Source organism: Hemicordylus capensis, chromosome 1 (genome assembly GCF_027244095.1).
Source record: "Hemicordylus capensis ecotype Gifberg chromosome 1, rHemCap1.1.pri, whole genome shotgun sequence".
Lineage (NCBI taxonomy): Eukaryota > Metazoa > Chordata > Lepidosauria > Squamata > Cordylidae > Hemicordylus > Hemicordylus capensis.
In genome coordinates, this window is record NC_069657.1 from 329,608,649 (window position 1) to 329,838,687 (window position 230,039).

Consider the following 230,039-nt stretch of genomic DNA (forward strand, 5'->3'; position numbering starts at 1 on the left):
GTTGGATCTCAGATTTCCAGCCTTAACCCATGTAGTTCTTGATATTTCCTTATATAACCACAAGTCTAGCTGCTCATGCTATGGAACTGACTGAGAAATTAATCTGCCAACAGTGTGTATAGAACTACAGTGCCAACATGGCGTAGTGGTGAGAGTGTTGGACTAAGACCAGAGAGACCTGAGTTCAAATCATCGTGAAGCTCACTGGGTGACCCTGGGCCAGTCTCAGCCTAACCTGCTTCACAGGGGGGTATTGTGAGGATAACCATAACCATGTACACTGCTCTGGGCTTCTTGGAAGAAGAGTGGGATATAAATGTGTGGTGTTGTTTTTAAAGGTGCAGATGGACTAACGTGTCAATCAGCTGCATAAGAAGCAGTTCTATCACAACTGCTAAATCTGCAGTATGCATCTCCTTCCCATCCCAGTTTGTAGTAACAGAATATCAATATTATTTTCTACATCTATGTTGCATAATGCTTGAGGTGGCAGGGTCAAATCCAGGATTAAGGGAATCCTTCATGGGATACCCTCTGGTGGACCCACTCTTATCTTGGTGAGCCATCAAGCTTGGTGGTGGGTGTGGCAGCAGAAGCAAGTTTCTATTTTTCCCATGTTTGTCACCACAGTGACCTTCAAGGTAAAGAGATGAGGGCCCATCCCACTGGCCGCTGCTGCTTGCTGCTTGAAGCAGTCCTCCTTGGAGGCCAAGAAAGGTGTCAATAGTGCCCTGTTGGGTCACTTGAGCCTCAGCAGTTGCCCAAGGATGCCATGGGCTGATGCTAGCCTGCTGTGCTGGCAAAACCTCTGTTACTGACTGGCTGAACTATTGTGAAGTCTTGGAATGTTGAGTTGCTCAAGGAATGAAACAGTATGCACTCCAGTTTCTGTGAGGGAAAGGCAAGCTATCAGTTTGACCAGATGGAACTTCACTCAAGGGTTGCCTGAGAATGGAGATGCGGCTCTAGAAAATACAGACATATAGGCCTGAGGAAAGAAGACTGAAGGAAGAGTTCAAAGTGGGCAGTGGATAAATGGGAATCTGAAGGGCAGGTTGGTGAAAGAGGATGGGGTTTGATGAAAAATGAAGAGGCAAGAAACTGAGGCAAGAAAGGGCAAACCAAAGTAAGGGTTAAAAAAAAACCCCATAATGCTTAAGATGAAGATAGCTGCATAGTATGGGGGATGGAAAAGAGGAGATCTAAGGAGGCTAGCAAAGAAACAACATGGCTAAAGGAAACTGGAAACAAAACTAGGGCAGTGTTCTGAAAAGCAGAACCAGGGGTGTCAAAATATGATGTTGAAAGAGCAGTTCAGGAGAAAGTAGAACCACTCATATATAAGCACATACATACATTTGCTTTTGGTTGGTTTGGGTGAGCTCTGCTCAACCTCTGCTGATGTGCCCCACAAACGCCTATTTATTAATTTAACATATACGTGGATGGCTGCACCTGTCACCCTGCCCTAGTTGTGGCCCTGATTTCCACTGCAGAGTCTGTAGCAGATGTACAAATAAAAGGACTTCAGTGTGTTTGTGGAAGCTGGGTGTGTTATGGAATCTTGGGAAATTAATACTTTAAACTGGACTGGGTGAAAGAAAGCCATTGCAAAACAGGTGACCTGACACAGATTTCTAAAGAAACCAAGCTCCTCCCACCCCAGTTCCTTGACCTTTCCAAAAACACATCTCAGATCTGGAATATATGAACTAGTAATAATAAAGGACATTACATCTTTGAGCGTGTTCATCTGAATCTGCCACATACAATTTCAAACCCCAGTCTCATTAGTTCAGTATTATCTGCCCTGACTAACAGTAGTGTAGGTTTCAGACAGGGTGTATCCTTTCCAGCTTTGCTGCCAGCAATTCTTTTAAGATTCCAGCATTTGAAACGGGGACTTTGTGTATGCAGCGTATGTGCTCTCCTACTGAGCAATAGCCGCATCCCTTATTCTTTATGCTTATATTCATAGAACGTTTGTGTTTTTACTTACATCTGCCAGCACATTTTACTTTTACTGCCAGCACATTCCCCTAGTTCCCACCACTCAAATAAGTCAGTAGTCAGAAAGTGGGGCTTGCAAGGCTGATCATACTGTAACTCCTGAGTAGTCTCATATGGGCAAAGATGGCTAAGGCAACCCAGTCCAAAGTCATCTAGAGTTTTATTGGGTAATACCAACATTTTAAATTAGGCCTAGAAAAGCACAACTGATACAGAATTTGGTGTTACACTATCTTGCTGCCACACTCCCATGAGCACCCCATGTGGCATTCTGCACCAGTTGCAGCTTCCAAACCATTTTTAATGGTATCCCCTTAAGGCAGCACATCAGCCAAACCTGGTAAAAAGCACTCCTGGCAACTAATGTCACCTGAGTATCCAGGGATAACACCAGGTCCAGAAGCACTCTCGGATTGTGAGCTTGATCTTTCAGGGGGAGTACATTTAGAACAAGCTGTACATCAGCAACTAGGCCAGTGAGCTTTCCAGTCCAAAGCATTTCCATCTTGTCTGGATTAAAACTTCAGCTTTTGTTTGTCCTCATCCAGACACTGATTCAGGACTCACACTGCCTTTCTAGATCAGCAGGAGGAAACTGGAGTTAGGGCTTTGAGTCACCTGCATCTTAGTAATACCTCAGTCCAATCCTCCAAATGACCTCTGGGTTTCCTGTAAAATTTGAATAGCATGGGGAAGGAAACAGAGTCCTGAGGCATCCCCTGAGCCAATGGGCATGGGGCAGAGGAAGAATTCCTCAATACCATCTTCTGGTGCAACTCTCTAAGTAGAACTGGAGCCACTGTAACAGAGCCAGACCACTGAGGAGGATACTGAAAAGCCACTGAGAGGTCCAAGAGAATCCCCTTTGTCTGTCTCCTGGTGAAAGTCATCTACCAGAGCAGTCAAGGTCGTTTTCTCCCCAAAACCAGGCCAGAAGCCAGACTGTCATAAATTAAGATTATGTCAGCAGCACAACCTTTCATTTGACCATTGCATTAATTTTGGGACTGAACAACTTCAACATGGGCCTCTAAAAATATGATACTTTGCAATTTTACCTTGATACCACTAGGTGTCAATGTGCCTCTGCCATTTCTACCCACATGGTAAAATGTGGTCCAAGCTCAAGAACTATTCAAAATGGGTTTGTTTGGGGTTTTTTTTTTTAAAAAAAATTGAACTGTTTATATCTTTTAATTATTGTATAAAGTTTCTTGGTTTGTTTTATTGCTGTAAACTGTCTAGAGATTTTGGTAGTGGGTTGTATACAAATATGTTAAATAAATAAAATACAATGTATGATGTATAACTTAGCAGATTGTTTGGTATTTGAGAATATCTTAGTTACTTCTAGTCAGACAGACACACACACACCCCCAAACTGATCTACTTGATATCCGATGTTCGTTGATGTAGAATAATGATCCTGATTGGTTGGACAGTCAATCTCACTATATTCCATATCAGTGACCCATGTCAGTGCCATGTGCTGGCAGGGGATGGGTAAAATGGCCATGCAGTGGGTCCGACTTGCAGTGAGTTGGGGTTGGGAGTGAAAACCTTGTTGTAGGAATACCAGTCCCTGTGGTGAATGTAGTGTCTGGGCTTGTTCACAGTTTCTTTGCTGGAGGAGATTATGGTACTTTATATGGTCATTGTGTAATTCAGGCTAAGAGCGCTAGTGGGGTTGTATATTATAGGCTGGTACCATAAGGCAAGGTTAGTAAATACAGTTTTGAACTACATGAAACTTGATCTTGAAATAAAAGGTTTCAAAGCAAGTTTGTAGGTTTTTTAAAAATTACAAGCTATGTTATAAAGTCATGTAAAGACAATTCACTTTTCCTTTGGGAATCCACATAGTCACAGGTTTGTTTTTTTATTCATTCATTCATTTGATTTCTATACTGCCCTTCCAAAAGTGGATCAGGGCGGTTTACACAGAGAAATAAATAAATAAGATGGCTCCCTGTCCCCAAAGGGCTCACAATCTAAAAAGAAACATAAGATAGACACCAGCAACGGTCACTGGAAGTACTGTGCTGGGAGTGAATAGGGCCAGTTACTCTCCCCCTGCTAAATAAAGAGAATCACCACATTAACAGGTGCCTCTTTGCCAAGTTAGCAGGGGTTTGCAGCTCAAACTCACCAGCTTAACCCACGAGACAGCATCTTTATGAAAGCTCTTCCCACTCCGCAGCTGTACCTTTAGCCAATGCAAGGACCAGAAAGTTTCCCGGTTCAAATATTTCAATGTTTGGTGGCTTAAGACCAACTCTAATGAACAGGAAGAATTAAAATACCTCTTGGTAATCATGGCAGTGGATTGGCTATAATGGCCAAACTACACAAGCATGCAAATGTGTACTTTAAAGGTGTGCTTCTGACTGGAAGTGTGTGTGTGTGTGTGTGTGTGTGTGTGTGTGTGTGTGTGTGCGCGCGTGCCATATGGGGATAGGGCTGCCATATGGAAAAGAAGGCAGGTCTCCTGTACCATTAATAGATGCACAGAAGAGGGAATTTCAGCAAGTGCAGCTTTTCTTTCTCCTGAATGACAAGCTGTACCTCCTGAAATCCCCTCTTCTGTGGATCTCTTAAATGAACAGGAAACCAGTCCTCTTTACCATACAACAGCCCTATGGTGGTTAGGGGACCCAAATCTAGTCAGGACCAGGGCAGGCAAGGAGAAGGGGGGTTCTTCTTCTCATTGTCCTACCAAATATTGTCCTTCTGAAGCAGCAATTTGCCCCAAAGCAAAAATCACTGACTGAAATGATGAGGAAAATTTCTAAGAGTAGACCCATTGAAATTAGAAGGACAAGTTAGGCAATGCCTTACTTGTCCTTTTAATTTTGCATAATTTTCCTCATCATGTCAGCCACTGTGTTTTGTGAACTCATATTATAGTTTGGCCCTTAGAGGAACTAAACAGTATGAAAGCTCCTTGGGCAAGTTATATTTGTTGGGGATGGAGTTCCAGTGCATCGACCTTTTGCACCAACTATCCTAATGACCACTAGGGGCATTGGGTGTAGAGCAAGGTAGTGAGGGTCCCCTTACCTGTCCCTGCTTTGCCTCTACTCTATGACCCCTCTATGACTCTATTGACTCCTCAGGTATTTCCTGTAGCTAGTCAGTTCTACTTCCTTTCTCCTTGGAGAGCAGATGGGAGCATCTCTCTCCCCCCTCCTGTTCACTATATTGCTCATAGATAGGATAGGTCTTTCCTATCTCAAATGTACTTAACCTAATAAATGTTATTTACTTTATACTGCACTATAAAGCACTACTTCATAACTGGAGCGGGCATCTTCCTCTTGGTGCTTTGCTAAACAATCACAAATTGCAACAATATTTGCTGTAATTTCCACAAACTACTCATTTTCATGGTGGTGTTGGTTTTATTGGAACTCTTCCAGTATAAATAGTTGTTTGAGAATTGTATTCTCTGATTTCACTGTATTTCATTTCCCTGACAAATAGGTCCTTTGAATGAAATACTGGGCCTTAAAAAAGGTAACATTTATGGCCCAACAATACACACACCAAGAGGTGTTTTTCTATGGAAGAAGAAACATACAGAAAAAGTCTCCCTAGAGGCTTTACAGACAGGGGCTTCTACCTCGAATCTCCTTCAGAAGAGAGTGTGTGCATTCACACACCAGCCAAACTTACCCTGAAGTCTCTTCGAGATTCTTGGACCCACTCCACACACAAGTCGGGCTTTGTCTTGTGAATTCTAGCTTATCTCGAGATATTTCTGGGTTTTTAAAATGCTGATTTTAAGTGACTTTTTCTGAAATAGGGAGAGCAAATAGGGAGAGGAACTGACATAGATCATTAACATGATAAGAGAGATATTCTCTTTAGAAATGCAGATGTAGCTCTTTAGTAATCCCCCACATTGGCTAGAAGCAAAATATGGAGGAAAACATGTGAACTTGCATCAAAAGCAAACCTGAGAGCAGAGGGGAGGGGCTGCTTCCCTCAATGCCACGAGTGTGATTCAAAGTGGCTTCACTCAACATTTATCCCGCAGCATGAAGCCATGTGCAAATAACTCCCTGGAGCTTTCCCAGACAGCAGGCTTTACAGTGGGTTAACTGTGAAGCTTTTATGCAAATTCAAAGCTGCCAAAAGAACCCAATGCAAAAAGATGATTTTTTTACCCCAGATATAAATCAGGCTATATATACCCTAATGGCAATGAAAAACCCGAATTGTATGTGAAGTGTTCCCTGATAGCTCGCAGGGACTTCGGGGTAAATCTGGCCAAAATGTGGACGTACCCCCTCCATTCTGGAGGGGATGCAGGCTAAAAGCCAGGAAGTTGTTTACTCTGGGGTTTTAAAGCCCCTTTGCTTGCATCTCCTCCAGAATGGAGGGGATGCATTCACATATTGGCCAGATTTACCCCAAAGTCCCTGTGAGCAATTGGGGAGCACTTCAGACAAAATTTGTGGTTTTTTACTGCGCCTTAGAGTGCAGCCCAATTTATATCCAGGGTAAAAAAATCCACTATTTGCGTCGGTTTTTTGGGACAACTTCGAATTCGCAGTAAAGCCTCCCTGTAAAGCCTGCTGAATGTAAAAGTCCCAGGTGTGGAAAACTTCCTGGGCATGCTTGGACTTTTATACACATGGGTTTTAGTTTGCATCTCCTCCAGAATGGAGGGTGCAAGTCCACATATCAGCCAGATTTACCCCCAAATTGCAGCGGGCTATAGCTTAGCCCAAATTATGTCCGGGGTAAAAAAAATCCTCTATTTGTGGCGGGTTTTTAAAAAAACAAAAATGAAACCCGAGCTTTCTGATATGCCCTGGTGCTTCTCCCGTGATAAGTGGAGGGGCCATTGCCAATAATTTGGCTTTTTTCAAAACTCGCATTTTCATGGGTGTTTTTAAAAAAAACTTCAAGCGGCGCCTATCAGCTTCAGAAAGAGCCTGCAGTGATCATCAAATCTGCTGGTTAGTTTTCTGGCACTTGCTTGCTTCCAATTGGCTTGCAAACTCCTTGCTTCTTGGTTGGCTTGTTATCATACAAATCGAGTGTTGTCATGGGCAATTGTCTCCCCCCATTAGCTGGGCGGAGTACACTGTTGTAAAGGTAAAGGTAAAAGTGTGTCATCAAGTTGATTTCGACTCCTGGTACCGACAGAACTCTGTAAATTGCTCTTATTTCTGCTCAGCCTTTCCACTGCCATGACAAATATTAAGTGAAATTAATATAAATTTGACTGCTTCAGATATATCTTGAATAGAAAACAAAGCAAGTATGTAGCCTATCAGAAAAGTACCTTTTTATTTGTGATCCCAAGATTGCTGCCATAAATTATGCTGCTAAAATCACAGGTTTGGCTCCTTTGCTTAAAAGAAGAGTGTTGCATGTGAAAAAGTGGCCCCTATCTGTTTGAGCAAGCACTTCTGCAAGACTTTGCACAAACTCTTTTCAAATGGTTTTTTATAGTCCAGTAGAGTTGATATGCTACGGTCTATCTGTATTTTCCTTATTTAACACCATGTTTTTCAAACAGAATGCAACTCCTGATCAGCACTTCAAGAAGTTATCCACTCCTGATGATGTGGACAAGCTGCTTGTAACGGTGCAGCCTACCACGTATTCTCTTGACCCATGTCCAACATGGCTTATACTATCTGGCAGGGGAGTTGTTGTCGAAGGCCTGGTAGATATTATAAATGCTTCTCTGAGGGAGGGCAGAATGCCTTCCTGTCTTAAGGAGGCAATTATTAGACCTCTTCTGAAAAAGCCTGCATTGGATCCCTCAAAGTTAAGCAACTATAGGCCCATTTCCAACCTTTCATGGCTAGACAAGGTAATTGACAGTGTGGTGGCCTCTCAGCTCTAGACAGTCTTGGAGGAAACTGATGATCTAGATCCATTTCAACCTGGCTTTCGGGCAGGCTATGGGGTGGAGATTGCCTTGATCAGCCTGGTGGATGATCTCCAACTGGAAATCTGTTGCGTGACTCTGCTGGTCCTTTTGGATCTCTTGGTGGCTTTTGATACTATTGACCATAATATCCTTCTGGAGCATCTGAGGGTGTTGGGGGTGGGAGGCACTGCTTTGCAGTGGTTCCACTCCTATCTCTAAGGCAGATTCCAGATGGTGTCTCTTGGAGACTATTGCTCTTCAAAATGTGAACTTTTATATGGTGTCCCAGGGCTCCATCCTGTTTCTAATGCTTTTTAACATCTATATGAAACCGAAGGGTGTTATCAGTATGCTGATGACACCCAAATCTAGTTCTCCATGTCAACATCATCGGGGAGAAGGCAAAACCTCCCTAAATGCCTGCCTGTAGGAAGTGATGGGCTGGACGAGGGATAACAAACTGAGACTGAATCCAGATAAGACAGAGGTACTTATTGTACAGGGTTAGAACTTGGGAGACTATTTTGATCTGCTGATTCTGGATGGGGGGTCACACTTCCCCAGAAGCAACAGGTACGCAGTCTGGGAGTGCTTCTGGATCCAAACCTCTCCCTGGTATACCAGGTTGAGGTTGTGGGTAGAGGTGTTTTCTATCAGAGAGCCACTGTGGTGTAGTGGTTAGAGTGCTGGACTAGGACCGAGGAGACCCGAGTTCAAATCCCCATTCAGCCATGATACTAGCTGGGTGACTCTGGGCCAGTCACTTCTCTCTCAGCCTAACCTACTTCACAGGGTTGTTGTGAGGAGAAATTCAAGTATGTAGTACACCGCTCTGGGCTCCTTGGAGGAAGAGCGGGATATAAATGTAAAAACAAACAAACAAACAAACAAACAAACAAACAAACAAACAGCTTTGGCTGATACACCACCTGCATCCATTTCTGAGATAATCTCAGAATAATGGTACATATCCTGGTAACCTCCAGACTTGACTACAGTGGAGAGTACTGTGTAGCCCACCCGATTCCAGATTCTGCGTCCCATCCACTCAGTCTCTCCACCTTGTTTAGTTCCAGGCAGAAAGTGAGATGGGTAAGGAAATGGGGTGGCAGGTAGAGGAGCAGAGAGGGCAACACAGCCGCTGCACATTTCCCCCACTTCCTCAAGGCATTTAAAAGGATAATCAGGTTCTTTGGGTAAGTACTGCAACTATCTGGCAAACTTTCTGATGCAATCTTAATTGCAGTTAACGTTTTCTGAAGTTATATATTACATTCATTGATACCTATATTACTGCTGCTGATAAAAACGTAATTCAGCAGATGGCTTTTATTGCAAGTCATAGTTAGAGTCCATTCAATCGTACTTACAAGAAAGTGAGCACCTTTGAACTTAATGGCTTTTTTGAGTAAACATGCTTGGTTTGTCTTTATTATTCTATTAATTCTTTAATTCATGCATATCAAGAACATGACTGGACAAGAGCAAGTAAGTCATCATGAAGTCTTATGGAAATGTCTAGCATGCAGGCTTGCTAATTCACTCACTCCTCTAAGTCACTCACTCTAACTCACTCCTTTTGGCAGCCTTTATATGGCCAAGTGTCATAACAGTCTTCAGTGGATGCTTGCTTCAGATACAGTACGGACCTGTTTTACTGCAATAGTAAAGACAGAAATTACTAGTGTTTTTCAACTGCCACACCTAACACCCTTTGGCCAAAAATATTTGCTGTGTTAGTTTGCTTCTTTCCTTTTATATAATTTTAAAGCAGTGGTAAAAAACAAACTATTCCACTGGGCTTGAGTCCAGTGAAGAGCATATTTCAACATATATTTAATATAGGCTTCCTAATGATAGCATGAAGAACTCACTATTAAAAGCAACATTTTTACACACACACACACACACACACACACACACACACACACACACACACACACGCCTAGATTTAGGGAAGGCGTGCTGTAAGTCACCCATCTTTAACAAAATTTCACAGTTTCTTCTCAGGGCAAAATTGCTTGTAGAAAAGTTGGGTTATATTGAAACAAGTTTCGGCTGAAACATCCAGTTGAGAGGTAAGTGTTTGAATTCCTTTGTCACAATGGATGGGTTCTACAAAGTCTATAGCATCTGAAAGAGGTCAATCTGCTGGAGTTATGGGCCAGTACATGCAGAAGTCTGTGATCCTGCTGACCAACCTTCATATGTACACAAGCCTCCTCTTGGTTGTAGTAGCTCTCAGCTCTGACCATTGCTATATCCTGCTAGAAAGTGCTACACCCTCCCCCTCAGCAATTCAACCATTGCCACGGCCACTATTTGCCTGCAGTGCCTGGCTTTTCTGGGCAGCAGAGAGGAAGTCAAGGAAGTCACAGTTTTTCCTACATTGCCATTTCCCCCTCTCAGCTCAGCACTAACACAGAAAGCTACCTGGAATTGAGTCCAACTATTGGTCCATGCAGCTCAGTACGGTACAGCTGATGAGGTCGGCTACAGTGGGGCAGTGAAGGTGGAGGGATATAACTTTAAATAAAGGTAAACTTTCCTGCCTCCAGCACCTGGTAGCCTATGGGAACTGGCAGTGGCCAATCCAGTTTCCCAAAGGGAGGCTGCCTCACCCACGATGCTCAGCCAGCCTCCATGCATGCGTAGATGCCATTTGAGGGATCAACAGAGCAGCAGGGATGGGGCAGCCTCCCTGTGGGTAGCTGAGTCAGCCACCATTGGTTCCTGTAGGATGCTGGATGCTGGAAGTGGGTAGGTTTATTTACAGTTACATATCCCATTGCCTTCACCATCCCACTGAGGCAGGTCTCATTGTCCAGTACTGGCTTGGTATTGTCTACACTGACTGACAGCAGCTTTCCCAAGTTTCAAATGGTGTCCTGTCCTGGTTGCCTGCCCATGAAGTGAGACCAGTCTGCTGGAGAGGTCTGAGGAAGCAAATGGACTAGATACCAGCCAGACACAGATTGAGCCTCTGAGCCCACACTACCCCTCCGGGGCTCTGCCTCCATGTCTTGCCGATGGAAGCTGTAAAGGGACGTCCTACTGGACTGGAGTCCGGCACTTCTCTTTATCCAGATCTGCCAAGCTGGTTGCTGTCACTGACATGGTCAGATTAATGACCAGGATGGTGTGTAAGAGATTGGCTCTGTAGTGGACGTAGGTTCTGAGGCTTAGATGACTCAAGGAGTTCAGACTCCTAGAGAACTACTTCAGGGACTCCACCTCCAGGGTTCTTCTCTCAGGTTGCAGTCTGATGTCAACATCCAGGATTGGAGCTGGTCCTGCCTCCTTAGCATCTGACTCAGAGTCACTACTGTGACTGGGAGCTGTGGCAGTCTGGGCCATGACAGACTAGTATTTCCCAGTCCTACATTGAGATACCAGGGATTGAACCAGGCATGCAGAGGAAATGCTCCTCCATTGAGCTGCTAGGGTCCTCCTCCAAATCAATGGTGCTTGTTGGAATGGGGCTCTCTAACTGGCTTTAGTAATTGTGAGGATGAAGAGCAACACAGTCAGCTGGAATCTTCTGTGCACACAAAGTGTGGTTCACTGAACCAGCCTTACGATAGTTAGTCTGCTCATTGCTCCTCAGGGCCAAACTACACATTACATGAAATGTCTTGCATGTTTTGTTTTGATTTGTTAGATTAAATAGCAGGTGTATGTGTGTGTAGGACTGGAACTATGGTGCATAGAAAGGGGGTTATTTCCCCTTTCATCACATCCCACCTGAGGGAAACATCCATTGGCACTGGTGGAAGTTTCCTCCTGGGGCTAATAGCCTCTTTGGATCATAGTTTTTGTTAGGATTGTGGTGTAGTGGCAAAAGGCTAGATATCCCCACCATTTGGTTTTGATCCTGGTCAGGATCCTCATGGTATTGGCTGCTATTTAAGTTGTGTGTTGTTTTTTTTAAAAAAAGACCAAAATGTAGGGCCAAACTACAAGTATAATATAATATATAGTTTTGTCCTTGATTCTTCTAGGCTTGTAAGCATTCCCTGCAAATCTTGAGAATACCCTTGAGTATACCCTTGAGTAACTGAATTTGGAAATTCACATCTCCACTAAATGAAAATGCAAGTTAAATAAAGCAGACATAGATGACTTTTTAAAATGATTCTGGCTATTCTCTTTCTGAATATGAAAGATATAGTTTGGGACATGACATAAATGGCAAGGGCACAGGAAGCAGAAATGCTTCACACCTCCTGTTCTTCCACATCTATCTGTGCCATCTATCTTCAGAATAGAGTCTTTGGATCTACCTCACCCACAACTTCTAGAATATGACCTTGTACGGTGGTGGTGTTGCAAATTCAGAAGTGCAGGTGTTCTCCATGACAGCCACCCTGACAGCCATGGCCATGGCCATCCCAATGGCCACACCCACACTTAAATAGATGCAATAATTGTGGGGGAGGGTTGTAACAAGAAGTCAAGGGTCATGTAGACTCTAGGGAATGTACTAGGATGAACCACTACATTTCAGTGGGCATTCCCTGTCTGTTGTTTTAGGATGTCCTGACACTAGTCCACCACAGGTCATGCATGCTGACAGTTCCAGGTTCAATCCCTGGCAGCATCTCCAGGAAGGGCTGGGAAAGACTCCTGCCTGAAACTATGGAGAACTGCTGCCAGTCAGTGTAGGCAATACTCAGCTAGATAGACCAAGGGTCTGACTCAGTATAAGGGTTGTTCCTATGTTCCTAAGACAGGAAGAATGGTAATAAACGGTTGGAATAGCAAGAGCAGCACATTATTTCCACTTAGAAAGCTGAGGGCTTTGCATCCCGGTTGAGACCCTGGAGGAGGAAAAGTTTCAGGATTGATCCCTGCTCATCCCTAAAGCACTACACCACTGACCTTGCTACTACTTGCCTAACATTGATTTGATTCAGCGAGTCTAACATTAGGTTATTATCCCTAAACTTCATATTTGAACTGATTCTAGAAAGCTGAGTTCATCATATGTTGGTAATCTTGGGCTAGGGATGTGCATGGAAGTGGTTTGGAGGCCCTTTATGGACCCTTTATGGGCCTCCAAACCAGTTTGACGGCGGGGAGGTCTCTAACTTTAAGGGTGGGGGAGGGGGCACTTACCCTTTCCGCTGCTTTTTCCGCACTGGCGTCCGTTTTTGCCAAAGCCCATCGGGGAGGCAGCTTACCTCCCTGCTGCCCCATCGCCTCCATTGTTCGGATATAACCGGAAGTATCCGATGCGCCTGCGCATGCTGCCATAGGTGCGCACCCGGCGCAACTGATGCACACCCCGACGTGCACATGGGCGGGTGGGTGCGACATGTGCCTGCCCTCACTGGACTACCGGTTATATTCGGATAATGGGGGCAATGGGGCGGCAGGGAGGTACGCTGCCGCCCTGGTGGCCTTTGACAAAAACAAACGCCCGTGGGGGGAAAGTGGAGGGAGGGGTAAATGCACCCTCCCCCACTTTTAAAGCAGCACCCCCAGCATCTTCAAGCCTCCCCCACACGCTTCCGTGCACATCCCTATCTTGGGCTTCCCATTCTGATCCTAGGATCAACATGCAGTCACTGCTCCGAGGCGTGCTTCTTCCTCAGCTCCAACAGCCTGATTCTTCAGCACTTCAGTCTTTTGATATATAACTTCAAAACAACAACAACAAAACCACAAAGGAAACAACGCTATCTGACTTCAGGGTTTGTGACAAATTCTTACTTAGTCAAAATTAGGGAAACAAATTGGCATAGCTAGAACATACTGAATTGGGCCAACATTTATTTTGCAATCAACCCTTTAAACTCAGAATCACAACTGGAAACTGATAAGAACTAGTACGGAATATCTGCAATGTGTTTTCATTTATAGAATTATATTTAGCATTTATATAGTGTGTCACACAAGAAGAGGACATATGCAATACAGACCCTTGATTCATCCAGTCTCATAATGGAACATCTCTGAGGGGTTAACTCTTTCTTCTCGAAAGCCACACATCCTGGCTGGCCTTTTAGCGTGACAGGTTAGCTGTGGACAATGACATGATGATGCCTAATCACCCTCTTCCATCACTCTTTGCCTACAGGCTTCTTTGAGTTAACTCATGAGGTACAAGACTCTGGAGAAAAGATGGTCAGAACCTGTGGCTTTTCATTTTTGACTGTTGCTAAATTTAAGTAGTTGAAGCATATTGTCCGCTCAAGAAATTATGACAGCAGCCGCAATGAAACATTTCTTCCTCACTACTTCTTACACCTATATCGGGCAGCTGCGATATCGGAAGATGCTGAAAGGCATCATCTCATACTGAACGGGAAGAGGCAATGGGAAACCCCTCCTGTATTCTACCAAAGACAACCACAGGGCTCTGTGGTTGCCAAAAGTTGACACCGACTCGACAGCACACTTTACCTTTACTTTTGCAAACTGTTGTTCAACAGAGCTTTCCCAAATTCTGGACAATCTGGTTAAGCCAAGATGCTCCATCCTAGCATGTGAGGTCAATCACACAATCAAGAACTGTCTTCTACCCGGGTTTGGGAACTGTGCGTGCTCCCAATTTTCAGTTATCTGGAAGCATGGTAAGAGGAAAACCTGGGTAGAAGTGACTGTGTGGAAACAAAGTAGGAGGGAAAGATACCCTGCCTTGCTTCCACACAAAATTAGGAGCACACACAACTCCCAAACCTGAGTAGAACACACTTTTAGATTGTGTGAATGACATCAGTGAATTGTCTGTGACTCACTGTGATGAGTTTGCAAAACCGTACATGTATAAAATTGCTCAGGTTGGTTTGACTTGAATGCTGACAGATTGGGAGCAGAATTGTCACAGGCCTGTCCTATTCTCGCTTTACATACAAAGCACCTAAAATCGTCTAGATGCTATATACAGATTAATGATAAGGGTCCTCTCCACAAGTTTACAGTCCAATAGACACAGAAGAAAAGCAAAAAGGAATAGGAAGGTTCATATTATATAATTATCAGGTGGAATAACTGAGGAGACAGTTTTAAGATGGGAGGAGTCAAATGACAGCTTGTTCACCCAATGAAGGGGGCCTCACTGTCCCCCGGCCGCAGTTGGATGGAATGGATGCTTAGAGAGAATCCTAGGAGAGGCAGTTAGCTCCAGCCAGGCCAATCACTATATTATCTGGATCAATTTTAATTAGTGATGGTCACCAATCTCAGGAAAGTGCTTGGAACTATGTGGGCATTTATGCCTGAATTCTCATTGTGGCTGGGAAGGCCAGCAAATGCTGGTGCAAGTAAAGTTTGTCAAAGCCTTCTTGAAGATGAGAATAGCCTGTCAAACTGGAAAACATCTATTTCTGGTCCTGCATCTGCACCTGAAATTATCTTCTCACAATTTGAGTACACACATGATTCCTCCCCCGCTCCAATTTTAGGTTTAAATTTTAATTTTTTTCCAAATAAATCCTGAATTTGTATAAGCACCTATGTATTCATACAACATCCAATAACCACTATACAGTGTGATGTGGAGAACCTTGTGGTAAAATGATAAAATATCTGATTCCTTAGATTGCCTTGGGGGGTAATGGAGAGACAGGGCCTTTTTGACAGCAGCACCTAGAGGGTTGCATGTCCACTGCACTGTGAGTTATCCAGCTTGTGGCCAACTCTGGCCTTTTAGGAAAGCATTCGGGGCTCACATGATGTTGTCTGTATTTTTGCTGCTGTGATTGTTTCTGTTTCTTCCCATTTCATCTGTTCTCCTATTTCACAAAACATTTGGCTAATATCTTGTATATAAGAAATATACATGATAATCCATTACTTTGTAGGTTATTGAACTGAATACTTAGCTAGAGAGATGAAGACTATTGTTACTAATTTTTGCACTTGTTTCCATTACCTTTCTGAGAAGAAATCCCAAAGCAGATTGTGGATAATCTTAATGCATGTCCTTGCTGGGTGTGGTTGCAGCAGAGGCTGGTGGTAACCACATGAAACTCGTGCTCTTACAATTGTAGGTAATTAAATCCAACATAATTTCATGAACACAGGGATTCTAAACATCAAAGTATGACTAATTGAATGGAAAGACGAATTTGTTCATTGAATAGCTTCTCTTATTTAATATTAAAAGATAAAATAGCTCTGTCATAGAAGTGACTAAATCATGCAGATGCTTCTGAAAGCCAGTCCACAAGTTTTATGCCTCAGATTCTCTTCTGACCACTGTAATACTGAAGACATGCATCTTTCATCATGTTCTGCCCACTTTTTTGGGGGGGGGGGCATATCTCTTGGACAGAGGTGTAGCAAACAATAACGCTGGAATGACCATTAGTCTATAGCAGGGGGTAACTCGAAGACAAAGGCTATGTCAGAAATGGCAGTTCTTCTCATGACCTGGGAGTTATTAGCACATGGCTTCATGCTGCAGGGTAAATGTTGAAGTCACTTTGAACTACACTCGTGGCACTGAGTGAAGCAGCCCCGCCCTGTGCTCTCAGGTTTTGTTTTGATGCAAGTTCACATGTTTTCCTCCGTGTTTTCCTTCTAGCCAATTGGTGGGGGGGAGCTACTAAAGAGCTACATCTGCATTTCTAAAGATAGTATCCTTCTTATCATGCTAATGATCTATGCCAATGCCGTTCCCTATTTGCTCTGGGGTTTTCAGAAAAAGTAGCTTAAAAACAGCATTTTTAAAACCTGGAAATACCTTGAGATAAGCTAGAATTCACAAGAAAAAGCCCGATTTGTGTGTGGAGTGGGTCCAAGGATCTTGAAGGGACTTCAGGGTAAGTTTGGCTGGTGTGTGAATGCACACACTCTCTTCTGAAGGAAATTCGGGGTAGAAGCCCCGGTCTGTAAAGCCTCCTGCTGATGTTTTTGACATAAAGAGAGGGCATTGTTTGCATAGCACACTATGACTGGTCCATGGAGTTCATGCTCCATTTTCTAGTATTTCTTATGCAAAACCACATACCTCCTAGAAAGCTCACCTGTCCATCTAGCTTAACATTGTCTACACTGACTGCCAACAGTTTCCCAAGGTTTCAGGAAGGAATCTTTTCCAGTTCTACCTGGAGATGCCATGGATTGAAGCTGGAATCTTCTGCATACCAGGCAGATGCTCTGCCAGTGAACTGGGCCCCTTTCTTTACAACTTCTTCAAGTAATAAATGTTTGTGTGTGACTGATACATATAGAAGGTTTCTACAATACGGAGCCTTTTTTCTTTAAACAAAAAGTGAACCTTACCCATTGCACCTGTGCACCCATTCACCAAGGTACCCTATTAATTTAATCTCCTGGAAGAACCTGATAATCTGCCTGGCATCCCAGAACCTGGTTACTTTACAGTCTAGGAAACTCACAACTTCATCATCTTGTATCAAGGTTATCCTCTCCAAACCTCTTCTGTACACTGTATACAACCTATTGGAGGTTGTCTACATGGCATTGGCTGTGTTTGTATAAATGCAGCATTTATTGGTGGGGAAATAAAATCTGAGTTTGTATTTCTGAAAAGAACAAATTTGTTGATATTTAGGAAGAATTATTTCTGGGCCAGAAGCTTAAAATGAAATGGAATGTGACAAGGCTCAAGTTTAAGCTTGTGATAAGTTTAAAGCTGTAATTTAATTATTTTATTTGATGTGCCTCTTTCCATTTTAAAAGATCCATAAGATAGCTTACATAAACTCAAGATCTAAAGTTACCAGAGTAAAAACTAACAAATGGCAAAGAAACAGGTGTGATTAAAAAGCAGTAGAAATCAAACCTGCCTATCTCTCAGTCCAGGATTGTAGCTAGGGGAGAGAGGCCCCATGTTCACCCCTCTCTCCAGTGGCCCCTCGGAGTAAGGGGGAGAATGAAGAAAATAGGGAGGGGTGGAGCTGGGGGGCCCTCAGGAGCTCAGGGGCCTGAGTTCTTTGAACCCATTTGCTCAATTATAGCGACAGCCCTGTCTCAGTCTCTGCAAAAGCTCCATGAAAAGAAAATAGATTGACCATCTGAAACTTGAATGAAAGATGTCCCTAGGAAGGCATTGATACAATAAGACCATATTGAGGCTGTTCACACATGCATGCAAAACCAGGCTAAGGGAGCCCAGCCCGGTTTTGCACGCACATGTAAACCACCAGGATCAGGCTGCTCCCAGCAGCAAACCCACCAAACTAGCCACCTTTTAAAATGAGGTTAAGCGAGCGAGTGCTCCCAACAGTGCATAAGCCTAGTAGTGCTGCCTTTGTGCAATTTCCCCAATCACAAATTTTGCATTACAAAAGAGTAAGCCCACTGGAAGTAGTGGGCCTACTCTTGTGTGATACAATGTGCACAATTTTGTGCTTGTGCAACTTATGCAAATTGTGCAGATGCAACATTACTAGGCTGGTGTATTGCTGTGCAGTATGTTGGCCACTGAGTTCAACGGGATTTCCTTCTGGGTAACTATATATGGGATGCAGCAGGGCAGCCCAATCCTTTCAGTGTTTGTTCAGAAATGCCACACTGATTACATTTGGGCTTTCTCCCAAGTAAGTGTGCATAGTATTGTAGCTTAAATCAATTAAAACCAGTTAGTCAAAACTAATGTAAATCCTGTTGGTTTTAGTGAGACTTAGCCATGTCTAACTTTAGATGGTTTGAGGCTTTTGTTTTTAAGGTGCTTTGAAACTTTTTGTCTTAATAGAAACTTTGCCTTCCAAAAAGATAAGGGACAACCTTTTCACATGGCAGGTTTATGGGACTTACTTAGTCTATAATTCAGAAACAAGTCCAGAGTAATCCTGTGGTGGTCCCATAGACTTCCGTAGCATGTTGGCAACTCCATCTGGGTCTTCTTCCTGCCTACATCACAGGAGCATTGTAATGGAGTCATTCAGCTTCGTCACTATGATTCAGAGTAATTACAAGTGCAGAGAACCAGTTCGTGAGCATGCTTTGTTTTCCACTCACTAGACGACAGGATGCTGGAGAGGAATATGAAGGGGAATCTTCTTTCTTCGCGTGATTAGGCAGGATTCCTGAAATGCCTTTCCTATACAGATTTTTTAATATGTCTTACAAGTCTGTTTGGTTAATTTGGATAAAAACATATGACTGTTCTTCTTTAGAAAAGATGATATAAATAAAATCCTTACCAAAGTGATGGCAGGCATCTGTAAATAGGGCACTTCAGCTTTTTTTAATTTCTTGAATTTACTGTTCTTTATTGTTCCAATTTGATTATCATTTTTTCTCTTTTCCCCTTGGTGTTTTAATGTTTAGCTTGCTCCCTGAAGGTTGCAAATTACTGGATTTTAGCTGACCAGCCACACAGCATCTGAGCCCTTAGTTCTCCCTGACGCTTCCCCACTTCAGCCCCATTTTATTCTCCCCTTGCCACAGTTAGTTCCCATCCCCCCCAGTTCTTTCCCACCCCCACCCTTCCTGTTTGCCCTCTGCGGCCAGGTTTGTTTTGCCTGCCCGGCACTGCTTCTCCACCGAACCACTTCCAAAAATCCTCAACCGTTCTCTGCCAACTCGTCCACCTTCCAGTCCATTTCCCTTTCCAGTCCCGTCCCTTTTCCCACCTGCCAGCCGCCTCCGACCAGCCTGCCACTACCCTCCTGCCAGCCACCTCCTCAAGTTGGCGTGGCTTTGTCGGCCGGCTGGCCACCTCCTCACACTGGTGCGGCTTTGCCCGCTGGCCAGCTGCCTCCTCACACTGCTGGGGTTTCACCCGCTGGCCACCCACCACCTAACACCTCCTCTGCGCCCGGCCCAGCCAGGTCTGGCCTCGCTGCTTTCCACCGCCCACTCAAACTGCTGGCTGCCCGCATGTACTGAACTCTCACGAGAGTTCTGCCACACATGTGAGTTCCACCGTGTATGTGAAAAGCCATGTCTTGGAGAATTAAGTATATAGATTGGTCTAGAAAAAGATAGCCCAAAGGCAAAAATCCTGGCAGCATATTCTTTGGCAAGTTTTCAGAAAATTCACAGAACCAAAACTCTGGAATTGTGGCAAAGAAATCCACCCTATGTGCTTTTATTTTCCAGACTTGATGCATAGAAATTGAATTATTAATAATGAGACGCTAGATCGTAAGACTAGGAAAATCATGACCATCAATCATGCTCTGCACCCCCGCAGTGATGTAGATAGGCTATACCTCCCTCGCAGCTCAGGTGGAAGAGGAATGCTGCAAGTCCATCAAACAGTAGAGGAGGAGAAAAGAGGCCTTGAAGAATATATCAAAGACAGTGAAGAAGATACACTTAAAATGGTCAATAACAAGAAACTATTCAACACCAATAAAACAAAGCAGGCCTACAAGAAAGAACTAGTCAAGAACCGAGCCGAAAAATGGAGAAATAAGCCCCTGCATGGTCAATATTTGCACAATATAAGTGGAAAATCAGACATCACCAAGACCTGGCAATGGCTTAAGAATGGCAACCTGAAGAAAGAAACAGAGGGTTTAATACTGGCTCCACAAGAACAGGCACTAAGAACAAATGCAATAAGAGCAAAAGTCGAAAAATCCACCACAAACAGCAAGTGCCGCCTTTGTAAAGAAGCAGATGAAACCATGGACCACCTAATCAGCTGTTGTAAAAAGATCACACAGACTGACTACAAACAAAGGCATGACAAGGTAGCAGGGATGATACACTGGAACATCTGCAAAAAATACAAGCTACCTGTAGCCAAAAATTGGTGGGACCATAAAATTGAAAAAGTTGAAGAAAATAAAGATGTAAAAATATTATGGGACTTCCGACTACAAACAGACAAACATCTGCCACACAATACACCAGATATAACTGTAGTCGAGAAGAAAGAAAAACAAGTCAAAATAATCGAGATAGCAATACCAGGGGATAGCAGAATAGAAGAAAAAGAAATAGAAAAAATCACCAAATACAAAGATCTACAAATTGAAATTGAAAGGCTGTGGCAGAAAAAGACCCAAATAATCCCAGTGGTAAATGGCGCCCTGGGTGCAGTTCCAAAAGACCTTGAAGAGCACCTCAACACCATTGGGGCCACAGAAATCACCATCAGCCAATTGCAAAAAGCAGCTTTACTGGGAACAGCCTATATTTTGCGATGATATCTATAACAACTGACAATAAAATTCTGGCATTCCCGGTCCTTGGGAAGGACTCGATGTCTGGATAAAACAAACTAGTCAATAACACCTGTCTGACTGTGTAAACAAATAATAATAATAATAATAATAATAATAATAATAATAATAATAATAATAATAATGATAATAATACCGTGTCTCTAAGACCCATCTGTGAATACAGGAAACTGTGATCTGTGAATCCATAGATAACAAGGGACTCCTTAAATTCATAGATATTTTAATGAATCCTGAATTGATTTAGTATAATTTTCCAGGGCATCTTTCTTTCTCAGCGACTGATTTGTTGTTTTTTAAAGGCAGCTGGCCTAGGAATACTTTTTTAAAATTTTAAGCCTGGCCTGTTGAAGAAATTCCATACTGATGTCATATATCAATTAATGACTACTTTCTTGATTCACCAGAGCTTTTAAAGATCAGTGAGCCTTGGTTGCTGTTTATTGTGTCGGTGTTTTATTGTAATGTGGGTTTCAGGCTGTAAATATTTTTTGCTGGGTTGTGTTTTTACTTACTGAATTTGTAATTATATTTTATGGGTTGTTGTAAATTGTGCTTTAAGCACCATTGGTATATAAAGACAGGTTAGGAAGCAATGGGATTCATAAATGCATAACTCTTATGCAGGGTTATGCAAACTGCAAGGATACATCTATTAATCTGACTGAGATACAGAACTAAGAATTCCAGGGTGGGTGACAGACATTGGTACATGTGACTCCCTCTAAACCTTTTTACATAAATAAATTGTGGGTGACCCAGGGCTGAATGGGAATTTTTACTGACCTTCTAGACTTATACCTCCATTGATTCCTTGGTCAATATAAAAAATAAATAAATCACAAAAATGGTGTTCATCACTGCTACCACCCCAAATGTCCACATCATGATAACACTCAATAATGAATGTGTTCTTTCTGTCTATAGGCATTTGGGAGTTTCTAAGTTTCTCACATAGAACCAAGATGAGCAGTTATCAGTACCAAAATAATGTTCATACATAGGTAGGAGCAGATCATTTAGAACCATGGGCAACTTGTTACAATAGATTAAAAAAACACTTCTTATTAGAAAGTTAGAACACTTGGAATCCAAAAGATGAAAGAAAGAAAAGACCAACAATGTAGTTCTAAATCTGACTTAAAACCCCCAAACTTTTGTTACCCCATGACAAAGGGACATGGCACATACATGTTTTAGTTACCCAGTTTCTAAAAGCCCTTCAGATGTTATGAGTGCCATGGGTGTCCACGTTTCCAACAGCAAAAGCAGGAAGGAAGTCCCACCCTGTGGCTGTCACTCAATTCCAGTGCCCAAAGTGTCTTCAACAGCATTTTTGTGAGCAGCAACTTGGATCAATCCAGGTTGCAGCTCATGGAATCTCCAGTGAACACACTTACAGCACCTTCCCCTTCAGAGAAACGGTGCCATAAGCATTTTCATTATGTGGGAGGGAGGGAGTGACAGTGGCAAGGTGGGACTTCCTCCCTGCTTTTGTTGTAAGTGTGAGTGTCGGTGACACTCATAATGTCTGAAGAGAGCTCTTATTTAAGTCATTTCAAAGTTTCACATATGGCTCCAAACTCATGAGCCCTATTCACATGTTATGTTCAACACACACGCAATCTGTGTATATAGTCCACAGGTACAGATCTGTATGCAGGTACAGTTAATTACATGTTATATTGAATGTAGGCATAGCAGCACCTCCTATCTGTCTCCTGCACTTCAGGAGGCCTGAATCCAAGTTCATTTTTAAAAATTAATGCAAGTACAGTCATTCACACAAAAGAGAGAGAGAGTGTGTGTGTGTGTGTGTGTGTGTGTACACAGACATTTGAATGCAGGTACAACATCATGTTTGAACTGAGCTGAGCTATAGTGTCTGAGCTCAAACTCAAGCTGATCTATGATGAGTGAAGCTCACAGACTAGCAAGCTTTATTGCCTTAGATTATGGTTCTGGCATCAGAAAACTCCTTTAATATAAAGTCTTTACTTTACTCAAAGCAATTAAAGGGATTTGTAGGATACAAAAACTTACGAAGAAGACCAACCTGTTCTACTTCAAAGTGTCACTTTTCACATACAGTCGAAACCGGAATATCTCTTTTTCTCAGTTGTGATTCTATAGTGCTACTAATTTATGTTGTGTCGATAAAATATGCATGTGATATTATACCTGTTAAGGATACTATATTTTTTGTTAGAACAACTGGGAGTGCTGGCAGATGAATAGCAAGCCAGCCACTATGTCACATCTTTTCAGGAACATTAAAATGATTCTAACATTTCCTCTGTTGCCTTCCATATGTTTTATAACAGCTGCAATTTCCCCTTTTCTAGGGATGTATACTGGGCCATCACAGAAAATTGAGACTACTGGATCAAGAGTTAGGGGGTGTGTACTGGAATCTTCATGTGTCTAGTCTGGAAGATCATTTGTTAGAAGAGCTGGGCTGCAGCACAATTTGGCTACTCAGTTAAAAATTGACATGCTAAGGTGATAATCCCAACATCAAAGACTAGGCTAGGAAACATGAGCAAATGAGTAAGGTTTGAACTTCTTTAATTATATATTAATATGCTAAAATTGTAACTTCTAGTTTTCCCTTTGTTTTCTCTTGTTTATTCCTCCAAGCCCTGTTTGGTGAATAAATGTGAGTGGTGAATAAAGAGAATAAATGTGGACTCACCAAGTTCTTTAATAACAAAGACATGTGTCCTTTACAGGTACTTATTACATGTATTTAAGTTATTACTACTAAGTCCTTGGAATATACCAGGCTAAATATTTAAAACTACATTGCTATGTGCTTGCAGGAAAAGAAAATATTTGTCTACATTTTACTGTTTCTTTTGCTAAACAGGGATTTTCTTTATTTGAGAAATAAACAGTCTAAAACTTGGAACAGGGCACAAGTTTCTTTTTAAGTTTATTAATATAAATAGAAAGTTAAATAGGAGAACATATCAATAGAATAAGAATAAACCAAGATTTCACCTTTAGAAAACTTATAAAGGTCATAAAGTATGATATAAGAAAAACTAATCAATTTAACAAGTATAAATAACATATGCAAAACCCCCAGACATATTGTTATATACACATCCACACACATATATGAAAACGTGAATTAAAAATTATAATTAGCATCACATACATTATTTTAGAACTTAATATAATAAAAATAAAAAATAGAAATAAATAAATAAATAAATAAAGTGATAAAGACTCTGTGTTCATAATTATACTCATAATCGTTACTTGGCCCACTTTGCTATATACAAGTTTCTACTTCTGACTCATTTCCTCAAATCTCAGTCCAGTCTCCCACAGACAGATAGTATTAGTTTCACCAATGTATCTCCCAACAGTTCAGCAGCCATTCTGATTTAGTAGGTGGCTTAGAATTCTTCCTGTGCTTCACCAGCACTAATCTTTGTTCTCTATAAATAAGGAACATGTTGAGAAGAACATTGTATGAGTAATACAGAGACAATGAAGAAGTTCTACATAGTTTTTGTTAGAGCCTGAAAAAGTCTTTCATATATTTGTGACCTAAGAATAAAGTATTTTTGAAAAGTAAAGCTTTAACACTAACGTGGATAATTTGACTTGGATTTGAGATATCTGGATTCAAGATCTACTGCTGCTTGGATTCATTCATTTATCCATCTTATAAATGTATATACTGCTCTTCAACTGGTGTTGAAGCATCTGCACCCCTAGTTCAGCCCAGCCATTTTCTCCTGCTTGCCACCTGCTCACCAGCCCTAACTTCCCACGCACCCGCCCACCAGCCACCTCCAGCTGGCCTGCCACCACCTCCTCCAGTTGGCCGGCCTCCCCCTCCCACCAGCCGCCTCCTCCCACTGGCGCAGCTCCACCAGTCGGCCACCTCCTCCCACTGCCACAGCTCCACCAGCCAGCCACCACCCACTGACACAGATTCTCCCACCGGCCAGCCACCCACCGCCTCCTGCTGGTGCAGCTTTGCCCGCCAGCATGGCTCCACCAGCCAAACTCCTCCTCCTGCCGGCCCAGCTCTGCTGGCCGGCTGGCCGGCCTCCTCCTCCTGCCGGCCCAGCTCTGCTGGCCGGCCGGCCTCCTCCACCTGGCCGGCCAGCTCCACTGGCCGGCCTCCTCCTGCCGGTGTGGCTTTGCCCACCAGCGTGGCTCCACCAGCTAGCTGCCTCCTCCTGCCGGCATGGATCCTCTGGCCGCCATTGTTATGAACGGTCCATAACATATCAGAACCAGAGATACCAACTCAGAAGTATGTGAAATATTGGCCTGTGTCTGATTTCATTTTATATTAAGAAATGATACCTGAACTTAAGGTGAACTAGGATGTTGCTCTCCCTGCTCTGTGAAGGGAGGAGGTGATCCAGCATTGTGTTGTTAAAATGGATATGCAAGGAATACAAAGGCTTGGCCTGGGCTACTCATATGCAAAAATGCAACTGACTACCAGCTGTCTGTGAAGGAGGCCAGAGGCTGATCCCCCCCCCTTTTCTGTTGCAAGAGGTCAGTGTTAAATCCTTGTCAGTGATTAACTGAATTGTTCTCCATGAAAGTTCAACATAGCCAAATGCATACAGAGATGGTCTGTAGACTTTAATCTCACCTCACTGATGCTACAAATGTGTTGAATGTCTCACGCACATATATGTCACTTTAAATATTCTCTTGTTTTCAATTACAAGAAAAACACTAGGTAGAGATAAATAATGTAATGGCTGTCTCACACCAAATAGGATCAATTCTCTCACTAACTCCTGAGACTTTTAACACCTCTTGGGGGAAGATGCAATTTGCAGCATCTTAGATGCAGATTTGCTGTGACCAATGCCTCCCCTCCCCTCTGAGCACACAGTTTACAGAAGATGGGATTGAGAACTCGCTGGACTGGCCAATATCCTGAATAATTAAGACATTGTCCGGCGAGTTGTCACCTTTTTGGGGGACCCAGGAAAAAGATGAGATTTGAATCGATTCTATTCAAGGATCAAAGAGAAATACACTATAAGAATGAGGCTTTTAGACAGAGTTTAGCAATCTTTTGCCTACAGCAAAAGCTGCTCACGAGGATCCCAGAGTTTGCTGCTAAGCCGCGGGAACTGTCTCCTACAAGCTATCTTGTGCCTACAACAAGATTTGTTCACAGCAATGCCAGAGTTTGCTGCCCAAGCTGCCGTGATCTGAGCACTGCAACAACTCCTGTCTCCAGCCAAGCGCCTCACTTCTTCAGCTGATGAGAAGTCTCTGGTCCTGGGTAAATATGCTGCTCCTTTACAAGCCTTGGGTCCCTCCATCCTTTCCCCCTCCTTCTCCTCCCCCCATTTTTCCTCTACTAACTCCTGAACCACGCCAGCCCTCAGCTTTTTCCTTACACCCCCCTCCCCTTTTTCCGTCTGTATCTGAATTGTATTAGTCTCTAGGAATATTTAATTGCACACACATATGTTAGTTAGGCACATGGGTGAATATTGGTACTGGTTAGGATGTTCTGTTTAGATACTGTTGCTAATATTGATAGAGGGTTCTGCTTTCTGCTTTGCTAGATTAGTCTTTTATACTCAATAAAGCCCATTGAACTCTTTAAGGATTGGTTTGATCTCCTTCTTCCATGCGTCCAGATCACACATGGTCACTAATATAAAAGAACTTGGTCCAGACCTATTTTGTATACTGGCTAATGAGCATATTTAGTGTATAAATCAGGCCTGGTCTGTAACACCATGGCTTTTTTCTTTCCCCGTCCCCATCACTTATCCCCTGGCAGCTGCTCACAAACTTTCATGAGAGCTGACACACATGGGATTAGTGATGGATATGTTTAAGAGAATTAAATATAAAGAAGATAAAATATATGCATCATGCAATAGAATAAAGCAGGAGCATAAAAGAATTTTATTACACATTTCTTCAGAATTTCCCACCACCTGCCTTCTATCCATCTCATTGACTGTTTTACTCCCTATAGATCCTTAGAAAATCAAGGGACAGATTGAGCCCTGTGTTGCAGAATACTTGGGAATAATCTTGTAGGGTAGATGATTCAAATCTATCACCTAATCTATTCAGACAAACTAGGACATTATCTATCTATCTATCTATCTATCTATCTATCATATTTCTATACTGCCTGATATAGAAATCTCGAGGCAATGTATAAATTAAAATATAACATAAAAACAATATAAAACAGTTAAAAATTCATAAAACAGATAAAAACAGTCTCAATAAGTAAAAACATAATAAAATTTAAATTTCAGTTAAAAGCCTGGGAAAACAGGTACGTCTTGAGGTTCTTTCTAAAAGCAAACAGAGAAGGAGATGCTCTTATTTCAGCATTGCTTTTATTTCACATTGACAGGAGTGTTGGCCATGCAACTGGAAGCTCCACAAGGGCATTCAAGAATCCTTTCGATTCCCCAAGTCTTCAGGGGCAGACCATCTTAATAGGTCAACCATCCCTATGGACGGGAGCCATCACTCATGTCTCAAGCTCAGCAGGAAGTAGTCTGACCATGACTCATTTCAGAGTTAATAGGACCGAAGTGGTATAACTGCAAGCATGATGACAGTTTTGTATGTTTTTCAAGAAGTTCTACTGGGTTTGATAGGACTCACTCCTCCCAAGTCATTGTGCCCAAAATTGCAGCCATAGTCAGACAGAAAACCCACTGTAGTACAGCTTGGTCCTCCTTAGCTTTGATACAGGAACAGGTAGAAAGAAAAGGCACATGGTATATTTAGAATAATAATAAAAGCGTGTACAAAGAAGCCCTGTCCATCTTAGGTATCATCTGTCAGACTGAAATTATAGTTCTATTAGCAAGTTACTCACTATGGCTTGTATCCAAACAACAGCAAGGGAAAATGACTTTATTCTCTTCTGTGAACTCTTGCACAAGTACTAGTGGAAAGCTTCTTGCAGTACAGAGACACAATATACTTGGAGTGGTGGAGATGGTACAAGAAACGTGGTGAATAAAGAAGATGCAGCCTGAAGCATTTCAACTCAAATGGGCCACAAAAAGGTCTTGAAGAGAACTTGTGCCAAATATTGTACATGAGCCTGCACAAACAGAGGAACTCCCCTGGATATGAGGTCACTTTTCTCACTCAGGACTCTCCTGCTAAGTTAGAAACAGCCCTGTGAGCAGAAGAGGATGCAGATAGTGAAAGGACCCTTTTGGATCCAAATGTATTCCTTTCAAGCTTTTTTTTTTTTTTTAATGCTTTAGTTCCTTTCATTTTCTTGCATAACACTAAGGATATGTTTTGGCATATCTGCCGTAATACAATTAAGGACTGGTTTATAATATGACAGGCTTTTGGCAAAAGTAGGTGTATGACTCATGGAGCTTGACTTGATATTGTAACATATATACATGACATAAAAAATTGCATTGTTAACAGCATTATCATGACCAGCACTCTAGTGCCAGCCTGCCACAGTTATTTTGGATATTGCAACTTCATAATTAAATAAAACAAGCCATTCCAGCCTGGGTTAGGCTACGCATGAGGATTTGTGGGACCTATCAGGAGCAGCTTTTGGTAGGTGCAGAGGGGGATGCATCAAAAAGGAGAAGGGAAAGCCCCATTCCATGATCAGAACAACACTCATGGCTGTCTGGATCCACACCTAGACAATCATCACTTACAGAGCCTGAAGCAAAACCCATCCTTTAAGAACCAAACTACACCTTACATTAAGCATATCATTAGAGCTGTTGTGCTTGGTTTTTTCTTAAACAGGTGCTGCAGAGTCCTATCTAGTCTGGAATTACGGTGTGGGAACATTTAACTCTTTCCCTCCCATTCACTGTCCTGTCCGGATCAGTCTTCTCTGCAGCTCCTGAGGGGGGAAAGTGTGTCAGCTCTAATGATGTGCTTAACATAATAAGTAGTTTGGCATTAGTCTCCTCAAGAAGAAATTATATTGGGGAACTGCTCATCCTACCTAACAATCCTCATTTTTTCAGAAAAGGGGGAAGAACTAAGAGCTGAACTACACATTACACTTACCACGTGAAAACAAGCATAGTTCTGTTTGCTTCAGGTTTGAAGTCTTCCTGCCAACAGGCAAAGAAAGCATGAGTTGGGAGTCCACAAGGAATGAATAGCCAATAGCTAGCTTTTGCCTTCCATTGTTTTATGCTCTGACTGATTTATCTTCTCTGTCTCCTTGCAGTTGCTGGGAAAAATTAACTGTTGCAGAGATTGATAACTGGAAATAAACAACAAAAAGAGAAGTTAGTGTAGTAGGGGGATACAATATTGGACTCAGACTAAGCAGAACTGGGCTCAAACTCCCACTCAGCTGGAAAGTTCTTCAGTCATTCATCCTTGGCCAGTTCCTGTCTGTCAGCCTAACCCAGGGGATTCCAACAAGGGATACTAGTACCCCTAGCCCCTCTAACTTTGGTAGATGCTTTTCAATCTGCCTGGAGGAGAATATTGAATGATAAATTGTTGCCTATGGGTTTACACCCAGTGTTCTATCTTCTGGTGATTATAAAGCCAAATTAATTATTAAACAATGTGTCTGGGACATGGCAGTTGAGTTGGGTTTCCAATCACTCTTTCTTTGAGGCACAAGGAATGGATTTGTCCCAGCAAGATTTTTTTTTTTACCTAACAGCTTTGAAATTTCAAAAGTCTTTTACTTTGGCATGTCTTAATACTTTCCCATCTGCCCTCTTGGAGGGAAGATTCTGTAATATCCCTTACTGTGGACATATCTGCCCTAGTGAGAGAGGTGTGTGGAGGCTGTGGAACATGTCCTCCTGTACTGCCCCTTCTATCATGATATTTGGTTTGATTTTATTATTCCCATTTTACAAAAAAATGCCTGGCAGTTCTGATGAAAGCGTCAAAATTTTGTGCTGCTGCTTCTGCCTGTTGTAGTAAGTTAATAAAATAATATGATCTTTAATGTGGTTAAACTTCTAAAGTTTTGTTCTTATGATGGATCTGTATCTAATAATTGTGGTATGTGGTATATCATGCCCTGTAGTTCATTTTTCTGTTTTCTAGTAGTTACTTTAGTTCTTTAATAATTTTTAATTATTAATGTAATGTTATTTTTAATGTTGCCTGTTTGCCTGTTGTTGTACACCGCCCAAAGTCTTCGGAGTGGGCGGTATATTAAATGTCTCAAAGAAAGAAAGAAAGAAAGAAAGAAAGAAAGAAAGAAAGAAAGAAAGAAAGAAAGAAAGAAAGAAAGAAAGAAAGAAATTGGTATTGGAATTCTGTATTTTATCTATTTCTTGCTGGTCTATGACTATAATAAAATCTATCTGTCTATCTATCTATCTAGGGGTACTTGAAGGGCTCCCAGGGGGTACTTAGAGCCCTCCTGCCTCCTGATGCTCCAGCCATGTATGTGTATGTATATACCATCAAACACACAACACACACACCCCTGAGCTGAGGTTTGAGAAAGAAAAGGTACACTTGTTTAAAAAAAAGGGCTGGGAACCTCTGGCCTAACCTACCTCACAGGGTTTTTGTGAGGATGACATGGGATTGGCCCAGGTATGCTTCCTCCAGCTCTTTCAAGGAAGGGTGGAATATGAACGTCATAAATAAATAAAACTGCTCTTCCTTGTTTGTTTAAGTTCTGCACATTCTAGCTTTTTAAAATGTCTGTTGGCAAGAAGCTTTCAGCATTCTGAACAGGCAGAACTGGGCTGCTTTTCATGTTGTAAATGCAATACATACCCTGGCTCTGACTGGAGAAATAAAATATCTTGATTCCACCGAGCCACATCTAAAGCCTCATATTAAAAATAATAAGATATGGTTAATCAATCTATACATCTGTTTTGGTTTATAGTAACCTAGTATTTCTTGCAGCTATGATTCAACTGGATCTGAATGTAGAAGAGGTTAATGCAAAATAAAAATATTATATAAATACTCTAAATAAAAATGTCATCATATGCAGATGATGTTGCATTTTCTTGAAAAAACCCAACAACCTCAATAAAACATCTGGCAAAGGTTTTGGAACTCTTTGGGAGGATATATATTCAGGGTAAAAAGTCCACAAAGGACCATCTGAATTATTGGCAGTAAAAACAGAAATAGGAACTACAGACCTGTAACAAAACATTTCAGTGAATCTCTGGTTTGCATGTTTTACTTGAGCCTGTGGCTGAGCATGGTGAAAAAATAAAAGTTAGCAACAAAGACAGGAATTGCAACTCATAACTTCGGTCTTACTTCGTATGCAAAAAATATTTTTCTTTTCTGGTTTCTATTTGTGTGTGTGGAGGGAGGGGCACTGATGCTTCCAGCTCCTTTTCACCCAGCCCAAATGTTTCAAGAGTTAATAGTTGGTGAGAGGTCAGTTTTTAATATTTGCTGAGGTTTGTTGGTTGGTTGGTTGGTTGGTTGGTTGGTTGGTTTATTATCATATTTTTATACCACCTGATATGTACATCTGGTGCAGCGAAGGAAATGGATTATGGAATAGGTTATATCTAATGGCAAATGTTTCTAGTTTTTTATGCGCACACACATACAATGATCAGCAGATAGATTCAGTGTACAACTTCCTCTTCTGTTCTTTGGAGAGTTCACACACACAGAGTTGTCTTTGTTTAATTGAGGCGGGGGGGGTGTAACTCCCTCTCACCAAGCGCTTACTTGTATTAAACCCCTTTCCCCTCAGAAACACAAAGCTGAAAAATGGCTGGGAAGAAAACAAGAATTTTAGACAGCTCAGAAGCCGAAGGGGTTATGACTGTCTTGAGGGAGCATTTGTCAAGTTGAGAAATTTCCCACTCTTTTTGTTCGAGTTCTCTTTCTCCCCCTTTCCCCCCCTTAGTTCTACTAGCTCTGCCCACATGGTTTTTTGTTAAGTGCTCTCTGAATTAATGAATTTCTGCTCCATTGAGTTACATTGGGGCAATCTTGGGAAGTTTTGGACCCCTTAGGTTTTTTTCTTCAGGGGTGTGTGTGTGTGTGTGTGTGTGTGTGTGTGTAATCAACACATTTGTGGGGTTATTCCAAGTCTGCCAGGACCTCCCTCTTACCTGTAGCTGCTCCAGTTATGCCTCCATAAAGATAATAACATTTCTACCTCTTTCAGTAACAGATATAAGATAACGGGCTCCAAATAGAAAAGTAAAGGAATCAGATATTTGGGGAATGTATTACCCAATAATGAATCTCATTTAGTAGGTTAAAACCTAAATGCATTTCTCATTAAAAGATTGTAAGAGTTAGAAGTCTAGGTCACAAGATGGGCAGAACTGCTAGAGTAAAAATCTTCTGGGTGGGTAAATTGACTAAAAATTACTTAATATAGTTCTCAGTTCTAAAGCTCTCTCTTATAATTCCACAGGGAGAAAACATGATTAAATCCAATTTTGCCTAAATAAATGTATGTGGAATCATAAGAACCTGAAAATGAAGTGTGGGCTTTATGCTACAAGGTCCTCTCCAAGGAGGAATAGATCTCCCTAACACAGTGATCTTCACTATTTTTCAAGTGGGGGCCACCTTGGCAAAAACAACAACCAAAAAACCAATCTGAGAGCTGTTTCCCACTGTGCTGATCTGTCCTAATAAAATAAAATAAAATAAAATAAAATAAAATAAAATAAAATAAAATGTCCTAATATAATATAAATGTTATATTTATTATTAATAATATTATAATAATATTATTAATATAATAAAATACTAACAATAAAAATTTTATTTATAATAAAATAATAAAATATTATATCCTAATATAATAAAATGCTAATACTAACATCCCCAGATGTTGTTGGACTACAACTCGCATCATCCCCAGTCACAAGATGTGGGGACTGAAGGATGGGAACCCCTAGTTTAACATGCAGAACTGTGTCTTGCCCCCCACCTCAGAGTTGGCAAATTAGAAGAAATACATTAAAATCAAATACTGATATGACAAAAACTTGGGAAAACCCGAACGACATCAGGTACCTGCAAATAACTCTGTAAGGAGCTCTTATCTAAAATATATGGAATATTGATGGAGATTGAACCTAAAAATCACAGGCATGAACATAAGCTGAAAATGGACCTACAAGTACCAATCTGTAAGTATCAGTGGAAATATGTTTGCAGTGAAGGGCCAAAGTACTCCTGGATGTTAAATCAAAAGAGGATTATTATAAACTAGCTGAATTATTATAAACCACATTGATAGACAAAATAGAATGTTTGTCGATGTAGTGCTGGATGATGGACCCCTCAGGTGTATCATCAACATGCTACTGAGGAAGAGCTGAGGATCTCTCAGAGTACCAATGGTGTTTATGATGCAGTTAGATTAAAGTCTTTTGGAGTTCTAGCAGCTGATGTTGCCGTGCGGGAAAAGGAAATCCGAAGCTGCAAAGACAGAATTACAATGGGAACGTGGAACGTAAGAAGCATGAATATGGGAAAGCTCGACACAGTGAAAGATGAAATGAATCGACTACAGATTGACATCTTGAGCATCAGTGAATTAAAATGGACAGGAATGAGATACTTTCAGTCAAAAAATCATATCGTTTGCTACTCAGGACATGAAAACCAAAGAAGGAACAGTGTTGCTATCATAGTCAGGAAGGATATAGCAATGACACTACTTGGGTACAATGCGGTCAGTGAGCGACTAATATCAATTAGGTTTTGTGGACAAACCTTTAACATGACAGTTCTTCAAGTCTATGCCCCAATGACTGATGCAGAAGAAGAGGAAGTAGATGAGTTTTATGCTCAAGTTCAAATTGACAGAACATGCAAGCAAGATGAGCTGCTGGTGGCTGGAGCCTGGATTGCCAAAGTTGGAAAAGGTAAGGAGGAAAACAGTTGGACTGTATGGCCTAGGAAACAAACAAAGCAGGAGAACAACTTATTAGTCTCTGCCAAGCCAATGATCCCTTCATTGCCCCTGAGTATGTCAATGACTTCATTGCTAACTGGGCAAAGAGGTACCTTTTAAATATGATGATTCTCTTTATTTAGCAGGGGGAGAGTAACTGGCCCTATCCACTCCCAGCACAGTACCTCCAGTGACTGTTGCTGGTGTCTATCTTGTGTTTCTTTTTAGACTGTGAGCTCTTTGAGGACAGAGATCCATCTTATTTATTTATTATTTCTCTGTGTAAACCTCCCTGAGGCATTTTTGGAAGGATGGTATAGAAATCAAATTAATAATAATAATAATAATAATAATAATAATAATAATAATAGCTCCCCCCAGTGAGGCACTACCTTGGTGTGGTTGTGGGGCTTGTGTGCTCTGAGGAAGGTGAGAGCTATGCCAGAGGTCCAACCATACTGGACAGGTCTCACCAGAGGAGCCAGACAAAGAGTGCCTCTCCCATCAATGTAACTTTAATAAATCTAAACCGGTCGTCACCCGGGTCAACAAGGACCGCGCCAGGTGCTGGAGTCCGTGGACATCTGGTGGCAAGTGGGCAACAGGACTCAGGATCTTTAGTTGAGAAACCAGGGCTGAAGACAGCAAAGTTACTGGAAGAAACATCGCTTAACTGAAAAAAATATATGAAAAATGCCAACAAGGAAATAATGATCTGCTATTAAAAGTCTAGTCCAACTAGAAGAGGTTATTTTAAAAGAATGTACCAAATTTGGAAAGAGAAGCAACCAGACACAGAAATAACAGAACAAAGGCTAGCAGACCAGAGAAGATTCATAATAAGAAATAAAGTTTTCACAGAAGTTGAGCTGGAAGAACTGCAAAGAGCAACACAGGCCCAAGATATGGAAGAAAAATTACCACCCACTGAAGCAGTTGCTCAGGCGCAGGTGGAGGAGGAGTTGGAAACAGAGGATGCCACTGTTGCTGAACTGTTTCAAAATCAAAACCAGGCAACCTCCCCTTTGCCTTCACCTCAAAAACCCAAATGCCGTTTAACAGAAAAGCAACAAGAACTAAAGCAAAAAATAACTGAGCACATGAACCAAACAACCACCAGGGTTCGACTTCCAGCTCTAAAAACAGTTGCCAAAAAACAACTTGCTCAGGTATTAAAAGATGTCAATGCAGCACTTGCAGAAATAACAACCAATCATTTGCAAGAAACAAACCAACTAATGTACAGTGCAGCAACAAAAACAACACAAGAGCTCGGATAAAAAATATCAGTGGACCTGTAAAAAAAGAAAGCAGTACATCACCTAAATGGAAGATTAGATTAGAAAATAAAATCTCCAGGCTTTGATCAGATGAAAGTAAATTGAAAGATATGAAAGACAAGAAGCTGAAGAATGAAAACACTAAACAGTATCTGATCCAAAAATACCACTTAGATTCAAAGAAAATTAGAGAAGTCCTGGAAATAAAAAAGCAGCAAATAACAGCAGTGTCAAAGAAGATTAGCAGATATGAAGCTAGAATTACACAACACAGGCAGAATCTCCAATTCCGGTCGAATCAGAGACGTTTCTACTAAAGCATAGAAGGAGAAACTGCAAGAAACATAGAAACACCAAATCAAGAAGAAACAGTGCAATTCTGGGGGAAATTATGGGACAATCCAATAGATTATAATAAAAAAGCAGGCTGGATGAAAGAGGTCAAAAAATGTAACCAACAAATGCAAAATCTAATAATAACACCAGAATTAATAAGTGAAAGAGCAAATAAAATTAAAAACTGGACTGCTCCAGGCGAGGATGAACTGCATGGCTTTTGGCTTAAACACCTAACAAGCCTTCATAAACAACTATCTAAACAGTTCAATCACATTTTGCAAGGAGGTGGTATTGAACAATGGCTAACAACTGGGAAAACTCATCTCATCATGAAAGACCCAGCAAAAGGTGCAGTTCCAAGTAATTATAGACCGATAACCTGTCTGCCAACCATGTTCAAATTATTAACTGGAATAATAACAGATGAAGTGATGCAACACTTATTAACTAACAAACAGCTTCCAGTTGAACAGAAAGGAAATTGCCCGAACACCAGAGGCAGAAAAGATCAGCTGCTGATTGACAAAATCATTTTAGAAAACTGCAAAAGAAGAAAAACCAATCTAAGTGTTGCATGGATTGACTACAAGAAAGCCTTCGATTCATTGCCTCACACATGGATACTAAAATGTTTAGAAACAACTGGTGTCAGCAAAAAGATTCAGATATTTATTTAAAAATCAATGAGCATGTGTAGTACACAGCTAACAATAAATGGCGAGACACTTGGACAGGTTAGCATTAGAAGAGGCATTTTCCAAGGGGACTCACTATCCCCTCTGTTGTTTGTAATCGCCATGACCCCACTTTCACCAATATTAAACAAAACAGGCCTCAGATACCAAACATCTAAAACATCAAGTCAAATCAACCATCTGCTGTACATGGACGATCTGAAGTTGTATGGAAAGTCCCAGTCAGAAATCTAATCACAGCTAAACACTGTCCGTATATTCAGTAGCGATATTGCAATGGAGTATGGACTGGACAAGTGTGCTGCATTAATAATGAACAGAGGGAAAATAACAAAAACAGAAGGAATAGAACTGCCCAATGGAAGCAAGATCAAGAACCTGGAAGAGAAAAAACATTACAAATACTTGGGCATTCTCCAGGCTGATAACATTGCACACACTGAAGTTAAAAGAAAAATTGGAAGTGAATACATCAGGAGAGTTAGAAAAATCCTCAAGTCCAAACTCAATGGCGGGAACACCATACAAGCCATAAACACCTGGGCTATACCTGTTATCAGATACACTGCAGGAATAATAGACTGGACCCAGGCAGTGCTAGGGACGCTAGATCGTAAGACCAGAAAAATCATGACCATCAATCATGCTCTACACCCCCGCAGTGATGTCGATAGGCTATACCTCCCTCGCAGCTCAGGTGGAAGAGGAATGCTGCAAGTCCATCAAACAGTAGAGGAGGAGAAAAGAGGCCTTGAAGAATATATCAAGGACAGTGAAGAAGATGCACTTCAAATGGTCAATAACGAGAAACTATTCAGTACCAATGAAAGAAAGCAGGCCTACAAGAAAGAACAAGTCAAGAACCGAGCAGAAAAATGGAGAAATAAGCCCCTGCATGGTCAATATTTGCACAATATAAGTGGAAAATCAGACATCACCAAGACCTGGCAATGGCTTAAGAATTGCAACCTGAAGAAAAAAACAGAGGGTTTAATACTGGCTACAAGAACAGGCACTAAGAACAAATGCAATAAGAGCAAAAGTCGAAAAATCCACCACAAACAGCAAGTGCCGCCTTTGTAAAGAAGCAGATGAAACAGTGGACCACCTGATCAGCTGTTGTAAAAAGATCACACAGACTGACTACAAACAAAGGCATGACATGGTAGCAGGGATGATACACTGGAACATCTGCAAAAAATACAAGCTACCTGTAGCCAAAAATTGGTGGGACCATAAAATTGAAAAAGTTGAAGAAAATGAAGATGTAAAAATATTATGGGACTTCCGACTACAAACAGACAAACATCTACCACACAATACACCAGATAGAACTGTAGTCGAGAAGAAAGAAAAACAAGTGAAAATAATCGACATAACAATAACAGGGGATAGCAGAATAGAAGAAAAAGAAATAGAAAAAATCACCAAATACAAAGATCTACAAATTGAAAGGCTGTGGCAGAAAAAGACCCAAATAATCCCAGTGGTAACTGGCGCCCTGGGTGCAGTTCCAAAAGACCTCGAAGAGCACCTCAACACCATATGGGTCACAGAAATCACCATCAGCCAATTACAAAAAGCAGCTTTACTGGGAACAGCCTATATTCTGCGACGATATCTAGAACAACAGCAACAACATTGACAATAAAATTCTGACATTCCCGGTCCTTGGGAAGGACTCGATGTCTGGATAAAACAAACCAGTCAATAACACCTGTCTGCGTAAATAAATAAATAAATAAATAATAATAAATAAATAATAATAGTATGGGAAGATGAAGTTAGATCAGCACTCCGGTCATTACCAAGTCGGAAGGCTACAGGAACTGATGGAATAGCTACAGAAATATGGCAGGCAACAGAAGAAGAATCAGTCAAGGCTCTAATCAAACTATGCCACCAAATTTGGAGAACAACACAGTGGCCAACAGATTGGAAGAGGTCAGTCTACATACCCATACCAAAGAAAGGAGCCTCAAGAGATCGTGCAAACCATCCCACAATATCCTTAATTTCACATATCAAAATAATGCTCAGGATCATCCAACACAGATTGGATCCCTATGTAGAAAGGGAAATACCGGATGTTTAAGCTGGTTTCAGAAAAGGCCGAGGAACAAGAGACATCATTGCTGATGCATGCTGGATAATTGAGAAAGCCAAAAAATAGAAAGAAGTCAATATGTGCTTTATTGACTACAGAAAAGCCTTCGATTTTGTTGACCATGCCAAGTTGCAGAATATCTTTAGGAAAATGGGCCAGAACATCTCTTTGTTCTCATGAGAAACCTATACACAGGGCAGGAAGCCACAATCCAGAGAGAACATGGTGAAACAGACTGGTTACAGATTGGCAAAGGAGTAAGACAAGGCTGTATACTTTCTCCTTTATTCAATTTATATGTTGAACATATACTGAGAGAAGCTGAATTGGAAGAAGATGAGCGTGGTTTTAAAGGAGGAAGAAACATCAATAACTTGCACTACGCTGATGACACCACTCTGATAGCTGAGAATGCAGATGATCTGCAAGCTCTAGTAATGAAAGTCAAGGAGCACAGTGAAAAAATGGGACTACAATTAAATGTAAAGAAGCCTAAGCTATTGGCAAAGGGTACAGTAACCAGCCTCAGAATTGACAATGAAGACAATGAAGTGGTCGATAGCTTCTGCCTTTTAGTAGCGACCATCAACAGTAAAGGATCCAGCAGTCAAGAAATATGCCGCAGACTAGCACTTGGTAGAGTTGCAATGAAGGCCTTGGAAAGGATATTTAGATGCCGTGACGTGTCTACACCTACAAAGATTAGAATCATTAGGACAATGGTTTTCCCCATGACACTCTATGGATGCAAAAGCTGGATGTTGAAGAAGCAAGATAGAAAAAGCATTGAAGCTTTTGAACTTTGGTGCTGGAGAAGACTTTTGAGAATATCATGGACAGCCAGGAAAACAAACAAATGGATCATAGAACAAATCAATCCACAATTTTAACTCAAGGCACAAATGACCAGGCTCAAACGATCATACTTCAGACACATTATGAGAAGACCCAGCTCTATAATGCTGGGGAAAGTTGAAGGAAAGAGAAGACAAAGACAACTAGCAGCAAGGTGAATTGACTCAATTGCGACAGCAATGAATGCACCACTGAGAGACCTTAAAGGCCAGGTTGAAGACAGATCATCCTGGAGAGAATCTCTGTGGTCGCTTAGAGTTGACAGTGACTTGACGGCACTTAATCAAACAATCAATAGGCTAAGTTGGCAGTGGCTTATTTTTGCGGCACAGGCCAAAAATTCATCTATGTTTTGGTATTTAGTAACGTCCCATCCCACTTTTAGACCTTCTCCACCATCTTTTCTTATTTCTGCTGGTGAATTGATTGATTATTTCTGAACTATATATGCTAGGGAGGGATTGGTTTTGGTATCTACACAAATAGAACTGGAGCTGGATAAGGAGAGGAGCTGGTCTTGTGGTAGCAAGCATGACTTGTCCCCTTAACTAAGCAGGGTCTACCCTGGTTGCATATGAATGGGAGATTAGAAGTGTGAGCACTGTAAAATAATCCCCTCAGGGGATGGAGCTGCTCTGAGAATAACAGAAGGTTTCAAGTTCCCTCCCTGGCTTTTTCAAAATAGGGCTGAGAGAGATTCTTGCCTGCAACCTTGGAGAAGCTGCTGCCAGTCTGTGAAGACAATACTGAGCTACATAGACCGATGGTCTGACTCAGTATATGGCTGCTTCCTATGTTCCTATCCTAACACAATACCCAAATGGCAGCTAATAAAGATTTATTCAAAAACAATTATTCACTAACATGGAAGAATATAATGGCTGATTTGAATAGATGGAAAAAGTTAAATCTTTCATGGCTGGGAAGAATATCAGCAGTTATAATGAATGTTTACCTAGGATTTTTGCCTTCTTATTTCAGATGTTACCAATAAGAATTGAAGAGAAGACATTAAATGAGTGGCAAAGACAGATCAACTCTTTTATTTGGGCAAATAAAAACCTAGAGTGAAATTCAAAATCATGCAAGACGCAAGAGAACGTGGAGGACTGGCTATCCCAAATTTGAAATTATATTATCATGCTAGCTGTTTAACATGGATTACAGAGTGGATTAAAGGTCCATATGGATGGATTACAAGTATGGAAGGGTCAGATATGATCAATGGCTTATCTAGTTATTTGTGGACAGATATAAAGAAAATGAATGTAGAGATTAAAAATCACCCCATTAGGAACAGCTTAATGAAGGTATGGGATAAGTACAAAAAAGGATAAGCCCAACATCATCACCAGTAGCTTCAATTATATATATATAATATATATATATATATATTCACAAAGAAGAACATGCAAAACAATTTGATCAATGGAGAGTATACGATCGTAGTCAAGAGTGGAAAGAAACTCCTTCCTGGTTACTATACTTACAGATTAACAACATAATTCAGGAAGTACGGAAGCAAGGTGGGAAATTAAGAGATTTGACAGAATTTGAAATTTTAATAACAAAGAACTCACAACACATGCTAGGCCTTATATATAAACTTCTATTGAAGTAAGACAGAATCTGAACAGGTGAAGGATTGTATGGTAAAATGGATGCAGAACTTAAACAGAACAATAGAGATGCAACGGTGGGAATTTCAATGGGAGGGGAATATAAAATTTACAGTGAATAGTACTCTAAGGGAAAATTGGTATAAAATATAGCTCCACTGGTATATTACTTCAGCAATGATTTCAAAGATGGACAATAACTATATTTTTAATTATTATTTAATGTTTTTAAACATTTTATAACAATTTATATTTTGCAACAACATGCTCAAGTTGCCCCCCACCCTGCCCCCATACCCTCCCCCAAGAAAGAAGAGAAAGGGGAAAGAAAGAAAGAAAGAAAGAAAGAAAGAAAGAAAAAACAGAAGAGGAAAAAAGGGAGAGAAGAAGGGAGAATCACCATTGCACTAAGATGTGGATAGGTCAGAAAGATTCTTATTCTAAGAAAAGATTAAGAAAGTTATCCCAAATTTCAGACCATTTATCCAATTTATTTACTTTTAAGAGGGCCCATTTTTCATGTGCCACAAGCTTAAGCAGGTCCTGTACCCAATCCTCGCACTGAGGGGGATTGGGAGATTTCCACAGCTTCAATATCAACTTCTTGGCAACCAGCAGGCTCCTCCAAAGCCATTGTTTAGAGCTGTATTTTAGTCCCCAGCTGGTTGGAATAAACCCCAACACTACATTTCAATCCTTCAGTGCAAGAGATGAATCCAGCACTAAGTTAATTTGCATAGTGACCTCTCTCCAGAAGGCTTGCACTATGGAACATTCCCAGAACATATGTGTTAAATTGACCTGTGGATTATTGCATCTCCAACAGTTACTATTTGAGGACATTTTAAATCGCATAAGGTATAGAGGAGTCCAGTAGGTCCTGAAAATAATCTTCTGCTGGATGACATGCCATTTAAGATCCAATGTACTGCATTGAAAATATTTTGCCATTGCTCAGGTGACAGTTTATCAGAAAGTTCCAAGTTCCATTTGTCCCTAAGTAAATCTAACCCAGGGTCTATGTCTCTATGCACACTGGCATATAGGTACTTATTTCGTTTAGGGAGAGAGGCCATCTTAATGGCAAGCTCAAAGATAGCTGGAGTTGCTGGGGTCGCCAAGGCGTCTGGACCGAATTGAGCCACTATGGTATTTCTCAGTTGCATATATTGCCAGGCACATGCCGGTGGTAGATGAAACTCCTCTTGCAGGAGTGCAAAGGGTTTGTAGCTATCGTTTACATTTTTCAGCTGTGATAACCGGTAAATCCCTTTATCAAACCAATGTTTCTACAAAATTGGTTGTTTGCCTATCAATATATGTGGGTTACCCCACAGTGTCATATCCATGTGGGCATAGGGATCAAATTTTAGTTGCCTTGCCAGTTCCTTCCAGGCGTGTCGGGCTGCTAGTATAGAAGGCGATTGGTAGTGGGGATGTGTAAGATATCTGGAGCCAAGTACTTCCCATCCCTCCGAGGGTTTCAGTTCTGCTAGCTCCACTTGAGCCCATTCTGGCCTTTCCCCATCTGTGTTGGCATGCCAATGGATAGCTTGTGCAATTAAAAACGTGTTATGGTACAATCTAAGGTTCACTAGGTTGAAGCCCCCTTTGTCTGTGGCCAACTGGAGTTTATTAAAAGCAACTTGAGGCCTGCCATTACCCCAGAGGAACCTCCTCACAGCTCTGTCAATTTATCTAAAGCAGTGTTTCTCAAACTTTTTGGAGTCAAGGACCGCTAAATTCTTTGTGCAGAGTTTCAAGGACCGCTACATTCTTCATGTGCAGTTTCCCGGACCAGCAGTTAGTAAAGGGGTTTCAAGTCTGTCTATCTATCTATCTGTCTATCTATCAGACTTCTATACTGCCCAAAACTTGCATCTCTGGGCAGTTTAGAATGAAAATAATATAAGCATTAAAATAATTAAATTTGGAATCTTTTGCAAACATGGAATATTAGGGGTTCTTAACCTTGGGTCCCTCAGTTAAACTCCCATAACCCCCAGCAACAATGGCATTTGGCCATTATGGCTGGGGATTATGGGAGTAGAAGTCCACCAACGTCTGGGTACCCAAGGTTGAGAACCCCTGAATCTAAAAGCCTGGGTGAACAAATTTGTCTCCAGTATGTCTGGAGTGGAGGTGCTTGTGATTACTCAGTGGAGAGGGGATGTTGGGCCATTAGAAAAATTCAAAAGCTACATGGGGCCAATGAAAACAACATACAAGCAAGCCCCACTGATGCAAGAGGGAAACAGCGTTCCCTCTCAAGGCGCCTCAATAACAACAGGCAGCTGGGTTTCAATCAACCAACCTTTGGCTGCAAACAATGAGCATGCAAGAACCAGCAGCCCTTCAAGTGGCGCCCACTGCCATACTTTTTCCTCCATGCCCCCGCATCGCATACAGTTTGAAGCTGTAAAGATAGGGAATAAGATAGCTGTAGGAAGATCTCAGCAGCACGTGGAGGCAAGGCACAAGAAGGGTCCCATGCCTCCGTGATACTCTTCCTCTTCCGTGCCATGTGCAAAATTGAGTAAGTGAGTGCCTTGATTTCAGTTGGGGGGGGGGTTTGACTCCCAGTCAGGGACCGGCACTCAACCCTTCGGGGACCGGCAGCGGTCCAGGGACCGGTGGTTGAGAAACACTGATCTAAAGTATCTTTGAGGAATAAGCAACAGAAGCCCTCTTAAAGTATAAATACATCTGGGCATAACATTCATTTTTGCAACAGCTATCTTACCCCACAAACTCAGCGGAAGGTCAGCGCAGCGGAAGAAGTCTATCTTAATCTGTGAAAGTATTATATCTAAGTTAGTTTTGACAATTAGATTAGGTTGTTTAGTAATTAGAATACCTAAGTATTTCACATAGTCTGTTTTCCAAGTAAAGGGCCAGGGCATATCCCTATGAGAGAGGGGCAATTTCCCAATGGACATGGCCTCGGATTTGTGCCAATTAATTTTGTATCCAGACAGGTCCCCAAATTGGTATAGTAATTCCATAAGTTTAGGGATGGATTCCTGTGGTTTGGAAAGAAACAAGAGGGTGTGACAATAACTATCTTGGAGAGTGGTGGACATGTAAAAAAAGCTCATTTTTTGGGAAAACACTACATTCCAAGATGCAGCAAATTTTGCATACAAACTTCCCTTTTCTCCCAGAAATCTTCATGTTAAATTTTACTAAACTGCACATTCCTCAAAACATACTGAACTTTTTTTATATATGATATCGGCAGCAATAATCCTTTATGCTTCCTGTTGGAATACAAATTTGATTCTGACTTTAGATGAATGGCATCTCAAACATTGGGAATATGCATCAATGGCCAAAATAACTGCATATATTAAAAACAAATCAGAGGATTTTTTCTTTTAAGTGTCAGAACCATTTATTCAATATAATATATCACAGACATGGCTTTTCTATGTAGAGGAAATTAATGCAGACAGTAAGAATATCATTGTTGTTTCAATTCTGTACTTAATAATGTGTATATTAATAATGGGGGGCGAAAAGACATGTTGGCTAAAGGAATTCAGGTCGATGTATATAGACTCTATTGTGTGTGACTAGTAGATGGTTAGAAGGATAGTGTAGCTTCATGGTTTTAAAAAGCAATTCTTTTTTCCAATTCCAAAGATATTTTTTGTGCATTTTTTTAAAAAAAACAGAAGCCTGTCTTCCATCCCTCTGTGCCCATAATATATCAGTATTAATATTCTCTGCCCAGCAGCCTACACTTGCTTGTTGCTGGCTGCTGCTGTTATCCTTGCATTGGGAGGGTGTGTGTGAGGCAGTGCATTTCATTGTTGTTGTTTCACATTGTTGTGTGCAGATCAATTGCATTTCTGGGGGCGGGGAGTGGAGGGACACAGTGGATGTGATGAGTGACACAGTGGATGTGTGTGACCTTTGGAAACCTTGTTTCTTTGCAAAGCTCTGCTGTTGTTGTTGATGTGTGCTGCATCCACCCTATGGGACAATGGGGACAGACAGTGCCCATTTCTGCCTGTGGGTGCCTCCTAGGAGTGCCACAGTGTGTCCGGTGGTAGTGCCCCAATGGGTGCCTCCTACCACCCAGATTCCAAAGGAATTGGGCAAAGGGATGATTTTTAAAGAATTACTGAAGTTGGCATGTCTTTGTGGCAGAAGAGGGGCTTCAGGGGCAGAAGAGTAGGTTTGCATGTCTTTGGAGCAGATTCTGGACAGAAAAGGGGGCTTCGGCAGAAGAGTAGGTCAGGTGGTAGTGCCCCAATGGGTCCTGCTACCACCCAGATTTCAGAGTGGTTGGGCAAAGGGGTGATTATTAAGTAATCTATCTATCTATCTATCTATCTATCTATCTATCTATCTATCTATCTATCTATCTATCTAAATATTTATGTATGTATGTATGTATTTATTTATTTATTTATTTAAATAATTACTGAAGTTTGTGTGTCTTTAAGCTTTCCCCCACAGGGAATAATGGAGATTTCAGCAGCCCCATAATTCCACTTGGGGGGGGCATCATGGTGGCCCAGAGCATGTAGTGGTATAGTGCACTTAGATGCCAACCACCACCAAACCCACAAGCCCACCGTGCACTGGGTTTTGTCGTTTCAGAGGTGTTCTGAGAGTAGATTCTCTGGTAGCAAATAAGAGTGGATTCAGTGAAAAACAATGAATCGTCAGCAGCTATTCAATCCTATTTTCATCATCAGAGTGCTCATTTTGTCCCAGCAGCACTTGAATTAATTTTAGCTAAATCCTGCCCTCAGATGCTGTATGGATTGCAGTTGGGTCCGTATGCTAATTTTTCAGCTTTGGAGGTCATTCAGACAGTTTTTAAGATCTATTTTGCAGCCCCTAGATGCATCCCAAATGTGATCCTGAGGCTGGAAGCTGGTATTCCTAGAGTGGAGGCCTGGGTGTGGCTTTCCATTTTAAGTTACTGGCTGAAGTTACATTTCTTCCCTACAGGCCTCGATCATCTCACCCTCATGGATAGCTTTAATTCCCATTGGAAATCACCAGTTCCTTGTAAACTAAGCCTTTATGGCTTTAGCTTTGTTGTCCTGATAAAGTTGGGATTCATCCATGCAAGATTGGCACTAAAACAGCAGATCTATGATAGGAAGGCGCAACTTGATCAGTCTTTAATCCCTAAGGAAGTTTTTTGGGGGAAGTTTTTTTATGGGAAGTTTTTTAAAATCCCAACTACAGCCCTATAACAACAAACCTGTGAGTTATTTAGATAAACTTACAATTGCTAAAGACCGCAGGACATTCACATTGGCCCGATCTAATGTATTACTTTCGGCTGATTTGGAGGGTAGGTTCAGAAGGATTCCTAAAGAACAGAAACTGTGCGTGTGTGATTTTGGAGATCAGGAATTAGGGATGTGCAAATTGGCTCAATGTGGAGCCAGTTCGATGTCAAGCCGATTCTGTTCAACAGTTCGGGGTCAAACTGAACCACCCCCTGTTCAGTCCGACCCCGGACTGAATCCTACCCGAATGTTTGGTGGGTTCGCGAACGTTTTTCTGTAAAAACCCTTATTCACTAGAGGGGAGTTGCTGGAGGCAGTGGACGGGGTGTCCTGCAGAGGTTCCCCCTCCCTCCACCAGCTTTCTATATGTCCCCCTCCAGCCGGTTCGGCTGGCTCTTCGGCCATTCAGCCACTCTTTGGCCGGTTTTCGGCCTTCTCCCCTTGGTGCGGTGGCCATTTTAGAAGCCGTGCACATGCATGATTGGCCTCTGCATGGCCCGGGCCATGTGGAGGCCAATCGAGCAGCTGTGCGGCCTCCAAAATGGCCACTGCACCAAGCAGGGAAGGCCAAAAACTGGCCAAAGAGTGGCCAAACTGGCCGGAGAGGGGCATATAGAAAGGCAGGGTGAGGGGGGACCTCCGCAGACATCCCTCTGGTCGCCTCCAGTAACTCCTAGGGAGGGAGGTTAAAAAAAAATTTTTTTTTACAGAACCGAACCAGGGCGGTTGAGGGGGTGCCAGACCAAACTGGCCCAGTTGGGTTCAAGTCTGGTCCAGACTCAAACCGAAGTGAGCCAGCCAATTCCATGCACATCCCTATCGGGAATTTACATTTTACTTTACTGTTCCCTTTACAGGTACTTTTGGCAACATTTAATTGCTCTGCTGCTGGTCGATTATCCAGGGCATACAGACATATTTTATGTTAATTATCTGCTTTCCGATCAGAAAAAAGAGATGACTAATGTTGCAAAGTTCTGTGTGGTGACTAGAAAAGTTAGGCATCAGATAGTAGACCAGCTTGTGTAACTTGGGGTTTATTTGTTATGCTGAGACATTATACCAAACTACTGTAAGCACTGTTGATGCTTATTTGTATATAAGTTTTGATTTCTGGTCTTTGACTATAAATAAACTTGACTGAATGACATATTCCATGCATAATCTGGAATGTGCATGGAAATACTTCATGTAATTGCTGGAGATATAATCAAGCTAACACAGGCTTTATACACGGAACTGTAATAAGGTACATTTTCATCTGAAGATTATAGTAAAAGATAAGGAAGATATGATAGGATATAATATACCATTAAGTCCATTGGTAATCTAAAGTCATTTCCTCAAAAAATACACGTTGCCTTATGGAGAATTTGTTGACAACTATCCATATACTTTTGGCATTATACTGGGAAAACAAAGTGTCACCTGCTATAGAGAATATGGTGTGTCATTTTAATGAGCAAATTTATCATTTAAGCATCCATGGGAAGGAATAACCTTCCCATACCTCTGCTAATTCCTGCTAACAGGGCAAAGAGGTACCTTTAAAAGTGATGGCTTTCTTAGCAGGGGGAGAGGAACTATCCATATTCAACCCCATCCCACCACAGCATCCCACTGATGGCTGCTTGCTGATGTCTCTCTGTGTTTATATTTAGACTGTGAGCCCCTTTGGAACAAGGAACCAGGAGCCATCTCACTGCCTTTGTTATGTAAACCACTTTGACAGCTTTTTATGTTGAAAAGCAGCATATAAATATTTTAAATAACACTAAAAATAACAAAGCAGACAATGGTGAATTCTGATATATGATAAACACCAATGGCAAGTGTTTATCATATATCGGAATTTGATACGATCTCATTAATAAGAAGTGCATCAAAAAGTCTAAGAAGAAGCACTGTCAAAAAAAATTCTGTTGCCCCCCAACCCCCCGCATGTTTAGGTACTGTGGCAGTTGCCTAAAATACTCTTTTCTGTGGTTGGCTCCACATTGTATTGATAATGTATGCATACACAGATCACTTAAGTTGTGCAGATCATGTGGTTCCATTGAAGATGTGGCTGGCATGAGAAGTGTCTATACTATATCTCAATGGGTTGCCTGTTTTCATTTGTTTTTTAACAGAGAGATTTGTGTCTCTGGTATTCATATGTACTTAGTACAAAAGCCTATTTTGAACAATAGTCGTTCACTGTGTATAACCAATTAATTGGCCCAAGGTAATAGGGCCAATAGTAACCACATGGTCTGAAACATAGTGTCTTCCCTCCTCTCAAAAAACACCGTTGGCAGAGGAGTACACACAGAGAGAACAGGGTAGAAACTGGAGTTCTGTGAGTGTAACATTAAAAAAAAAAAAACCTCCAATGCATGCATAAAGCTTTTTGGAAGGGCAGTATAGAAATTGAATTAACAACAACAACAACAACAACAACAAGGCGTGGTTGTGGGACTTGTGTGCTCTGAGGAAGGTGAGAGCTATGCCAGAGGTCCAACCATACTGGACAGGTCTCACCAGAGGAGCCAGACAAAGAATGCCTCTCCCATCAACAATATGGTGAGATGTAACTTTAATAAATCTATACCGGATCAGTCGTCGTCCGGGTCAACAAGGACCACGCCAGGTGCTATAGTCCCTGGACATCCGGTGGCGAGTGGGCTACAGGACTCAGGATCTTCAGTTGAACAACCAGGGCTGAAGACAGCAAAGTTACTGGAAGAAACGTCGCTTAACCGAAAAAAATATACAAAAAATGCCAACAAGGAAATAATGATCTGCTATTAAAAGTCTAGTCCAACTAGAAGAGGTTATTTAACTTTGGAAAGAGAAGCATCCAGATACAGAAAAAACAGAACAAAGGCTAGCAGACCAGAGAAGATTCATAATAAGAAATAAAGTATTCACAGGAGTTGAGCTGGAAGAACTGCAAAGAGCAACACAGGCCCAAGATATGGAAGAAAAATTAGCACCAACTGAAGCAGTTGCTCAGGTGCAGGTGGAGGAGGAGTTGGAAACAGAGGATGCCACTGTTGCTGAACTGTTTCAAAATCAAAACCAGGCAACCTCCCCTTTGCCTTCACCTCAGAAACCCAAATGTCGTTTAACAGAAAAGCAACAAGAACTAAAGCAAAAAATAACTGAGCACATGAACCAAACAACCACCAGGGTTCGACTTCCAGCTTTAAAAACAGTTGCCAAAAAACAACTTGCTCAGGCATTAAAAGATGTCAATGCTGCACTTGCAGAAATAAAAACCAATAATTTGCAAGAAACAAACCAACTAATGTACAGTGCAGCAACAATAACAACACAAGAGCTCGGATATAAGATCAGTGGACCTGTAAAAAAAGAAAGCAGTACATCACCTAAATGGAAGATTAGATTAGAAAATAAAATCTCCAGGCTCAGATCAGATGCTAGTAAATTTAAAGATATGAAAGACAAGAAGCTGAAGAATGAAAACACCAAACAGTATCTGATCCAAAAATACCACCTTGATTCAAAGAAAATTAGAGAAGTCCTGGAAATAATAAAGCAGCAAATAACAGCAGTGTCAAAGAAGATTAGCAGGTATGAAGCCAGAATTACACAACACAGGCAGAATCTCCAATTCCAGTCGAATCAGAGACTTTTCCACCAAAGCATAGAAGGAGAAACTGCAAGAAACCTAGAAACATCAAATAAAGAAGAAACAGTGCAATTCTGGGGGAAATTATGGGACAATCCAGTAGATTATAATAAAAAAGCAGGCTGGATGAAAGAGGTCAAAAAATGTAACCAACAAATGCAAGATCTAATAATAACACCAGAATTAATAAGTGAAAGAGTAAAGAAAATTAAAAATTGGACTGCACCAGGTGAGGATGAACTGCATGGCTTTTGGCTTAAACACCTAACAAGCCTTCATAAACAACTAACAAAACAGTTCAATCACATTTTGCAAGGAGGTGATATTGAACAATGGCTAACAACTGGGAAAACTCATCTCATCATGAAAGACCCAGCAAAAGGTGCAGTTCCAAGTAATTATAGACCGATAACCTGCCTGCCAAACATGTTCAAATTATTAACTGGTATTATTATACCAATTATTAGCTGGTATAATAGCAGATGAAGCCATGCAACACTTATTAAATAACAAATAGCTCCCAGTTGAACAGAAAGTAAATTGCCCGAACACCAGAGGCAGAAAAGATCAGCTGCTGATTGACAAAATGATTTGAGAAAACTGCAAAAGAAGAAAAACCAATCTAAGTCTTGCATGGATTGACTACAAGAAAGCCTTCGATTCATTGCCTCACACATGGATACTAAAATGTTTAGAAACAACTGGTGTCAGCAAAAACATTCAGATATTTATAAAAAAAAGCAATGAGCATGTGGAGTACACAGTTAACAATCAATTGTTAGACACTTGGACAGGTTAGCATTAGAAGAGGCATTTTCCAAGGGGACTCACTATCCCCTCTGTTGTTTGTAATCGCCATGACCCCACTTTCACAAATACTAAAAAAAACAGGCCTCGGATACCAAACATCTAAAACATCAAGTAAAATCAACCATCTGCTGTACATGGACGATCTGAAGTTGTATGGAAAGTCCCAGTCAGAAATTGAATCACTGCTAAACACTGTCCGTATATTCAGTAGCAATATAGCAATGGAGTTTGGACTAAACAAGTGTGCTGCATTAATAATGAACAGAAGAAAAATACCAAAAACAGAAGGAATAGAACTGCCCAATGGAAACAAGATCAAGAACCTGGAAAAGAAAGAACATTTCAAAATACTTGGGCATTCTCCAGGCTGATAACATCACACACACTGAAGTTAAAAGAAAAATTGGAAGTGAATACATCAGGAGAGTTAGAAAAATCCTCAAGTCCAAACTCAATGGCGGGAACACCATACAAGCCATAAACACCTGGGCTATACCTGTTATCAGATACACTGCAGGAATAATAGACTGGACCCAGGCAGAGCTAGAGACGCTAAATCGTAAGACCAGGAAGGTAATGACCATCAATCATGCTCTGCACCCCCGCAGTGATGTCGATAGGCTATACCTCCCTCGCAGCTCAGGTGGAAGAGGAATGCTGCAAGTCCATCAAACAGTAGAGGAGGAGAAAAGAGGCCTTGAAGATTATATCAAGGACAGTGAAGAAGATGCACTTCAAATTGTCAATAACGCGAAACTATTCAACACCAATGAAAGAAAGCAGGCCTACAAGAAAGAACAAGTCAAGAACCGAACAGAAAAATGGAAAAATAAGCCCCTGCATGGTCAATATTTGCACAATATAAGTGGAAAATCAGACATCACCAAGACCTGGCAATGGCTTAAGAATGGTTACTTGAAGAAAGAAACAGAGGGTTTAATACTGGCTGCACAAGAACAGGCACTAAAAACAAATGCAATAAGAGCAAAAGTCGAAAAATCCACCACAAACAGCAAGTGCCGCCTTTGTAAAGAAGCAGATGAAACCGTGGACCACCTGATCAGCTGTTGTAAAAAGATCACACAGACTGACTACAAAGAAAGGCATGACAAGGTAGCAGGGATGATACACTGGAACATCTGCAAAAAATACAAGCTACCTGTAGCCAAAAATTGGTGGGACCATAAAATTGAAAAAGTTGAAGAAAATGAAGATGTAAAAATATTATGGGACTTCCGACTACAAACAGACAAACATCTGCCACACAATACAACAGATATAACTGTAGTCGAGAAGAAAGAAAAACAAGTTAAAATAATCAACATAGCAATACCAGGGGATAGCAGAATAGAAGAAAAAGAAATAGAAAAAATCACCAAATACAAAGATCTACAAATTGAAGTTGAAAGGCTGTGGCAGAAAAAGACCAAAATAATCCCAGTGGTAACTGGCACCCTGGGTGCAGTTCCAAAAGACCTTGAAGAGCACCTCAACACCATAGGGGCCACAGAAATCACCATCAGCCAATTACAAAAAGCAGCTTTACTGAGAACAGCCTATATTCTGTGACAATATCGATATCAATTGACAATAAAACTCGGCCATCCCAGGTCCTTGCGAAGGACCCGATGTCTGGATAAAACAAACCAGTCATTAAACACCTGTCTGACTGTGTAAACAAGAAATAATAAAACAGGAGAAACATTTCAAGCTATGGGAAAAAACCATAGAAGAATGATAGGGGTTTTGAGATGCCAGAAAGAGAATAATCATGAATGAAATAAGGGAGGAGTGGATTACAGTGATACTAAGGAATGATGATAAGGGATAAAAGTTCTATGGGTGAAGAGGGAGGGGTTTATTGGGAGACACCTATTTCTTTATCATTTTAATTCTCCTGATCCAACATAATATTATGCCAGCACAATCATAATCCTTTGATTCTAGCACTGATAACCTGGTGTTAGATTAGAACAATACTATTATTCACCTGCCCTAATTTTCAAACACATCCTGAATGTAGTCATGCAAATAATATGAAAGTGGGATTGATGATTTTGCCCATGATGAGGGCAGAAACCTATACGAATGTTCTGTAGTGAAGAAAGGTATATCATTTCCACAGAGAGAAGACAATGCCAGATATAAAAAATCAGGAAGTTACATTTAAATACTTACAAGGAAGCGTACCAGAATTGGAGCTTCTCCACAGGAGGTCTTTTGAGCAAATTAGGCTGCCCTTCTCATTAATTTCATTAGGAAAGAGCCTAATTGGATCTTTCAGAGCCTAATTGGATTTTTCAGAGTCAAATTTCAAGAAAGAACCCCACAGCCCCAAATCCACCTCACATCTGTGATAGGGAAGGCTTTCTTTGACTGCAGCAGGATTCAACCAAGGGTAGCTCCCCTATGAAGCCAAATGAGGCAATGGACTCAAAAGGCAAGTATGGGTCTCTGCCCCACAGGCATCACTTCTGCTGTCACTGCCTCCACCTCATCTTGAGTGGTGACAAGCAGTAAGTCACCACTGACCTCAACCTTTGGTATCAACACACTCTTTAAAATGAGCTCAGGGTTGGCCCAGTGCTCTTATCATGGGGATGCTCTCTCCCTGAGTACAGTGCTTGTTTCTGCAGACAAGTCTTGTATGCATGGCAAACAGGAGAGGAGCATTTTAAGGAGTGCCTCAATCTGGTGGTGAAATTTGTTTTAAAAGTCTGAAATAAATTTTCATTAATTTTCAAGTTTTTCAACTAAAATTTCAGAAATCACAACTTTAAGCAAAAAACCTTAATGTTTCAGATTACCAAATTTAAAATCCTCTTACTTTTGAGCTTCTCATCTGAAGTCCAGTCAGAAAACTAGATTTTGACATTCATTCTTCAAACTCACAGACTGAGCCAGAAACAAAATTGCAAATTTATCTGAATGCTAGATGATGAAATGTTAAAAGTGAATGATAACTTTATCTATACTTTAAAATTAAATATTGCCACGATCAAGGTTTTCATTATAATTCTGAACAGGGAAGTATGGTATTAACACCAGACTACAGGGTCATATATACTATGATTTATTAGAGAAGAAAGAAGAAAGAAGCAGCAGCAGCAGCCTTTTATTGACCAATGGTAACTAAACTATAGTCTAGTTTTTCCAGGTGAATTCCACAGTAATTACGTTAAAAAGAGTTATAAGTAGTTTAATAGTATTCATTAATAGGAAACAACACTAGGAAGCTGTAATAAATGAGTGACACATACTCTTGTACATTTAAATTGTTTAGTTCCTGCAACAGTTCTGGAGTTTTGCAATATTTGTCTGATGATGCTTCTTAATGTTTGTCTGATGATGCTTCTTATTTCTTCATTTATTTGTGCAAGTATTAAGAAGTGTATCAACAACACATACAATCCAACAATACTTTCCAGACAGTCAAATTACTTGATGGGTTGTCCTATTATTACAATTGCTAATTATTTTAAAATGAAGTTTCAGTATAAGCAGTGGTGTTAAAATAGTTAAGAGATGCCTGGAGCGCCACTAGAAAAAAACTAATACCAAAGCCGACCGAGCACGGTTACTCTTCTCCGGGAGTATTCCATGGCAATAAGGGAGGCGAAGTCTGCTCACTTCTACGCTCTTATTGCATATTACTGCTGACTCTCGTCCAGCAGCCTTATTCCAGATTACCCATTCCCTGCTTGGGGATGCAGATCCAGTGGAGGTTCCATCTGGCCGCTGTGACATGTTTGCTAGATTATTTGCTGATAAAGTCGTTCACCTTTGGCAGGAGTTGGACTCAATTGTGCAGGATCTGATGAGGTGACAGAGACTTTGTTTCTTGTGATGTCATCTGGGATAGTTGTGAGCCTGTTGAGGTAGACGTAGACGTAGACAGGATTCTCTCTGATATGGCTGCTGCGACCTGTAGCATGGACCCTTGCCCCTCCTGAATTACAAGATTAGCTGGCAGGAATGTAAGATCCTGGCTTCAGGAGTTGGTGAATTCTCCTCTTCATGAGGGGTCTGTGTCAGCAGCCTTAAAAGAGGCTGTGGTGCACCCTCTTTTGAAGAAGACTTCTCTCGACCCTGAGGTCCTTGTTAACTATAGACCATTCTCCAACCTCTCTTTTCTTCAGAAGGTTTTGGAGAAGGTTGTATGTGCCCAGCTTGAGAGAGCTCTGGATGAAGCTGATTTCCTAGATCCTTGTCAGTCAGGTTTCAGGCCACGGCATAGCACGGAAACGGCATTGGTTACTCTGATTGATGACTTGTATCATGACCTTGATGAGGGTAGTGCCCCTCTCTTGGTCCTTTTAGATCTCTCAGTGGTTTTCAATACCATTGACCATGGTATCCTTCTGGAGCATCTGCACGGGTTGGGTATTGGGTATTCCTTCCTTAGTGGGTGCTTTCAGTTGGTATGCATTGGTGATGAGTGCTCTGCCCTGTGGCCATTCCTTTGTGGGGTCCTCAGGGCTCGGTTCTCGCATCCATTCTTTTTAACATAGACATGAAACCCCTGGGGAAGGCCATGTGTCAGTTTGGGGTGATATTACAACAATATGCTGATGATACTCAGTTGTATATTGCCACCCCAGACCACTCTGCAGATGCTGTTTCTGAGCTTGCCCAGGGTCTGGAGGCTGTCAGGGTCTGGATGGGCCAAAACAAGCTCCCACCAAGACTGAGTTGCTTTTGCTGACTCAGCCAATTGCCGAGTCTGAGTCTCTCTCTGGAATGGGTTGTGCTGCCCCTGAAGGAGGTGGTCCGCAACTTGGGGGTTCTCTAGGACTAGTGGCTTCTACTCAAGCAGCAGGTGGAGGCCTACCTGCTGGACCAGTTTCAGCTGGTCTGCCAGTTGCGGCCCTATCTTGACCGGCAGGCCCTGGTAATGGTAACACATGCCCTCATCATCTTTCATTTGGATTACTGTAATGCGCTCTACCTGGGGTTGCCTTTGAAGACAACCTGGAAGCTTAAGTTGGTCCAGAATGTATGGGTGCTAGGAGATATGATCGTGTTACACCCCTCTTCTAGTCACTGCACTGGTTACCTATTTGTTTCTGGGTCCATTTCAAAGTGCTGGTTCTTACCTTTAAAACCCTTCAGGGCTTAGCACCTGTTTACCTTCAGGACCGCCTCTCCCGGCCAGTCCTGTCCCATCCTGTGAGATCTTTTCAGGTTGCCCTTCTTTCGCTCCCTGGTCTTAGAGAGCTGAATGGTACTAGGGCCCGTGAAAGGGCTTTTTCTGTTGCTGTCCCTTCACTCTGGAACTCTCTTCCCTCCCAGATTCAGTTTGCCGCCTCCTCTTCAGCCTTTAAAACGTTATTGAAGACATTTCTTTTCCTCCAGGTGTTTGCCCTTTAATTTTATTTTTTTTTAAAAATCTCGGATGCTATTCTTGTTTGTACACCACCCTGAGTCTGTGGATTGGCTGGAATGTTAAATCTTTTAATAAACAAATAAATGAATGAATAAAATCAGCATATTTTATAATTTCAAAATGCGGAATCCCTGCTAACTTGGCAAAGAGGCACCTTTTAACATGGTGATTCTGTTTATTTAGCAGGGGGAGAGTAACTGGCCCTATCCACCCCTAGCACAGTACCTCCAGTGACAGTTGCTGGTGTCTATCTTATGTTTCTTTTAGATTGTGAGGCCTTTGGGGACAGGGATCTATCTTATTCATTATTTCTCTGTGTAAACCGCCCAGAGCCATTTTTGGAAAGGCGGTATAGAAATCAAATCAAATCAAATCAAATCAAATCAAATCAAATAAAAAAATAAATATGAAAACCTGCATTTTAAAATTTTATTAGTTTTTACAATATCTTAATCCAATTACATTTAATTAAGTAAATGTTGACTTCCCGCTTACCAATCTGCACGGTTCATATTGGCTATACAAATCTACCATTGCTATAATAATTCAAAAACACATATACTCCACATTGCAAACTCGATTTTACCCTACCCAACCTGCTGTTGTTACTAAATTTCAAACCCTGCTGAAAGGTCCATATTGGAAAAATAGTTCTTTAAGTTAAATAAGAATGGCTCCCAATCTTCTTTGAAACATTCCAAGTTTTCATCCCTTATGAGTGCTGTAGGTTTTGCCATCTCAGCCTATTCCAAAATTTTTATCAACCAATCTTCTTTTGAGGGCATTTTATTATCTTTCCAATTCTGCACATATACTATTCTAGCCGCCGTGGTTGCATACATAAAAATATAAAAACCTAATAAATAAATAAATAAGAGCAGATGAAGTGCCCATGAACAAGTGCAGAGAGTATTTCCCTCACAGTGTATTTCACTGAATATTTCCCTCACTGGCATGGCTCCCACACATCAGGGAAGGATTCCACATCAGAAAGTGAGGTTTCTTGATATACTTAAACTCCAGGATTACTTCTTCTGGAGACTGACTGCTGGACCCAAAACATTAGGGATGTGCATGAAGCATTTTGGCGCCTCATTACAGAGGCACCAAAACAATTTGAGCTGCCCCAGCTGAATCATTTCAGTGGGGACAAGCCTCCCTTAAGAGTAGGAAGGCAGGTCTACTCAACTGTCAGTATTAAAAGCTGTGCCATGCAGCCGCAGGGCTACACCTATTTGCGTGGTCAGCAACAGCATGCTAACTATGCAAATGGGGTTTGTGCATGAACAGATGCCATTTGCATGCCGATGCTGCATATGGGCTGGTGAGAGCAGCACCGCAGCCACGCAGTGCAGCTTTTAATACCGCCAGCATCACGGTGGGGTGGCAGGGGGAGACAGAGGAGCAATGCAATGGCAGGTTGGTATGTCTGCTCACCTTTGCTCTCCATCCCACCTTCAGATTACATCCCTACAAAATATATCAGTGAGCAACCCACCCATTTCTTTCCATTGATTTTTATGACCTTTGTGGTGTTTTACTTAAAACCTTGATGTCTTCTGAAATGCTGCTGCTCTCTCTCTCTCTCTCTCTCTCTCTCTCTCTCTCTCTTTACTGCACTCTCATGCAGAATGTGAGTACACTGCCTCATCTCTTCTGCCAAGCAGGACCCAAATATGGTGGGGAGAAAGAGACACTTTGAGGACATCCACACAGTCAAAAACTCTACCCAGGTTTGGAGTTGTGTGTGCTTCCAATTTTTGGTTGTGTGGAAGCAAGGTAAGAGGAAAACCTGGGTAGAAGTGAGAGTGTGGAAGCAAAGTAGTAGGAAAAGCTACTTTTCCTCCTACCTCACTTTTACACAACCACACAACCAAAAATTGGGAGCACACACAACTCCCAAACTTGGGAAGAGAGTTTTTGATTGTGTGGATGACCTCAATATGTGACCACTGTCTGATGTAAGATATTCCCCTTGAGGATGGGATCATAGTTCAGTGGGACAACATCTCCTTGCATGCAGAAGGTCCTAGGTTTAATCCCTGGCATCTCCAGGATAGGCTGGAAAAGACTCCTGCCAGAAACCCTGGATACTCACTGCCAGTCAGTGTATACCGAGTTAGATGGACCAATGGGTTGATACTGTATAAGGCAGCTTCCTATGTTTCTTTATTAATCTGTGTAAAGAAATAGCAGTTGCAGGCTGGAGGCAGAGAGAGACAGACCAGATTCTGAGAGCCTGGAATGAAGCAGCTGCACAGGAAAGCTGAAGCACCTTGGGGTGCAAGCACTGGTTCTCTGGGAACTGATGTAATCTGTTGCTGTTTTATGGGAGTTCACTGCTCTTCCAGCTCCATTTCATGCTCCACTTGTATGTAAATAAACCAAATATTATGAAGACACCCTAAGTCTCCACTGATCTCTCTTCCAAGGGAAACTGGAATTCAAGTAGTGCTGCACCTCCTGGAATGTCTCACTGTTCAGAGGTTGGGGTGTGTGTGTAATAATAACTTGCCAAAGCCCATGCTGTCTGGAGAACATAAAAAGGCCATTCACACAATCAAAAACTACTAGCTGACCCACACAGAGCATCTGTGCGTTCTTTGGGGCCGGCAGTTACATCTCCCCCCACCCAAACACACACACACACACACACATCTTCTGCCCCAGTCTCTGCTTCTGGGCCCAGCTGCGTCTCCTCCCCACCGTCACTGCTCCCCTCCTCCCCCACTGTCTTTCCCTCCTGCCCCTTGCCCCCACAGTCAGGTGGGCCCGCCACCACCTCTGTCCTCCACAGCCAGGGCTGCCGCTGCCTGTGGCCTCCACCACTGAGACGCGCCTCAGCCAATCAGGTTTGTCCCTCCGCTCCGCTGCCCAGCCAATCAGCTGGGTTGCCGGGATGCATCCCCACAGAGGCTGAGGCTACGAGAATTAAATATATGGATATTCCACCCGGGTTTGGGAGCTGTGTGTGCTCCCAGTTTTCGGCTGTGTGGAAGAAAGGTAAGAGGAAAGCCTGAGTAGAACAGTTTTTTATTGTGTGAATGACCTCAAATAATTATATTCCTATAACCTGCCTTCATTTCTTGGTTCTCCAAGTTCATAACCATTGCTATATTATAACCGGTAAGCAGTTGAAAAACTTCCTGTTGTTGAGTAAAGTTCTAGTCTTAATGCAGCCCTGAAATTAGTTACTAGCCTGGCAGATTGCAATAATGTGACTCACAAACATTACTACTGCATCCCCATAAATACCTTGGTACAGATAATACAGGCTCATAAATCCCTTCAAAAAGGAAAATCCCCTCTTAAATTCCTTTGCTCATTTAACTTTCTCTGTACTGTTTCTCCATACTTCTCCCTCTGATGTAGGGATCCCAATGTATTTCCTCCCCACCTCGTAAATACTACACATACATTAACGTATTCAAGGCATATGGATTAAGTAGCTTTCTTGGCAGTTAGACAGAAGAAGTTGGCATGCTTAATATCTGGTGGCATAACTGGCTCTTTATTTTGAAAAGAAGATACAGTAGCTGATGCTTTCAGCCACACCTAGAAGGCTGTGCACACCTCCCTGGAGTGCAATAGTATAAAGACATGGAGCCTTTCCTCGTGATTACGTGAGAGGGCTTGAGGGCAAGTGGTAGGGAAGGCTCTTAAAATTTACCTTTCCCACAGACGATTCCTCCATCCTTGCTGGGCATGCTGATCACATGCCTAGATAGCCACTGGCTGACCCCGGGCCAGGATGGGTTGTCCCAGCCCCCGAAAATCCTATAATGCACTGTACACTCACACAATGCATTTGGGGGATCTCTGCAGTGCTGGCCAGGAGCCTGTTCCTGTGTTGGCACCAAGTGGCACTGACGCACGAGCACTTAACCCAAGTTAAGTGCACCCTCGCATCCTTAACACTGGCTAGACGGCAGGCTCCCTAAACGGGTTTGTGTTGGATATGGAGTTCCAGTGCATCGACCTTTTGCACTAATTATCCTAATGACCACTAGAGGTACTGGGTGTAGAGGTAGTTAGTGAGGGTCTCCTTTCCTGTCCCTGCTTTGCCTCTACTCTACGACCCCTGCCTTGACTCCTCAGGTATTTCCTGTAGCGAGTCAGTTCGACTTCCTTTTTCCTTGGAGAGCAGATGGGAGCATCTCTCTCTCCCCCACCTCCTATTCACTATATAGCTCATAGTTAGGATAGGTCTTTCCTATCTCAAATGTACTTAACCTAATCTATATATTTAATTCTCCTGGGTGCGCCTTTAGAATGTGTGTCCCGGTGGCCAGCTGATTGGCTGGCCAGTGGAGGCGCCTGATAGGCTGAGGCAGCAGTGAGGCCATGCCGCACCAAAAAACAGGAGTGGCCGGGTCGTGGTGAGCCAGTGGGTCATGGTGGGAAGGCAGCAGCGGGCCCGGCTGTGGCAGCAGTGGGCCCAGCTGTGGTGGTTTCAGGCCTAGCAGCAATGGTGAGGTGGCGGCGGGGTGAGGAGGTGACTGGGCCACCAGGAAGAGGATACGGCCCAGAAGGGTATGGGCCAGCTTTGAAGCCAGCCAGAAACTGTGGACAGGGAGGGGGGAAGGGAAGGACCAGCCCAGGTGGGAAATGCCAGTCCCAAATCCTGCACAGATGTTCTGTGCGGGGTTGGCTAGTAAATCTTATGTACTTTATATTGCACTACAATCTCCATGCTTGTTCTTAACTAAATGCAACAATAAGGCTCTGCACTACTTTCTAACTGGAGTGGGCAGTTTCCTCTTGGTGCTTAGTGAAACAATCACAAAATACAACAGTTTGTTGCCATGCCACCACTGGGATCTGCTTGCCTCCCGGTAGTTCAAACACACAGCCAAGAGCAGATTTGGCTGCCTTAGCCCACTCTTGGCTACGTGTGTGAACAGCCTCATAGAGGTTATAATCTAAATTAATGGGTAGCCCTACTAAAGTCACCTGGGCTTCTCTAAAGAAAGGGGATTGTGAAGCACAGTGGGTAGAAGCAACTACACAGAAATGCAGAAAAGGAAGGAAGATTAATATTGTTTGCAATCATGGTTCTAAAACGGTGGGATAAACCCATACAGGAACACAGGAAGCTGCCATATACTGAGTCAAACCCTTGGTCCATTTAGCTCAGTATTGTTTATACAGACTGGCAGCTGCTTCTCCAAGGTTGCAGGCAGGAGTCTCTCAAAGCCCTATATTGGAGATGCCAGGGTGGGAACTTGGGAACTTCTTCTCTTCCCAGAGAGGCTCCATCCCCTGAGGGGAATATTTTATAGTGCTCTCACATGTGGTCTCCATTCAAATGCAACCAGGGCGGACTCTGCTTAGCAAAGGGAACAATTCACTATTACGAGACAATCTTGGGGATTCTATTGACAAATAGGATTCTAAGGCAGACATCTGTTCCTTTCCCACCAGCTAAGACCATAGTAGATTGAATGACCTCCCTGATCCATGCTGGAATTGTAGAGATGAGACTGCACTCATAATTTGGGAAAAAGAGAGCTCAGAAGTAGCTTCTGTTTTATGCTTTGGTAAAGTTTAGGCCACTTTAGAAAGGATTCTGTGTATTTTATTGGTTTCCTTTATTACGGTCATAGACCAGCATAAAGTATTTGGGGTGATTACATATTACACATTACAAGTAAAATGAGATATTAAAAGCTTAGTGGTGCACAATGAAAAACTATGATAAAAGACTATAAGAGTCAGAAGTAGAAGTAAAATTTAAGATAAAACAATGTCTGTCTAAGACAGAACAAAACCACAAACTAAATGACCCTTAATGACCGAGATCTAAGTATTGCTGTGAACAGTACAAATATTTGTAAAGGCATCATAAAAACATCATTTTAGAAAATGCATAAAAGAGAGACATTAAAAAGTTGTATGAAAAACATGGAGGCACATAAAATCATAATAAGATTGGTACAAATATTTATGATCATAAAAACATCATTTTTTAAAAAGGCATAATTTTTCTAGAGTCAAATACAGACCCTTATTCCAGCAGATAAAGGAGCGATTCTCACAATCAGCAAGAGCAGGTGGGGAGGGTGTGGGGGAAAGGCTGCTTTTAATTCACCTTCCCCCCCAGACAACCAAGTTCTGTTGGGAGCACGAAGCACGCTCTCAGATGAGCAGCGCTGCATGTCTGCGGTGCTGAGCTCTGGCGGCCAGGATGATGCATCCCGGCTCCCAGAGATCTCACAATGCACCATGCATTGTGGGGATTCCCCCAGTGAAAGGCATCCATCCATTACTGCTTCAGCACTGCTGAAAGCAGCCAACGCTGGCACACCTCATTTAAGAGGTGGGCTCCTAGGCGGGTTTGCCATTGAGGTGCTGCTGGGATCTACATGCCTCCCAATGGTTCTTATGGGCAGCCAAACCCAGGCTTGTCTGCCTCAGCTCAGTCTTGGCTGCTCATGAGAACAGCCTCATTATGTCCTTCAAGATTCCTCAGACCCCCAACCATTTAGAGGCTGGAGCATAACTTCAAAGGGTCCTAAGGAATGCTCCCAGGCAGGAATATCCTTAGATAATGCTGAGACATGGAACTTTGCCTGCTTGAAGGTGGACCTACCCTCCATATTTCTCCTAGGTGTAGTTTTTCCAGTTAGTCTCTCAAATCTGGCCCTCTTTTTCTCTGCATTATGACAGAGCTCCCTGCTTTTGTTCCCTCCTCTTAGTTTTCTCCTCACTTCATTTCAGACTCCCTAATCTTTTCATACCCATCGTAACTTGGCAAAGAGGCACCTTTTAATGTGGCGATTCTCTTTTATTTAACAGGGGGAGAGTAACTGGCCCTATCCACCCCCAACACAGTACCTCCAGTGACTGTTGCTGGTGCCTACCTTATGTTTCTTTTTAGATTGTGAGCCCTTTGGGGACAAGGATCCATCTTATTTATTTATTATGAGCCATTTTTGGAAGGGCGGTACAGAAATCAAACAAACAAACAAACAAACAAATAAATAAATTTAGCCTTTTTGTATGAGGAACATAGGAAACTGCCTTCTATTGAGTCAGACCATTGGTCTACCTAGCTCAGTAATGTCTACCCACTTTGGTAGCGGTTTCTTCAGGGTTGCAGGCAGGAGTCTCTGTCAACCCTATCCTGGAGATGCCAGGGAGGGAATGTGGAACCTTCTGCATATAAGCAAGCAGGTGTTGTTCTCAGAGTGGGTCTGTCCCCTAAGGGAAATATCTTACAGGTTGTCTCCCATTTGGATACAGAGCAGGGCAGACCCTGTTTAGCAAAGGGGACAATTCATGATTGCTACCACTTTACCACAATACTAGCTCTCCTCCAGGTGCAGAGTTACTTTACCATACTACAGTGATAGTATTCATACAATTTTTCACATTCACCTGTGAAACTGAGTATTTCTGGCTGGTGTGCCAGCACAAATGTAGAAGGCGGGGTGAGTTTCAAAGATATTTGAAAAACACTGAGCCCAGGCTTGGCTGCGCGTGAGAACTGCAAGGAGCACTCCTGCTCCTTGCCTTGGTGGCAAACCCGCCTGCAGAGCCAGCCTCTTAAAAAGGGTTAAGGTAGTGAGGCATCATCTCATATTGCGCAGGAGGAGGCAATGGTAAACCCCTCCTGTATTCTACCAAAGAAAATCACGGCTCTGTGGGCTCCAGGAGTCAAAACCAACTTGACGGCACACTTAATTTTAATTAGGCCCCAGTCTATATCAACTGTGTCTCTTTTTTAAGCCTTTTCCCACTTTGTAATATACATGCTTTGAAAGTTTTTGATTTGAAAAGTACAGAGATAAGAAGTTCCACTGAGATGTAATTACTTCTGCTTTCTTGTTCATACCTTTCAGCTTTTATATACAATAGGAGTTCATAACATGCCTATTATAAGAGAAATACACTGTAGCTTCAACGCACAAAGGAATTAAACTGGATTACTTGAGTCAAAGGCAAATTAGGGTGGTTTCATAAGTGATGCTTAAGCTTGTTTTTCCTTCTTATATCTGTATAATGTCTGTGTAAAGCAACACTGAGTTTGTAGTCTGCATTCTATCTTACATTAACAACATTCACTCACAACCATTGAGAAAAAAAAGGTTCCAAGACATATTGTGGCTTTACATGTAAAACACTTTTCAATGTTTGGTTTCTATCTCTCTCTCCACCGTATCTATTTATTTATTTATTACATTTTATATCCTGCTCTTCCTCCAAGGAGCCCAGAGTGGTGTACTACATACTTAAGTTTCTCCTCACAACAACCCTGTGAAGTAGGTTAGGCTGAGAGAGAAGTGACTTGCCCAGAGTCATCCAGCAAGTATCATGGCTGAATGGGGATTTGAACTTGGGTCTCCCCAGTCCTAGTCCAGCACTCTAACCACTACACCACTGCTGGCTCTGTTTTGCATTAACAAAGTTTGTACATGATACAAAAAGTGGGGGGGGAGTCTCAAAGGCACTTCTTAGACCATGTTAGAACATGGTCTTAATTCCTTTGGCTTCAACTGGACAAAAGGCTGATTCTTGCTACAACCAGTTTGCTTATAGTGGATTCCTCCATTTGGTCCACAGTGAAGTGGTTGTGTGGGCACCATGATTTCTGATTTAGGTTACACAATCCATCACACAATAGATTTTTAAAGGTTTATGATGGCACATTGCAATCGGTAGAAGTTTCACATGGCTACTTTACTAGGGCCAGAAGTAAGGAAAACTACGAAGTGATATTGAGTGTGGTTTCTGGTCAACTGAAACCCCATTACTTTGACATAACTACTTTGAGAAATATGCTATAAAACTCACCCCTAAAAGGAAAAAAAGGTTTCCCCACTATTTTTTTAATTGAAAAGTTTCAATACTCCACCATTTGACTTGCAACATCAAGAAACATAATATTTATAATATGCAATTATATATATGATTTATAACACCCAATAATAACTAATGTGGTTAGAACTCTTTTGCACAATGTTTGCAACAATGCAAATTAAGAGAAAGTGGTAGGAGTTGCTTCAACTGAGTCATTTGAAACCACACAGAATAAAACATTCATATTATAGAGAACAGCCCTTTATTGATGGTTAAGAAGACATAACTGATCCTCTCTTATTATTAACTTCTGTAGGTAAAAATTTGCCCCGGATATATACATGCCCAACTCCTATAATTTTGATGGGAGTGTTAATGCAACCTGATCATCATAACAGATCATCAACAGAATTTCTGGTGATGATCAGATCATCACCAGACCAGATAGGCAAACACTTTAAGAGCAAATGATAATCTCTCTAAATGCCCTTGAGTGCCAATAATGTTAGCATAGTACTCAATCAATTGTTAAAAGATATGTTAGAAGCATCCCACAAGACTTTGCAAAGGTCCTTTTATGATTGAATCTGGTATTTGGTATTTTAAAAGGGTTACTTTAAAATATTGAGAAAGTGTAGCATTGACAACTCCCATCCTGTTTCATTTTCCCCAGTGAGTTCCTGTTGAGCTTCCTAATGGATGTTCAACTTCAACAGATTTGGGCATGGTCTGAATCTGGTGTACTGCCAGACTGTGTGAAGATCTTAAGGTCCAGGTTGGGACACATGGGGCAAGGTGCTCTCTCAGATAACCCAGTCCCAAGACATTTAGGGCTTTAAAAGTTAAAACCAGAATTTTGAATTGGGCCCAGAAATGGACTGGAAGCCAGTACAGCTGATGAAGCACTGGTGTAATATGTTCAAAACATCCAGTCCCAGTTAATATGGATGGAGTGAGTTTAGCCAGGCAGACATGTTTAGATTGTTCTGATTCAGGCACTGTATCAAGCACTGTTTGGGTACTATAGTCCCTGCTGATGCACAGAAACCTGTGTAGGCTGTCTACTCCATGTCACTTCCTGTTGTGAGCATGGAGATATGTTCTAGGGTAGGCTAGTCCAAAAGTCGTTGCTCATCATCCCCACAATGATGGCCATTGTGGCTGGGGATGATGGGAGTTGTAGTTCAACAACATCTAGGGACCCAAGGTTAAGTAAGGACCCCTATTCTAGAGTAAAAAGTATCTACCTTTTCTTGAACACAGCTGGGGGCTGTGTCCAAGGTCAGTTGGCAATACCTTAAGAACAAACCAAGTTCTGAGATCTAGCTTAAATTATAATCACATTGTGTTGGTTGATTCTACTGATACCTCTAAATCCATTTCTCAGAAGTGGCCAATGGCCATCAAGACAGAACACCAGAAATGGAAGATCGGAAGGAAAAAGTGGGAAGTTGTTAGGTAGTAGGAGTGGTGGAAGGTGATGGCTGCAGGCGCACGGAGAAACAGAACTACTGATGTGTGTGAGTCGCAAACCTGCTCTCTAGATTCAACAATAGACAGTAATGGCAGCACATGCAGATGTGATTGTTTTGTTTCTGTGACTGCAGACCCTTACCTTTTTCCCCATGCATGACATGTCTCCAGACAATGGAGTGTTGGTTTGTTTGTTTTTAATGGTATATTGTTTTGACTGCTGTGTCGGAAGAGAAGGTATCAAATACATTCTAAAAACTATATAAATGTGCTATATTGATGGAGAAAGAGGAAGACGCTGAGATCAGGAGAGCAACTGATGGGGAGGCCACATTCATAGCCACCATGCAAATTTAGCCCCAGCTAAATATCAGTTTCGCACTACTGCTCCATAGTCAACCTATAACAGAAGCCTGTGGGGAAAGTTGTAGCTTAGGGGTTCTCAAACTTACAGTGGATTATAAAGCATCTATGGACCAAAGGTAGAGAACCCCTGTCACATCTAGAAGTTTATCTGTTAGGGATGTGCAAATCATTTTGAAGTTGAATTGATTCGGCTCAAATCTGGTTGATTTGAGTGACTTAACCTCAGAACGAATTTGCCCTGGCACCACTGGCCAAAATAGAACTTGAATTGAATCTCCCCAGATTAGATTAGAACCAATGTGAAATCTGAGTTTCTCTTAGTCATTGCCATTTCATCATGTCCCTTTGAGCTTCTCTGGTGGGGCACGAAAGTGATTTTAAAGGAAATGTTTAGTTTTAAGTGATTTTGTATTTTTCTGCCATAGGGAATAATGGGGATTTGAAGCGGCCCCATTATTCCCCACGGGTAGTGTCTAGGTACTCCAGAGCAGGTATGGAGGGTGGGGTGCCAACTATCGCCCAAGCCGCAAGGCAGTTACAAATAAAGTAACATCCAAGAGTCTAAACACATTAGAGTCTCTGATGTTACATTGCTTCTTCATAGGGATTCATTATAAGAAAGTTAGTTAACACCAAAGATTCTAAAATACATTAAGAAATTCCCTAAAAATCACCAGCGTGGCCTGCCACCTTGAAGGTTGGGTGATAGTTGGCACCCATGGAGCTCTACGCCAAACCTGCTTTCGAGCACCTAGGCGCTACCCACAGGAAAAAATGGGGCTGCTTTGAATCTTCATTATTCCCTAGGCAAAAAAATACAAAATAACTTAAAACTAAAACATTCCTTTAAAAAAATCAACCGTTTGCCTGATCGCTTTGTGGTTTGGGTGGTAGGCAGCACCCATGGCACCCTGCCACCTAACCCACCTTGCTGCCCCCTAGCCTGTTACAATCGAATCTGAATCTACCTTGATTCAAGGGCAGCAGATTTGAGTTTGAATCAAAACAAACTGGAATTGAATCACAAAAATTGTTTCATGCACATCCCTGTTTTCTGCCCTGGGAGTTATTCACACATGACTTCATGCTGCAGGGTAAATGTTGAGCAAAGTCACTTTGAATCACACCTGCGGCACCGAGGGAAGCAGCCCCTCCCTTCTGCTCTCTGGTTTGCTTTTGATGCAAGTTCACATGGCATCCCTTCATGTTTTCCTTCTTGCCAATTGGGGGGTGGGGGAGCTTTCTAAAGTGCTATATCTTCATTTCTAAAGAGAGTACCTCTCTTATCACGCTAATGATTCTATGTCAGTGCCTCTCCCTATTTTCAGGAAAAGTAGCTTAAAACCAGTATTTTAAAACCTGGAAATACACCAAGATAAGCTAGAATTTGCAAGACAAAGCCCAATTTGTGTGTGGAGTGGGTCCAAGGACTTTGGAGTAAGTTTGGCTGATGTGTGAATGCACACACTCTCTTCTGAAAGAGATTCGGGGTAACAGCCCTGTCTGTAAAGCCTCCTGGGGAGACATAAAAATCTGATTCCCCACTGAACAAAAATGACAATTACAGTTCTAGAATTTCACCTGTTGGTCTTGCTCAGACTTTTCTATATCCACCCCCCCCCACCCCCAGACCTAGCTGTGCTTTGTGGTCAGATTGAGTGATTGATTGCTCAAGTCGGTGTAGACTCTAAGTGACCATATAGATTCTCTCCAAGATGATGATCTGTCTTCAACTTGGCCTTTCAGGTCTCTCAGTGGTGCATTCATCAGTGGTGTCATAATTGAGTCAGATTATGCTGTATATGGAGTCAGAAGAGCTGTGTATTTAGACCAGGGCTGCTCAACTTCAGCCCTCCTGCAGATAAGAACATAAGAACAGCCCTGCTGGATCAGGCTCAAGGCCTATCTAGTCCAGCATCCTGTTTCGCACAGTGGCCCACCAGATGCCGCTGGAAGCCACAGGCAGGAGTTGAGGGCGTGCCCTCTCTCCTGCCATTACTCCCCTGCAACTGGTACTCAGAGGCACACCCTTGAGGCTGGAGGTGGCCCACAGCCCTCTGACTAGTAGCCATTGATAGACCTCTCCTCCATGAAGTCATCCAAACCCCTCTTAAAGCCATCCAGGTTGTTGGCCGTCACCACATCCTGTGGCAGAGAGTTCCACAAGTGGATCACGCCTACAACTCCCATAATTCCTGGCTATTGGCCACTGTGGCTGGAGATTGTGGGAGTTGTAGTCCAAAAACAGCTGGAGGGCCTAAGTTGAGCAGGCCTGATTTAGACAAACCACTGTAAGTCACCTGGAATTCAAGAGATAGAGCAGGAGAGAAGGCAAAATAAATCTCCTCCTAACTATGGTCCTGAGCCACCTAATGGTGCAACGGGGAAATGACTTGACTAGCAAGCCAGAGGTTGCCGGTTCAAATCCCTGCTCGTATGTTTCCCAGACTATGGGCAACACCTATACTGGGCAGCAGCGATATAGGAAGACACTGAAAGGCATCATCTCATACTGTGCAGGAAATGGCAATGGTAAACCCCTTCTACCAAAAAAAGCCACAGGGCTCTGTGGTCACCAGGAGTCCACAGTGACTCGATGGCACACTCTAACTATGGCCCTTCCTGCAGGTTTGCCTCATATTCAAAAAGTCAGTATAAGACCATGATATATCAGTTGGGTTTAACAATGGTGGAGATGGGTGGGTGAGTGTACTTAATTCCTGAGTTCAGCAGTCCACACCTTTCTCCTTAAGGACTGTCAATCATGACTAAAAGTGGATCAAGTTTAATTTGTACACAGGCAAAATCATTGCCCAAAAGAGCTGACTGTCATAAGGCAACGTCGGGAGCCTCTCCAGAGCTCGCAGCTGGTGCTTTTCAGGTGTGTTTCCGTATATAGCTACAGCCCTTGCACAAGGGATTCAGGCATCTGAGCAATCTCGGCCTCATCAGGAAAACAACAAACTAATGATGGCTTATAATTTGCACCCTTAGCACGGACAAGGCAAGCCTCTCCCTTCCTGTACAATAAGACGGGGCCCCTTCTAATGCGATAACGATCAGCGGGGCTTTGAGAAGGGTGAGGAAGCGGCGGCGGCGGCAGAAGCAGAACCAGAACGGAGTAAATCGCCAGAAATCCCGGGGAGACAGGATGGCTTCATCGTGACTTGGAAGTTCGCAAGAAGCAAAGCTGAGGAGGTGGGGAGGGTGCGGTTTGCAGCAAGAGCGACCGCAGCGGGCGCACCTGACAGAGCTGGAGTTCCCGGGGCAGCCTTGAGGGGGCGCTTTAGTTCTCTGGCGCTCCTCACCTTGGCGCGACAGGAGAGCGCGCGGGCGAAGTGCCTGCCTGCTTCTTAGTGCCCGGCTAGTCTCGAGCTGCTCGCAAAAGGCGGTTGTTGCTGCTGCCGCTGCTGCTCCGGCTGCCTCCTCCTGCCTTCGTTGCTGTCCGGACTGAGCGCTCAGCATGGAGAAAGGGGGCTTCAGAAGGCTCGGCAGGCTCTTCCACCATAAGAGCGACTCCGAGCCGGACTCCGAGCCGGACACGAGCAGGGAGACGCCTTTGTCGTCCCCCTGCCCTTCTCCGTCGCTTCAGGGCAAGCGGGAGCATCGCCGCAGCAGGAGCCCTCCAGGCGCCGACTCCGGAGAGCGCAAGAAGCGCTCGGCTTTCGGGCACTGGCGCCTCAAGAAGAAACACAAGGACCCGCCGGCGGCGGCTCTAGAGACCAGCAGCAGCTACGGGGGCAGCGCACCCGCTTCGCCTTCGCTCTCCTTCTCGTCCTACTTCAGTCCGTCCGAGACCTCGAGCGCCCGGAGCAGGTAACGCCCAGCTTGGCTCGGCTCTCTTCCCTGCGTGCTAGCCGGGGTCCCGTACCTGCTCTCCTCCTCCCTCCTGCTGCCAGCAGGGAGTCGCTCTGGGAAGTCAAAGGAGCGCGCGCTTGCCAAACAGCACCCCCCCCCCCCAAGAATGCTTTCCGAGTCTTTGCAAAAGGGGCAGCCGCCAGCCCTCCCATTGGCCGGGCGAAGTGGGACTTGTTCATTTGCAGCCCCCCGCCCTTTGCAGAAGAGAAGCGAAAGCAACTGACTAGTGAGAGGGCGGGCTCCCAGTACGGAGCTCTGCGCCTTAAAGGCACAGGAATCGTTTTGTTTTGTTTTGTTAAATTCCAGATATGGTCTGCGCGCATTTTCAGGAGTGTTGGCTTTTGGAAAGGAGCATTGTCTTTTCTCCTCCTCCTCTTCGTACTAACGTCCTTATTCCTATAGCCCTTTTTTTGTTGACTCCCACCCAGCCATCCCCGCCATCATACCTGTGTGACCCACGTATAACGCTGTCATGGTCCTCTGTTTAAACACTGTGATCTCTCAGATCCTAACTTATATAGTCATTCAGCAATCGCCCAGAACATCAACCTTCCCCTTATTTTGAAGCGCTAAGATAAAGCAACAGCCAGAGATGAGATATCGGATGAGTAGGTGGATGCTTAATTGGAATGTTTCTGATGGGGCAGAACAAATCGCCCGGGGAGCAAAGGTGCACCTAGGTAATTTTGGAGCCTGGACCCAAAGGCCTTTTGGCACACACCTCCTGCTGCTGCCACCTCCACCCCTGCTATCACTGCCAGATAAGCTGCAGTGCACTATTTTTTTACACCAGAACATGCTCAGGGAAAGCTGGACATTATTTGAAATTTTTTTTTATAGAAGTATCTTATTATGAATAAGATACTTCCCACTGACTTGCAGAGAGAGAGAGAGAGAGAGAGAGAGACCAAATTTGCAAAGACAATCCTGTCACTTAAATTAGGCATTGCCATTTGGAAGCCCCTCAGGTTAGCATTTGGAGGCCCCCAGTGCCTGCGGGGGACTGGACCTTTGCCCAGAAGTCCAGTCCAAAGAATTCCACTGCTGGGGAGGGGATTTCCTCAGAGACTAAACTGCATTTGTGATGGTTTCTCTTATCAGCTTTTCATTCTAGTGCTGGGTCAGTTCTTGGTGCCAGTGAAAGAGTGAAATGAGGATCTAGTTTTAATATTTGTAAATATTTTATGTCTTAATAGTATGCATCCTCTGTAGGAAGAAATGACTTGCAAAGTAAATAAACGCCCTGCTTGGCAGCAATTGTTTAACATAAGAATTCTTTTGATGGATTAGACCAAGGCCTCTTTACCCAGCATTCTGTTTCCAACAGCAGTCAGCTAGATGTCTTAGAAAGCTCACAAGCAGGACATGATACTTATGGTGGTACCCCATAACCCCGCTGGTTGCATTCAGCATCTGATACTCAAATAGCTTGGAGCTTGGAGGTTTAATTAAGCTATCATGCATGGTTAAATAATAAATTAAGAATGTATTGACCTGACCTCCGTGAATTTGTGTAATCCTTTGTTAAAGCTATGTAAACTAGGAGCCATCTCTACATCTTGTGATAAAGAAATCTAAATAAGTTAATTATGCGTTGTGTAAAATACTTCCTTTGTCTGTGCAGAACCACCTGCTGATTAGTGTCACTGTTTGCCAGCTGAGAGTGTGGCATCCTCACTACTATTTATGACACCGGGCACATGATATTTTCTGCATTGCTCTTGTGCAATGCTCGCAGCCCAATCTTAACCATGGCACTTTCCAGATTAGACCCGAAAACAGAGTCAGGACATATCTCTGAAGTGTGCTTCTACACTTCCAGTGTTGTGACACCGCAGTCCCAACACTGACCGCAGGGTGCTGTTCATATGTCAGATGCCTTTTTCAAATTTAATTGCTGCAATTTAGTGCTATGACATTGTTTATCTGGTGTAAAAAAGGTGTGATTTTTCTGGGTTGTTAGTTTTCGCAAGACTGCTTCCCCTGTGGGTTTTACATTTTGACTGAGATTTGCCTGAATGAGGCATTTAGGCACTTTTGAGCGAATAATCTGGAAAGCGCCCTGGTTTACACAGAAGTAACTCTCATTAAGATTAATGGTACTTGCTCATATTGAATGTATGTTTGTCAATTGTCTATATCAAGGTGACATACAAAACAGAATTGAAAACAAATGTGTAATAAATACTGAATAAGGTAATTTCGGCAGATGAAACTGCAGTCCTATGTACAGTACACTTCTTTGGCAATGTAGTCCACTGAGCTCAAGTCCACTGAGCTCAAAACTACCTTATGCAGCCCAATCCTATTAGCGTTGTAACATCAAGGTGACGACTGACAATAAATGTGGGCTGATGCTAGAAATGTTGTAGTAGGGAAGATGTTGACCCCTGGTAGGATGTTGTCTGAATGCCCCTTAGACCCCTGTAAACATTCTGCCAATGATTCTGTGATACTTCAAGTACTTTTGCCAAAACAACTCATTATTTATAGGATACTGTCTCCCCTGCTTTATCTGGGGCAGGTGGTGGTGGTTGTTTTTACACTGGAAAGATTCACTACCTTAGATAGAAATAGTCACTTGCTGCTTTTGTGTGTCTTTTGCTGAACAGCTGCTATAAATTTGAACCTTCAAGTTATACTTTGGGAACCACTTTCTTGTTTCAGTGCTTCTGCCAGTCCATCTAAACAGTAATAAATACCTGATAGTATAGTAACTGTGGGCTTGGAAACTGCACAATCTGGTTCAACTCTCTGCTCAGCCTAATGTTCACTAAGGTGATCCTGGGGATGCCACCATTGCCCCAGCACCCTCTACCTGACAGGATCATGATGGGATTAGAATGCTGCTCTGTGGAGAAAGAATGAGCTAGAACAGAACTGGAGACGCAGAAACCTGGCATTGAACAGATTAATTAAACATATGTCCCTATTACCAAACAAGTCATACAAATGCATTCCTGGATATGATTGCCTAGAATCTCCATATTTTTAAATCTTTGGTGGAATCAGTTGCCCAGGAATCTGTGTGGTTAGGGGGGAGAGTAGATGAAATATGAGCCATCACTGTTTCTCTGAAGCCAAAACTGTTGACAGTGATTGACAGCCTGACTAAATTTTATTAGAGGGAATCCTACTGAAATGTAGTCCGTCTCCTGAGTAGTTGTACTGAGTAATTTAGTTAGGATGTCATCCAGTGATTGTTTTTAAAATGAAAGCAAGTGCATACTTATGCGTTACACAGAAAGAAGAGTTTAGTTTAAAATGTATACATAACATAGCTATATTAAACCATTTTCAAGGATATAGAGTGCCAATCTGACATAGGCAAGGCCTCTGACTTGCTAGTAAGTGAAGGACTCAGCTATGTCAGTGCCCCCTTGCCATGCCTAACACAATTGGAGGTCCCAAAGCATAGGAGGATCGTTACACTGGCATGCTGCCATGTGCTTCCCTCAGCCATGCTTGAAGGTCGCTATAGGAAGATCCCAATCTCAGAGTGCAAGTGCCCCTGTGGCTCAGGGCAGGTAGAAACAGCAGGACATGTTCTTCTGTAGTGCCTGTTCAATTCCTTTATGGCCAACTGAGTAGGGAACTGCATGGGGATGCGTCTGGATGCCTGCTGGAACTCTCGCGAGGTCCTGCAAGAGTTCCAACCATTACCTTGGGAGGGAACAGCAGCCAGGGAGGCAGGCGGGAGAGAGGAGGAAGAAGCAGAATTGAAGGGGAATCAGCAGAGTCAGGGGAAAGGAGGAAGAAAGGAGGAAACTGGACCCATTGCCGTGGGAGGGAACAGCATCAAAGGTGGCAAGACACCAGGCATCTGCCGTCAAGCCTCCCAACGGGAAGTACGGCCGCTTTGGGAGCAGTGAGGGTGGGAGATAATTAGTGGCGGTGGTGAGAAAGCAGAGGAGAATGGGCCAGAAGACGGGGGGCCAAGGAGACTGGGGCAGAAGGGGGCGGGAGGAGTGGAGACAGGGGCAGAAGGGGGCGGGGGGGAGGAGTGGGCAGGGGAGAAATAATAGTGGCCGAGCTGGCGGGTGGGAGATAAATAATGGTGGCGGTGGTGAGAAAGCAGAGGAGACTGGGGCAGAATGGGGTGGAGAGAAGAGACTGGGGCAGAAGGGAGCGAGGGAGAGAGGAGACTGGGGCATAAGGGGCAGGGGAAAGAGGAGACGGAGTGGCATGGGCAGGAGATAAATAATGGCGGTGGCAGCGAGAAAGCAGAGGAGAATAGGCCAGAAGATGGTGGGCCGAGGAGACTGGGGCAGAAGGGGATGGGGGAGAGGAGACTGCGGCAGAAGGGGGGCAGGGGGAGTGGAGACTGGGGCAGAAGAGGTGGGGGGAGAGGAGCGGGTGGGCAAGAAATAATGGTGGCCGAGCATGCGGGTGGGAGATAAATAATGGCGGCAGCAGTGAGAAAGCAGAGAAGACTGGGGCAGAAGGGGGCAAGGGAGAGAGGAGACTGGGACAGAAGGAGCAGGGGAGAGAGGAGACTGAGTGGCGCGTGCGGGAGATAAATAATGGCAGTAATGGCAGTGAGAAACAGAGGAGAATGGGCCAGAAAGTGGGGGGCCGAGGAGACTGGGGCAGAAGGAGGCAGGGGGAGAGGAGATTGGGGCAGAAGGGGCAGGGAGAGTGGAGACTGGGCAGGAAATAAATAATGGCAGCAGCGGCGAGAAAGTAGAGGAGACTGGGGCAGAAGGGGGTGGGGGAGAGAGGAGACTTGGGCAGAAGGGGCAGGGGAGAGTGTAGACTGAGTGGTGTGTGCGGGAGATAAATAATGGTGGTAACGGCAGTGAGAAAGAAGAGAATGGGCCAGAAGGTGGGGGGCTGAGGAGACTGGGGCAGAAGGTGGAGGGGGGGAGAAGAGTGGGTGACTTGCCAAAAAGCTCCAGTTTTGTCTCATCTGTCCAAAGGACATTCTCCCAGAAGCATTGTGGCTTGTCAATATGCATTTTAGCAAATTCTAGTCTGGCTTTTCTATGACAAAACTGGAGCTTTTTGGCAAGTCACATCAGCTCTATGTCCACAGACAAAAAAATGAAGCTTTCAAAGAAAAGAACACCATACCTACTGTGAAACATGAAGGAGGCTCGGTTGTGTTTGGGGGCTGCTTTGCTGCATCTGGCACGGGGTGCCTTGAGTCTGTGCAGGGAACAATGAAATCTCAAGATTATCAAGACATTCTGGAGCGAAACGTACTGCCCAGTGTCAGAAAGCTCTGTCTCAATCACAGGTCATGGATCCTCCAACAGGATAATGACCCAAAACACACAGCTAAAAGCACCCAAAATGGCTAAGAACAAAACTTCGGACTATTCTGAAGTGGCCTTCTATGAGCCCTGATTTGTATCCTATCAAACATCTATGGAAAGAACTGAAACATGCAGTCTGGAGAAGGCACCCTTCAAACCTGACACAGCTGGAGCAGTTTGCTCAGGAAGAGTGGGCCAAACTACCTGTTGACAGGTGCAGAAGTCTCATTGAGAGCTACAAGAATCACTTGTTTGCAGTGATTGCCTCTAAAGGTTGTGCAACAAAATATTAGGTTAAGGGTCCCATCATTTTTGCCCATGTCATTTTTCATTTGTGTTATTATTTGAAATATTCTGTTGCATCAAAACTCTAAAGCAAAGTCTGATTTTTGTTAAATGCGGAATAAACAATGATGGGTGCCAATTACTTTTGTCAGTTTCAAGTTATTTCAGAGACAATTGAGGGTTCTTCTTTTTTCGTGGAGGGGTACCAACGTATTTGTCCACGTGTGTATTTTAAATCATCTTATGATAGTCTTAAAGTATAAAATCTATTGCTACTTAGGTTTTAAAAAGTACTTTATGCTGGTCTGTGACTGTAATAATGATTGATTGATTGATTGTTTGAACCAATTTCAAAAATAAATTACAAACGTAGGTCTTTCCTGTACAAAACAGTGTTTCAGATACATGTTTCCTTATATCTTGTGCACAACTTGTTGCGCACCGCCCAGAGCCTTTGGATAGGGTGTTCTATAAATGTAATAAATAAATAAATAAATAAAATATCTGTCTTGTCATTCAGAAATGAATGTTCAAATTTTTTGCCTTTAGTAGTGGATCTTTTGCCTTTAACAGTGAATCTATTCACTGTTAAATATATTTTGTTTAGCAATAAAAGAGTGAAATATTTTATTGCTTTCTTGGTTACTAATAATACTCTTCACAGAAACAATGAAATTTGTTTCTAAACATGTTTTATGCGTCTGTCTAATGGCGCAGTGGGGAAATGACTTGATTAGCTAACCAGAGATTGCCAGTTCGAATCTCCGCTGGTATAATTCCCAGTCTATGGGAAACACCTATATCAGGCAGCAGCAATGTAGGAAGATGCTGAAAGGTATCATCTCATACTGCACAGGAGGAGGCAATGGTAAACCCTCCTGTATTCTACCAAAAACAACCACAGGACTCTGTGGTCGCCAGGAGTCTAAATCGACTCGACGGCACACTTTACCTTTATCTAGTTACTCGGCATAATTAACAGTCACTCTATGCTTGAAATGGAGAGAAACTTCCTGGATGAAAAGGAGTTTATAAAATGCGGTGAAAATGTTTTCAGCAGTTTTCATTTGCCTTCTCTATTTGTTACTCTTTTAGGTAATTTGCTCCAGATTAAAAAAGTATTGCCTACAATCCTTAATATCCTCACCACTGAAATTGGCATTAGTTAAATCCCAAATCCATATAATGTTTGCTTCAAGTAAGTGCTACTGATTTCAGTGGAACTTCTTAGTCGAGTCTGTGTACATAGGAAAGAAGCCTGACTCTTTTGAGTAGTTCTACTTTTCTTTCGGGTGTATAAATGGAAGGTTCTTGTTAGTGAAGATGGCAAACATCAATACAATCTGGACAACACTTAGACTGAAATATTTGTATCTTCTGGTTTAGGCCCATTAAAGTCAGTGGAGCCAAATACTGTTGTGCCTCTTTTAAGAAGTTTGCCATGTTCCCTCCAGTGTTTTTAAAAAACATCTTAAAATGCACCTTTTAAAGGAGGCTTTTTAAGGCTCCTTTTTTTTTTTTTTGGTTATATCTGGTAGGTTCTTTAGCTTTTTATAATTTTCAGTTTTTAGCTTTTAAAATAACCTTTAATTTGAACCTAATAATGATTATGGTTTTTAATCTGACAACTTTTTGTTTAATTTAATTTAGTTAATTTTATTACTTTTATTGTATCTTGTGTCTATCTTATTGTTGTGAGCCGCCACGAACAGTAGTGCACTAGAGGGGTGGGGTATAAATATTTTAAATAAATAATAAAGAAATGACATTTACAGTTACCACCCAGTATCTTTGTTTTCAAATGGTTTTACATTTGTTAACATCTTTAAATGAGTAAAATATAATACTCATACTTATATAACATTATACAAAAGAGTTGACCACTCATCTTGTAAGTTTCATGCTGCTCTTACTCACGGGTGTTTTCTGTTTCTCAGAGACATGACAATGTTTATCTTGGCTGTGCTATTTCATCATTGTGTGTCTTATGCAACTCTTTGTTTAAGACATAATTTTGGTAGCGGTCTAAAAGTAAGGGTTTCCATTTTCAATTAACATACATTGTGGAGAGCAATCAGGTAGAGAATGTGGTGCATCACTGGCTACAGTATAAAGCAGATATTCATGCTGTTTCATCTGCTTCACAGCAAACTCAAGGTCTTGATGTTTTAAGATAAACTTTCGGATAAACTACATGAAAGTAATGCATGCAAATTGGATTTAGAAGCAATCATGTGCATAATCATATGAAGTGTCATGAATGAAATTAGCTGTTCCGTTGGTTTTTGTTTTGTTTGCTGTCTTTCTTTTCTTTCTCTGGGCCAGTTCATGCAATCTTTTTTGTGTATGGCTTCTGTGGCTTCTAATTATTCTGCAGAGAATCAAGATTACTTGATCACTCTGCTAGATGACCTTTGCTGGAACTGGAGAGGTGGAGTGTATCCCTGTTGGAGCTCTCAACCGCTTTCAGTACCATCGATCATGGTACTATTCTGGAGCTCTTTGTGGGGATGAGACTAGGAGGCACAGTCAGTGACAGAATGGCTCGAGCCCTTCCTGCAGGGTTGTTACCAGAAGGTGATACTGGATACATCTGTTTGGCACCTTGGCCTTTGCCCTGTGGTTTCCCAAAGGCTTCATGGTTTTATGTGGACACACAGACATGTACACACAAACACTGAATGATCTGAATTTTTATCTGGAAACAGTGAAGGGCTGGGTGTGGGCTAACAGGCTGAAAATAAATCTGAACAAGGTGGAGGCTCTCCTGGTCTGCTGATTCAGCAATGATATGTCAGCCTGTTTTGGACAGGGTTGCACTCCCCTTGAAGCAGCAGGTTTGCAGCTTGGGAGTCCTCTTGCACCACCCAGCCTTCAGTCTGCACAGTGTGGTGATGATCATGGTCTCCAGAGGCTCCCCGCCCCCCAGCTTCAGCTGGTGTCCAGGTGTGTCTGTTTCTGTGTTATTCATGTCCTAGTTACATCTCACTTGAATTACTGTAACATGCTGTACAGGGGTTGCCTCTGAAGTCCCTTCAGAAGCTGCAATTGATGCAAAATGTTTCTGCACTCTGCAAGAGTCCTGACTGGTTGTGGGATTCTGGAAACTATAACACTTGTTGTAGCACAGCTTCATTAATTGTAACTTTCCTTCTGGGTGTGCTGTAAAGTGCTGGTTATGACCTTTAAAGCTCTAAATTGTTTGGGTGCAAGGTACTTCCTTTCCCAAGAAAAATCTTGTTGCTCTGTAAGAAGCTAGAAAGGTCCTCTTGCATGTCCCAGCTGTCTTGGAGGCTCGCTTCATGTTTATGCAGGAGATGTCTCTTTCATTAGTTGCTCCTGAACTTTGGAAGTGAGATTTGTGTGTCTTCATGACATATCAATTTATGTTTCTTCCTCACTGCCTGTCTTTAAGTCCCTGTTAAAGACTTTTGTTTGCCCTTTGGATATTTTAATCTCTCTGATATAACTTCTGTCTCTTTTTTAAAAAAAATGTTGACATTATATCTTAGATTGTTTTTTTAGTTCTTATGAACTGGTCGAACTGCTTGTAAGCTGCCTTAGGTCTTAATTGAGAAAAGCAGGTTAATTTTTTTATATATATAAATGATATATATTTTTCTAAGTCACAATTCTGTTGGAAGGTTATCATGATTTCCTAATATTCAAACTTTGTTACTGGAAAACTGATTCTTTCTTAAGCCAGTGCTTTCATGGCTAAGGGAGTGTTGTGTAGAATATGTCATAAGGAGGGTTTCCAGAATGCTTTCTTGACTTGACTGCATCTTGCTTCTCTGATTTTGGAGATCTGAAATTATCAGCTTTCCCAAGCCATGGACATTTGCCTCTGTGCACCTTCTCATCTACATCCCCATGGCTTTATGAGGGGCTACAGAAAATGGAACTATGGAGAAGCTGAAACACAAGGTGCCGAATCCAAGTAAACTTAGTTTTGAGCCCATTTGAAAGCCAATATCATAATGGCAATGGCAGCAAGTAAGTACTGTTTCTCCACTATAATGGTATATCCACTAGTACTGGCCAGGACTAGTGGACTTTGTATGGTGAGGGAATAATCAAATCGTGATCTATTCAAGGAAGTGGATGGCTCCTCAGTGCTCTACTTTGAATCTTTTGCTAAATGTATTTTGGATAGAATCACTCACATCTGATTTTGATATTGCTATCACTCCAAATCCAGCAAAACTGTTCAAAGATGCTGCTTGTCCTGTTAAATGGGATCAGTTGAAAATTTTTCCTCCTAAGACTGATGACAGAGTGCTTTGAAGAGTGCGCCTGACTTCCTCCTTGCTCAACCCTTGTCCTCCTTGCTTTTTAAAGTAACCCTTGAGAAACTGGATCTACCATTGTGAAGGATTATTAATTATTTTTGACAAATAGGTTAGATTCTAGAAGTCCACACAGACTATGCTGATGTCCATTTCAAATGTGTCCTTTTGAGAGCAATTCCAGGGGTTCCTCAAAGATGCTGATTAACTAGTTGTTCACCGCCCACAGCTTCTGGATGAGACGTTTTATAAATGTAATAAACTAGTCCCATATCTATCTAGGTTCAGACTGAATTTTGGAATGGAAACTGCTTTGACTGCTTTTGAGATGGACAAGGGGCATGAGATCCTGTTGTACGAGACTTTCCAGCAGTTTTTTATACAGAGGAACCATAAAATCGTTCTGCACCAGCAGGGAAGGCTGGGAGTTGAGAGGACTGTTTTGCAATGGTTCCCCTCCTACCTTTGCCTCTGGTTTCAGAGGTAAATGTTAGCTAACTGCTGTTCAGTGCCATGAGGGCCATCATGTGGAGTGGATAAACATCATGTGGTGATGGACTAAATATGGGGGAGAAAGGAAAGAGAGGAATCAAAAAGAAAGCCAAAGCTACATACTTGCTCAACAGGGTGGATGGTGGTGTTGTCAGTAAGGAGGGTGAATGAATGAAGAGCAGAGGACTTGAAAAGGAAGATAAGAAGTATTAAAGTAGTAATTAGTACTAAATGTACTAACTTTACAATAAAAACAGCTGCATAAAAACAAGTCCAATTTTAGGGTCATTTTTTCCCCAATGCAAGGCAAACTCTTCAGATAGTTGTGGCGTTTTTAGGGTACAATCCTGCTCCAACTGAAGTCAATAACAGTTGATTTTAATAGAGTAGGGTTGCAGCCCTAGAATTATTTCTGTTCTGTTGTAAGCTTGTGCCAGCTGTGCTCCATCCGATGCTAAACAACTGTCTTAACAAGACAGACATTTGACCATAGGTTGAAAAAGTCACCTCCAGTGGTTTGGCAAATTACAAAGGGTAATTTTATTGAGTGTTGTAATATGATGTAGAAACAAGTTCGACCCAAATACAAAGGCGACCTATATGATCAGTGGGAAACACCAAATTACCTCATGATTTATCTACTCTTGTGTTCTCTTTTACTCATTTTCACAAGTCTCTGCTGTACTTCATAAACAGAAGTATGGGAACAATGCCTCGGGGTATATGCAAGAAGTAGTGTTTTGATGATAGATTAATTGCACTTGTTTGAGGGTTGCCTTTTTCTTATTTCTAGCAAGTTTTATGGAAACAACTTCTGCAACAGGTAATGTTTTGGGTATCTTCCCTCCCCCGCCCCTTCAGACTGAACAGGCTATTCTGTTCTGTGCAATGTGACTTTTCAAATAGTATCTCATGGCCAGATGTGTTCTAAAATTCTGGCAACTTGTGCTGATTTCCTCTAAGCATGGGCAGAGAAAAACTTTACTTTTCCTCTAATGGGACCAAACAACTTTTGAGTTAGGGGTCCCCCCCAAAAAAAAGAACCGGAGGAAAACATTCCTCTAAGCATGTATAGAGTACTTTTTCTTTGTCAGTGGAGTGTTATAACTCAGTCAAGAGACTATCTTGTCTATGGCTCTTGTCTCCTGTGGCTATGCCATAGCAGCTGGTGTCATGTGCCTGATTCTCAGCTATGCCTTCCATTGGAATCATGGCTATGGTGCTGCACTGACTGAAGTCCAGTTTCTAGAATAGAGCAGTAAACCTCTTTTGTGGATTTTGTGGATTCATTTCAGGCTAAGGGGCGGGGGCGGGGGCGGGGGGGGAGTGTCCATACAGAATATTTATATTAATACAGCACACATATATTAATAAACAGCACACATGTGCACTACACTGTACATGTGCAGCTTCTTCCACACCCACACCACAAATGCTGCATTAGTTGGTCTATGCTATAGTGCTCATGCTCTAACAACAAAAACTGCTTGGCTGCTTTTTATTTATTCATTTATTGGGCTTTGCACACCTAAGTGGTGGCACCTGGCCAAGAGGATAAAATTCAGGTAAAATGTTGGCTGGTTGGCAGCATCATCACATGCCTGCTCCTGGACCAGCTGGATTGTCTACTGCCCCACTGTAGCAGCCATGTAAGACCTACACCCCTGTAAGAAATAGCCAGGAGAAGAGGAAGGCAGGAGAAGACACCATCTCACACATACTGCTGCTCGATCTGTAGGATGGCTCATTTACCCACCTCACAATGGTGGAGTGTGTATGTGTGTGTGTGTGTGTGTGAGAGAGAGAGAGAGAGGGAGGGAGGGAGGGAGGGAGGGAGGCGGCAAGGGAGAAGGAGGGAGATGAATGCTGACAACTGCTTTGAAGACCCCAGTTCAAAAAGTATAATATAATAAATATAATAAATAAATATAATAAATAAATATGATAAATGGACAGCCCAAGTGCCTAGCACTACAGTTTTTGAAGGCAAGATTGCAGGGTGTGTGTTTTTTAAAGTGTTGTACTAGATACTAATGATCACTCCTGGAAATAGTTTTCAAATAATATTTGAAAATGGAAAGTGGTAGGAATTGTGCCATTGAACAAGCATAGTAAAGCATTTATAAGGCTTGTCACCCAATTAAAGGAATCCTAATCTATTTATCATATAAATTTTAACTAATTTACTGATTACATTTGCACAAAGTTGCATAAAGCATACTTTGTTCTTAGGTGATGCACACAGGTAACAGGAAAAAAATGCCTCTTCTAAGAGCTCTTTCCATTTGCAGTTTTTATAAGCGCTTGTATTAAAAATAACTTTGAAGAAATCTGCTGACTGATTCCTTTGTGGCACCTCTTTTTGTCTATCAATGTTTTTAATCAATTAATATAACCAACCAATGAATGACACATTGCAGTACTAAAATTTATATAGTATTTCAGTATTGTCATGTAACAAAATCTGGGCATAAAATATTAGGTCACCTGAGGTGTCATGCATCTGCATCTTACACAAATCATATTTAAAAGCATGTCAGCAAGCTAGGACAAGTCTTGTTGTAAAATAGTAACTGCTATTCATTCATAAAGTTTGGAATGTACCCTTTTGTGAAACGGGCTCATAGACAAGGGGGGGACAAATGTCCCCTGGCCCACAGAATCTAAGAGCCCCCCCAAGGGCCCCCAAGGCCAGTCCTCCCTTGCCCTCACGCATTGCCCTTCTCTCCTACTTGCCCCGGAGAGCTGTGAGCGAAGCAGCCTGCTGCGGCGCTTCCTTAAGCCTGCCTCTGCATTCCGTGACTGTGTCTGCCCCAAAGAGAGAGTGTGAGGCACTGAGAGGGACGGGGCAGACGAGCCAAGCAGGGAAGAGAGGCCGAGAGAGGCCACTGTAACCATGCAGGAGCCGCCGGAGGAGGGCTGCCCAGCCCCGCTGCCCTGGCAGAGAAGGACAGTGGCCCCCGGTGGCCCTGCACCTGGCTCCGCTGCACGCTGTTGAGCTGCTGCTGGCCACAGAAATGGGGAGGGGAAGTCTTGGGTGAATTAGGTTGGCTGCCCCCTTGCGTCTGATGTCAGACGTGGTTTAGGGTGCTGGGGCTTTGTTTGCGTGATGGAGGCCCCCTGACTACACTTTGTCCCCTGGCTCCCAGGAAGCTCGCTACACCCCTGGTTGGGCTACTGCTCTGTCCATAAGAATCAAAAGGAGCCATTTATAATAGGATAATGTAGGTAAAATGAATCAAATATTCATTGGAGTGCAAAAGTCTGTAAAAGTTCTAACGAGAGAATAATACTCTAATTTTTGCACCAAAACAAACTGGAAGCAGCCTACAAGAAGTAGAAAGAAAGCTGGTGACCTTTGTGTTGATGAATGCAGTATGTGGGTCTCGTTGGATTAAGCATGGTGCTTCCTGCGAGAATGAGACATTGGGATTGCAGTGTTTATATCCCATGGTCTGCCATGCGAAGGAGGACCTGAACTCTGTACTCTTCCATTCCATTAAACATGTAATTTAATCATCTCATACTGCGCAGGAGGAGGCAATGGTGAACCCCTCCTGTATTCTACCAAAGACAACCACGGGACTCTGTGGATGCCAAGAGTCGACACCGACTCGATGACACACTTTACCTTTTTTTTTTTTTTTGAAATTTAATTTTTATTAATTTTTAACAATAATCATAACATCCATAATAAACACAATTGGACTTCCCGCACACCTCTTTTTGTGAAATAAAAACTATAACTAAGAACACTTCTGCGCAGGAAGGAAATGGTAAACCCCTCCTGTATCCTACCAAAGAAAACCACAGGGCTCTGTGATCACCAGGAGTTGACATCAACTCAATGGCACACTTTTACCTTTAGAGGAGAAGCATCTAGTAGTCATAGTCATAGTCATGTTTATTTACGGTCATAGACCAAAATTTACATACATAATAATACATGTAATATAGTAATAATATATACATAATATAATCAGGAACATGCATCTAGTACATGTAGTCCTGTGCATATCTCTTTCATATTGCAGACTCTTGGTCACATGAAGGCAACTGATCTTCATAGCTTTTGACTTGCTCTCCTAAACATCAGGGTCTTCATTCATGTTACTGAACAGTAGAGAACAGAATTACATGGGAATACTTGTCAGAAAAACAAATCCATGAGTTAAAAAAAAAATTATATGTACTGCAGATACTCCACCTTTGTCACAGATGGTTTCAGTGCTGATTGTAGACAGGCTTTTCTTAATATAGTATTTATAATTGATTTTAGCAATGCTTCCTATCATTCTTTGCAATAATTTTCATTGTTACGCTGCATGTTTCAGCAGGCTAGCAAGCAAATGCAATCAATCATTCAGTGTCAAATATTATGCAATGTCTGTGTGCGCACATATAATAAGATACAAGCAGTAAATACATTAACCAGTAGGAATATATTGCTGTTGACTATCCACTGTAGAACACTTGTTGATAGATATCTGCCCCTCGCCCCCCAAATAGGGAGAGATTGTTGAGAGATTGAGAAATGGCTGGGAGAGATTATATGAACTAGCAAGATCTGTAAAACAGTAGTATATTTATGTGCATTTGAGAAACCATGTTTTTCTTGTAGTTCAGTTTAGCTAAAGCATCTTTTTGAGACTTGGAACTGCATTTATGTTGTTTAGCAGTGCGTGTATGAGAAGGTGAAGTGATCCTCCCTCTACACACAGAAGATTATTCCTTGCAGGCATATTATAGGCCAGTAGCAGCCCAAGACCTCTCTGTGCCTGAGGCAGGGTGCCAAATGTGCCCCCCTCATACATGCACAGTTCTCCCCTCTTTCCTTTTTTCAAGCAGTGGTACTGTATGGCTTTCCAATGACACAAAACCAAAGCCAGAGTAAGCAAACAGAACATGGTTATCTAGAAGACTTGAAACAATGTGTTGTGTACACAAAATTTCACAGTTTATTTCCCAGCCTCTGGCAAGAGAAGAGGCCTTATTTTGATACAAGCTGATCTGGTGCAGAGCATCTGAGCCCCATATTTTTCCTTAGGTCCTCCTGGCGGCTGCCGCTTCTCCTCGGCCAGCCAGCCACCTGTCCCTCCGTCCCTGTTGTAATTGGCAGCTCGCTCACGAACTCTCGTGAGAGCTGCCACACATGGGATTAGCGATGGATACATTTACGTTCTATCTATCTATCTATCTATCTATCTATCTATCTATCTATCTATCTATATGCAGAACCTCACCAAACTTGAAGATCAACGTTTTCTGACTCATTGTGAGATAACACATACCCTGACTTTGTAGAACAGCCTCATTATTTACAATCCAAAGCTATTGGTCATATGGTGTCTGTTTAAAAGCAAAGCAAGTAGAGGTGGTATCAATGCCAGGTAATTTGCAAGGAAGTTAAGCACTCACAGAATTGTTCAAGAGGTCATGGTAGTTAAACAGACTAATCTGACTGCAGGAAGAGTAAATAATTGTAATGTGAAACTATTCAGCCTTGTTGCTTTCAAGACAAATTCAATTTAGCCATAAAGTGAATTTTATGGAATCCGTGAGCCTTGAATATAGGTTTTATATTAAATTATAGAATATTTTGCCCTCTCTAAAACCAGTAAATAGAGTTCCCCTTTTCTCTCTGTCATTTTTCTTTTTTCTTTTTTTAAAAAAATGCTTTTATTAGTATTATAAGTAGAAACAGAAAGGTTACATCTCTGAGAGTCCAATAAAATCATACAAGTTTACATACAAGATCTTGTCTATCAAAACCAAAACATATGAAGAATACAATAGTATTAATTGTGTCTAAATGGTCTAAGACTAGGCATCAATAGCTATCAATAAAGAATCTTGAACCCCTCTAGGACAAATCCCTCCCAACCTGATTGATACTGTCAAGCAGTCTGAAGAGGAGATAACTAACCCAGCTATGACATACAAAATAGAAGTAAATCTTTCGCCTTTTACTCTGTCATTTTTCTTGATAGTTCTTCATATAATTATTCAATATAATTATCTCTTCAATATAAGTTCTCCAAATGCTTGTTAGTGATCTGTGAGAATTCCCTTAATAAGGGCATGGGACAACAGTCCTAATCCTAAAGCAGCCAAAGCTTATCAGGGCTGTTCAACAAGCACTTTTAATGAATTCTAACTGTATAGTATCTTAGAAAGTTCAGCGGTGCATATTTAATAAAGAACTCTGTCATTTTCATTTAATTATACAAAATGTGTATCACTGAGGAGAAAGAGACAAGAGATTCAGTACTATAAGTCTTCTAGAAGTTACAACAAAACACAAATTCCCATGGAGTTGCCAAGCCAGCTGCCACCTGATGACAAGTCTGTTCATGTGAAGCCAACCGTTTAGTTCCTTGTTAATGGTCTAGCTGAAACTACATGAGCACATTCTTTGCACAAATCACTCAGCATCCCTCCCAGACAGGCCTACCTGTCTTCTGTTTAGGGGAAAAAAACCAATTTGCACCTCAAAATCCACATATTTTTATTTAATGAAAACATATCTGTGGATGTTCAACAGGGCCAAGTTTATCATTGGAGATTATGGAACAAACAAACTGGGAATAAGTGTTTTGTGTTTAAAATGCATGTCTAAAATACAGGTGAAACTCAAAAAATTAGAATATCGTGCAAAAGTTCATTAATTTCAGTAATGCAAATTAAAAGGTGAAACTGATATATGAGATAGACGCATTACATGCAAAGCGAGATAAGTCAAGCCTTAATTTGTTATAATTGTGATGATCATGGCGTACAGCTCATGAGAACCCCAAATCCACAATCCCAGAAAATTAGAATATTGTGAAAAGGTTCAACAGTCTAGGCTCCAGGTGTCCCACTCCAATCAGCTAATCAATCCATAACACCTGCAAAGGGTTCCTGAGCCTTTAAATGGTCTCTCAGTCTGGTTCATTAGGAATCACAATCATGGGAAAGACTGCTGACTTGACAGTTGTGCAGAAAACCATCATTGACACCCTCCATAAGGAGGGAAAGCCTCAAAAGGTAATTGCAAAAGAAGTTGGATGTTCCCAAAGTGCTGTATCAAAGCACATTAATAGAAAGTTATGTGGAAGGGAAAAGTGTGGAAGAAAAAGGTGCACAAGCAGCAGGGATGACCGCAGCCTGGAGAGGATTGTCAGGAAAAGGCCATTCAAAAGTGTTGGGGACTTTCACAAGGAGTGGACTGAGGCTGGAGTTAGTGCATCAAGAGCCACCACACACAGACGGATCCTGGACATGGGCTTCAAATGTTGTATTCCTCTTGTCAAGCCGCTCCTGAACAACAAACAACGTCAGAAGCGTCTTACCTGGGCTCAAGAAAAAAAGAACTGGTCTGTTACTCAGTGGTCCAAAGTCCTCTTTTCTGATGAGAGCAACTTTTGCATCTCATTTGGAAACTCCTCCAGAAACTTCCTCCAGAGTCTGGAGGAAGAATGGAGAGGCACACAATGCAAGATGCTTGAAGTCCAGTGTGAAGTTTCCACAGTCTGTGTTGATTTGGGGAGCCATGTCATCTGCTGGTGTTGGTCCACTGTGCTTCATTAAGTCCAGGGTCAACGCAGCCATCTATCAGGAGATTTTGGAGCACTTCATGCTTCCTTCCGCAGACAAGCTGTATGGGGATGCTGACTTCATTTTCCAGCAGGACTTGGCACCTGCCCACACTGCCAAAAGTACCAAAACCTGGTTCAATGACCATGGGATTACTGTGCTTGATTGGTCAGCAAACTCGCCTGACCTGAACCCCATAGAGAATCTATGGGGCATTGCCAAGAGAAGGATGAGACACATGAGACCAAACAATGCGCAGAAGAGCTGAAGGCCGCTAATGAAGCATCCTGGTCTTCCATAACACCTCAGCAGTGCCACAGGCTGATAGCATCCATGCCACGCCGCATTGAGGCAGTAATTGCTGCAAAAGGGGCCCAAACCAAGTACTGAATACATATGCATGCTTATACTTTTCAGAGGTCGATATTGTTCTATTTACAATCCTTGTTTTATTGGTTTCATGTAATATTCTAATTTTTTGAGTTTCACCTGTACATAGATGGATCTCTGAGAAAATAAATAGTGGCACTGCAGAATCTCCACAGCTTGAAATAAAGGACAGAACCAATATTTGTTCATTCCTCATTGTTCATCTTACTTTTATTCACACATACAAACATGTGGTGACTGCTTGAGATGCATCCACATAGATGTGTTCAAACAATTGCAAAGCAGCTTACTGGGGGTTCCAAAGATCTTTCACTGAACCACTGGTTGTGTTAAGTGGCTACCATACTGTTCTTTGCATGTGTGCAATGTGCTTCAGGCCTATTTCCATAAAGCAGCACCCACATGGTTCAGGGTCATGCTAACCATGTCAAGAAAACCCTTCTTTTATTCTGAGCTAAGCTAGCACAATTGATTCAGTGACTGATAAAAGTCAGGCACTTACCATGACCCACCCCAGCAGGGTCCTCTTTTGACCTGCTGCTGTTCCTCTTCCTCAGCGTTACTGTTTGCTTGCTCATCTGCCCTGAGAGTGATAGTGCTGGTGAGCAGAGAAAAACAGCAGCTGCCATAGCCTCCTTGCTCCCTGGCACTAAGCAGGTGATAGCAAGAGGGAGACAGAAGAGTAGCAGGCAATGGTGGTGGTGAGGAGGAGGAGAAGGAAGTCCATGGAGCACATATTCCCAAGGACCTGCCAAAAGCTGGAGCTGGGTGTGTGTGTGTGTGTGTGTGTGTGTGTGTGTGTGCCCTCATGCATGTGTCTATCACATGCATTTTCTTGTTCTTGTTTTCCTTAACATGATGCGACCCTACACACTGCAACCCTACTTGGAGAAGTCAGACCTGACTTCAGTCACTCATGCTTTGGTAACATTCAGATTGGACTACTGCAATGTGCTCTATGTGGGGCTGCCCTTGAAGACTGTGTGGAAGCGTCAGCTGGTCTAGAATCCTGCTGCAAGGATGCTCGTGGGTGCAAGTCGGTTCCTGAGTGTCACATGCATCCTGTGGCAGCTTCATTGGTTACCAATTTGCTTCCGGGCTAGATTCAAGGTGCTGGTCTTGACCTTTAAAGTTCTACATGGCTTGGGGCCGGGGTACCTGTCGGACCTCATCTGCCTGTATGAACCTAGCAGGGCACTCTACTCATCATCTCAAGCCGTGCTCATGGCCTCGCCACTAACAGAGATCTAATTGGCGGGGACTAGAGACAGAGCCTTTTCGGTTGTGGCCCTTCGGCTTCAGAATGCCATCCCTGAAGAGTTTCACCATGCTCCTTCCCTCAGTGTTTTTAAAAAATAACTAAAAACACATCTTTTTAAAGAGGCTTTTAAATGCTCCATGTTTGGTTATATCTGGTAGGTTCTTTAATTTTTAGTTTTTATCCTTCTCAATTTTTAGCTTTTAAAATAACTTTTAATTTGAAACTTAATTCTGATTGTGGTTTTAGTCTGACTTTTAACTGACTTTTAAACTACCCTGCTAACCTGGCAAAGAGGCACCTTTTAAACATGGTGATTATTTTTATTTAGCGGGGGAGAGTAACTGACCCTATCCACCCTCAGCATAATACTTCCAGTGACTGTTGCTGATGTCTATCTTATGTTTACTTTTAGATTGTGAGCCCTTTGGGGACAGGGATCCATCTTATTTATTTATTTCTCTGTGTAAACCGCTTTGGAAACTTTTGTTGAAAAGTAGTATATAAATATTTATTGTTGTTGGTTACATAAATTTGATTAATTTGATTAATTTTATTTTACATTATATCTATTTTATTGTTGTGAGCCATCCCGAGCAGTAGTGTACTGGAGGGGCAGGGTATAAATATTTTAAATAAAAAAACTGGTGCGTGCCACTCACAGAAGTGGCTGTTCAAGAGGAGAAAGTGGCTTGACAAGATATTTTATTTATTTATTTATTTTATAAACTGCCTAATAAAACCTCTCTAGGTGATTTACATAAAATTTAAAAAAAAGCTAAAACCAACCAACAATTAAGACAGTTAAAACAATTTAAAACAATATTTAAAATTTTTAACAAGAAGCCTGAAGAAATAGGTGTGTTGAGGGCTTTCTTAAAGGCAGAAATAATTGTGATGAGTAAGATACACATACTTCACCCAAACTTTAAAAGTGACTTTTGGGGAAATGGTTCATCTATTTAATGTACACTGAGTCAAAGGAGAAAAAAGTGCAAAAAGCCAAACCAGCTAATGTTCTCTATTTTGTGACATCACAGTCAGTAAAAAGCTATACAACTCTTGAGGATTTCTTTGAATATGAAGATTTGTTAATAACTGTTGTAACACTGTGTAACAGCGATTTGTTCTCTCAGTGAGGCAAGTCTCATGATCAGTGAGACTCGCTTCTAGGAGATTTGCGGGAAGAGCAGGCTTAGCCCGCTCTCCTCGCAGATGAGCAGGCAGGAAGCCCTGGGCAGCTAGATTGGCCGCCCACACAACTGCCAGCTCCATTACGGAGCTGGCGGGGGCTGCCAGGATTGGGGGCCGCGTGGTCCCCGGATGTTCCAGGATGCCCCGCGTGAGTGCGTGGGCATCCTGGAGAGACCCCTGAGCCCGGGAGGCTGCTTGCAGCTTCCCGACCGGGAGTCTCCTCATGTGTTGCCATGTCATGGTAACACACAACCAAAAAAACCCAGGTTAGCAGAGCGCTTGCTCCGCTAACCTGGGCTAAGGGGAGGGGGAATTAGCGAGGTTTGCTGCCGGGAGCCATGCAGCTCCGATTGCAGCACACAACTGCCAAAAAGCGGGCTAGGCTCCCTTAGCCTGCTTTTTGGCGGTTGTGAGAATAGCCTCAGTGACTGTCTAAGACCTCTGTGTGTCTAAGGCAGGATGCCAAATGCCACCCACCACCATGCATGCACCTTCTTTTCTCTTTCCCTTCTTCTCCCAAGCAGCAGTTGCAGTAATAGCTGCCACAGCTTGATTTCTTGCACGCACACATACTCATTCATTAGATTTCTGTACCACCCTTCCAAAAATGGCTCGGGGCACTTTACACAGAGAAATAATAAATAAATAAGATGGCTCCCTGTCCCCAAAGGGCTTACATTCTAAAAAGAAACTTAAGACACACACCAGCAATGGTCACTGGAAGTACTGTGCTGGGGGTGGATAGGGCCAGTTACTCTCCCCCTGCTAAATAAAGAGAATCACCATGTTAAAAGGTGCCTCTTTGCCAAGTTAGCAGGGGTTATACCTGCCAAGTGTGCTAAGTTAGCAGGGGGTATACTCACACATATACCTCTACCTTCTCCCCTTCTGCAGTAGCAGTATGTACAGTACATGCCCTCTTCCATCTCCTTTGTGGGGTTTCAGTAGGCTGATTATGAAAATAACCTGCTTCTGCGTCCCCCTGTGAGACTGCAGCCTGCTGCCTCTGGGTAACATTTAGGGAGTATGTGCAGGACTGTGTCGTAAATCTGTTAGCTCGTCTAACCCAACAGGATTTACAACCCCCTTCAGCACTCCCCCTGTGAGATAACAGAAAGCAGCACCGAAACTGCAAGAAGGAAAAGAAAAGGCTCGCAAAGAAAATAGTAAATGAATTAAGTCCCCTGAACTGAACTAGGTACCCCACTCTAACAATAACTGAGTAATAAGTGAAAAGAAAACACAAAGCAAAGAAAGGAATGAAATGAGCAAATGACACCAGAACAAGGAATTAATGGAACAAAGCAGGAAAGCATAAACAAGGCAAACTGGATCTCAGAAAAGTCTAGAATTTAAATAGCACACTGTCTGCTGCCAGTGAAAGTTGCAAAGAGTATCTGAGCAATTGAAAGACTGCTAAATATATATGGCTCAAGAGAAACAGCAGCCAATCAGACTTCCCTGAGTCAGCACTTCAGCTTTCTCTCTTGTGATCTCCTGCGCCTGTGTGACTGCCACTGAGCTTGCCTCTTGAGATGCCTTCTCAAGACAGGTGAAATCCCAGGCTCCTCCCCATCAGAAATCATCTCTGGCAGCTGTTGCAAATCCTCAGCTCCAGTCTGGTCTCCCTGCCAAATCCTGATGCTGTGCCTCTGAGCCCTCACTAGCAGGCGAATCCTCCTGCTCTGACTCTTCTGAGTCAGAAGTCTGAGCCACGACAGACTGGGACCAGGAGTGGGTGACTCAGCAGTTCCTGGGGTCAGCTACTCAGCTACTGGCCTTTATGAGAACACTGCCTGTGGTGGCGGAGTAGCCAACAGTGGGGTTGCCACCAAAGGGAGTTGCCCCTCTGGGGGATCCACTCCAGGGGGATGGCGAGGGCCAGGTTGTTTGGCTCAGGAGCCCTCATGATGTGTGGGTAGGTATTTTAATTCGGCCTTTGTCTGAAATCCTGGGTGAGTTGAGTTTTAATGTGTCTGGGTCTGTCTGGAGATGGGGAGACAGGGGGTGTATCCACTGATTATGGGGCAGCTATTCCAGTGGTGGTGGGGAATAGAAGAAGTAACATTGACAGGTCAGCAGGCCATTCCAGGGGAAGGAAAGTCAGAAACTTAATTGCTATTTTCCCTTCTGGCTATCCTGCCAGCTCTTTGACCTTGGAAAGCAATGCTAACCATCCACAGAGCTTTGTCTTGCTCCTTTGTAATGCCAGATGGGCCCAAAATAAACCTGAGATCATCCATGATCTGATTCTGGATGAAGGGGCCTACCTGTTCATCATAGAGACCTGGTTGGGGGAGGCTGGTGGCCCAATCTGGTCCCAGCTTTTCCCTCCTGTTGAGAAGCAGGAGAGGGGATGTGGGTGAGGAGGTGGAGTGGCTGTGGTTTATAAGAACAGTATCTTCCTTGCCAGGATTCCTGTCGAAGTGTCTGACCATATTTAATGTGTTTACCTAAGTTTGGGGACCAGGGATAGATTGGGACTTTTGTTGGTGTACTGATTTTCCTGCTGCCCAAAGGAGTCCCTATCTGAGCTGACGAACTTGGTCTCAGGCTTGACGTTGCAGTCTCCCAGGCTTGTGGTGCCCAGGGATGTCAATGTTCATTTTGGGACCAAACTGTCCAGGGCAGCTCAGGAGTTCATAGCGGCCATGACAACTATGGGCCTATCCCAAGTGGTCTTTGGACTGACGCTTATTGCTGGTCACACACTTTATTGGCTTTTCACTCTGAACAGGGTGGTGTTCCGTGAGTGGGGATTCCTGTGATTTCCCCATTTTTCATGGATAGACCACCATCTGGTTAAGGTTGGACTCATTACATGTCCCACCTCCGCAGGGACGGAGGGCCCATTAGGATGGTCATCCTGAGAAGGTTACTGGATCCAATAGGATTCCAAGAAGCCTTGGAGGTATTTAATGTTGGCTCTGCTGGTGACCCTGTCAGCGACACTCTGGTGGAGAATTGGAATAATCAGCTCACCAGGGCAGTGGACACGATCGCTCCTTAGCATCCTCTTGCTATGCAGAAGAACTACAGAGGACAAATGTGCTTTTTATCAGCTTTGGCTGATATGCCAGCTGCATCCATTTCTTGAGATGAATGACCTCAAAACGGTGGTACATATGCTGGTAACCTCTAGACTGGATTACTGCAATGCGCTCTATGTGGGGCTGCCTTTGTCCATAGCCCGGAAACTGCAGTTGGTTCAGAATTGGGCGGCCAGGTTGGTCTCTGGGTCATCTAGGAGAGACTATATTTTTCCTGTGTTGAAAGAACTACACTGGCTGCCAATACGTTTCCAGGCAAAATACAAGATGCTTGTCATTGCTTATAAAGCCCTAAACAGCTTAGGCCCTGGGTAATTAAGAGAACGTCTTCTTCGCCATGAGCCCCACTGCCTGTTAATATCGTCTTGAGAGGTTCGTCTGCAGTTGCCGCCAACTTGTTTGGCTGCTACTCGGGAATGGGCCTTCTCCATTGCCACCCCTGGACATTGGAATGCACTCCCTTTTGAAATAAGAGCCTCCCCATCTCTGGCAACTTTTAAAAGGCACTGTTTGTTTATTTGTCACATTTTTACACCGCCCCAAACTTCTGTCTCTGGGCAGTTAACAATAACATAAAAGAAGGTAAAACATACACAAAAATCTTTGAACGATTTAGACAATCTAAAAGTCAAAACAGATTAAAACTTTAAAATTTGAAAAGCTGAAAAAGCTTGGGTGAAGATGTGGGTTTTTAAGTTTTCTTTTAAAATTATCAGAGATGGGGAGGATCATATTTCAGTAGGGAGTGCATTCCACAGTCTTGGTGCAGCAATCGAGAAGACCCATCACCGTGTGGCCACCAGCCAAGGTAGCGGCAACAGTCTCAAATCAACACCATCTGGAATCTGTCCGAGAGGTAGGAGCGGAGCCACTGTAAAACAGTGCCTCCCACCGCCAACACTCTCAGATGTTCCAGAAGGATACTATGGTCAATAGAATTGAAAGCCACCGAGAGATCCAAAAGGACCAACAGAGTCACACTTCCTCTGTCAATTCCCAATTGGAGATCATCCATCAGGCTGACCAAGGCAGTCTCCACCCCATAGCCTGCCCGAAAGCCCATTTGAAATGGGTCTAGATAATCTGTTTTTTCCAAGACCAATGGGACCTAAGAGGCCACCACCCTCTCAATTACCTTGCCCAACCATGGGAGGTTGGAGACAGGCCTATAGTTGCTCAACTCTGAAGGATCTAATGCATAGGATTGCATTGCATGGTTGAAAGTCTCCTTTGTTAATCAGCAGTGAGGGGCCCATTTTAACATCTTATCTCCAGGCCCACTCTAACCTTGCTACGCCCCTGATTGTGGAATCTCCATCTAAGTTGACCCGAATACAAAAGATTTTTGTCTGCAAAGAACTCATTAAAAACATCACTGCAGGTAATCGATGGCTCCAAATTCTGATTCAAGAAATGGGTGGGGGCACATACTAGCCCCCTCACAACCCTAAACAACTCTGCTGGACATGAGCTCACAGATGCAATATGAGCAGAAAAGAGCCGCTTCTTTGATGCATGTATTGCCTTAACATAGATCTTTAAATGTGCTCTATGTCATAATCTGTCAGATTCTAGTTGAGTCTTTCTTCATTTGCGCTCCAGTCGCCTACCTTGCTGCTTCTGCCCCTGTGGATCTTCCGTATACTAAAGGGCCAATTTAGAAGCCGGTCGGAGGGGATGGTTAGGAGCAAACATGTTTACTGCCCTGGTGAGCTGGTTGTTCCAGTTTTCCACCAGGGCATCATCAGGATCACCAGCAGAGCCAACATTAAATCCCTCCAAAACTTTTTGGAATCCTATTGAATCCAATAACCTCTTCAGGCAGACCATTCTAATAGGTCTCTCACCGCTACAGAGGTGGGAAGTGGTTGTAAGCCTAAACTTAACCAAATGACCTAGGCAGAACTTGGATGCCTGCCTTCCTTGAATTGTGGTTTGGTTTGGTTGTGAAATAGTTTTGTGGTGAGAAATGGGCAGTGACAGCTTTCTGTGTGTGATTTCTTGGTGATTGCTGTGATGAGCTCCATGTGTGGCCTTGAGACTAATTTGTGCTTTGCTCAATGCTCTGGTCTTCTCTTCAATCTGCACTGTACTCAGTCAAAATGTGGGTGAAGATGTTACTCTAGTTGATCGTGTGGCTATGCTTGCTGCTAAGGATGCTGCTGTGGCAGCTGTTGCTTGTAATATAAGAAGTCATAATTGTGTGTGAGAGAGCAACTTGTGCCAGTGATATTACTGCAGTGCAGGCACTGTGGCTGGCAGTGGATTCTGGGTCAGTGATTCTTTTTTGGCTATTTTTGGACTGTCTTTGAAATGTGTGTTCTGTGTCTAGAGGGACAGATTCCCTCCATGTGCTTGCAGTGTTTTTCAAGGCAGGGTTGCAAAATGTGTGCATAGCCATAGGGAACAATGGGGAACTCAAAACACCCCATTGTTCCCTATGGGTAGCTCCTAGGGACACCAATGTGGGTTAGGGTGGTAGGCCATGATGGGTGCTACCTAACACCCATCAGGATGTTACCCAGCCCACTTTGGTGTCCCTAACACCCATCATGGCCTACCACCCAACCCACTTTGGTGTCCCTAGGAGCTACCAACCCACAAAAGAAATGGACAAGTGGGTGATTTTTAACAAATAGGATTTTTCCCCATAGGATCTTATTGGGGTGGGGGGGGGGGTTTGGGGGAATGGCTAGAAAAAATAAAATTGCCTGTTGGTCAGTTCTTTTGTGGCTGCTTAGCTTTTGTCCTCTGTGAGATTACAGCGGTATTTGGTGGACCGCTGTTTGAAGGTGGATGCTGGACTAGATGGGCCTTTGATCTTAATTAACGAGGCTCTTCCTATGTTCTAGAAGAATGAGAAAGCCCTGGCCCTACTCTTAGTAAATAACCAGACACCAGCTGATTATGTATACGAACTATTGCAGCATGAGGACATTCCCAGGAATATGATTTATCATGGAAAGTTAAAACCAAGCAATACCTACCCTCTAATATTTTACCAATGAAAAGTATAAAAGGTGTGGCCAAGCAACCTGGGAGGCATAGCATACAGTTTTGATTACAAGCATGCCACGTATGGAAAGCAGATAGTAAAGTGCACACAGAGCACATTATTCCTGATTTAAAAAGTAGATGAGCCAAGCCCCTGTCCTCCAATGTTTTGCAGATGACAACAGGGATACTGTTGTAACAACCAACTCTCATTCCAAGGATTACTGCTCAGGTGCTATCCGCCCCCCACTATTTCATATTGCTGATGACTGGATTCTACCCCCTCTCTATACTGTGCACTGCATAGTGCCTTAGGGTCATGCACCCATTTACACGGAAGTTCCCTAGAGACCAATGCACCCACCCACCCACTGGAAGATTCAGTTTCTAGAGACTCTGGGGAGGAAGATGAATCCTGAAAAATGACAACTCTATCAACTCATATGAAAAAAAGGAAATGAGCAAGGCTTCCTCAAGAAGCAGAAACAGGAACAGTGATTTATCAGGGGCAGATCCTAGAAAACAGGGACTGTCCCTGGTAAATAGGGATAGTTGGAGCCTAAGACAATATGGCAGCCTTTTGGTACTGTGCCTTGGGTAGTGGTGTGAGCTTCTTAGCTTCTTGCAGTTCTGGGTACACTTATCTGGCAAAGTAGGTGCACACATTGAAGAAGTTAGCCCTATAGAATGAAGTGAGTTTTTTTCAGAGTAAAAATCTATAAGATTGGGCTGCATGTACACTTTACTCCAAATTAATGTTACCAGAACTGCCTCATAGTGTTGGCTAGATATTCCAATTGTGCTTTTGGCTTAGCATGGGGGAATTAGCTTGGTTTGAGGGAGCAGTTCTGTTACTCAGGGGCATATCTAGGGTAGGGCAGGCAGGGCACGTGCCCCGGGAGCCACTTGAAGGGGGCATGTGATTTTTTAAAATTTTTTTTTTTTAAATGGCCGCTGAAAACAAAATGGCCACCACGCATGCTCAAATGGCCTCTATGAGGCCCTAGACCATGCCAGGCCTCTCAGAGGCCCTTTGAGCATGCGCAGTGGCCATTTTGTTTTCAGCGGCCATTTTTTAAAAAAATATTTTTTAAAATGGCCACTGCACATGCTCAAATGGTTCCTGCGAGGCCCTAGAGGCCAGAGGGAGGAGGGAAAACCTTTTCAGCCCCCCATCCCATGGCCTTTAGGAAGCCCCCCGAAGGGGCTGCAGGTAAATTTTTTTTAATAATTTAATATAAAATAAGTCACTGTACAAAAGTTTAAAAACAGCATTCACATCAATACATTGTACTGTCTTGGGGAAATGAACCTGAATTCTTTTGCTTTCTGAAATTCTTTAGTCTTGTTCCTTTTCTCTCTTTATTGTTTCTTCCTTACCTTTTGTTTCTTCTTTCCTCATTGGTTTTGCATTCGATGCCTCAAATTCCCTGTTTTTGCTATATTGAGAAGTCTTGCCTAACTATATAAGAAGCATGGACCTATGTAATATGGAAGTTACTGACAAAAGAAAAGAGTGTGATGTGTATGTGGATATCCATGCTGAGGGCTGTTTTCTTCTGCTGTTTGAGAGTGGGCGGGGAGGAGTTTGCCATCTAATCTACACTTCCTTCCTCCAGTGCAGCAGTGCAGGGCAAGCTGCAGAGCAGGTTTAATGAAGTGCCCACTTTGTTTCTTTATCCTGCTTCCCAAGTTAAGGAGCACAGAGTCCTTCTAAAGTGCTGTGTCAGGAATGATGAGCAGGCCTACACCTCTCCTTAATCCTCTAGTTCAGGGTTTCTCAACGTGTGGGTCTCCAGATGTTATTGGACTTCAACTCCCATAATCCCCAGCCCCAGTGGCCTTTGGTGGGAATTATGGAAGTTGAAGTCCAATTACATCTGGGGACCCACACGTTGAGAAACCCTGCTCTAGTTGATGTAGGAAGAGAATTTCTGCAGTGCTGAGTCTATGATTGGTCTTCTTCCTGTTTGACACATCTAGTTGTCTCTTGCTTAATCTCTTGTCCTGACTGGGGAGATCCTGCTCTCTACACTAGTCCTAAAAAAACAAGGCTTCAGAGTTTTGTTTTTAAAACCAGAGTGTACAGGTAACAACTTCCAGAGGGGTATCTGTGTTAGTGTTATGCAGCAAAAAAAAGAAGGTATTTTGGCAGTTTAAAGATTAATAAATGTATTCTAGCATAGGCTTTTGTGACTACAGCCTTCTTATGCTGCAATAGATTATACAAGTGCAACACAGGCAGATTCTCTGTCTGTATAAAGTGTAACACCTGAAAATGTTAAGTTGCCACCTTTTTCATGAAAGAGACACTCAGTAAGGTTCAGCTATTCTCAGACAAGAAATACAGAGCTTGAGAAAACTGGAATTGATAGACTTCATCTGAAATCCACAACTTAATCATTTGGTTGCTTGCAGTGATGTAAGCAACCCCGTCCTGGCAAATCCCAGGCATATTAGGGAGCTGGAGTCTACAGCCATGAAACTGTACTTCTGGCACTTCCCTGTTCCTGGCTGGGCTAGTTACAACAGCCTGTATTCCAGGAATAGGGTTCCATAGGCCTAGAACTTCTGGATAGGAGTTTTTCAAACGGCACTGTCCAGGTAAAGCAATACTGCCAGAAAGAGTGGTGCCATGCTGTCTCTGGGTGTCCAGTATGACTGCAATGTGCAATAGCTATTGGTGCATCACTGCAGTGACTTCTGATACTGTGCTGCACAACAGAGTTGTGGATGAGCCCTATAGCGAGCCCTATAGCAACCTCATGGCATCTGCAGATGACAAGGGAAACTTTGAACACATCATTGTGCCAGAGCTTTTACTTTCAACATTTGCTAACTAGTTTGACTCAGTTTCTTTACTTAGTGCAACTTGTCCTGGTTAGTGATTATCTTGCCAAATTCAAACAGTCTTAGAGTGGTTTTTAAAAAATTAGCTGTGGTAAAAGTATCTTCTAGTTTTAAAACACTTGTTTTGAATTGTCTTGCATTTTTTCCAAGACAGAGTTGCTCATGAACTTCAGGTGTATATAGACAACTTATAACAGGATGATGCTTTGTGCTATACTGCAAGACTATGGGAAATGGATATAATTTCTGAAGAGCTTGCATGAGACAGAGACGGGGGGAGGCACTTTCGGTGGGCGATTCTACCATCATCAGAATTGAAAATTGAAATAAATTTGACCAACCTTGCAGTTTGATCGCCTAAGAAAAATGTGAGCCCCACTGAGAGTTCACTTCCAGTAAGGATTGTATCTGTGTATGATTTACGTAAACATTGTTCTTGCTTTCTGAGCTGTAAATATGTGATGCGTATTATTTTTACTGTGTCGGGTAAATTTGATGGAAAGCATACAATGATAAAATTGTTAAACATACAGAAGAATAGACCTTGCTGAAGGAGAACCAGCATGGTTCTTGCCCCACTCACTCTTGGAGTTCTGTGTTAGTGTCAGCAGGCACATACAGTAGATAGAAGTGATCCAGTTGACATAGAATACTTGGATTTTCAAACTGCTCTTGACAACATTTATCATAAAAGACTCTTGAGAAAACTTGGGGTTTGAGTAAACTAAGAGGCTGTTCTGATGGCAGCCTAGTCTGGGTTAGGCTGCTCTTGTGGAGTGCCGGGATTTGCACAGATCCTGGTGCTCCTGCCCAGCCTAACCTCACTCCTGTGCCTGGCTCTTAGCCAAGGTTAAGGGAGCAAGCACTCCCTTAACCTGGTTGCTGGGCTTGTGCGTCACCTCGGCTCTATGGAGCTGAGGAGACACAGAGACAAGTGCCTAGAGCATCCATCTGATGGGGGAAATCCCCCAAGGCACCATGATGGCCGTGCGGTGCCTTGTGGGATATGCAGAAGCCAGGATAATGAGTCCTGGACTCTGCTTACCTGCACTACAGGCAGTGCAGGTCATGTGGGCACACAGCTTGCATGCAGGAGCTGTGCACGATTGTCTGGGGAAAGGTAGGTTGAACCCTGCCTCCTGCCCCCCCGTTTGCCCACCCACCCACGAACGTGTGAATAGCCCTTACAATGAGTAAACTTAGCAAATCTAGCAATCATGGGATAAGGGGACAGGTTCATTTGTGAATTGGTAACTGGTTGAAAGACAGGAAACAGGGTAAGAATAAATGCCAGTTTTCACAATGGAGGGAAGCAAGAAGTGAGGTCCCCTAGAGATCTGTATTGGGACCAGTGCTTTTTAATTTATTCATAAATGATCTAGAAATTAGTGTAAGCAGCGAGATAGCAAATTTACAGATGGCACAAAACTATTTAGGGTAGTGAAATCCAAAAGAGATTGTGAGGCGCTCCAAAGGATCTCTCCGTGAGTGAGTGGACAGCAAAATGGCAAATGCACTTCTGTGTAAATAAGTGTAAGGTAATGCACATTGGTGCAGAAAACACACAACTTCACATATATATACATGGATCAGCTGTCAGTGACTGACTGGGAGAGGGATCTTGGGGTTGTGGTGGACAGCTCATGGAAAGTATTGACTCAGTGTGCAGCAGCTGTGAAAAAGGCAAATTCCATGCTAGGAATCATTAGGAAAGGGAATGAAAATAAAAGTGCTAATATTATAATAACTTTATACAAATCTATGGTGCAACCATTTTTGGAGCACTGTGTACAGTTCTGATGGTCATATCTCAAAAAGGATGTAACAGAACTAGAAAAAGTGCAGAAGAGGGCAACCAAGATGATCAAAGGCCTAGAATGCTTTCCTTATGAGGCAAGGCTACAATATTTAGGGTTTTTTAGTTTAGAAAAAAGGTGACTAAGGGGAGACATGTTAGAGGTTTATAAAATTATGTATGGTGTGGAGAGAGTGGATGGAGAGAAGTGTTTCTCCTGCTGTCAACAACACTAGAACCAGGGGCATCCCATAAGACTGATTGCCAGAGTAATACCATTTAGCAAGGAGAGAGCAACTGGTCTTGTTCAATCCACAGCACAGTTCCAGTGGCTGTCTACCTTTTCATTTCTTTTTAGATTTTTAGCCCTTTGGGGACAAGAAAGAATCTTCTTACTCTTTCTATGTGAACTGCTTTGAGAACTTTTTATTGAAAAGTGGTATATAATTAATAGTAGTAATTCTCAAGAAAATGGTGTGTGTGTGTGTGTGTGTGTGTGTGTGTGTGTGTGTGTGTGTGTGTGTGAAAGCAATTCAAGGCAGAGGAAGAGGTCCAACAAGGTGCTGCTTGGATGAGCATGAACAAGTTTGTGTGTGTGCAGAATAGTCAGTTGGAGAACCTGAATGCTAGGAATTGCAGAGATGGAGAATAGCTTGTCCTTCCAGTACTTTGTGTGTGGCCTCCTTACAGTTTCACTGGCTGTAATTTGAAAGAACCTGCTCTGGATAGTAGAATTTTAAGGCTGCTTCACACTTTATGCAGCCATCAACAATTGTTACTAGTGTTTCCTGGGAGTTTTTCACACAGGGCTTTTAGCTCCCATCTCCTCCCGAATGGAGGGTGTGCATTCACATACTGGCCAGATTTACCCTGAAGTCCCTGCGAGCAATCGGGGAGCACGTCACACATGATTCGGGTTTTTCATTGTGCGTTAAGTGTGTGGCCTGATTTATATCCAGGATTTTTAAAAATCCACTTTTTGCGTCTGTTTTTTGGGGGAACTTCAAACTCGCAGTAAAGCCTGCTGTGTGAAAAATGCCCCGCAGTGAATCATCAAGTGTGAAGAGACATATGCATATTCCTAACATAGCCTTAAATTGGAAAACTGTGGTCTGCTGAGGTTTCTGGCGCATGCTTTAGTTTGCTGGAGAATAAATCCAAGCAGTGTTCTCTCTAATCTTTTTCATCTGTGTGCGGAATGAGTTTTATTCTGGAAGGCAGTATCAAGGCAGTGTGCACACACATGCATTCAGAGTGGGGCCTTCCTGATTCAACCTGAGCGGGATCTAAAATCAACTGAGCAGACATTAAAATAAACTTGTGCATGCATGCATGTGTGCACACCTTAGAGGGAACACTGAACCGCAGCCTTTCACTCTGTAAATGTTTACTGTGGCAAACACTGGTGCATGATACCAGCATAGCTGTAGCACCCATGATTACCATATGAACCCTGAAGCAATTCTGATCTTTGAGCACAAGTTGAGCAACTGAAGGCCACATTTTATTTCATCTCCTCAGTTTGGGAGTACAAAAATCCCTACTGCCCAAGTTTCTACACTGAGCATGTCCCTTCTGAACATGCTGCATAAAAGGAGTGTATGTGTATTTAACTGAGGCATGTTTTTCTTTTTCTTTTACCTCTCCTCCAAGGAGTTAGATTAGTGAACATGATTCTATATCCCCCCATTTTATCCTTACAACAGTTCTATGAGGTGAGTTAGACCAAGAAAGTGACTGACCTCTGGTAACCTAGTGAATTTCATGGCTGAGTGGGGATTTGAACATAAGTTTTCCCAGTCCTAGTCTGACACTCAAACCTCTAAATGCACACACAGAGATGTAATAAATTGTGAGTCCAAACTGCAAAATTGGCCATTTATGACAATATTTGACTGCCATTTAGCACATGCGATTTTTTTTAAAAAGCCCAGTGAATCTTCAGCCAGGTTAAGAGTAGCTGTCCCTGTCTCTCTGGTGCTATTGGGAGTTGAGCTGACTCTGTGAACATAATTCCCCCCCCCGGTTAGTGTAGTTTATATTGTATTTTAAGAATAATTTCATGATGTTCTTTTATAAGTTGTTAATAAAATAAAATGAATTGTTTATCTTTAATAGCAGCATTGAGCTTAGACTAGTGTAGTATAAAAGCTGTTGTGCTAGCATAAGAACATAGCACACAGTAGTTGCACGAAGACGTTCAGCTCTGTTCTAGACTAGTTCTTGCATGCTCTCTTTCAGAAGCCCGTATATGAGCAAATGGGGAACCCTTTGCATAACATGAATTCAGGTGGGTTTCCCCCCCACTAGCAATAAATGCAACTTCGTGGAATACCACTGCAAAAAGGCCTTCTCTGAGTGTCTCTGTGGATGCCACACATTTAGATATATTCTGCTTTTGCATATGAAGGTTCACGCATTAACATGGAGTAAGACTCAAGATCCGTACCTGGAGTATAAATGGCCACAAAATCGAAGAAGTCACTTGTTTCAAATATCTGGGAGTGGTCCTACATGCCTGTGGCTCAAGAAAGGCCCACTGCAACCATGTCGCCCTGTACACTCCACCGCCATTCTAAAATTCCTATGGACTAGAGGGGACCAATACGTACCCACAGCGCTCAGATTATTTGAGGCCATTCCTCTATGGTGCCCTATTGCCCCCCCCATCTCTCCAAAAAGCCCTTTGGAGTGGGTGCAGTCAAAATTTCTAAGAGCGGCCCTCCAAGTGCCTCACTGTGTCTCAAATGCCACCCTACAGGCATGATGAAGGTTAAGGCTAGAGTGTGGTTGTCCATTCTTAACCTCTGGCTTAAATTATCCCTCAGCCCTCAGGGTCTGGCTCCTCGGACCCTACAGGACAATCTTCCTGGAAAAGGGCTGTGTGGACTAAATTGTCACTTCTTGGCTCCCCCCACCCACCCACCCACTTGCTATGGACCGTGACCAGGTGAAAACAGCCATAAAGATAATGGACACTGAGCTCTAGGCTGACCTAGGTATGGTTCCAACCTTCGTGTCTTGGAAAGGCGCAGGTACTCTGCCTCCCCCACTGCGTACCTGTCACAGCTAGAAATCCCAAACCACAGAAGGGCTTTTACCCTCGCCTGTTGTCATGCCCTTCCCTCTGCTGTATTGGAAGGCAAACACAGAAAGATCCCAATTGCAGAAAGACTTTGGGGAGGTAGAAACCACAGAACATGTACTCCTCTTTTGCCTCATTTACAGAGCCATTCGGGCCAAGCTTATATCTCTGCTGCTTCACAAGAACCCTGGCCGCCCAAACCATCTCTATACCCGGTTGCTGCTCTCAGATGAAAACCCAGCCTTCACCTTTAACACTTTCAAGTTCTGTGTGGCAGCATGTAGGATCCACCGGGTCGTGACTGCCAGGCCATTCCATTGTATCATCTCTGCATAGTTTTAAACCACTGACTTTTTCAGTGCTCCTATTTAGATGCCTTACACTTTATATGTTCATAATTTTTTAATACAGCTGTTTAATAACGTCATAGCTACCTGCAGCTTTATAGTGTTATAATATAGCTTTTTTACTATTAGAGTAGTAATTTTAAAGTAACCTAGTTTTATGGTCCCATAATCTGTTTTTAATCATGCTCAACTTGGACCATAATAAAGATGATTGGATGGATGGGTGGATGGATTGATCATGGAGATTAAGATGGGTAATATTCATCCATACTACCAAAAAAAAAGTTCTCAGAAAACCAGAGGAGGGTTGTATTCAAAGTAGTACAAACAAAACTCTTTTCAGCCCCATCTTCCCCACTACAAATTCCTGTGCTCCCTGGAAGAAACATTACTTAAAATAAGCATAACTTAGCTGAGTTACCATGGAAAGAGAAGGCTTTGTGTGTGAGTCTGTGTGTCTGCCTGACAAAAGCTGGTATGGAGAGAATCCATTTACATATGAATACCACCACCCCCACATACACCTTCCTTCAAGTCTAAAGGTAGGGTCATCCTTTACTTTCTGGATAGGAATAATCCAACTGCAATTCCAATTTAATTGATTGATTGATTTCAACAGGATGGGGCACACAGCGCTGCCACATGAGGAGGAAATAGCTGCAAATTGTGATTCCACCTTAACACAAGTAGAAGTGCATTTCTACTCATCCAAAGCACTTTTGCATATAACTTGTTGAGTACAACAAAAATCACTATCCCATTGAAGGGAACTGTGACAGAAATAAATGTTTGTTCACCTGGTCAATAAAAAATAACGTACAAAGCCAACAAGTGTATGTTTCTGTCATCATACATGACCCTAATACCTAGAGCCTCTGTTTACGAATACTTCCTGTTTCATTTTCCCAAGTGGCCAGAAGTGTGCAGATTCCACTCTGCAATATGTTTTGTCAAATTAGTGAAGTTAAATCACATTTGAACTCACCATTCTCATCTAGTGTGCTGTATTTTCAGTGTTGCACTTTATGACTGACATAACTGCACAACAGTACATTAGCTTAGTAATGTTGCAGTTGTGCAAGTGCAAAATTTGCACAAATTGGTCACTCAAGAGTGAGCCCACTGGAAATAATTTGCAAATTGTTCAAATGCAATGTTACTATATTCAGTGGCTTACATGCTGCACAGCTTTACAAAGATGTTTCATTTAAAAAAACACACACCACATCCACTGTACAGCACTGGAAGTGTGTCTTTCAGTTGCTTGCAGCGGTGTAGGCTGTTCTGAACTACCCTTGTAATGTCCACAGCATGTAAGCCAGTATTATAATTGCATGTAACATATGGATATAGATATTGACAGGAATATAGATTGTCATGAAACTGGAAGCCCTGTGGAGGTGAGCAGGAATAGCTCAAAAGGATTTGCAGATCAGGACTAGAATACTGATACTTAGTTATTAGGAGCTGAGTGGGAAAGTGATGTGAATTAATTCTGTTAATGCCTAGAATTATTCTTTGTCTTTCCTTTCCTTTTTGTTTCCCCAGCAAAATACATGCATCATGCTACATGTAATCAGACTGCAAAACATTGTCAGAAGGGACCACACATCACATAGCAACTAAATTTACAAAAGTATTATTTTACTATAGATTGCAACATTCATCCTAAATTACCTAAGATTAAACAAGTTGTTTTGTTAAGAACTAATCTGCCTAATTTCCTTTCACTATAATTTTAATTGATAATTGCCACTTTAGCCTTAAACATTCACACTTCTGCCATCTTGAATTGGGGTGGATGACATCCCAGACTAACTCATGAGGTGTCCCTATGTGTCACTCGCTATAACTGTACCAAATCTGGTTTAAATTGGTTAGGCAGTCCACAAGTTAGCCCATTTGTGCTTCAACAGTTCACGCATCTGCCATCTTGAATCAGGGTGGATGCCATCGTTACAAACTATGCCATCCTCCTGTATCCCTGCATCTGCAGCAAATTTGGTTAAAATTGGTTAGGGGGTTCACGTCAGCCCACTTGTGCCTCAAACGTTCATGTGTCTGCCATCTTGTGTTGGGGTAGATGATATCATCACAAACTATGCCTTTAATGTGTCTCTACAACTGTACCAAATTTGTCCAACTCAGTTCCCACTTGTGCCTCAAAAGTTCAAGTGTTTGCCATCTTGTGTTGGGGTGGATGATATCATTACAAACTATGCCTTGAGCTGTCCCAATGTGTCCCTACAGCTGTAGTAAATTTGGTTCAAAATGGTTGGGCAGTTCACAAGTTAGCCCACTTGTGCCTCAAACATTTACATTTCTGCCATCTTGAATGGGGTGGATGACATCACAAACTACACTGATGAGGTTTCCGTACACCTGTTCCAAATTTGATTCATATTGGTCCAGGTATTGCGAATTTGATGGGTGTGGGGACACACGGACAAACACATAGTATGCTGGGTGATCTCATAAACTTACTTTCCTTAAGGAAAGTAGGTTAAAAAAACCTGAAACTGTATACTTCAAGACATGCACTTATTGCCTGGAGGAGTGTATGGCATGCCAAAAACAGCATTGCGCAATTCAGTATTATTCTCATCCTTTTCAGTCTATCTCAACAAAAGGAAAACAAGTCTCTTCGTTTTTAAGTCACTTCAGATCTCTGTCCTGTTATACACAATTGCTGTGATTTAAAGAAAAGAAAAGACATTTGATTCATAAATTTGTGTGTATATGATTCCCTAAAATTGAATATAACCACATTGTACCACATTGCCTAAGTCTGCATTATCATAAATATATTTTCAGTTTTCAAATTTTATTCATTAATTTGTAAATGAGTTCTGATTAATTGACTGATTGATTGATTAAGTGCCATCAAGTCAGTGTCAACTCTTAGCAATCACATAGATAGATTCTCTCCAGGATGATCTGTCTTCAACTTGGCCTTTAAGGTCTCTCAGTGGTGCATTCATTGCTGTCGTAATCGAGTCCATCCACCTTGCTGCTGGTCATCCTCTTCTTCTCTTCCCTTCAACTTTCCCCAGCATTATGGACTTCTCAAGGAAGCTGGATCATCGCACAATGTGTCTGAAGGATGATAGTTTGAGCCTGGTCATTTGTGCTTTGAGTGAAAATTGTGGATTGATTTGTTCTATGATCCATTTGTTTGTTTTCCTGGCTATCCATGGTATCCTCAAAAGTCTTCTCCAGCACCAAAGTTCAAAAGCATCAATGCTCTTGCTATCTTGCTTTTTCAAAGTCCAGCTTTCGCATCCATAAAGTGTCATGGGAAAAACAATTGTCAGAACGATTCTAATCTTTGTAGGCGTAGACATGTCATGGTATCTAAATATCCTTTCCAAGGCCTTCATTGCAACCCTACCAAGTGCTAGTCTGTGGAGTATTTCTTGACTGCTGGATCCACTTGAGTGTTGGTTACACACTCCTGACTAACTTTTGGGGCTTGTGTGGAGAATCAGCAAATCTAGAGGGAGCAATTCATTACAGTGTTCAATTGTGCAAAACTTTGCTCTGGCAATAATGAAAGAGATTGGGATACAGGGCGATTAGATTTATTAAGGGTTATGAAAGGCACCATCTCATACTGCACAGGAGGAGGCAATGGTAAACCCCTCCTGTATTCTACCAAAGAAAACCACAGGGTTCTGTGGGTGCCAAGAGTTGAAATCGACTTGACGGCACACTTCACCTTATAATAAGGTTACAGGAATGCTGAAAGACTGATTAATCAAAATAAGCAGTACAATACTAAGTAATGACTAACTTAATTCTCACAAAGAGGCATTTTAGCTTGAATTCCGAATTAACAGCAACTCAAGGCTGGCCAGAGAAAAGGTCTTAGAGAGCAGCTTTAGACTTTTAAGAAAACAAAGAGGGAGGGGAGCAAGAAGATTTGGAACATAGGCTGTTTAGTAAACTTGAATCCTTCCGGTGGGGAGTCTGTCACCCTTGATGCTCAGCAGGTGCTGAGGGACCTCTTCTGAAAGACCAGGGAGGAACATGGGGTAAGAGGCAAGCTAGGAAGCCAGAAAAAGTCTAAAGGTGTCTGATCTCAAAATGCCTGTTCCTTGAAGCAACCAAGTGTGGTGCACAGGTTGGACCTGGATACATGTTCAAACCGGAAGCGGATTTGGCACAAGGGCCAAGGCATGGGCAGATGGAATAGCCAGTGCCAAGACACAAGTACATGTGGGTGGTGGTTCTAGGTCTAGGAGAACCGCACATGGCATGATGGGGCTTGTTCTACAAATAGGCAGAAACCTGCCCTTGGGCCATACGGGGACCACACCTCTTTGCTGATGAGGGTGACATCCATAATGGACAAAATAATACATGTGGTCCTATTCAGTCCTAGGGGTGTGTGCTCTAGGCACACAATGGATGTAATGGTTTGAGCAAACTGTATGGGCTAAGGGTGAATGAACAGACTTAAAATTCAACAAGATTCTCCTGGTGCAAGATAAGAGTTTCTTTAGAAGCTAATGGCCTAGCCTCAGGGGAGTAAAAGCAGGAGTGAGGGCATGCCCTCAACTCCTGCCTGTAGGCTTCCAGAGGCATCTGGTGGGCCACTGTGTGAAACAGGATGCTGGACTAGATGGGCATTCTTGGGCCCAATCCAGCAGGGCTGTTCTTATGTTCTTATGTTATTAAACTCTTATCTTGCACGAGGAGAATCTTCCCTGCCAACCTATATCAGCCCATTAGCGCTGGTGATTGTGAGGGTTGGAGGAATACAGCTTAATCTGTGTTTTTACAGAGGCAATTAGATCTGCTAATGCAAACAATGGAAGTCTTAACTATTCCTTAGGAAATAGTTATTTTAACTCCTTTCTGCTTCAGCCAAGCAACCTCTTTTTGTGTAAAGAGGAGCTATGAGGAGCACCGTCCAGCTACTCCTTTGCACTTTTGATCTGGGGATTGCAACCCCAAACTGCTTGCGCCAAGCGACTGACTTGAGAGTTTTCCATATACAGGTGGGCGGTTGAAGGGAAGTCACACTCCCATGAATCCCAACCAATACAGAGTGGGGGGCTTCTTATACCCCCAAACAGGCTGTTCTCTTAACAATAATGAGGCTGTTCACATGCGCAGCCAAGAGTGGACTAAGGCAAAGCACTAAGGAAACTACCACTCCAGTTCAAGAGTACAGAGTTTAGTTGTTGCAGCTATTTAGACTAACACACATGGAGATCACTTTAGAGTCTAAACTAAATTGATTTACTGGTGAAGTACATTTGAGATAGGAAAGACCTATCCTATCTATCAGCTACATAATGAATAGGTAGGGCGAGAGAGATATCTTTCCATCTTCTCTCTAGGAGGAATGGAAGAAGACTGACTCACTCCAGGAAGTACTTGAGGAGTCAAGGCAGGGGTAATAGAGTAGAGGAAAGCAGGGACAGGTAAAGAAGACCCTTACTCACTACCTCAACTCCCAGTGCCCCTAGTGGTCATTAGGATAGTTGGTGCAAAAGGTTGATGCACTGGAAATCCATCTCCAACAGTCACGCTCCTGTGAATCCCAAGCAGCATGGAGTCTTCAGGCCTGCAGATCCAAAATACAGAGTGGTGAGGCACCCTTAACTCAGATTAAGTGCTCATGTGTCAGCACTGCATGGTGCTGACACAGGAATAATCTCCCGGCGAGGGCTGGGGGATTGCCAATATGCACCAAGCGAGTGTGTGGTGTATTATGCGATTTCCGGGGGCTAGGATGATGCAACCTGGCCCCCGACCCTCCATACTGCTGGGGGCCACTGGTGGCCATCTGGGCAATCAGTTTGCCCAGCCAAGGATAGAGGAATCATCTGCAGGAATAATCTACTCCATTAGCAGCTCCAATCACGGTTTCCAAAGGACACCCCCACCACCACCACTTCCCCTGCAGCCACATTACCTGCTGTAATAATTTGGATGCTACCTAGAGAATGCAGGATAGCCAAGTTAAACCAAGGGATTCATTTTGTTCAGGCAATACTCTAATTTAAGGCATCACATGGTTTCCTGTCAGATTCTTAGTTACATGTCTATGTAGCTAATTAACCATCTCTTCCGCTGCCCATCTTTCTAAACCTTTAGGGCAGGAAGAACCTCCTGTTTCTTAATTGCTTTTGTACAGCACCAAGCATATTGGCCTTCAGCTTACAACCCTGAGGCAATGAAGTGGTGCAAATAAAATTATAACTAATAATAATTGTGGGCTGTTGGTTCCTTTTACATACATCTTTATTTATTGCTATTTAACTTGCCTGCTGTATTTTAACGGTCTGATTTGTGCCACTTGCGTTTCATACTGATTTTATAGTTGTTGAAGGGACAGGAAAACAAAGGTATAGATCGCAAAATCCTTGCTCCATATAGGAAATTTTCAACAGGGCACTTTCCAGATTAGACCCTGCAATGGGATCACGGCGGAGCTCGGAAGTGTGCTTCCATACTTCCTATGTTGTGACACCGCAGACCCTGCACGGATAGCAGGGTGCCGTTCACATTTCCAATGCCTTGCTTCAGATTTTATTGCTGTGATATAGAGCTAGGACGTCGTATATCCGGCGTAAAAAGTTTTTTTTTTCAGGTTGTAAGTTTTCATGAGACTGCTCCCCCTGCAGGTTTTATGTTTTGAATGTGATTTGCTGGAGTGAGGCATCTGGAAAGTGCCCATGTAAGGATAATTATGTGCACAATATGTCTTTCTACAACAAATAAAACAATATGCTTTCAGCACTACATAACATTGAAAAGGTTTTTACAATAGGTCTGCAATTTCTTTCCTGTGACTTCATTGAGAACAAATGTGATTATCCATTGTAAGAGTTTGTACTTCGCAAAACTTTTTATCTTGTTTTACTGTTGTACCATAATTCCTGTTAATATTGCTAAGTGATTTGCTCTGTTAGTGATGGGGACAAACAATATAGGAAGGACATGAGCTTCATGCTCAACCCGGGAGCATTGGGCTGTCACTGTTAGAAGGTGAACTTAAATGGACTTCTGGCTGACACAGCAAGACTGTTGCTGTGTTTTTATGTATGTTTCCTTTACTTTACTGCTCTGAAGTTGCATATAGACAGCTTCCTACATACCTGATTGGTATGGGATATGTCCTAGGAAAAGGTGCTAGGAGGTCTTGGCTCACTGTGAAGCCAGCTGGGAGCTAGCTTTTGTCAGCCATGTGGATTTTATCTATCTATCTATCTATCTATCTATCTATCTATCTATCTATCTATCTATCTATCTATCTATCAAATTTGTAAAGGTAAAGTGTGCCGTCAAGTCGGTGTCGTCTCCTGGCAGCCACAGAGCCCTGTGGTTGTCTTTGGTAGAATATAGGAGGGGTTTACCATTGCCATTTCCTGCGCAATGTGAGATGATGCCCTTCAACATCTTCCTATATCGCTGCTGCCCAATACTAGCGGGTATTCGAACCGGCAACCTTCTGCTTGTTAGTCAAGCATTTCCAGGCTGCACCATTTAAAGTGACCTCACTGCCACTACCCCCTGGAATTTTCACAGGGGGTTTCAGCTCACCCTGGCAGCCTGATTTGCCCCTCTGCACCCAGTAAGAACATAAGAACAGTTCTGCTGGATCAGGCCCAAAGCCCATCTAGTCCAGCATCCTATTTCACACAGTGACATCTCTGGGCAGTTTACATAAAATTTTTTTAGACAAAAATGAAAATCTTAAACTCCCAATTAAAAATACCCTTTATTAAACACATACACACACACACACACACACACACACACACACACACACACACACACTCCTAAATGCTGGTAAACATGAAAACATAAGACATTTCTATGTAACACACCATCTTCAGTTAAATAAACAGATGAGCACAGATGGAAACCTCTCCGTTCCCCAGCAGTTACATTCCTTAGACGTGACAACACTGTTCCATGACTGGTGGGGAGATAATGAATGGGGGGCAGTGGGGGGGGCAGAAAAGGGGAATCACCTCATTCTTCTCAGAGGTTAATAAACTTTATGACATCAGCCAATGCCTCCCAAGCATTCATAGCAGGTCTCAGTTTCCTCTATAAATAATGTTTTCTTGATTTTCCTTCTATGTAGGTTTCTCTCAATCACCCAAACAGGTATTTTAGTAGCCACCATTTAGCCTTCATGCTTAATCCTCATGTGTAATGACCAGGGTTTCCTTCCCTGTGCAAAATGCCTCATATTTGCTAGATGTTCTTTATATCTATCTTCCAATGATCTATCAGCATTCTGGTAACACCCTGCACCAATTCTCCTGATGATCTCTCCCAGTGGTTCATGTCTGTTAAAAAGCATTGGAGACAGTATGGAGCCCTGGGGGACACCATTCAGAAGTTCAGATTTTTAAGAGCAACAGTCTCCAAGAAACACCATCTGGAATCTTCCTGAGAGCTAGGAACGGAACCACTTCAGTGCCTCCCACTCCCAACTGCCTCAGATGCTCCAGAAGGATACTATGGATAAGAACATAAGAACAGCCCTGCTGGATCAGGCCCAAGGCCCATCTAGTCCAGCATCCTGTTTCACACAGTGGCCCACCAAGTGGTTGATAGTATCGAAAGCCACAGAGAGATCCAAAAGGACCAACAGAGTGACTCGCTCTGTCAATTCCTAATTGGAGATCATCCATCAGGCCAGCCAAGGCAGTCTCCACCCCATAGCGCACCCAAAAGCCATTGAAATTGGTCTAGATAATTAGTTTCCTCCAAGACTGACTGGAGCTGGGAGGCACCATAGGAGGATTGACAGAGGAGTGTGAGTTAACACTATTTGTATGCACAGCTTGTGTGAACTGGATTTGCTAAAGTGATGCTACTAATCCTTTAAATTGAAGGCTAAACATGCTAAAACCAACTACTCTATTTTCTGTGTCCTCTCTCATACATTCTTATTAGTGGCATTGGATGATATTTGAAAAATGGAATCACTTGAATTCCACTAGACACCTCCAGGAATGGCTGCTCATGTTTCCTGCAATATATGATGGGTAATTTCTGCTTTTCTCTCTCCAGTCACATATACATGCTGTCACACATTGGCAGCTTGCCTGTAGCTGTGGGGTGCAAAGGTGCTCTAATTGGCCCTCAAACATAAGTACTACCAACCAAATGCAAAGGTGACGGAGCATTTGGCGGATCGCTCTCCTTCAACAGAGTCTGAGCATGACCACGTCTTTACTTGTGCCGTGTGTGTGTGTGTGTGTGTATTAAGCTCAAGACACACCAACTCCAAGAAGTACTGAAGTAGAAAGTATGTCATGACCTTGTTCTCAATAACTTTCTTAGGTAGTCTTGTCTGTTAATCTCTGTATACATGTAAACAATGTACTTATTTAATATATCTCTACCCTGTCTTTGTGCCCAACAATAGGCATCCAAGGTGACTGACAATGATACAATTAACACTTAATAACTATAACCCAATAACACAATAAATATAACAAGAAGCAATGGTGACTAATAAAAATCTCTGGGGCAACAATGATGGGAAATATCCATGCCCTAGGCCTCGGTTTTTACTTATGTTCAGTTGTTGCTCTTCAGGTGTTCCAGGGTGACCAATATTCCCCCTGGGAGTGTACTACCTAGCAACCAGGGACAGGTAGCACCATCTGTGTTTATCCCCCTGGCATCTTTTGAGGAGAGCATCTTCTTCTCAGCTGGGCAGTTGAAAAGTCTGCAGCTCCAGGCTCTTTCAGTAGCAGAGGTAGCATCTGAGTGCTGGGGGTGAGGGGGTGATTGGAAGGGTCTACTCCCTAGCCTTGGAGGATAGGAACATAGGAAGCTGCCATATACTGAGTTGGTCCATCTAGCTCAGTTTTGTCTGCACAGACTGGCAGTGGCTTCTCTAAGGTTACATGCAGAAATCTCTCTCAGCCCTGTCTTAGAGATGCCAAGGAGGGAACTTGGAACCTTCTGCTCTTCCCAGAGCAGCTCCATCCCCTAAAGGGAACATCTTACAGTGCTCACATATCAAGTCTCCCAATCATATGCAACCAGGGCACACCCTGCTTAGCTAAGGGGATAAGTCAGACTTGCTACCACAAGACCAGCTCTCCTCTGGTCTATATGATGATGATGATGATGATAATGATGTCTGGTTTTGTCGATGCTGAGAAACAAGGCAGATGGGATTTTCAGGATAGCAGGAAATAGTAAAGTCTCTGTGATAAACATGTTTTCCTCAGAATATTTGCTGTAGCTTTTGTAGTGAGCTGCCTAAGTCAACTCTTGACTGTTGGAACTGTTTGCACAGCATAACTATAAAATGTACGATTGAACAACTAGAACTATTATACTGCAAAGCAAACAAAGAGTCCAAAGCAGAAAGTATTTTTTTAATCCTCACCTAAATACATTCCCATTATTAAATACATTGTCATCTGTATATACTTAGGTTAGCAAATCTTAAACTGCTGTGGTTCTGTGGCTGAGGCTCTAACGCTGTAGACTTAACTGTTTGTGGAATAGGGTTCACGGGCTGGGAATGGAAGTCCATTTTTCAGAATGAGGTCTACAGGGGCTGGGGGCTGAGGTCCATTTCTCCTTTTGAAATATATGAGGGCACTCTTAGGTATTGGACCTATGCAAGAATATAAATGCTGCAACTTTATTTCTAAAAAAGTTTCCATTTCTAAAATAGTTGGAAACTTTTACAGTCTCTTTTGGAAATGGGGCCACTTTATACACCATATTTATTTTAAATATTTATGCCATGTCTTCAAGACAAGTCCTCACAGGAAAGCTAACAACAATCAATAAAATAAAATAATAAAAGGAAAACAGCACTGGGTGGGTAGCATTTGGCAAGCAGTATCAAGGCAGTGTGTGCACACATGCAATCAGAATGGGGCCTGATTCAACCTGAGCAGGATCTAAAATTAACTGAGGGGACATTTAAAAAATTGTGAGTGTGTGCATGTGTGTACACCTTAGAGGGAACACTGCACTCACCTACTACTCATCTATAAAGTGCATTAAGAACATTATCTTAAAATGTTAGATGTGTTAGCCTGAAAAGAAAATTCCAAGGATACAACAAATAGTTCAAACACATGCCTACCTTAAATGTCTACAGCCCATCAACTATTTTTGTCATACACCTACCTGAAATTAAAAACAAACAATTTGACTAATTCACAACAGTAGAAGCTTGTAAAGCTTCTAATTAAAAATAGCAGCATACTACCTAAAAATCTGATTATAAAATTGTGAGGGTGCAAGTTTGCCCACCTCAGAGAACCTTGTGTCATCTTAAAAGTGAAACTGTAGAAATCTGAAGACTTAAAAATATCCAGTTTTGCCTTGGACAGCAGACCTGCTTTTTTTTTTTTGCCTAGAGCAGAGAGGGGAAAATCAAGTAGCTGTCAACTAGCTACTTAAAGATCAACTGCTTTAAACACAGGAGTTACATGGCCATGCACAGTTGAAAAAGTAACAGAATCAGGGGCGTAGCCATCATTGGGCGACTGGGTTTAAAGAACCTGGGCTGCTGCCCCTCGTGGCCCTGACACCCCCCCCCCCCGCATCTGACGTCAGACATGGGGGGTACTAGTTTAGCTCCTGAGCAGGGCCGTGAGGTCCCGTTTGGGAGTTAAATGGCCAGTGCTACATTCACAGCACGGCCAAGAGCATCTCTTCCCTGCCTTAAAGGCAGGGAGAGCCACTTCTGGACGCACTGCAAATGCAGCACTGGCCCCAATATAGCTCCCAAATGGGGCTGTGTGGCACCATTCGGGAGTTGGATGGCCAACGCTACATTCGCAGTGCGGCCAGAAGCAGCTCTCCCTGCCTTTAAGAGAGGGAAGAGCCGCTCCTGGCCATGCTGCAAATGCAGCGCCGCCCTGGATCTAACTCCCAAATGGGGCCCCGCAGCCCTGTTAAGGAGCCAGACCACGCCCCTGCATCTGATGTCAGATGTAGCGGGCAGGGTGAGCAGGGCCACCGCCTACAGACTGGTTCCGCTAGTGAACAGAATGCTCAGTGTGTTTCACACTTTCATGGCCAAGTTACATGCAGTGGCCAATTCTTCCACCTGTGAGTTTTGTTTTAAGTGAACAGTGGTAACAGAAGGCTGAAATCAAGAGTGGAGAATCCTTATTTCTCTCTCTTTAGTGAGCAGTCCAAAAGTCCACCCCTAAGTTGCTCTCCCATTCATGGGGAACGATCTGAGCAGTCCATCTTTACCTGCACTGGGAGGATAGAGTTTGACCAGATCAATATCAGTCTCCTACAGCTGCTTTTCATTTTTAAGTTGAGAGGAAGAATCACAGAACTGCTTGTCACATGTAGCTTGTTCTCATGTGCTTTGTCTTAGTGAGGTCTAGGACTTTGGGGAAGAATTCTTTTAGGGCATTTAGCTTTGAAGTCTGAGTGTACTCATTCTTGAGATCAGATCAATGTAGCGAGATATGGCTGACCAGCTATTCCTTATGGCTGGAAAAAGTGCAGTTTCAAGCAGTGTTCTCTCTAATTTTTTTCATCTGTGTGTGGAATGAGTTTTGTTCTGGGCAGCAGTATCAAGGCAGTGTGTGCACACGCACTCAGAGTGGGGCCTTCATGATTCAACCTGAGCAGGATCTATAATTAACTGAGCAGACATTAAAAAATGAGTGCGTGCATGCACATGCGCACACCTTAGAGAGAATACTGTTGCCAAGGCTTCTCTGCATGCCTCCCTGAAGCTCTCCAACACAGGCTGGCAGACTATGCACACCTCCTGCCTTGCCCTGTCATGCCTACAAAAGTGCAGTTAAGCAAGGCAATAACTCTTAGCTGATATTCTAGGCAAGAGTAAGGCTAGAAATAATTTAACTAGAAGTATTAGAAATTGATCGGCTTGGCTAAGGTGCTTAGACCAGGTTTGCCATGGAAAGCTCTTGAAAGTGGGGAGGCTGAAAAAAGAGAGAGGTGGCGAGGAGGCTTAGAAGGGCAAGAGATTAACTTACCTATCCTTCTTGGTTTAAGTTGGTGCATTTGTTGCACGTTGGCGGCCTCTTCACCAGGAGGCTGTACACATAGGTCTTCTGCTCCAAATCTCCTTTTGAAGAGCGTGTGTGCGTTCACACACCAGCCAAACTTACCTCGAAGTCCCTTTGAGATTTTTGGACCCACTCCACTGGGCTTTGTGTTGCGAATTCTAGCTTATCTCAACATATGTCTGGGTTTTTAAAATGCTGTTTTTAAGCTACTTTTTCTGAAAATGCTGGAGCAAATGGGAGAGGCACTGGTGTAGAATCATTAGCACAATAAGAGGCATGCTGTCTTCAGAAATGCAGATCTATTTCTGTAGGGATCTCTCCCCCTCCCCAGCACCTCCCATTGGCTAGAAGAAAAACACTGAGGCCTGCCATGTGGCCTTGTTTCAAAAGAAAACTGAGAGCAGAAGGGAGGAGCTGCTTCCCTCAATGCCACGAGTGTACTTTGAAGTGGCTTCGCTCAACGTTTACTCCAAAGAATGCTCACTCAACATTTACTCCAAAGAATGAAGCCAAGTGCGAATAACTCCCAGTAGACAAGCGGGGAAAGGCAAGGAAGAAGTGAGGAGCAAAGGGCTCAAACTTACTTCTATAAGAGTTAGAGATGCTGGGTTCAAGACCTGAAATGATGAGTGCAGGACTCTGAGGCCATGTGCTTGCTAAGGACAGATATACTCAAAATCATGCCCTGAGGCAAGAATTGAATCCGTCTGGGGGCTTCTCCTTCCCTGCAGGGCAAGGAGAGTCTTGTAAGAAAAAGGAATCCATTGCTTAATCCAAAGGCCACTGAGGCTGGGGATTATGGGAGTTGAAGTCCAATAACACCTGAGGACCCAAGTTTGAGAATCACTGTTCTAAACTGTCTGGAAAAATGGAAAACTAGCAAATTGCCAGGGGTGGATGGCATCCAACCAAGATTCCCTAAAGAACTCTAATGTGAAATTGCCGACCTCCTTGCTAAAATATATAACTTATCCCTGCAATCAGGCTCTGTACCAGAAGACTGGAAAGTAGCAAATGTAGCACCGGTTTTCAAAAAGGGATCCAGGGGTGATTCAGGAAATTACAGGCTGGTTAGCTTAGCATCCATTCCATGTAAATTGTTGGAAAGCATCCTCAAGGATAAAATTGTAAAGCACATAGAACAGGCCCAGCATGGCTTCTGCAAAGGTAAATCTTGCCTCACAAACTTTTGGAGTTCTTTGAGAGTGTCAACAAGTGTATGGATAAAGGTGATCCAATTGACATAGTATACTTCCAAAAAGCTTTCAACAAAGTTCCTCATCAAAGACTCCTAAGAAAACTTAGCAGTCATGGGATAAGGGGACAAGCACATGTGTGGATTGCTAACTGGTTGAATGACAGGAAACAGAGGTTAGGTATAAATGGAGAGTTTTCACAATGGAGGGAAGTAAGAAGTGGGGTCCCCCAGGGATCTGTACTGGGACTGGTGCTTTTTAATTCATTCATAAATGATCCAGAAGCAGGGGTAAGCAGCAAAGTGGGTTGCCAAATTTGCAGATGATACCAAACTCTTTCGGGTAGTGAAATCCAAAACGGATTGTTAGGAGCTCCAAAATGATCTCTCCGACTTGGGTGAGTGGGCAACAAAATGGCAAATGTGATTCATTGTTGGCAAGTATAAAGTGATGCACATTGGGACGAAAACCCCCAACTTCAAGTATACGCTGATGGGATCTGTGCTGTCGGTGACTGATCAGGACAGGAATCTTGGGGTCGTGGTGGACAGCTCGTTGAAAGTGTTGACTCAATGTGCAGCAGCTGTTGAAAAGGCCAATTTGATGCTAGGGATCATTAGGAAGGGGATTAAAAATAAAACTGCTAATATTATAATGCCCTTATACAAAACTATAGTGCGGCCATACCTGAAGTACTGCGTACAATTCTGGTCACCACATCTAAAAAGGACATTGTAGAACTGGAAAAGGTGCAGCAGAGGGCAACCAAGATGATCAGGGTCCTAGAGCACCTTTCTTATGAGGCAAGGCTACAACACCTGGGGCTATTTAGTTTAGAAAAAAGATGACTGCGGGTAGACATGATAGAGGTCTATAAAATCATGCACGGTGTGGAGAAAGTGGTTAGAGAAATTCTTCTCCCTCACACATAACACTAGAAATTGATTGCCCGGAAATCTAGGACCAACAAACGGAAGTACTTTTTCACACAATGCATCATCAACTTGTGGAATTCTCTGCCACAAGATGTGGTGACAGTCAGCAACCTGGATGGCTTTAAAAGGGGTCTGGATAACTTCATGGAAGAGAGGCCTATCAACAGCTACTAATCGGAGGGCTACAGGCCACCTCTAGCCTCAGAGGCAGGATGCCTCTGAGTACTAGTTGCAGGGGAGTAACAGCAGGAGGGAGGGCATGCCCTCAACTCCTGCCTATAGGCTTCCAGTGGCATTTGGTGGGCTACTGTGCGAAACAGGATGCTGGACTAGATGGGCCTTGGGCCTGATCCAGCAGGGCTGTTCTTATGTTCTTCTGAGGTGGGCTGTGTCACCACTGCACTCCCCTTTGCTGGCTGCTTTGCTCTCCTGCTGCCCCCCTCCAGCGATGGCAAAGGCATGTCACCTCTCCAGCTGGTGCTCCATCCCCCACTCCAACTGTCCTAGAGTCTGGGCCTGGGAAGTGGCCGCAGGAGCAGCACTGGGCAGGGCTAGGCAGCAGGGGAGGTGAGTGTGGCAGCCCTGGGAAGCTGGACAGCGTGGGTTCTTCGGACCTGTCTGCCCTATTGAAGCTCCCCCCCCCCCGCGTGGGTCTGTGGGGACATGCCAGCAGCTGTCACATAATTCCTATAATCTTCTTGCGTGCACACACTGTTCCATAAGGAGGCGAATACTTGAGAGCACTGCTCACACTCTAGAAGCGCTGTGTAGGACCAGAAACATGCCACTGACCCTCAGTTCCCAGGGTGTCCCTGTAGATCCTCCTGATCTGAGCACTTCATTGGTCAGGATGTTGGTTGGTATATTTAAACTATTATCCCCCCCACCCATCGGTTTCCTATCACTTTCACTTCATATTTACCAAATCAGAGGTATATTGTAAACTGTGGTTAATTTTGGGAATCTTATTTTTGTTTTCCAACAGATACATCAAAATAAAATCTAAAATCATAATCAGAGTCCAAGCTACTGCCCCAGGTGGTGATAGTTTGTGTTTTGAATAGCTGGGTGTGGCCAGTGGAAATCATATTGGAGTACTTGCGGTAAATATTAAAAGCAGATGCAGAAGACACCACGCTGTCATTACATGCTTGAACACATATCAGATTCCCATCTAGATTGGCCTGCCCAACTAGTTCAGAAGACATTTCGCATTTCAGGGGCTGTATTTTTACACAGAAACCTATTGTATAAGAAGTATGCAGATCACTTTCATTTATACACCATCTTTCCTCCGAGGGGCTCGGAATTACATATGTAGAGAGAGTTTTCCGTTTTGTTTGCTAGTTGTTTCTCATAAATAATCTGACCAAAAAAGAATGGAATGCAAAAGTCAATGGCCCAGATTTTATAAAACAGCCTTGCACAGTCAGATCGTGTTCCCTGTAGCACAGTGCCGTCTACTCCGACTGGCAATAGTTTGCCAGAGTTTCAAACAGAGGTCTTTTCTAGCCCTACTATTGGAGAACTTTATATGGAGATAGAACTTAGGACTTTCGACATGCAAAGCATCTGCTTACTTACCAGTAAACTATGGCTGTTCCCCAAACAGTTCTGCTGGATGATTGTATCCCCCTGTTTTTCACACACCCACATACACACACCGTTCTGCTGTGGTAGTGGTGAGAGATCCCAAGGCTTGTATGGGTGGTTGTTACTTTCAAAGCTCACAGCCAGCACAATGAAGGTTGGTGTGTGGGGGTGGGGTAGGGAGAGGGAGAAGGAGAAGGAGAAGGAGAGGGTGGTTTTCATTCATTTGTTCAGCACAGCACTTCCTTATCCTATCCTGCTGCTCAACTGCTCTGTCTGGGGAGAGGGGATGTCCAAGAGCACACAAATGTTCTTAGAGTTCTCTTGATCAAAGTAACAGTGTTTGTTAATAAATCAGATGCTTTGCTATACAGTTGAATACTAAGGAAGAAATTATATAAAACCTATTTGAAAACATAGTTTTATAATGGTTCAAAATCTATAACCTAAACAGCCACTTTACACCTTTTGTATATGAAAAGAAAAAAAATGGTTATATCTTCATACTCAAATCAAACAAATAACCTTTGGTTTACAGGGATTGTTATGGTTGTGGTATCTCCAAATGAACTGCAAAAAGCGAGGAAATCTGATAGCCCATGATGTTCATGCCATGGGGGTATGAGACCTGATGCCCAGTCTGAGATATCGCACTGCCCTACAAAATCATAACTGGGTATTAGTGTTACGGCAGTGTTCAAGAACTTGGTAACATGTGAGTGCTATTACCCCAGCAGGCAACAACTGCAATCAGCACAGTTAGTAAAGGATAAAAGCACTCACCATATGCTCAGAGGCGTACCTTACCAAATACCCCAGCTTTTCCTGTGGCTGCCAGACTACACCGGTAGTGGATTGCAGCATGGAGGACCTAGCTAAATTGTGTTTCTATAGCTACGCTTTTGTAGGCTAGCTGCCACACCCATAACTGTCCATGTAGACTAGGGGTGCAAACTCAAATACCTGGGTGGGCCAGAACCATCCATGACTTGGTGTGTGGGGGCTGAAGTCAATTTTCAGTGCGTTTGCAGAGAAGACAGAACTAACCAAAAGTGTGACCCTCTGCCTTCCTGGGGTGCACTTTGCCTATGCCCACCCGCTGCTGTTACTGTCGTCATTCCAGCCCACTCCATCCATCGCTCAAGTAGCAGCAACCTCATTGGTCCATCACTGCTGCATATATCTCATCTGGTCTCAGTTGGTCAACTGCACTGAGCCACTGCTGCTCATCAGTGGGACGAGCCAAGGACTCTTCATGGCTCCTGCTGTTGCCACAGGGCCTTCACTTTTGTGGGCCAGCAAAAAAGTCCTTGTGGGCCGGATCCAGTTCTGGAGCCTTATATTGTGCAGGCCTGATGTAAACCAAAGACCCTTCTCCCCACTCTGCACTTAAGTAAATTTTCTGGCTTTTTAAAATCAGAGGATCTCACATGCAGCACACTTAATGTAAGTGCATTCAGTACAATGAAAGTGAAAATACTGTTTTTGTGTTGCCAGACATAATAAAGAGGCAGATATGAGTGCTTGGTTTTAAAACAAGCCACAGCTGTATTTGACAAATGTCAAAGTTGTGGCTGGTTTTAAATGGGGTGCAAGAGTGCATTAACTACTGTTCTGTGCTTCATCACAAAACAAGAGTGACATATGCTTATACTTGTTGTATGGAGAATGTCCGCTTACTGCATTGTATGGTGGCTGTGTATTGGTTGCATTCTCTTTTAATTTTTTTGAAATAAGTACATATTATTGTGATAACACTTTAAGGACCCTAGGCAAATATTGGGTTTTATTCACACACCCATAACTGGTTGTACAACTACTTGTGTACTCAAGTTATCAAAAACAAAACAAAACCCAACACCCACAAAAAACTAAGACTCCTTCCCAACAACAGGCCTGTGAAGTAACTTAAGCACCTCTTTATGCTACTGAGCCAAAAGGTTTGCCAGTCATTCCCCACCAACTAGGTATAATTGTCTCAGTCTCCCCCACGGCTGCAGATCTTCTGTTGGCTCTAGCTATCATTTTTCTGCTCCATGCTCTTCCTCGGCTGGAAGTACCCGGCGTGCAAGTGAGTGTGATGTGCGCATGGACGCGTGCCGGGTACTTCAGGCCGAGGAGGCAGGAAGGTACACTGCCGCCCTGACGGACACTTTTAAAATGGAATGCCAGCAGGGGAAATGCAGCGGGAGGAGTAAGGGCACCCTTTTCTGCCCTTAAAGGTATGCCGCCCACCTTCGAACCTCCCCCTGCCAGTTCCATGCACATCCTTATTGTGGGGGGTGACTGTGGGATTGGGGTTTCATGTTCAACTTCTGAACCTCATAACTTAGCCATTTCCCCATGCATTCATTAAAAAAACTGACACACTTGTTCAGCAGGTGATTCTGAGTGTAAAAATGCCTGTTCTAGCACTAATAGTACAAAAGTAAAGCTTTGAGAAACCATGGAAGATTGGGGGAGGTGAGGTCGGGTGAAATAACCTGATAGAAAGATGTTTTACCTCTCCACCCATAATACATAGGCACTGTCCTATGCCTGTGCAATAATTGTAGCTTTGTGTTTGTACAATTTTCTATAGTTATACTTTTGAGAAAGGAATTAATAACTTTCAAGGGAAGCTCCATTCATGACAACAAAGAGAGCTTTTTGCCTTCAGACTGAGAAATACTGTAATACAGGTCAACCTCGTTAATCGCGGTACCGCTATTTGCAGTTCTGTGTATCTGTGATCACCTCAACATCCGTGGATACAAACGGGTTAAAACCCACGTGTCCACAGTTTCAAGATGACCAGAAAATGACCTCAGAGGTCATTTCTGGCCGCCATTTTGTGAAAAGGAGTCATTTTGTTTGTTTATTGTTTGTTTATTATGTGGCTCATCTGATTAAAAAAACTTTTTTCTGTGACTTCTGGGGGGCATTGCTGGAGTTGGAGACTCGCAGAGCACGGTACAGCACTTTATTTTTGTTATATCCATTGGTTTGGGCCTTTTTTAGTGTGTTTTTTCAGTCTCAAGGAACTTAACCCCCCCCCCATTCCCATTGCCCGGTTATCCACAGTTCTGTTATCTGCAGTTGTAGTGGAGAACAGTACCCCTGCAGATAGTGGAGTGCACCTGTACTGAGTTATTTATGTCTGTTTTAACCTTATATATAGCTTTAGCAGGTACTTGTTGAAAGCATGGACTGTTTTTTTAAAGGAAAACACACACACAACTAGATTTGGCAGTATAATTACAACAAAGACATTAAAGAGTATTTCAGATTCCTTAGTCTAATTTTCTGGTATGAATTGGGTGTGGTTTTTCAACTATCCTAAATATTTATTTTGCAGTATGTTGGAACCTTAAGAGAGAGAAAAAGGAGTTGTTCATAATCGTAGCTTATTTTGAGTCACACATATTAATTAATTCCAGATAAAATGTCACTCACAAGCTTTTCATCCTACTGCATTAATGCCTTTTTTGGTTCCATGCTGGTTCCATGCCAAAACTGTGGCTTCTACTGTGGCTTGATAGGGCACTTGAGAATGTGCTGGTTGGTAGCAAAGCATTCATTTGACTTTCTTACAAAACTGCTCTGCAATTTGGCTTATCAGCTAAACATTATTCAGGAGAACACCTTTACTGGAAGAGCAGTAAAATCCTGATGAGCATGTAGACAGCTTGTATGAAAAACTTGCTCAGCATCTGCCCACACACTGGCTTTTGTGCAATATTATCTACTTTCACTTTCTCATGAATTTCACATTGTTCTTAAAAGGTGCTTGTATTTTCACAAGATGGTTGGTGGAAAAGAGTTTTTCAAAGTAAATGGAAGATGCATATATTAGAGAGTCAGATTAATGCTGATGAACAATATACCTTCGGTACTGGAAGCAATTCAAACAGCAAAAGGCTAAGCTTGCATTTTGCAAGGAGGTACATTGCAAGAACAGTCTTAAAACTGAAATCTCTTCATATAAATCAGTCAACACTATTAACATCTAGCAGAATGAAGAAATAATCCTACAGAGAAGTAATTAAGGTCCCTTCCAGGCCCAGGCAATCTAAAAAATTCACGCTCTTAATTCTTGTGAGGATCCAGTGCCAATATTGCAATATCATGTCATAAAATAGAAGGGGATGGCTTTGCCATGAGGAAACAGTGCACTACCTAAAAAAAGATAAAGAGTGATGTCCAGTTCAGCACTTGACAGGGAGGGCTACCTTCTATAAAGAGCTAAACTTTAACACAAAAAAGATATCCAGATGGAGCGTTGTTATAACAGCCCCGCTGGATCAGGCCCAAGGCCCATCTAGTCCAGCATCCTGTTTCCCACAGTGGCCCACCAGATGCCTCTGGGAAGCCCACAGGCAAGAGATGAAGGCATGCTCCCTCTCCTGCTGTTGCTCCCCTGCTGCAATTGGTATCCGGAAGCATCCTGCCTCTGAGCCTAGAGGTAGCCTATAGCCATTAAGACTCGTTGCTACGGATAGACCAGCAGGGACGGAGGGAGGCCAGCAGCATACCAGGTTCTGCCACCGTGGTGGACCCCCTAGCCCCAGCCCCTGCGTCCGATGTCAGATGCAGGGGCATGGTTTAGCTCCCAAACGGGGCCACAGGGCCCCGTTTAGGAGTTAGATCCGCCAGCGCTGCGCTTGCAGCATGGTTGGAGCAACTCTCCCTGAGCCACTCTGGCCGTGCTGCAAATGCAGCGCTGGCTGATCTAACTCCCTAGCAGGGCCCTGTGGCCCCGTTTGGGAGCTAAATCACGCCCCCCACATCTGATGTCAGATGTGAGGCGTGGCCTCTGAGGGGCAGTGGCCCAGGTTCTTTGAACCCATCCCCTCAATGGTAGCTCCGCCCCTGCAGACCAGTCCTCCATGGATTTCTCTTTTAAAGCCATCCAAGCTAGTGGCCATCACCACACCTTTTGGTGTTTGCTAAATAGTAGTACCCCTGCACTGGAATTGTATACTAATTCCCTGATGAAGTTTTATAAAAATTAGTGTGTGTGTGTGTGTGTGTGTGTGTGTGTGTGAATGGGAAGGGAACTATGTTTCTCATCATTGCAGTAGCAGCTCATTCTAACAAGCCAAGGGGTTGCCAAACAAGATGCAGCTTCCTCTGGTGCCCAGCAGCCCCAGTTACTCCTCTCTTTCCCATCCTGTCCTCCCCCGGCGTTAATTAGAGCTTCACTTTCTGAAGAGTGGCCATTCATCAGGGAGAGTTAACCAGCTTGCACAGCTCCACCTGACCAATGGCTGGCCTGCAGGGAGTAATGCACCCTTGTTAATACTGGGGCAGGGTGGGCTGTGTGCGAGAGGCATTGCTGGGTCCCAGAGGCAGCTGCGCCTCATTTGGCACCCCGCTGCTTTGTTAGGACAAGCTGGTGTCACTACTGCATCTTTGGTGATAGATTTCCAGGTACATGTACACAAACACATTCCACATAGCCCCCAGCATTCAACCCTCACAGTTGAAATGCTTCTTGGGGGAAGTGGAAAATATTGTGGTTTTAGTGTTAGGAGAATGTGATAGTTCCATAACAGAATCACTCACTGAATGCACAAAACCGACAGTCACAACCTCTGATTATACAGAAAGGCCCTTGGTTATCTTTGTAGCCATTACAGAGGATAGCTGCTCGTGACCAGATTAATTAAAAAGGATCTTGCGTTGCAAATAAATGGTGTGCCACCTAGTGGCCAAACACTGTCTACACAATATTGGAGGAAATGTACATAATGCATTTTTAAAAAATATTGCGATCTGCCTTGCTCTCCTAAAAGGGAAATGGTACTTTCTTCTTTGGCAGTTCTTTTTTCATGGGTCTCAAACAGCTGGGCAGTTCATTGTGAAACATAAGAGGGACCTTTAGAAGCAAAGATTAAAAACACAGGATAGGAATGTGGGGATCCGTTTGTATTGCAACTAAAATGGAAGTTGCTGACAGTTGCTGGATATGTATTTGATTGTGCAAAGTCTAACTTACTTTGATCATTAAACTGATATTTCTTGAGGATGAGGGGTATTCCCTATATTCAGGGTTTTCTTGGTGGCTTAATAGATCCTTGCAAATCCTTCTAAATTTTTGTTTTTTAAAAAAAGATTGTGAGCCCCGTGTGTGTGTGTGTGTTTATGTGTGTGTGTGTGTATGTGTATATCTATCTATCTATCTATCTATCTATCTATCTATCTATCTATCTATCTATCTATCTATATTCTAATTTTGTAAGCTGCCCTGAACCTGCCTGAAAGATTGGGATATAAATCTAACAAACTAACAAGCAAGGATTGCCCTTTCAGGTTTACTGAGGTTGCTGTATCATCATCAGCTGATTATCGGCATCTTTAAAATGGTGAAGTCTTCAGCTGGAGAAGAAAGGCAGCAGATGCTGAGTTCTGATTTTGCAGGACAGCCGTTTATGATGCACAAGGGCAGCGGGGGATGGGAGAGAGAGGTGCTGCTGGGCACTTGTGCAATCACACTTTCCAATCCATAATGAAGACCCCTCTGTCAGACCAAGGGGAGCACTGCTTTGTCTCAGGCACAATATACTGCTGCTTGAGTCTGAGGACTAAATTAGAAGTGGTGATAGTGCATATCCATCTCTTTAATACTTTTAAAAACAGCAAGAATGGCATCAGGGCGGGAAAAGGGTTAGCCCTTTCCTCATGCCATTTTCCTAGTTAAAATCTGCCCCCAAAGCAAAAAAAAAAAAGTATATAAAAAGTATGTTTGCACATGTTTCAAAGAGATGGAGATTTATTCATCTCTGGATCATGTCTCATTGGGCCCTGAGATAATTTAATGTTCAAACAAAAGCAAAACTTTGGGGCGAGGGATGAAGATTGTGTATAAAAATGTATTTTTATTGCACGAAAACTGGCCGTGCAGAATGAATGGGCAAATGCATTTTTTTAAAAAAAAATTCTTTTTTATAGTATTTAGGAAAATATTGGTTTTTAAAGTAGGGGAAGAAGAGAGAGGGGACAGGTAATTAAATATATTTTACAATTATTGTATACCTTGCAGTAAAATAATAGGAAAATGTATTATAGTGATCTGAAACTAATTCAGTAGTATCAACCAATTGTTAATATAATTTAATATCAATTAAACTTTATATTAACAACCTTTAAGCTGGTGCATTGGCACAAATCTAGAAAATCAACCTTGGGTGCTGGCTCACAAATTCACACTTACCCCATCATTCCATGGTGCTGTTTTGTGTTTTTGTGTTTTTCCCTAGTAGGGAAAATAGAAGAATTAAAAAAGATTTCTGTTTTTGCAGTTTGCTGGATTGGGATGCAGAGTACAGAAGTGTGAAGTTTTGAAATTTGTTGTTTGTTTGTTTAACATATTTTTATACCGCCCAATACTTAAGTCTCTGGGTGGTTTACAACAAAATAAAAACAAAAAAAGTAGAACATTAGTTAAAACAAAAACAAAAAGTTCAAAACATTACAATTTAAAAAATTTAAAACACTATTTTAAAACAGCATTAAAACCAGTAGTGGGCCATGGCCGGGCAGCCGTGGAGGCGAGACGAGGTGGCGGGCCCGGCCAGAGACTGGGGGGGGGGGGGGGAGGAGGAGAGATAGCCGGCCCCTAAGAGATGCTCTGTGCAGGGGTCGGCTTGTAATAATAATATTACTATAATGTCAGTATAACATTTTGTATTGGGGGCTTTGGATGAAAGGTGGTATATAAATGTAAACATAAATAAATGCATTAAATAAAGTATCTTGATGTTGGGAATGTGGTCATAGCTCACTGGTGGAGCATAAGCTTTGCATGGGAAGCTCTTGGGTTCTTCCCATTCCCAGGGCATCTCCAGAAAGTGTTGGGAAAGATCCCCGGAGAACTGCTGCAGGTTAATATACCTAGATATACCTGACCTAGATAGACCAGTAGTCTGACATTAGGTCCGGCCGTTTTAGATGTTCAGTGCTATGATGATAGAGGGTCATCTGCTAGAAGACAAATCTTGGGACTTGGATCTGTATTTCGAGTATTCAGTGAGTGACACATGACTTCATGGTGCAACTGCACTTTAGCTCTGTGTATTCTGCAAGAAGTTTCTCCAGTGCCATCTTAGGTCTCTAAAATGATGCAGGAAAGGTTAAATAGAACTTAATCATGTCTGTGCCCTCACTCAGAAGCATCAGAGTTTTTTAAAAAAGAAAAAAGGTTTGAACATGCAGATTGAGAAAGAGTTCTGTGTGAATAAAAATGCATATACCGTGTTGTGTGGACAATAGTTCTTCCTTAAATTGGGGGGTGGGGGGAGTTCACATAGCTGACTCAAATTATGAGTATATTAATGTAATGTCAATTGGGTGGCAAAATTCATACAAAGTTTCAATATTTCTCTCTCTCTCAGTTTCAAGTAGTGCTGCACTGAATTTTCACAAGCAGATATTTCATAGTGAAAACAGGACTTTTAGGGCTCCCACATGCTCCCCCAAATTCCAAATTTTTCACTGCTTTGGTGCCTTTTCATAGCCCTGACTGTGCTTTCAGTGCCATTTTTTCCAAACCACATCTCCTTGCTGGCTATGTGATTCCAACCAATTAGACGTCAATTAGACCATATGGCAAATCAGATCCAGCTACAGAAGGAACAGGTACGCAGTCTGGGAGTGCTTCTGGATCCAAACCTCTCTCTGGTGTCTCAGGCTGAGACAGTGGCCAGAAGTGCTTTCTATCCACTTTGGCTGATACACCAGCTGGATCGGTTTCTTGAGATAAACAACTTCAGAACAGTAGTGCATATGCTGGTGGCCTCCAGACATGACTGCTGCAATGTGCTCTATGTGGGGCTAACTTTGTATGTAGTCAGGGGCATAGCAAGGTTGGAGTGGGCCTGGGGATGAGATTTCAAAATGGGCTGGGGCAGAAAGGGGGTGTTCTACCCTTTTTATGAAGGCAAAGGGCAGATTCTTCCATATGGGGGTGGAATGATGGTCTGGGGGGCGGGGGCTTCAGTTCCAGACATTTTTGTAATTTTCTGCCACCCCCAGACCCTGTGGGCCTGGAGACAATTGTCCTCCCTTGCTTTATTATCCCTGCACCTATCTATGTAGTCCAGAAACTGCAACTGATGCAAAATGCAGTAGTCAGGTTGGACTCCAGGCCATCTTGATGAGACCATATTACACCTATATTAAAATAACTACACTGACTACCAGTATGTTTCCTGTTCAGAGGCCCTTTTGCGGACCGGTTCAACCATTTGGCTGGTTCACTAGCCGATTCAACCCTTTGGCGGTGGGGGGGGGAGTGTAGGTCTTTAAGGATGGGGTGCACTTACCCCTCCCCCTGCATCCCCCCGCCAGTTCTGGTGTCCAGTAAAATTTGTCGGGGCGGCAGTATACCTCCCTGCCGCCCCTTCCCCTCTTCGGCCAGAAGTACCAGGCGGGTGTGCGCACGCTGTGCTCATGCACATCAAATGGATGCACACCTGGTGTGCGCACATGTGCCCTGTGCTTCTGGCCACTTCCGGCCAAAGAGGGGAAGGGGCAGCAGGGAGGTACACTGCTGCCCCGACAAATTTTACTGGACACCAGCGCCGGCAGGGGGGAAGTGGGGGAAGGGTCAGTGCACCCTCCCTCACCCTTAAAGACATACACCCCCACCCCTTCGAGCCACCCCCACCCAGTTCCATGCACATCCCTAGTTATAGCCTACAAAGCCCTCAACATACTCTTGGGCCTGGAGTATTTAAGAGAATACATTCTTCCATATGAGACTTGCTGCTGCCTATTGAAAATAATCTGGGGAGTTGCCTTTGGCTCATGGGTGGCTATTCAGGGACAGGCCTTCACTACTGCTGCCCCAAAGCTTTCCCTGTAGAAATAAGAGCTTCCCCATCTCTGACAGCTTTTAAAACCTGGCTTTTAATTAGATTTATAGAATCTGTCATAGTTTGTTTTTTTAATTATTTTTTTACATTTTATATCCCGCTCTTCCTCCAAGGAGCCCAGAGCGGTGTACTACGTACTTAAGTTTCTCCTCACAACAACCCTGTGACATAAATATGCTAAATAAGAAATAAATACATGTCTAAACCACAAAACCAATTCAGAGAGAGTGAACATTACTCTCATTCTCAATGTTCAGTGAGGAAGGATCTGCATGTAGATACTTTTGCCCCTGTTCATACCCCTTAGGAAAACCATCTAAAAGGGATCTGTTTTAATAGGAGGCAAAAATGGCCTCCCTGCACTTTATAAGAGCTATTTTTAACCTCTTAATTATTTCATTGTTAAGTTCAAATCAGTATGTATCAGTTTTTCCAGGTACCCTCTAGGTCAGCCTCCCTTTTGAGTCATTCTTTTGTTAATAGGACGGGCAAGCACCCAAAGGTTATGTAGTTTTCCAAAGAATGTACCCCATCTGTCGGACTATCTACATGCCAAGTGTCACTCAGAGCAGTCTTGTTATCCAGAATCTGAGGTTATCTAGGATGATGGGCAGACTAAAGGCAGTATATCTTACAATCGTGTTTGAATAGTGACAAAAGGCATGTATCAATTACTTTGAGGTCCAGATGGCTCCTGGCCCTTCTGCAACTTGGCTTGCCTTGCTGAATGTAAGCCTGGTGGTGCCAGAAGGGCCCTCACACAGGTCACCCCCACCTCCTCCCAACTTAGCTGGGAGGCTCTTGGAGGTGAAGAAGACACACAGGAACAGCCCAAAGGCCCAAAGGATGAGCTCAAGTATTTGCCCTCCCATCTCATTGTCAGCCCTTGGAGACATGCGGTCTCTCTTCCAGACCCCAGCTCTTGTCAGGACTTCTGGTTCATAAAAAGCCATACGCATAATTTAAATGGCTGGGGCGAGGGAGGGCTGACTGAAGGTCAGAGCAACATCCAAGGGAGAAGAGCTGTGCACAATCCCCCCAAAGCCACCACCTCACACGGTTTTAATCATTTCCGTAAGCTTAATGCAATATTATTCTAGTGGGTCTTCAATGGACTCTCAGATGATCAAACCCTGTAATATTTTTGGTATATTCTGATGGCTAAGAGAAACTACGTTTTTCTCATTGTTTTACTAATTTTATTTACAGTCCTCCGCAAAGAAGCTTATAATATTTAATGGGGGAAAGTGACCTTTTAAAAAAACAACCACCCAAAACATTATAATTACAATAGCAGATATACACATTAAAAAAAAAACACCCAGCAAAGAACCATGGGCAGAAAAGCATCAGTAGCTCTAAGACAGGGTTTGGCATGAGCTGAGCCCCCAAGAACACAGGGAAAGAAAACCTGCAAGGAGTTGAGAGAGAGAGAGAGAGAAAAAACACCAACTGTGCATTCCACCAGAGGGCAGTGAGGTATAAGCCTGTGATGTGCTTCACTGGAATAGGACACCCACAAGCAAAAGCAATGCCCATGCTCCCCAAGAATGTGGCAGGTCTGTCCCGGATCCAAGCCCTTGGATCCTGTTTGTTTAGAACTGACTTAGAGTGCCTTTCACCTGTTTCTCAGGGGAAAGTGAGAGTAGATTGATTAACCCAGGGGTGGCCCCACCATGAGACAAGATGAGGCAGTCACCTCAGCCAGCAGATTATTGGGGCACCCAAACAAGATACCCTCCTGCTGGGAAGACGTGGAAGGAGGATGTGCACAAGGGAGATAGCACTTGGTGACCTGCCTCAGATACACTGAGGTCTTGATTTCCTACTGGATTGACCAGTTGCATTGATCAATTATAAACACTTTGATTAAAGTTCAAATTGCTTTTTAACTTCCATATTATTCAGCTGGGAGAAGTCTTCTAATGTATAGTATCATTAATATAAAGATGACACCCAGATCTTTTTCATCAGATGCTAATAAGTCAAGAAGAATCTCTGAACAGATGTCTGGTGGGGAGCAGTAATGCAGGGTGAAGCAAGGCAGTTTGTCCATTAACATGTATGGGGCAGGAGCTGTGTGTGCATATTTATGGCAGTGGCCAAGTTTCTGTCACAGCCCTTCTTTAATAAAGTTCCTAAAGGAAAGAAGGGTACAGCTGGAAGAGGCATCTCATCACAGAAGCCCCTTGCACATCTAAAAGGAATGTGGTATACCCCCAAGCTGTGAGGGGGATTCAGAAATGATTTACCTCAGACATCAAGAACAGGACTATACCAACAAAAGTCTTTTCTGGATTAAGTTTAAAATATGGTAACCCAAATAATTCTTAGAATCTACAGCACTTTCAAGTGCTCTAAGTGCTTCACTTGTATTATAATCCTTAAAACAATATTGTAAAGTGATTTTATTCCCAGATTGCTTTTGGAAAATGAGCCTGAAGGGTGTGGCATGCCTAAGATTATGTGACTAAATCAGGATAGAGGTGAAATTCAAACAGGGCACTTCTGAGTTATAGTTCAGTTTCTTGGCCACTATCTACACCAGCTCTCTCTAACCTTGTGGCAGCAAATTCCATAAACTACTTATGTATTGTTTGAAGAAGTGCTGTTTTCTCTAATGTGTCCTGAATCTACAACTAAAATCAATTTCTCTGTATTGCATGTGCTCTGGATTAGGAGTGTTTTCTTTAATGTTTCACTACTATTCACAGACCAGCATCTATTGACAGCTGTCAGCTGAAAACTGTTCTGCTCTCTTATGTACCATACTCTTTTGAAGACTTGTTTACTACTTTGTGTTGAATGATCTCTCATCAAAATTTTAGTCCACTGGCTTTCTGTGCAAGGAGGTACTTCTACAAAATACAATGAACACCATCTGCTGCACCGTTAGAAATATATTTGAATTTATAAATGGCTTTTTTAAAAAAAGACATACAATCATACAGGGATGGACATTAAACATTCAAGGAAGAGTAATAAAAAGGTGGAAAGAATTGTCAGTGGAGTGAGCTATTAAGTTTATTAGGCTAGACAGATCATTCATGTTGACTTATAAGAATTCTATGTTGCTAATGTTGTTTTATACTGCCCCACTGCCCAGAGACTTTGGATGAGGTGGTATAATAATAAATAAATAATGCTTTCCAGGCCAATTTATAGTTTAAATAGGAGGTGGTGCAGGATTAGAAACCTGATAGACTTCTCTGTACTTTTTTTCCTGTTGAAAATGCAGGAAAATTCAAATGAAAGCTATAAAATAATACATATACTTGAAAATGCATCCTATGAAGACAGATGGAAAAATAACTTTTAGCCTAAGAAAAAGATACTGATTAAAAGGAAGACATGGTGCTATTATTTTTCAAATAAGGAGAAGCATGGAAGAAGGGACAGTGACAAGGATTAAGTGGAAAGCAGAGTCAGAAGAAATCTAGCAGGTTAGAAAAGGGGCAGGGAGACAGAGAAGGAGCAAGCTTTAATGTTGAGCGGGAGAGGGAGCATGTTCCTAACTATGACAAAAGAGATGGAGCTTGACAAAAGAGGCTTTAATGTAGAGAGGGAGAAGAAGCACTAGGGACATGCTCCCTCTCCCTCTCTACATTAAAGTAACTAGCTAAGGGGGCAGTTTGAGAAAGCAACCAGAGATGATAAATAAAGCAACCAAGGACCAAGGGAAAGGGGTGTTTGTGTGAGAGAGATTTTAGTTAGGGGACAGGTCTAGGATAGATGAAGCAAAGTCAAAGAAAGCAATAGAATTAGAGAAACTAGGAAGGATTAGGCAGAAAAGGCTTCATTCTTAAAAACTGAGAGCTACTGAGCTATTCTAGGGTAAGACCATGCCAGGGGCGTAACTATAATAGGGCAAGGGGAGACAGTTGTCTGGGGCCCCACTGCTTTGGGGGGGCCCCCAGAGGCAAGTCACATGACTGACTCCCCCAGCCACGCACCCGTCCGGGCTTCCTTCAGTTGTATTCATCCTTTTTACTACAAAATTTTTTACTACTGCTTTTTGTTACCACTATTCAGCCTCATTTAAGATTTCTTTCCTTCATGAGCTTCGCTTCGCGGGGGTGGGGGGCATTTTAAAATCTTGTCTCTGGGCCCCCTCCAACCTTGCTACGCCCCTGGACCATGCAATTAAAGGGGAAGCATTGAATTCTGGAAAGCAGAATCTGCGGAGGTGCTGACCCTGGACTGCCAGGGGGCCACCAGCCAGGGAACAAATAATCCCATTTGTTTTCTTGTAAACCACTTTGAGATTTAATGAGGTGCAGTATACAAATGTAATAAATAAACAAAATAAAATTTTATTTGAAATACAGAAGCAACCGCCCCCTGCCTATCTCAATGGAACTCCTGAGCTGGTGTAAAACCCTATCATTTGTGTTATGTCACAAGTTAGTGGTGGGGGCGGGGAAGCTTTAAACACAAATTTCAGCTGAAACTTGAAAATGCCTCTCAAAATTGGACATATTTCACCTTTAATAATACAGGTGGCCATTATCCGCAGTCCAGGCACCCATGGTTTTGCATATCTGTGGTTGGGCAATGAAGACCTGACCTCATTATTCGCAGATACAAAAAGGATTAAAATTCGCCTATTCACAGTTCATAGGTGGCTGGAAATGACCTCTGAGGTTATTTCCGGCCAGCATTTTGCTGAACAGAGACATTTTGTGGCTCTTTCTTTCTTTCTTTCTTTCTTTCTTTCTTTCTTTCTTTCTTTCTCTCTCTTTCTCTCTTTCTCTTTCTTTTCTTTTCTTTTCTTTTCTTTCTAATTTAATGTTTTTTGACATTTTGTATTTTACATACATCTTGCCCCACCCCAACCCCAGGCCCAACCTTCTTTTAAAATATGTCCCTTACAATTTTTCATGGGGAAATGGCAGAATTGGGGTTTTTGGTGGGCATTGCTGGACAGCTGGAGACCTGCAGAGCATGGCACAGTATTCTGTTGCTCTCATATCTGCCTTTTTGTTGCTTTTCTTCCGTGCAGGAACCTAACATCCCAATTGGTATTGACTTAAGGTCTTGTTATCCACTGTTTATCCGCAGAAATTGGGGGAACGGTAACCCCATGGATAACAAGGGCCACCTGTTATCCAGTTATGACTTAAGAGCAAAAGAGAGCTGCTGCAAGAACTATAAATCATGACTAAGCATTTCTAAATCTTGGAGTTATCGGACTCTAAAACAATTCTATTTATTCTGCCATAGTTCTTCACTGAGATAGTTCATCTTCTGCAAGCAGACCAACATTGCTCTTTGAATCTTTGATAACATATCTGTATAAGAACAGATGTTTCCCAGATGTTAATTCTATTTGTTTAATCTAAATTATAAGTGCCGATCAGCTGTCTGGTAACTTTTCTAATTACATTATTGATCTTATTTTGTAAGCATCTGTTACTACCGTTTCACTTTTGTTTCCTGAATGTTTAATCACATTTCAAATTTTAAGCACAATGAACTCTAATACAATGTCAATGTAATATTCCCATCACAGTGTCTGTGGTTAAATATCTAAACAGCACATTCCCCCCTTATATTTTGCAGTTATTTTGACATGCCCGACACGCAATATGTTGCTCAGGAAAATCAGCTGCCACCTCCAGTTCCTTTGCAAGAGACACAGTTTGCTTTTGCTATCCCAATGGTTGAGATATCTACTTCGACACTGCCAGCATCATTTAGAAAGGTAAGAGGGAATTAAAAGTACTAGAAAAGGTGACAATATTTATTTTAAAAGAAATCAGTCAACTGTATTCCTAATTCGGGAAGTCAATACATTAGTACTATACATACAAACGTATTATCTGTGGTGCTGCAGAAGAGTCAAATGGCTAGAGAAAATATTGATCACAAACAAAGAAGCCATATGTCTGTTTTTCCACCTGGGAGTATATGGATTCATTAAATATGCATAAAGTGGGGGGAAATTACATAAGTTTAACAGTTCACTCAGCCACACTTGTGTGTTCCTCTTTGGAACAATGGATTATGCATTTTAAAAGCGGATATGAATGTTCATTGAGTGCATAGTTTTCTCCACAGGTAGATGGTTTTTCTAGTGAAGTTTAGACGGGAGAGCTGAAATGTTACTGGTTTCACCCCTCAACTCAGGTTAGACCCACTGAAACCAATATAACTAAATTGGCTAAAATCTGTCTGTTTGTTCTGGCTTAGGATATTGGTTGATGTGTATAAACACATTCAGCTTCTGAAGTTATTCATCTTATTTGTATAAGTACTATGTCATGCCAGCAAGTTAGCATGAAGGGAGGGTGCTTATTATTTCTGTTCTAGTGTGAGAATAATGCTCAAGCTATTACCTAGTAGACAAGGTTGTGCAATGTCCTTCTTGTCATAACTTATTTTAAAAGCATCTGGCTTGATGGATAAACTAAGTTTCCCATAAACAGCTGTGAGTCACAGGTTAGAAGCTGAGGGAGACCTGCTTTTTGCTGGAAGACTAAAACATGAGTTTGACCCATTTTTGGCAACTTACTTTTGAATCCTAGGAAACAGCTTGCTATTTGAATCATTTAAATGAAACAAGATTTGTGTAGAGGTATAGAAGTACCTAATTCTGAAGTTATAAAAGTTGCTTCACCATATTCAGTAAAAACCTCCAAGTCTTAGCGCTGGAAAAAAGCAGATTTGCAAGCTTCAAGCAGAAGCAAAACAGCCAATTTTCCTGTTCTCATAACCTACTGTTTTATGCTATGCACAGTGCTTGATTGGCTCTCCCTCCCCATTATGTCACCAAGGAACACTTCCAAGCTGCAGAGCAGTTTGCTTTGTAAAAATTACCTTTTTGGAGATTAATAAGGTGACACATGGATGAATAATTGCATGAATATTCCTGCACTACTTTTAAACATAAAAAGCAGACAATCCAGCTGCAGAACAGGGCAAGGGTCAAGACTGACAGCTAAACTGGTACTGAGTGAAGTTTGCGGGTATGCATGTCTGTCATTTTGCTTGTAAAGCTAAGAAGATCAGCTCACTTTCTGGTTCTCTAAGACCTGCTATAAGACATATTACAAAAGTTTCCATTGATTCATGTCCATGGATTTAAACAGGATCCCCACCAGATGGAGATCTTCAAAAGCCATCTTGTTTCTATTCAGAGACCATCCTGAGCCATTTTTGGAAGGGTGGTATATCAATCAATCAAATAAATAAAAATTAAATTAAATACCCCTGTAGGGCTCCATATGGCAGATGTCACATTCTAAAAATCTTTTTGCTCATTCAGTGTTCTGTACATATGTAGTATTTGCATACAGCATGCTGCCACCTGGATTATAGAAAAGTGACACGTATATGCTGTACATGTATGGGACTCTGAATGGATAAGAATCATTGAAATGTGAGGCCTGTTGTATGGAACAGCATAGAGCTCTAAACCTCAAAGAGTTTGGAGTCAGTGTGGTGTTGTGGTTGGAGTGTTGGACTTGGCCCAAGGAAATCCAAGGTCAAAACCCTACTTGGTTGTGAAGCTCATTGGGTGGCCCTCCAGATCAAAACGCTGGACTGGTCACTCCTGTTCTGTTAGCCCAATGTACCTCTCGGGGTTGTTGTAAGGAGGAGAACCATATCAATTGCCCTGTGCTCCTTGGAGGAAGAGCAGGATAGAAATGTGATAGGCAAGCGTTTTTCCAAGTTACTCATGTCCTCATTATGTTTAAATTGGCCCAAGATACTAGGCAGCATGTATATAATAGTCTCTTTGGGAAGCCATATATATGGATGGGTTGTGCTCCCCTTGTCTTACCCATTTCCACACTTAGCCCTGGAAGGAATTTTTGCAATGTGTCAAGTTTGTTGAAGGCCTTGGGTTTTTTTTTAAATTGGGTTTGTTGCTTCCCCATGAAGTATGTAGGTTGGTTCAATTTCTTGAGTTACCTGCATTTTAATATTTTGTACTTCTGTTGTACATCCAGTCACTGCCTCTGTGACCGGTGACCGGTACCAACAGTGTACTGCTGTACATCCAGTCACTGCCTCTGCCTTGAAAGAGTAAACATATTATATTCATGTATAGATGAAGGGGGCCAGGTTCATTCTGTGGTGTATCCTGCATTGTGTGTCAGCAGAGAGGCTGGATGTGATGGCCTTCTGTGCCCTTCCCACTTCTGTGAGTCTATAAGAACATAAGAAAAGCTCTGCTGGATCAGGCACAAGGCCAATCTAGTCCAGCATCTTGTTTCACACAGTGGCCCACCAGATGCGTCTGGGGAGCCCACAGGCAAGAGGTATGTGCATGGCCTCTCTTCTGCTGTTGCTCCCTTGCAACTAGTTTTGAAAGGCATCATGCCTCTGAGGCCAGAGATGGCCCACAACCAGCAGACCACTTGGTATACATTCCAACTTTGCTTCTAGTACTGTGGTTTTAAATAAGTTCCATGCTTTCTGGAGTGATTTGACTCTCCTGACTTTCCCTTTCAACTTCCTTCTTACCAGTTCCCTCATTTTTGAGAAGTTTCCTCTTCTAAAGTCCAACGCATCTGTGTTGGACTTCCTTGACAATTCTCCACTTGCACATATGCTGAATTGGATCACACTATGGTCACTGCTACCCAATAGTTCTGCAACTCTGACATCTTGTACAAGGTCCTGGGCACTACTCAGGATTAAATCCAAGGTCGCCATCTCTCTGGTTGGTTCCGCGACTAACTGTTCTAAGGCACAGTCATTTAGCACATCTAGAAATTTGGCCTCTCTTTCATTACCTGAATGTGAATTTACCCAATCTATGTGTGGGTAGTTGAAGTCATTACTACAGCAGTGTCTCTCTTTGACGCCTCTCTTATTTGCTTATCCAACTCCAGATCACTCTCAGCATTTTGATCTGGAGGGCGATAGCACATTCCTAGTAACACATTTCCTTTCAGTCCTCGTATGTTACCCATAATGATTCTGTGGAGGACTGCGGTCCACCTAGGTTTTCTTGCTTATTGGAATCTATCCCTTCTTTGATATAGTGCCACTCCTCCTCCAATCCTCCCCTCCCTGCCCCTTCTATAGAGTTTATATCCAGGAATAATCGTGTCCCACTGGTTCTCACCATTCCACCAGGTTTCCATTACACCCACTATATCTATGTTAGTAGATATAGTGGGTGTAACCTGCTTTACATTAGTAACCAAGTATTCCAGCTCACCCATCTTGGCTTGGAGGCTTCTGACATTGGTATATAGACACCTATACGCAGAGTCCCACACCTGGTGTTGGCATGTGCTATCCCCCTTACTATCATTTGACCTATTTGACAAGCTGTCCTGTGTTTCCTTCTGCTCAACTCCTGGCTCTACTCTGTTCCCTTCTGGTTTATCTGAAACATGTTCACCCTCACACCTTAGGGGATTTTGCTGGACAAAGCAGATACCACCCTGTTCCTGCCGGCAATCCCCCAGGCATCATTTTAAAAGCTGCTCTGTGAACTTTTTGATTTTAAGCACCAGCAGTCTGGTTCCATCTTGGTTCAAGTGCAGCCTGTACCTTTTGTATAGGCTTCACTTCCCCCCAAATGTATCCCAGTGCCTAACGAATCTATACCCCTCCTCCCAGCAGCACCATCTCATCCACGCATTGAGACCCCTCAGCTCCGCCAGTCTTGCTGTCCCTGCGCATTGAACAGGTAGCACTTCAGAGAACACTACCCTGGGGGTCCTGGACTTTGGTATGCTACCTAGCAGCCTAAATCTGGCTTCCAGACCTTTTCCAACGTTGTTGGTGCCAATGTGCAGCACGACAGCTGACTTCTCACCAGCACTGCCCAAGAGCCTATCTAGACTCTGTGTGACGTCTGCAACCTTTGCACCAAGCAGGCAAGTAACCGTGTGGTCTACATTCAAGTCACAGACCCATATCTCTATGCCCCTAATGATTGAATCACCCACTACTTGGAGGCCCCCACCCCTGGAGGAGTATCCCCTGTGTGAGAGGATATGGGCGTATCACCCAAGGAAGGGGTCCCTACTAAGGGAGTGTTTCCCTCTTCCTTAGACCAATGTCCTCCTTCCCGGAGATCTTCATTCTCCATGACAGCAGAAGCGCCATCAGCCTGGAGTGGGATGCCTCTACCTCATCCCTGAGGGCCTCATCCACACATGTCTCTGCCTCCCTGAGCTTCTCCAGGTCATCCACCTTGGCTTCAATGGAACGAACGTGTTCCCTGAGAGCCAAGAGCTCTTTGCACTGAGCGTACACCCACAACTTCTGCCCCTCAGGCACAGGACCAGCTCTGGGGGATCTGGCACCCCGATGCAACATTCTGTTGAACGCCCTTAGTTAACTATAGTAGTGTATCTAGTTTCACATAGAGTTTAATTAAGATGAGAACAGTGAGATTTTAGTTCACCTACTCAATCCAAATATCATGTTAGTTTAGGAAAAATGCAGTCTTCACATCACATGGATGTGTCTTCACATGGATTCTGTGGAAGAAAAAGCTTATTACCACAAGAAAATTTATTAGAAGTGTATCTAGACCTAGCAGTGGTAAATATTCAAAAATAAACTCACTGGATACTTATACTCACCGGATACGTCCAGTGAAAAAGTGGAGTAAAAAGTGTAGAACCAAGATCCACCGCTAATATCATGCTTGTTCTGTAATCCATTGGAACCTCAATTACTGTATTAAAACCATTTTCTTTATGCATGTACCACTGAAGTCAATAAGAATTACTTCCCAGTTCTAACTACCTTTTCTTGGAGGTAAGTGCTGTTAAGATTGGGTACTATGCTGATTAACATCCAGACCTTAAATGTGTTTACTTGTAACACAGCCACACAATCTGATCCTATGTATATTTACGCAGAAGTCAGTCCCATTGGCTTCACTCCTGAAAAAAGTATACATAGGATTGCAACCTTAATCCCACTGACCAAGGATGAACAAGTACTTTGGCTTTACTACTTCATGACTGTTTGTATTTTAACTTTACAACTGACTTTAGTGGGGCAGTTCTCAGTATGTATCATACAAATGACACATGGATGTCCTTCGGCAATAAAGGCTGTCAAGTGTATTTTTTAAAAGGCACAAAATACATCTGTTTTCCATGTTTTAGTTTTTTTTAAAAGACTGTTTCCTTTCCCACTCATATCTCTAAATTTAAGTGTTTCTGCCCACATCTTGGAAATATCCCCCCGGGTGCTCCAGAGTGAAGAGAAAATGGGCTTAAGTGGACTATAAAAAGTAAATTCATTTCGTCACATTACATTTGATTCACAATCAGCCAATAAATGAAGCTTGTGCAGTCCTGAATCCACTGGCTGCTGAGTGGCTCTTTTGAAATCAGTAAGGCTATTAAGGTAGATCCAGAATAATTATTCATATTGATTCGCTAATCTACCATACCATGAGTACAAAAATCATTTTATGGCTAAGAAATGCAGAATTGTATTCTATTTCTTGAAGTTAAGTTTCGGAACATTATGCAATGGTTTAATGGATTTTAATCTGGTATTTTATAAGAAGGCTTCATAGAAAGTTCAAGGCAGGCATTATTAAATTAAAAGGCTGCAGTACACTGCAACTAGGTATGTGCACGTTAATTTTAATGTGCTGTCTCAAAGTACTGAAATCTGGGCATTTCCAGCATCATATTTAAAACATTGTACATTGAACCAATACATGATCTGGGTCATTAATGAGGCAAATTGAGTTACAGGTATGAATTTTACATTAAATGGATTAATATTATATGGCATGGAGGAATTTTAAATACCCTATCGCCATGAATTTTTAATAGTTATGTGCTCTAATGTAATGTTGCAAGGCAATTGCTTTTCTTAAGGCAGGGGAAGATCCTCCTACCCCCTCACCCCCACCAACTTCTCCGCACTCAAGTTTGCAGCTTATTTTTGTCTGCTAAAATACACTGGGTGTCACAAATACCAGAGGTATTAACATACATTAAACGAGGCTAGAAACCTACATCTCCCATCGTCTCCTTCAGGAACCTGCTGGTGAAGTGATAATTAAGCAACCTGAAGAATTAATGTTAACGCGCACAGGATGGGGGGCGGAGAACCCAGATAACAATCGCCATTGCTGCTTTTTGGCTTCAGGGCCAGATCACGGGAAGAGCAGCGATTGTCACTGTGCAGGCGGCTGTGAGGGCTCTAAGTGCCACTGGGGATAGTAAGATCCAGGCAGCAGGTGAGCGGGAGTGAATTCCATTCGCATTCCCACAGTTCTTCATGAGGAACTTCTTTTTCCTCCCTCCAGTGGGCAGTTCCCTGATGCAGCGCATAATCTGCTTACTGGGTTGAGCCAGAAAATGCTGCCTGAAAAAGATTGGCAAGTGCTCGGACAACCGGTAGCCTGGGCGGGGGCAAGGGGGCTAGTTTGGGATGTACTGGACGTCAGCAGAGCGGCCAGCGGGCGGGGCTGGACCCAGGCCGCTGCTTGGCTGACTCCGCGCCTGCATACATATTACCCCCCTTTACTCTTGTGTCTTGTCCATCCCCTCGTTCCTCCTTCCCCCCCCGGGCTCGGGTAGCACGCGCCTGTAGCCTGTGAGATAGATAGATAGATAGATAGATAGATAGATAGATAGATAGATAGATAGATATGTATGGCAGCACTGCAAACTGGGCTAAGCAGAGACTTTTCTGCCTGGCAGGATGCATGCTTCTGTTGCTGGAAGCAGTGGCACTCAGTGCTCTCCAGCGGACAATGCCCTGATGGGGTGTATCGTCTGCTTACTGGGTTGAACCAGAACTGCTCAGGCATATAGTCATACATGAGGCACTCTGTGCAATACACTGGGAAGCAACCCCTCCCCTGCTGACATTCTACCGTCATAATTAGTTTTATTGGCAATTTAGAGTATATGGGGATTGAAGCTATGTACTGCGTACAGTTGTCAACTAATTAACCATTTTTAGTTTTGTCCTCCACGAAAATGACAAACTTTGGATAGTACTCACTTTATTCTTCCACCGGGTGTCTCCTCTGTGATGAAGGGGCACCACTTGTGTGCCTCCACAGAATTTCTCACCAAACTTCTGCAAAACTCCTTTATTATCTGTTTGCAAAGTTCCTCTGGTCTGAACCTTGTATTCAATACCAGCAGTCAAACTGACCCTCCTCAGGAATGTGACCCCTCCCACAAGCTGAGGCACTTACCTAGAATGAATCCCCCACTCAGGCTTCTCCTTTGACAAACACACAAACACTTCCAGCCTGCCAGAAATCAAACCCTAGAAAATTACCAGCCCTAACAGCTTCGCTTCTTTTCTTTTCTTTTCTTTTCCTTGCTGTGTTCCCTTGCTTGATATCGTCTTTTCTTTTCTTTTCTTTTCCTTGCTGTGTTCCCTTGCTTGATATCGTCTTTAGGACAGAAATACAAGCTTGTTGCTTCCTCTCTCTTCAAGACCAGCAAGCAACTGGCTCTCCTCAGGAATGTTGCTTCCTCTTTCCTCAAGACCAGCTGTCAATCTGACCCTCCTCAGGAATTTGACCCCTCCCACAAGCTGAGGCACTGACCTGGAATGAATCCCCCACTCAGGCTTCTCCTCTGTCAAAGACACAAACACTTCCAACCAGCCAGAAATCAAACCCTAGAAAATTACAAGCCTTAACAGACTTAGCTTCTCCTTCCTCTCTTGTTTTCTTGGTGATTGATTGATCTATTGATTGATTGATTGATTTTATTTCCTTGCTGTGTTACCTTGCTTGATATCTTCTTTAGGAGAGAAATAAAAGCTTGTTGCTTCCTCTCTCTTCAAGACCAGCAAAAAACTGGCTCTTCTCAATAATGTTGTTTCCTCTTTCCTCAAGACCAACCGTCAAACTTCCCCTCTGCTATGAGGGAATTATAAATTTCATTTCTGATTTGTAAATTTACATGTTGAATATTCTGGGGAAACATCTGTGCCAGGCTATGAACCTTTCAATTTCAGGGTTTTTTGGTGTTTTTTTAAATGGTTGGTTCAGTGTGTGAATCTGAAATAATGGAATTATATTTCCATTTATCGAAGCCTGGTAATTCATTGCATACATTATTTGAGACAATAATTCTTTGTGCCATGTTTGCTTTTCATATTCTTGGCATCAAATGCCACCTGCTGAAAATTGTTGGTGTATGTTTTGTAATTCATGGCCTTGCTGTATAAACTTTCACCTCTTTAGTTAATACAAGACCAGTTGTATTTTTAATTTTGCAAACAATGCAACTAGAAATGCAGTCATGGAATATAAGGCTACATTTTGCCTTATAATTTAATATGTTACACTTTGCCCAGGGCAGAATGTATTAGAACCCTCAGTAGCAAAGAGTTTCAATTACTGGTGCCCGAGGATGTGTACAAAGTGTTTAGTTGAGTTTGGCTGACCACATGCATGCTTGAACCTTGCCTTTCATGGCTTATTAAATCTAGTAGGGAAGCAATTTTTTAGCTGGGTCCAGCATGTTTTTAAATAACAAGAGGGGAGTGGTCCCAGTTCCATTGAAGGAATCTGCTATTCGACCACTCCAAAGGAAATCCAGTCTGGACCCAGAGGACATAAAGAACAATCGGCCTGCAGCCAATATTCATTTCCTGGGCAAGGTGCTTGAGCATGTAGTGGCTGACCAGCCCCAGACACTCTTGGAGGAAACAGACTATCTATCTAGATCTTTTTCAATCAAGCTTTAGGCCTGGCTTTGGAACATAAACTGCTTTGGTTGCCCTGTGGGATGATCTATGCGGCGGGGCAGGGGGGGGGGAGAGGCAGGGGGAGTTAATTCTCTTGGATTTCTCAGCGGCTTTCAATGCCATTGACCATGGTATTCTTTTGGATAGGCTGGCCGTGTTGAGTGTGGGAGTCAATGTTTGGGGGTGGTTCCACTCTGATCTCAAGGCCCTTTCCCAAAAGGTGGTGATAGGGGATTACTGCTCAACCCCTTGGCATTTATGCTGTGGGTTACCACAGAGTCCCATTCCTTCTCCGATGCTGTTTAACATCTACATGAAACCGTTGGGAGAGGTCATCTGGAGATTTGGCCTGAGGTGTCATGAATATGCAGATGACACTCAGCTGTATCTCTCTTTTTCATCAGACACAGGTAAGGCGGTGACAGTCCTGAATTGCTGCTTGGATACAGTAATGGACCAGATGAGGGTGAATGTTGAGACTCAATCCAGACAAGACAGAAGTACTGCTGGTCAGTGGTCCCTCTACTCATGTGAATGATGTTAAGCCTGTTCTAGATGGGGTTGCACTCCCCCTGAAGGACCAGGTTCGCAGCTTGGGGGTGCTCATTGATCCAGCACTGTCACTAGAGGTTCAAATGGCCTCCGTGGTTTGGAGTGCCTTTTATCAGCTTTGGCTGATATGCCAAGTGTGACCGTACCTGGACAGAGATAGCTTGGCCACAGTTACTCATACTCTGGTAACCCCTTGCTTAGATTACTGCAATGTGTTGTATGTGAGGCTGCCTTTGAAAACAGTCCAGAAACTGCAGCTGGTACAAAATAGGGCTGCAAGATTATTAACTGGGACTGGACGTTTTGTGTATATTATGTCAGTGCTTCATCAGCTGCCCTGGCTCCCAGTCCGTTTTTGGGACGAATTCAAGGTGCTGGTTTTAATTTTTAAAGCCCTCAATGGCTTGGGACCGGGTTACCTTAGGGAGCGCCTTTCCCCATTTAAAATGTGATGTGATTGTAACTGGTTTTTTTAAAAATGTTTTTTGAATTGTTTTTGTATTGTATTCCCCACCCCCTTTCTTTGGTCTGTTATGATTTAATGTGTGTTTTTAATCTCATGTTTTAATGTCGTGTTGTAAGCTGACCAGAGGACAATTTATTATGGGGTGGCTAACAAATAAAGTTTATAATTAATTATTTATCATCATCATCATCTTAGACATTGGTTGATTGATTGATTAAGTGCCGTCAAGTCGGTGTCGACTTTCAGCGACCACATAGATAGATTCTCTCCAGGATGATCAGTCTTCAACTTGGCCTTTAAGGTCGCCCAGCGGTGCATTCATTGTTGTCATAATCGATTTCTTCCACCTTGCTGCTGGTTGTCCTCTTCTTCTCTTTCCTTCAACTTTTCCCAGCATTATGGACTTCTCAAGGGAGCTGGGTTTTCAAATAAAATGTCCGAAGTATGATAGTTTGAGCCTGGTCATTTGTGCCTCAAGTGAAAATTCTGGATTGATTTGTTCTATGATCCATTTGTTTCTTTTCCTGGCTGTCCTTGGTATCCTCAAAAGTCTTCTCCAGCACCAAAGTTCAAAAGCGTCAATGCTTTTTCTATCTTGCTTTTTCAAAGTCCAGCTTTTGCATCCATAGAGTGTCACGGGAAAAACCATTTTCTGAACGATTCTAATCTTTGTAGGTATAGACGCTCCACAGAATTTACATCCTTTTCAAGGCCTTCATTGCAACCCTACCAAGTGCTAGTCTGCGGCATATTTCTTAACTGCTGGATCCTTTACTGTGGATGATCGATCCTAAAAAGCAGAAGCTATCCACTACTTCAATGTCTTCATTGTCAGTTCGGAGGCTGGTTGCTGTACCCGTTCTCATTAGTTTAGTCTTCTTTACATTTAGTTGTCCCATTTTTTTTCACTGTGTTCCTTGACTCATTACTAGAGCTTGCAGATCATATGCATTCTCAGCTATCAGAGTGGTGTCATCAGCATAATGCATGTTATTGATGTTGCTTCTTCCAACTTTAAAACCAGTCTTCCAATCCAGATCCTCTCAGTATAAGTTCAGCATATAAGTTTAATAAATATGGAGAAAGTATACAGCCATGTCTTACTCCTTTGCCAATCTGGAACCAGTCCGTTTCACCATGTTCTGTCTGGACTGTGGCTTCCTGTCTGTGTATAGGTTTTTCATGAGAACAATGAGATGTTTGGGAACACCCATTTCCCTAAGGCTATTCTACAACTTGATGTGGTCGATGCAATCAAAGGCTTTTCTGTAGTCAATAAAGCACATATTGACTTCTTTTTGGTATTCTTTGGCTTTCTCAATTATCCAGCATGCATCAGCAATAATGTCTTTTGTTCCTCGGCCTTTTCTGAAACCAACTTAAGAATCCGGCATTTCCCTTTCCATGTAGGGCTCTAATCTACATTGGATGATCCTGGGCATTATTTTGCTAGCATATGAAATTAAGGATATTGTGCAATGGTTTGCACAATCTGTAAAGTCTCCTTTCTTTGGTATGGATTTTTATTTTATTTTATTTTATTTTATCTATCTATCTATCTATCTATCAGATCTGTACACCGCCCCAAACTTTCGTCTCTGGATGGTTAACAATAGCATAAAACCAGTTAAAAACATATACAAAAAACTTAAAAACAATTTTAAAATAAACCAGAGATTAAAACCCAATTTTTTTTTTAGGAAGCTGAGAAAGCTTGGGCGAAAAGATGGGTTTTCAAGTGTTGTTTGAAAATTGTCAGAGATGTGGAGGATCGTATCTCAGCAGGGAGCGCATTCCACAATCTCGGGGCAGTGATTATGTAGACTGATCTCTTCCAATCTGTTGGCCACTGTGTCATTTTCCAAATTTACTGGCATAGTTTGATTAGAGCCTTGACTGATTCTTCTTCTGTTGCCTGCCATATTTCTGTAGCTATCCCATCAATTCCTGTAGCCTTCCGACTTGGTAATGACCAGAGTGCTGATCTAACTTCATCTTCATACTAAAGGTTCTTGCAAGTAGGGAATATCTTCTAGAGTCTCTTGGACTTTGACGTCCCTGCTGTACAGATTTTCAGTACACTCCTTCCATCTCTGTTTGATCTTCTCTGAAACAGTTACTATCTGTCCTTTGGCATCCCAATTGAGATGGAACCCATTCGAGATTGGGATCTCCCTCTGAGTTCAGAGATCTTTTGGAAAACTTGCCTTGCTTTCCCATGTCTATTTCCATCCTCAGGGTCTTTACAGATGTCATTGTAGTACTTGCACATGATGTCATTGGAACTTGCACATGAGCAGTTCATGATTTGTTCCACAATCAGCCTCCTGCCATGTCTTTGCTGTTATAACTGAGCTCTTCCACCTCCTTGCACCAATATTGTAATCAATTTGATTTCTTTGTACTCCATCTGGTGATGTCCATGTGTATAGGCGCCGCTTTGGTTGTTTGAAGAATGTGTTAGCAATGAAGAGATCATTGGCTTGGCAGAAACTAATAAGTCATTCTCCTGCTTCGTTTCTGTTTCCTAGGCATATAGGCCGGCTGTGTTTTCCTCCTTACCTTTTCCAACTTTGGCATCCCAGTCTTCAACCACCAGCATTACATCTTGCTTGCATGTTCTGTCAATTTTAGACTGGACTTGAGCATAAAACTCATCAACTTCTTCTTCTTCTGCATCAGTTGTTGGGACATAGACTTGAAGAACTGTCATGTTAAAGGCTTGTCCACAAAATTTAATTGATATTAGTTGGTTATTGACCGCATTGTATCCAAGTACTGTCATTGCTATATCCTTCCTGACCATGAAAGCAACACCGTTCCTTCTCTGGATTTTGCGTCCTGAGTAGTAAACGGTATGGTTTTCTGACTGAAACTGTCCCATTTCTGTCCATTTTAATTCACTGATTCTCAAGATGTCAATCAATAGTTGATTCATTTCATCTTTCACTGTGTCAAGCTTTCCCATATTCATATTTCTTGCGTCCCACATTCCCATTGTAATTCTGTCTTTGCAGCTTCGGATTTTCTTTTCCCGCATGGCAACATCAGTTGCTAGGCATCCAAAAGGCTTTAGGCTAACCGCGTCATAAACACCATCGGTACTCTGAGAGATCCTCAGCTCTTCCTCAGTAGCATGTTGAGTACCATCCAACCTGAGGGGCCCATCATCCGGCACTACATCGACAATCATTCTATTTTATCTATCCATGTGGATTTCTTGGTAAAATACAGGAGTGGTTTACCATTGCCTTTCCCCATGCAGTATGAAATGATGCCTCTGTCATTGTCACTGAAATGAGCATCTGCCTCCAGCACCTTCCTATATCGTTGCTGCCCAATATAGGTACCTGCTTGCTTTAGCTGGGCAGCTGGGATGACCTTCGCGCTTTGGGTGACCCTACTGGGAGTATACCTCCCAGCATACTTCACTCATCCCTCCCACGAACACCCCTTCCCCATTGATGAAGCAATATAGCTGGACTTGAGGGGTGGGTACCAAACTTAGGTACTGAACTTAGGTACACACATTCAATATAGTCAGACACTTTGACAGGGATCCTGGTCAGGGAGACTTTGTTCTTATAGACCAATATATAAATGACAACCACTCTCAGCCTCTTACCTGATGGAGTGCTAAAAGTTGTGGCTTGCCACAGAAATACTTTCTCCCAGTGTTACACTTCTGGCTGAATGAGTGGCTTTCTAGTGCTACCTCTAATTTTTTTTAGGTCTACGCTGCCTCTGATTTATTTTAACTCCAAAGTAAGCTTCCAACAAAGGTTGTGCCTCTCACTATATGCTGTAGGCTGCTTTCTAAAGTCAGACTTTTAATTAGCTGGGACAGCCTGAGGCTAAAGTCGCGCCTCCCACTTCATCTATGCTGACTGGCAGTGGTTCTTCAGGGTTTCAGGCAGGGATATTTCCCTGCCCTACCCAGAAAGACCATGGTTTGAACTTGGGACTTGCAAAGCATGGCTCTGCCACTGAGCTGTGGCCCTTCCCAAAAGCTATATAGAGCATTGTGGAATTTACAACCATTCCTTTTATCTTGCTTAACTTCCTGTACATCAAAATGTTAACCAGTCTGTCAACATTCTGTCAATGTTGTTATACATCTGAACAATTCCTTCCAGTACTAAAGAGAAAACCCAAAGATCATTCTTTTTGCCTTTGGGGAAAACTGCTCAGTGAAAAGTGGATGGGGAGATACATTTTTCCATTTGTTTTTGGAAATATGATAAAATATTCAAAGTTAAATTATGGCATTTTCACAAGTGACACTAAGACTTTTTAGTCTGGGATGTGTTCATGCTTTGTGTTAAAATGATATGGAGCAGAAGACAGAACAGTATTAAATCAAACATACATTGCAAGTGATGTGATACTATTGTTCAAAACAGAAGCACAGGAAGAACAAAACTGATTTAAGAATCACTTGTGAAAGCAGGAAGAGTTTTATGTATTCTATATTACTTTCTAAGAGCATTGTCCAGCTTGGGAAACACATTCACTGTGGAATCCTAAGCAGATCACTGTAGGTGAATATAGATAACCCCAAACCATCATCTGAAGATGCTGACCAGGCACTGACCAGGTCATAATTGGTGTGCACATAATCCAACAATATTGTCAAAGCTAAGCAAGTCTGTATCTACTTAGTGCAGGCCTGCTCAACTTAGGCCCCCCCAGCTGTTTTTGGACTACAACTCCCATAATTATCAGCCACAGCAGCCAATAGCCAGGGATTATGGGAATTGTAGGCCAACATCTGCAGGAGGGCCGAAGTTGAGCAGGCCTGACTTAGTGCCTGGATGACACTCCCCTCCTACCTGGGAGGGGAACACTATGTACACTCTCTTCTTCCAGGGAAGTAGAGAAAAGTGTAATAGTCTTCATTTTCCACCTATAAAATGTAAACAGTTCTGACTGACTTCACCTATATGGGTAAAAGTACCTGTATTTATTTTCTGCAGCAGGACCAATAGGAGCTTCAGGAGACCAATTTAGATCAATCAGGAAAACAGCACTGTGGAAATGGCTGGTCATGCTTCTAGTACCAGTGGCTGAACTGGGCTCAACTTGAAGCAGGTCATTTTGGCCAACTTTGACCTGAGCCAGTCCATGGTGACTCAAGTCAAAGCAGGCCAGGTTTGACCTGCTCCCCCGACACTCTTCCAACCTCTAGTTACTTACTGGTGTACAGACAGGAGCCCAAGCAGGCTACATTTAATCTTCACTTCTGGTAGCGAGGGAGCAGCTTTCACTTTAAGCAGGACACCCCTCCCCCCGGCCACTTATTCCATGCAGATCTGGGAAAGACTCAGCTTTCCTTGGGATTTGCATCTTTTCCAGGGTGCAGCCAGAAAATGTTGAAAACCATTTTAAATACTGAAGCTGTGGGAACACCTGCTCCCTCACTGCTCGGAGCAAATATGAAGTGTTTATCCTACTTGGTTTCCTGTCTTGACACTGATAAGTATGCAAATTGTCAAGAGGCGGGAGATGGAATGGTGGCAAGGGGCCAAAGCTTCAGTCCGAATTGAAGCAACCCCTTTGATTTGGACCGAAGCAAATCAGCTGGCTTCTCAAAATGCTCATGCAAATCAAGTGCCCCTCTAAGGCATCTCCCAAATCAAATCAGAACTGCTTCACATATTTCTATTAGCGTGTGTGTGTGTGTGTGTGTGTGTGTGTGTGTGTGTTTGTACACACATACGTGTACACCCTGAGCCCCAGTCAATATCCAACAAGGTGAGGTAGGACAGAGAAGAGTGGAATCCTGGGGAGCTCCAAGTGATCTCCGGGTGAGCAACTTGCTCTGAATGAGGTTTTAAATATCTCCAGCTCAGACTATCCTTACCAGGCTCTGCCTCCCTGCCTGGGGAGCAGAGGTTTAAATGTCGTTTAAATAGCATGCAATTCAACTGGCCCTATCCATCCCCAGCAGAACTTCCCTCCAGTGGCTGTTGCGGATGTCTATCTTATCTTTCTTTTTTAGATTGTGAGCTATTTGGGGACAGAGAGCCATTTTATATATTTATTTATATCTAAACCACTTTGGGAATTTGAGTTGAAAAGTATAAATATGAATAGAAATATTCATATTAAATGGGCAGTTCTCTGGTCTGGAGACTAGAACTCCTTGACTCCATCAAGTCCTTCCTGGCCCATTGCTAGTTCTTTTAAGGAGTTCCAGAATCTCTAGTTCTAGGGTCTTGGAGCTGACAAGCTCAAGTTCCAGCCTGATGTTAGGGCTTGGGTGGGCCTGGGATTGGGCCAATCCAGGCTCAGCCTCTGCTCTCCCTTCTTCAGGGTCAGACTTTGGTCTACTGCTCAGTATATTGCAGTGTTACTCCATCTATTGAGGAGAATGAAGAAGCCCTTTTAGGCTAGGGTCTTGTGTCTACAAGGGATAACTATATTTCAAATTCATTTTGCAGATCAAATTTTTGAATAGCTTTTTAATGGCTTGTAAACTTGGCAATTATGGATAACATCTTTGTTTGAACTCTTTGACATTGTGGTAATTGCTCATTTGCTTCTTTAGCAACCAACTAACATATTGCAAGTCCTCTGTTGTAAAATCTGCTGATAATATAGTTAAGATCACACTGGAAACCTAGAATAGGAAAGAGGAGACAATAGCACAGCCAATGGGGGCCCCTTTGGGAAATGACAGGTTTCTGCTAAGTTACAATACAGTCATTAATAAACCCAACTTTTAACAATATAGATCACAATGAATATTTTGATTTGATTGACTTCCTGCCCTTAATTCAATCAAATCTCTTGTTGGGGGAATCTCACATTTGATTAATTCCCCCCCTCCCCTGCTTAAAGCTAATGTTCCTTTCCTCACTTTTGCAAAATCCTAATTATGCCACTCAATATTTTGGGAGCAGAAGACATGTTTAAAAACACAGAATGCTTTCACTTAGGAAGATCTTGGCTTCATATCAAATGATGATATACCTCATTCCCCTTGCTTTTGCTCCACGCAGCACAGTGGAATGGAAGAAGCAAACCAACTAATATGGCATGTCCTTGTTATAGCAAAATAAAATGCAAAGAATTAAGCTAATTTCCAGCACAAATCTTCTGAAAATTGTTTATTGCACAGCAAAAGACTCTGTTTCAAATATATCCATGGTCTTAAGAGGGAGATCACTAAAACTTGCCCATTAGGATATGATTAGGTGTGCAAAGTCTTAAATAATTATGGGAGCATTATATTTCTCAATCTCATCTCTGAACTTCTAACATGACCCTATTTAATTATGAGAAGAGATAGCAAGATAGTGTCAAATTGCAAAACACCAAGGAATGCAAGTCCTGCAATCAGCACAAAGAGTGCACACTCAATACCACACTTACTGACTTGTATAAGAATTAGGTGGGAGTCTACACTTAAAACTTTAAAAACATTCTATCTTGAAAACGTGAGGCATTAGTCAATATTATTGATTGAAAATATTTGTTTTGAAAATATTTGTTTTTTGTCTCTGGTTATTGCATTACAGCTGTAATAATTTGTGCCCATTTATGCACAAAAAAGCACATATACACTGAGGGAAATAAGTATTTGATCCCCTGCTGATTTTGTCCGTTTGCCCTCTGACACAGAAATGACCAGGCTATAATTGGAATGGTAGGTTTATTGTAGCTGTGAGAGACAGAATAACAACAAACAAACCCTCAAAAGCCCAGTGCCCAAAAGTCAGCAATGGATTTGCATTGTAGTGAGGGAAATAACTATTCGATCCCCTATCAACCAGCAAGATTTCAGGCTCCCAGGTGTCTTTTCACTATATGCAGGTAACGAGCTGAGATGAGGAACACCCTCTGTAAGGGAGTGCTCCTAATCCCAGCTTATTACAGTACCTGTATAAAAGACACCTGTCCATAGAAGCAAGCAATCACTCAGCTTCCAAACTCACCACCATGCCCAAGACCAAAGAGCTGTCGAAGGATATCAGGGACAAGGTTGTAGACCTGCACAAGGCTGGACTGGGCTACAAGACTATTGCCAAGCAGCTTGGTGAGAAGGTGACTACAGTTGGCACGATAACTCGCAAATGGAAGAAACACAAAATAACTGTCAATCTCCCTCGGTCTGGGGCTCCATGCAAGATCTCACCTCGTGGAGTTGCAATGATCATGAGAACGGTGACAAAGCAGCCCAGAACTACACGGGGGGAACTTGTCAATGATCTCAGGGCAGCTGGAACCATAGTCACCAAGAAAACAATTGGTAACACACTACGCTGTGAAGGACTGAAATCTTGCAGTGCCCGCAAGGTCCCCCTGCTCAAGGCAGCACATGTACAGGCCCGTCTGCAGTTTGCCAATGCACATCTGAATGATCCAGAGGAGAACTGGGCAAAAGTGTTGTGGTCAGATGAGACCAAAATTGAGCTCTTTGGCATCAACTCAACTCGCCATGTGTGGAGGAGGAGGAATGCTGCCTATGAGCCCAAGAACACCATCCCCACCGTCAAACATGGAGGTGGACACATTATGCTTTGGGGGTGTTTTTCTGCTAAGGGGACAGGACACCTTCACTGCATCGAAGGGACGATGGACGGGACCATGTACCGTCAGATCTTGGGTGAGCACCTCCTTCCCTCAGCCAGGGCATTGAGAATGGGTCGTGGATGGGTATTCCAGCATGACAATGACCCAAAACACACAGCCAAGGCAACAAAGGAGTGGCTCAAGAAGAAGCACATGAAGGTCCTGGAGTGGCCCAGCCAGTCTCCAGACCTTAATCCCATAGAAAATCTGTGGAGGGAGCTGAAGGTTCGGGTTGCCAAACATCAGCCTGGAAACCTTTCTGACTTGGAGAGGATCTGCAAAGAGGAGTGGGACAACATCCCTCCTGGGTTGTGTGCAAACCTGGTGGCCAACTACAAGAAACATCTGACCTCTGAGATTGCCAACAAGGGTTTTGCCACCAAGTACTAAGACATCTTTTGTGAAGGGATCGAATACTTATTCCCCTCACTACAATGCAAATCCATCGCTGAGTTTTGGGCACTGGGCTTTTGAGGGTTTGTTTGTTGTTATTCTGTCTCTCACAGCTACAATAAACCTACCATTCCAATTATAGCCTGGTCATTTCTGTGTCAGAGGGCAAACGGACAAAATCAGCAGGGGATCAAATACTTATTTCCCTCACTGTACTTGGATATAGAATTGCAGTCAATCTCTTTAGCAGACAGCACAGATATGAGTACATAATATTCTACTGACTTACACATTCTCAGGGAGAGGTTCAAAATATCATTTTTTCCTGTATAGCAGGGCGGTGTGTTTGGGAGATGCTAGAAGATAAATTATGCTGTGCACCCCATTTTCAAATTGTATATTGTTGTGTTTTGATCAGATGATGTACAAACAATTTATTTATTTATCTATCATATTTGTATACCACCTGATATGTACATCTCTAGGTGGTGTACAAATTTTAATACTAAAAATCAGATTAAAATACATAAAACACAATAAAAACAATATAAAACAAATTATTAAAATTATTCTAACTAAAGGCCCGTAAGAACAGGAGAGTCTTGAGGGTCTTCCTGAAAACAGACAGAGAAGGAGATGCTCTAATTTTACCAGGGAGCATATTCCAAAGCCCTGGGGCAGCCACAGAGAAAGCCCGGTCCTGAGTCGCCACCAGATGAGCTGGTGGCAACCAGTGTTCTCTCTTAATTTTTTTCAACAGTGTGTGGAATGACTGGGTGGCAATATCAAGGCCGTGTGTGTGCATGCATATTCAGAGTGGGACCTTCCTGATTAAATCTTAGTGGGATCCAAAATCAACTGAGCGGATCTAAAAAAATATGTGAGCGCATGCACACGCGCACGCCTTAGAGGAACACTGGTGGCAACTCTAACCAGACCTCTCCAGAAGATTGTTAAAGGTGGTAGGGTCCATGACAAAGCAGGTGCTCTCTTAAATAGTTTGGACCCAAGCCATTAAGGGCTTTATAGGTAATAACCAGCACTTTGTATTTCACCCAGAAACGTATCAGCAAACAAGTACTTGAAATGTCTATCTTCAATCTACTGAATAAATATGTGCCACATACAGACATCTTGCTGGAAAGGTAGAAGAAAATGTACATCCTTCTACCCCCACTTCCACCTCTTCACCCTGCCAGGAAGTGGTGTACCTGGACACTTAATGGGAACTAATTTGTGAGATTTTTGTTTGCATGTTTCAGGAGTTGTTGTAGTACATTGTTGTGACAAATAACAATTCCTTCCTAATTCTTTAGAACAAGTTTATTTCTTATAGGGAGTTGCTTTTAGCAAAAAATACAGCCTCCTTAATGTACAAACTGCAGCCCCCTTGAAATTTCCAGATGTCATAAGCCCCTGAACTGAAGGGAAACACATCAAGTAGTTTGTATATTGCTTGCTCTTCTTTAGGAGACCCCCCACCCCCAAGGAAAACAAAAAAAGCAGTAAAAGGTTGGGAGGGTCGGAGATGGTGTATGTGTTGCGTAAATACACACATGACTGCATCTCACTAATCCTTGTCTGTTTGCTGTTCTGCAAAAAGCAAAAGCGAACTAACGTGAACTAACATCACAATGGTAAGATAACTGAACTCTCTTTTCCCCCTGACTTGGTATTCTTTTTAGGTTATTCAATTTATTTATTTATTTATAAACAATGACAACAGAAGTGACAGCTGGCAGATTGGTAGGAAACATTTGGTTTTGGAAAACTGTCTGCCGGATATGGAAAAGATAAGAACAGGCACGTCTTCTCAGCCATACTTGCTGTTCTGCCGCCTTCTCCAACTTGCATGAACATGAAGAATTTCATTTCACCTGTATTCATACATACTTTCTTGTTTGCGTACACACTAGACTCCTATTTTTTCCCCCAAGCTTACAATCCTCTCCATACTTATGTGGAAATAAGTCCTTGAGAGCAAAGTGAGATTTACTTCTGAATAAAGGGTAGGATTGGGCTAAATTCATTTAGAATATTTTTGGTCCTAACAATGTGTACCTTATTTTGTATTATGTGACTGTTTGTCATGTAATACAGCTTTGTGGTTTTCTTTATACATTTACAGCTGCAAAATATCTGCCTAAAACCTGGGGGTGGGATATGGTTAATATGTAGGGTTCTTTATTTGTATGAAGGTGATTTTTGAAGAGAAGGAATATAAATGCATCTAATTTCATTCTGGAGGTCACTGCTTTCGTTGCCTTCCATTTGTTATTGGAACCAATTTGAATCCATTAAGTGCTTGTTTTAAGCAAAGGGAAAACAAAAAGCATCGCTATTAATACTTTTTAAAAAAGTATTTTGTAGCTGGCAGGGGTTGCGGGAATCGGGGGCTGTGCGGGGCATCCTGGAGAGACCCCTGAGCCCGGGAGGCTGCTTGCAGCCTCCTGGCCAGGGGTCAACTCGTGTGTCACCACGTGCCATGGCAACACGGGCAAAAAGATGAGGTTCACTTGCTCCGTTAACCTTGTCTAAGGGGAGGGGTATTTATGAAGGCTAGCTGCCGGAAGCCGCACAGCTCCCGTTGCAGGACACGATTGCCCCAAACCAGCCTAGGCTCCCTTAGCCCGCTTTTATGCGATCATGAGAATAGCCTCAATATCTGAAGCCTCTACTTCCAGTATTTGGGTTGGGATATACAAACGTTAATTAACACATTAACGCCCGAACTTAATTTTTTAAAAAAACAACACCTGAATTTAATTTTTTTTTAAGTCCTAAATATATGTATTCTTGAAGGTTGCAATTTACACATTTTACATTCATTCGTATTTCCATGTTCATGCTGGCACAGATGTCACTGCAATTTTTTGTAGCTATGAATATTAGACAAATTTTGCAAAGTGTGTGGTCATGACTGTTTTGTTTATTTTCCTATGTTATCTTGTATTTTTCTGCAAAAACCTTTAAAAAGACAGTTTAAAAATAATTTTTCCTCAAGTTAAATAGTTATCACTGTATGTATGGAAGACTTGAGACTTGATGTGTGAACACTGCAAGATATTCCCCTCAGGGGATGAAGCCGCTCTGGGAAGAGCAGAAGGTTTCAAGTTCCCTCCCTGGCTTCTCCAAGATAGGGCTGAGAGAGATTCCTGCCTGCAACCTTGGAGAAAGCACTGCCAATCTGTGAAGACAATGCTGAGCTAGCTAGACCAATGGTCTGACTCAGTATATGGCAGTTTCCTATGTTCCTATTCATTTTACAGAGTGGAGAGGGGAAAAGGAGGAAGCTATACCTTTTGCTCCTAGGCTAGCTGAATAACAATTCCCATTGTCTGTCATTGGGATCATTTAGGCAGCAGTCAGTGCTTTGCCAAGAAATTTAGGACCAACAAAGAAAAGTACTTTTTCACACCACCTAATCAGCTTGTGAAATTCTCTGCCACAAGATATGGTGACAGTCAACAACCTGGATGGCTAAAGTTTAAGGAGGGCTTGGATAACTTCATGGAGGAGATGTCTATTAACCGCTTACTAGTCTGAAGGCTATAGGCCACCTCCAGCCTTCAGGGCAGGATGCTTCTGAATACTGGTTGCAGGGGAGTAACAGCAGGAGACAGGCATGCCTAGTTCAGCTCCTGCCCATGGGCTTCCCAGCGGCATCTGGTGTGCCACTGTGTGAAACAGGAGGATGCTTGACTAGATAGGCCTTGGGCCTGATCCAGCAGGGTTGTTGTGTTCTGTCTGTGGCAAAAGCAACTCAGCTCATACAAGAAGAATACTGTGTTCCAATACAAATTTGCATCATTCACCCCCTCTTGAGTTTGTTTTGCAATGCCCATGTTGTATGTGAATAAAGTTTAAATCAGTAAGGCTTAAATTTATCTGGCATATATACAAAGACTATATTTGCTAGAAGCATAATGTGATATTCAGAAGCAATGATATGAAAGTCAAATCTGGCCTCTATGCATGCTGTACTGAATACTATTTTTCAACTCATCTCCTTGCTAAATCCTCTTGATAGTTCTCTTAAGCACATTCCATTTTGAATTATGATCTGCAGCATTAAAGTGTGAATTTTATAATCTAGTAAACTCGATTTTTCATTTTTTTAAATCATTTTTCCCTTACAAACAAATGTATTTGATGGTTTAGTGACTGAGCTTGTGTGCTATTCAGTTCCACTGGGTTTCAATGGGAGAGTTTCCCCCCAGAATAGTCTTATTGGTGTTCCTTAAGGTCAACTGAAGGTTGGATGCTCACCAGGTACAAATCACCCTTCTCTGTCAATCACCAGAGTATCTCATTAGTACCAATTCTCTTAAAATATGTACTTTAGATCTTGTTTTATAATCAAGGCAGCTTCAGATATAGCTTGTTGGCGGCGACTGTTTTTTTTTTTTTTTTAAAGAAAACCAAAAAATCCTCCAACAGGATCCCTTGGCTTTTCACCAGGGCATCAAAGTATGTCGGTTTTGCTTGGGGCGCCTTTTTGTCCTGAATAGATGGGGAAAGGCAGGCTGTGTTGCTGCAGCACTTCAGATTGCTTGGGCTTGTGCTTGCTAAGTTGCTATACCAAGAAATATCTCCTTCCGTGGGCACTGCTGGGTTTGTTGGCTCCCTTCCCTCTCCCCCAACATTCTGCCGATTCTTCCTTGGCTCTTCCTGCATAACCAGCTCTCTGCCTTGGCGGCTGCTGTGGCTGCCTACAACACGTACACTCATCCTTGCATGGCGGTGGAGGGTTGCTTGTGAAACGCTACCCCGCTTCTCCCTTTTTGCCCGTGGTTAACTTCCCAACAGGAGAGAGCCATACGCTTATGAATTCACACGAGGTTGCAGGGCTGAGCCTAGCCTAACCGGGCAGAGAAGAAGCTTCTCTTCCACCCCAGACACTTCAGATGGTCTTGGGTAGCGTGTTGCTTTCCTCCTTGATACCAGAGGTGCGCCCAGGTAATTTTGGAGCCTGGACCTAAAGGCCTTTGGAGGCCCCACACTCCCACTGCATCATTTTTTAACCCCTAGGTTCTGAGGGCACAAACCACACCACCCAGAACAGACTAAAGAGGATTTGGGGGCCCCAAGGGGTGTGGAGGCCCTGGACTTTGGCCCCACCCAAGTCCCCGGGGTAAGAAGAGCACCTCTGCTTGAGACTGATTTCCTGGGGGGGGGGAGAGGTGCTGGGGCTCCGTCGTGACTGCCTGGAACCTTGGCCTTCTGCCTGGGAACATCTGCCCGGGAACATCTGCCCCTTAAATCAAGACGTGTAGTGATACTGCAGCCGGCCGTTCACTGGTGAAGGGAATACATTCTATCAGCACACTTAGGAGCACTTGCAATTCTCGCACGTGTTCCGGGAGGGAGCTTCCCGGCAAAGGAAAGGAGAGCGCGAAGCGACCTGCCCTATCTCGTAAGGCACCCCGGCTCATTTACCTCCCTGGGTGATGGGTGCAGGAGAGCCTCTTTCCGCTCCCCCCCCCCCGCCAGATGTTCTTCTCCTTCATCTCCGTCTCTTTGGACGGCAGCCGGAACTCGTAAGACGCGCCCCCCCCCCGCCACCTGAGACGCCCGTGCCAGGTAAAGCGGCGGCAGCTGCTGGAGGCGGAGGCGGGCACCGCTCTGCTCTGCCGGGCGGGCGTGGCGGGTACTGGCATTCAGACAGCTGGCGCCTTGGCGAGAGCCGGCCTTGGTGCTCTCATCTTGCCGGCTGCCCGCGAACCAAAGGAAAGGGGCTTTCCTGCGACGGCCTTGGTTCAGGGAGGGTGTCCAGCTCGTGGCGACTGGAGGAAGAAGGCTAGCTAGCCGCCCAGAGAGCAGGTTCGTGGGGCGCCAGGGAGGGAACCTTTTTGAAAGCGCGCGGGGAGGCGCCCAAAGAGAGAGCTGTTGGTGGCGCGCGGAGCGGGAGAGCTTGTGGACAAATCCCAGCGGCGGGCGAGAGAGGAGACTTATCTTGAGACTTGACCTCTGTGGAGGGAAGGGGGTGGTGGGGGTGGAGGGCGCGGCGAGCGTGCCGGCCTGGGAGCGCAGCTGCGTTTCCCGCTTCTTATTGGGCAGGAAGGCAAAGATGCATGCCATTGCCCCAGAACTGGAAGTAGCAGGAAACGGCGCACCTGGGGCTGAAGTCCGCTTAAGTACAATCACGGCAGCCCAAACGCTGGTCGCTTTCTGATACTGAGGCTGGCTTGCAAGTCTGGTGGCGCATTTTTTTCTCCTGTGGCTTCTGGTTGCCCGTAGGTGAGCGAGGAGAAGGAATTGGGAAGCAGCAGGATCGTGTCTTGTTAGGAAGTTGGCCGCATGGCATTTTTCTCTGCGGTGCGATTGGACGCTTCTGTCCTGTCTTTGTGAGCTGTTGCCAAATATGGCAGGATTATCACGGTGCACTATAAGGGTACCGATTCTGAGTAGGCGAATAAGGAAAACTCGTTATGTCTAATACCAACACTTGTTGTTTATAATATATTGTTTATAATATATTGCAATCTAGATTTCTTGAAGGGTGGAAGTTTGTCTTCATTCACACTAAAGTCTACTGGCATCTGACTGCTATTAAAGGTCAGATTTGTCAATAATATAACCACTGTACTGGATTTTAGCTGAACTGCTATGAATGTTTGTATTTCAGGTGCATTTTTTAACCACAATATTAAATTTATTTATGTTCAGGTAGGTGGCTTCATACATCTTTTTAAAATTTAGATAAATCAATGTCGATATCAATTTCTGTAAACATGTAAGTACTTTTATTTATTTGAGTAAAGATATAGGGTTGTTCATGAACATTTGCATAAAAGGGCTTGACTTAATAATGACGCTGATGTGAAATGTATCTTTAAAGAAAGAAGATGCTTACTTTAAAAGTAAAGTTTTCTTTTCCAAAAAAAATTTCTACTGTTTAATAAACAACTCAGTTCCAGTTTTCTGTTTCTTTGAAAATGTTTGATAATAGAAATATGAGTAAGCCTTTGTTATGTATTCTAATTATCTTTCTTTCCTTCTGATTTTTTGTTTAGTCCAAAACACACAGTTCAGAATCTAAAGAAGAAAACAAAAAGAAAGCAGTTTTGGGGAAATTTGGAAACTTTTTCACTACAGGGAGAAGGAAAAATCCGAAAAACACGTTAGGAGCTTCTTTAAGGCCAACTGTTATAGGTGAAACATCAGGATCAGTAAAAAAGGGCATAGCTCCATTGGCATCGATAGATTTTGATGACCTAAAAGATCTGTCTAAAAGTGAAGAGTCTCTTATTGACAAGATTTGTGATCAGAGCCAGTCAAGGATACAGTATCCTGTTGAAGAGGCAGAAGACTTCATCTACAAAAGGGATCTGACACCTTTGTATAATAACATTGTTTCAGAATGGAATACTAAAGGAGTTTCTTCTGACAGTGAATGTTCAACTGATTCGCACAGCAGCAGTGAGACAATTAAAAATACGTTGTTCGATAGCAATCTTACACTCCAGACAGTGGAACCTGAGAAAGATCTTGTCACAGACACAATTAAAACCACAACTCCAGATTTCTTTAAAAGCTTAACTAATATACCCAGTGAGGACCTGGAACATAGCTTATTAAATCACAAGCAACTAGTGAACGCACACACATTTGTAGAATCGGAATATGCAGCATCAAAAGATCAACCAGCCATTTTGGAATCAAAGCCAAGTGAGCGTGTCCACCCTTCTAAAGTGTTGACATTGGATATTTTTCTTCGTAGAACTGAACAACATTTGAATGAGCCAGTGACTATATTAGACGACGACTGTAGCAGTGACGACACAATGGATAAAAAGTCTGCAGTGAGAAGGTCTGGAAAGAGGAGAAAATCTCAGTCATCCGGTGACATGCCAAATGGGGATAGAAATGTGACTGAGAATACAACAAAAGAAGAACCTGTTTTTGATAGTACTCCTGCAGATCTGGTTTCAGAAAAAGCAAATGACTCCGAAAGAAAAATTAAGTCTTCTCAACAGATTAATTCTCCCACAGCTCACCATGACATAAGGGCTGGAAGTAATCACAGAGGGCTTAGTAAAACGGAGTTGGAGAAGAGCAAACAGCAACTTCCAACTTCATCCCCATACCGGAAAAAGTCAGTTAAAAAGAATCCATCTGATGCAGGTCCTCTTTCACCCACAGGCTTGAAGGGTCATGGGAAAGATTCTTCTGTCAAAAGACAGACTGAAGGTGCAATTGATGGTAACCTGACAAGAAAATGCGCTTCAGTAGAAAAGCTTTTTTCTGGAGAGAGCATTATAGAGACATCCAGAGTTACTTCCATGGGCAACAGAGGCAACAGCACTTCGCCACTTTCTGAAGGGAGCACAGATTCTAAGGCATCACATCCTGTTAACAACTCTGATGGCAGTGTGCTGTTACACACTGACAAGCATAAAAATGGTGAAATGGGAACACCAAATGGAAAGCAAACTTCCTCTGACTGGGACAGCACAAGGCAGAGAAATACGTGTTTTGATGTTCCCAGAACTGTCACAACAAAAGTTAGCCTGTAAGTAGTTCAACAATTTAAATTAGAAATTTTAGGTTCAGTGAGATGCTCATTAAATTCCTCAATAAGCATGGATTATAGTTGCTAAATGTCTGCCCTAATGCATGTGTTTCATTTGGATAAAAGCAAGACCTTGACTTTGACTATCAGACAGAAACAGTACTTGCTACTGTTGCAAATACTTCATCAGATTTAGGTAATTGAAGGCTCTTAGAATGTCTTCTTCTTGCTTGATTCCATCATGAGACAATGTTCATTGCAGCACTTCATTTTGCAGAATGTTCTCCATACTGTGTTGCTAAATTTTTCCCTTGTTCTGATAAAACTATAACCATCAGAAGGCAGAAATTTTTTTGAATGTGACATTTAATTAAACTTAATTAATACCCTGATAGCATGTTCTTTGGAAGAAGCCCATTCCCCATGCTCAGGGTAGTAAGTTGCTGGTTGAGGGGGATAAACTACATGTTACACAGAGTTCCATATAACTTTTTGCCATTGCTTTTTGTTTTCAAACGAAAAGTGTGCTCTGCAGTCTGCATTCAGGAGCAGAGGAAAATGAGATAGAGAAACAGCACTTCCCTGACATTTCTTCTCAAAATTGCCCCCTCAAACTGCTTTCCCTCATCCCCTGAGGGGGAAGCAGAGCAGCTTGAAAGTGTGATTTTCAGAGGAAAACGTCTGGTGCTGGCAGGGAAATGGTTAAGTGCCCCTTCCCAGCCTATCTCTCTCCTCGATGCAGGTTCCAGTAGATGCTTTTTATTTAAAAACAAAGTTGGGGGAAAGTAATACAGAAGACAGATGTAGTGTGGGTCTCATACTGAGTGAGAGGACAGGGCTATCTAAACCAATACTGTCCATTTTGACTGGCAGCAATTCCCCAGTTTTCAGACAGTCCCAGGACTGCTGTAGGAGAATTTTTTCTTAATAAATAAATAAATCTAGAGAGGTACTAGAGATGGAACCTAGAGATGGAACCAGACAGAGCTCTAATAGTGAACTATGGTTCCTGAGGTAACATATTTTCAGCATTAAGAATAAATTTGTCTCCATGTCACGTCCAGTGACTCCTGGATTCTGCTCCCCCCACCCCAACTTACCTTTTAGGATATGGCCAGGGGAGAGGGGGAGTATAGTGTAGCTAGGGGAGAGGGGCCCCGTGTTCATCCCTCTCTCTGGCGGCCCAACAGAGTGAGGGAGATAATGAAGAAAATAGGGAGGGATGGACCTGGAGGGCCCTCAGGAGCTGAGGGCCCGTGTTCTTTGAACCCTTTCGTTCAATTATAGCTACGCCCCTGGATATGGCACGGTTTATTTCCCTGAGCCATTTGGGGGCACTTGCTCTTGAGGAACCTTAGGCCCAATGCAGAGCTGCACCGTGCTGCATGGGTGGCTGCTAAGAAACATTTCCATGTGGAGACTGTTCCACGTGGCAAGGTGTTAAGATGTGAAGTGCCACCCCCCCTCCCCCCCGCCGGTAATTCTGACAGTTCTAACTGTCCCATCGCAAACCACAAATAAGGTGCAGGGAGCTGATTCATGCAAATGGCTTGCCATGTGGCACAGCCTGTTGGTGATTGTGTTTCACAAATGGCCGCTTTATGCATGTGAATTGGATCTTGGGAACAAACTACACATTGTGTTAAGCACATCCTTATACCCAACATCCTTAACTTTTCTTTACGAAATAGCCACAAGAGGCCAGTCCAGATCACGGTGGTGGCACAGAGGGCTTCAACTTTTGCTCGTGCCATGGCCTTAATCCTGATCAGTCCTCCCTGCAGCTGTTTACCTTGGGAGAAAATCTTGGGAGCTTTTTTTCTAGAATAAATGGCCTCAAGAAGGGGTCAGCCAGGATCATGATCATAGCAGAGGCAAAGGGTGAAATCCTACCCACCCACCACCTCATAGCATGGTCCCAATCTGGATTGACATTGCCAGCAGCACTTATTTAGTAATGAAAGGTCGAACACATCAGCTTAATATAATGTGTAGTCTGGCCCTTGTACTTTTGATCCCTGCTTTCTTCTTGTGCCTCAATAGACTATGCCACTTATTCCATACTATTGAGGCACAAGAAGAAGTGGGTACTGATCTGGGGCAAAGGATTCGTTTAAAACAAAAACAAACAAACCTTGAGAGCACCTTTTTAAAGAGGTGGGTGCCACTTAAGAATTGGCACTCTTAGCCACTTAAGAATTGGCATACATGGAATTGGCCATATCTTAAAGAAAACACATGTGAACACATGACCTTCTCTCAAAGATAATTGTGTGACTCTTGCACAACACAGGACTATATCCTCATTTTTAAACAATTTAAACAAAGCAACCCTTCATTTTACAGCTCAGAAGTAGGTATGTTATTTATATGCTGTTTGCAACCTATCTACTAGAGATATTGGGAGATTGTATATTGTGCCCATTGCCACAGTTTATCCTGACGGACTGGGGGGTGGTATTGGTATTGATATTGAACAACACTTTAACTGTTCACTGAGTGATAAAGCTAAATATTAGACAAGAAATCAAGTGTTTGTTGAGTGAACTGCTTGCTCATTGACATCAGAGGATTTGTACTGTCATGTATTATCTCCAGGTCTATTAACTGTTCACAAACTCATGGTTCTCATTTCTTTGTATCATATATACAAATCACAGATTTTTATGTTTCTATATAACATTTAGTCATAACCTCAACTAATATTGTGACTATATCATCTTAATTTCATTATTGCCCATATTTTATAAAAATCAAGTCTCTGGTTCCACACTCAGCCATTTCCCCTTCCTATAAAGCCTTTTCTAGCCTACAGATAAGAGCCATATTTGGGGTATTTTTTTAAAGGAAGTTGAATTAAACAAGGACTAAGAGCAGGTTTCACAAAACCTCACACTAACTGCTTCTCCTTCAGCAGATGTAAGGTGTGTATGGAATTGGTTCCTGTGGTTCATAGCCACTAAGTGTCCATTAAACCTGATTCTTGAGGCTTGTAAAACACTTCTTGAAGTCTCATGCAACTTAATTTCATGTGGATCTTATCTGTGGGATAACTAAAAAGAAATTACCTTATAGTAGAAGGGAAAATGGCTTTGAGAGGCCACCTGAGGTCTAGTCTGAAAAACTAGTGGGTGGAACTTATATTATGTTCTTTAAGATGACACATTCATAAAATTAGTCATAAATGGAAAAAGTTACACATACATGACTAATCTTGTGAAAGCCTCTGATATGACCACATGTTATCGAGAAACATAAAAATTTGTGTAACTTGTATGTGCAATACCAAGCGGGGGAAAGCCATCTTAATTGCTTTGGATTTACATGGTATGCTTTTGAATTTGGCCAAGTGATGTTGGTTTACTTAAATCTCATGCATCTTGAAAATCCAACATTCTGAATAAGTGGGTTGCCTTAATTTTGCAGAATAAGGTTGCAACTGTAAACTTGCTTAATTAAGAATAAATCCAATTAAAATTGATAATACTTATAGCAGTACTTGAGTAAGCATTATTAGGATTGGACTGTAAGGCAGCCAAATCCTTTGAAGCTTCTCCCATTGAAATTAATGGGAAGTACTTAATATTCAAATTAATAAAGCAGTAATGTCTATACTTGATTTACATAGCTGTTCCAGCCCCAACACATCTGTATAGTTCCCAGTGGAGATTGTGAATGATTATGAATGATAACTGTAGGTGTTTTATGATGTGTGATATTATGGGAATCATAAATCGTTCAAGAGGTGTCCCCTCCCCCTCCACTTTTATATGGAGCCTCAACTTTGCTTCTTTGTCTGTAAAGGGTATGGGTTTGCCTTCGGTGTGTTTCAAGGGGAAGAAGTTTCTCTCTCTCCTTAATCAGTAAAACCTGAAGTTTTCTCATTCTAAAGAGAAGTAGAAACCTAGACTGCAATCATAAAATGAAAAATGAAACAAGTCACACTAAAATAAGATTTTATCGTTTTCTTTTAATGGGGCCATTGTGTTTTTCATTAATTGTGCATGCAAAAGGATTGGTCTATACTGTAGTACTTCTTTTCAAAAAGATAGGTGGGGAGGATCACTTTAGATAAGGCTTACATAACATTCTTTATTCACAATTTACCTCTGTCAGCAAAATGTAAAAAACCAGCTCTCTGATCCTTAAAAAGGTATCCATGAAACTTCATAGTAATGTTGTTTCTCTTTGAGGCCATAGTGGTGCAATAGGTGTATTGTTCCCAGTTAGGACTGGGCCTTAGTTACAACCGATGCAGAAGCAGAACAAAAGAGGAAATGTTCTTTGCTCTTCGCTTCCCAAGTACCTCTACAATTACTAATTTCCATGTCCCACAGTGTAACATGGATCGTGTCAGACTTGCCCGCACTGCTATAGAGCTCTAGCACATGGTGGTGCTCCCTCTTGTGAGATACCTTTCCACGATTTCTAATGGAAGTAGCATGCAGCATTCGGTCATGCCACTGCTTTCTTGTACAGCAGAATCACCACATGTGTTAGAGCCCTGCAGGGGTTAAGGCAGGTCTGGCACTGCCCCTGTATGCTGCAGGGCATGTTAGTCACTGGCTTTTGGGTGCTGCAGTTTACCTGCAAGCGAGCATGCTTAAGATTGCTGGTTCAATCTACTTTTGACCCAAGTTATAAATTTGAATTTAAACCTCAGCCAGTGTCATTTTTCTGATTGCCCTTGTTACCATATTTTATGTTCAGATTGGCATTACTTTGTGTCTGCCTGCATTTACCTGAGCTGGAAAGAGATGGAGGTAGTATTTTGATGTTGCCTCTAGTCAAGCAGGTTTAGAAGATTTTTGAAATAATAGAAAACCTGTTGGACCTGTTGTTCAATGCTTGCACACTCCTCACACTCCAGACCTGTACACATTCAGTCCACGTTCAGCTCTAATAAGAGGCTGATGTTTTCTAATTTTTCAAAAATCTTCCAAACCTGTTTGACCAGAAGCAACACCAGAATGAAGAAAATGTGTGTAGCAATGCCTGTCTCAAATCACTTTCAACCTCTGATTGTTTCTAGTCCTGAATTGCTAAATTAGAGTATTGTTTTGGCCCTGCTACTGTCTTTTGCTTGAATATGCAAGTGATTTTTGTTGTTGCTTCAAGCACCCATTTTCTATTTCTGTACCCACGGCACATAAAAACAATTCTAGAAACCTACCATGGTTGTAGAGAGATGAATGAGGGGCCAAATTCAAGCACAGAGGATATGGAGTTGCTGAAAGATAGAAATTCTACAGTTTCCCACACAAATCACAAAAACAACATCAAGAAGACTCCAGTAGGGGCTGCAGTCCTTGAGACCTCCTGGCTGAGCTGCATTATACCACTGGCTTAGCTTCTGTAGCATTAAGTGTCTGCAAAGGCTTGAGGCAGAGAAGACTGTAAGCTGTTGATGGGACCATGTGCTGTTGATAGGGATGCAACCTGTGGTTCAATGGTAGAGTGCATACTTTGCATGCAGAATGTCCCAGATCCAGTATGACATGTCTAGTTATTGCTGGGAAAGAACCTTACCTAGAGTCCTGGAGATCTGCTACTGCCAGTCAGTGTTGAAAATATGGACCTAGATGGACCAGTGCTCTGACTCAGTATATGTTAGTTTGATACGTTCGTATGATCATAAGGGATTCAGGAAAGACAGAAGGTGGCGTATCAAAGTTGTGATCAGGTCTTAAGTCCCATCTGAAATGGGTCAGTAGCAAGGTTGGTTCATCATAGAAGTCATAGAACCAGTGCAAAAATATTGCTAGCAATTTCATAAGCTGGTCCAGCAAGCTACAGAATGTTGTTCTCTTTTTCCCAGCTTTCCACATGTGCACATTTCCTTGTCCTATTCCACTGTTCTTAGCCATGGTTAAACAGTACATCAGCACTGATATTAAGCATGTTAATGCTAAGGAGGATTCCCTCTTAAGCAGGATTTGAAATTCTGTTTTGAAACTTTAGTAAATTGTAAGAGGGAATTAGTACAGAAGAGGGGGTTAACTGCGAGGAAAGGAGCTCATAGCCCACACCATGATTAAAATGTTTTTAAGAACATTTATGTACCACTTTTCATCAAATACCTTTTCTGAGTGGTTAACAGAGCAAAAGAGAGAGAGAGAAAATGATCCCCTAAGCAAAGGGCTCAGTCACAGTCTTAAAACAGACATGAAAAAGACACCAGGAAACAGCCACTGGGAGAGAAGCTGTGCTGGAATTCAGAGGGACAGTTGCTCTTTCTCTACTAAATTTGAAGAAGCTGACAAGGTGCCTCTTGCCCAGATAGCAGGGGTATGCTTGGGGAAATAGCCAGCATTATGCCTCTAACAGATATATAAACAGGTTAATCATGGGCAGCATAATAGCTGGTTAGCATCAGTGTTCCCTCTAACAGGAATTCCCAGATGTTGTTGACTACAACTCCCATAATGCCCAGCCAAAGGCATTGCAGCCAGAAATGCTGAGAGTTGTACTGAACAACATCTGGGAATCCCTGTTAGAGGGAACGCTGGTTAGCTTATGCCTAAGATGCTGTTTGGTTGCTTTCTATTTCACTTGAGGTCATTTGATTGCTTCCTTGAGATCGTTGTCCACAAACTGCTAATGAGGAAGCAGTGACCAACTTGGGACCTTGACATTACAGAACCTGGGAAAATAGTTTGATCTCAAATCCATGCTTTGGATGGTTGCTTTATAGTTGTATGGTGACTCTCAGAATTGAGATTGTTGATCCTCTACAGAACATTAAGTGTTCTTTGTATATGTCAATATATATGTGTGACTGATCTTTCAATTGATCAGAAACCAGATTTCTGAGGAGGCTTTTGAAGATTGTTTTGTTCACTTTCCTTTTGAAATGTGCCAGGAAGTTATAGAATACCAGGCAGTGATACAGCTGCAGTGCGACTCATGAGACCTGTATGGCCAGCTTCACACAATCTCTGGAGAGTCGGTAAAAAGTCTGAGATAGGAAACTAGAGGTGCCTCGGGAACGAGCACTCCTGTTGGGCATGTTGTTTGAATGCACAGATGCTCCTGGTTACTGACTGCTTGAAATTCTCTGCCTAACTTGACACCTAGAGATGAAGTTGTATGGAGGTTCTTGGTAGAATCTTCAGTGGAAGTCAGTAACCGGACGTGTCAACTGGTTCACACAACAGGCCCAACAGGAGTGCATGTTCCCTAGGCACCTCTGGTTCCCTCTCTTGAACTTTTTTTTTACAAACTTGCCAGCAATCATGTGAAGCCAGCCTGTGAATTGTAGCACTTGCCAAAGAGGCTACCTTGTAGGCCAGGATGGAGAAAAGAAGAACTGTCAAAAAGCAAGGTGGCCATTATCAAATTTTTGTTTCCTGAAGAGCAAAGTTTCCTAAAGAGCAAAATATTATCTGATGGACAACATTTCAGCAATCTGTCAAACAAGTTTGCAAGGTGGAAGAGAAGTTTTCTAACATGGTTCTCCATAATAGAGGAACAAATGGCCTCTGATATAAATAGTGGATTGTATCCTCCATTTTGCTTTTGCATGAAAAGGCAGCACTTCAGTTCACGCAAGGGATGCAATTGCTGCACTCCATCCTCCAGCCCTTGGGAGGGATACTTTGGGGAGGTGGGCAAGGAAGTTGCTTTGCAAGAGCTTCCTTCCACATATTCTCCTATACACAGTGTTCACTATTATTGTTTGATGTGTTAGGAAAGTAAGAATCCAAGAAATCACTTTAAATTAAAACGTGATTTAATAAGGCATTAAACTGCCATAACAGATAAGATTTCTTTTTTTTTGTTCATTACCCTACTCAAATATTATTTTTTGTTCCAGTCTTAGCCTCCTTTGCTTTTAGAGCCCCTGGTGGCGTAGTGGTAAAACTGCTGCCCTGTAACCAGAAGGTTGCAAGTTCGATCCTGACCAGGGGCTCAAGGTTGACTCAGCCTTCCATCCTTCCGAGGTCGGTAAAATGAGTACCCAGAATGTTGGGGGCAATATGCTAAATCATTGTAAACCGCTTAGAGAGCTCCGGCTATAGAGCGGTATATAAATATAAGTGCTATTGCTATTTATTTTATTCAAAGCAATGTATTCCAAATAAGTTTGTGTAGGATTTCAGCCTTTATGTAACATTGTAAAAATTTGTATCTTTCATAACTGAGATTAGGAGCTAGGAATGTTCCTTCATAATACTGTCTTGAATTTTGTGCTTTTTATTTGCAGTTAGAAAATGATGAAAGGATATTAGATTACTTTACAGAAATTTTGTTAACGTAAATCATATTTTTTTAATTGTGTTGTTTTTACAGTCCAGCAAAACCAAAGAATATTGAATTAAATCTTAAAGCTTCCCAAACCCTGGAAGATGCAGAAAATGAGCAAAATTCCATGGACAAAACTGTCAAAATTAACTTCAGTATTGCCAATAAAATTTCTATGTTTGAAAACAAGCAAAGCACTCAAAATCAATCTGCTGACGTCTCTTCTTCAAAAAAGGGTTCTATATCAAATACATTTGTTGGTAGAGCAAAGTTGAAATTTGGGAAACAGACCATTGAAAGTGAACAGACTAACAGAATAACAAATAAATCAAACAGTCGGCAGAAGCCATTGCAAAATGGCACAAAAATTAAAGAAGCCTCTTCTTCAAATATAAAGATGAAGTCTGAAGGAGGAGTCCAGGCAGGCATTTCAGCCAATGAGGAATTTGGAAAAGCCGCTAGATCTCGGCTTAATCAAAATGGTAACATAGAAGACAACCAAGTGAGTGTTCCTGTGTCTAAAAAAATTGATGCAGACTTAGCTGAGGACAATTTGCTGCCTAAAACTGCATCTTTACCACAGAATGAAGAAATTGAAACCTCTCAAAATGACATTAACAGGAGTATAAATGCCAGATCAACATATCCTGAAAGTGTGGAGGAACTTTCCTTGAACACAGAGATCTATCCCCCAAGTAAAGATGATAACTGTCTCTTGCAATCTGATCTAGTGCCCAGAGAATCAGATTTGGAGCACAGTACAGCTTCTCGGTTTGAAATTGAAGACAAAAATGCAAATACTGTTTTTGAAAACATACAGATGTTTGAGCAACATATGAGTGAGCAGCAAAATCCAAGCAATGGTTCTAATGTTCTTAAAGCTGGCCATGATAACATTTGTGATTCCCCTTCAGACATGGACAAGTTTACTGAAACACTTAAAAATCTAGACAGCTCTGTTTGTATACCTCAGAAAAAGAAAAGACCCAAAGTTCCAAAGACTCCTGCCCCTCACTTTGCTATGCCTCCAATTCATGAAGACAATTTAGAGAAAATATTGGACCCCAAAATATTTACACTTGGGTTGGGAATAAAGAGAGACAAACCCCAAGATCTAGCCCCATCATTACAGCTCAGATTGCAAAGCCTAGAAACAGATGCTAGAGTCAGACCCAAGCGTGCCTCCGCTGAAAATAGCATCCTTCTCCAATCACTGAAAGCATCCAACAGAGGTGATTCTATACTCCAGGAAATGAGTGGGAAAGAGAGCAAAGATAATACAGATGGTGATGTGAAGAGATCTCGACTTGAGAATAGTGCCATCTTCTCAAGCCTGCTATTACCTGCAACCAAAGAAAAGGTGTTTACACCTTCTGTCACATCTGTAAACACTATCACAACATCTTTTGCATCTCAGAAGAGTCCTGATTCCTTAGAAGTACCTCCTCTAAGATTTGGTATAGCTCAGAAATCAGAGGTAATAGAATATACAGCTGCATAAAATTAGTGAACTATATACATGTTGAACTTTCTCATACCAGTAAGCAGTATTTGATATTTCTATTGTGCAATTCAGTCTCTTTCAGGTTTCATGGCTCCAAACTATATGGAAAAATATTTGCAAACTGATGATGCAAAAAAAGAACGAAGTTTACAGTTGCCAAACTTTGGAAACTCTGACACCAGTTTTTCAAGCTGGCTGAAGTCTGGCCAATATGAACCAAATGTCTCCCTTGGTTTCTTAGATACAGAGGTGGGTTTAATGCAGCTTATCTAATTTTAGAAGTTTGGGCTGGATCCAAAGGCTGCCTTTGTCTAGGGGAAGTGTTATGCGGAAGGTGTCCTTCCATCAGAGGAAGACTTCTGTTGGAGAATGCTCCTTCTGTTGAAGGATGGAAATCGTTGGATCCAACCCTTTATCCCTATGCTTTTGCATATTTGGCATGTTGAATTGATTGTACATCTGTCTGCTATTTCACCCTTTTTTTCTTTAATGAAATGCATACATTTTGAAGTTGGACTAAGAGTGACTAGAGGTGGAAATATCAGCTTGGGTTTCCAGCGGAAATAGTTGTGTTTTATTGTTCGCCAAAAACAACAAAAAACAAAGTTGCCAGACATAACTACTTCCTTTCTAAATCATTTGATGATTATTTTTTCTGATTACGTATTACTATCCCAGAATAGACTTCTGAAAAATTATTTGTTTCTCCTTTCTCATTCTTTTTTTCCCCATTAAGGAAAGTGAAGTCTTATCTGCTCTGTTTCCTGTGTGCTTTCCTATGCATCTAAATGATTTTCTCGCTCACTCATGTTTAGCAAGACCAAGCTTTACACCACAATTAACATAGCAGTGAATGGAATGGAATGGAATGAGGGCGGCAGCAATGATGAACAACCCTTAAAAAGCAAGGCATAGCCATATTGATCATTTAATGAACAAATGAGCCTTGTGGTCTTGTACAATAAACTTCCTCAAGCAACAAAATTGTAACTTTATTTCATGCCTTCTAGCATTTAATTTTGTGGTAGTGTAGAATTCTTGACTTAATCAGTGTGTAATTGCACTCAAAATGCTCTTTCCTGTTAGGAAGACTGTTGGGACATGGACACACTGCCTTCACAAATCCTCTATCCCACATGGTGCAGTGGGCAATATGAGTTATCTACAGGGGTGGACTGCAGCCGTCTATCAGACTGCCAAGCCTTTATTGACTAAAGGTGTCGTTCTGCAGGCACTCCTGCTTAGCAAGCCCCTGTTCATTTTAATGTTGCTTGCAGAAATAAAATGATTGATGAGTTGCACTTTAAGCATGTTGAGTATACATTTCAGAGCTGTAGCCCAGTTGCATAAGGCTTTTCATGGGCACCTTCAAAGAATAGTAGCAAACTGGTAAGATTATAAAATATTCTGGGGCGGTTGAATGCTGTTTAATAGTCTTAAATAGGACCTTTGTAATAATATACATTATAATACAAAATATGATAGTGAAATTATGATGATATAGTTACATTAATCATAACACACAAAATAATAGAGCAATTAAAAATATTTTTATGGATATAACTTTTACAGTGAAATACACTGAATGCCTATTTCATAATTTAAAATATGTCTGGAATTTATTAAGAATTCTTTATCCCACCTGCTGATTAGTTTCTTGTGGTTTCTGCTTTAACAGGTGTTTTCGGGGAACAACCAAAATAAAATTAATCCTAGACCTGGGAAGGTAAGAAAAGCCTTTTCCTTAATGGATACTTGCTTTTTTTCTTCTAATAGCCTATTCTTGTTCGATTAAAACAAGTTTGTTTGGTTTTTAATATAGCTCATGATATGCAGTAAATCAGATCCTTCTGAGAACACTGTTGAAGTTTTTCATGATGAGTTGGATTGTACTTCTTGGATCCTGCCACCTGTGATCTTAGTTAAAGTCATCCGAGGATGGTAAGGCTGGAGTCTGTCTTCTCCTTGGCTTGCCCTAGATCCCTGGCTTGAATCCAGTCACATGGCTGCATACTGTCATTCTGCTTAACCATGCTTTGCTTCAGTATATATGTCTTCAGTTTGGCCCTATGCCTATTTGTTAGTCTAGCTGTGCTTAAACTAGTTTACTTGTATTTGTTGTAAGGCATGTTTTAAACTGTTCCAGCAAGTATAATTCTTGTTCTGATGCATGTAGAACCTTTATTATTAACTGCTCAGGTGTTCCAGTTTTCCTACTTTGATGTTCTAAAGACTGTTCTTGCCACCTTAAATAACTTCTAGCTTTATTCTACATTGTCTGTCAAATGATGATTGGTTTTTGGCTTTGAAAAGGACAACAGGAAAACTAGATTAATATTGCTGAATGCTAGGCATTTTTTGAAAGCATTTACTGAAGCACAGATTGAAAACTTCAAACAATTTACATTGCTGAATTGCCAAGTGATATGATGTTTCACTTGGCAGAATTCCTGCAACTACCAGAGTCCTGCTGAATCCAAACATATACAGGCTAAATCTGATAAAGATTAGATATGTAATGGAATCATAAGAGCTTTCTAGTTAAAGCAAGAGCTTGGTTTCAGTGCAGAAAGACATTTATTTCATAATTGTTTAGCCTTCTTTCTTAATTCTGGGGACAACTGACCCAGAGAAGTGGGGTGTGTGTGTGTGTGTGGATAAACCTTTGATTTCAGTCTTCTGCAACTCCATTTTTCAACTTCAGTGAGGTCATTCACTCTCTGATGTTTCATGGCACCATCCCTTTGTAAACAAATTTTAAATTGTAGTGTATACTCTGACAGTGCTGAGATGCTTTTAATCCCATCTGCATAAATGAGAAACTGAAATTAACATACACCTGTTAGTTTTATTTTTGTGTGTATCATTATTTGCTGCTGTTTTGCTGTCAAGGGAAAGTAATAATGAAAAGTTGAATTTTTCTTTGCATTCCACCCGGGTGGTTGTTTCTGTGATTTATCTTGAGTACACCAGGTTGTAAATTACACTCTTTGTTTGAGTGGGTTAAAAAGTAGTCCTTACAAATTGCAGGCATATAGGACAAATGAAATGAAAATTAATACACCTGTTTCCATGCACAATTTGTACCTGGTTCAGTCTTGTCTTCATTTTAGATCTTGGCTTGTTAACTAACGGTGGTTTTTGCAAATCAGTTTCCTGGTTCATACAAAATGGGAAACTAGTTTGTAACAAACCAGATGCCAAATTGCTTTCTCTGCATGTGAAGAGAAGTGGGAAGTCCATGAACTCAAGGCTTGTGGGGCTCATGTAATACATCTGAACCAGGCCTATATCTACAGTTGTTTAACCCTCCGTTCATTTATAAAATCTCTGTCATCATTCCACAAGCCACAAGTGTGTACAACAGTTAAAATGAAAACATCACAAAAATGTAAAAATAATGGCTGACATCCTGACTACATTACTCAGCAGAAGTCCCTTTTTGAAATTAATAAGACAAGTTAAGACTAACTTGACTTTTTAATTTCTAATTACTCTTTTGAGTAATTTAGATAAGATGTCAGCCATTATTTTTATATCTTTTAATTGAGCATTCTGTAAAACTGTTCATGATTCATTTTGGCTTGCTTGCTGTTGAAAATGGGGGAATAACAGCATGTTGTTTAGCATCTTATATTCATCAGTCAGTCTGGAATTTCAGCCTGCATGTTTGAGTTTGCTTTTTTCCATGACAGGTTGCTTCATCTGCCTTGTTTAGCCATCTCAACCCATGTGAAACTAGCCAAACCAGAATGAATGTTGTGCTGTTCAGATGCTTAATTGCAAGTAGTTAGCTATGCTTTGCATTTATTATAACATTGTAGGGCACACATCTTCCCCATCTCACGTGCTGATCCTTCACATACAGTTATCCAGTGACCTACATCTTCCCCTGCCTGCCCCAGTTTGTTTTTTGTTGTTGTTTTTGTTTTTAGCAGAAGTAGCCTCCACAATGGGTTCCTGAGGAGGCTACTGGACAACTTCATGTGGGGCATGGGAAAGTCAGGCATTACTGGGAGCGAGCAGGTATGGTGCCGTGTTCCAGACACAGCAGCAGCATACCCAACTGAAGCCAATGGGGCAATAGACTGGAGATTTTAACAGGACAATTCTGAGGATCCTTTCTGTACATGTAAAACTGTCGGGTGGGGGTAGGGGTGGGGAGGTGGGATCTGGCTGTAAGGAAGGAGAAGATTCATGCCAAAATTTATTGTAAATTAAAGTAATTTAAAGATAATTAGACTGTATTTTACACAGGATCCAAGATCCAATATTATTTCACTAATTAAGCTCTTCTTTTCTTGTTCTTTCTAGCTCTTACTTTGTCTTAGAATCCTTCTCCCTGCTGTTTAATTTCTTCCAGTGTTAATCCTTTGTGCTTCCTTCCCCTGCTCAGCCTTCAATTGTTCTTTTTTTTTTTTTTTACTACCTGCCTCTATTAGCTGTCTGGGTTTTGAAAGCGCATTGCACCTTCACTCCTTCGACCTGTCATTTGGATTTGATTGAAGTTCTGTACTTTCAGCACCTGATATCTGATCTGATCTGACTTCTGGTATTATGGATCTCTGTTTCCTGATTTCAAGCTTTGCAACATTTTTGTTCTGTTCTGACTCTGATCTTTTGAGACTGACATCACCCTCCCCCATTGCATCCTGGTTAGAACTTATCCTTTAATGACTTTTGCCTCAGGTGAGGTATGTTCAATCTTCTGTATCAGAAAAATTGAGACATTGGCTATACTGTCCCTTGTTCTTTTTATCTTCTCAGTCAGCTAGTTCTAGTTGAGACTGTTCATACAACCAAAAACTGGATTGGGCAAGTGTTCTACCCAGGTTTGGGAACTGTGCATGCTCCCAATTTTTGGTTGTCTGGGAGCAAACAACTAGGCAGGAAGAGGGAGAAGCGATTGTGTGAAATCAAGGGAGGAGGAAAAGCTATTTAGGACCGCGCTGTCCTATGCAGCTTTCATACCCAGCATTTGACCAAGGTAGGGGGGAAAGCTGTCCTACTCAGCTTTTCTTCCTACCTTGAGTCCACACAGTCACTTCTCCCTCCTCCTGCCTAGTTGTTTGCTCCCATACAACCAAAAAAGGGAGTGCACACAGCTCCCAAATCTGGGTAGGAGACTTGTCTTTCTCTGTGTTTGGTTGTGTGAATGATCTTATTAAGGAGCATTGTTTGTCACAATGTTGATGCATAATGTTTGTGTGCTACAGTGAACAGTTTGTGTGCTACAGTGAACAGTATTTTGGCTGACAACCTCAGGGGGTTGTCGTGTTAATCTGGTCCAGCAGAAACAACAAAGAGTCTTGTGCCCCCTTAAAGACTAACAGGTTTAATCTTTACTCTCAAATCCTCCTCTCGTCCTTCCCTTGACCATTGACAGTGATCAAATACTACCCACCTTGTTGAATAGGCCCGAACCCTTAATTTTATCTTTGACTCCATTCTCTCCTTTTATTTCTGAAACTCAGTCTGTAACATATTCAGTCTGAATATGAATATTCGTATTCTCATATTCAGTCTTTATTATATTGCAAGATATATTATGAGGCTATTCTCACAATGAGGGAAAACTGGGCTAAAGGAGCCAAGCCCGTTTTTCCCCCATCGTGAGAACCGCCAGGCTCGTGGGTAAGCCTAGTAGTTCTCTGGAGGCTAGCCCACCAAAGAAGCCCTCACCTTAAATGGGGTTAGTGGAGTGAGCACTCCGCTAACCCTGTTTTCCCGATTGTGAGATGCCGTGGTGTGGCTCCGTGCCATGGCGACTCGTGAGGAAACACTTACTGGGAAGCTAAAGCAAGCCTCCTGGTCTCAGGAGTCTTCCCAGGATGCCCCATGCACTCGCCCACTCTCCCCGCAGAGCTTAGTAAGGCTCTCCACACTGCTCGTGTGGAGATCTTCAATATATTCCCCTTTATTATATGGTCCTTCCACTGTGCTCCCTCAGCTAAACTCTAGTTCATGCCCTGGTCATCTCTCATTGCAACATCCTCATTGCTGGTCTTCCATTGGCTCACCTTGGTACCCTCACCTCCATCCAGCACTCTCTTACCACAATAATTCACCTCTCTCATTGCTGTAACATCACCCTTCCTCATTAAATCCCTTCACTGGCTTCCTGTCTACTTCTGGAACCAGGGCAAGCTTCTGTTCCTTGTTTTCAAATCCCTCCATGGTTTTGCCCTTCCATACATCTCAGATCTTCTATCCTGTTCTGCTTTCATCTTTCACCTTTGGTCTTCCAGCTCCACCACTCTCAACCATCCAAAGGTCTCCTGCTCCCTCCTTTCTGCCCCTTATACTTGTAATTGTCTCCAGGAACACCTCTATGATGCCTCCTCTCTTGCTTCCTTCAAATATTTTCTCAAAACCCATTTTGTTTGTGCAACCTTTGACAACCTCCCCCCCCATCAGTGTTCCCTCTAAGGTGTATGCATGTGTGCACCCTCACAAGTTTTTTTTATGTCCATTCAGTTAATTTTTGATCCCACTCAAATTGAATTAGGAAAGCCCCATTCTGAATGCACATGCACACACACTGCCTTGATACTGCCACCCAGAACACTGCCCTCTAGTTTCCATTTCTGCCTGTAATGAAGCTCATGTACACATAAGTGCAACATTTGCATATTCTTATCTCCTAGTCATCATCTAGTCTGTGAGCACCTTGAGTAGGGACCTGCCATCCCACTATTTGTTAAATGCCCATGCTATATAATAAACAACAACAATAATAAAAGTTACCATAAGACACTGACATGCTAGATGTGAGTATGCATGTTGTTCTTTCCCCATAGTGTGTTGTTTCAAATCTATATCATATTAAGGGATACATACACTCATGACTGTTTCATGTGTTCAGCCTTACATAGCAGCATAATGTTTCACCATTATTGTACTAGTTTTCGAAGAGACACCTGTTTTCTTGTTCGTTCTTTCATTGGGTGTCAGTAATACAATTTCCTTCTGTGTTAAGAGTATTTGGTTATTATTAACCAAATTATTAAGACATTGTGATCCAGTACCTTCGTTCTAATAAGGGCAGGAAGGATTAATTGTTGTTCTACATAAGCTTCAAAGTAAAATGACTCTTGTGGTATAATTGTATCTGGGAGTTTCACAATGTATAAGGTACGCTGAAGTTTGTCTGTGTAACTGCAGTCTAGAAATGCTCCACAGTTTATAACATAGTGTCATTCCATTAGTGCAGAGCAAGGGAGCAGTGCCAGTTATTATAGCTGTATGAAAATTGAGAGGAAATGGACTACTACTTTTTATGTAGTTATCGCACATAAACACACACATTTCCGTAGAAATTGCAGATTGTATCTTCCTTCATGGGTCAAAAGTGACAATAAGAGATGCAAAAAAAGAATTTGAGGAGCATATGGCTAAAAACATTGAGGTGTAAATAATAAATACAAAATTTAAATACATCAGAAATAAGGAAGTCAGTGGGGTAGCTAGACCATTAGATGTTAAAGGAGTGAAAGGCAATACTCAATACTTATGGCAGAGAATGTGAATCAATCATTTGTATGTGTCTTCACTACAGATCTAGGGCATATTCCTGTGCCTGAAATGAACGACTCAGGGGGAAAGTCTGAAGAACCTAGTCCAATAGAGTGACAAAAGATTATATTCTAGGGTGTATTTTAAAAAAAAGAGAGACGTAACAAATTACTTTTTTGAGTCTTGTATAATCCACCTTGGAATTCTTAAAGAACTTGAATGTGAAACTGCTGGTATTCTAGCAAAAATATGCAACTTTCCCTAAAATTGGTGTCTGTGTCAAAGGATGGTCAGGTAGCCAGTGTGACACTGGTTTTTAAAAGAGTCTGCAGGAGATCCAGAAAATCATGGGTCATTAGCTTTATGACTGTTCCAGTTAAATTGCTGAAAATAATCATTAAAGATAGGAGATTAAGCCTTGTTGAGGGAGAATCAGCAAGGGTTCTACAAAGGTAAGACCTGCCGCACGAACCTTTTTAAAAATAAGACAGGCATGTAGATAGAGATAGTTCAGTTGACATTCTATACTTTAATGGGGGGGGGTTAAATTGAATTTCTCACCAAAAACTCTTCAGTAAATTTAGCAGTTGTGGGATATGAGGACAGTCTCCAAGGATCTCTTTTAGTACCAGTGCTCTTCATATATGATCTAGATTTAGGAGCAACTTAGCTGAGAATATGAAAGTATGCTGGGATTTCCTGAGCCTTAGATTTATTTACTACAGAACATAGATTCAAGCAAAATATTTATAATTTATGTCATAAAGAAACTTAGATTAAGCTTTAATTTAGCCTCTGATTGCTATCTATTGTATTCCTGAGAAAGCATTCATTATATTTATTTTTTCATTTTGTGGGTAGTGTTAAATGAAATTATTGAAGCATAAAGAAACTTGTGTGTAAGCTAACTAGCATTTAAAAAGCATGATTTAATGTTTCTGTTTGTGCATTACTTTATAGTTGGATTCTATATGAGAAACCGCACTTTGAAGGTCCTTCTATTCCTCTGGAGGAAGGAGAATTAGAACTCACAAACCTTTGGGGAGAAGAACCTTCTGACAACCAAGATGAGTGCAGACCTCCTGAGCCTGCAGTAATTGGTTCAATCAGGCATGTAGTTAAGGCAAGTAAGGACTTAATCAAACTGTAATTTAGTGCAGCTTGAACTTGGATGACTGTTGGTTGACAGGGCTTGCAACCACCACTGGCGGCACTTAACTCTGCTACTCTTATTAGAATTCTGCTGAATTAGAAATGAATCTTGTGTCTATGTAATAGTGGACTAAACTGTACATGGTATGGAATTTGGTGTGGGACGGGGCTCTTTCCCACAGCATTGGTAATTATTTGTCATTACAAATCACCTTTTCCTGCTATGCATATGGTACAGCAGTGGTGTCAGGACTGTTTTTTATAGCACGGTTGTGCATGAAACTGGTATGCCCAGTTTGGTTAGAGTCCAAATCGGACTCGAATGGAACCTGGCATGAAAGGCAGTATATACATGCCATAAATAAAACATGATTAAAAGGAGAACGTACTGGAAGTCTGGTATGATGCATACTTGTAGATGCTATGAAAAGAAAGGTCCTTGTGACAATATAAATTTTATAAGTTCTGAGAAGTGATTTCTATATGTATGGCAAGACAAAGTCACAAACCTTTTAGCTACATTCGAACTCTACAGCTATAATTTAGAGGGGTGCAAGTGTGTGTGTGTGTGTGTTTACCATATTTCCCCCATATTGTTTTAATGAACTATAGTCATTAAAATGCATACTGAATTGTGTCATTGACGACATAGCTGAGTAAGTGTGTTTGTGTGTGTGTGTGTGTGTGTGTGTGCGCGCTCTCACACACACACACATCTTTGCATGTATAGGTTCCCAATTTGGGTCCCTGCCATCAAAGTTTCTAGGAGGCAGCTCTTAATTACAGTTGAGAATGCTAAGCCCAACAGACCATATGTCTGGCTCAGTATAAGCTTCTTTGGTTACTCTGACCAGTGTTACTTTCATAATTTTTAATTTTTCAATTTTGCCAGGATTATAGAATTTGCCAAATTGACCTGTTTACAGAACCAGAAGGGTTAGGTGCGGTAAATCAATATTTTGATGACATTGAAGAAATACGAATAATTGGTAAATCACAGAAGACTTGTTCTATCCAAGTGCATTGGGGCATGTAAGTATATGGATATGTACACATTTTTTTAAAAAATTAGCGTCAAATGCTCAAATTCCGAAATAGATACTTACACGAGTCTTTACCTTTTTAAAAATTCAGCCAGTGAATGGTGATCTTTTAAAATATGATTCATTTATAAATTCATGCTGTGCAAGCCTGTGCATGTTTAGTTCATTACTGTGCATGAACTGTGCCATTGAGTTCAATGGGATTTACTCCCAAATAAGTATTTGTAATATTGCAGCCTTCATGTATCAAATATAATATAAAATGTCATATACTAATACTTTGTAAATGCCATTTAACATTTGGCACCCATTGCCTGTCACCTTGCCTGGTGACAGCCTGCCTGTCACCTTGATAATTCTTATTAAGAGGATACATTTCTTTTATTCAATCAGGGAGGTGGGCTTTGAAATGATTTTGCACTGATTTTTGTAGGGAAACATCAAATTGTACTTAGTTGAGTGCAGTGGGGCTCCAAATAAATCTTAAGTCTTCTGGCATTGAAATGGCCTGTTAAGTAGTATTCTTATAGTACATTTCTGTCTTGGAGGCACCAACTAAGTGTAACTCAGTGATAAACTGCCAAGATGCTCCTCAGAATGGGTGAGAGTTCCAGAAAAGGTTATGTCTGAAGGGGGGAGAATTAAAACTAAAATTGTGTAGGACTAGAGAGGAAACATCATTATAACGAAAATGAACTAATGTTAAAAAAAATTTAAAGCACTTGCCCTGGGTATATGCATAGCATAATTATTAACACCTTTTTATCAGTTACCAGTTTTTGTGTGGACAGGGAGTGTTGAGCAGAACTATTGAACTAATCAAATGGACCCTGCACCCCTTGAAAGCAGGGCAAGATAAAATTGTACTAAATCAGATCAACCTGAAGTTTGCATAGGAACAAACTGAGATTAGATTTTGCTTGTTTATAAACAGTATTCCACTGTACATCAGGGTTCTACAAATAGTTGCTCTTCCCAGTGCAACATTGTTCAGGTTTATCCGCGGTTTTGTGTATCTGGAGACAGTCTTAGAGACCTAGTTTCCTTACCCGCGGTATTAAAAATAGGCAATGTTCGCCTATTTGTGAGTTTGAGTGGCCAGAACTGACTTCAGATGACATTTCTGGCCACCATTTTACAGTGCAGACACACTTTGTGATTCTTCAAAAAAAAAAAAAATCTCCACAAATTTTTGTTGAAAAATCAGAGGGATTGGGGGTAGGGGGGGGCATTGTTGGAGACATAGAGGCAAGGTACAGTACATATTTTTTCTCTATTTCTGCCCCCCCCCCGACCGCTGGTTTAGCCGTGTGTGTGTGTGTAGGGACCTAGACCCTGGATTCCCATGGGGTAAGTTTTCTTCATTCACAGTTTCCATATTCATGCCTATAGGCAAGAATGGAAACCCCACAAATAATGAAGGCCACCTGTATTTACAATGTTAGCTGTTGCAGTGAGCTGTGGCAAAACAGAGATAGGTTTCATTATTCTGTCTCTTGCGCCCATGAAAATGGGTCATGGTGTGGTTGCATATCCTAAGCATGAGGAACATGCTCAAGCTGGGTGTGGGTGTGGATGAAGCTGCAGACATGCCTAGGCAGGTACTCGCATCATAACAGCAGCCCTTGTAGAGTAATTTGGCACTGGTAAAAGTATTGGCTCTTCTTTTCTATTTTAAAAAACAAATTTATTAGATGGAATGTAGTAATAATTATTATAAATATGACACTTTTCCTAACAGTCTAGAGTGCTTCGTGTACATCTCAGTCCATTACATTACAACCATCCTTGAAGATGGGCCAGTATTATAGCCATCTTGCATTGAATATGGGGTGGGAGAGAGACTCGCCAAAGGCCACACAATCATTATTTATTTATTTAGCATATTTTTATAGTGCCTACAACCTGTGCCTCTAGGCGGTTTACAATTAAAATTTTAGTAAAACAGGTAAACAAATGAATAAATATTCAATAATTGTTAATTATTGTCTCTGAGCCTCAGGAGAAAGATCTGCACCTTCCTCTGCCTGTGCATGAGTTGGAAGATTCTATTGCTTATTGAAGTTAGAAACAAACCAAGATGTTTGACTTGTGATGTCTGAACTGACAGATTTTGGTTTATTCTAACATGTGCTTGTAATAAACCTAGGTCTGAAGCCCACTCCTAACCATGGGTTCAGATTGTGGTTTGTTTCAAGAACTTAGGTTAGAATAAACCAAGATTGGTTGGTTTGGATCTCATGATTGATAATGATTTGTTTCTAACCATAATAAGAAATAGATTTTTTTTCAACTTGGGTAGGAGAAGGGGACTGCATGCTCATGAGGCTAGGAAACGTTGCATGGAACCAAAACTTGACATCTGAACTTAACCAATGTGTGTTGTCAATAATAGTGGCATACAATGTTATTAGTCTATCATTATGTCTGGATCACACACAACCATTTTATTAAACATTCTTCATAAGTTACTTAGATAATAGTGTCTTTGAGTAATGATGAAATTTGTACTGTAAAAGTGACTGATACAGTTGAAAAGGCACAGTGGAATGATATCTGTAACACAGATTTTTATTATTTGAAGTCAAAAGGGAAGAACGTAGCTGAGATTAGGGATGTGCAGAACCGGTTCGATCGTGAACTGGACTGCTGCGAACTGGGCCGGTTCAAGCGGTTCGAATGGGAACCACTTCAGACTAGTTCAAGCTATTCATTGAACTGACCGACCCAGTCGATTGGTTCGATTGAACCAGTTTGCATACCTGTGGTTTGGTTCAAATTCAGTCCATGCACATCCCTAGCTGAGATCTTGGTTCAGAATATGCACAAAACAACATTAAAAAATAATGTCACACAACCGCTTTAAAGATGCTGCTATGAAACAGTTTTAATAGAATCGAATGATCTCTTATTTCTCAGAGTCAGAATGAAGGCCACTGCAAACAATTGACACACTGTGCTAGAAGATTTAGTGTTTAGACTGGCCTACTGTGTATCCTTTAGTTGCCTACCATGTTTACACACAGGTAGTTCAGATAATAAATTCCTGTTTTATCACAGCTACGGCTTTTTTGAAGCACAGTATAATCATAATGTCATTCTTGTTCAATTATTTGTAACACGTACATCCTGCTTTTCCTTTGGGAAACTCAGAGCAGCTTTCTTGGGGCTCTATGGCTGTTTCCCACCAGTTACTGATCAGCTTGAGGCCTACCTAGCTATAACAGAATTATATATCCTCAGACAAATCTCTGGACTCTTTTGAATTAGAAGGGACTCCTCTTTAAATTTCTTTATGTTTTCCATTTGTAGGTGGCTGATTTATGAAGAACCTGGTTTCCAGGGAATCCCTCTAATGCTGGAGCCTGGGATATATCCTAATCTATCCTTTTGGGAAAAGAAAGAAGCATATATTAGGTCTATGAGGCCCTTGAAAATGGTAAAATTGCAAGAATTATAGGATAGCCTTAAATATTTTTCAGCATACGTTTTAATAAACTTTATTTTCAGCTTTTTCTATTAAATGTAATTTTAATTTTTAATTGTCTTTAATGTCTTCAGTGACATTTTAGCTCCACTGAACTAAAAAGGAATATTTTGATTTCATTGAACAGATTCTTGACTTAAACCCTTGTACTAAAGAAAATATTTGGAAGAGTTGCTTTTGAATCAAGCTATTAAGTTGCTTAATGAAACCAATGCTAAATAAAAACAATCTTTTAAATAAACTCTCCCCCCCCCTTGATTTTTACAGGGTGGACGCAAAGTTGAGTGTCCTGAAAGCCCAAAGGTAAAAATTCTAATATATGGTTATATATGGTAATATATATTGGAAACATGATAGGGTACCCTCGATTTATGTTAAAACTGGAGTCATGGGCACTGCTAACCATTTTTCAATGAGCATCAACCATTATACTGACTAACATACAGGCTAATGCTCTGCTGGTACTTTGAGGAAGGAGTGATTGTCACCATTTTTATTCTTCCCCTTAAAGCCAACTGCACCTCCCAAAAATATCTCCCTGAGGGTTGTATGACATTCGTTGTTAGTCTGACTGTCAGCCAATGTTTGTTGCTATTTTATTTATTTATTTTATCTATATCCCACCAAATATATCTCCATAGAATCCTCTAAATTGATTAAGGTACCTTATACCGAGTCAGGCTATTGGTCCAGCTCAGTATTGTCTACACCAGAACTACTCAACTTTGTCCTTCCTGCTGATGTGGGCCTACAACTCCCATAATTCTTGACTATTGGCCACTGTGGCTGGGGATTATGGGAGTTGTAATCCAAAAAGAACAGGAGGGCTGAAGTTGGCAGCAGCTCTCCAGGGATTAAGGCAGGAGTCTTTGCTAGCCCTACCTGGAGATGCCAGGGAGTGAACCCAGGACCTTCTGCATTCAAGCAGTTGCTCTACCACTAAGCTATGGCCCCATTCCCTAAGGGAAAACCCTTTATAGCAGACAGTGCTCACATATAGTCACCCATCCAAATATAAACCAAGCAAACACTGCTTAGCAAAGTGGACAATTCAAGCTTGCTACTGCCAGATCAGCTCCCCACTCTTTTAGTAAAATATTTTTACCTTAGCCTTTAGCTAATAAAGTATATATCACACAATACACTACAAAATGACATTCTTATGTTTAAAAACATATCACAAATTTATAGTGACAGAATAACAATAAAAATACTTGAGACCACAGTAAGTTTATAGTCATAGGCATTCTATTGCCCCTGAAAGCTGTCTGAAATAATATTTTTGCTTGATGTCTGATGTTAAGTAATTGAAATCATCAATCAATTGAGGAGTGGCCACTGAGAAGGCTCTGCTTTGTGGGGCAGTGTTATTGGTAGAAAACATGTAGGTTCTGATTAAATGTTATGAGAAAGCAAAATTCCTAGAGAAGTGCCGGTTGGTATGTGTGCTTCACTATATAAATATACATATAAAATGAAGCAAAATTTTGCATTCAAGTTGTCACTGCATTTTAAACTGTGTGGCACGTTATTCTGTTTCTAGATTATATATTCAGACTCTAGGTGACCTAAACAGGGATCCCCAGATGTTGGTGGAATACAGCTCATCATCAACAGCTACAATAGCCTGACATCTGGGGACCTAAGGCTGGGAAACCCTGACCTAAAGAAATAATGATGAGCTGGAAAGTATTTTGTTCAGTCTCACCTAAGTGATGAACTCACTGTTTGCACAGATTGCTGCTGTCTCTCAGCATCCACCCCACTCTGCCCAATAAGGGGATGACAGTATGCTGACTTACCTTAAAGGACTGGTGAGATCATATATGTGCATATTTAGAAAAACTAGTATATAAATATTGGCTGACTGTGCAGCCTTAAGAAGGCAGACCAAGAGTTCCTTCCTCACAAGGAGCAACTAACGTTGTACAGGGCTTACTTTGCATATGAAGCGGGGAGGGGAGTGATTTTTGCTTGTATTCTCTCCCTGCTGCACAAGCCTGTTTCACACTGAGGAATACATCCGTGAGGGCTGTGTAGTCCTCACCAACATATTCCTAGACACAAAAAGGGCTTTTGGGGGGAAGGAGAGAGAAGCAAAAAATCAGTTTTCCCTCCCCCTCAATTTTCCCAGCAAAACAAACTTCATGTGCATTTAATAAAGTTGCTCCTTGCAAGGACCAAGCTGTTACTCTGCTCTTCTTATGGCTGCACAGCATGTTAGCCGTTAAACATTACTTCCTATTATCTATGCTTTACTAAGGTTAGGAATAATGAGATAACGTATGTACATGCTTAGGAAAACCAGTATATATAAATATTATTTATTAATACCTGCATTTTGCTAAAGGTAATTGTTTATGAAAAGCCATTCTTTGATGGGAATCACATAGAACTTGATTCAGAATTAGTAGCTCTAGCTGAGGAAGAAGATAAAAAAGAAGAATCGGCAGAGCTGGAAACAAGGCCACTCGCATCCATAGGATCCATAAAAGTGACGGGAGGAGTGTAAGTATAAGGAACAACATGAACATTCTGATTGAGATCCAAATACTGTGTTGGTTACAAGACTTAATTTTAATCGGGAAGCTGACTACAGAGGCCATTTACACAGCATGTACATATGCCATGGAGAATTGTAATTAGTCCAGAGTCCCTGCAGTATATAAACATAGTCCAAAGGAAAAATGCATTATTGCTTTTTCAGTTTACAGGGAACACAGTGGCTACATACAGTTCCTGCCATAATTTCCATAATTGTGTGAAGCAGCCCTAATACTTGTGTGATATAAACCTTTATGGTGAAGAATTGTTCATGTCTCCATGAATTAACTCATGGAGATTGTGGTAACATTGTATGTCAAGCCTTTTAAAATATTGTGAGTATATTTTAAGTAAATAAAAATATCACATTGTGGATAATGCTTTTTGTAAAACTTACTTATTCCATGTTACTTGCCTTTGCAAGATGTGACAATTAGAAACTGCCTATAGTTTATTAGGTGATGATTTAGTTCACATAGTTCGTTCCCATCTGTATTGGTTAAAAAGCCTGGGTACAATTCAGCTATGTTAAGCATTTTAAAATCATGTATTTCAGTAGGTGAGTTAAACACATACTTCAGTCTCTCGCATTGATTTGTCCCTTATTTCATTTGCAGTATCATGACATTTTTTAAAAATAAGCTTTTAGTTTTTATTTTTGCCATTATCACATTTAAGATCACAGGTTATATTCAAGTTTTTAACCAGCCGTGAATGTTTTTTTGTTTTGTTTTTGTTTTGCTTACCACTTGCAGTTGGATTGCTTATGAGAAGCCAGGCTTTGCAGGGCACCAGTATTTGCTGGAAGAAGGAGAGTACCAGGAATGGATGGATTGGGGAGGTTATGATGAGCAGGTGCAGTCACTGCAACCTGTCCTAGGGGTAAGCCCAAAACTGTGTGATTCAAGTGTAGATCTGCGACAACATACAACAGTTTATATATTCATGCTTTTTTCTTGTTGATGCATCCCACAGATCCTTTTTATGTGAATCCACAATAAATTATGCAGAAAGGAGAGAAATAATTTTTCTGTTTTTGACCCTCCCTCCCACCATGCTTCCCTGCCCAGTTGAATAAAGAAGGTCTGTGCATGGAAGCAGTTGTCAAGTTTATATCACAGGCTGGATCAGAACGAGTCTGGATAAATTGGATACACATCCAAATATACATCACCATATGGATGCTACCTGTCCATACTGTGTTGCTGTCAGTGGAATGTGTGTTGAGTTGTAGATACAAATGCACATCCTACTGGGGATGAGGATGCACTTGTGAGTGTATATTCAATTTAAATGCAGAGTGCAGTGCAATGATATATGATTGGATATGCATTTCAGTACATAGCTAATTTACCCCTCAGTCCTTTAAACTTCAAGGGAGCATTCACTGTGTACGGTTAAAGAATTCTATGCAGGGGATAATTGATTTTCTAGTTGAAAACACATTCTCTATGGCCATTTCTTTCTTTCTTATGCCATGGTCCTTTACAACATGGGGGCATCAAAATAGACTCTGAGAAGGTGTACCCTTAATGTTTTTTGTGAGGTGAAAACTTTGTGCAACTGTCTTATGCCAGTTTGAGAATCCTTTAAACTGAAGGCAATGGCGCACAGTGGCGGAAAGAGCTCTGGAAAGTGAGAGCTTACACCCATGTGCTCTTCTCCTGCCAAAGTTTGCTTACAGCATGAGCGTAATGCACATGTATAGCCTTCAGCCTCTGAAGTGGGGGTGAGGTCAGGGCTTTTGCGCGTGCGCTCTCTCTCTCTTTTAAAAGCAGAGTTTTTCTCAGGGTTCCCTCTCATCTTGAGAAACTCCTCCATCATTTCCCTTCCCCTATTCTGATGTCCAGCATATCTGCACACAAGGTACTCACTTCACAAATAGGGAGAATAATGTTCCTTGATTCATTACATTGAGGGACAATTACATTGTGTTTGTTCAGTCAATCAGTTTATTTGTTTAGCAATAGCCATAACAAAGATATTTGATTCAAAAATTGTTGGTTAAAACAATGGCATAAAAAAGAATCGCCAGACGCTCAAAAACAGAAACCTTGACTCAGAATAATTCATAACAATTAGACATATTGTATTAACTTGCCATGTACTTTGATGGCTGAAACTAAAAAACTGGCTACTTTCCATGTGACATAAGGCTTGGTATCAGCTAATTTAAAAATTGCATAGAAACCCAAAGATCTCCCAGAATAAACCATAAGCAATGGCTGAATAAATAAATCACATAATATATTGTTCATTGTACCATGATGTTTTTTCTTTCCACAGAGTTTTACACAGCCTCACATGATAATGTATGCTGAAAAAGACTTTGGGATTAAAAGTCCCAATATAAACGTGTTGGGAATCATCTCCAATTTGAAGGACACTGGCTATGGACTGAGGACACAATCCATAAACGTGTTAAGTGGAGTGTAAGTCCAATATCTAGCTTCATTTTAATTTTAATTGTTAATCTGGGCATATATTAATAAATACTAGTGCAAAAAATGTAATTAAAGTATGGATCAAAATTCTAAAATGTGGATTTCAGATTTGATTTGAGTCAGAACTGGCCTTCATGGATAGATATAACATTATTAAAATATTTATGCAGGTTCTTTGACTACATTTATTAATTTTATAACATGGTGCTGATTGATTTAAATTAGTTAGTGCTTGATTTATTACCCTAGGAAATAATTTGAATACCCTCACCTTCTGAAGGTAAGATAATTGGCATACCTTTATGTTTGTAATTATACATATTATATGTTTATATAGCATATCTAATGCTGTCTTCTTTTGTGACAAAATATGTGCTGCTTTGCATATAGTTAGTGTGTGTAAATGTTTATTTCATCAGGGAAGATACAATCAGTTCTTTTTCTCCTTCTTTCTTCCATTGATTCATCCATCTATGTCAAAACTCTTCCAAGATAAGTTGCTAGTTTTAGTCCAGAAATTTCCACTTGATCCAACACAATCTGGATAATCTATCCACAGACTGTCATACAGATCAGCCTTTTAGAATTATGTCTGTGTTCAACAGTCTAGAGCAGGCTTCCCCAACCTGCGGCCCTCCAGATGTTGCTGAACTATAACTCCCAGCAAACACAGCAGGAAGTTGTATGTAACTCCAGAATGGAGTTGTAATTCAGCAACATCTGGAGGGCTGCAGGTTGGGGAAGCCTGGTCTAGAGCATGGAATGAACTTGCACCCCCACCCCCACCCCAGTCTGTACAGTCTTGCCCATCATCCTTTCAAAATCTTGACAATGCTGATTATCTCTTTAGTGATAGTGATCAGGGAAGTCTTTCCACACTGTGCACAGCTCACGGTAACACAGGAGGCTCAAAGGCTTTAGTACTCCTATGTTTTGACCTGGGGCAACCTGCTTATCCTCTGATCGTATATTTGGTTGGGAGGAAATTATGTTGATGTCAAGAACTTGGTTCTGAATAGCTGTGTTTGAGAAGCCAGTACCGGAATACAATCCACTGAAAGCTCAGTGTGCCCAAATCCCATCACGACTAGTGAGACTTAAGCAAACAGTTGATTTTTTTTCTTTTTGATTATCATAGAGACTTGGGGCCACATCTCAAGTACATTTTGTACTGAAGTTCTGGTCCCTGAGAATAAAATATATGTTGTCGTCAGATAGTAAGCATAGCTTCTTCATTCTAAATTCATGTAAGCACATGTTTATGCTCAGGGGCGTGTTTCTGTGTGCATACAGGCTTGTGCGTATATTTCATACGTGTTTTTGTGTCACATGCCAATTCATGTGTTTGGTGCACATGTGTGCGTTGCATGCATGTGTTTTTCTGTTTGTGTGTGAATGTTTTTGTGTCTCTGTGCATGTGCATTTTCAAATTCATTCTGTATACCCTCAAACCATCATTGTTCTATGGTTTTTCTCACCTGTCCATTCCTTGTCTCCCTGAGAGTTCACATTTCACAACTAATGGAACAGGCATTGCATTTGCAATAAAGATAATCTACTGGCTGGCTCCCCATGCTAGTGTAGTACAGTAGTAGTACAGTACTGGCAAAAGTGTCAGCACTCTGACTTCATTGTCATACTGACTGTGCTCTATATGACTTTTCCAGGACTTGCTAACCATAGTCTTTAATGGCACAGAAAACCTTAATCTCTTTTTTAAATCTCCGCTCACAACTTTAAAGGTAAAGTTGCGCCATCAAGTTGGTGTTGACTCCTAGCAACCACAGAGCCATGTGGTTTTCTTTGGTAGAATACAGGAGGGGTTTACCATTGCCATCTCCCCTGCAGTATTAGAGGATGCCTTTCAGAATCTTCCTATTAGGGATGGGTGAATCGATTCAGGTACAAATCAATTTGTACCCAAATCTAGCTGATTTGGGTGATTTGGATACAGATAGAATCATCCCTGTAGTCCATTGTCTAGATTTGGGTCCAAATCGAATCGTGCCAGATTCTATTCAGATAGATACGAGATTCAATTCTTCCTATTAATTTCCCCAGATTCCCAGCTCTCATTAAAAAAATAATAAAAATAAAAATAAAAAGCTAAGCTCTAGCCCTTATAGGAGTGGAGTTATGGAGCAAAATGTGTGGTCACAATTTTTCAAGTGTTTTTATTCTTTGGTGTATAATAACTTTTCCTCAATGAATCGCTATGAGGATTCATTACACACCTTCATTTCTTCTATTCATTTTGACTGTCTTTGGACAGTGTCAACTGCCATGTGCCAACTACAGCCTCCTCCCACCCGCAAGGCAGTGGGGTACTACTCAGTTTATGTTCTAGGAATTTTTTCAAATGTTTAGACTCTTTGGTGTCTAATAACCTTTCCTCACAATGAATCCCTATAAGGATTCATTACACACCAAAGAGTCTAAACACCTCAGAAATTCTTAAAATATAAACTGAGTACTCAGTAGCTTGTGGGTTGGGCTGGGGGATAGTTGGCACATGGGATGCCACTAATTCCCACCCACACAGCAGTGAGGTCAAAATGAACAGAAGAAATGAAGGTGTGTAATGAAGACACCAAATAATCTAAACACTTGAAAAATTCCTAAAAAATATGAGTATCCCAGTGGGTGTGTGTGTCGGGGGGGTGTAGTTGACACATGGCAGTTGACATTTGGCACTGTCCAATTACAGTCAAAATGAACAGAAGAAATGAAGTGTGCAATGAATCCTCATAGGGATTCATTGTGAAGGAAAGTTAGTAGACACCAAAGAATCCAAACACTTGAAAAATAGTGACTGCACATTTTGCTCCATTACTCCACTTCTATAAGAGCCCCTGGTGGCGCAGTGGTAAAACTGCCGCCCTGTAACCAGAAGGTTACAAGTTCAATCCTGACCAGGGGCTCAAGGTTGACTCAGCCTTCCATCCTTCCGAGGTCGGTAAAATGAGTACCCAGAATGTTGGGGGCAATATGCTAAATCATTGTAAACCGCTTAGAGAGCTCCGGCTATAAAGCGGTATATAAATGTAAGTGCTATTGCTATTGCTATTGCTATAAGGATTAGAGCAGGGCTGCACAAATAAAATGCCCTGGTGGGCAGGAACCATTCACAACTTGACATGCAGGGGCCGAGATCAATTTTTTGTGCATGATTACATTAAAATTAAACATATTATTAGTTACTTGTGGATCTATTCTCCCTTTCTAGGGACCCATAGTTTTAACCAAGGATAATGGCCAAAAAATAGCTCAATCAGTGAGGCCCCCGATTTATCCTTTCCCAAAATCACTATTGCTTTCAAGCTGCAATCCTGGGCATACATACATGGGAGTAAGCCTTACTGGGTACACCATGGAACATATTTCTGAGAAAGTGTGCAAAGGATGGTGCTATAAGCGTGGTGTAGTGGTTAGAGTGCTGGACTAGGACCGGGGAGACCAAATCCCCATTCAGCCATAAAACTAGCTGGGTGACTCTGGGCCAGTCACTTCTCTCTCAGCCTAACCTACTTCACAGGGTTGTTGTGAAAGAGAAACTCAAGTATGTAGTACACCGCTCTGGGCTCCTTGGAGGAAGAGCGGGATATAAATGTAAGATGCTGCTGCTGCTGCTGATGATGATAATAATAAATAAGGCAATTCACAGCTCCTGTGTTGCTGCAGGATACCTGGAGGCCAGTCAAACCCTGGGCCTTATGTTGTGCAGGCCTGGGCTAGAGCTTAGCTTTTTTTAAAATGAAAGCTGAGGATCCATGTTAGGGTTAGGATGGGCAACTTAGAATCCCCATTATTTCCTACGTTGGAAATATACTACAAAATCAGTAAAAACTAAAATAAATCATTAAAAACCAACCAAGTGCCCTACTGCCTTGACATTTGGGTTGTAGGTGGCACCCATGGGGGCCTACCCACCACCCAAATTTGGTGCCCCTAGGACCTTTATAAGTGGTCCAAATCAATCCAAATTGAATTGAATCAAATCCAAATCGTATCTAGGGTGATTCTGGAGGACAGATTGAGGCACAAAACAAATAAAAAAATTTGATTCCTGCACATCCCTACTTCCTATATCGCTGCTTCCCTATATAGGTGTTTCTCATAGTCTGGGAAACATACAAGCAGGTATTCGAACCAGCATCCTCTTGCTCCCTAGATATGTTACTTCCCTGCTGCGCCAAACTTTACCAATTTACTAAAAGGCACCCCTCCTAGACAAGCATGAAAAGAGTACATCAGTAATTTCACCTAATTTGAAAGAAATAGATTATATAATTCTCTAAGGATTGGACAAAAAAGGACCAATGTGTCAATTTTCAGCACTTTTTAACTTGGTGTGCTTGTAGCAATTTTTATCAGATTGCTTTGAAATGAAGCACATTTATAGACCTTTTATTGAAGTCCAAAGGAGAATTTTAAGTACCACAGATGGATAGGTGTATAGAGTAATTTCAGTAGTGGTTACTTCATTCTAGAACTGATTCTGTACTTAGTGAACTTACTACTTATGTTGCTTTAATTTCTTGTAGGGATGTACACGGAACTGGCTGGCCTGGTTCGGTTTGAGTCCGAACTGGACTCAAACTTGACTGGACCAGTTCAGTCCGGCACCCCCTCAAACCCCCACCTCAGTCCAGTCCAGGGGGGTGGGGTTTTGCAAACCCTTTTTAAAAAAACATTTTTTTTTAAAAAAAAATTTTACCTTCTCCCCTTCGGGAAGGGTCCTCGAGGTGGTGGGTGGGGGTCTGTGGAGGTTCCCCCTCCCCGCTAGCCTCCATTGTCACCTTTTCTGGCCAGTTAGGCTGGTTCTTTGGCCCATTTGGGCCTCCATAGTTTGGAGCTGCAGCCATTTTGGACGTTGCTGTGCATGTGCAAATGGCCTCTGCACGGCCTGGCATGACCCGAAGAACTGGCCGAGGGGGTGACAACGGAGGCCGGCAGGGGGAGGGGGAACCTCCACGGACACCGCCTTCCCTCCCCCCACCTCGAGGACCTTCCCCGAAGGGGAAATGGTTAAAAAAAAATTAATGTTTAAAAAAAAAGTTCACGAACCCACCTGGGAGGGGTTTGGTCTAGGGCCAGACTGAACGGGGCGGTTCAGTTTGACCCCAGACTGTCGAACCCAGCTCGACGTCGAGCCAGTTTGCACATCCCTAATTTCTTGTGGGTCTGCTTACAAAGCATGGATATTCCTGGAGTCTCACAAATAGAAATACATATTGAGGGTGTGCAACATATTTGTGATATTGAGGGCGTATGGAAAACTCCAGTGTGGGTGTTCATGAAATGTTATGGTGGTTTGAGGAATGTGCTATTTCAGCTTCTCATGTTTTCTTCTCTCCTTCTGACTATATATAAACAATACAATCTAGATAGCAATTATTCTTTGGCATTCTTAGACCAAGAGAGCAGAGATGTGGGTTTTTTGAAGGCAAGAAGTAGACTTTAATTAAAACATGTAAGAAAGACACCTATATTGGGCAGCAGCGATATAGGAAGATGCTGAAAGGCATCATCTCATACTGTGCGGGAGATGGCAATGGTAAATCCCTCCTGTATTCTACCAAAGAAAACCACATGGCTCTGTGGTTGCCAGGAGTCGAATCGACTCCAAGGCACATTTTACCTTTAAGTGAGCAATATCTAGCACACCAACAATTTTCCCCCTAGTAATCCAAGTCCTCCATACCTTTTGCAAGTGTGGAGATATTTCAATGGTTTGTCATCACTGCATTTTATATAGCTGCCATGTATTTCTTATTATTTATTTTATTTATTTATCATATTATTTATCATATTTGTATACCACCTGATATGTGTATCTCTAGGAGGTGTACACAATTAGTAAAAACAATTAAAACAATTTCACAGAATAAACAGTTAAAGCAATTTTATATAATAAAAAGAAACAGTTTAAAATTAATTTCAGTTCGTTTATTTATTAGTTATTTAAAATATTTATATCCCACCCCTCCAGTATATTACTGCTCATATGGCTCATAACATTTGTAAAATAGTTACAATATAAAATTAAAATTAAACAAATTAAAAATCCAATAAAAAACCACAGTCAGAATTAGCTTTTAAAATTTCATATTAAATTCTTTAAAAAGCTAAAAACTAAGAATTATAAAAACTAAAGACTCGGACAGTTAGAACATGTGTGTCTTGAGGGTCTTTCTAAAAGCAGTCAGAGATGGAAATGCTCTTGTTCTGACAGGGAGCATATTCCAAAGCCCAGGGGACAGCCACAGAGAAGGCCCATATTTCTGTATTTTTTATGTTTTTTTTTCTTTTTTTCTCCTTTTCTTTTCTTTTTACAACACTGTAATGTTTGTCTTTCAAATGAGAGCTGGTATTTGGACAATTTAGGTTCTATTTGCTCAGTGTGTTTTTTCCTACTTCCATCACAGCTCCTGTGGATGTGTGATAGTACAAGCCAGGGGAGTTGCATGCCAATAATCATTATTTCATAATGAGAATGAAGCAGTCACACAACATAATTTCACAGAGATCTCATTGTAGAACAGAGAGTGGGGACTGTTACTGTGTTAGTGGGTTCTCAGAACTGAGTAACCTGAATTTGTTTTCATTATAAGTTAATAATATTAGCATAAATATCCTGTTGTTCCAACTGATTGTACATTTGGAAGCCTGGTAGGCTGGCAGATCCTGCTTTGTTCAAAAATTCTGGTGTATGTGATATGCAAGTGTAAACATGCCCCACTGCAGATGGACTTTGTGGTTAACGTACTGTACATACCTCTGTCACTTTGACTAAGCAGTTTACAGGGTAGTTTGGGTGTGTACCTAGGAATGTGCCTCAGATGATTAGTGAACAGTGTGTTGAATTAAGTGGGTGAAACATGAGTCAGAATGAGAGGAAATGGGAAACGTTTGAAGCTTCAAATTGGGCAGAACATACAATGTGTTTATGTTATGCACATATTTACTTTTAAATATTTATTAATATAGAAGTTTGTTAATACAGGTGGACCTCGATATTCGCGAGGGTTCTGTTCCATGGCTGTTCCACAGATACGGAAACCATGAATATTGAAGCATTGATCCCTATGGGATCATGGGGGTTAGGTTCCCGGTAGGCCATTTCTGGCTGAAAATTGGCCACTTTTTGTGGGGGGGAGCTCCTTACCAGTCTCTGCCACTCCCTCCCAAGTCGCACTGTGCCCCCCAAATGGCCAAAAATGGCAAAAAAAAACCAACAAAAAACCAGTTTTTTAAAATGACTGATTTTTGCGGGGGGGGGGGGCTACATACCTTGCTCTGCTGCAACCCCAAGTCATGCTGTGCCCCCAAAGGCTGAAAATCATGTGGTTTTTTTATTTTGACAGGAGCCATTCTGTGGCTCCGATTCCTAAAATGGTGGTCACAAATGACTTACGTGGTGATTTCCAGCCACCCGCAGATACGCAAGGTATTTGTTTTCCCCAGCGTATGCCAAGGGCAGGTGTCATTTACCCGACGGATATGCAAAACAGCAGATAATGAATCCGCGAGTAAGGAGGTCAACCTGTATAGAAGTTGTTAAAGTTTATGAAGCTGAAGTTTTGCTTTGAGTGTTAATTATTTATGTATTTATTTATATTTGTATTTATATACCACCCTTTGTCCTACAATCCCAGGGTAGTTAACAACAAGATAAAAGTAGTTAAATTTCAATAAAAACAACAAAAATAGAACACAAATAAACATTTAAAGAGAAAGGGGGGCCATTCATTGGCTGAAAGCCTGAATAGAAAGGGCAGTCTTCACTTTCCTCCTCAGAGCTGGGAAAGAGGGATCCATGCAGATCTCAGCTGCGAACGAGTTCCACAGACTGAGGGCAATAACTGAGAAGGCCCTGTCCCACATGCTCAACAAATGAGCCTCAGCAGATACTGCAAAGAGAGCAGAAACCACCCAGATGATCTAGTCAGGAGGGTAGTTTCAGCTGGGAGCAGGTAATCCCTAAGGTAAAGGTAAAGTGTGCTGTCGAGTCGGTTTTGACTTCTGGCTACCACAGAGACCTGTAGTTGTCTTTGGTAGAATACAGGAGGGGTTTATTGTTGCCTCACCCCGTGCAGTATGAGATGATGCCTTTCAGCATCTTATATCACTGCTGCCTGATCTAGGTTACTTTACCATAGTCTGGAAAACATACCAGCAGTGGGAATTCAAACCAACAACCTCTGGCTTGAAAATCAAGTCATTTCCCTGCTGCGCCATTAGGTGGCTGTCCCTAAGGTAAGGTAAAGGGTTCCGTCAAGTCGATTTAGACTCCTGGCACCCACAAAGCCCTGTGGTTTTCTTTTGGTAGAATACAGGAGGGGTTTAGCATTGCCTTACCAGTATGAGAAGATGCCTTTCAGCATCTTCCTACATTGCTGCTGCCCGATATAGTACCAGCGGGAATTCAAACCGGCAACCTTCTGCTTGTTAGTCAAGCATTTCCTCGCTGCGCCATTCAGTCCCCAGGGATTATCCTGTCTGGGACTGAGCGAGATAAAATCTTACTTCTCAAAACCAGAAAATTTGCCTAAGTGAGTTCGTATTACTTCAGAAGTGCCATTTTAAAATCATTTTGACATGAAAACAAGCATTAACCTATGTTATGATGTAAAAGTGAAAGTCTTTGAACCATGGTAGATGCATTATACAAGTGTTAGAGTGTAAGAGTGGCAAAGTTCACCATTGTATACGCAAGGAACATTATTTCAGTTAAGCACTTTATCTCCGAGGTGTGTGTGGTAGCCTGCAAAGAGAAAGTATAGTTCTCTAATGAACTGGGATGAGAAAAAGTGCTTCTAGTATATTAAAGCCATGACAAACATGTCAAGGTGGAAAAAATAAGTGCATAACAATGTCATATTTTGCCATTATTGATAGGGGTGTGCACAAAACAGGAAAACTTAGGTTCGAGTAGAACCAGTCTCGAACCAAATCAGGCTTGGTCTAGTTCTGTGTACACCAGAGCTGGGCCCAGTCAGGCTCAGGTCTGAACTGGTCCAGGCCCAGCTGGGAGGGGAAGGGGGACCAGGGAATTTATTTTTTAATACCAAAAAAAATGGTGGACTTACCATCATTGTGGGTCTTTGGAGGGTGCTGCTGTGAGGGCATCTGCTGAACCTCTGACTCAATCAGTCAGCTCCCTACAAGATTCAGAATTAAAGGATCGTTGAATGTTTTTTAGAACTCTTTAATGAGTAAAATAGAATTTAATGAGTAAAAAAGAATAAAATAAACAGATCTTCCAAAATCGAGCAAACGCGTTTCAATATCCAAACACCATTATCAATGTTCTATTTTGAGCAGCTGGAAAGTCTTATGATTAAATACAGTAACTGCTGCTGAAGTAACCAGTCCAAACAATTTCAAATGGATGGAATTTGAGTAGTGGCTCTTTTTTTTTAATGCTATGCATAAATATACAGAAATAAAATTCAGTAAATGATAAATTCATGACTGTACACCAAAACATTATACTTGTTTTTCCCCCAGGTGGGTGGCTTATGAAAATCCTGACTTCACAGGAGAGCAGTATATCCTTAATAAAGGAATGTACCCCAACTATGAGGCTTGGGGAGGTAGGAATTGTAAGATATCTTCAGTTCAACCCATAGTTTTGGTAAGAAGGCCTTTTGTATTGTTATAGGTTATTTATTTTTCCAAACATTTTTGTTTCCAGACATTTTTGCATAATCTGTATTTCTTATGTTTTCGCCCCCCCCCTTCTGTTTCTTTTTTAGGATAATATAAGTGATCATATGGGGAAATTTAAGGTAAAATTCTTAAGATTTTAAATAGCAGATATAGTGTGTAAGCTGAATCAATAGTCTTGAGTAATGACAATGTAAACAAGCCAAGGAGGGGAAACAGGTGGCCGGCAGTATAGTTCAAAAAGATGAAGCGGAACCTTAGGAAGAGCTGGATGGAGGGAGATAGTAGTGTTAAAAGAGAGGTAGATGTCTAAGTTCCTGTCAACTTAGTTTCTCAATTTCTTAGACATGATGTACATCTAATATCATGTTTCTTTTTCTTTATAAACCACTTTGTGAAGTAGTTATTTTTGAAAAGCAATATATAAGTATTCTTGATTATTATGACAGGCATGTCCTAACATTAGCCCTTCAAATGCAATACCGTAAGTATTTCCCAGAATATGAAATTTTAGGTTCACATTCAGTTTGGTTTTCTGAAGAAGCCTCTGTCAACCAGGGTTTGGGTTTGGCTCGGCTCCCTGGCTTAGATTTTAGTTAATCTGCAAGAGAACGAATTCCCAAATTGTGGAGTAACCTATGAGGTCATAGACATGACAACTTCATACCAACTTGTACATACATGATCATTAACATAATTTCAGTTGAACCTGAAAATAACAATATGGGAAAAGGTAGTTTATTAGATATACTATTTAGTATAAAATTCCACTTCCAGAATCAAGGTAACTGCCAAACTAAGACAAAATCTGCTGTTGGGTGGTCTTATTAAAATGGTTTGGAAACTTTGGCTTCTTATATAATACAAGAACATTTAAAGATGTAGGCGAGTTATTTTTAAACTTCACATACATTTTACTTTCTGACAAAATGTTTGTCTGTATCCATGAATATAAACATGATATTAGAATTATCTCATCAATGGTATAGTATACTGTTGAGTGACAAATATGCTCTATTTTTAAAGGTCCAGTTATTTTCAGAACCAGAGTTCCTGGGGAGCAGTCAAATATTTGAAAAGGATACATCTCAGATTTTTCCTGCTAAGTCTTCAAAAGTTTTATCTGGCAGGTGAGTGCAAAATCACATCACTGAGAATAGTGCTCAGCATCTGACTAAATGAAGCAAGGGTGTTATATGAGAAGCTGCTGAGTTTCAGACTGATGCAGCACCAGCACTCTCATGGGGGCACAATTTGCAACCTCCCTTCCCCCTGGAATCCCTCTGTGCCACCTGAAAACATGTCCCGAGGTCTGTGTGGCCATCAGGAACACATTTTTAGGTGGCACAGAGTACTTCCAGGGGAATCAGAGATAATCAAATACCACCTCACCACACACACAAGCACCAGTGCTGCATTAATCAAACCCATCATTAATCAAACCCATCAGCAGCACCGGTGCTTCTCCTAAGTTGGGATGTCAGCCAATAACTACAGTCCAGCAAGGACTCATAAGCAAAATTTTGAATGTACAGTGGATGCAGGTCATGGGATCAGGCCCCAATGAATGGGCCTCTCCCTGCTCCTGCGTGAGGACATCTTGTGGGTTATCCCTCCCTCTGCTGCTCCAGAGAGTGGATCTAAAGTTAGAAGTCTTTAAGTACTCTGGGGAGAATAGCCCACCCAGTTCTTCTAGTCTGTGTCTGCTCCAGAGAGAGCACCTTTTTCTTCCTAAAAAGCGTACTTTCGCACTCTCTCGCTCTCTCTCTCTCTCACGCATGCACGCACGCGTGCACGCTCTCTCTCTCTCAACCTTCTCTTTACTAACCTGTTCCTCCTCCTTTTCCTGGAGTCAGCAGTTGGCTATGCAGAAAGGACTTCGTATTTGGAATGTCCTTGTTCCTAAGGGAAGACAACAGAATTTTAACTTCACTCTACTGAGACCACGCATCAGCATGCTGAGCACCTTTAGGTCCTCTCCATCGCTTGCATTGAACATAGACATTCCGGACTTGGGGTAAGGGACATTGGGCCCACCACCACCTGGTAAAGAACCCCACAAAGGACCAGCAGCACAGCAGGGGTGAATCTTCTGTTCCCGTTTTGCTCTGACGCCCCAACTACCCCATTGTCAACTTCTGCAGGTGCACGGGGAGGGGTAGCCATCTGCAGTCAGAATTGCCACCACAGTCTAGTCCTCCCAGGGCTGCTGGGCTGGTCCACACTCCCCAAGTGGCAGCGCTGCCGCAGCCATTCTCAGCTGAGTCTTCCCAGCCAGCCCCAACTTGTGTGCTGCAGCAGCCAGCATGATTGGCCTACACAAAGCAGCCAGCACGATTGGCCAGCTAGTCCTCTTCCTGCCCAGGATCACCGCAAGGCCCGTACAGAAGACCCAGTTCATCTGACTAGGCCATCGGAAGTGCAGCAAAATCAGAGCAGGCAGTGTGCTCTGGGGCGTCTAGGCCTCAACGGCTGGACAGAAAAAGCGTGCCTGACAGCACCAACTATGCAGCAGGGTGTGGGGGCAGGGCCCCAAGGATCTGAGGACTCAGAAGAACAATCACTGAAGAACAACCAGGGGCCAAGTCCCCACCCTCACCATCAATCTAACTAGAGGAGCTCCCCACTCTATGCCCATGGACCCCCATAGTGCCATACCTCCTGCCTGGCAGTCATGATTTTCGGAGTGGGCAACATCCCTCCAACAAAGCGGGATCAAAATGAGGAAAGCAGAAAAGAAAAGAGAGAGATCCTTCCTCTTCTTCATCAGACAGTCCACCTCCTAAAAAGTCAAGTGAAGGAGGACAGCAAAAGGCCCAACAATGTACAAAATCTGCTATACTGAGTTATCTGGAGTGACTCCTCTGACCCTAGCAATCCACACAGGACTCTGTCTCGGATACCAAATCTTCATGAACCTGCCTCCCCACCTGGGCACCCTCAACCCAACAATCCAGGGAACAATCTGGTGATTCCAGTGGACCAGGATCCTGACCTGGAGCCCAGGGAAGGTTGGATAACCAACAGCAGCAATATATATACTGCTTTTTAACAAAAGTGTCCAAAGTGGTTTACATAGAGAAATAATAAATAAATAAGAGGGATCCCTGTCCCCAAAGTGCTCGCAGTCTGAAAAGAAACATAAGGTAGACACCAGCAACAGCCCCTGGAGGGATGCTGTGCTGGGGATGGATAGGGCCAACTCATGGAATCTCTCTCCACATCACAGAGATTGTTCATTCCAGATGACTTTGTCCCCCTCTTAAATAAGGCAATTCAAGCTCTTGGACTTCAACTGGTAGCTCCCCAAGAGGAACAAGCCAACACTAAAAGTGCTCTTGTTTTCCCCACAAAGCCAAATAAAAGAATTTTCCCTTCCCAGAATTCCTTAGCAACACGGTTAAGCAGGAATGGGCCATACTTGCTTCCAACAAGAAACCCAGTACGTTGGCTAATACATTTTATGATTTTCCCCAGGAAAGCCTGGAATTCCTCCAAGTCAGTAGTGGCCCTCCCATGAGGCACTGTGCTACCAAAGGACAGAGAGAGCTATCTCAGGGATCTGACTGATAAAAGGATGGAGGCTTCTTCTCACCATTTGTTCCTCCACAGCAGCCTCTATATTGCCAGAGCACCTCTCCTATGGGTGGACAGCCCATAGAACCCACCTGAAGATCCCATATGCCTAAGGCAAAAACTCCTAAAGATCCAAAGGCCCAAGGCCTTCATGGCCAGCGCCACTATGGATCCAGTACACTTTGCTGCAGACAGGTCCGTCGCTTCTTCAGTTGTGGCTAGGCACAGCTTATGGCTGAAACACTCGTGCCAGCCTAGTCTCCATGGCATATGTAGGCTCTAAGTTATTTGGTGAAGAGGCATAAAAAGACTCATTCAGGGAAAGGTCCTCCCGACAACACAGGGATTTCCATAGACAGACTAAAAAGCCATTTCATTCGTTTTGTCCCTTTAGATTCTCTTTTAGACCACTGGACAAGGACGGCAGAACAAAGCACCTCTTTTGGAATAAATCTGAATCCAACAACAGATCCTCCGATCAACAGTGACAGTGATTCTCAGCCCAGCCAAAAGCAGACAGACAACAATCCTGACTCAGCGCCTTGACTGGTGGGGGAGCCGCTTAACTGATTTTTGTTCACACCAGAGAGCTCTCCGCGAATGACAAGTGGGTCCTTCAGACCATTCAGTATCGCTACAGAATAGAATATACCATCCTCCCTCCAAGCAGGCTCCTACCAACTCCATGTTCCCATTCACAAACCAAACATTCAAGCCTTCTGCTAGCCATCCAACATTTGGAGGAGATGAGGCAGTAGAGCCCATACCCCTTCAGCAATAGGGCAGTAAGGTCTATTCTATTCTATTTACCATACCCCAAAAGGACAACTCACTCAGAGCAGTCTTAGATCTCAAATTTCTCAACAAATTTGTCAGGCACAGGAAATTCCAAATGGAAATCCTGAGATCAATTGTGGAATCCCTCCATCATCTAGATTACCTTGCCTCCATAGACCTGATGGAGGCGTATTTACACGTGCCTATCCACCCAGACAGCCAGCCATTTCTCTGCTTCAAATATGCAGGCGAACATTTCCAATACAAGGCTCTTCCATTTGGCTGTCTTCAGCTCCCAGAGTTTTCACAAAGATTATAGTGCTGTATAGCTTATAGTGATTATAGTGCTGATTATAGCTCACCTCCAGTGCTCCAGGGTTTCAGGATTTTTGCTTACTTAGGCGATCTGCTGCTCAGATCACTGAACCTGACTTCAGCAAGCTCAGACATGAGTCTGACTCTGCAGGTTTTGAGCAATCGTGGTTTTCTATTCAACCACCACAAGAGTCATCTTTGCCTCATTCAGAGACCACATCACCTGGGCGTATTAATAGACATCAATTTAGGCAAGCTAATTCTTCCCTGGATTGTTTACAGAAGATCCTGGTGATAATTTGCTCTTCTCCAACCCCAGCATACCATTCCTCATCTTAGCATGTCTCCTGGGGTTCATGGTGGCAACCCTGGACTTGGTTCCCTGAGCCAGATTCCATTTATGCCTCTGCCGTGGTTCCTGCTGCCCTGTCAGAAGCCCATAGCAGTAAAATCCAAAGTAAAAGTTCTTGTGCCCCCAGAGCGCTGTCAGGCTTTGAACTGGTGGGTTACACCAAACTGCCTTTCCAAGGGGAAACTGTTCTTAGACCTTCTCAGAATCATCATAAGGACCAATGCCAGTCTCAGTCATTGGGGGTGGGGAGCCCACTGCCTCCAGCACTCAGCTCAAGGGAAGTGGACTGCATGGGGTGGGGGAACACAGCATCAACTGGATGGAATTGAGAGCCATTTGGCTAGCAATGATAGCCTTCCAACATCTGCTGAAACACAAACATGTTCTGGTTAGCACAGACAATATCATGGAAAGCCCATGTCAACTCCCAAGGAGGGACCAGATAGCACTCATTACATCAAGACCCCTTTCCCAATGCATAGAGACACTCTTGAAATTTCTGTGGGCTCACCATGTGAGCGGTGTCCTCATGACCAAAGCGGACTGGCTCAGCCAAACAGAACTTCACCCAGCAGAATGGAGTCTCAACCACCATGTCTTCAGTCTTTTCACAGCTGGCCCATGGTTCCTTCCAGTATCTACAGGTAGGAAGCATGATTTTCCCCATAGTTAAGCAGGGTCCACCCTGGTTGTATATGAATGGGAGACTACATGTGAGCACTGTAAGATATTCCCCTTAGGGGATGGAGCTGCTCTTGAAAGAGCATCTGCCTGCTTGCATGCAGAAGGTTCCCAGTTCCATCCCTGGCATCTCCAAGATAGGGCTGAGAGAGATTCCTGCCTGCAACCTTGGAGAAGCCTCTGCCAGTCTGTGAAGATAATACTGAGCTAGATGGACCAATGGTCTGACTCAGTATATGGCAGTTTCCTATGTTCCACCACAATTTGGCTTGGTTAAGGCTAGCTGCCTGGAGACTGAATGGAAGCTCTTAAGGCAATATGGCTATTCAGAAAATGTACTGGACACTATTCTAGCTTCTAGAAAAGCATCCACCAGTTGTGTCCATGTTTGAAGGAGGCAATTGTGAGACCTTTGTTTAAGAAGCCTGCCCTTGAGCTCTCAGTGATGGATAACTATAGGCCAGTCTCCAACCTCCCTTGGGTGGGCAAGGTAATTGAGAGAGTGGTGGCTGATCAACTCCAGGCCGTTTTGGATGATACTGATTATCTAGATCAATTTCAAACTGGCTTTGGAGCAGGCTGTGAGCTGGTAGCAGCTTTGACTGGCCTGATGGATGATCTCTACCAAGGAATGGACAGAGGGGAAGTAACTCTGTTGGTTCTTTTGGACCTTTCTGTGGCTTTTGATACTATCAACCATGGTATCCTTCTGAATTGTTTGGGGGATTTAGGAATAGGTGGCACTGCTTTGCAATGGTTCCGTTCCTATCTCTCTGGTAGATTCCGGATGGTGTCACTCAGAGATAGTTGCTCTCTGAAACAAACTATTGTATGGTGTCCCTCAGGGCTCCATCCTGTCTCTGATGCTTTTTAACATCTACATGAAACCACTGGGTGAGATCATCGGGAGATTTGGAGCAGGGTGATATCAGTATTCTGATGACACTCAAATCTATTTCTCCTTGACATCATCATCAGGAAATGGCATAGCCCCCCTAAATGCCTTCCTACAGGCAGTAATGGACTGGATGAGGGATAATAAATTGAAGCTGAATCTAAGTAAGATGGAGGTACTCATGGTGTGGGGTCATACTTTGAGGGACTTGATAGATCTTCCTGTTCTGGATGGGGTTACACTCCCCCAAAGGTACAGGTTCATAGTTTGGGAGTGCTTCTGGACCCAGGCCTCACTGGTTTTTCAGGTTGAGGCTATGGCCAGGAGTGCTTTCTATCAACTTGGTTGATACAACAGCTGCGTCCATTCTTGATTATCTCAGGTGCATTATCTGATAACCTCAAGGCTTGACTACAGCAATGTGGTCTACATGGGGCTGCCTTTGTATGTAGTTCGGAAACTTCAGTTGGTTCAAAATGTAGCAGCTAAGTTTGTCTCCAGGGTGTCTCGGAGAGATCATATTACACCTGCTTTAAAGCAATTGCATTGGCTGCCAATAGGTTTCCAGGCAATATACAAAGTGCTGGTAATTACCATTAAAGCCCTAAACAGTGTGGGACCAAATTACCAAAGTGCTGGTAATTACCTTTAAAGCCCTAAACGGTATAGGACTGGGTTACCACACATTAAGATTTAGGAGAGGAGAGCTGGTCTTGTGGTAGCAAGCATGACTTGTCCCCATAGCTAAGCAGGGTCTGCCCTGGTTGCATCTGAATGGGAGACTTGATGTGTGAGCACTGAAAGATGTTCCCCTCAGGGGATGAAGCCGCTCTGGGAAGAGCAGAAGGTTTCAAGTTCCCTCGCTGGCTTCTCCAATATAGGGCTGAGAGAGATTCCTGCCTGCAACCTTGGAGAAGCCACTGACAGTCTCTGAAGACAATACTGAGCTAGATAGACCAATGGTCTGACTCAGTATATGGCAGTTTCCTATGTTCCTAAGATCATTGAGAGAAGTCCGACTCCATATACCACCAGCTTGTCTGGTGGTGACTCGGGAGCGGGTCTTCTTTATAGACACTCCTGGGCTATGGAGTGCGCTCCCTATAGACATTTGTGGTTTAACATCTTTACCAGCCTTCAAAAGAGCCCTTAAGACAAATTTTTCAGCCAGGGTTTTAGTAATTTCTGAGTTTTAAATTAATTGCTGTTTAGATTTATTTATTTTTAAATCACTGTGAATGTGCTAGATTTTTTGTAATTCTTGTTTTAATAGCTGGTCTTGTTTGAATTTGTTTTTGTGAACTGCCTGGAGCCTCTGGAGTCAGGTGGTATATAAATTAAATAAATAAATAAAAATCAATGGGTTGTAAGGTCTCAATTTCCACCAAACTAGGTGGATTAAGACGTGCATATCTCTAGCATATGACTCCCTCAACCTTCCACTTCCTCTGCACGTTTCGGCTTATTCTACCAGAGCAGTGGCAACAATGACAGCATTTTCAACCAACGTCCCCTTTGCTGAAATCTGTAAAGCAGCAACGTGGTCATCTCCACCAACCTTCACAATACTCTATAAAATTGATTTACATCACTCAGCTAAGGCCGCTTTTGGTAGAAGAATTTTGCAGCAGATACTCCCTACAGCTGCTCCCTCCCAGGAATATCAGCGTTAGCATGTCCCATGAGATGTCCTCACCCAGCATCGGGGAAAGGAGCATTGGTTATTCACTGTGAAGGCTTCTTCCTGCTGCTGGAGCTGAGGACATCTCGGCCCACTTGCTTGTGCTATCCAGGTCTACTGCAGACTACTTCCTTTAAAAAAAACAAACCCAAAACTTAGTTTTTTGCCAGTTGCTTTCTTTGTCTTTATTGACTTGGCTATTCAGAACTGGGCAGGCTATCCTCCCTAGAGTACTTAAAGACTTCTAACTGATTTGCATAGTCCTGCCCTCTGAAGCACCTTAGGAGGAGATAACCCATGAGATGTCCTCAACTCCAACAGCAAGAAGAAATATTCACAGTGAGTAACCAACACTTCTATTTCAACATTTTAAATGGATGCATGTTCCCACTGAAGACCACTGATTATTGCACATGAGCAGATCTGGATTGGGGACAGTGTACTTTGGAAAATCGCTGTAAAATCTGAAATTTAAGGGAGTAATTGGGGATGAAGAAGGGTATACTTAAGTGTCATGGAAGTAGTTTGAAGGTACATCTGCCCTGAAAACAAATACCCCAGAATTAAATGAATGTATGTTTAAACAGTTTCCGCCACACTTTAAAATGTAGGTCTGTGTTCAGTCTGAATTAACTAAATTTATTTATTTATTTAACTAACATATTTTTATACCACCCAAAACTTACATCTCTGGGCGGTTGGAAGACCACATTTTACTTTTGTATGTTATGAATTAATAATAATATAATAAACTGTATTTGTTAGCCACCCCATAACAAATTGTTCTCTGGGTGGCTCACAACAGAGGACTGAAACATACAATAAGAACACATAACACATTAAATCATAACAGACAAAAATGGTGAAAAGAAAATACAAAATACAATACTAAGCAACTTAAAAACTCATTTAGAACTAGTTGAAAATCAGATCAAGTCTGAAAATCAGAATTTAAAAGGCCTGGGTGAACAAGCAGGTCTTTACCTTGCGTCTAAAAGAACAAAGTGATGAAGCCAGGCAAACCTCAATGGGGAGGCTATTCCATAAATTGCACCCTATAACTGTGTAAAAACCATCAAGTTTCTGTCACCAGCTGTCTATAAGATTACCAGCTCTTCCAGATAGACCTGGAATCTCTAAGAATTGGTATTAACCTCACAGTAGTCATCGTAAGCAATCTGGGAGATTTTAATGGATTGATACTATGAAAAAATTGGGGCAGGGAGGGATCTCCCAGAATAGCTTCAGTCAGAGTGGTTAATCCTAATTGCTGAGGGAAGAGCCATTGCTGTGTAGTGTCCAATCAACAATGCATCTGATCAGCATTCTGACAGCAAGCTTTCAAGCTACACTGAGCATTTTAGACTTACTTCAGAGCTCATTTTCTTCTTTTCTTATAGTTGGATTGCATACGACAAGGAAGATTTCTCTGGTAATCAGTATGTGTTAGAAGAAGGAGCCTATCCTGATCTTTCTGCAATGGGTTGCCTACCCCAAACATGCTTGAAGTCTCTACAAGTTGTAAATATTGTAAGTTATAGAAAAGTTTGGATAAGCTTGTAAAGCAGAAAACTTAACTTGACTACTTTTTGAGGTATTCCCACATTGCCAGTGCAAATGCATAATGTTCCATGACATGCTATGCTTCAAGGACACTGACAAAGAAAGTACCCTCACAGCAAGGTGTTGGAAGACAAAGAGCATCATTTGTTGTCTTTACACTGCAAGAATATGTTCCCTTCTTTCCAGTGATAAGAAAGCTACAGTGCTTGCCCTCAGTAATTTTACATTACTAAATGTGATTGGTTTCATAGAGTTGTGATATCATCTGACTCACTATAGGATTCCATAGTGAAGAACCCATATTGAGTACAAATAGTTGTGAAAGAAATGAACATACATACATACTAGGGATGTGCAAAATGATTTGAGCTCAAAACAGCCGTTTCAACTAATTTGAGCTCAAAATGGAACACCCTTGAAATAAAGGGCTTGAATCGAAATGATCCCATTTCAAGCTCAAATCATTTTGAGTGATTCAAATGTCGTTTTGCCGTTTTCCCTCTCTGGTTGGTTTTCTGGCACTTGCTTCCGATTGGCTTGCGATCTTCTTTTTGTGATCGAAATCAAGTGTTGTCATGCTTACAGCTGTGAGATGAGCTCCATGTCTGCTCTTGAGACTAACTTGTGCTTCACTCACTGCTCTGGTCTGCTCTGCAATCTGCAGGTCTGTAATCTGTGGTCTACTCTGCAATCTGCATTCTGCATTGCAAGGTGTAATTGGTCAAAATGTGGCTGAAGATGTTACTTTAGTTGAGCTTAAGGCTATGCTTGCTGCTGCTAAGGGTGCTGCTGTGCAGTGGCAGCTGTTGCAGTGCTGAATTAAGGAGCATTATTGTGTGCGAGAGAGCAACTTGATGTTATTGCAGTGCAGGCACTGTGGCTGGCAGTGGATTCTGGGTCAGTGATTCGTTTTTTGGCCATTTTTGAACTGTCTTTGAAATGTGTGTTCTATGTCAGGAGGGACAGATTCCCTTTTAATGTGTGTTTGCAGTGTTTTTCAAGGCAGGGTTGCAAAATGTGTGCACAGTCATAGGGAACAATGGGGAACTCGAAACACCCCATTGTTCCCTGTGGGTAGTTCCTAGGCACACCAAAGAGGGTTGTGTGGTACAGCATGATGGGTGCTACCTACCAACCAACCCACGAAAGAAATGGGCAAGCAGGTGATTTTTAACAAATTTTTAACCTTTCCCCATAGAATCCTATGAAGGTTTTGGGGAAGGTTAAAAATTCTGGGGAACCATGGAGTGTTTCGAGTTCCCCATTGTTCCCTGTCACCAAAACACATGAAACGAACTCAAAACAATTCTAGTTTTTCGATGAATCATTTCGAGGATTTTGTTTCGTTTTTTAGCTCGAAACAAAACACAAAATCCGTTTCATGTACACCCTTAATATATACATATATAATATTTTATTTCTATATATATGATGGGTTTCCAGGAGGGGCATTACCCCCTTTATGCCCCAAAGTTTTTGGGGGGTTAGGGCAACACTTATGACAACTCTTACAGCAAGTGTATCTTTTGAAGCTTTTTATTGGCTCCTGAACAATGAAGATAAAGAGCCAGTCAGATACAAAGGATTCAGGCACCAACAGATTAATCCCTGAAGCACAGAATTATGTTTAGCAGGGTGATAATTATTAACTTGTACCAAAAGAATTTGTTAATTATTACTAAATAAATTTTGTCCTTGAGAGCACTGTTGACAAAACAAGCAAATGACAAGACACCTGCTTTTTCATATCCAGAAACACTTGAAGGTTTATTTAACTGCAGTTTGTTAAAGCTTACCTGTAAGCTCCCCTAAATGGTGCATCTGGTACCTAATGCTATAATCAGTGATCTACATGAGACATGACCATAATCACATTGGCCCGTGTGTGCGCGCATGCGTGCACAACTAACAGATTGGTGAGGCGGGTGGGGGCAGGGTGACACTGGTCCAGATTCCTCTCTCTTCTCTTCACTGTTCCAGTCTAGATTTGTAGCCCATTTGCTTTCTCTATCAAATGCATACATACACACCTCAAGGGTAAGAAATGTGATTAAGATCACATCTAGTTTTCCCCCCTGATATGCCTGGGAAAGAAACCTACTTTATTCAGTTGTACAACTTTTTTTCAGTACTTCAGTTCTACTTTATTACAGAACAAGTCTTCTGTTTCCACTTTTGTTCGTGTTGCAACGAACACCTTTAGTTGCAGAAACTGAAAGATCATGTTTTGCATAGTCTAGACCTGTGGAGTACTGCAGTCTGTGCTTAGTCCCTGTTCCAGCTCAATGCTGAGAGAGGCAGATTATATGGCACACAAGTCTGCCTTCTCACAGTGAGCAGAGATGTCCCCGAGGGAAGGGCTCTGTTATGCTTCGCAGTCTTGGGTGTGTGCTACAGTTGAGAGTGCTTGAGGATTCTGTCAGCTTGGCAAACCCTTCATGTATCATCACAGCATGATCACTGCCAAAATTGACTGTTTCCATTATCCTTTTCCCTGTTCCAAAGAGGCTCAAAATCTAAAAAGAGTCACAGAGGAGACACCAGCAAACAGGCACTGGAGAGATGGTATGCTGGGTTCAAAAGGGACAATTACTCTCCCCCCGCTAAATATAAGACAGCCACCCCTTTCAAAGGTGCCTCTTTGTCCAATTAGCATGGAAGATAGTTAAATATCTATTTACTTAAATATCTATTTAATTAAATATTAATATTTATTTCCATAAATTTATTTATAGCAATAGTCTAAAAACATGTTATGTTATTCTCCATACCATAACATTTATACTACTATAGGCTTTCTGTACTTAGCAAACTCCCGGTCAAATCCTTCATGAGCTTCTTGATACTCATGGGAAGAACTGTCATGGGTATCTTTCAAAATAATTGTTCTAGTAAGTCCTATGGATACGCCTTGGCCTCATTTATATCATGTTTTAAATTGGATTCTTGTATGTATTATGAGATGTCTAGACTCTTGCTAAAAATTATATGAAGGTCAGTTTTTAATTAGTGATTCTAATATGTAGGATGTCTAAAATGTTAGATATAAATGCATGAGTACCAGGTTTTTAGAGTTCCTTGCATTACAGGTCTGCCCATTTGTAGCATGCCTGTTTGTCCATACAGCTGCAGGGGAAGTTCTGCAATTAAAGCTCTTGCTGAATCATGAAAATGCTATCCAAGAAGAGAAGGTGTGGTTGCAAGTCATCACCTTCCTTCTCCTTGCAGTGTTCATCCCTCACTTGGAATCACTTTCATGAGGACCTTTTGGTTCTAGGCTTGCTGTCTAGCCAATATAACGCCATTCTGTAAGATATAACATAGTCTTGATTTCTCTGAAGAGCAAACCCAATTAGGGGTTATGTGGCTTGAACTAGCCAATAAACTTCGTTTTAAGACCTTCCCAGTTGCTATGGTGTACTTACAGCAGCTGTTCAGCCTTCACTGAACCATCCCTAGCAAAATGTTCCCATTGTGGGAGAATTGTTCAAAGACAAGTTTCTAGTAAACCATGATACCCATAGTGGAGATAGCAGTATTGGGCTAGTGAAAATCTCCTGGAGCAGTGTGGGAAAACCTTAATGTAAGCCTTCTCTGATACTTTATGAACATCTTATGACCTTGCAGAACACGTTTGTTTTTTAATATAATACTATATAAAAAACAATGAATGAGATCTTCTCTTTTAAAACAGGAGCTTTCTGAGCCAGTCATAACCCTTTTTGAAAAGGAAAACTTCCAGGGAAAGAAAATGGAATTTACTACAGAAATTGTAAATCTCTCATTTCTTGGCTACAATCCTCATGCAGCTTCGGTACAAGTTCATGGTGGCATGTAAGTTAACTTTTGAACTTGGGGATATATTGTTAACTTTTGAACAGGGATTGCTATCATTTGTATGTAGTATTTAACTCAGTGACATTATACAGTATGTATATTTTTATAAAAATTAAACATGTATACTTCTCTCTGTGAAAATATATAGACTTACCTCTCTGTCAGGCTCAGAGCAGACATATCTTATCTCACCTCACAATTCTGTTATAGCAGGTTATTGATGTATTCCATTTATATTTGGGAAATAGAGGCTGGGAAATAGCAGCTTGCTATCCAGTGAGTCCTAGGCCATAGTAGGAGCTGAAATTATGTATTTTCGGTTGTCATCCACCAATTACAAATAGGGCCTCTGAAGTATTTGTAGGGTTGACTACTAAATGAACAGTCAGGCAGTCAGTCTCCAACATTGTTGGCCTAGCAGGATGGTTGGAAGCACTTGTTGCCCAGAGAGAGGTTTCAGGCAGGGAAATAACATTGTTTGGGGGTAGATGTTGAGTTAGTTGCAGTAGTCATGCAGAGAGGGATGGGAAAATTAAAGGGGATATGGAGGCTACTTGGGCCCAGGAAGCACACAGGGTGCAAAGGGAAGGTGGCTAAGGAAGCAGGGTGTGCCTAGCTTCCCAAAAGAACACCTCTGTTTTCAGCACTCTAGCCCCTGAACCTCCCTGGGCAAGGCTACCACTGTTCATGGCTCATCTCACTTTAGTGAACCAAAGGATACAGCCAGGCCAAGTTCAGTAAGAATGCCATTTTCCTTCTGCATGGCGGCCAATACCCTTCCTCTTCCTTCCTGCAACTTCTTGGTGGGTAACAGCATCTCTGCTTGATCATCCTGCCTGGTAAAGACTCTGTTGATGACTTCTCCTATAGCACTTAGAGCAGGGCTGTGTGACTTCAGCCTTACAGCTGTTTTTGGTCCACAGCTCCCCTAATCCCCAGCCACAGTGGCCAGGGATTTTGGGAGTTATAGGCCAACATCTGTAGGAGGGCCAAAGTTGAGCTGTGCTGACTTAAAGACTAACTGTGCAAAGAATGTGGTTTAATTTGAGTGCTATATGACAGGTTTGCAGTTTTTACACGTTTGTTGTTCTGTTGTCTTAATAGCTGAAATTTGGCTGAACTGAGATCTATCAGTCTCCCAAAATGTTGGCATTAATTTATGTAGAATAATGTGATTTATTGGGTCATTTCTTTAACATAATGCTTAGAAAATAATTCTAAGTTTCCGAGATCAGATCTGGTACTTGGGCATATTGCATGTGATGTCAAGTGTTCCAAAAGTGCCTTGCAGTCCACTTCTGAAAGAAAGGTTTGCACCAAAGTGAGTCCCATTGGTTTGTATGAAACATGATGATGTATTTAGGACTGTAGTGTAAATAAAATCTATAAAGATTTTATGTGTAACTGTTTGTTTCTCTTAATTCTTAGAAATTTATCTTCTGGATCTAGTTCATAACATATTTGGGGGTGCTTTGTTTGTTTCAGATGGGTTATTTATGAACACAATAATTACAGAGGCCGTCAGATTTTATTATCACCTAGAAAAATACCAAACTGGTATGAGATAAGTGGCTACCATAGAATAGGTTCTCTACGACCCTTACTGCAGGTAAGAATGTGCAGCCCCCTCTCAGTTGTCAAAGCATGTGTGAATGTTCTGCATTCTACTTATACTATTGAACCAATCATATTCAGTCTCTCAGTATTGTATGGGAAGTACCAATTGAAATTGCATGTTGAAACTGCTTCTGTGCACGCATGGAGGGGAAGGGTGATTTTTAACAATCCCCTTCCTTCTGCAGCCATTTGTGCCTCTCAAAAATATGTCCCTGAGAATTGCGGGAACTCAGGGACATATTTTTGGAGGCATGAGTGGCTGCTGGTCAAAAGAGAGATCACTGAAATCACCTCTTCCCTTGATGCATGTGCAGAAATGTTTCCCGCCTGCAACTCTTACTTTAGATATAAGTGTGTTTATGCTGAGGTTGTCTACATATCTATGTATTTAATTCACTTAGCCGGCATGTGTGCCCTCTTGGATTTGGAGGCGGAACTCTCACGACACATTGCAAGAGTTCCAGCCTTGGGCAAGACTTGAAGGGAAAGAAAAAATGGAGGTGGCGGCCACAGCAGGCCGCAAAACGGCTAGAGGAGGTGGCGGTGGGAGGAGGTGGCGGTGGGCCATCCCGGGTGAGGAGGCGGTGGCCTTGCCTGGCCACTGGAAGGAGCCGGTGGTGGGATGGCCTGGCCTGGCCAGGCTGACTGGGGAAAGGAGGCGTCGGCGGCCTCAGCTGGCCGCTGGGAAGCGGCAGCGGTGGGACGGCCTGGCCCGTCCCGCGTGAGGAAGCGGCAGCGGCGGCCTGGCCTGGCCACAGGAAACAGGAGGCAGCGATGGGACCGCCAGGCGAGTAGGAGAGCTGGCTAGGGGGCGGGGAAGTGAGTGGGACAGCCTGTGGCGAGCATGGGGAAGCGGGGAGAGGAGGGCAGGAGAGAGGGAAAGAGAGTGGGGCAAGGGGGAGGGGAGGAGAGGGGAAAGACTGGGGGAGGGGGCAAGAGAGAGGGGAGGGGCAGGAGGGAGGGGGCAAGAGAGAGTGGGACAGGATGGGGGTGGGACAGCCAGCCCCAAAGAGCGCACAGATGCTCTGTGCAGGTCAGCTAGTAGGACATAATGCTTGCAGATGTTGTGGTACAAGAGCTGTGGTCTTTTAACAGAAACGAGTGTACTTCAGACTTCAAAACAAAGAAACAGGAAAGTTCATGTCAACTGATGGAAACCTAGATGACTTGAATCTTCTGAGGATACAGGTTGTAGAAGATTCTAAATCTGATGAGCAAGTCTGGGTTTATCAAGATGGATTCATCAAAAGCAAAGTAAGGTTATATGTTAAATACTCCCTGCCACTTGTAAGGTTTACCATTCAGCATTATTCACATGTTTTCATTAAGAAAAGCAGAAAGTCTCTTGGACAAGATATGCTGAACAAAAGTGATTTACTTTCAAGCAGGGGCTGTCTAGCTTTTGCAGGGCCAAGGGCGAGAATAGTTTGTAGGGGACCTCATGCTGAATTGGCATTGCTCCAGTCTGCATTGCTGTGCTGCAGAACAAGGCCCCATTCGTGCAGTGCCCTGGACAACTATTCCTTCCCTCCTGCTTCAGTCAGACCTGCTTCCAAACAAAGTGGATGGAACCAGGCTGTTAGGAATAACTCCTGTTTGCTGCCCATCATGTCCTTGAGTCTAAAGTAGTTTCTCATTGTTAACTTCCTGCTCTCCTATAGCAGGCTAACATATCACAATTGCCATTGCTTCAGAGAAAAATTAAGTAGTTCTTATGTATGGGATTCATTTGCCATTGAGAGAGGAAGCAGAAATTTATTTTATTTTATTTTTTAATTGTGGAGAAGACTAGCGTATATTCAATATAAGATCTTCAGCCATTTCTGGAATAGAAATTTATGATGGTGTTTGGTATGATGTACTGTATTTCCTGTGTTTCTGTGCTTTTTTCTAAAGCAATGACAATTGTGATATGTTAGCCTGATATAGGAGAGCAGGAAATTAATGACAAGAAACTACTTTAGACTCAAGGACATGATGGCCAATTGACTTCCATATATGAATTTTTTTTTTTTTTTTTGCTAGTCGTTGGCCCACATGTTGTGCAGTTTTATGCAAGTGTTTCTGATCCGCCTGCACTGCTATGGGAATCTAAAGAAGCTTCAGCAATCTTCCACAAGAGCACAAATGTGTCAATACTTAAAGTAGCACACCCACACTTCAGGAGCAGTACTTGCACTGGCTTACATTCTGTGCTTACGTCCCCATCCATGAAAGAGAGATACTAGCTCGCTGCTTCCAACCAAGCCCCTATAAAGCCTGCCCACACTGCTTCCAAAGACAGGGCTGCTGCGTGACTACTAAGCATTGTGAAAATGCAGTTCCAAAGTTGTTCTCATCATTCCCAATGAGGGTAGCACCGGAACTGCCTTCAGAAGCTGCCCGGGCATGCTTTATAGTGGCTCGGATGCACTGAGCTGACCCCCTTCTTACATGGGCAGAGATCTGCACAGAATGGAAGCCAATGTAAGTAACACTCCTGAAGGGCAGACGTGCTGTGCAAGACCACCAGCCCTTCCTTAGACACCCGCAGTAGTGGAAACACCCACATAACACTGTGCAACATGTGAGTCAGTGATGACAATACTGAAGTGCAATTGCAATTCTTGGTTTTGGGTGTTTTTTTTTTTAAACCTGCAGAAGGATTATTTCTACATGTAAGATTGTGAATCCTTCAGAAGCATGAATTCTCTACAATTGCTATTACCCACTATTAATTCTTAGCACTGAAATAGGGGAGAAAACATTGAGCCCTTTCTCACGATCAATGAGAAAGGGCTTGAGGGTGTAAGGTGAGGAAACCTTTAAAAGCTTACCTCCCCTGCAGATGATCCCTGGCCTGCATCTGGGCACAAAGATCATGCGCCCAGATGTGCAGCTGTCTCCTCTGGCAGCCCGGAGGGTCGGCAACTGAAATGCAACCAGAACTCCCATAACGCACCACACAAGTGCATGGTGCGTTATGGGGATTCCTCTGGCGCTGGCTGGGAGGCTGCTGCTGTGTCAGAGCCACACAGCGCCGACACATGATCATTTAGCCCAGGTTAAAGGCACACCTGTGCCCATAACCCTGACTAAGTGGTGGGCCTCTTTGTCAAGTTTGGCACCACCGAGTAGTAGTGTGCACGGATCGGTTCGGAGGCCATTCTACTGGCCTCCGAACCGGTCCGGACAAGGGGTGGTTTTGGTTCGGGAGGGTTAGGGTGGGGGGTTCCATTAAGGGCGGGGGGGGCTTTACTCACCCCTCCCACGCTTTGCTGCTTTGGCGCCATAATTAGTTTAAAAAATGCGCCACAGAATCGCTCGCCGCCCACTCGCCGCTCCGGGGCTCCTTCTTGTCTTCAAAATCGGGCGGCAGGATACCCGGACCGAGTGCTATAACTGGCGAGATTTAAAGAGCTAAAATGGCTTGAGGGGGCTTCGGGGGCAGCAGGGAAGTATCCTGCCGCCCGATTTTGAAGACAAGAAGGAGCCCCGGAGCGGCGAGCGGGCGGCGAGCGATTCTGCGGCGCATTTTTTAAACTAATTATGGCGCCAAAGCAGCAAAGCGCGGGAGGGGTGAGTAAAGCCCCCCCCCCGCCCTTAATGAAACCCCCCACCCCAGTGCCGAACCGCAGGTCCGCGGTCCGGTGCACACCCCTACCACCGAGAGCTACGAGGCTCCCAGTGGTTCTTACAATCCTCCAAGACCAGGCTTGGCTTCATTAGCCCAGTTCTTGCTGATCGTAAGAACTTCCTCATTGAATTGTAAAAGCAGTCTAGAGTATTCATAAGAATACTTTTGCTGTTTGATGCCGTTTTTCTGTTTTGGGATCAGATTATAGACTAATCTCCTATCTCAGTGCTTATCACAGTAATTCATGCCAACTCCAGTTTAACCACCAATCCCCAATGTTTCACCTGGAAATAAATCCTGTTGATTTACTTACAGTTGTGATCAAAGCCCTTGATTTTTTTCAGGCTCTAACATCAAATCAAGTGTACACAACATGAGTGACAGGCCATTTGTCTTTTCTGTTTAAAGAAGTTGTATAACATTCATCAAAGCATTGTGCCAAAGGAAGATATTTCTCAACCCCATCAATTATGCCCTAGCTGGAGAAAGCTTTTCTTCCTTTCAGTAAGCTAAGAGCATGTTCGGACATGGATCTATGAGAAGCTATGGGTTTACAAAAGACTGTAAAAGTGGAGGTGTTCATTTTAACGCCCCACCTAAAACAATGCAAAATGTTTTCAGTATTTTGAATGATACCATATGTAATATAACATGCAACTCATATTACAACATAGCTTCCATTTAAGCACAGTCAGCTATATTCTTGTAACCCAGTGCTAAGCAGAACTGGGGAGGAACCATTTGCTCATGTAATAGAGCATTTGCATGAAGAAGGTCCCAGGTTCAGTCCCAGGCAGCATCTCCAGTTAAAGGGATCTCTGGCAGCAGGACTGGGAAAGACCTTTCCATGAGGTCTTGGAAGGGCACTGCCATTCAGAGAAGATGGTACTGGCGTACTCATAGCAATCATCTGACTGTATAAGGCAGCTTCATATGTTCAAGCATATTTATTTGGAAGTTAAGTCCCATTGCTTGCATTTAGTTTTAAGTTTAAGTGCACTTAACATGTGCTTAGCATTGCGGTCTGGGTGAACAGAGAATTTGTGTCGAGGAGTTCATGTTTACAGTTCTACAGAAGCTTCAGGAGCAAGCAACTGAAATGCTTTTATGTATTTGTTTCATTTAGCACCCCAGAAATTTGGTCCAAGAGGACCCTAAAGACTGTTTACAAGTGAATAAAACAACATACAGTAAGCAGCAGTAAAAATCGCATTTAATACACGAAGCATCACAGTAAACAAAATGTATCAACTTCCAAACATTTTTCTTGAAGAGGCAGGTTTTTACCGATCTCTGAAAAGAAAGCAGTGGCTTGGCCAGGCAGCCACTGTAAGGAGGGTGTTCCACAACTGGTGCTGTGACTGAAACAGCTCCTGGCCTTCATGCCACCTCGCTTCTGAAGGTGGAGGGGTGTGGAATAAGGGCAGGGCCTAGAATGTTGGAGAACCTACCTACCAGCAGGCAGGTTCATAGGGTGAGACAGCCCTTCACATCTCCTGACCCCAGACTGTTTTGGACTTTAAAGTTTTACATCTGCACTTTAACTTGGACCCAGAAACAAACTGGAAGCCAGTGAAACTGGAATAATATTGAGGTTATGTGCTTTGTGCAGCAAGCTGCCGCCACACTACAGTGGAAGTCTGGCTGCTTCATTTCAGATCAATTGCAGTTTCTGACCACTTTTTAAGGGCAGTCCCACGTAGAGCACATACTAGTAGTGATGTACCGTAGCTTGACGAATTACTGTGGCCAGGTCCACGTAAGTTTTTCAACTTGAAGAGTTGTGTACTATTCCAGTTAGCTTTCTTCATCTTCTCTGTGGCAAAGATGAGCATTATGGTGCCTTAAGTGTACAATGAACAGTTTGTACATTACTGCAAAGCAGAATGAAATCGGCCTTAGTTGCCTTATCTGTGCTTGGAATTTGTGAGGTCATGAGATTATGAAGACGTTATCACAGTGTGCAAAACTACAGGTCTGTACTCATGTATAATTATGTCCAACACATGTACAGTAGTACACTTCCTGCTCATTTCTAAATGCATGTGCAGACATTCACACAAACACAAACAGTACATGTGTACAGACACTTAGGACTGTTTCCTTTTTTCACTTCTAAACGAGTTAGGAAAAGAACTCAAAAAGCTAAGGAATCTATCTTTGCCCTAATCTGAGTGTTCTTCGTGTAACATTAATTTTTCCATCTCTGATAATAAATATTGTACATCTTGTTACATGGTAGAATATCATAAGGAACCTTCAATATTAAAGTAGCATATGCACAAATTCTAGCATGGCTCTTTACTGATATTGTTTGCTTAACTGCACAGGTAGCAGAAGATTTCTGCTTGACAATTGTAGGAAATCTCATCACTCCTGGTGCAAAACTGGGCCTGGCACTTGAGCAGAATGAAGAAAAACAATTTTGGACTATTAAGCCAGATGGCAGGATCTACAGCAAGATGAAGCCAAATTTAGTTTTAGATATTAAAGGTAAGAACTACTTCCTATCTATCATATATATATATAAATTCTCCTGGGTGTGCCTTAGAATGTGCGTCCCAGTGCCCCCATTGGCTGAGGCGCACCCAGGAGGATTGGTCGCCACCACCGTGGCAGGCCCAGCCACAGAGGCCAGTGGTGGTGGGCCCGGCCACAGAAGTAGGTGGCGGCGGGGCACCTGGCCGTGGAGGCCAGGTGGGGGGGAGGGCAAGAGAGTGGGACGGGAGGGAGGGGAGAACACCCAGTCCCCAAAAGCACACAGATGGCAAAATGGCGGTGGTGGCAGCTGGGCCGGGGGCCCAGTGGGGGGAAAAAGCGGCGGCCAGTCGGTGGGCAGGCAGAAGAAGACGACAGAGGCCAGATGGGAAAGAAGCAATGGCGGTGATGGGGAAGCGGCAGGCAGGCATGGGAAAGGGCATGGGCGGAGGTGATGGCAGTGGGGGATGCTCTCCCCCTGGCCCAGCTAGTCGCTCTTATTAAGGCATCTCATTGACCCTGTGAAACACGTTGAGGCTCCTGTGGACACATCAGGCAGCCCCAGTTCTGTTGAGCAGTGGTGGATGGGAGTCACTGTGGTAGCACCCCATGGGCCACCATACTACTTCAGCAGAGCCCAGACTGCCTAACGTGTCTACAGCGGCTCTGACAAGAGTTTGCAGCACCAACAAGACACACGTCAGCCACTGTTATTTGAACATCTCCAATCTTGTACTTGCTGAAAAGTGAACTTCCATACAGTGTTAACAGGAAGGCATACATACACCATTTGGTTCTCTTTGGGCCCTGCACAACCTACGTTCCACTCAGCTCTTTTAGCAATGTCTTACTACCTTCTGACAGTTGCCCTTCTGTTCTGATTAACTAACCGAATGTGACTTGGTGTGCATAGCTTGTTTTTGCCTAGATAGGGGGCAAGGCTACTTGATGCAAAGAGGATGGGACATGGCTGCTTTCATGATCCTTAGACAGGGACTCCTAGAAAGCAAAACACACCCTGTAACAAAAAAGGAAGCTGAAAGAAGCATCACTAGAGTCCCCCCAAACCTACCAGTGCCGATGCCATGTGTGCTGAAGCCATGCAAGGGCTGCTGGAAGGAGCACCCCATCAGCGTGGCGTTTTAAAGAGGACTGCAGTATAGCTGCTGCTTTTACATTTTAAGCATGACCGTGCTGCAATGGGGCGGCAGCTGCTCACCAGAGCAACTGCCTATCTCCTTTTAAAAATACCGTGTCAGGAGGAAGAATCTTTATTCTCATTTTAAAAATACACAGGTGCCCACTGTCCTCTTATAGTCTAAAAGAAAATCATAGCAGGATCTTAATGCCTAGCCTACAATATGAGCTCATAGTTGACAGTGTGTAGTGATGCCCTCTTGAGGATAAAGTGAATTAGTGCATTAAGCTTCTGTTCTTTGAACAGAGTCTTGTAATAGCCAGAAAGGAGTTCTGCTCTGACTTGAAAGTTGCACAAACGCAGTTGTGCAGCACGGTGACCACTGGAAATAAAGGGGGTCGCATTGTGCAACTTCATCTGCACAGTTTTAATTGGGAGCAGAACTGCTGTGTTCCGCAACAGCCCCAACAGAGGTTATACATACATGCTGCAGCACAGACAGGTACTTTACTGACACATGGTATGCCAGCCACTGGATTTTCAGAGATCTTATGAAGGGTATGAAGTATAAGCAGAGTGGGGTGGACAGGAATAGTTCCAGTTGGTGATAAATAGTTTTTCACAGCGGCTAGTACAGAACAATGCAGTGAGAGCGGGTGTGTGAAGTTTTAATGCAACAAAATTAAAACTTTATCGTTTTCTCCAACATGCAGCAGCACAGGCAGGTGCTCCACCATCCACTTTTGCTGAGTGGTATGTCAGCCAGTGTGTGTTAGGGTTTTTTTAAACTCCTGAAGTCTTTTAGAAAGCTGTTCAGACCTTTTCCTTTCATATAGGGCCACCTGCAGTCCATACTGAAAATGACTTTGATCTATATAGAACCATGGGCAATAAACTTTCCTCCTTCTCCGACCTACAGTCCCCTCTGCTCTCCAAAAAGTCTATCCTGGGAGATGAGACCCACAGGAATAGTGTGGGGGTTGGTGTCAGGGATATGCCAATGGAGAACAGATCCTGCAAAAATCCCACCCCCTCCCTTATAGAAGCATAAGAGCTGTTCCATGCAAATATCAGCTGGATAATATGAAAATTATCTAATTAGACGTGCTGTGTATCTTACATTCTATTTGCAGAATTTGTACACAGCTTGACTAGCAGACTAATCATTTTGACCAATAAGCATTCTGTAATTCTAAAAGTTTCTACATCATGACTTTAAAAATACTAAATGCTTCCACTTGATTATCAAAATCTGAAAATAATGTTTAAAATAATGCAAGTTATATATCTATGGAACCTGAACCCTAATATCAGTTACATTTTCCCACAGGCTATAAACCTAAAATTTTGTACACAATCGACAACACCGTGGGCAACATCCAAACTAGTTAGTTATGAAATCATGAAAACCCTGAAAATCAATGAGATTAAGCCATGACTAAATAAAGTCCCACTAATTTCAATGGGATGTACGTCATAACTAACTTCAGCATGTTGCCTTGAGGTCCCAATCTAACCAAAGTTAGTCATAACGTAGTCCCAGTGAATCAAGCTAGTCACAACCAGTGTTCCCTCTAAGGCGTGTGCACGTGCGTGTGCTCACAAGTTTGTTTGTTTTTTAATATCCGCTCAGTTGATTTTAGATCCCGCTCAGGTTTAATCAAGAAGGACCCACTCTGAATGCACATGTGCACACATGGCCTTGATACTGCCACCCAGAACAAAACTCATTCCACACACAGATGAAAAACCATTCGAGAGAACACTGGTCACAACCAGCTTAAGTCCCCTGGTTTTCAACAAGACCTTTAGCACAAATCTGTACATGCTTATCTGGGAATAAGCCTCATTTCCTGCTAACTTGGCAAAGAGGCACCTTTTAACGTAGTGATTCTCTTTATTTAGCAGGGAGAGAGTAACTGGCCCTATCCACCCCCAGCACAGTACCTCCAGTGACTGTTGTTGGTGTCTATCTTATGTTTCTTTTTTAGATTGAGCCCTTTGGGAACAGGGATCCATTTTTATTTATTATTTATCTGTGTAAACCACCCTGAGCCATTTTTGGAAGGGCAGTATAGAAATTGAATAAATAAATAATAAATAAATATGGTGGAATTTTCTTCCAAGAATCATGTGCAGGATTGTAATGTTAGGTGTGACAATCACACCTAAGAATTAGCAAGATGGTGGCTGCTGTTTACTAGGAAACTGAGATTTGTAGGTCGTTCACAATGAAGTAAACTCCAAATCTGAGAATTTTCACATTTGCTAGACAATTGAACAGCCTCTTAAATGAATAAACTTAAGTTGGGACTGAAGACTCTGGTTTCCAGTTGCCGCCAAGATGGATGCATGATTGCAGAATGCAAGAGTCACATGGCAGTCAGGGAGGGATTATTCCTGAAGCTTTTCTTCCATGAAATGTCAGTATGGCTCTCCAGTGCTTGAAAAGGCAACCCTGTCCCCACCCCATATCTGTAAAATGTCATTGGTCTCTCTGCTTATGTATATTTTGAAGCATGTGTGATCATCAAGAACCCACAAAGGTTTTCAAGCAAAGACTAATAAGCAAGTGTCTCCAACATATTGCAGTGATGCAGTATCAGTCTGCCTGAGCATTACAAATGCTTTACTAAAATTATCATTTTTTTTTTCATTCTAGGAGGAACACACTATGATCAAAATCACCTCATTGTCAGTTCAGTCAGTGAAGACAAGCCAACACAGTGCTGGGAGCCAATGGTTATGTAAACAAATTCCACTAGGAACCGAGGAACAGCCCTATCTTAACTCGGATATGAGGAGTGGCGGCAGAGAAGACATCAGATCAATGCTTGTGCAAGCTTCACAGGAACTTCAACAGCAAAATGTAATGCTCCCCAGCAAATTGTGCATGTGTGAGTGTATTCCTCGATAAAAACGAACAACCCTTCCCCTACAGTTACTTTTTTCTTTATTCATTATTAAAATTTATCACCAGCAGTTATGTCAGGTCAGTGATAACTTAAAATTGCAAATTAAAATGTATTCTGGATTAGTAATTAATTTCCAAAGATCTGTTTTAATCCACTAGTGTTGTGGGATCTATTCTGAAACATAATTTGCCTTTTTGCACTGGAATGTTTTTAAAAAATAGAAATTCATCTGTAAGTACTCCCCCCACCCCACACACACAATTCAGATCATACAGGTAATATTTCTATTTTTACAAAGTTGCTGTTGCATGTTCACATATTTTAGTAAGGTAAATAAATATTTTTAAGTCTATGATTGCTATCAAGATACTTAGCTCAGATGTTTATAGCAAACAGATTAGAATGCCAAATGAGCTTATCAGCTGTTAAAATTTGCCCATTACATATTTGCATAGCTGCCTTACTTTATACAAGTATTATTTAGCTCTTTGTAAAGGCGCAAGTGTGTTTCTTTCACCTTTAAGTGTAGGAGGGTTTTTTATTTGAGTATCAACCTGAGAACCAAATTTCATTAAAAAAAAAATTAAAAACTGGTTTAACATAGCAGTTGCCTCTTTTCAAGCAAAATCTACCTTTGCTACTCACCATTCCGTGTGCCTCTGCTTCACAATCTTCCCCAGGTGAAACTTGCTGCCTGCATTTGTGCATGCGTTTTATACAGTCTGATTCTGCCGTCAGATTTACTTCAGTGTTGAGGTCTAGGCATGTGCATGAATTCAGCAGTTTGAGTGAGGGCGGGGGGGGGGGTGAGTGGCACCTTTAAATGTGAGTACTTCAGGCCCTACCTGCATGATTGCCACTCCATGGAGCTTCCTGCTGAGGGAGTGCTCCCCGCCAGCAGCCTGTACACAGCAGTGGAGCAGTACCCACACACAAATTGCCTCTGCTCATACACGGACGCCATTTGCATGGTTAGCTACACCATGCTGACCACAAAAATGGCATCTGCGAATGCGCAGAGGCCATGCACAGGCTGCTGGGGGGAGGGGGAGCACTGCCACAGCAGGAAGCTGCATGGAGTGGTAATCAAGCATGTAGGGCCAGCTGTACTCACTTTTAAAGGTGCTGCTTCCTCCACCCACCGACCCCCACCCATACTGTAACCAATACACAAACTGAGGTACATGCACATGCCTATTAGGGTCCTGTAGCACTGGCACATATCCACTGAAATTCCAGCTTATAATGAACATGCAGAACTGCTACACTGGAAAAGCCTGTGTCACCTATGTGTGTGTTCAGAATAGGGATGCGCAGAACATTTTGACTCAAAACAGGCCATTTCGAGATCGGGGCAGAAACCCTAACCACTTCCACATTTGGAACACCATTTTGGAGGCCTGTTTTTCCCTTGCTGATTGGTTTTCTGGCACCAGCTTCCGATTGGCTGCAATCTCCTTGCTGCTTGGTTGGCCTGTTATCATATAAATCAAGTGTCATCATGGGCAACTGTGCCCTCATTGGCTGGGGGCAGGGAAGAGGAAACAAGAGGTAATTTTACAATGTATTCAAAGGGACTGGGAGGCAGAGACAGCCCCTATACTCTGCCTGCCTCTCTTGGAGATACATCAGGAGAGGAGGAAGGTTTGGTTTTGTGGTTTTCTTTTCTCAGCACTGAGTTTTGTGCTATTGCTGCTATAACTATCTGGTTTTCAGACTGACAAAGGCAGAACTTAGGTGCCTGCCTGCCTTGAGTTGTGGCTTGATTTGTTTGTGAGATAGTGTTGTGGTGAAAAATGGACAGCAGCAAGTGTGTGTGTGAGATATTTGTTGGTGATTGTAATGAGCTCCATGTTTCACCTCGAGATTTAACTTATGCTTCATGCACTGCTCTGCTTAGCTCTGAGGTGTACTCAGTCAAAATGTGGCTGAAGTTGCAGTTATGGCTATTCTTGCTACTAAGCCAGGGTGCTGCTGTGGAGGCTGTTACAATGCT

General features: G+C 42.4%; 1 protein-coding gene across 3 annotated transcripts; it reads left to right on the plus strand.

The window, feature by feature from the left end:
• The first annotated feature begins 69,881 nt into the window (after positions 1 to 69,881).
• Positions 69,882 to 228,637, plus strand: CRYBG1 (crystallin beta-gamma domain containing 1). 3 transcript variants are annotated; one of them, XM_053288323.1, is made up of 23 exons: positions 69,883 to 70,329; positions 137,390 to 137,531; positions 163,499 to 164,997; positions 173,290 to 174,718; positions 174,818 to 174,994; positions 176,424 to 176,471; positions 176,568 to 176,686; positions 183,221 to 183,383; positions 184,305 to 184,444; positions 187,768 to 187,894; positions 188,210 to 188,245; positions 190,293 to 190,450; positions 191,242 to 191,368; positions 192,773 to 192,918; positions 202,444 to 202,570; positions 202,692 to 202,724; positions 203,629 to 203,732; positions 212,280 to 212,409; positions 216,137 to 216,276; positions 217,765 to 217,888; positions 218,992 to 219,150; positions 223,843 to 224,005; positions 227,791 to 228,637. In XM_053288323.1, the coding sequence occupies exons 1-23, from the start codon at positions 69,977 to 69,979 to the stop codon at positions 227,877 to 227,879; spliced, it is 5,733 nt and encodes a 1,910-aa protein (XP_053144298.1). In that variant the 5' UTR covers positions 69,883 to 69,976; the 3' UTR covers positions 227,880 to 228,637. The 3 variants fall into 3 exon arrangements, with proteins under 3 accessions (XP_053144366.1, XP_053144298.1, XP_053144443.1); XM_053288391.1 differs by lacking the exon at positions 202,692 to 202,724 and having other exon boundaries at positions 69,882 to 70,329; XM_053288468.1 differs by lacking the exons at positions 69,883 to 70,329; positions 137,390 to 137,531 and adding an exon at positions 163,131 to 163,151.
• The last annotated feature ends 1,402 nt before the right edge of the window (positions 228,638 to 230,039 follow it).

Bases quoted from the DNA above. Each gene is read 5' to 3' on its own strand.
- CRYBG1 (XM_053288323.1), top strand. From the start codon at position 69,977: ATGGAGAAAGGGGGCTTCAGAAGGCTCGGCAGGCTCTTCCACCATAAG. The intron at 137,532-163,498 runs GTAAGAGGGAAT...TTTTTTGTTTAG, and splicing joins TGCCAGCATCATTTAGAAAG to TCCAAAACACACAGTTCAGA. The intron at 212,410-216,136 runs GTAAGTTATAGA...CTTTTAAAACAG, and splicing joins CTCTACAAGTTGTAAATATT to GAGCTTTCTGAGCCAGTCAT.